The 272992-nt window shown below is 42.3% G+C and overlaps 2 protein-coding genes and 43 non-coding genes across 48 annotated transcripts; all 45 read right to left on the bottom strand.

The window, feature by feature from the left end:
* Positions 1-365: 365 nt before the first annotated feature.
* Positions 366-66283, bottom strand: qkia (QKI, KH domain containing, RNA binding a). 4 transcript variants are annotated; one of them, XM_053509363.1, is made up of 8 exons: positions 65895-66283; positions 46103-46245; positions 35623-35739; positions 32276-32419; positions 13284-13371; positions 11343-11615; positions 9456-9530; positions 366-7272 (listed from the first exon to the last, which is right to left on the bottom strand). In XM_053509363.1, the coding sequence occupies exons 1-8, from the start codon at positions 66037-66039 to the stop codon at positions 7256-7258; spliced, it is 1002 nt and encodes a 333-aa protein (XP_053365338.1). In that variant the 5' UTR covers positions 66040-66283; the 3' UTR covers positions 366-7255. The 4 variants fall into 4 exon arrangements, with proteins under 4 accessions (XP_053365338.1, XP_053365336.1, XP_053365337.1 ...); XM_053509361.1 differs by having other exon boundaries at positions 11220-11615; XM_053509362.1 differs by having other exon boundaries at positions 11343-11639.
* A 19309-nt stretch (positions 66284-85592) lies between these two features.
* pacrg (PARK2 co-regulated) lies at positions 85593-215358 on the bottom strand. Its single transcript, XM_053509372.1, has 5 exons — positions 215132-215358; positions 191555-191689; positions 149503-149674; positions 132720-132869; positions 85593-86028 (listed from the first exon to the last, which is right to left on the bottom strand). Exons 1-5 carry the CDS (start codon positions 215207-215209, stop codon positions 85868-85870), a joined length of 696 nt encoding a protein of 231 aa, XP_053365347.1. The 5' UTR covers positions 215210-215358; the 3' UTR covers positions 85593-85867.
* Positions 215359-241223: 25865 nt separating this feature from the next.
* trnar-acg (transfer RNA arginine (anticodon ACG)) lies at positions 241224-241296 on the bottom strand. Its single transcript has one exon. It is a non-coding gene; the product is annotated as a tRNA-Arg (tRNA).
* Positions 241297-241381: 85 nt separating this feature from the next.
* trnah-gug (transfer RNA histidin (anticodon GUG)) lies at positions 241382-241453 on the bottom strand. Its single transcript has one exon. It is a non-coding gene; the product is annotated as a tRNA-His (tRNA).
* An 850-nt stretch (positions 241454-242303) lies between these two features.
* On the bottom strand, positions 242304-242375 carry trnae-uuc (transfer RNA glutamic acid (anticodon UUC)). The gene has a single exon. It is a non-coding gene; the product is annotated as a tRNA-Glu (tRNA).
* A 578-nt stretch (positions 242376-242953) lies between these two features.
* On the bottom strand, positions 242954-243025 carry trnah-gug (transfer RNA histidin (anticodon GUG)). The gene has a single exon. It is a non-coding gene; the product is annotated as a tRNA-His (tRNA).
* An 848-nt stretch (positions 243026-243873) lies between these two features.
* trnae-uuc (transfer RNA glutamic acid (anticodon UUC)) lies at positions 243874-243945 on the bottom strand. The gene has a single exon. It is a non-coding gene; the product is annotated as a tRNA-Glu (tRNA).
* Positions 243946-244355: 410 nt separating this feature from the next.
* On the bottom strand, positions 244356-244428 carry trnar-acg (transfer RNA arginine (anticodon ACG)). Its single transcript has one exon. It is a non-coding gene; the product is annotated as a tRNA-Arg (tRNA).
* Positions 244429-244531: 103 nt separating this feature from the next.
* Positions 244532-244603, bottom strand: trnah-gug (transfer RNA histidin (anticodon GUG)). Its single transcript has one exon. It is a non-coding gene; the product is annotated as a tRNA-His (tRNA).
* A 1332-nt stretch (positions 244604-245935) lies between these two features.
* trnar-acg (transfer RNA arginine (anticodon ACG)) lies at positions 245936-246008 on the bottom strand. The gene has a single exon. It is a non-coding gene; the product is annotated as a tRNA-Arg (tRNA).
* A 103-nt stretch (positions 246009-246111) lies between these two features.
* Positions 246112-246183, bottom strand: trnah-gug (transfer RNA histidin (anticodon GUG)). Its single transcript has one exon. It is a non-coding gene; the product is annotated as a tRNA-His (tRNA).
* A 1690-nt stretch (positions 246184-247873) lies between these two features.
* trnah-gug (transfer RNA histidin (anticodon GUG)) lies at positions 247874-247945 on the bottom strand. Its single transcript has one exon. It is a non-coding gene; the product is annotated as a tRNA-His (tRNA).
* Positions 247946-249268: 1323 nt separating this feature from the next.
* On the bottom strand, positions 249269-249341 carry trnar-acg (transfer RNA arginine (anticodon ACG)). Its single transcript has one exon. It is a non-coding gene; the product is annotated as a tRNA-Arg (tRNA).
* A 103-nt stretch (positions 249342-249444) lies between these two features.
* Positions 249445-249516, bottom strand: trnah-gug (transfer RNA histidin (anticodon GUG)). The gene has a single exon. It is a non-coding gene; the product is annotated as a tRNA-His (tRNA).
* Positions 249517-250366: 850 nt separating this feature from the next.
* trnae-uuc (transfer RNA glutamic acid (anticodon UUC)) lies at positions 250367-250438 on the bottom strand. The gene has a single exon. It is a non-coding gene; the product is annotated as a tRNA-Glu (tRNA).
* Positions 250439-250848: 410 nt separating this feature from the next.
* On the bottom strand, positions 250849-250921 carry trnar-acg (transfer RNA arginine (anticodon ACG)). Its single transcript has one exon. It is a non-coding gene; the product is annotated as a tRNA-Arg (tRNA).
* A 1683-nt stretch (positions 250922-252604) lies between these two features.
* On the bottom strand, positions 252605-252676 carry trnah-gug (transfer RNA histidin (anticodon GUG)). The gene has a single exon. It is a non-coding gene; the product is annotated as a tRNA-His (tRNA).
* A 1047-nt stretch (positions 252677-253723) lies between these two features.
* On the bottom strand, positions 253724-253795 carry trnae-uuc (transfer RNA glutamic acid (anticodon UUC)). Its single transcript has one exon. It is a non-coding gene; the product is annotated as a tRNA-Glu (tRNA).
* Positions 253796-254205: 410 nt separating this feature from the next.
* On the bottom strand, positions 254206-254278 carry trnar-acg (transfer RNA arginine (anticodon ACG)). The gene has a single exon. It is a non-coding gene; the product is annotated as a tRNA-Arg (tRNA).
* Positions 254279-255500: 1222 nt separating this feature from the next.
* trnae-uuc (transfer RNA glutamic acid (anticodon UUC)) lies at positions 255501-255572 on the bottom strand. The gene has a single exon. It is a non-coding gene; the product is annotated as a tRNA-Glu (tRNA).
* A 410-nt stretch (positions 255573-255982) lies between these two features.
* trnar-acg (transfer RNA arginine (anticodon ACG)) lies at positions 255983-256055 on the bottom strand. Its single transcript has one exon. It is a non-coding gene; the product is annotated as a tRNA-Arg (tRNA).
* Positions 256056-256158: 103 nt separating this feature from the next.
* trnah-gug (transfer RNA histidin (anticodon GUG)) lies at positions 256159-256230 on the bottom strand. Its single transcript has one exon. It is a non-coding gene; the product is annotated as a tRNA-His (tRNA).
* Positions 256231-257080: 850 nt separating this feature from the next.
* Positions 257081-257152, bottom strand: trnae-uuc (transfer RNA glutamic acid (anticodon UUC)). Its single transcript has one exon. It is a non-coding gene; the product is annotated as a tRNA-Glu (tRNA).
* Positions 257153-257562: 410 nt separating this feature from the next.
* trnar-acg (transfer RNA arginine (anticodon ACG)) lies at positions 257563-257635 on the bottom strand. The gene has a single exon. It is a non-coding gene; the product is annotated as a tRNA-Arg (tRNA).
* Positions 257636-257738: 103 nt separating this feature from the next.
* trnah-gug (transfer RNA histidin (anticodon GUG)) lies at positions 257739-257810 on the bottom strand. Its single transcript has one exon. It is a non-coding gene; the product is annotated as a tRNA-His (tRNA).
* A 1049-nt stretch (positions 257811-258859) lies between these two features.
* trnae-uuc (transfer RNA glutamic acid (anticodon UUC)) lies at positions 258860-258931 on the bottom strand. Its single transcript has one exon. It is a non-coding gene; the product is annotated as a tRNA-Glu (tRNA).
* Positions 258932-259341: 410 nt separating this feature from the next.
* trnar-acg (transfer RNA arginine (anticodon ACG)) lies at positions 259342-259414 on the bottom strand. The gene has a single exon. It is a non-coding gene; the product is annotated as a tRNA-Arg (tRNA).
* Positions 259415-259517: 103 nt separating this feature from the next.
* On the bottom strand, positions 259518-259589 carry trnah-gug (transfer RNA histidin (anticodon GUG)). Its single transcript has one exon. It is a non-coding gene; the product is annotated as a tRNA-His (tRNA).
* Positions 259590-260439: 850 nt separating this feature from the next.
* trnae-uuc (transfer RNA glutamic acid (anticodon UUC)) lies at positions 260440-260511 on the bottom strand. The gene has a single exon. It is a non-coding gene; the product is annotated as a tRNA-Glu (tRNA).
* Positions 260512-262023: 1512 nt separating this feature from the next.
* trnae-uuc (transfer RNA glutamic acid (anticodon UUC)) lies at positions 262024-262095 on the bottom strand. The gene has a single exon. It is a non-coding gene; the product is annotated as a tRNA-Glu (tRNA).
* A 410-nt stretch (positions 262096-262505) lies between these two features.
* Positions 262506-262578, bottom strand: trnar-acg (transfer RNA arginine (anticodon ACG)). Its single transcript has one exon. It is a non-coding gene; the product is annotated as a tRNA-Arg (tRNA).
* Positions 262579-262681: 103 nt separating this feature from the next.
* On the bottom strand, positions 262682-262753 carry trnah-gug (transfer RNA histidin (anticodon GUG)). Its single transcript has one exon. It is a non-coding gene; the product is annotated as a tRNA-His (tRNA).
* Positions 262754-263603: 850 nt separating this feature from the next.
* Positions 263604-263675, bottom strand: trnae-uuc (transfer RNA glutamic acid (anticodon UUC)). Its single transcript has one exon. It is a non-coding gene; the product is annotated as a tRNA-Glu (tRNA).
* A 410-nt stretch (positions 263676-264085) lies between these two features.
* trnar-acg (transfer RNA arginine (anticodon ACG)) lies at positions 264086-264158 on the bottom strand. The gene has a single exon. It is a non-coding gene; the product is annotated as a tRNA-Arg (tRNA).
* Positions 264159-265841: 1683 nt separating this feature from the next.
* trnah-gug (transfer RNA histidin (anticodon GUG)) lies at positions 265842-265913 on the bottom strand. The gene has a single exon. It is a non-coding gene; the product is annotated as a tRNA-His (tRNA).
* Positions 265914-266960: 1047 nt separating this feature from the next.
* trnae-uuc (transfer RNA glutamic acid (anticodon UUC)) lies at positions 266961-267032 on the bottom strand. Its single transcript has one exon. It is a non-coding gene; the product is annotated as a tRNA-Glu (tRNA).
* A 410-nt stretch (positions 267033-267442) lies between these two features.
* On the bottom strand, positions 267443-267515 carry trnar-acg (transfer RNA arginine (anticodon ACG)). The gene has a single exon. It is a non-coding gene; the product is annotated as a tRNA-Arg (tRNA).
* A 103-nt stretch (positions 267516-267618) lies between these two features.
* On the bottom strand, positions 267619-267690 carry trnah-gug (transfer RNA histidin (anticodon GUG)). The gene has a single exon. It is a non-coding gene; the product is annotated as a tRNA-His (tRNA).
* Positions 267691-268540: 850 nt separating this feature from the next.
* trnae-uuc (transfer RNA glutamic acid (anticodon UUC)) lies at positions 268541-268612 on the bottom strand. Its single transcript has one exon. It is a non-coding gene; the product is annotated as a tRNA-Glu (tRNA).
* Positions 268613-269022: 410 nt separating this feature from the next.
* Positions 269023-269095, bottom strand: trnar-acg (transfer RNA arginine (anticodon ACG)). Its single transcript has one exon. It is a non-coding gene; the product is annotated as a tRNA-Arg (tRNA).
* A 103-nt stretch (positions 269096-269198) lies between these two features.
* On the bottom strand, positions 269199-269270 carry trnah-gug (transfer RNA histidin (anticodon GUG)). The gene has a single exon. It is a non-coding gene; the product is annotated as a tRNA-His (tRNA).
* Positions 269271-270601: 1331 nt separating this feature from the next.
* Positions 270602-270674, bottom strand: trnar-acg (transfer RNA arginine (anticodon ACG)). Its single transcript has one exon. It is a non-coding gene; the product is annotated as a tRNA-Arg (tRNA).
* An 85-nt stretch (positions 270675-270759) lies between these two features.
* Positions 270760-270831, bottom strand: trnah-gug (transfer RNA histidin (anticodon GUG)). The gene has a single exon. It is a non-coding gene; the product is annotated as a tRNA-His (tRNA).
* Positions 270832-271681: 850 nt separating this feature from the next.
* trnae-uuc (transfer RNA glutamic acid (anticodon UUC)) lies at positions 271682-271753 on the bottom strand. Its single transcript has one exon. It is a non-coding gene; the product is annotated as a tRNA-Glu (tRNA).
* Positions 271754-272339: 586 nt separating this feature from the next.
* On the bottom strand, positions 272340-272411 carry trnah-gug (transfer RNA histidin (anticodon GUG)). Its single transcript has one exon. It is a non-coding gene; the product is annotated as a tRNA-His (tRNA).
* Between the last annotated feature and the right edge of the window lie 581 nt (positions 272412-272992).

Here is a 272992-nt window from a genome sequence, read left to right on the forward strand (position 1 = left end):
TTAACCCCCTGAGTGCTACGTTGGCAGAAGCACTAGAGTTTGCAGTCCAAGGAGGAATGTTTTCACATCTGATGATTAAAAAAGCAGATTAAAAGGCAGCGCTTCCCTTTTAGAGATCTAAGTGTAGCGCGTGGATCGTATGAAGCTACTGACTGTCGAATGGAACAGCCACTGAAGGCACTTTATGGTCCGATAACTTTCTGAAACGACGCCTCGGTTTCAGCTCAAAGCACAAGACAGGAAAAGCGTACTGTTTGCAAAAATACTTCTTTTTTCCTTTTTAGAATTTTAGAACAAACATTAAAATCAACACAGACTTTCTGTGGCAGGAGAATCAACGGGCCTCATTTATCAATATTGTGCAGTATTTTTATTTTTTTTTTACATCCACCACTTGAATCTCATTGATTTAGCCTGTATTTTGACATGTTCCTCAAGCTTTATTTGGTATCTCATTATTGTTTCACTCAATTTCTTGCAAATCAGAAGAGCCAGATACCAAATCAAAATAGTGACAAAATAACCAACCACCCCGTGAGCACCATTAGGTTCGGGGCTTCCATATGTTAGTAAATCTTCTTATACAGTAATTTACAGTACTAATGAAAGACATGATACCAACATCTCAGTCTTTCAAAATTCTTGTGCATCACTATATTTTAAAATACCAAATCATTATTTGGACTTTATCTCTCTATTTTGGCTCAGTATCTTATTATTTTGAATTTTATCTCATGATTTCGATTTAGTACATTTATTTTTTTTACAAAGGATCTTATTTTGATTCAGTATCGCTTTACTACTGCTTACTCAGAGTCCTTATTTTATTTACTCAGTATCTCCTAAATAAAAAATAAAAAAAACAAGAAACTACTTCAAAAATTATGACTGGGAGGGGCCTAAACAATACAATTCAGGGCTTCTATAAATTACTGAATCGTCTTATATGTAAATTTCCACAAACTTTCAATCAATGCAGGAATTTCTAAATTTTTTGGTGTAAATATTCTTGTAAATAAAAGCTTCACAAATAAATTTGTTCACACATGTCCTGATAAATGAGGCCCAGTTCGTGAAAATCTATAAAACCTAGAATAACAGAACCCCCCCCCCCCCTTTTTATATTTCAGCGAGCGATATGGCAGTGCTTGAAATTCTTTGTGCTTTAGTATCCCTCAATTCAATCCAGTAAAGAAATGATTGTTTCTTTATCTGAATGGTAAAGTGGAGCTGTTACAAAAATAAAGAAAAGCTTATTTTCTTTTACAGAACATAACAGGAACAACATAAAAGAATATACTGTTGCCATATGGCGCAGGATGGAATTTTTTTTTAAAAAAGCGATTTAGTTAAAGGTTTGTTTACTGTATTGTACATTCAAAAGTTTAAAATCTCCCTAGTACAAACAAAAAAGCCAAAAAAAAAAAATCTAGCATAACACAATTACAATCTAAAGTCTTAGTCTTATGCGGCGTTAAAGCGAGCGTTTTTATTTATTTATTTTAAAACAGCATTAGATCAGAAATTGACTTATAACGGAAAAAGATTTCTTTAAAACCTGTATTTGTATCACTCAGTGGGTTAAAGCGGCTCTCAAAAAACAGATTAATGAAAGTTAATGTTTGCATGTGCGTCAGTCGAGACAGCTGGTGAATTAGTGAAGAAACAGTTTAAAGATTTTTTTAAGGAAAAAGAGGAAGAAACTGATGTCAGGATTAGGAGAACCAAACCAAAACAAATTAGTATGCGTTATTAATTGTGCTTGAGGTTTCAAATGAACAGGAAAAAAAAGCTGTAAGGCAATAAAAAAATTTAGAAAAGGATGAAATATTTCATAAACATGTTGGACGTTGATGAAACTACCGTTCTGTCTCTATGGCAACGAGACAAGCAGCTCTCGCAAGTACAAGCTTGTTTATATTAATTTAAAAAATATATATATTTATTTATTGTCAGCAGTCGAGAAGCTGAAATAGACTCTGCACTGACGGAAGGCACTTCCACGACACCGACGGCCTGCGAGAGCACGTGGCACTCAAAAATCGCTGGGGGGGAAGAGGGGTCCTAAAAGCACCTGGGATAAATGAAGGGGATTTTTGCTGTAAGTGGCGTCCTGCTGAGAAAATTTTGAAACAGTGTGAAATCTGACAGAGCTGTGAGAATTCGCCGTGATGGAATATGATGGAACGCTCCGTATGTCAGCTGTAGAATCCACCCGGTGTAAAGACCAGCAGCTTTTATTTATTACTCCACTGATGAAAAGCTTCCTGATTACCAAGTCGTATCGTAGAGAAGCACAATTGTGACGAACTGTCGTGTTTTCATGTCATGGGTTTATTTTAAAGTGCTCGCTTTGAAAATGTTATTTCTTAACTCATAAGAAGTTTCAATCCTTCGAAAAGGGGGGAAAAAGGGATTTTTAAAAACTTAAAGTGGAAATAAGATTAAAAGTATCATGGTTGACATTTAATATGCTAAGAGACTCAGACAGCAGGCGCTACACTACCTTTAGATCCTGCGGTTGAAACTGTAGCTAAAACGATCAGATGATGTAATTATTTTTTTATTACACTGATAAGGGAATGACTTCTATAGCTATATATATAAAACTAACTTGTTTTGAGACATTCAAACTTACTTTAGTGATAAATAGATTTTTTATCACTTAAAAAAAAAAAAATCATTAGTAGTAGCCGGCAAATTCGTGTGGTGTTAAAGGAATCAGAAAGTTATCAGAAGAAATCACTATAATAATCCAGGGTTCTTGTCAGAGGTTTGTCAATTTCCTATAAAAATTTGGGGCGTTCGAGTCAAACCGGGACCAATCGTGTAATACCCACAAAAAGAGCGTATCCGAGCGTAATCTTTTTGTGGGTCCAAAAAGTGTGGACTTTTGGACATGTGATTATGTAGAGAAATAAAGGGAGTTTTTATTCCGTACAACCAAAAGTCCCACTTTGACTTGAACGCCTTTTATTAGCACGTTATATAACATAGTAACCGCGCGCACATGGGACAAATAGTGTTAAAATGGTTGTAGTGGTTGATAAAGTTAAAGCTGAAACGTTTAGATAAAAATCTTCACTGCATTATTTTTTTATTAATTCATTAATGAACGTGAATTTTTATTTGAATGCTTCATATTGAAAGAGCTGGTGAAGTGACGGCCGTCTGCAACTGCTATAACGCAAGTGACAACGGGAACGAACCTGCTGCTCCTTGTTTATTTTTTAGAGGAAAGTAAGTTTAATCTGCTGTTGAGAAATTTGCTTTAGTGTAACAGAGGAATAAAAAAATCTCAGTTGTTGATTTTTTTTCCAGAACAGGACTTCTAATTAACTAAATTTTAATAAACTAATTGTTTCAAGAGCCTTAAGGGCTCCCAAGTTAAAAGTTGTGTGTGTTTTGTATGAGACAGAAAGTGTGGGTTCGAGTCAGGAGAGCAAAGTGAGGATTGACCAGACCGTGCACTTTTCCAGTTATTGTGTGCGTGTGTGTGTGTGTGTGTGAGTGAGTAAGTGTGTGCCCATGACCAAGATCCAGTGTATAAGTGTAATTCTAAGCAGGTTAAAAGTGTGTGTATTGTAGTGCAGTGTGTTAGTGCGATTCCTTCATCTCTGTTGTTGTTTTTTTTATCGCTTTTTTTTTTTTTTAATCGTGTTAGTCCGTGAACCAGGTCAAGAGTAGTACATTCATTCAACAGGTTAAACACAAGACCGACAAATAAAAAAAAATATCAGCAAAGTTAGTAAAATTCTTACTAAGAATATTTTTATTAAAATAAATGGCAAGGGGGAGGAGTTAATAAGAAAATAACAGCATACACCATGAAAACTAAATGCAAGCATGTAAAAATCTTGACAAGAGGGAAAAAAAACAATAAAAATTAATAAAGTCGCTAATGAGTTAAACAAGCTAGAGACTGGCAAAGGAAATGAAAATCTAAATGTTGGAAAGGCAACGCTCCCAACACGAGAGACTCGAGTTTCTGAGTGAGACAGCAAAAACTGAGGTGAGTTTAAAAAAAAAATTGTAGTGGGCATCAAAAAAAGAAAGAAAGAAAAATAAGCCAGAACAGTGATTTTATAATACACATATAAAATGAAGTTAGAAAAATACATTAGAAACCTGTAACAATGATTGTAAATTACATTATTATACATGTATTAGGCAGGCAGGAGAGAATACAAGAGATTTCTCTAAAGACCTGATGGACTTAAATCGACCTTTAAAACAACATGACCGACAGCATGTAGTAACATCGCGGAGGGCATTTATCATCGTAATACTGCTTTTGAGTCAGGGCTGTCTTCTCAAACCTCCAGTCTGATATTGCATTTCATTACAAAAAAAAAACACAAGGAAAAAAAAAAAAAAAAGGAAAAGTAACAAACAAAAACAAAGTGACCTTTCCTGTGTAACAGCTCGAGAGGACAGAATGAAACAGGCTGCCATAGAATTAAGGAATTTCATCTGAAATACCAGTAAAGTTTTTTTTTTTTTGTAATTATTTAAATGCTTTGAAGTAGCCGACGAATTTTTAATACGAGCCGGCGAAGTTTTTTTTTTTTTTAGGCTTCCGTAACAGCTGAGGAATTTTATTATTTAAAAAATAATAATGTAAAAAAAAAGAAAAAAAAGTAACATGAAATTTTAATAGAAAAAAATCTTAATTATTTTTATTTAAATGGCAGTTTGCTTCTAACAGTAACAATAGAGAACAGACACAGATTAGAAACCAAGAAAATCTTTTGTTCAAATGGCATAAAGAGAAGAAGAACAGGAGGGAGGGATGAAGGAAGAGAGAAAAGAGAGAGAGAAAAACATTAACCTAATCTCGGGAAGACAAATCATGGCACGTAGTTAGCTGGTCAAATGACTGCTATTCTTTATATATATTTATTATATCTATATCTCTCGTTTTTATTTTTTTATTATTTTGCATAGAGTAGATTGAGTGGCACAGCTGGGCGACGATCGATCGAACTCCACACTTATCACGTGTTCTCCTTCTCTATGTGCTGAGCACCGGTGTCGCACAATTTTTACCGAACACAATGTAACTTGGAAGAAGAAAAAAAAAAAAAAAAAAACGAGGAAAAAAAAAAAAAGACCCATCAATAAGGCACTTTTTGTCCCTCTTTTACAAATTTCTAATACTTCCCCTCGCTTTAATGCTTAGACCAGGAGAAAAAAATAAAAATAAAAAATAAACAAAACACTGTTCATCATCGCCAAGAGCAAAATCATCTTTTTACTCAAACTTTGTCCTTCTTGTTTTTTTTTTTGTTTTTTTTCCTTAGTTTTTTTTGTACAACTGCAAGTGAAGTATAAAAAGCTAAAATTGCCAAAAATATATTTTCTTCTCCAGCACCCTGTAAAAGTATCTAATTTTGATCGTATCAGCATCTTAATACGCAACGATGTTATCTACACTTGTATACAGATATAGATTCATTTTTGTTTAGTTTTTTTTATACATTTATATATAGAATCATGTATGTATAAAGCAATTTGAACAGGCAGACATGGCTTTCACATCCTAGTTTTTTGTTTTTTTTTTCTTTTGAGAACTTAGATGACACTTTTTGTGTGTTAAGGGGGGGACGGGGGGGACAAAAGAGAGGGACACATTTTGGATAAGCGCTATTGGAATTATTTTCGATTTCTTTTTTTTTGTTTTAATAAAAACAAAGGGGGGAAAAATAGATTTTTTTTTTTTTTACTTGTCCTGATTTTAAAGGTTTAAGAATTAAACGTTTGCCCAGGGGGGGTAGGGGGTGTCATGAAGGGGGAAATGACGTTTAATAAAACACAGGTATGTACAGAAACTCCTTGTCTGATTCATAATCATGATTCTTAGTGTTTAAGTCGAGCGAGGCTGAAGCACAGTGGCTGAAGGATTATTGTCTTTTTCATGCGATTTGACCAGAAGTCAAACGTACACAGGCACGTCACACACATTTCCTTAAGCATTCTAGACTTTTTAAAAAACAAACAAAAAAAAAAAACCCATCTTGCGCTTAACGTAATTGTATAAAGATAAACTGTAACCCTTTGGCTAAATACGCACACAATACTTTTTCTGTTATTGTTATAATCATTTTTTTTTGTTTTTTGTCTCACAGCTCATTCAAAAAAAAAAAAAAATAGTAATAAACAAACGACAAAAAGTATAAACTTCAGGCACTGTATTTGTTGTGGCTGGGGGTGGTTTGGGGTGGCGTAGGCGAGTCATGAAACTCCTCCTGCCCAAATCTCCACAGCCCAAAAAACAAACAAAAAAATCCTAGATTTACTGAGAATACTCTGGAAAACTCTTCGCGACCCCTGTCCTGTCCTGTCCTGCTAAGCGTGGCACCCACCTCGCAGGTGTGATTAAGCTTAAACTGTTTTGTATTTATGTTTATAAGACAGAGAGAAATAGAAAAAGAGAGGAAAAAAAAAAAAAAAAAACACCCGTCCACAAAAAAAAAAAGGGGAAAATGCTTCTGCTTTTACCCCCCAAAGCAGTCTATAGTTTAGCCATGCAACTCAGACGCACCCAGAATGTGTCGGCGCTGATAAAGGGAAGAAATAAAAAGAAAAAAACAAAACAAAAACAGAGCTGCACATAACAATAACACAAAACAGGTGTGTGTGTGTGTGTGTGCATGGGGTTTCTTTCCTTCTTCCTTTTTGTTCTTTTCTTATTATTTTTGGGTGAAGATTTCCTCTAAATCCTGATCGAATCCGAATTTAAACTATGGAGCGTCAGTGAGGATGTTTATGTTACTGAGGAAAATAATATATCTTATTAATAGTAAGTTTTTTTATTGCTTATTAACTACTCAGTGCAGATTTTCGCTACTAATAACATCATCTGACTCGTGAGTTACTGAGAAAGAAAAAAAGAAAGAAACAAGCAGGTGTTGGGGGGGGGGGGAGTGAGAGAGGACAAAAAGATAGATAAAGATATATATATAGAGAGAGAGAAAAATAAAATTTGAGAAAAAAAAAACAGTCAATACACAAACGCCTAACGTAGAAAAATCATCACACAACTTTTGTTTGTTTTTGTTTGTGTGTGTGTAGGCGTTTGAGATCTTGTTGCGGTTTGTGTTGGTTTGTGGTGTGTGTTAGGGGTCACAGGTGCCTCTGGTTTTCTCAGCGTCCAACAGGCTAGCAAAAGGCAATTACCAGTTAATCTGATTCAGCAGGCAGGCTTGGGGCGGCTCATCATTGGGTGAAGAGTTCAGAGGTCAGAGGTCATTTGTTAGTTGCCGGTGGCGGCTAGGTGGTTAGGAACAAAAAAAACAAAAAAAAGGAAAACAAAAAAAGATAGAAAGGATATTAGTGTCAGCAAAGAAAGAGACTGAAATGACATCATTTTGAACACTGAAATGAACATTCTTTTAAATCCACCTTAAACCCGTAAGCCAAGAGACGCGCACGCACACACACAGCTAGAACCTGGTTATAAGTGCATCATGACCAGGGAGAAAATAAAACAAACACACAGCCCCGCCTCCCTTAACCGCAATCACATTGTTATAATTATGATGTTATTAACGTTAAAAGGTAAAAAGTGCGCATTAACGTCGCCCCGGTGACCCCGCCAAAACCAAAGCCAAACAGACAAACAAAAAAAGCTAGTTATGTTTTAGTATCTTTTGGGTTGGAATGCGTGTTACAACACAGCGATTAGTCATCAGGGCGCTAAGAGAGACGCGTAACTGTAAAATAGGCGCACAGTAGATAAAGTGAGTAAGTAAATAAATAAATACCACTAGCGGTTTATTTCTTAGAAAAATTATTCCCTCTTTATTCATTTTTGTTTGTTTCTGTAATTATGTACAGGAGTCATAAATACAATTCCTATAAAATAGAAAGTATAAAATAACAGTACCGTACATACTATTCATCTCATATATCTTTCATGTGTGGGTATATATATATATATATATATATATATATATATATATATATATATATATAAATATAAAATGTGTGTGTGTTTATTAAAACCTTTTGAGATGCAGACCTGCCAACACATGAGGAAAAGTAAGAGAGAACTTGTAGTTTTTTTGCTAGTTCACACCCTAGAACTATCGGCTACTAACCACGTGATTCCTCCGAAACACCTAAAGACATTCGTATCATCTTTTCAGCCCTGCGTTAAGACCAACTCGGAGGAGATCGCTATCTGCCCTCGTCCTCACACCGGAGCTCACGGACCCTCATCATCCTCGCTACAGAAGAAAAAGTACCGAACCTCGCCCGTTTAAAAAAAGCACGAAAACTTAAAACCTCGTTTTGATTTTAAAACCTACAGCTGACTGAATTTAAAAATGCGCAAAAGTCTTGACAGTTGCTGGGGATGGGGTCAAAACTTCCGCACAGTCTATACTTTGTATGTCGAATGTTAGCTAAGGTGAACTTGCATCATCAGTAGAGCAGTAAATTATAACTAAAATGCTGAATCTATACGATTTGTACATCACTTGTATTGTAAATTGATTTATTGTCATGTTGTATGAGAACATCATTTTTTTTCCTCCAGTCCTGTAGGTGGCAGTAACGACTACAGACTACAAACCAGACTATAAACTGAAAAGATGGCAGATAATCTCATAAAACATCGACCCAAAGACTGCAGGCGTCCCTACATTCACCGTCACTTAAAGTGGAAAATCGGATTGAGACAAATAATTATTCGTGTACAACTAAAGTGGGCGGAGCTTTCAGTAAAGCGTTTAAAACCTCCATGTCGATTAGTTCATTTATTTTTTTTACGTGTTTTAACTCGTAGCAGCGTAACCTGATGTCAAGACTCAGACAGTTCTTATCTGAAAAGCGTGCCGGCTGGCAGGTCTGCAGATGAGGTAAACAGGAGGATGAAATGTGTTAAAAAAAAATAATAATTGACTCTACAGTAATAAAGCAACCTCAAGTATTATAAATATTCCTAGCTTTAAAAGTAAAGCGTCACAGTAAAGGAATGTGAGACATTGCTCGAGTTTTCAGTGCTAATATACACACACAAGGGGCGTTCGAGTCAAACTGGGGCTTGGTATTTGGGGAGGGGGGTGCTGCAATCATGAACATTGAAAAAAAAAAAGAGTAAAGAAAAAAAAGAGGGACTGGTTTGATCACCAAAGGTGTTCTGTTTTTGCAGGAAAATCCTTTGCGATGTGAAGCGGGTAGTCCTATCAAAACCCTTTCTATGAGTGCATTAGTGTGGCGGGAAGGTTTTAACTTGCAAAATATTAAAAGTTTCGCTTTGACATGAACGCCCCTTGTATCATCTGTACATCAATAATGTGGTAAAAATTACAACATTTCAGTACAAATCACCTTCGCCACATGTTCTGGATTGTCTTTTTTTTTTTGCATTGAACATATATATATTTTTTTATAATAATAATAATTAAAAATAAAAAAAGACATATTAGGAAGTGTGTTCTCTAACTAACCTCTGTCTGCGGTCACTATCCTTTGGTAAGGATGGACCCGTGAGTCATGTCTCCGCACTTTAGTAGCCATTGCACCTAGATCGTAACAGGTCCATAAGGTTAGACATCATCTGAAGCTCAAACAGCCAGACCCCACACACACACACACACACACACACACACACACACACACACACACACACACACACACACACCTAGGAGGTGCCTGGTCTGGCTTTACAGACTTGTATTCATTAACACAAACACACACACACACATGCACATCATGGTCTAGGAATAAAATGTAAACTGTAAATCACATAAAGAGGAAACACACTCCCTAGGCTTTATTAATGCACTGGTGTATTTTTTTAAGCACTCAAAATTTCACAGTAGTAAGTTTGATAGTTTTTGAGACAGGTGGGCAAGGGGTGGGGCAGGGGGGGTCAGGTGGTATAGGGGTGGGGCGGGGTCGGGGCGGGGTCATTGGCAGGAAGAACAGATCCGTTTAGAGCTGAGCTGTAAACTCTACTAATGAGATCAACTTCCTGTGAGGTCAGAGTGAATTGGAGAACAGTTCTCTCATCTCAGGAGGGAGGGAGAAAGAGAGAGAGAGAGAGATACTCACATCCCCTTTACTGTCGCTCTTGAGGAGCGTTTTATTTCCCCTTTCTGTTTGTTTATCTGAACAAGTTTTATATTCATTTGCTTTTTGCTTTGGCAACGTGGTTTAAACTGTCATATGAGAGAGAGAGAGAGAGAGAGAGAGAGAGAGAGAGGGCAGTGGGAAGAAAACGAAAGAAACAAGAGAACTAGAAACAAAGACAGAAGGGGTCAGAGAAAGAGATGGAGCAGGACGAGAGAGAGGCAAGGAAAAAAAAGAGAAAGAAAGTGATCAAGAGTATCAACAAAAGTAAGAGATGAAAGACAGAAAAGTGAGAAAGAGATAGCAAAAAAAGGGTGGGAGAAAGGCTGAAAGCAAGGGGGAGAGAGGGTGTGAGAAAGAAAGAATGCAAACAGAGAGAATGCAGTGAGAGAGAGCAATAAGAAACCTTTAGCAGAGAAAACAGAACAAAATTAACAACAAAAAAAATCAAAGAAGGAGAGAGAGAGGGAGAGAGAGAACTAAAAAAGCTAAAAGGAAAGTGAAAGAAATGGACATACAGAGAAATAAGGAATAGAAAAAATGATAACAAAAGGATAGAAAGACAATGAGAAAAGTGAGTGTGAGTGATAGAAAACAGACAGAAACAAGAGTTTTAGAAAAGCAAAGAAAAAAAAAAAAAAAAAGAGAGGTTCAGTGTGCAAGACGGGGACATAGATTGAGAATGAGGAGGGGAGGACAGACGGATGTGACGAGAGCCTGCTGCAGGACTCCGCAGACGGCGGAGTGGGGACAGTCAGAGACACAGAGAAACGCATTTCTAACAGCAGCCGGGATCCACCTGCAGACACGCCTCAGGAGAGAGAGAGAAAGAGAGAGAGAGAGAGGTGTGTGCGCAAGCAAGCATGTCTCCATCACTCTGCATGTTGACAGGATGTGTGTGTGTGTGTGTGTGTGTGTGTGTGTGTACGTACACAGGGGAATCCTACATTACACAGACTTTTTTTTTTTTGCCCTACAGAACCCTGAACAAAAAATTTTTTTAAAATAAAGCCCAGGAGATAAACGGATGGAAAACCTGTCATCTTTAAACGATGATGCGTCCTCGCCACCTGTCTCACACACACCTGTCCTTACACCCCTGTCCAACACCAGGCCTTAGCTGCTCAGCACGTATTTACCTTGCACTAAGTCCTGGGCGGGGCTTGACATGGCCATGTCCAAGCCGCCCCCGTAAAACGCTGCGGCGGTGCCGTCCTGATGCCCGCCAAAGCCTGAAGCACCGAGCCCCCACGCCCGCTTACCTAGGACGCCTCCGTGCTCGATGGGGTACTCCAGGAGAGAGGTGGGCGCCAGGGCGTACGGGTAGTCGTAGGGCGTGGCATAGATGATGCCCGCGTCGGGCGCCGGGGGCACCAGCGTCGGGGTGGCGTTGGGCAGCATGGCGGGCATCTGCGCGGGACGGATGAGGTTCATGATGGGCGTGCCGGCCGGGGTCGGGGGGCGCAAGGAAGGCGGAAGCACCTGACCGGCGGGGGCGGCGATCAGCCGAGGGCCCTGAGCCGCCGCGGCCGCCGCTGCAAGAGAGAACGCAAGGTTCGCTGGTGTAAGAGAGCGGACAGAGAGAAGACGAGAAAGGAAAGAAGCAAAGATGAAGAAAGAAGGACAGGAGGGAGAGATGAGGGAGGAACAGAGGAATTAAATATGAAGGACAATCGTTTGGAAGGAAGGAAGAAAGACAGAAAGAAGCGAAAGCACGCGCCAGATCAGGATTCAGGGTTTTAGTGAACGTGAGGAAAGCAGAAACACAAGAAGGGGAGGGGCAAAAAAAACAAAAACAGAAACAGAAATAAAATTAGTTCATGCAATGATCAACAGTGAACCCTCACAAAACTAACACAAGCCCCACAACCAGCACAACACAAGGATAAACAAATAAACAGCAGTGTCAACAGATGCATAAAACATATCAAAGCAGACCAATCACCACCGTAACGCCACAAGTCACATGATCAGGTTCAAAACAAAACAGCTCTTGTCACATGTGGAGGGCAGGGCTAACCCAGGCAGCCATGTCGTCGTTTAAACGAGTCGAACAGAAAAAGTCGTCATCACCGGTCCTCTTTTGTTCCTCATCAGAATAACAAAACGCTAACGAGCTAACAGTTAAAATGCAGATCTTTTTACGAAGTTTTGCGTCAAACAGAAGCAGAGTATGGGTTCTTCAATGTGAAAAGGGGGATGTTTCAGAGCGTGATGCTGAGCTGCTGCTCAACATTTTGGCACGCGACTACGAGTCATTTGGTACGTCCATGTCATCAGCTGACTTCATTTTATTGCCGCATAACGCTGCGTAACTCACATCAAATATAAAACATCGCCTTTTAATTTTTTTTATTTTAAGGACCAGGATATTTAGGGTGTATGGGCGCACTAAACGTAAACGCCGAGTAACCCTGTAACCTTTCTACATACTCGTCTCCGGTGAGAATTCTCAGAGTAAACAGCTATTAAAGTGAATCAGTCTTTTTTTTTCCCAACAGATGAATAATACACACACACACACACACGTGTGTCATTAGGAAAGGCTTGTGGGACTGAGCCAGGATAAAAAAATAAAAATAAAAAAAAAACTCAAGGAACTGGTTCTTATCAGAGATCGGTAAAACTACTCTAGCGCTAGATCTGGCAGGTCATCCATTACCACGTGAATGACACAATGTCACACGAATCTTCTTAATAATAAACCAAAGGCAATTTTTTTTTTTTAACATGGCAGACCCGAGATGCAAAGCCCTTCACATGGATGAGTAAAAAACTAAAATCAAATGTAAAAGCATTTGCAAACATTTAAAAAAGAAATAAATAAAAAGCAGCTTACTCTCCCAGTCATGAATATTAACGATTTCTTTTTTTTTCCCCACTTTACATTCTAAAAGCAGTACTTCTCATTAATATGCATGACAAGGGGTGGAGCCATCTGTGCAAACCTGCGCATTATCACGAGCATGGTGTGATTACGAGCCGTTGTAAACTCCATGCGAGCTGAAATCACGTAGCGTGTGAGGGGGATTTTGCTGGATTGCATTCGGAGCGGCTTTTAAACACAGGACAGGAAGAGATGGACAGAAGGACAGTGCGAGTCGGAATGTGACCGAGACACACCCGATGTCCGACTCTGTGTTCACACGCCGAAAGTCGAGTGTGACAGTGTGTATGCGCATGTGGTACAAGAGTACGCTTACGAGCTTTGATGTTGGTGTCTCTGTAGGTGCCGTTAAGGATGGCCAGCTCCATCAGCTGCATCTTCTTCAGGTTGTCTTCTCCTTCCGCCTGTAAAAGGAGAACCAAAAAAATTATAAAATAAAATCAGAAGCTGCATCCAAGACACTTGTCAATAGCCAAGCGAGTATAAATACACACGCTTGCAGTGACCGTGTTCGTTACCACTAAATTTGAGCAGGGAAAATTATTCACATGGAAGCAATTATACCTGCATGCCCTCCCGTCTTGAATCTAATGCACAGCAAAAAAAAAAAAAAAGAAAAAAAGGCATATGGCCAAATGCACCATTACCAAGTACACAATAGGCGCGGGAATCACCTGGGATCTGCAATTTTCTAAGTATTACGACTGCATAAAAATTACATTAAACAAAAAAGAAAAAATTAAAATAAATGTAGGTAAACAATAAGGAAATAATCCGCTCTGACCGCACAGGACAGTGTGCTCTTACACTTGGGGTTGAGATCTGAGTACACTTTACCCTAAAGCCCGGTACATTAGGGGAGTATGAACAGCATGTAACGTGGCTAGGCACAGATCAGGGTCCACCATAATGTGCTCAAGCCACAGTTTGAATCAGGTATAAAATCCATAAAAAAATAAAATAAAATAAAAAGATAAACAGAGCTACATAGCTAAGCACTGCTACCTGCTTTCATCCAAATAAAAGTGACGGAAAATTTGTGAATTTTTTATATATAAAATAAGATTCTGATAAGTGAGTCAACACAGCAGCTCTCGGAGGAACAGTGCAGAGTGAGAAGGCAGTAACTTATGCATGAATTAGGAATAAGCCCAAGGCTTTAGTTCCCGTGAAAAAACGTGAAAGATCTTCTTTTAAGCCAACACCCCCCAAAAAAAAAGGATCCAGACACCGATTCTAGTATAATAAAGTACAAATTCATACAGGAGAAAATAAATCACGATCCAGAAGCCTGGAACCCGAGACGGACAGCAGGAAGGCCACAGCTGGTGCGCAGGATGTTTAGAATAAGACTGTTAGTTTTCCAATTCATAGAAACTCACTGTGCGTTCGGTTTACAGAGACCGCCTGTTGCTTTCTCTTGATTTGGTTTTTGTTTCTATAAATAAAAAATGAAAAAACACAATTCCATTCACAGACGCAGTGTGCTGCTTTGTGGCGTAATCCAAACTACGTCTAAAATGTCAGCGCTACGGTGTGACAAGTTAATTAGACACCCGAGCGGAACAGGACTGTAGTGTACAAATACAACGCAGCATTTCACTTTAAATAAAAAAAAATAAATAAAAAAACAATTTTTTTTATATATATATATATATATATATATATATATATATATATACACACATAGTGGTGTGAAAAACTATTTGCCCCCTTCCTGATTTCTTATTCTTTTGCATGTTTGTCACACTTAAATGTTTCTGCTCATCAGAAACCGTTAACTATTAGTCAAAGATAACATAATTGAACACAAAATGCAGTTTTTAAATGAAGGTTTACGTTATTAAGGGAGAAAAAAAAAAACAAATCTACATGGCCCTGTGTGAAAAAGTGATTGCCCCCCCTTAAAAAATAACTTAACTGTGGTTTATCACACCTGAGTTTAATTTCTGTAGTCACCCCCAGGCCTGATTACTGCCACACCTGTTTCAATCAAGAAATCACTTAAATAGGAGCTACCTGACACAGAGAAGTAGACCAAAAGCACCTCAAAAGCTAGACATCATGCCAAGATCCAAAGAAATTCAGGAACAAATGAGAACAAAAGTAATTGAGATCTATCAGTCTGGTAAAGGTTATAAAGCCATTTCTAAAGCTTTGGGACTCCAGCAAACCACAGTGAGAGCCATTATCCACAAATGGCAAAAACATTGTGGTGAACCTTGCCAGGAGTGGCCGGCCGACCAAAATTACCCCAAGAGCGCAGAGACAACTCACCTGAGAGGCCACAAAAGAGTCCCCAGGACAACATCTAAAGAACTGCAGGCCTCACTTGCCTCAATTAAGGTCAGTGTTCACGACTCCACCATAAGAAAGAGACTGGGCAAAAACGGCCTGCATGGCAGATTTTCAAGGCGCAAACCACTTTTAAGCAAAAAGAACATTAAGGCTCGTCTCAGTTTTGCTAAAAAACATCTCAATGATTGCCAAGACTTTTGGGAAAATACCTTGTGGGCCGACGAGACAAAAGTTGAACTTTTTGGAAGGTGTGTGTCCTGTTACATCTGGTAAAAGTAACACAGAATTTCAGAAAAAGAACATCATACCAACAGTAAAATATGGTGGTGGTAGTGTGATGGTCTGGGGTTGTTTTGCTGCTTCAGGACCTGGAATGCTTGCTGTGATAGATGGAACCATGAATTCTACTGTCTACCAAAAAATCCTGAAGGAGAATGTCCGGCCATCTGTTCGTCAACTCAAGCTAAAGCGATCTTGGGTGCTGTGGCAGGACAATGACCCAAAACACACCAGCAAATCCACCTCTGAATGGCTGAAGAAAAACAAAATGAAGACTTTGGAGTGGCCTAGTCAAAGTCCTGACCTGAATCCTATTAACATGTTGTGGCATGACCTTAAAAAGGCGGTTCATGCTAGAAAACCCTCAAATAAAGCTAAATTACAACTATTCTGCAAAGATGAGTGGGCCAAAATTCATCCAGAGCACTGTAAAGACTCGTTGCAAGTTATCACAAATGCTTGATTGCAGTTATTGCTGCTAAGAGTGGCCCAACCAGTTATTAGGTTCAGGGGGCAATTACTTTTTTACACAGGGCCATGTAGGTTTGGATTTTTTTTCTCCCTAAATAATAAAAACTATCATTTAAAAACTGCATTTTGTGTTGACTTGTGTTATCTTTGACTAATAGTTAAATGTGTTTGATGATCAGAAACATTTTGTGTGACAAACATGCAAAAGAATAAGAAATTAGGAAGGGGGCAAATAGTTTTTCACACCACTGATATATATATATATATATATATATATATATAAACAGCATTCCATTTCCTTGCATTTGTTCACAGAAAATTCAAGCACGTAAGCCTGATATAATGCACATTACACATCCAAATGTGATGGTGTGGGGTCCTGCAGAAAGTTCCAGAAAGTTCCCATGAGGCCTTGCAGAGTTACTGCAAGGCAGGAATACGGGTTCGAGCGCATGACTGATGAACATGGAGTCATGCATTCCAGAGAACCTGAGTAATCATCACTTAGTGTGAGAGTAAGGGAATGCGTCAGATAGTGTAGTGTAGTGTAGTGTGTGTTTCTGTGTGCGTCCGTCTCTCAGCGTGCACACGTCCTTCTGACTGTGTATTTAAGCTAATCAAAATGAAGTTGCGACTCGGACTTGTGAAACGTGCGTTCCTGTGAAAAAGCCTCGACGCCAAGCTTCTCCTCATAACACTTGTAACCAGACCTGACTAATCAAACCCAGTGTATACACACACACACACACACACATAGCAGAAACACAGCTCTAGGTCTTTGTAGAGGATTTGTGGAAAAACAGAAGGCTTTAAAATGGATTTCAGAAGAGTGAATGAAGAAAAGAATTAAAGAAACCATGTAGAGATGGAGATGAACGCAACTTAAACTCGCAACACTATTAACGTATATCTTATCTGTAAAAAGTTTGGCTTGTTTGATCAGATGATTGAGTCGTCACTCAGTCCACCAAGTTCAGGTTACTTCACTGGTTCTCATCTCTTTGGTATCTGGCTGCGAATGAGCCGTTTTCGCAACCTCTGCCCAGCGGGAGTCTTGCTAAATTATATTACAGCAAGCTTAGTTTGTTATTGGAAGACGTGTTACAGTGTTGCTGCCTCTGCTTCCAGATGTTGCCACTCCTTACACGTTTATCACAGACCGCCTTCATCGTCTGTGCAAATCAACACTAAGCCTAGTCTGCGCTGCAAAAAGCTGCAACTCGAACCAAAATCTATACCGTTATTAAATAACCCTGTGCTGAATTACACTCTAGAGAGCAGCGTAACTAGTATCAGGACTGCAAGACGGATGTTTTCTATCATTTTCAGCCATGTTGCACACAGTATTATCACATTGTGCACGTCCCAAAGCCGATAAAAAAAATTCTTGCTGACCTGCAACCTTTTTTTTGTAGTTTTTTGAGTCAACTGCTGAGCGAGATGACTGGAAAAGAAAAGGTGTGGGAACAGAAAATAGAGATAGGTGTTTGCATGAAACTGCTGCATATGACAGTAAAAAATAAAATAAAATACAGAAACAAAGATGGAAAGAGACTGGGACAGAAAATGAAAGACGGTGCGACAAAGGGGAAGAGAAAGCACGAGTGAGTGAGGAATAACTGAGCATCGAGTGTCACTGGGGAGAAGGAATCTGGGAAAAGCCTAGGGGGAATTCTGCCTGGCATGCGACCGCCATGAGTATGGGGTGAGAAAGGCCCGAGACGTGCACAGGGCAGTCAATTAACCTGCCCTGTCTGGAGGAATCCAATGAAATCTGTGGGGCCTTTTTGTGCAGGCGCTGGAGCACAGCAGACATTATTGCACATGAGAAGTCGGGAAGGGGGCGCCGTCCTCTGGTAGTGCTGTCAGAACCTGTATGCTAAAGACCATGCTGGTATTGTTTAAGAGTTCACTTCTTGTTTTTTGTTGTTTTTTTAGAATTTAAGAAGTACAGTGTTGTTTAAAGCAAGTAAGGCCTTAAATTTTTGTGGTGAATGCAATGTCTACGGCGCCGTCTGGAAAGGTTTTCCAATTTCAGGACTGAAAAGCTCAAGGTTTTAATTCCAGACTGTGTCTAAAAAAAATAAAAAAATAAAAAAAAAACCAGACTGGGTCAGTCTTCATGGGTTCATACTAGCTGAAAGGAATTGAATAGTGACTTAGAAAGCACTCTATCGCAATCGAATTTGACATCAGTGCAAGAATTTTTTAGATTTTATTTTCGCTGAGGAGGATAGGCATTGGGGGGCTCAGTGGTAGGCGACTCACCCGTCATGGCTCCAGTTTCAATTCCCATGCACCAGATGCGGTGCCGGTCCCAAACCAAGGTAACTCAAAGAGTTGCATTAGAAAGGGCATCTGGCGCAAAACCTGCACCAAATTTGTTTTGGGTGCCAATAACTTGACGGTAGACTCAAAAGGCAAACGGCAACATTTAGCTGGATAGGATAAAAATTATGGCATGTTCTTCTGGGTTCTCGCTCACACCCCCACTGAACAATTTCATCAACTCAACCTTCCGAGATCCTTCAAAGTTAACCGATATTCTGAGCCAGAGAAGTTCAAAAACTCTACATCCGTGTACACATCTAATGTCTGGGTAATGCAGGACACCAAAAAGGACTCATTACGCCTTGGCTCGTGCTCTGGCGGATTTGTCTGAGGCACGAAACCGGATATTAAGCTGAAACCCTTTCTGGCGCCTCATGGTCGTCCTCCTCCTTCTTACTGTAAAACAAACAGAGGTGGTGTCTGTGTGTCTGCAGCTGCAGTGTCTGCTCATGTGCCAAAAAAACATACAACATTTGCTCATTTCTCAGCAAAAACGTCCTCCTATCTGTAGGACACAGCCCACGATTTACAGGACACAGCTTCTACCAGATGAATGGTGAAAAAACCCTGGACATACAGTATACGCAGACAATACACAAAGTGTCTCTAACAATATATTAAGGAAATTTAAGTCAATTTCTGATAAGAAATAAAAAAAAAAAAATACCCAGCAATCCTCAACATGATGTTCTCTCTCTTAGGCTTTGTTTTGTAAAGTGGAGGAAGTTCTTAACTCATCAGTCCTTTCGATCATTTTGTCCCTGCTCTGCCCCTCGGTGCGCTGTAGCTACAAAGTGTGCAGAAGAGCAAGGGGAAGTCCTGCCCTGCGGGATGAACGAGCTTTATTAACCACCTTCACCAGGGCACAGTGGGCAACCTGGGAGCTTAACAGCTCAGTCATCAATATCCCCGTACTACGCTTACACACAGCCAGAGGCCTTATAACGAGAGGACAAAAAAAGAAGAACACTCTTATGTCTCGCTCTCACCCTCTTTTAAGTCTCTCTTTTATCACATCACTCAGCTCAACCTAATCCTACCTCACCCTAGAACATGGGCATGAGGGCTCGCGCACTCTCCCTCGCTCTCTTTTCTGTATATACTGGGTATAAAAAGAGATAAATTAGGGAGTATGAGGTGGATGATTTAAATAAAGACGGGGATAAAAAGCAAAGGATTTGTCTGCGTGGAATATGTAGGGCAGCAGTGCCAGGGGACGGTATCGAAACGGTAGCACAGATGTTGGCATGAACTCGACATACGGGATTCACCGTAGTGGAACGCAAAGGCAAGCAGACAAGAGGGAAGGATTGAAGTGTTTAAAAAAGAAAACATTTAAGCGATCCCGAATTTGGACTAATACAACACGTTATAAACCCTCACAAGACACGTGTCTGCCAGACTCTCCGACTCAGTCTGCGTAGTTTCTATTGTCCTGTCACTGTGATCCCTTAATGCCTCCCAATCAAGCCTGGAATATCTTGAAGGGGGATTTGGCGAGGATGATTTGTGGCTTTAAACACTGCCGGATTTGCATCAGATTCAGAGATTTGAATGTTTAAAGCTGATCCGTGCCACCATATGCCATGACCTCAGCCATACTAAAAGCCTCTAGAACACAGTGTTCTACTCCTCCTGGTTGGGTTTGAGGTTTTACAGGCAAAAGGGAAGCTGTGGAGAAATCTGAACTGATGAATCAGCAATCATGGGGAAATCCAATTGCAACACACTTGGATATTTTAAAGCTTGATCACTGACATTTCCCACCAAACGAGAAACAAGGAACATCTGGAGACAGTTTAAAAAGAACACGATAAGTGTCTCGCCCTAAACAGGTTCATATTGGTGAATAAGTGTCACCCAACATGCGCATAATAATTGGGATGAAGAGTCTTACCGATGCAGTGGTTCAATTCCTAGCCAAATCATAAAAACTGGAATCGAAGGCATCCTTAATCCCAGAGTGCAGAAAAAAAATGTTTGCAGCTGGGATGGTGTCAGATGGTCTTTGATGGTCTGCTGTGGCAACACCCTGACAAGATGAAGCATGGTGGCAAGCTGCAACTCACTGAGCATGTGATCTTGTTTTTAGTGCCGGGATTCCAGTGTTCAAAAGCTATCAGGTGGTCATCAGATGCACTCTCAGGTGCATTTGAAAAAGACTGGCAGAACATGAAGTTCCTGAGAACAATAGAGCAAGCAACAAGTGGAAAGTAAGAATTACTTCCCAAACACTACCAGAACCTCAAACCCTCAAATTGCCCTTCACTTTCTTGTGTTGCAATGGGAGCATGTTGGAATCAAGGCGAGGTATTTGAGCTAAAAGAACCGCAGTTCAAGCTGCTGCCAGCTCACATTTAAACTGAAAGCCCAGGGGCCTTCTAGCGCCAAATGCTACACGATCCCACTTCGAGAAACCTCTATCGACAGGTTTTATTGGCACTTTGCAAAACACGAGCAGAATTCTGGCAGACTGCAACGTGGAACTGTGGATAATTACCCCTTAACCTCGACAATGGGGCAGTGCGGTGCAAGAACACCTGTGGGGATAGAGCGACTTGGCAGAACTAGACAACTACACAAACACCAAGTGCTCACTGTGCAATTGCTCTCTTCCAACTAAAAGGATTAGCTTGGATGTTCAAAGGGAAGCACACGGACTAACGTCCGCAGGGGTCCGGCTGTTTGGAGTAAGTCAGGACAGATTACAGGCAGGACTAACCTCTAGAGGAAGGGCATAACTTAATAGGTTTATTTTATTTATCCGACTAGCTTTTTAAGAGGAACAAGACATGTTTTAGTCATCTTCCAAGGTGATGGAAGATTGATTTCCATTGTTTCTTTTTTTACGAATTTTTAAATAACTGCTTTGAAGTGTTATTCAACTTTAGTCGACTCCCCTCCACACCACCAAACACGCTTTTCCAACGTGCGTTGCTCTTATTGTGATCTGAATCTCTGAATATTTTCTTCACGCTGCACTTTTTTCTACCCTCCATTCCTCATGAGGGTGTGTGTGTGCGCGCAAGCTGACTCCTAAGAAAACCGCAGCTGCGTCGAATCTCTTCATGTGGAAAAGGTCCTGACTTTGTACACATTTCGGTAAACACCATTCCTCCAAATGCCTTTTGGTGGCAGTTAAGAGAAGTTACGCTTCAGCGTGTGTGCACATGAGCGCATGTTTCTGCATTGCAAGTGCCCATGGGATACACAAATTCTGGTAAAACAGTATTAGACCTTTTTCCCTCGATTTGTAAACCATGTCCCTTGAGCATGACAAATGAGAATAAAAAACACAAATATTGCTCAAAGGCTAGAGCCTTCTGCACATTTTGCTTTTATTATTATTTTTTGTTCTCTTCTTAGGGATTGTCAAGCACTTTGTGGGGTGCAAAAAAACAAAACAAAAAAAACATAGTCTGGCCAAACACAGGCCTTTAAAGAGCTTCGCATCGTCATCGTCACCTGCTTTAATCATGTTGTGAAATGGATCTAAAATTGGATTTGTGAACTGTGGAATAAATCTGAAAAGAAATATGGTGGCATGGTCAAGCCAAACAGCTCAGAGGAGAGAGATGCATCCACTGGTACACGCTTATGGTAAAGGTACGCCCTGCGAGCGAGGTGTACATTTAAGTGAGAGACAACAGACCATCCAGAAACATAAGTATGAGCAAGCGTCGGGTGATAAGTGATGATTCACCTTCGCCAGCCAAGGTGAGCACCATTACACAAAAAAACCCCACTAAAGTAAATCAAATGTAACAAGATGTTCGACCCCGTAAACTGGATAATATTTTTGTTTCTTTTTAAACATTCAAGGCGCTGTAGCAAATGCAAAAGAAACAAAAAAACAAACAAAAAACCACACTCATTGTTCATCACCTCAGAAAAAGCAATTAACTTTAAAGAGAAGAAAATTTCTGAGAAGAAAATGGAATAAATACAATATGGAATACAAGATAGATACTTTACAATTATTATGATATGTTAACAGGTATTTAGAGGCCCAGCTGAAACCACTACCTTAAAACTGACAATTAAACAATTAAAATAATTTCTTAAAAGCACCTAATGTAATTATATAAATATTATTCTCAAGATAACTAGTTTAGTTAAGTGCATTTATAAATTCATAAAAAAAAAATAATAATAAAATGAACCAACAAGTGGTTAGGGAGCGTGTCCGACTGAGCAGCAACCAAGGGGGGAAAAACTATAGTATTCGAAATGTCATAATTATTAAAAAACGTTCCTGTGTTTATGATAAACTAGGCGTATGCATTTTTATTTATTTATTCAGTTTTTAATGCGGCATCACATTTTTTCAGGAACAAAACATCGCTCTGGAACTATTCTCGCCATTTAGGCATCATCAGTGCTGATGCTTTTCAGAGCTCACGCTGTCGTCGTGTGACAAATTATTAGTGAATAACCCAGTTTGGAAGACACAAATGCGCAGCATCGTTCTCAAAAACGCATAAAAACGCAATTTTCCATGACATTTATAAGCAACGCTTATTACAGTTGATTATTTAGTCTGAATGCAGCATGTCAATGAGGCAGGCAGCCTCTGATGTGTGCAGCTGTAAACACGCCGTGGGTGGTGTGTGTAAAAGACGGGAGAGCTTGCTACATAAAACCGGGAGGTTTGTGAACATGAAAACATGTATAAAAAAATTAAAAATAAAATAAAAACTATGATTGATGGGTTATTATAAATTGATTTAAGGGAGTCTTTTATAAAGTCTTTTTTTAAACACATAAAATCAACGGCATCTTCATTCCTGTCCGGTGAAATTGCAGGTTGTCTTTTGGAAATGCATTCTGCGTGCTGGTGGGATGTAGAGATCAGAGCAGCGGTCGTGCTCGGTGTTTTTGAAGTGCATGCCAGATGGAAGGATTAGCAAAGGCATGTGAGAAGAAATCACCCCTGGTCAGCAGGACTGTACCGCCAGCACGACAACTGCTCGATGTGAGGAGTGCTCTGGATGAGGAGACGCGAAAGAAGGGAACGCGAAAGAGCGGCAAAGACAAGAGCGTAAAATTCCACGAGAAGGAATAAAATGGATAGTAAGGAGAGGAAGAGGAGGACTAAATGTCTAAATAAAATGTTCACATAAATTTGTAGATGCGACACAAAACTAATGTGCAGCCTTTACACGATGGAGACTGGATATATGTTAGAATCAGAATTCGACAAAATTCTGGGGGGTGGGGGGGTTGAGGGATTGAGGCAGGCCAGTGGATTGGCTGGTTCCAGTTCAAAACAAGGACAGATGCTGCCACACATCTGGCCACGCCTCCTACATTGTTACAAACAGGATGGAAACCACAATGGACCACGCAATACAATATTACTGCAATACTGTGCCAATTCAATTTGTATAGCAATTTTCTAAGTATCACAATTTTTTTTTTTTTTATTTCAGAATTTATTACAATTCTAAAAAAACTTGGCACATGATTCACTCTTGCCACCTGGGATGCTGTGCTGTCTGGGCCAATGTGTAAACAATTTAGAGTGCGTCACCTGTAGGACTACAGAGAAACTGCAATGATACAAACGATTTTGAAGTCGATACATGAAACGCTGTGCAAAACAATTACAGTATGTAACTGAATCGATTTTTATTTCATCTCTACTGGAAACCGTAATCTTTTTCAGGTCGATATTTCTTTTTAAATTATATTTTACACTTACATTTCAGCATTTGGCAAATGTCGTTATCCAGAGCGACTTACAATTTTCTCTCATTATAACCTCCATGTAGTTGAGGCCTAAGGGCAATGTTTAAGGGCCCACCAGGGGCAATTCGGTGGTAGGGGTGGAGTTTCAACTTGGTACTTTCCAGACCATAGTCCAACACCCTATCCACTGAGCTACCCCTACCTATTTTATTGCAACTTTTGTACATTCCATCTCAAAAATTTTACACTAAATTTTCATTAAAAATTTTATCTTTAGTTTAATTGAATTCGTCTAGTGCAATTTTCCTTTTATTGTAGTGAAATCTTTCTATTCTGTTCCATCTTTCCATTTTAGGTCACAGACAGTCTTGTACAATGTAGGTTGTATAGTAATAAAATATCAATTTAATGTATATTGGAAAAATGATTTACTTGATGTTTAGGAAGTAATTTCAAGAGAAACTAGGCACAACCTACCAACATTTCTTGAAACTATTTCCCAAGCTTGTATCAAGAGACACGAAGCGAGGAATATAAAGGAAGCTAAATGAAAAGAAGCGCGGGCTGTACAGAGCCTGCGAGGACAGAAGAGGGGCAACAGACCACCTCATGGGACTCACTAAAATAGAGCTCTCTGCTGTTCGACTGTGAGCAGACTATCAGAATGGCTCGATCAGATTAACAAGTGTTTAAAAAAAATTACACTCTGGGGGTGGTGGGGGGTGGAAAGCTATGTTAACGGCAACGTTAACACAGATGTAGATGATCAATGGTTGTAACCCACTGTCAGCTGCCAAGTGCTGTCTTGTGGTTATTTCTGGTAGGCGGCATGTCCAAGGAGTCAGAACAGATATAGAAGCTGACAGGATGTGCTCGAAATCATGTTATACTTCTGTCCTTCACCTTTCCACAAACTTTAAATACCAAGGGCAGGGCTAAATGGCGAGAAACAACTGAGATGGAACGAGTAGTGTTACGATACAGGCTGTTACTAGCTTAAGGATCAGCAGAATTACGTAGAAGTTCTATAACAGGAAGAGTTTCCTGGAAGGAAACTCAAGTTTTTGGAACAATGTGTCTGAGAAACAGTTCAAAGACATGACGGTGAATTTTCAGTCAGTCAGTCACTGGCTGGGTGTAATTTACCTCCATGTAAACCAGAAAAAACGAGCACAGCCTACGGGATAATGGAGAGGTCGAGCTGAATTACCACACACACACACGCATACGAGGAGAGCTCGAATCTTGACCAGCGGTGAGGAAGCCGACGGACGCCTGGGTTGCACCGATAAAGTGAGTTCGGCTGCCTGAAATCTGGCTCTCGTGTTACGAGAAGCAAACGTCAAAAGGTTAATAGAAACCTCCCTGGTGTTGGATCCAGACTGGTTGGCCTGATCAAAGCGGAAGGTTGAATGCATGCTACTCTGCACTGCTTGCTTTAAGAGGGGAAAAATGGTGGGGAATGGGGGTGAAAAAGGGAAGGAATACACACTGATATAGCATAGCGAGTCTGCTGTCAAACTGTTTAATAATGTGAAGCTGAGGATGAGGGAAAGGAGTCAATGCTTTCATCCTAGCCCTAAACCTTACCGACTCCCAGTGCTCACCAAAGCTAATCAAACATCTGCGCTGAAATCAACTTAATTTTTGTTCAGTTCAGTGTATTTAGTGTTAGATCTCAAATCACTCGGCAACCAAAGTATTTTTCACTCCGACAATAGGAATGATGCCGCCTGTGATCGATTAACTAGTAGAGGACAGTCATTCCCTAATTGCGCTACCGCTCCAGTACCTGTATATTCCGCTACCACAAGAGATGTGTACTAAGAGGCAGGAAATGCAGCGGATGCCAGCTGCCGTAAAAAAGAATAAGAAAGGGGTACTGTTGGTAGTACATTGCAGGGTCGCACAGGGGACCATCTGATCCCCGCTCAACTATTTGGCACAGGTTTTATGCCGGATGCCCTTCCTGACGCAATCCTCCTATTTTTATCTGGGCTTGGGACCAGCAAGGCATCCAGAGGCTGGGGTTTGGCTGGGAATCGAATCCAGGCCTTCCACATGGTAGGCAAGAAACCTACTACCGCAAAACCTTGTTTGAAGGCCCAGGAACCAGCCACTTAGGCGTCCTAATGGCAGTACTGGTGGTTGAATATTTATTTTCGCACTCTTCTCAAAAAACCCCAGGTAGCCATGGGTACCGTCAACACAGCACTGGTCAATGACCGGTTAAACAAAAATAAATAAAGATGCTTATACGTTCTGTTGGCGTGTATAGATGGAGACATCTGAGCATTTGGGTTGTCTGATATCATGTAGAACCAAAAATAACATTTTACTGCTACCGGAATACAGAAACGTCGTCTCTAAAATGTACAACTCACAAAATGCAAGTATTATTATGATGTCAGAAAATAGTAAAAAATAGTTGTTTAAAATGAAATTTATACCTGGGTTGTGCTAAAATAAATAAATATATGTGTAGATGGAGAGGAAGGTTTGTAGATCGTATATCTAAACTGTAAAGTTTATAGAAAAATTTAATTTAAAAAAATTATATATTGTGCTAGATCATATACATTTATTGTTTATTGTATGTAGTAGACAACGTTTTTGCTGACCGGTAATGCTAGTTTATTCCGCTGGCTACCACCGCAGGTATGTTTCAGACCTGTGGGAAACACTGACGTCGCACTACAGAGACTCGAACATTAAAAACCATTTGGCTTCATACAGTTAGTTGAGCGAGGCAACGAATAAAATTATATCAAACAATACAGTAGTGACAACCCAGATGGGGTAACTGATGAACTAGGCGTTAGACCTTTATTGTGAAGCTCCATGGTTACAAGAGAAACCAGGGACTCCAAAGAAATGGGACAATTAGTTAGGAAGGCATGCTCGCAAGCACACACAGCAAGTGGCCAGATGGCATTTTGTTCTCGTTTGTCATACCGGCCTGATAGGAGGCGAATGTGATTATGCGTGTACAAGGAAAAAGGTGTTTATTGGTTACGATGAGCCGGCTGGTCACAACAGGCCTCGGAGCCAGCCTTCAGGCAGAGAGCTGACAGCGAAAATTTGGCTGTCGGGGACATGACGCCCACAGAACCACAACGCCTGTCATACATTACATACCATCTGTCTGTCTCCATAAACCCCTCTCTCCCCTAGTGAGGAGCCTTTTTCCTAACAGACAGATATGAGGACGAACCCTGTGCACGGTTTATAAACCCTCCCCAACAGTAATCCAAACGTGAAGTGCCACCAGCAAAAAAATATACTACTAGTAAGAAAAGCAAGAGAGGAAAAGAGGACAGGGGTAAGAGAAACACAAGCTCAGGGCAAGTGCGCAAGCCTCTCATCCAGTCTGCTGTTGAGAGCCCGAGCTCACGAAGAGCTGCCGTGGGTTGTGAAGCTGCAGTTCTTCTCTTTATTTCTTTCTCCATCCTCTCCCCGAAGCGGTTTGTGGCCTTTCAAGAAAGCAGGGAGAATTTGGCTGACTCACTGGTCCTGCCTTTCAGTAGCAAACAGTCAAAACAAGATGAAACAGAAGGCAAGAGAAGGAGAAGGCAAGGGGGGGAAAAAATAGCAAACCCCTTCAAGCACTCGGTCACAGCTACTATACAAACTCGCCTGCAATGAGCTCTGTGAAGCCTTCAAGAGCCATGGGCGCTTCACATTCCTTCACACAAAAACAGCGACTGACAGCAACAAGTATGGAAGAAAAAGTAAATTCAGCTTGATTACAAGTCCGATTTGAAATGGTCAAAATGTTCTGTCGGACCGCTCGTGTCCTGTGCAATGTGACACCGCGCTAGTCCAGAAACCTCCCGTGACACGGCGGTTTTAATTAGCAGAGCTGAACAGAAAGCACTCGTAGTGGCCTAGATTCGTTAATGAGCCGGTGAAGGTGAAGGCTCCTACTTCAGCCACTCCTCAGGACCTTGATGACGTGCAGAGAAGAAAGAAGAGCGCTCTAAGGAAAAAATCTAATCTAAAGAGCATAATCGTTTCAAGAGTTTAAGACTGCTTCTGCTTCACCAAAAATACCTTCTTTCAGAACATGCTAGTACTCGGGACAGGAATCACCACGGACCGGACAATACGATGTCATGATACCCAGATGCATATTCGATTTGTATTGGGATTCCATTAGCATCATGTTTTTTTTTTAATACCCTGCTTCTTTTCAGAGATATAACCTTAGACCCTGTAGGATTATAGGGGAACTGCAACATTTTAGAATCTCAAATTCAAACATGAGGTTTTCACAATCAAGGAAGTTAGGGTACTTTACTCCAACCACGAGTGATTTATTATTTTTAACTGTGTTCAGGACCCTTTGCAACCCACTCCCCCACTGGCCAGCGTTTATCTTATTTTTCATTATCCGTACCAGGGTACACTTGTGTATTTTCTTGGGTACACTCGGGTACACTTGCGTATTTTCTCTGATACAGAACGGGAATGTATGCACCTAGTTGGTTTGCAAGCGGCCATAAAACAAAGTTAAGAAAAGAATAAGGAAGTCTATCTCAGAGCTATAACTGATATCCATATTTCGTGAGAAAAAAATCAAACGTGACTCTCTCGCACACCTTTCTGCTGCATTAGCATTGGCTGTGTAGGTCAGAGAATTTTGGAACAGAGACTGCACTGATGACATCGCATCCACTTCTGTATTCCGGTACAATTGGCTTCCATTTCTGATTCAATACGTATCCCGAGCCTAAAGTGCCCTGATGTGAAAATGCCCTTGTCATGTGGAAAGGACTCCTATATAGCACTGAATCCGTTTTTAAAAACGAGCTGGGATTTGAATCACACAGAGTAAATATAGCATGTTTGGGTTTGTGTTATGTTCGTAGACTGGGAGGATCAATTGCCCTGACTGTACCAGGCGACTTGATGAAATACGACAGTAAGGAGAGGAGGAAGAGAAGGAGAGGGGGACGACATGCTCTAATAACCTTTTGCTTGTACAGTTTGTGGGTCTGAAACCTCCGAGCTCGATCTGCTTCTTTCCTCATTTTACACAAATGTCCGTCTTTCTGTGTTCCTTTTAAATTCTGTCTCCAGTGTTGTGATGAGCCATCATTCATGCACAGCTGCCTGGCTTCATCATCTCTGTATACACTCGCACAGGGACAAACGGTGGCACTGGAGCGGTACGAGATGGACAGAGAGACCTGGAGGTGACGCCGCGTGTGCGAGAGGTGCTGCAGGGTGACGGAGATGTGCTGTTGTGGGATATGAAGGTTAGCAGTGAGAGGAAAGAAGGTTGTGTTTGTGCATAAAAGGGAAGCAAGATTCAGTAGGATAAAACCACAACCCACACATAAAAGCGTATCTCATCCCCCCTCTCCTCTGTGGCCTCTGCTGCTCTCGGAGTTGAAAAGTTCACAGGGTCTATGGGCTTATTCTCTCTCAATCCTTACAACATTTTACTTCATCCCTTTGAAATGCCTGCTTATGCAGCTGTCTTTGTGCATTTGTGTGCGCGTGTGTGTGTGCATCGAAGAATAAATTGGGCGAATTAAGTCGAATAAAAATTTTTTGGGGGCACGCAAGCTCCGGTGACGACTGTGTTGTTTCCGGAGAAGTGAAACAGAGATTACAAATTTGAACACGCTGCAGGCTGGGACGAAGGAAAGGGGAAAAAAAAGAAAAATCAATCACCAGAAAGCAAACCGAAAGCCACAGAACAAAGGTGCTTTATGAGCTCACAAAAAAACAAACATACACAAACATCCTCTGCTTTAACTCTGTTATTAGGTCCGAGAACAAGCCCGAGCGCCGTGACCTCTTCGTTTGGAAGGAATATTTAATAAAGGCGATTTCACGCCTTTGAATGAGGAGAAGACGGCGTTCATTACGTGAGCAGAGACAGAAAGATTGTCCTGCTGGGTCTTAATCACATTTGCCCCTGCCATGATAACGCCCTTTATCAACCCCTCTTGGTGTTTAAAAAAAAAAAAAAAAAACGTTTTTCTAAGCTAATTAATATGTATAATTCACACTACAGGAGTGTTTGCAATAAAACAGATGTGTGATTTAAATTACTACGCAATTAAAGAAAGTTTTAAATATTTTAATAAAGTAAAACTGGAGTCATTTTTCAACACTACACTTGGACCAAGTTTCTATAAAAGCATTTCTGCATGAACATCAAACAAAATGCAGTAAAATGTTTTGCTATTCTAGCACACACACAAAAAAACTGAGTTGGAGAAGGGAAGAGCAGAGAGCTGAAATAAGGACGGCCCACGGCTATATTTCATGAGGTCAGGTGCCACCTCGGTACACGCTGCGGCCTTCTGTTCGCGGCAGGTCAATGGGCGCCACGGCTGAAAAACTCGGCAGGAGAACGTAAAAAATTTTTTTGCCGTCTTTTATTTATGTTTAAGGTAATTAATAATTTAGGTTCATTCATTTTAGATTGTTGTGGTTTGTCCTTTTAACTCAATTTTTAAATCAAGTTTATTTTATTCTTGTGTAATTTACACTTACACAATACACAATAGCTAATCTTTATTAATACTTTTTATCATTTGTTCTTATTTTAACTTAAGGTTGTTTTTATATTTTTATTTAGTCTCTCTCGTTCTTATTTTTTCACACGTTAGTTTTCTTTATTAATTCTTGCCTTCATTTGTTTTATTTTTGTCTTATGTTCCTTGCTTTATTTTTTTTCTTTTATTTAATTTTAACTATAGGTTGTGATTTTATATTTTTATTTTATTTAAGTTTTTTACCTTAGCTTTTCTTTATTAATTTAAAAGTTTTTTTATTGATACTTGCCTTCATTTGTTTTATTTAGCTTTTTTTTAAATCATATTTGTTTTCAAGTTTTCTTTTATTCAATTCAATTTCTTTTAGCCAAATTTACTTTAAGTTTCTTTTAGCTGCTTTAAAAAAATAAATAAATTAAATAAAAAAAAAAACATTTAACTTTATTTTTATGCCATATGTCTGCCATTTGTCCTTTAGGAGAACTCTGGATTAAAATCTGACCTGCATGCATAATCAAACTTTTTATTATTTTTTTTTAAACCAGATGATGCGACTCGGGCACAGTGGTCACAGCGATGAACAAGTGTCACAAGTCATAATGTGGTCCAGGTCCTAAAATCATTACACACACTCAAGCGGGTGACCCTGAGGATGGTCTGTCCCCGGCTTGTACCCGAGTGGAGTAAAAGTTAAAAAAAAAAAAAAATTAAAAAGCGCTTCGTGTCGACACCTCGGTTGAAACGTTCTGACCCGACCGCGGCCCGATCAGAATTAAAGGTGACTATTATCCATGTAAACACTCGATCTGATTGTTTCTCCCCTGCTGGAACAAACATACTCTTTCTGAGCATTTCTGCCCCACGTTGGGGTAATTTAAGGTGCCTTAAGTTTCCATGAAGGAATTTCCACTTTAATTCCTGAGCAGTAAACTCTCTGAAAACAAGCAAAAATCTTTTCTTTCAGCTTTCATTCCATCTGCAGTTTTTTGTTTCATACGCAGTAAAGCATTTAACCAATCACAGACAGGACTGAATTCTTGAAGCCAATCGTAACGCAGGAGGCGGGATTCAGAGATCAGAAAAGGTAGGAGGCGTGACTGAACCTCAAAGTCAGAAACAAACTTCTCAATTTCCTCTTACTGCTACATTTCTTTCAGAAGAAAAAAAAAAAAAAAAAACACTTTGATTAAATGATCCGTGTGTGTAAACGCACATCTTATCAGATCAGCTTCCGGAGTCTTTAATCTTAGAATGATTTGAATCAGGAATTCGTCAGCTGTTGGGGTTCTTGGTGGATCTTTGAGCCGTAAGACGTTAAGGGCAAATCTGCCCCCAGTGTCGCCCCTGAATATAAAATTTAGTGTCTACTAACAGAAAATAGAGATCATGTAAGGATGGAGAAGTGAGATGAAAAAGTTTTTTTTTTTATTGTAAAGTAATATGATGGAAACATAGTTTAACTGTAAAAAAAAAAAAAAAAAAAGTTAAACTAATGTTAAACATATACAGGTCTAGCATGCTGTAACTTTTTGTAATAATTATTAAATAATATTTTATGGTGTACACAGTATGAGCGATAAGGTATATGTGCTTTATCTAAAAGGTAGGCTAATGTCTACTACTGTAGAGTAACAAGTAATTAGATTGTTTCCCCCATGTGATTCTTACAGATTAACGCAATAAAAATAAATAAATAAATACAAACAAACAGAATGGTACTGACCGCCGGCACTAGGAGCTTCTTCACCTCCTCCACGGCTCTCCTCATCTTGATCTCGGCTCGCGCCTGCGTGTCCTCCACCGTAATGAGAACGTGCAGGTCCTCGTTCAGGTGCTCCCAGTTCGGCTTGCCTCGGTTCTGCTCCTCCTGAAACGCATAGAAGAAAACGTTGTGAGACTGCGGAAAAGTGGCATGGGAGAACTCAAACCCACGCTGCGCGTGAATCAGCGCACGCATGAGTCAGATGAGAATAAGCCAGAGCCGTATGGCAGGGAGGGGACGACGAGAGCGACAGACTGGATGGTATTCGCTTTTTAGGTCTGATGGAACTCGTGCTTTTCTGGTCAGAATTCTGTTTTTATGCTCATCCTCTCCGTGCTGAAACTTTCGTTCAAATTGCATATTGTGTATTATTTGAGACATTAGCGAGGTCAAACTCCTTCAAAAAAATATAAAATATTCTCCATTTGCCTAAACAGGAAGTGAAAAAAAAATCATCTTGCATCTGTTGAACAAGATAGTCAGAAGTAGCCGAGAGCTTTAGTAGTAGTCATTTTAATTAAGGGAGGGGGCAAGTGGGCGGGGCTTTTAGAAGTTGCATGCTAATATTTAAGGTCAAAACACCCAGATTTATTTTTAGCAAAACGAGTTAAGGTGCCTTGCACCTCCAGGGTCTGGGTTCGATTCCTGGCCAGGCTCGATTCCAGTCTCTCTGTGATAGGTCTGGGTACCCCGGTTTCCTCCCACAGCCCAAAGACATGCAGGCCAAATTGTCCAGTATCATAATAACATTGGTATGTTCCCATTAACTGCATGTGCCCGCTGTCTTTCTGGTGCTCCCGGGTTGCATGGTGCAGGGCGCTTGGGCCCGCTTATCCTTGCTTGCAACTATATTTATGGGTATAATTATTAGTTAATAAACATAAGGGATCGGAATCACCAAGGGCGACTCGATACCTCGGTGCCAGTTCGATCCATGTTATGAAGTATTATGATTTTTAGCCGATATTTGGAATTCTAAACAAACTAAGGAAATAATTCGCTGCTACACAGGATGCTGTGCTGCCTGCTGGTGTGTGTCGGATTATAGAGGACCTGCAACGTTTTACTTACTTAAATACAAACGTATTTAAATAAAAAAATTAATAAATTGAATTCTGGAGGTAATCAGATTGGAGGCGTCAAATCTTTGTCATTTAATCTCCTATAGAACTCCTAAAGGTCACTTTACCTTTGAAATGTGTTTAACCACAAAACACACGATTGTACTCGTGAAAACCTTCTGTCTCATAGGGTTTGACAAATGTCTGTAATCGTACACACTCCGCTCACGCTCTCTCTTACACACACACACAACAAAGCCATTTACTCGGACCAGGAGGAGGTATCAATATCTCCAGCAACAAGAGCGAGAGAAAGAGAGAGAGAGAAAGAGAGAGAGAGAGAGAGAGAGAAAGAGAGAGAGCGATGCTCACACACACACACACACACACCACAGTCTCACTGCTGATAGACCACATTGTTCATAGGCAGAAAAGTCACAGACCGACACTGCCTGGGATACAGACAGAGACAAGTCACAGACATGGAGACAGTTACAGACAGATAAGACTCAGACAGACCGGATGACACACAGACGAGTCAAAAACACAGACGGGCGGGAGTCAAAGCTAGACGGCGAGACACAGGCGCAGGTCAAAGACGGAGACATAGCACATCAGGGACGGACAAAAAGACAGAAATAATTAATAGATGGAGAAAGATGCAAATCAACGTCTGTAATGTGTTCACGTGACTCATGCACGTGTGATCCGCTTGATAATGTCACCGTGTCAAATCTTAACGAGTAAATAACAACATCACTCCTTATCACCAGCAGTCCTTCAGATGGTCAGTGCCGATTAATTCCATTACTGTTTAAATTAATGCCCCCCCTTCCCCACCAGTCTCTGTCTCTCCCTGTCTCTGTAAACAAGGCGTCTGATTGTAGAGAGCGCATTGTGGGACTCGGCAGGGGAGTTGCACCTGACACGCTTCCCGATTCACGGCGCGAGCGCCGAACAACAGAGTCAGCCCTCCCTCCATCCCTCATTGACACAGACACTGTTACCATGGCGACGCTCTCTAAACATCCCTCCCCTGCGCTGCTCCGTCCTGGGGACGGTGGTGTAGCTCGACGAAGTACACGCCTCACCTGCGCTGGAAGGGCGTGTGGGGGGGGAGGGGGGCACTCCACATGTGAGGAGAAGTGAGAGGATGTGGTTGATGAGTAAGTAGGCAAAACACACACACACACACACACACACACACACAGAGAGCAGACACTCATTAAACACTCCCACACTAAACATCCTATTTCTGTCCAAACTGTCGTCACCAGCAGTCTATCCTGAACACGGAGAAGCGGCGAAGCCCACACACAAATCATTATCATTCCACTGGTCTATTTCTGCACCGAATTAAAGCTGGGAGCTCCGCATATCTGAGGAGACGTCACATCACACGATGGGGATGAGAGAGAGAGAGAGAGAGAGAGAGAGATAGGAAAAGGGACAGAAAAAGCAGAAAGATACAGAGACTGGCAGAGTCAGAGAAAACAGACAGACTACGAGAGGCAAAAAGAGACAGTGACTCAGAGGCTGAGAGTCAGGAAGAGAGTCATAGTAAGAGAAAAGAGGCAGAAGGAGAAAAAGAGAAGTATGTAAATGTGGACAGAACAAAGAAGAAACACGCGAGAGACAGAATATCAAAAAGAGCGAGAAAATGAGAGACGCAAAGACAGAGAGCCAGACAGAGCAACAGAGAGGGACAGAGAGACTTGGAGAGCTACAGAGAGAGAGAGAGAAGAAGAGAGAAAGAGCATTAGAGGCATAAGGAAAGTCAGAGAGGAGACAAGACAGAGTGACAGAAAAAGGAAAAGACAGACTGATTGAAAGTCAGAGAGAAAGAGCCAAATAAAGAGGAGAGAAAGAGAGAGACACGACAGATGAGAAAAAGATGGAGCAAAATGAGACAGACAGTAAAGCGAGACTGTGTGTGTGTGTGTGTGTTTAAGTTGATCTCTGCTGTGTTTCCTCAGATCGGAGCTGCAGTTGATCAGACAGAGGAGCGACGCACAATGACCGGTTATTATCCTGAGCGGGTCTGTCCTGCCCCATTCTATTACATCTGCTCATGTGTGGATCACCAGCACACACACAGACACACACAGACACACACAGACACACACAGACACACACAGACACACACAGACACACACAGACACACACAGACACACACAGACACACACAGACACACACAGACACACACAGCTTGTTTATTTTCAGTAGCGATGATGATGAGCGTCTCACCTTCTTTTTGTCCCTCATGGAGCTCTTTCCTCGGACCATGATCTTGCAGCCCGTTTCCGCCTCCAGCTGCTTCGCCGTGAGACCTCGTGGCCCCAGAATCCGGCCTACGAAATTATACTGCAAAAAAAGAGAGAGAGAGAAAGAGAGAGTGAGTATTGAATAGGGAAGGTTTGGGGGGAGGGGGGGTTGATATTCTTAGAAAACAGGATATTGCATTGCGCACAAGGCTGCACTCTAAATATTGGAGGAAATGCAATCTCTTTGCTTTCATATCAAATCCGTTAAAGCCAGCAAGCGCAGCGTTCCTGCGCCGCACTTCTGCTGACTACAGAGCAAAACACGGCGCAAAAAAACAACACGACAGGTGATTCCAGCGCTCGGCGAGACGGCTCGACATGGCGAGGACGCGGTCAGTCATTTTACTCTGTCTCAGTGAAAAGGTAAATGTAATGCCAAAAAAAATTTTTTTTTTAAACTGCCTGTACCTGTAGCGGTGATGTACATCAGGGATGACAGTCAGTTTAATGTTAAGAAAACATAACAGAGAAAAAAAATCTATATTAAATCCGGTTTAAGAGGAGAGATGGAAATAAAAAACAAGATTCATCTGGTACGTTTTCGTGAGTGTGTGCCGACTGCATCCACAGATTCCTGGTTGACCCGAATGTGACCCGGATGCCTCAAAGTGCTAAATATCACACGTTCTGAGATACTTTTCTGCTCAGCCTGTTTTCAGAGAGTAATTATGAGAGTTATGATTTGCCGTCCTGTCAGGGAGAACCAGTCTGGGAAAATATTTCTCAAATCACCAAGACGCTTCACGCTGAGGAACCACACACATGATGCATGTTCTGGAACCCGAACATCTGGAACCACAACCTAGCACCTGACTGTACCTAAATGAAACCAGCACCTAACCCTAGCAACACCACACTAGCACCTAGATACACCAACACCTAAAGGTAACCTGAACGAATACCAACTGAACAACTAGCACCAAAGTGGCACCTGAACAAATGGCACCAAAACCCAGGGACAAACTTTTCTTTTGCGCAGTTTGAAACAATCTGGCACGTGACCCACTGGAACCAAACTAGCACCAAATACCAACTATTGTTTTGACAGACACGAGTTGGGTGGTTTACATTCTCAGATTGTTCTACTTAGCACCATCAACAACCGACATCCAGCAAGTCCCTAAAGAGTAATTTACCCCGACCCCTCCGAGCCCATGTTCCCTGTCGCACGACATCATCGAAACCTGCACAGCAAACGACCCTAGACTCAGGAGATGAGGTACAACAAACACCACGTACTGCACGAATTATTATCGAACGTTATTCCACATCATATCAATATACACGAAACACATCAAAGGCTGTACACGAGATTTCCCTGATGAGTGACACGGCGTTAATATTACACTAATCCCCCGAGATTAAAATCTAACCCTGGAGCGATGCACGCCTACGGAGAAATCACCACCGTCATCAAACAACGCATCTGTCTGAAGCTTTGTTTTTATTCCTGTGAGCAAGTGAGTGTCAGCTCATTATGATTTAACAGCTCACGCTAACGTTCCCCTGAACGCACAGGCTCGGGCAAGACGAGTGTGTGTGTGTGTGAGTGTGTGTGAGTGTGAGTGTGAGTGTGTGTGTGTGTGCGGTTACACAGTCTGAACGAGCAAAAGAACCGAAAGGTCAGGTGAAGGAACCGACTATCGGGCAAGATGGAGAGATGGCGCACTAGTCCTAAAGATGGCAGTCAGATGAACAATACACACATTTTTGGTTTGTTTGTTTTTTGAAAATCCATGTGCACCAGGTGGACAGTCGCACCTCACTGTCGAGCCGCTCTTTTTCTCTGCAGCTCTCAGTATGACAACTGCTACCGTCAGTGGAATTAAAAGATACGGTAAGCACCGGTTTTCTGCTTTAACTGCTCAGATATGGGATGGGTGCAGAAGCAGCTCAAGTGTGTGTGTGTGTGTGTGTGTGTGTGTGTGTGAGAGAGGGGTCAGAGTCGCGTAATGCACTGTGTGTCCCGAGCCCAGAGGAGCTGTCTGTTCAGATCACATTTACAAAGTCTGAAACACACGCGCGCAGAGCCACCTGCCGAAGGGGATGATGACATCAGCAGCGTGAGGCGCACGCGAGGAACGAGGAGCCGACGGCGTCGCCGGAGCAGGTGTAGCGACTTTGAGAGAAGAAGGGAGCAGCGCACTCTCACTCATTTGCTGTTTATTTAACCACACACGCACATACACACACACACACACACACACTCATCAAAATGGAAATTACGGTTTATATATTTCCAGGGTTTTCTGTGTTTTTTTTGTTTTTTTTTTACATTTTATCCTAGACTGCCCACCACCACCCCTCCCCGCGCCGCTAGACTCCATATCATCCTCAATGCTAATGAACTGTGCGTGCCCGTGTGTGTGTGTGTGTGAGAGATGTTGATTGGACATGACAAAGCAGGGCTCTAATGCACTGGGAGAAACTGCTCACTTCGAACCCTGAAAGCAGGCAGTAATTACAGCCAGAAGGGGACGCCAACACTTTTGCACAAAAATTTATCAGAAAAAGAGCTAGATCATGACACTTATTGTTTAGGAACGCAACTTCGTGCTAACAGAAGCTAACGTTGCATAAAGGTTACAGCAGTCACCGCAAACATGGGAGCAAAGTTAAGTAAAGGTTTAAAGTCCAAGCGTGCGAACAGGCAGCCATGACTATGAGGGGCGGGGCTTAGAACGTGTGGTCCAGAGAGACAATAGAGTATTTGGGTAAAGGACTAGGACTTGGCATTTCCGACCTCTGAAAGTCAGGCTGGTTTCCCCAATTCCAGGAGACCGACTCCAGACCTGGTGCGGTGTGTGTGGACACGACGTTCACTTGTTTATTTCTCTTAAAGCGCGAGTCAATATGTCCGTTTAACCCAAAGCAGCACGCCTGAGTACACAAGACTGATTTCGAAAGCAGCAGTGTGTGCGCGTGTGTGTGTGTGCGCATGTCTGTGTTCGAGTGTATGTGTGTGCTCCCCCACTGTGAGGAAGGGCAGCCTCTGAGCGAGGCCACGGGGAAGCACAACAGCACGAGGCTAAAGAGCAGGGCAGAGAGAGCAGCGCGCTCAGAGCTCATGGCTAAACATAGGACAGAGATCGATGACGCTCTTTAATACGTCTCCTCTCAGTCCATGTTCTCAAATACCTGCAGTCACTGCGTCCCAGCGTCGTTCCCTGAACAGCATGGACAAATGCCCGCGTCCTGCTTAACTCGAGACACCCTGCAGTGCTCGGAGCGTCCAGGATCGTCTCCTCAAACAGCGCAGGCTAGTTTAAAGTCATTGCTCAAGTCAATCCAGGTAAAAGAATTCAGATAAGGACTGGCCGAACCATCAGGATGCTTGTTTGATTCTTACCAGGTATAAAGATCTGCATTAAATCCGACTCTACCCCCTAGATTTCTGATTTGAGGAGGGGAACTAAGGAGAGGTACGTGAATTGGCTCAGACTTCACACCCTGTTTTTGATCTGAATAAGTAAGAGCACTTTCACACTAGGTACAGTTGATTTGTACCCTAACCAGGAACGATTGCTTTGTCCTCCACCGCTCGCATTATTTTTGTACATGTATATTTATGCCCTCCGATACAGCTGGTGGCAGTATGCACCTACTGATGACGTCGCGTCTAAACAGAGATCCATTTCCGTTCTCAGGTACGACTGCTTACTTATCTGATTTGATCTGTACCCGAGTGTGCGGTATCTTTCTCGAAATCCACCTCTTCAAGTAGACTCAGGCGATTGTGTTTACACTGATCCAAATCTATCCGGAAAAAAATTCCGTACCCCCCGACATGAAAACACATCAGGGGCTCTCTATTAAGTTTAATTCTTTCCCCTAGAAATCTGGTTCGATTCTGCCCAAGAAGGAACATCTGGATCAGTTCAGAATTCACCCGACTAAGTGCCTCTGGATCAAGTCCGACTATACCCCCTGGACTTTTGGTATGAAGATGCAGATCAAGCCAGAGTACATTCTATGGACTTTTGATTCTACTCCACTCAGGTTAGATAATATTTGGGATTTGACTCTAAGCACAGAAGGGTCCGAATCCGTCCCTGTTCAATTGAAGTTTGATTCTGCAGTGAGAGGAACTTGGAAATGCTGGGCAAGAACGTGGTAACTTTTTCAACAACCTCGACATAATTCATTACTTCAACATTAGGTAAAGCTTTATAATCCAAGGCAATCAAAATCTGAGAATGAGCAAACACGTTGACCAGTGGGCTAGTGAGATTTATTATGCTTACCAATATCTATTTAACTGTCGAGCTTGATTAAAAAAAAAAAAACAATCCCTCTATACTTAGAAACTGAAAAGTGGGGTCAGTCAGTCTGCAGCTCATATATAGTTTCTAGTCTAGGAATTCTATTCTGTGCGTTAAAAGGAAACCCATAGCAGTCTGTTTTTCCAAGCTCCAGCATCCGTCCTCTCGATCCACTCTCCACTGTTTTCACTAAACGATGACAGATCATACCAAGACAGATCATTAGATCGACTCGAGAGTCGGGAGTGACTTGCTGCGCTCCTAAAAATAAAGATAAAGTGGACACACAAACACTTGAGACAGGGACAGGCTTAAAGTCACAACTAAATGGGTTTTTGTTTATTATCAGCTTAGAGTAGCCAGGAGGTACGAGTGTGCGCGCGCCATGCTGATGCAGAAGAACACATAAGTAGGAAAATCATATTTTAAGCAGTTTTTATCTAAAACTGAGAGGACTTTTTCACTTGTCCAAAAAATATGGTAGTCAATTTTTCTCCCTTTTAAAAAAAATTCCCTCTCCGGTCGGATCGCTCCTCTCCATCATGAAGCTTTCAAATCAGCGTCCCTGCTCACTCCATCACGCACCCCCACCCTCTCTCTCTTTCCTGCCGGTACTGCGTTTCTTGCGAGATCTTTCTGACCTGCTGCATGCCAGAGGTTTCACGCCAACACGGCAAGCGCTAACATAAAAAAAAACCCTCTCGCTTGCTAGGACGACATGCGACAAAAATTGCACAAAAGAAGTAAGGAACAGGGTGAAGAGGTGACACTATTGAGTGATGAAGCTAATTAGTAATTAACCCAAGCTAAGTGAGTAATAGAGTGGCCTGACTCGGAGAGATGGAGACTTTAAGACTGGGGGAAACGCCAGAACCATGACGAGGAAACTCATGGATTATTTTTGGGTAAATGAATCATCGGTTCTTCTTTTATTTTTCTTTCCTCCAAAAGTTTGACAGAAAAGCAGCCGTCATTGGCTGATTGTCAGGACGAACAATAGTCCTGTCTTTTGAATCCTACACTACACTAGAGCTGTTTTACAGTTGGCAAGATTTAGACTTTTATTTTTTTATTTACCAGAGCATTTTATACAGAGATTTTAGGTAAAAGTGTGTAACAGCTAATGACTTGTTCATTCATAACTTTTCCCCGTGTCAGCACTTTAAAACAGTCAAAACACAAAAGTCCTCAGGATGTGTAGTTTACACGTTTCTCAATATCTTATTCTTCTTCTTTTTTTTTAACAAATAGAACTACGCTCGTCTTTATAGCTTCGTTAAGACCAAATGTTAGCTCTGACTCGTCTGACAGAACATTACACGCAGCTAAAAACAGAAATTAAGATGAGTTCCAGGTTTTAAGTTACGCCTCCTGACACGAGGGTTGTCCAATAATCATTTCATACTTTTAATTCTGCAAAAACTGCTCCAGATTCCAAAGTGAATTCCTTCATAATTCCAGAAAGGACAAAATGATTCCTGGAAGAAAAAAAAATGGAAACCTGGAATGGAATGGAAAGAGATTCTTTACATATATTAAAAGTTTTACTTTTACTCCTCCTCCAGAGGAGGAGATAGACGTCTGAAAAAACAAAGGCTCTACGTCTTCCAGGAATAGTAATAAAAAAATAAAATAAAAAAATCGCATTAGCCGCATCTTTTACGAGCCGAGCGTCTGCATGGAAGATCATTTCTAAAAATCTAAAGATCATTTGATCTCTGAATAATTTATTTATTTGTTTATTTTTAAGTCACACAGCCTAAGACGGTTCTTTTCTTTTTTTTTTTTTCTTTTCTTGCAGGTATCAGGATGAAGCCAGGCGTCAAATCGCATCGCTATCGGAATTAAATAGTGCGAATGCAGCAGGGTGATGGGTCACGCGTCGCATTACGTATGCCAGGCCAAGGATTTCCTGCGCGCATCAGACGGATGGAAAGTTAATTAGCATAAATCATTAGCTGTAAAGTGACGAACAGCACAGAAGACCAAATACACGGGGAAAGATAAAACCTAATCAAGGAAAGAGAGAGAAAGAGAAAAAGAGAGAATGACAAGGTTTACAGGGCAGCCTGGTACACGTTATCCAGATCCAGAACTATCCGTACCGGCGTCTGGTTTTCCGTCACTTCTGGAAAGCTCATAATATATATATTTTTTTTATTAAACTCTCTCAAGGTTTAAGCCTGCTGTTCTATTTTATACTGTGTGTGTGTGTGTGTGTGTGTGTGTGTGTGTGTGTGTGTGTGTGTGTGTGTGTGTGTGTGTAAGATTACCTTGGAGTATAGAGGAAAAGAATCCATATGCAAAAAGCTCAGTATTGTGTGTATGTGTGCGTGTGTCCAACCTGATGGATTATGACACGCATCCTGTGGGAGACAAAATAATTACATTGTCTGAATGGGGACAGTCAGGTAGGTAAGGTGTGTGTGTGTGTGTGTGTGTGTGTGTGTGTGTGTGTGTGTGTGTGTGAGAGAGGCAAGGAAAATGATTTTGCGCTCTCTTTCCTCAACTCGACACATCTACTCATCCCTCTCCACGTCCACAGCTCTGTCTAATCTCTTTTCAGGACAATCTGTCCCCCTTTTGTCCCACACTCGTCCCCCATACGAGGGATGTCTGACGCCATTTGTGCCGCGTATTCACACGCTCAGGTGTTCGGGCTCAGGGACGACCTGCGTCCTCTGTGAACATGTGATCGCACGAGGACAGATTCAAAACTAGTCCACACCTTCGTAGGACACCCAGTAGTGTGGTTTCAGTTGTCTGGATCGAGTCGCTAAACATAGCTGCTAATCACAGCGCCGCGTTCGAATCACAAGTCCTGGTTTCAGGTGACTCGTCACACCAGCGCACAGCCGCTGTTCAAATGCGTTTAAAAAGTTGCCATGTCTTCAGTTATCCATCAGCCCTAAACTACATCTAATCAGAATTATGATAATTAGAACAAAATAATAATAAAAAAAAAAAAAAAGTGGAGAAGTTTTGCAGGAAAGAAGAAAAACGCCCTGATGGAGAACCGCGAGTAACACACACACACGTCTCCTAATGACACTTCTGAGAGCACCGGAGAGACGGAAATGTGGAACATCTGCACAAACAATCCGGCCATTCAAAAGGAACGGACGCAGGAAACGCTAGGGTCTGTGTGTGTGTGTGTGTGTGTGTGTGTGTGTGTGTGTGTGTCTTTAGCTGGATTTGATGAATCAGTGGGCATTCAGAAGAAGCAAGAACTCATTTGAGATGCTCAATTGGAGTCATTTCGCTTCAAAAGCCCCAGTAATAACCTGCAAATTACAGCGTGTGTCTGTGTGAAGACACACACACACACACACACACACACACACACACACACACACGCACACACAGAGATTCAGGATATACAAGGGTTCTCCCGCAGTATCTGTATTCCCAGAGCGCCATTAAAAACACCACGCCGCTGACCCGAACACGTCCTGTAGAAATTTAACACTCTTTTGCTTTTCTCATCTATTTTGGGGGATAAAAGAAAAAAAGAAAAAAAAAACACATTTCTGGTTCGAGGCGTACGTCAGTATCGGAGACGTGTGAAGAACATCGGACGTGTGCGGAATTCCACTCGCTTGTGTTCGAGGCAGGGCCGAGCAAGATACAACACAAACATCTAAGGATGATAAGAGAAACTCGAATCACAGAGCATTCGTTGTTACTATGGAAACAACAACTTAGTTAAAAACTGTATTTTTACGTGTGAGCCGAACCAATCAGAATCGAGGGCTGCATAAACCGAGCGTGTTTAAATAAAGTGGGATTTTCTGCTTAACATGACGTAGCTACATGTGCTGACTCTTTGGCGGCCCCTGGTGGTAGAGATGAGAAAGCAGATTTAATCCTATTCTTAGTAGACACTTTCTAAAGCAAATATTGATGTTTAGAGAAAGAAAGAGGGTGTGTGTGTGCACATGCGTGTGTGTGTGTGTGTGTGCGCGTGTGTGTGCGCGTATGTGTGTGTGTGAGGTCACAGGAAATGACATTGCGCTTCATCCGGACGACTCGCTCCCGTTTCCTTTCTGGCGTGATGGCGTTTAATTGAAGACGAGGCTGATCAGATTAAGCATCTCGCTCGTACACGCGCGCAGAGACGCCGGCGAGGGATTCGGAGCCGGGCCACGGTGGCAGGACGAGTTATTTTAGAGAAAATTGACGTGACGCAGTGCAGCGAGGGAGCCGGGAAATCTAATTAGCCAGCACAGGCGGGGCGGGGAGAGGGGGGGGCGAGAGGAGGAGCGACACACAGATGGCGACAGAGAGACAAAAGGAGCGGTGGACTGAAGGGAAGAGAAAACGCACATCTCCCTCGTCTGTCCTTCGTTCACAGCGCGCGGATGGAAAGAAAACATTTAGTCTGGAGGAGCGGGCGAGGCTCCTGATGGGAATTCCATACGGAGGAGGAGGAAACCGCACAGAGTCCAAGAGGAGGCCCTCATCTCCAGGAAAAACATAAATAATAATAATAATGTCAGTTTCAAACTTTTTTTGAGTGGGGGTGGGATGGGGAAATTGGTGAACGCACAAATATGATGAAAAAGTTTGTGAAAAGAATTGTGACAAGCACAATTTAAAAAATTATAAAATAAAAAGGAAATATGGTAAAAAAAATGTAAAGTGAAAAGTACAAAGAAATGATTAGAATAAAGAAAAATGGAAAAAATGTTAAAAGGTAATAAATAAAAGGTAGGAAATGAAAAAACTACAAAACACTCAAAAAGTTAGACATAAAAGAGAAACAAAAGGTAAATAAAACGCTAAAGATTTAAAGTAAAAGAAATACACAGCGAAACAGAGGACAGAGGTGAAGTCGAACCGAAAAAGAAAACAATCATGATGATGAAATTAAATAAAAATAAACCAAAATTTTAAAAAAAGTAAAAAAAGACAACAGATGAAGGATAGATAAAGAACAGAATAAGAAATGTTTCTCTGCTCTTTGATGTTCCGCTTTTAGTAGTTTATTAACTTCAGTCGCAGCAAAGAGAGAAAACCCTGAAGGTCAACTGAGAACTTATACACACACACCCTGGTGTTAGCCACACAGTGCCATCACTTCAGGCATTTCATACAGGCTGGAATAGTTATCCCTCTCTCACTCACTCACACACACACACACACACACACACACACGCACACACACAGAAAGCTAGTGTACATGGACATGAAGAAATACACGATACGTCTGACCTTTAGGAACAAGTCCAACTTTAGCTGAGTATCTAAGCGTGCGTGCCTGTGTGTGTGTGTGTGTGTGTGTGTGTGTGTGTGCGTGCGTGTAGAATTGCATGTTGCAACCTTCCTCGTGGCTGAAGGGCAAAAAACAGACCCACATGACTAGAGGTTCGGGTCATGTGTGTGTGCGCGCTTGTGTGTGTGCGCGCGCGCCCGCGCGTGTGTGGCTTCAGGAAAAAAAATACATTTCACGTTTAGCCGACAAACCCCATCCCGCCACCCCCACCTCCCCCCCCCCCCCCCACACCCCCGTGCCCCTTGTCTCTCTCCCTCTCCCACCTTACTCTCCGTCTCACCCTCATCCCCAAACGTCTCACACACGCACACGGGCATGTGAAACACACACTACACCGATCCCCAACATCTGGAAACAATATGGTGGCGCTGTCAAAAGTTTTGCCACCCTTGCTTCGTACCTTTTTTAAAAACACAACCATTAAAAACACATTTTTACAAATATATTTGTACATGTCTGAATGCATGGCTGCTTCCTTAAATGCACACACACAAAACTATAAACCAAGCATTCCTTTTAGCTTTAAACACAAAATAGGCTTTTGGGAACGGGGGGGAAAAAAACAAAAAACAAAAAAAAAATCCATCCTGCTCTCCGGCCTGTACCCGTCTGTCTGTCGTCTCTCTCTTGCTGTCTGTGTCTCTCTTTCCTAGACTATTATATTTCCAGACAGAGTAATTTTGGCAGGGTACTTTTCATCACCTCGACTACTGCGCCACACACACACTACACTGTTGCTGTGAGAGGAGACACTGGCGTGTGCCTGGCGATCTTATTTACTTTTACCCCACACTGACTATTTAAATGCCCCTCTGTAGTTAGGGGCAGTAAAATAACACACTGGAGAAGTGTGTGTTCTCACTCACGTCGGGGTATTCTTTGACGGGGACGAAGAGTTTCTCCTGCAGATGGACGATGGGGCCGTGAGCCTCGGGAAGCTCCAGAGGATGTTTGTCTACCAAACCGCTCACCGTGTCGTTGTACATGTCCTTCCTCACTCTGTTTATCTCTGAAACACACACACACACAATTATTTGGATTTTTATATATTTTTGTATGACACACAACACGAGCACGCCCCGATCCATCTGTGAGATATAAACACAGACCCGAGTGTGTGACCCCTCCTACACACACAACCTGAAAATACAGCTCCTTCTGTTTCTCCTCACACAGACACCAACCAAATATTCCCAAGGCTCTCTCTCTCTCTTACACACACAGAGACACACACACACACACAGCTGTAGAACACTTTTGCACAAAGCCTCATTCATAATGTTTGCCAGCCAAATGATCTCATACTGCTGGGGCCAAACGATTTAACACCGGAGGTCCATCTCTCTCTCTCTCTCTCTCTCTCTCTCTCTCTCTCACACACACACCTCTGAATAATGCGCGATCATTCTTCGTGACTTCACTCTCGCTAACAACTCAGTGACACACTTCACTTGATACACTCGCTGTTTCTTTTTGTTGTTGTTTTACGTCTGGTGACGGCGTACGCGACGATCATGTCGCTAGCAGTGGACGCTAGTATCCCTGGCACCATCGCCTTGCATCCGCGTCATCGACGTTGCTTAAAGGGAATTTGACCAAAAATCTTCATTGCAAAGCGTAAATGTGTGAAACTGATTTTATTCTTTTCTGTTTTTTTTTTTTTAATCTAATCCCTTTCTTTAACTGTAACAGTCTCAAACACAAGCTCAGGTGAAGTTGCTGTAACTATCGACGGGTGTGTGGAGCCGCCGCATACAGTCGTTGTACACGTATGCGAGTATTTCAGATTCAGAGGCGGGTGACACACGTCGTGCCTTTGCTGGAAGACCGATAACATTTCTTTTAAGTGATGAAGCTCAGTATAAAAAGCGAGACCCGAAACCGGCTTAGTCTTAGTAACTACAGACACATTCGGGTTCTTTATGTTTCGCTTTCCAAGCGTTTCTCATCATTTTTCTTTGTTGTTGTATCTTGTTCTGGACTTTAACATATAATTCCTGTTTGATGCACCGGTTTAGTGGTGCTCTATTCTTTCAAACCACTATTTAAAAAGAATTCATTAATAACAATAACTTCTAAAAACAAATGACTGGTGAAAAAAAAAAAAATCATGTTCTCTCAATTTAACGTTGACAATTTAAGTATCAACTTTTTCTCCTTATGCTGGTTCAAATAAGAGGAAAAGTTCAACGAAATCAAACAAAAGAAATAGAAATCTAAAATAAATCAAAACAGCAACTAAAAGAAATTTTCATAAAATAAAACAAGAGAACACCAAAGCAAAAAAAATTTAACTAAAAACTAAAAAAAAGCTAAAAGTTAAAATAAAACAAACTAAAAAAATTCAAACAAAAAAAGACTAAATTTAAACAAATTAACGCAAGTAAAAACCTAAAGTAAAAAAAATAATAATCAAAACTTCGATAAAAGACAAAAAAAAAAAAAAGATGAAAAACAGGTTTCTTTATTTATTTAAATGTGCTACTACAGAACAAGACTCATTCTACAGATTATAATTTTATTATTTAAATTATGTTTTTAACACGGATAATAACTCCGCCCAGTGGTCTGTTCACGCCTTCTCGCGCTTGTGTTTTAGCGCCACGTTGTAAGTGCGTGATGGAAACGACACCAATATCGCAACAACGGAGAGAGAGAGAGAGAGAGAGAGAAAGCACACATGAAGGTTAGCGGTGAGAATTATTAAAGAATAACCACCAACAGTCTCACAGCGAGCACGTGTGTGTAAAAACCCAGAGGGAATTTATCACAACAACAAAAAAAATACAAACATTACAGCGAGGTGTGTGTGTGTGTGTGTGTGTGTGTGTGTGTGTGTGTGCAGAGCGATGTTTGTCAAAAGATCTAAAATCATGTAGCACACATTAGACAAAAGGAAAACCACTAAACCTTCCCACTAACCACAGACACCAAACACACACACACACCTGAAAGTAAACAGTGTGTTTGTTAAAAAGGACAAAGACACCTGAACACAAACCCTGAGCTGAAACGCAGCCAGAATGCGCCACTGAAAAGATCCACAAACAAACACGGCTCTGCTTTACCGCGACACATCTGGACAACATCTGTGTGGCAAAGCAGTAGGATGTGAAGACGTAAAGTGCTCCACGGAGAATAAAATAAAAACACTTACCAAAAAATAAATAAAAATTTGTGTTTTAGTGTCAAATAAATCAGATGGTAAAAACTATTTTTTTATTAGCGCGCTACAAGATCACCATTAATACTCAGATTCAACAAAATCCAAAAAGAAACAAAAGCAAATAAAATAATTTTTAATTAAGATTTAAACTTTGAATTCCTGATCACGGGTATATTTCTTATAATAATGAAAATATTTTTAGCTTTCTGCATTTAAATAATTGCACAGGTCCATAAGTGATTAGTGTTTTTTTCCCTATAAATTGTGGAGCTTAAAAAAGACAAAAGAAAATATTTACGTATTAAATTAAGAATTGAGCGTAAAAAACTAAGCAAACTGAGGCTAAACTAAGGAAAGTAAAACAACCAAATGAAAAGTTTAATTTTAGCTTGTTTAATTATTTTTTTAACTAAAAAAAAAAACAAACACTATGACCAAATTCGAAACAAAATAAATACACTATAAACATTTTATTAGAAAAAAGGACCCAAAAGAAATTTGAAAAACAATCCAACCACAAGAAAAAAAAAAAAAAGACTAATTTAAAACAAAATGATTCACAAAGCAGATGGAAAAAATAAATAAATAAAATTATAATTTCTTGTTACTTCTTATATTAAAACAAAAGTAATAAAACAAAATGAAACAAATTACATTAAAATCTAGTTAAAATTTTAATCGTAAACCTAAACTAAAGAGCAAAATGAAAAAAATATATATAAAGGGAAAAGAAAAAAATACTAAAAAAAAACAGAAGAAAAACACTACGTAGTACAAAAATGAATAAAACACCTAGCATGTTATTCACATTTACTCATTTTGCTTGAGTCTATCATTAATTAGGTGTACCTATAAGTTAATTAATAAAAAAAAATATATTATTACTATTAATTAAAGGTTTGTGGTTTCCATCACCGTGATGAACAGAGACCATCACAGCTCACGGTTTGTCTCTGGTTCACAGACCACGCCCGGAGAAACGGCTGACCTGCACCACAGTCGCTTCCTCCAGACTCAACAACACATTGACGCTAATCAGCGTTAAAAATAGACTCGCTAATATCAGAAACAGGTAAGACCAGTGAAACACACACACACAGTGGAAACTGATAATCGGAGTCATAAAACACACAAGTCACTCTCGGCAAAACGTCAGCTCCCATGTAACTTCTATCGGCGGTTGCCACATCAGCTCTCTGGAAGCCGTGCGTTTGCGCGCCTGTTGAACAGAGTAAAAGACGCACAGCTGGGCGTCGCGACCTTCAGTCAGGGAATCTGGCGAGCTTTCAGACGCTCAGGGGAGACGAGGGTTCGATCAGGCAGGACAGATAATCACAACCAGGCACTATGTATTAGCCATTTCAGGGGCTGTGTATGAACCGGGAGGATAGCGGTTTGCTCGGAGAGCCTTGCACCGTGCTGGGTTGCAGTCGGCTTTACGCGACCCTACTGTGGCAGTGTGGATCACAGGTCGACTCCTGAATCAGTTCGATTCGATTCAACACGATTAAACAGTTTGTTTTTGTCTTATGCAGCTCTAAATCTTACTGGTTTCTCTGCTCTACTAAAAATCACTAAAAACATCTAATAAATGTGAAAACATGCACTGCTGATTGTTTAAACAAAGCAATAATCTCTTCTTTTTCTCCCTGCTCATGCCAAACTTCTGCTTTATTCTCCAGTCCAGAAGGTGGCGGTATCCAAACAAATACATATAAAGTTAAAAGATGACGCTCTCAAAACGAGAGATCACAAATCTGTGGACAAGCATTAAAGCTTGATGCAAGTTCACCTGATTCACATTATGGTTAACTCTAGTGAGTAAATGTTACCAGATTAGCAGAACAGTTTTATATTAGCTTATTTACAGTGATGTGAAAGACTTTTTGACAATCATCACAAACACTTTATTGCAGTGGTTGTCACCAAGGGTAGGCAACCAGTTACTAGGTTTAGGGAGCAATTACTTTTTTACACTGGGCCAAGCAGGTTTGGACAGCTTGTTTCTACTTGATAAAAGAAAAATATTTTTAAACGCATGTTGTATTTACTGGGTTAACTTTTGTGTAATATTAAAATTAGTTTGATGTCAAGGCGGCACGGTGGCATAGTGGTTAGCACTGTCGCCTTGCACCTCCAGGGTCCGGGTTCGATTCCCGGCCAGGCTTGATTCCGGTCTCTGTGCGCATGGAGTTTGCATGTTCGCCCCGTGTTTGGTGGGTTTCCTCCGGGCACGCCAGTTTCCTCCCACATATGCAGGATAGGCTAACTGGCGTTCCCAAATTGGCCGTAGTTGTGAATGGATGTGCGAGTGTGTGTATGTGTGCGCGCGATGGATTGGCACCCTGTCCAGGGTGTACCCTGCCTTGTGCTCTTAGCCTCCTGGGATAGGCTCCAGATCCTGACCCTGAACACAGGATAAAGCAGTATAGAAGATGAGTGAGTGATGTCGTCAATCAATTAATTGGGACAAATAATAATAAGTGTATATATATATATATATATATATATATATATATATATATAAATCGATAAGGGGGTGCGAATACTTTACAGCACTGTATTTCTACAAAATATTAAGAGTATCAAAAGATTTTTGTTTATGCCTCCTATTGTGACCACACATAAGAAGAGCCCCACCCCCTGGCTCAGCTGTTTAGCTCTGCTGTTTTAATCTCTGGAGGAGGCGTGGCTTAACAAGACCTCATTTACATAAAGACTGAAACGCCGCATGTTGAGGAGTGAAATAAACAGAGTTTTGAGGTATGGGGGAGGGGAAATGCAAGGTATTAGAGCTTGAGTATTAACACACAGACGGACACACAGACAGCTGTCGTTGGCAGAACAGTTTTATCTCACTTTAAGCAAGCTCTAAGACACAGGAAAATACAGGACCTTTAAAGAGCTTTCCACTGACGAAACATTAAGGTTGGAGTTGAGACTATTTATAGTCACAGAGGTACGGGTCGTCATTACTGTAATATAAATAAAATTATACATGTGGGTTTAAAACAAATTTATGGACGTTCTCCTCCATCTCCAGAGTCGGTAAGGCGGTTTCTCGCGGCACTGCGCTAAACTTCACGGCCCCAGGTGATGGTGGTGTTATTGATGTAGGAAAATGTTGGTGATGCAGAGCTAAAACTGTCCTGCCAACGACAGCGATTTCTGATGTGGGTTTAGTGTCCTTTGTACACATACATATATATATACACACACACACACACAACTCAAATCTGTTTCATGTATCCCCGCTCTCACAACAGCGACAACTTTTCATGCAAATCAGCAATAAAACGTTTAAACACGCATAGCTCTGGCTGAGTTTGGGAGGACCGCACTTTCCTAATTTTCATAATTCAAGAAATTTACATTCTAGTGGAACCAACATGCAAATTTCAGGTTAATTGAGTTGCATTACGAGTCTATCAGGTGGTGAGTTCTCCGCCGTTCTCTGTGTGCAATATTCAAAGGGTTGGTGTTACGCCCTGAAGACAAGTACACAATGAATACCACCGTATCGTATGGCTCCTGTGTGAGTGTTAGTGCGAGTGAGAAGGAGAAAGCGGCGCTGATGGACTGTCCGAGAACTTGTTGTTGTGAGTGACTGGGGATTAAATTCCGCCCACACACTCGCGCACGGACAGAAAACTACTTCACACCACCTCGGTGTTTGAGTCGTGCTGACAACGTGCGCCTGGAAAACACCGGAGGACGAGGAGGGGACGAGGGAAGCGCTCGCGTCCAATTTGGCTGCGCAGAAAAACAAAACATTCCTACTGTATCATTTCCCTTACAAAGTAATATAATAAAAACACGGGTTCTTGTCAAGAGTGGAAGATTCCGGGCAAGAGGCGCAGCACTGAACACACACACACAGTCAGATTGGATTTCAGCCTAGATGGTGTTTACTGCGCCGTGTTTTTCTTTTTTCACCATAAACGCTCCCGCGTGCTTCACGTGTGATGGTCTAACACGCCGCTTTGCCCAAATCTTACTTACAAACGTGGTAGAACCACGCCCTACCACGGCTCTCTTTCTAATTATATTCATGACCTGCGATCCAGCTGCAAACTTCAACTTAATACAACCCACAAAACAACTTCAGATACATCCACAACCCCCAATAAACCTCTGACGCATCTTCAGATACATCCGCAACCTCAAATACAACCTCAGAAACAACTTCAAACACCTTTGGAAGCACCGAGACGATCTTTGATTAAACTTGAACAACCTCCAATACCACCTTGACACAACCATTGATTCAACTTTAGATACATCCACAACCACAATAAACCTCTGACACCATTCCAGATACATGTGCAACCTCCGACACACGTGCATTTTCAATACAACCTCAGATGCCTCGGCAAAATCTGACGGTGCACCTCCACCTCCGACACAGCCTTCACCTAAACAGCTCTGTCCAGAACTAAACCAAACCTCGTGACACACACCTACAGCGAGAGAGATGCGCTCAGAGTAAAAGACTAAACCCGTTGCTGCCAGTTCCGTGCTAGAGCCCTGCGCTCGTACCTTTAGCCGATTAGCTAGCAGGTAGGATTAGCTGGCAAGACAATACTGGGGTGATTAGCAGGGATTAACCGGAAAGCGCTGGGAAGCTAAGGAGTATCGATCCACGAGCCGATTAAGCACAACCAAAACAAAACCAAACACGAGTCAAGAAACAACAACTGAAGGAATTTAAGGTGTAGAGAGACACAGACAGAGAGATGAGCGCTCTTCGTCCTCACGCAGCATCAACATTCATAAAAGCTTACACTTATAGTCATCGTTCATCCTTCACTCCCTCACGAAAGTTCAGCAGACAGGAGGAGACGAGAAATACCTCTGAATTCCTGACGCAGAAATAACAGGAAAAGCTAAACAGGTCTGTGGGAAATCGCTCTCCCGCAGGCTGTACATCACACTCCCACCTCGGGAGTCAGGAGGGGGAAAAAACAGAAAAAGTAAAATAAATAAGAGAGAGACACAGACTGGGAGAGTAAGACTAAGAGACAGAAAGAGGAAGAGAAAAGGGGAGTGAGGCAGGGAAATAGTGAAAAAAAGAAATAAAACACAGGACAGAGAGAGAAAGATTATAAATAAAGAAACTAAAAAAAAATTTTAAAAGGAGAGAAAAACTACAAAAGGGAGGTGGAGGGGTGCCATGAGAAAGAAAGAGGATGGGCATTAATGAGGAAAAAAAGACAACATGAAAAAAAAGAAGAGACGGAGAGAAAGAAACAAAGGGAGGAAGTAAAATAGAGTGAGGCAGAAAAAGAAGGAAAAGTGAAGAGTGAGACAGGTGGAAATGGACAGGAGAGAAAGAGCGAGAGGATTTGAAAGACTAAAAAAAAAAAAAGAAGAAAAAGGAGAGGTAGACGATGATGAATATAAAAAACCTATACACTGAAAAAGAAAAGAGACAAAGATTTGGAGAGAGATAGAATATGAGGAAGCAAAAAAAAAGAGGAAAGTGGAGATAGAAAAAGACAAAAAGAAGAGAGTGAAGGCGGAGTTTCTGTAGTTTTATTCCACAGTAACATGAAAGACTCTGATTTATTTATTAATAGACAGCAGGTCAGATTTAAACCAGGTGTAGCTAATCTTAATGTTGTGTATCAAAACAGAAATCAGACACGTCGTCGTTTAGCGCGTGGACTCCGACGGGCCGCGCGTCAGACTCTGCAGCACCGCGTCGGGAGAATGGACTGGTCGCCTCATTACACACTGATATGGGGACGTGTTATGGAGTGGGGCAGCCTGGGGGAGTAAGAGGGGGCGGGGCTGGTGGGGTGGTGATGGCGGAGTAGGAGACAGGATACGTGTACAACGTAGTGAGGACACACACACACGCACCATGACTGTACACACACACACATACACTCGCCGTTAAGCGCGGGTCCCCGTTACACTGCACAAACAGAGAGAGGACGAAGCAGCATCCCAGGGTGAGCGGAGTCCATGTCAGGGGTTAAAGTAAAGAAAGACGTTCTTTACCCAGTCTTTTTATAAGACTGAATGTCACAGAGACTTGGAAGGAGTCTCCACTTTTAGTGCTTTAAACTGCTCACTAGGCTTTCTAGCATGAATCATTACACTGCGGACTTAACAAGCTGCATTTTACCTTCAAAGAAAGAGGACAAGAAAAAAAGGGGGCTAAAAAACAACTACTTATAGCTACTAAAGAGAGGAATCAGGAATCATCTGACACGATGACACCCAGGGGTCGATTTAATGTGTATCGAGATGGTACAATCATATTACAATAAGGCCTGTGTGCGCGCGCGCGCGCACGCACACACACACACACACACACACACAGGCCTCTAACAACAGGAAAGCGGCGCAGGATGTCCAGCTGGGTGATGGCAGAGAATGACAGGAAGTCTCTGTGTTTCAGCACTCTTTGTGTATTCAAGAATTCCAGGTCCTTCCCGCGAGCCCCGTGACGGCGTAGGGGGTGGGGGAATTTGGGTCACCCGCAGGCCTGATAGATAAAAGTTATCAGGAGGAAAACCAAGCAAAACCACGCTGGTCCTCGACACACACACAACCATTCTCCCACCCACCCACCGTCCGTCTGTCCTGCTACGCTAACTCCAGCAGCCGGAGCAGGAAGGAAGGAACTGGTTGCTCAATGTGCAAAATGAGATAGTGAGGCGGCCCAGTGCGTTCCCATTGCGTTAAAAACATGCTTTATTTACAACAAAAACAAGCGCACAGCTGGTGGTGTGGGTGGATGGGTGGGTGTATGGGGTGGGGGGCGACGAACCAGACTCGCGTGAGGACATCAAGCGATAAACAGACCCTTTTCACCTGTAGTGTCTTGCCTTGGGGAACACGCCCTACCCCTCTCACCCCCCCTCCATGTGTGTATCACACTGATAGCGTGTAAGGTGTTGCTGATTCCTAACGACAGCCTGTAGGATGTCAGACGGATCCCTTAGTTACGAGTCTGGACAAGTTCTGAGAGAGAACAAGCGATAAATAACAAGTCCCACTTTACTATCAGCTGGAAATCTCAATCTCCAAAAACACACACACACACACACACACTATAAAGGGACAACTTAATGAGCAGTGACTCGTAGAAGCTCTAATCAGGAAAAGTAAACATCACTCATTCCCTCGCCGTGTCGCGGCTCTGACGTGGTCCAAACCCAAACACACGCTGACGTCACCGCCAAACAAAAGGACCGGTCCCAGAATCCCCGCCGTCGCCAACACGGTCCTCCTCGCGCGACTGACAAAAGGCGAGTGCGAAAACCCCGACGGCTTTGACCGGCAGGAAATGACGAGGCTCGATTTTACATAAAGCGAGAGATTAAATAAAACGTGTCATCGTGTTTTCACTGCTAGACGTCTGATTCGTCTTGTTACTAATCTGTACTCATTTTTTTTTGGTACCAATTTATGACATCATAACTCAATGAAGAGGGATTTGAAAACAAATACATAAATAAGTTCTCAAGGAACAGCGCTGGGGCCGATGGTGATGCAATTGTTAGATGAAAGTGTGTGTGTGCGCGCGCGTATAAGAGAGGGATGAGTACACATCTCGAGGGACCCATCTGTTCGCCGATTTATGCTTCATGTAACCTAACCGCAAAAAAACTGCCTCGTGCTCGCCACGGACATAATGCAAAAACAAATGACTGTGAAACAACATCGACGTCTCGTGATAAAGTGGAAGAGGAGGACGTGATGCCGTGTGAGAGAAAGAAAGAGAAGGAGAGAGCAGCGGTTAATGTGAACAGACAAGACCTGTTACAAGACTTTAACATCAGAACTGCTCTTCAAAAAGAGAAAAAAAAGACAAAGAAAAATAGACAGAGAGAGAGAGAAAGAAAAAGATAAGATATATAGAGGGTACAGATTAGGCGGTCTGGAGCTGTATTGGGACTGACAGACAGTTTAACTTTCTCTTCAGGAGCACTAAAAGCACTCCATCCAGACACACTGTGATTAAGAGAGAAAGTGAGATGTGATGGGAATAAAGAGAGAGAGAGAATGTCAATGAAGTGCTTTCTTACTCGATACATCTTGCCTCAGATTTATCGAGTAATCATGGGTTAAACATCTTTTTGAATAATAGAATTCCATGCGACTACCCACTCAGAGAGCACCAGATCGGCGGGAATTCTTCTCTATCGAAGCAGAGCAATGCGGCAGTGCTTTAGTCCATCCTGATCGGTTTGTTGTTTTCTCACAAACAGCCCCTTTAATAACGAAGTGGACTCCATATGAACTTCTCCACATCTGTTACACGGAACTTCCAGCCTCCTAACACACAGTATGAGTGCAGATCAATCCCTGCTATCCATCATCACCCAGATGAGGATGAGTTCCCTGTTCCTCTCAAGGTTTCTTCCTATTACCATCTCGGGGAGTTTTTCCTTCAGCACCGTCGCCCTTGACTCGTTCATTAGGGACGATCCGATCGTTCTGATTTATACAAGTTTTCTCATGTTTCAGACACATTTTTTATAAATTTCCTTTGATTCTGTAAACCTGTTTTTGTGACAATAAATACTGCTAAAAACCATGAATTTAAAATGTCAGATGGAGGTTAAATCTGGGGTTGAAGAGTGAAAATAAAAAACCCTAACAGTTCTCAGTTATCACTCGGACGCCTGATCTTATCTGTTTTGTTGCGTTCGTCATGGTTTATGATGCTGCTACCTGTTTTACAACAGAGTGATAAGGGAGGAGAGAGAGAGAGAGTAAAAAGGTCTGACAGTCCTCCTCAGAACAGAGCAAACACAATCACATTCACTCAACGGTGTCACACACAGCAGGACATAATGCCAGCCATTTGTGGGTCGGCGTGCCAGCAGAGTCGCACGATTACGTGTGTGTGTGAGAGAGAGAGAGAGAGTGGAGGCTAAAACAAGAGCCTCCATTATGTGAAAACAGGCAGGAACTGACCCTCTCTCACACTCGCTCTCTCCCTCGCTGCAGGGTGACTTCATTCAGTACACACAGCATTTGTCTTTCCATTGTGTCTCGTCATCATGCCATCACACTTCAACCCCACCCGCCTGTACGCGCCGGTCACGCCAATCCCACACATCAGTCTACCCCTCCCCACCACCACCACACGTGTCATCAGTCCGTTCAGACCATCACTAATCTCACGTTCTTATTCTTATCTCTCAAACTCAAACCTGAGATCGAGTTTAAGTAAGTTGAACGTGACGATCAAGGCCTATTTCAAGGCAATGTTTCTGGCACTCAACAATACTGACACTGAGCTACTTACTCATAGTGGGGATTAGAATCCAAAGGGACGACCTGAACCGATGTTATCACGATACCCTGGCAGCGATCTGATTTGTTTTGTGATTCTGCAGGTATAAATAACCGCAAGATGATATGATTCAGACGTAGCAAATAATACTCTGCTGCTACCACACAGGAGACTGTACTGTCTGACAAAGTGTGAACAGGTTAAGAACTGCAACATTTTAGCGCCACAAATGCAAACATTCAGAAATTAGAAACTTTTTTTTAAATCAACTCGAGTTGTTTAAATTGTACTTGGCGCTTAAAGAAATGGGGCACCATTATATTTGACCAGGTCTATATTATCATGGGATAAACATTACTGCATCTGTGTTTTGACCTCTCGGGCTTTACATGTGGTCATTTGGAATGTATGAGCAACAACAAGTGACAGTAACTCATCTGTGCAACACAGAAACAGGAAGTCATGTGACAAGTCCGACTAATCAGGTCACGTGTAACACAGAACCATCGGCTTTCATCTGGGGTCGGATCTGTTCACTTCCACTACGAGCGCAAAAGCAATTAAAGTTTTATCAATGAATTCAGTTAATGATTAATAAACGTTTCTAAGTAGGGTTTTTAACTCACTCTCTCTCTTACACACAGACACATACACTCACAGACAAAAGTTTGTTATTCGATCAGGAATGTTCTACCGCTTGCTCAGATCTTCTGCTCATCGTTCTAGTGCCAAGTAGGCATGCAAGTCATAAACGAATGTTTCTAAGTGTCCACACACACACACCTGTCATATTACTCTAACAATCTAAACACCGCTACATTCCTGCGTCCTGCTGATGTCTCCCTCACACACTGAGTGGTTATGAGTTTCGATCCGTTTCTGTTCACATGTTTTTCGTTCCGATTGCAAGCTGGTTTAAGGTCTTGTGTGACAGCAGGGTATTTAATGGTTGCTTAAATTTATTGAGCACAATTGCAATAATGTGACAAATGCGATGCTTTTTTTTTTTCATCAAATCATACAGGTCTGAACAATACACAAGTTTGCTTTCCTATAAGTACAAAGACGTTAATAGTGTTAAGCTGCAGAATTGTGTTTTGCGTTACATTCTCGAATAAAACAAAATAAACAAACATAATAAACAAACTTGTTCACAACAATTATCTCACAGGCCGCATTTAATCAAATTAACTCGAGTCAGATTATAAAAATTTGTTTCCTGCAACTCCAGTTCATGGACACAATCGCAAAACTTAACTCAAGTGTTTCCGAGTTAACGTATCGTACGAAAGCACGTCAGAAGGGTTTTTTAATCATCGCTTAAATCAGTCCGCTGTCGCGCTTTGCGACTCCCCCCAATGCACCCCCCGTGTGAGCATGTTAAACTGTGTTCTGGTCAGTTACGACAAAACTCCTTGAAACACAAACGTGTCACATATGTGGAAAGAAAGACTCACACACACACACGAGTAAAAAGAAAGAGAAAACAATTCACGGCTGAGGGGCTGAAAAGGGCAACGAGGTATTTAAGGCAGCTGTGGAATGTAGATGGGCGCGGCCAGCTCGGGTTCCTGAAGCGTGTGTGCGCGCGCGCTGTTAGATTTCGTGAGAGAGAGAGAGAGAGGAAAAAAGACGTCCCCTGTAAGGACAGAGAGCGCTCTCAGCAGTTTCCCCTCTGGTCCTCACAGCGCCGAGAGCTACGAGGAGCGGAGTGCTTCCTGGTGTTAATCAGAGGAAGTTTAGGGTTAGATGTGTGACCAATGCAAGGTTCTGATAAGGATAGTAAAACAACTGTGTGTGTGCATGTGTGTGTGTGTCTCACTCCAATGGTTTGTTTGTCAGATAAACAAGACCTGGTGCTGGCTTTTCACAACCATGTTTAAATTAATAACAGGGCACGACCACAACACACACACACACAATTATTATTATTGTTTTACTAATCCTTAAACTCTCTCCAAGACTATGCGCCTCTCTTCCCATGGGCGTGACTTCCTTCTCTAGTGTGTGTGTGTGTGTGTGTGTGTGTGTGTGTGTGTGTGTGTGTGTGTGTGTGTGTGTGTGTGTGTGTGTGTGTGTGAAGCCGTTGCAACATCCAGGCTTCAAAAAAAACGGGCTGCACAATGACTTAATCTTGTACCTACATTTGAAATATTGACTCACACACACACCAAGTTCATGCCAAGTTCTTAAATATAATCCTCCCTGGAACAACGACCAATCAAAACATAGCGTCACTCAGCAAGGGGAAGGCTGTGTGTGTGTGTGTGTGTGTGTGTGTGTGTGTGTGTGTGTGTGTGTGTGTGTGTGTGTCAGAGTAAAACAGGCAGGCCAGAGCGAGATAAGAAGCCCCTGCATTTGTGCCATAATATCTGAACAGCTTTATCAGAGGCCCACACAAGGACCAACACACACACACACACACCTGATAGCACGAACACACACACATCCAAAGCTGCAGTGTTGCAGAAGAGAGAGAGAGAGAGAGAGAGAGAGAGAGAAGGAGCGGTCTGTCTTGTCCATGTCCCCAGGCTAACCCTGTCAGCCGCATCCTGCCATCCAATTTATTATCATTCGTCCGAGAGACAGACACAGAGGGGCTGGAACGCGCGAGAGAGAGAGAGAGCGAGCGTGAGATTCACGCGTCCACTCTCTGGCACTACGAGTTAATTAAATTCCGTGGTGTAAAGTGGCATCTGGGGAGGTTTTTAGGAAGGTGAGGGGGGATTATAAAGCAGGCTGCTGCGTGCTAACTGAGCCTGAGGCGCCGTCGCTAACCTCCACCACACATGCGCACGCACACAGTACAGATAGACGAACATTCTATAAATTCCTTTTAATAAATTTCGTTAAACCAGAGGCTCACACATCAGCGTCACCATGCTAGTTTTTTCCCACCGTGATAAATCTGATCCTATAACAAAAACCAAAGCAGCAGCTACGTCAAAAGCGGAATGATAATTCTTATATGAGACGATGTCAGCGCTTTGTAAAATCTGAAAGAGGTAATTTTTTTTAGTGTCAGCGTTTTCCTTCCCTCGCATTACTTAGCACTAGCATGAGTACCCGTGTTAACGATTAAAGAGTTAAAGAAAAAAATTGCATTTTCTAAAGTTGTGATTAAGTTGTACTTCGCTCATCGCCAGCCAAATACACTTCCTGTTCAGTAATCAGAGTAAATAACTGATAATGAATCCAATAAGTTGATCGGATGACGGTGAAGCTTCATCTTAAAACAACTCCAGCGCCTTAAAAATTTACTTGTACAACTTCAACTAATTCCAGTAAAAATTCAGTTTATCTTTTCTAATTAATATCTATTGGTGCAGGTGTTTATTTACATTGAGACAGTAGTGCATTAGTAGATTATTAAATCCGACACATAACTGTTCATAACATCGCTTTTCCTTAACATTTAGATTCACTTATGGTGCAGGTTAAACTTCAGGCAGAGATCTAAGTATTGCAAAAAATTCATTTAACTCTGTCCGGACAGTTTTGCGTGATGCTGCGACAAAATCTAATTGGACCAACAGAAATTTCTTTAAGACTGGTTTTGGGTCGACCAGTGTATAAAATGTAAAAATATACTTTTGAAAGAGCGAGTTCTGACCAATGTAGAGACAAAACCTCAATTTTACTTAAATAGATGATTAAAAAAATGGCGTAATTCCAACTTCCCGCTTTTTCGAGGTAAGTCGCAAGTTTTCAGACACAAGAAAGTTATGTCGTTTTTTTGTTTTGTCACACGCACCACAAAGTGGTTTAGTTTTATAAACGTAAGAAAGTAAAAAAAAAAAAAAAAAGAAGAAGAGAGAGAACACTAAATAACTGAGAATTAAGAGTATTTTTAAACCTTAAACACAATGTACAGCATGTCGTTCGTCAGCACTTCAGTCACTACATTAGCGTCGGCAACCTTGTCGTCACTTAGTTTCCCCTTAACAGCACGCTGAGTCGTGTTTTATTTACTTCACACACACGAGTTACAGCACATCACATTTTCACATCATTAGAAACACCAGACGTTGGGTCAAACACACCACACTACAGCCTGCACTTGTGGAACGTCCACAGCACAATAAACTGCGCAGTCTCCACACACACAGCTAAACGCAGAGAGCTGAAAGCAGCTGTCATGTGCGTAGGTCAGACTGAGGTAATGCAAGACGACTGCCCTTTCATTCACCATGACAACAGCTACATACACACACACACACATCCTGGTGCGTGCAAGCTGAAAATAAGAATGGTGTGTCTCTGTTGAAGAACTGACGCTTATACATGAACTTATCGAAGAGTAAAAAGAGAACAAAAGATACTAGGGACTGTTTTGTCCATCATCTGAGTGTGTGTTTTATGCAAAGGAGCTTTACACATACTGTAAACATAAACACACAGCACATAATTGCAGCAACTCAACAGCAGATTTCTTACATCTGCCCAGATTCTAGTGCTTTACTCTTCCACTCGGGGTTGGTCTGTGTGTCGACTTTGGGTGGGGTTGTAAGGTGGTGTATACAGGAACACTTGATACGATATCATCGTACCTTTGATTTGTATTGCGATTATACATCACAGTTTTATAAATATTACAATACGATATTTAAGATTTTGTTACAGTTCTAAACAAACACAGAATAGTTTACAGTGTGCCACCTGTAGGATAATAGAGGAACCACAACAAATTAAACAAATTAAAAAATTTAAAAACAATCCATTTTGGATTAAGTGTGGCGATATATGAGCCATCATGCAAAATAATAGTGTCACGTGACTGAAAATGTTTTTCCTGAATCTCTAATTTAATTGTTTTAAAAAAAAATTAAAAAGAAAAGAATTTTTACTCTTACACAAACATTGTCGACATGGCAAATCTAACAAAACATTTAAATAGAACTATAAATAAAACTAAAAATAATAAAACATAATACAAGGATAAAAACAAAAACATACATAAACAATCCCAGTTCCAAAATGTTCCCGTTTCTGCTAGAGGATCAGGATTCTTTCTTTCTTTCCCCTGCTACATCAGATCCTGAAGTTTTTTTTCTTTGCTGATTTTGCTCCTGCCGCTAGTTTTTTTTATTTCAATATGTAACTTTTTTTTGACAAAACCGCAGTTTGATGTAAATGAGACACAACGCTCATCTTTAAACTGAAGTGTTAATCTTTATGCGAAGACGTCGCCATGACAAAGCACTCGGTGACGTTATTCAAGTGGTAAAGGAGTAATCTGTGGGGTGGAGCTAAACCTGATCACACGTGAGCTCGGAGCAGCTGACGGCAAATGGAGCCGACTCGAGACAGCAGCTGAACCTCGAATTACAGCGGAGACGATAATCACTGCAACACCAGGCCATCTGCATTCTCACACTCAAGCACAAGTGTGCGCACACACACACATGCAGTCACTGTGTCCTGGCTTTCCGAACAACACATTCACAACATCTGTGCTTTCCGGTCTAATCCGATCCCGCTCGCGTGACATGATGAGGTTTGCGAGTCATTCTGCTACACGAACGTCTTCATATGCACAGGCAAATCAGCTCGCAAACAAAAATCAGCCGCGCGTATCAAAAGTGATTTACACCTAGCTGTCAGGAAAACTACCTTAATCCGGCTGAAATTCAGATTTTTATTATTTTGAGTGGATTGTGAATGTAAGGGATCAGCGTGTGGCTTCTCGAGTCCAGAGTGCAAGTAAACAGATCCAAATCTACACAATCCGCTGTCTCCTGGTCGCTGTTGGGTGTTAAAAAGGACAGACATGTGAGAGATTCTCGTTCAGAAACAGTGTGTGTGGGGGGGGCTAGCAGACTGAATAATGTCTAATAATAAAAGCTAAATGAAAATTCTGTAATTCCGTGGTTCTGGGTTTTGTGGACCTTTAAGATTGTGGTTTCGAAGCATTTCAATAATTATTTCTCTTAACAGAATGAAGTAATCAGACAGATCAAAGTGAGGAGGCAAGCTACAGAAGCAGAGACTCATCACTCGTTAAGACTTTAACTTATTAGACAAATATTATAAAAACACAGTTGGTTTTCTTCTCTCACACATCCAACACATGCATCCTATCAACCGTTTTAAACTATCCACTAGTACTTAACTTCAGTTCCATAATTAGACTAACATGCGTATCTCTCCGCAAGTTTCTGTGGCCCTGTAAAGGCATGTCTAAAATGCTCCCGATCCACAAATGAAACCGGTTTTAAACGCTCCTTCGACGCTTTCGAAACGCTGAACCATCCGGATTCCAGATAAACAGTCAGATAAGCATAAACGAACAAAAACAGTGCGCGTGTGACAGAGAAAGTGTAAACGATAACACTGTTACAACGATTCAGAGCTCGATTCGGATTTAGATAAAACGAGATGTTGTCGTTTTTAGTGAAAAATATGTGGCATTTCAGCACCGCCCGAGTCTGGTGTGTTCTCAGAGACGGTGAAAAGATTAAACAGTAATCTTTCAAGCATAGGTACATCTCACATCTACACCGTGGAGGTTTAGGGAAGTCAGTAATCAAAGGAGCTTCAAGGATATCGACTGCAGGAGTCGTCAGGAAACTAATCCTGTCAGAATAGAGCTCGTTATAACATACAGCATGGAATTTTTATTTCAAATCAAAATAGCAATACTACAAATAATGAGGTAAAAGGCCAAAGGCTGTTGGGAAGAGTTGCAACACCACAAAGTGATGAGTGTGTGTGTGTGTTTAACCTTACAGAAGCAACACTGGCACATGGGCAGTAACTTTTTCGAGTTGCAGCAGCAAAAGCAAACACATGCCGTCTCTCTTCTCCCAAACCCCCGCGGTCTTCCTCCACCCAAACACCGCGCACACACACACTGACCCACAGCAAGTCACCTGCTTTCTTTTTATTTTTTGCAAACATGCATCTAGATACAGTTACACAGCGAGCCAATTATAGACCCACAATGTCATTAACACTCTCCCTGAGGAACTGCACAGGGATCCCAGCTCCAATAACACACAGTTCATCTTTAATCACATTTAAAGCGCACTGTATCCGACTTGATCTCCACAACACCAGGACAGGACGCGTTCACGACCTCGGGGCTCGCGGTCAGGAAATGGGTCCGTCCACGTGGGGGGGGGGGGGGGGGGGGGGGGGGGGGGGGTGGGGGGGGGGGTCTAAAGTGTTTAAATGTTACATTTAATTTATATATATATTTTTTTTTAAAGTGATACCCTAGTTTACTGAAAATAATAATTGGTGTGTATTCTGAAGAACATTTTTAGCATTTTAACGTCGTATTTAGAAGAAGTCAGACCCCTACACACACACACCAGAGACCCTCACAGTTAGCACTCAGGCTACACACACAGAGAGAGAGAACCCAAATCCAGAGACCCTCACAGTTAGCACTCAGGCTACACACACACACTCGGCTTGCAGCCAAAATAACGGAACGAGTCAAAAGGAAACCATTTTCATTCCATTCCTACAAGGTGAAAAGCCCTTAAATACACTAAATATCCTTAAATTCAAAAAGAACCTGAGGTAAAAATGAGCCTCTCTGCTGACCTGTGATCCGTTTTTTCGAAGAACCTGAGGTAAAAAAAAAAAGAGCGTTTCAGCTGACCTCCGATCAGTTTGTTAAAAAAAACCTGAGGTAAAAAAAAATAAAATAATTAAAAATAAGCTTTTCTGCTGACTTCTGATCAGTTTCTCGAAAAACCTAAGGTAAAAGTGAGCCTTTCTACTGACCTGTGATCAGTCCGTCGAAGCCTAGCTGTAGCTACCAGTTTACGCACGCGCCCTTAAAACTTTTCAAGACTTCATTTTACGTTATTTTCGCTAACTGTTGAAAAACATAAACGTGACCATCATTCACTATTTACTTCATATGAGCAAGATGTTTAATGAGGAGTACGCTTGACAATGTTTACGTGTTCGACTTGGAAAGAAAAAGTTTGCAGCTAGTCATGCTAACCAGTGCTAGCAACAAGAAGAAGGGGGGAAAAAAAAGTTTGTCCTCGCGCGCGGATTGAAACTTTACGACAGTTATGAAGTGCGGCTTTACGAGGTCGCGTGATAAAATGTGACTGTATGTGAAAGACAAAGTAAAAAAAAATCAGACTCGGATTAAAGTAATGTTAGTTTAGCGGACAAGCTGTATATCAAACTCAGCGTGCTTCCATGCACCAACACACACGCACACACACTCACTCTCTCTCACACACACAGAGCGGCGGCTGTGTACCTTCATCCAGCAGTCTCTCGAGGTGTGTGAAGATCCCGCACAGGTTCGGCAGGCTGGTCATCAGCTTCTTCTCGTTCAGTAACTGCATGAGATAGTCAGGACTCGGCCTCGGTCTCTCCTTCACTTCGATCTCCCCGACCATCATCTCTGCGGCCACACAGTTTCCCCAAACCCGCTCAATCCTTCTTTATTGAAAAACAAAACAAAAAGACACTGGAAAGAGAAACGTGCAGCCAGAATCCCCAGGTCCCCCGCCGTGCACTCAGAAACCCTTCCGGAATAAACACACAGAGCGCGGCGTTCAGCACGGTGTGTGTGTGTGTATGAGAGAGAGAGAGAGTCTATACACTATCTCATCGGAATGAAGCGCGCAACACTCACTCGCCGAATCTCTCCTCGTGACTGCGCTCGCGAGACCGTTTCCCACCAGCGCTGCCTGCGCCAGAGCTCCGGCCCCGCCCACGACCCCGCCTCCCCTCCCTGTCATTGAACAGAGCGATGCTTAGATGCCGATGAATCCACCAATAGGCGGCTGAGACCGAACTCAGGAGGCGGAGCAACGTCAATCAGCGCCGGCGGTAAATATGATGGGCAGCGGTGAGAACCAATGGGACTGCAGCTATGAGAGAGAGAGAGAGAGAGAGAGCGCGAGCGCCTCTCTGTGTGTGTGTGTGTGTGTGAGAGAGAAAGAGAGAGAGAGAGAGAGCGCGCGGTCATTAACTCTGTACAAGATTTACTGCTGCCTAATGACACCGTGACAGATAACTGCATCAGAGTCTGCAGTGCTATCTATCTATCTATCTATCTATCTATCTATCTATCTATCTATCTATCTATCAACATGTCTATCTATCTATCTATCTATCTATCTATCTATCTATCTATCTATGTCTGTTTGTCTATCAATATATCTATCTTTCTATCTATCTGTCTGTCTGTCTGTCTATCTTTCTATCTAGCTATCTAGCTATCTGTCTATATATAGTACATGTCTGTCTATCTGTCTGTCTGTCTATCTATCTATCTATCTATCTATCTATCTATCATGTCTATCTATCTATCTACATATCTATCTATCTATCTATCTATCTATCTATCTATCTATCAACATGTCTATCTATCTATCTGTCTATCTATCTATCTATCTAACTTCTCTATTTTTCTATCTACTTGTCTATCTATCTATCTATCTATCTATCTATCTATCTATGTCTGTTTGTCTATCAATATATCTATCTTTCTATCTACTTGTCTATCTATCTATCTATCTATCTATCTATCTATCTATCTATCTATCTATCTATCTATCTATCTATCTATCTGTCTATATACCTATCCATCTGTCTTTGTGTCTCTCTGTCCATCTATTTATATGTCTGTCTGTCTATCTACAGTACATGTCTGTCTATCTATCTGTCTATTTGTCGAAGTTCGTCTGTCTGTTTGTTTTTGCCCATCATTCTATTGGGTTCATTCATTCAATACTGCATTTTATTGGCTTTGTACATGTACTTTGCATCATGAAAATAAAATAAAATGTAATATAATGTACATACATCTATCTGTCTATCTTCTATCTATCCACTTATCTATCTGTCTGTTTATTTGATCTCTCTTTCAGCTTGTCTGTTTATCTCTCTGTGTTTCTGTCTAGCTGACTATATATCTGTCTATCTATAGATCTATCTGTCTATTTATCAGTGGGTTATTTCTTTATCTATCCATCTGAAGTACTTGTCTATCTGTGCGTGTGTGTGGGGTGGGGGGGGCTTCTGGACACACATTTAGGGGCGAGTGGGCGTAGTGGAGGGCATCATATCATAGTAATAAACCACAGCTCTGTGAAAGTCCCTGTTCTGATTGGTCAGAGGGCGTTGATTAATTTCCTGTCAAAGCAGCCCTGACAGTGACCAGTGACACACACTCACACTTCATATCACTCACTCATACTGCAGTGAGCTCAGGATCACACTCAGAGTCAGAGTGGAAGGAAGAAACACATCATGGATGCCACTCCATCACAGAGCAACCCCCCACCAGACACACACACACACACACACAGAGGAAATATAGCACAGCCAATCGACTTAAAAGCATGTTTTTGTGAGGTGAAAAAAGAATGTGAAACCACACAGACATGAGAACAGGTATACACACATTTTAACACCTTGTGCTTTTCAGTTTCTTTGTAACATTTCAAGCAGTGTGTTTCTCATCTTACTCTAGCGATTGTTTATAGCTGCTTTAATATGAGTAATATGCGTCATTTAGTAACAAATAGAAATTTGGTTGGTGAATAGCTGCGGGATAAAAGAAGTAAAACACTTCATCGTGGGCGTTTTTTCTTCAGAAGTGCACTTCATAGTGTCTTATTTATTATGCAACTGCTGTATATAGAGTGAGTCCCTGACATACGAACGTGTTCCATTCCGAAATCTTGTTTCTATGTCCAATTTGTTCGTAAGTCAAACTAACATTGTCTAGGTACTAGAATACTAACACAATTGCCGATACTAACACAATAAATGATTCATGTTAAAAGAATGAGCGATGTCTGCCATCTTTTCAGCTCACTCCATTTTTTTCAATTAGTTTCACTTTGGTCCCCATTGTTATTGCTTGGCGCTTCGTAGTAGGACCAGCTTCATCACCGCTGCTTTTACGCTGGCTTCTGGACATCCTGGGACGCGCATGAGACAATGTAACTTCTAAACGCATGCACTCGAATGTTTGTATGTAGGGGACTTACCGTATATACAGAGTATATATATATATATTCACTGTTTAAAGTTTAATCATTATATAAACTATATGCTAAGCTGCAGAGGTCTTAAAGTAATAATCCGCAACAGATTTCAAATTTATTCACTTTTTAAATAAGTTTATTTAAAAATGGCCGGAGAAGATAGATCCATCTCATCTCAATTATTTTTCTGCCCTTTGCATTTCTTCATACGTCTGGACTGCCCGGAGCCGTGAAAGCTATTAATGTTACGATTCAAAAGGTGCCTTGAGATGCCCTTCAGATCAGCAGGACAAAGCCTCTCTCTCTCTCTCTCTGTCTCTCTTGCTCTCTCTTTTTCTCTCTCTCTAACTCTCTGCTTTAGTTACAGAAAGCTGCCAGGCTTATTTAGCCACCAGGATTTTATTTTACATCGAGCTCTTACTCTGACCCTCATGTCTTATCCAGCTTAGATCAGAGTCAAGGTGAGACTTTTATCCCTTTGACCTTATAGTTGCCTTTTTTTTTTCATTTAAACTGTGTACCTTGGCCATTTTATTTGATCTTAGCTCGAAGATGGAGGAGACGCTTCACTCGTTCAACAGCTGAGAAAGCCTGCATTCGCCCGGCGTGAAACTGGGCACCGTCGACAGGCTGCTAATCTTTTGTTCCAGAGAGGAAGGCAGACGGACACATTCCTTCAGTCACTGATAACAGGAGCACAAACAGTGCAGCTAGAGCATGCAGGTCAGCAGGGGTGCTAGGGACACACACCCACACACACACACACACACACACACACACAGCTGCGTCTGTGTAAAGAGCAAAGGGATTCTCAGACGCATCACTGCTGCAGGATACAGTAGGAGTTTGCTATTGAACATTTCATCAGCAGAGGCAGAGCGGACTTTTTTCTGCTTTTTTAACCGTTTGATTCACTTTACTGTCGAATATGTGATCTGTTATCTAACAAACAGAAAGGTCAAAACTGGAAATAAATGAAGACTCTGCACATCTGTTGCACGGAATAAATCAAGCGAAACGTTATTGTGACTCAGACAGGTGTTCCTGTCTTGATATAGAAGCTCTGCATACTGGAGCTGCCTGAGATTGTGGAGATTTACACTAATAGCACACTTTAGAGAGGCCGACCCATACACACACACACCCACACACACACACGCACACACACACACACACACAGAGTCTGCCCAACAGCTGTCTGAGTGTATCCTTGATTTCTAGGCGACAGTATTGTCTGGACCTGCAGAGCTGCAATAATGGACTCTGCCATCAGAGAAAGGGGAGTGTGTGTGTGTGTATGTGTGTGTGTGTGTCCAACACAAGCCAGACTCCACACCAGGGTCTCTGAGCGTCTGCCACGTCTTGTGAATGGTGCTGTATTAACTCATTTCCTTTTTACCTGCATTTACACCCAGCTATCGATCTGTGTACAGTTTACGTTTCTGCTCTTAGAGTCTGTAGGAACTGGGCTGAACCTCAAGCCAGACTTGAAAATGTATTTGCACCTTCCTGAGGTTTTTTTTCTTCTTTGCATATTCGTCACACGTAAATGATTGAGAAAATTTAACTAATTTTAACATTACACTAAGATAACACGGGAAAATACAGAATGCAGTTATTTAGAAAAAAACTTGTGAAAAAAGTAATTGCGATAAAATCATTATTTAAAAACTGCATTTAGTGATTACTCAGGCTATATTTGTGTAATGTTAATTTTTTTTTGTATCTAAATCATTTAAGTGTGAAGATGTTAGAAATATGCAAAATATATATATATATATATATATATATATATATATATATATTTTTTTTTTTTTTTTTTTAATAATTAATAAATCAAGAAAAAAAGAAAATATTTTTTTTCACAGCACTGTGACACACGATATTGACCAAAACCTCCAGCACCAGCCCCGTACTGGATGGGTTTGGGTTTGCTTGTAGTCAGGTCCAAAATCAAACCAAGTGCAGGATGTGAGGCAGTCATGCTGCGTACTCCGGTTTTTAGGCCAATATAATATATTTATTTGTAAATGTGAGCTGTGAGGAACACAGAGCTGTCGAAATATGACATGTTCTGCATGCTTAGAGTAAAGAGCAACAAAAAGAAAATAAATGCTCAGAAGGCGATTTATTTTTAATCATCATTTAATCTTTTATTTAGCTTTAGTTCTACAGTGTGTTTGTGATTAAACTGTGTATATTTGTACATAAAAAAAAATTCTAATGCCATGCTACTGACTGGCCAATGAAAGAGTTTTTATCAGCATAAAAGATGTCTTTGAAGAGGCTTTAAAACATGATTTGATCTACAAAGTCTCATTCATCTTGAGTAACTGCTTTATCCTGGTCTGGAATTATGGTGGAACTGGAGTTTATTTCATATACTGTACGTGTATCACTTACTCACTCAGTCACTCAGTCACTCACTTACACTCACTTACACTCACTTACACTCACTCACTCACTCACACTCACTCACACTCACTCACTCACTCACTCACACTCACTTACTCACTCACTCACTCACACTCACTCACTTACTCACTCACTCACTCTCACTTACTCACTAACTCACTCACACTCACTCAGTCACTCACTCACACTCACTCACTCACTCACTCACTCACTCACTCACACTCACTCACTCTCACTCACACTCACTCACCCACTGACTGACTATCCCAGGAGACACGGGGTCACGAGGTAGGGTACACCCTGGACAGGGTGCCAATCCATCGCAGGGCACAGACACACACACACACACACACACACACACACACTACAGGCAATTTGGGAACGGCAGGTAGGCTAATCAGCATGTCTTTGGACTGTGGGATGAAAACAGGAGTACCCGGAGGAAACCCACCAAGCACAGGGAAAACATAAAACATAAAAACATAAAAACAGTCAAGTGATCACGACCGAGCTTACACTCAGTGCTTTTCCAGCACTTCTTATGGCTATTTACAGGCGATTGTTAAAAGTTTAATTTTAAATTTGTTTGCGCCTCCCCCCAAAAATTTTGCACCAGCCACCACTGGTACAGTATAAATACACCCTGAATAGAACACCTGTCCATCACACACTCATTCATATCTGGGGGCAATTTAAAGTCAAAAATCAACCTACTTGTCTGAAGAACATTACAAGAACTTAATGTTCTCATCTACAGCAACAGGAACCTGAAAGTCCTGTATGAGACAAGGCTCGTCAAAAACAGTAAAGTGCAACAGTTTCCTAAAACCTACAACATATCATAAACCGACACAGATAACACGAGCATAGGATTTTTAAATCACTCAGAACACTTTCCAGTGGTTCCTGTGAGACCCCGTTCACACCTAACCTAAATCTGCATCCTAAGAGTTTCAGTAAGTAATCGGAGAACACCTGGCGTGAACAGGGTCAATTGCATCTCAAAGACACATTCAGTGTGAGATAATCACTCAAACCACACTCAGAGGTGTCTGACCCCAGACACATACAGTATGGACACATGAGGTTTGGTGTGTAGACGCGAACAAAGTGTCACAGGAACAAAGGAGCACCACGAGGAGATGGTGATCTCGTTTGAACCAAGGTGCAACGTTTGGTTCTGAAAAACGAGTCCAATGCGGAAGTGAAAGAAATGTGCCGTTCCCCAAATGTCCACTAGGTAAGTGACCATAAGTGAGTCAATCCCCATAGAGCCCTGTGTTAAAATGTGCAACAGAAATAAACATGTTTACAGCCTGGTACAAAGAACAGTTTGGGTCTCCACGACTAGATTTTCCATACAAGGGGTGAAATTGTATCAGTTAAAATTATATTAAACCTTAAAATTATACATAATTAGAGGGGCGTGGCTGATTAGAGTGACAGCATCACTTTAGTTAAACTGGATTCGTTGTAGGTTAACTTACTAGGTATAGTTTAGGAGTTCAAATCGGACAACATGTAGGGCATGGATAATAAAGTTCAATCAAATGCAACGAAACGTTAGCATTTTAGCTAACCTAAAGCTAAGTTAGCTAGCTTGTGGGAAGGGCAAAGTGTTCCAACCAACAGCAATTTACGAAGTTTAGGCGGAGTCAGCTGCTGCCAAGACGGCGACGACCAGAGCTCCCACAACGCTGCTCTTCAAAAAAACCTCTAGGTGGCGCCAGGTGGGTTTGTCCACTTATATGATCTATGGTTGGAACAAAACTTTATTGGAATTCTCAGTGAACAAAAGTGTTTGGGGATTCAGTTTAAATATACAGTGTGAGCGCTCACATCACGCCCAGTTGCTTGAACTCACACACACACACACACACACACACTGGAATGCAGGAGAGCGCTGCAACAATAAAAGTGTGCGACACTCTTCCTCAAGATGACATTAACCAGATGGATGTTTACATAAGGTGAGCCTTCGTCACAAGCTGCGTCATAATCTCGACTTCCTGAGATTAAAAACCATACGATTATACAATGATCCACAGAATCAGTTGGTGGTTAGTACTGTGTCCTCGCACCTTCAGGGTAGAGGGTTTGATTCCCAGCTTGTGGAGTTTACATGATCTCCCCTTGCTTGGTGGGTTTCCTGCAGGTACTCCGGTTTCCACCTACAGTCCAAACACATGCGAATTAGGATAATCCATGTTCCCAAACTGTCAAACTGTCTGTAGTGTGTGTGTGTGTGTGTGTGTGTGTGTGTGTGTGTCCTACAGTGGGTTAGCACTCTTTCCTTGTGCCCAAAAGTCTCCTGGGTTAGGCTTCAGTCCCCCTGCGTCCCTGTATAGGATGAGCGCTATAGAGAATGAATGAACAAACAAACAAATAAATCCTTTACATGTTTACTGTGTGAAAACCCCGCTCTGTCCTCTGGACCTGTCTGGTGTCCCTCTTCTGGTTGGAGATCTTGTCGCATGGACACCAGTGTGGTCTGCCTGGGATGCGTGTGGTGACTGGGGACGGTTCCACTTTACAGCTGTTCTCTGAGGACTCGGGACTGCAGTCACTCGATAGTTCAGGACTGGAGTCTCCTACAGTCTACCTTAGCCTCCAAGAAACAAATTGGACTCCATTTTAACTTAAACACGTCTCCTGTTATACTGAACTTCCAGCCTTCTAACACACAGTATGAGTGCAGATCAATCCCTGCTACCCGTTATCACCCAGATGAGAATGAGTTCCCTGTTGAGTCTGGTTCCTCTCAAGGTTTCTTCCTATTACCATCTCAGGGAGTTTTTCCTTGCCACTGTCGCCGTCGTCCTCGGGGACAATCTTATCATTTTTATCTCATACAAACTTAAATAATTCTTTTGCTTGTGTAAAGCTGCTTTGTGACAATTTTAATTGTTAAAAGCGCTATACAACTAAAATTGAATTGAAAAAAAAAAAAGCCAAATCTTCTTAATCCTGAATCTTTTGTTTTTTGTCCTTTTTTTACTCCGGGAGACAGGGGTAGCTTGGTTGTTCCCAAGGCATGTTGGTGGGTCAGTGTGTTAAGGCTCAGAGTTACTGACCGGTTGGCTGTTGGTTGCCTTAATCCTGTCTGCTCCAGGGGCGACATAAAAGCGTCTTCTAAGAAAGCTGGTATATGCGAAGAATAAAGAATTTTACTGTGCATTAATGTATACTGTATATGACGAATAAAGGCTGAACTTCTCAAAGTCTTGAGGTTCTTGGTTTGAGTCCCAGCACCACCAAGCTGCTGCTCAGGCCCTCAAGCAACCTCAGACAACCCGGCCCTGCTGCTGAAATGAAGGATATCTCTCCAGGGAGGGCAGAGGGGAGGAATTGTGGACAGACCTTTACTCTTACATGCTCTTTCACTCCGTCTATTCTTTGGCTCAGAGTCTCGTGTTTCTCTCTCACCACTGAAGTCAGACGTCTATTTTAAACGATAAGGTGAGTTAAACATCACAGATGTTGTACATAAATATATGATTAATAAAGCAAAATGATGTTTCTGTATGATTTAACCTTGGGTTTTTGTTCATCTTGATCCAGACACCTTTTTTTTGTTTGTTTGGTTTCTGTTTACTCTCTCTGCGTCTCCGTGTCTCAGACAGTCTGTGTCTCTGTGAGTTATAGTAAGTGAACACGGCCTTGAGTCTGAGAGGACCTCAGGTAAAACAGCAGCTCGAACAAACACACAGGACTCAAGAGATACCACTTGAAATGTGTGTGTGTGTGTGTTTTTCTCAACACAACGTCTATGAATTCTATATTTCATGAAGGATGGAAGCATTTGGACGCAGCTTCAGTCCTTATCTCAGGAAACACACCGGGGCCGTTTCTACATCACAGACGGCCGCTTCTGAGATTCACATCATGTGATCAGTGTGTGTGTGTGTGAGAGAGAGAGAGAGAGAGAGATGTGTTTTTATGAAGAGACTGGAGCATGTATGAGGTTTAAAGTAGAGTTTATTAAAAATGTAAACAGCTTCAAAAAAACAACAGTGTGTGAAAGAGAGAGAGAGAGAGAGTGTGTGTGTTACCGTCAACGTTGGAATACACAAAGGCTAAGTGTCAGAATCTGGGTCAGCAGTCAGGCTGTGTGTGTGTGTGTGTGTGTGTGTGTGAGGTGTTGAGAGAGATAGAGATCGTGTGTGTGATAAAGAGCGAGAGAGATCGCACATTATGGATGAGTGTGTGCTCTCACTCTTTCAGCCCACATGTACTCTCAGGGCTCCAGGGGCGGGGCAGACAGTGAGTGAGGACAGTGTACAACATGTGTAGCCTCCGCCCCCAGTGTGTGTGTGTGTGTGTGTGAGTACAGAGGTATAATCTGCACCACAGGACGGTGGCAGTAGTCATATGATGGATTTTGCAGACTCCGCCCATTTTAGTAATTACCCAGAAACGCTGCAGAGCCTCTAAGGATGGGGTCACAGGTGTGTGTGTGTGTGTGTGTGTGTGTGTGTGTGTTTGACTTGTTTTTTATGTACCTTTTTTATGTAAGTACTGGGGCAGAGGTAACGCACACTGGTTCTTCTGTTTCCTTCTACCTACAAACAAAAGTTGGATTGGCTAGGCTAAATTGTGTTCTATGTGTGTGTGTGAGTGTGTATGTGGGTATAGAATGCCATGGGAAGGACTGGCTCCCAATCCAGGGTGTGTTCTCACCTCACACAGATTCCTGCAATAGATCTCTTCCAGTCAGCGTTACCCGACGTTAGGCTACGGCGTGTTCCAGGATCAGCTGACACACGGATAAAAGAGTGTCTAAGCGAGCGATAACTTCTGTCCTGCTGATTCAATGCATTCGCCATGTTGACTTGTTTCCATCGTGTGAAAATGGAGGGGGAAGGTAATACGGATAATAAGGGAGTTGCAGAAGTTTGACTCGTTATCATAACATGATTATCTCAGGTGCTGTACAAATATGTGATTCCTCCTGGATTAGGTGGCGTTTGCTAGCATTAGCATCAACGTTAGCTCATTCCTCTTAAAGTTACAGTTCATAAAATGATGTGCAGGTAACGTAAACTGATACTGACATTTCAAGCTTTCTAATTAAGAGCTAAGTCACTGTTCTGGAATTAAATCACAAACAGCAGTAAACGGAAAGCTAGTGTCCCCTGTAGGGTGTAAGTTAGAATCCCTTGTTCCACACACCAAGTAGTGAACCTTGATCAGGGGTTAGAGAGGGATTTGGGATTCAGCTTCGTGCGAGAAGCTAGTTAGCGCTGTAGCTCGAAACACAACAGGGACGGTTCAGAGGCGATTCAGGACGACTTACTAAAGAAGACAGCGTGTTGTTTAAGATGACACAACATTATCTGATCTGTTTTCTTGCAGGTGATGTGGGTTTTTTGGCAGTAAATAACACCATTTTCACCATCCAGAGGGGGGCGGGACCGTAAGAGACAGATGTTTCACATTATGGAAGATAAATTAAAATTACAATCTTAATTCAATTCAGTTTTATTTCTATAGTTTCTTTAACTGTGGTCTTTGTCACAAAAGGGGTTTAAGAAAGTTTGTATAAATCAGAATGATCAGATCGTCCCTGATGAACAAGTCGAGGGTGACGGTGCTGAAGGAAGAACTCCCTGAGATGGTAATAGGAAGAAACCTTGAGAGGAACCAGACTCAACAGGGAAACCATCCTCATCTGGGTGATAACGGATAGCAGGGATTGATCTGCAGTCATACTGTGTGTTAGGAGGCTGGAAGTTCAGTATAACAGGAGATGTGGAGAAGTTCATATGGAGTCCAGTTCCTTATTGGAGGCTCAGGTACAAAACCTTAGAAATTTCAGTCCTGAACTATCGAGCGTCTGCGGTCACGAGCCATCAGAGGGCAGCTGTCTGCATCAGCCGAGGACAGGACCGTCTTCATGGTGAAGAGGAACCGTCTTCAGTCACCACACGCATCCCGAGCAGACCAAACGGGGCATCCATGAGACGAGATCTCCAACCAGATGTGGGGCGCCAACAAAGCATCTACAGGATGCGTTCACCTTTCTCACTCTCTGTGTTTGGTAGAAAATCAAAAGATCCACTTGTGCACCTTGTGAGTAAACCCCTCATACTGATCCTGAAACAAATGTTAGTTGTACAGATATTTCAGCACAAATATTGGAATTTAGGCGATGGACCAGTTTTTGATTAAACATGCTGTAAATCTCCTCATTCTCTCACTAACAAGTCTCATTTTTTACTCTGTCCTACATGTCTGTTTTTCTTGCTTTCACCTGAACTTGCAATACAATTGGTCAGAAAGGTAAAACATCATCTCATCTCATCTCATCTCTGTTTTATTATCCAACCATCTTGTCTTTTCCTGTCCTCTCATTTGTCTCTCCCTCTCTCTCTCTCGTCAATCTCTCATATGCACATGCCGTAAGTTTAAAGCAGGTTACTGCCCAGTTCTCTGTTCTGATCGAGGTTTCCGTCTGTCGTAGGCGTCTACGCAGAACACTCAGAGGAACGATGCACATGGCAGCTGTAGAGGCACACCAGCGTCCTATTAGTAGTTCCCGCCGCACTCAGAGCACAATGTAAGGGCAGTGACTTCCGACCTTTCACCTCTGTCTCACAACAAGACAAGATACAGTAGTTGAACCCCTGCAGCCTAACCAGGACCAGGGGAGTCACAGGCTGCCTGTGTGCTGAAGCAGAAAGAGAGAGAGAGAGAGAGAGAGAGAGGGAGAGAGAGCACTAGATCCTGAACGCAGCACTACAAATAAATAAATCTTGGTTGTAATGGAGCTCGCACGTATTCAGAGGCTGCTGTTGGGACGACCGTGGCCCTGCAATGAAGAAGATAAATAGCTCCCAAAGGGCAATTTATTCCTGGTACCAACACCCCATCCCCCCCTCACACTCCCCCAACCCCCCCCCCCCCCCCCCCCACCCCCCACACACACTCACTTACTTCTCCTTCACTCATGTGTGTTTTGCACCTGTTTTACTGCATCAGCTTCTCCATTTTCTTCTCTCTCTCTCTCTCTCTCTAGTACATCTTAGTGACGTGATCTGTCCCTGCATTGTATGACTGTAAGTTGCACTTTCCATTTCCATTTCCATTTCCATTTCCGTGCACCAGCACCGCCAGTGAGAGTGGAATCACTGTCCATCTGATTCATTCATTCATTCATTCATTACTCCATTAGTAATGAAGCTCTAATTCATAACATATCAGAAGTGTGTGTGTGTGCTAATAATTCGTTGTAATTCACAGATGATGTGTTGAGCGCTTTTAGGAACTCTACTAATCTCTAATCTGCTGATTTTTAATGTAATCAGTGATTTTATTATTATTATTTCAGGTTGAAGCCCACGTACATGACTGTCTGTCTTTCTGTACAGCAGAACTCTCTGTCTAACTTATTAAAACAGTGGAACCTTGGATTGACGAGCATAGTTCTCTCATAGGAAGCGGGCTCATGTTTCAAAACACTCATAAATCAAATAGAATTTTCCCATAAGAAATGATAGAAAATCGAATTATTCGTTCCACAGCTCAAAAAATAAATGTATAAAAATAATTAACAAAATATAAAGTAAAACTAAAACAAATTAACCTGCACTTTACCTTTAAAAAAAGTAAAAATAAATTCCGACAGATAAGTGTTTCCATTTATGTGCGCAGGTGTGTGTGTGTGTGTGTGTGTGTGTGTATATGTGTACAGGCTGATACAGAGAGAGAAAATGGATCTTTAACCTCTCTAATGAGACTTGCTTTTGCTTTACACACACGCTGTACACACACACATACAGACACAAAATAAAATATGTTTTACACACACACGTGGTCACAGTGTTATAGTAAACAGTACACGCGTGCACGGATGTTGATTATACCAGTAAGTTGATTTAACCAGTTGATTAAACCCAGCAAGGGAAGACGATTACCCACAATTAAGCAGCACAAGAGAAAGAAAAACTGTTTGCTCAGTTCTGATCACGTGACGCTCGCTGTCAAAACAAGAAGCGCATGCATGATACATGATACTCGGTACTCGTAAACCAAGACTTGTTCGTTTTCCATGTCAAAGGCTCGTCTTGAGGAACACTCGCAAACCGCGTTACTTGCAATCCGAGGTTCCACTTTACAAGGAAATCACATTCTGTAAGGTTGAGTATCTTACGCCTTGTTTACACTAAGTTGTCCTTCTTTGGTGCTCAGACAAATACACTCCCTGTTCGGTAATCGGAGAGTGAATCACAGATGAGAAATGGAAAAAGTAGATCAAAGGATAAAGATGAAGTTTTGTCTTAAAACGACTCCAGCGTGTTAAAATTCACCTATACCACTTCAGCGCTGTTATTTCAGCCAAAGTGAATAAGAATTCTTAAATTGCTCGAGCGCGTTGTTCTTAAAAGGTGTGTAAAACTTGTAGGAAAATGAGTAGCTGAATATTTTTCCTCTGGCTGAAACACATGATGATGGCATTTTAAATCTCCAGATTTCTGCTTGTGTTTCTGAGTCAGAAGAGTAACGCAGTGAGTCACTTGACATTCTGATGAACGGTGACAAACACACATGCATGTTTATAATCCACTTACTTATTTAAGCAATTAATTATAGCACTTTATTTCACATTAGTAGAGTTTATATAAAAAAAAAAATAAAAATAAACATTTTGAACGAACTGAAAGCGAATTTTCAATCTCTTATTTCTGAAGACATAAGGTCACTGAAAATGAATGCCATTAGGAGTACGGGGCGTTCAGATCAAAACAGGGACAAAACTGTGATGAAGTTTCTGGTGAATGAAGGAGTGAAAGCAAAAGATTGACATTTATAGAAGAGTAATGAGCACAGTGCGGTGATGAGACTCTTAACCGCTGTGGAACATTTGAACGGTACAAACGATTTAAAGAATATTAATTGGTGCACTGCAGTCTTTTCTATGAACATTCAGCTAGTGGACCGCCTGATCCTTAAAGATTAATGTTGGCAACTTGAGGAAGAGGCACATCCGTCCGTGGGAACTGTACACACACTCATCCACCAACACCACTTGCAGGTTACAGGAATTCAGCTGGGAGTTATCGCCACGTCCCCCAAACAGTCCTTCGTACAACATGCAACAGAATATAAAAACTAGATGAAGTGTCATAAAATATTTAAAAGAAGTGTTCAATTTCATGTGTCTCTCCTCTTTTAGTCAAACATGTAAACACAAGCAGGTAGAATTTACCTGGAACCTTTTCTCTATTTCTTTCATCCTCAATTCCAGACATATTTGCGCAGCTTCTCACCGCTTGACCTTGTCGAAATAAAACCTGGTAACGGCCAGAAGCAATAAGCACAGCGCTGCATGTGAGAATATAATAATAATAGTAATAACCAAGAAATTTGATGCGTTCTTTCTAAGAAACATGTTGGAGTGTTTCAAGGAATCAGGTCTGGTTCTGAGAAGTGGCTCTGGATCCACACCCTCACTCGTCCCAGGTTGAATTCTTGAATCTGATTGGTCAGAAGGTGTTGATGAATTTATTATAACAATTTGGTATTTCCGAAATTAGTTACGAGACATACTGTAACTCAGGGCCTGGAGATTATGTCATATTCCAGATCACAAACCTCCTCACATACAACCTACGCTTACGTGAAAAGTTAAAAACCAGCCTCGACCTTCATCCTTTTTTTTTTTTTTTTTAAGACTTTTAAGTTTCTTGGCCACTCACCCACACGCTTCTGTACGTTGTAAATATTTTACAACCGATCCTTTTAGTTTCACAATTTGTCGAGACAGGCTTTGTAAATAAGATCAGACTTACTCTTGAAGTCACCTTCAAAGCATTGATGTAAAAAAAAAAAAAAGTCTAGTGCCAAAATGACAGCTGTGATGGCTGCAATGGCAACCTGTCTAATAATAACAACAGAGAAGGAGAGAGAGAAAGAGTGTGTGGGGACAGACAGAGCGTGCCGCGGGAGAGGGATTATCACGGGTCATGTGAGATTAGAGGAAGCGATGGCATTCTTCCGGGAAGGCAGCAGACCTTGTTCCAAACCTCATTCCTCTGTAGAGACAGGTGAACTTCATGCCTGGTCAGATTCCACACACACACAAACACACACACACGCATGTGGAGAGGCATGACGCGGGCAGACAAAACAGCTGCACACTTGTGTGTGTGTGTGAGAGAGAGAGAGAGAGAGAGAGAGAGAATGGGATCTGAGGAACACCATTGATTAAAACCTGCATGAATCTTCGGAATGCTTCGACGTGCACGCGTTTAGAAAAAACTCTTAAGAACTCTAATCACACCTGCTCTGTTACTCACACATCTGTCTGCTCTGCCCAAACCCCAATCATAATACCAACCCGATGACCCGAATCAGACGTCTTAGATCAGTGTCTTAGATAAGCGGTTCTCTGGGGAAAAAAAAAACAAACAAAAAAAACGCCACCTGTGTGGGATTTTCCAGCAGATTTGAGGTCCGGTTTCTGTTGTGGTATTAATAACATATACGAACCCGTTTATTGCCTCGGTCCCTGGTTTGCCCCGTGAGCTTCAGTCGCGTACTTGAAGGAGCAAGACGACAGTTAGCATAACATGTGATTTAATAAGATTAACAGTCAAGCTGTTTTATAAATATATTCGAGCTACATGCAGCAATAAAGCCGAGGCCAGGCGTGTAGTTAAATATCGGGTTTCGCGAACTACTGGCACTGATCCAACAGCACTTAAACTCTCACTTAGCCATATTTATTTACAACGTTGAACGCCCCAGGTCAGAGTATAAGACAGAGAAATCAACACCGTCTAATAGAAAATGTAGGTTTTAGTTATGCCAGATGTTATCCATACCCTTATTACTGCTTCTGTTTAACAGACGCACTTTCCGTAGTCTCGTGTACAGAACCCTCGCACCGTACCATGAGCTGTAGTTTATCTTCTGTATATATGAAGTAACAAAAAAAGATTTTTTCTGATATAATATTTTAACACTTACTCTCAGTCTATACCGCTTTATCCTGTATTCAGGGTCGTGGGGACCTGGAGCCTATCCCGGGTACACCCTGGACAGAGGGCCAATCTATCGCAGGGCACACACACACTACGGGAAATTAGTGAACGGCAATTAGCCTAATCTGCAGGTCTTTTGACTGTGGGAAGAAACCGGAGTACCCGGAGAAAACCCACCAAGCACGGGGAGAACATGCAAATTCATGCAAATAGAGACGGGAATTGAGCCTGGCTGACCACTAACCACTACACCACAGTGCCACGTATAATTTAACACATTTTTTGTAATTTTTACTTGCTAAGACTACACATGAAAAATTACCGACATGGACATGTGCTAGAGAGGACAGAGTGCACGTGGAGGTTGTATTTATCGAACTGCCTGCAGACATTGGTGACCAGTTCTGCCCAAGACAAACCCTGCCCACTTTCTATCCATTCTAGCCCCTCCCACAAAACATCTGGCCAATCCTCGCTGCTCCAACAAATTGTTTGGTCAATCCTGGCCTGTCTCCTAAAACTTTTATTCTCCCACAAAACATTTGGAGAAATATTTATGCAAAAAACGCGTTTGGCCAATCCTGGCCCCTCAAAACAAAACATTCTGTGAATTCTGTCCACTCTAATAAAAAGTTTGACCCATCTGGGTCACTACTACCACCAAATGTTTGGGTAATTTTGGCCATTCCTACAAACCTTTTTGGGCTATCCTAGCTACTCCCAAAATTGTTGTTGGTCCTACAAAAAGTTTGGCCAATCCTGGCCACTCCCGCAAAACATTTGGCCAACTTTTGCTGCTTAAACAAATCTTTTGATCAATTATGGCTCCTCCTAAAAAAGTTCTGGACAATCCTGGCCACTTCCACAAAACTTTTGGCCAATCCCTGCTCGTCCCTTTGAATGTATAGCCAATCTTGGCTCTTCCTACTTTTGGTGAATCCTGTCCACGCCAATAATTAGTTTGACCAAACGCATCTACTCGCAAAAATTTTGGTGAATCCCCTCTGCTACGCCAAAAAGAGTGTCCAAACAATCTCACCCCTTCCCATAAAACGTCCGAACAATACAAAAAAGATTGATCTAATCCAATCCTCTCCAGAAAAATTTGTGGTTGATCCCATCTAGGTTTGTAGAACATTTGTCCAATCCTTTCTGCCCCCCTTGCAACCCCTGAAACCCATTCCCATCCACTGCAACAGAACATTTGATGAAAAAGGTTTGACCACCTCACATTTAGAACAGTCCTGTCTGAGAAAATGTCCTACTGTACCCTGTCTCACACAAGATTCCTGCTAACTCCTGAACACTCCTGCAAAAAAACAGTCAGTCCAATGCTATCATTACAACATAAAAGCCACCACCACGCAGGATCCTGTTCCAGCTAGTTGCCTGTCTACAGACGGCTTATTAACTACCGCAGTAAAGTTAAACCGTTACTGAATTGTGTATCGGCACGTCTGAAACGTGTACTTGTGATAGATTTTTCCATTAATGTGGTGAGAACGTTCCAGCGTGTCCGTGTCCGTGTGGGTTTGGACGCTGCAGTTGATGGAAACACTGGAAGCTGCTGGAGTTTGCACATAAACGAACATAATAAAATACGAGCTATTAATGTGAATGTAGCAACAAAATTCAGGCTCGATAACGAGGAGTCTTTTGTTTTTGTGAAAATCGAAAGCAGACTGTGTTGCACAATGACACCAGAGATTTCAAAACTCAGGTTTTAAAAGACTTTTTTTACTTCTAATGAAACATGCCCAATACACAGTTAGATTAATTAAAACATGCTTAATTAGGGCTAAATTGGGCAGAATTCCTAAGTGTTATTAATCATCATTAACTGCAGGAAATGAATCACCTGCTGTGATAAATCATGTGATTAACTCGCTTACTTTTCAAATCAGCAAACACAACGTTACAAAACACACGCACACACACACACGATAACTCAAGAGAGACAAGACAAAAACGCTATCAGCCGCCACCATGGAATTTAGGCGAGTTTAAAATGATATCCGTATGATACACTCAGCGGTCAGACGGCGTCAGTCTCATTCGAAACCAATAAAAAAGCACACATTTCCTTTGCCCAACTTTCCCCCCCTTTTCTTCCCAGGCTCCTAAATAAAACCGTATCTCGACACAATCTGCTGTGAAATTCATAAATTAAGTATGATTTTATTTAGAGAGCGGCGGTTCGCTCCACAAAGCAAATCTAAACCACATGCAATTCTTCTGGAGTGTCCAAAAAAATCATTTAATCATAAAAGCTTGCAGTAAAATGACATCAACCCTCGTTATTGATAGGAACAACAGCTTCTTGATTTGGGAAAGACTTTGAAAGATACAGTACTGTGCAAAAGTCATGACCCCCCACCTAATTTCTTCATATTTCGCTTCCAAATATTTAAGAAATAGCTCTCCAGGCTTCCTGAAGGACTTTTTTGTCTCCTCTCATTTTCAGTCCCAGTTTTTTGTTTTGTTAAAAACCCTCTCACTTCTATCTAAGTCCTGACCCAGTGAGAATCAGGTGCAGATGATGACAGATGATCAGGCCGGTGATTAGTATATACTGCTGATGCTGAATGATGGTTGGAACAGACGAGAGGGGAAATGAGGTCACTGCTGAGGTAAAACATTTGTTTTTGTTTCGTTACAAAATTTGTATTATCGTATGGAAAAAACAGAAAATATTTGCTCAAATTATGTCTCTGGAAATAAGCACGTTCATGAACATTTCTTCTTGTTTAAAAACCCGCGGTACAGTTCCGCACGATGCTGCTAGAGGGTCAAAGCCAAGGCGAAGCGTCGTGGAATGCTGATGAAGGGGGTTCCTCGACATTCTTCATGACGTTGTGCCCCGCCTATTTAACCCACAAAACTTGCAGACGACTCGGGGTATGAAATTCCACCTCATCTTCCACTACTCCCCCAACCTTGCACCCAGAAACGTCTTCCTCTTCCATCATTTGAAGAAACACTTCTCGGCAAGCGTTTTAAAGACGACGAGTTGGAACTATTCCTCAAGGGCCAAGATGAAGGGTTCATCAAAGATGGTCTCCACCAGCTCATCCATGGTTTGGAGAAGTGTGTCGTCTTGGGTGCAGGATATGTAGAGAAAGAATAAAGCTCACGACTAACGTTCTTTTTCAATATTTTATATATTTTTCAGCAGTAATAACAAGTGTATGACGCCGCTCGTACATCATTAAATTTAGTTTTTAATATGAAGAAATTCTGGGAGACTTCTGCGCGGTTCTGTAGCGCTCTCGCTTAATAAGTCACGTTTGTGAGACGACTTGCCAGACATTTCCACAGACTGAGCGAGTCTCTCTGACTCGAGCAGTGTAGCAGAGCAGAAGAACCTGTACAGTCCTGGGGAACGTCGAAAGGTTTTTCAGGGTTTTTGTGAAATATAATCCTAAGATTTACATTAAAATAAAAAAAAATTTAAAAAGTAAAAAAGTGTAGGCCACGCCCACTTCAGGTTTAAATATGGATCCATATATTTAATATACATTAACACACACTTACACACTGTTTGTTCGGTGTATCTGTAGCTTTATTTTGAACGTTCCAGTCCAGAGTGTATTCACTAGTCATGTGGTTACAGCTTGAGCTTCTAAACTTTATGACTTAATGTTTACAAAGAGGACAGTTATTTTTTTTTAAGACAACTTAAAACTTTAAAACTTTAAGACACTCAGAAGAATAAAGAAAATCAGGTCACTAGTTTCATATAAGCATACAGGTGGAACATCAGGCTCAGGTGTGGCTCAGGTGTGTGTGTGTGTGCGTGTGTGTGTGTGCGTGTGTGTGTGTGTGTGTTAGTTGAGGAGACACGACTCGTAAGTCGGCACCATGTATTTGATGTTGATGAAGGCGTCCTCTCCTCCGTAGCGCTCAAACACCTCCAGCGTCTCCTGAATAAGATCACCGATGTTCTCACGCTTCTGCTGGTTGTAAATGATGCCATCTCCGCTGTTAACTGCAACACAAACACACACAAATCTTACCCTCTGGAAGCTTTTATCATATTAATAAAACTTTATCGTATTGGAGGTGGCAGCACGGTGGCGTAGTGGTTAGCACTGTTGCCTTGCACCTCCAGGGTCTGGGTTCGAATCCCAGCCAGACTCGATTCCTGTCTCTGTGTGTCTGGAGTATGCATGTTCGCCCCGTGTTTAGTGGGTTTCCACAGTCCAAAGATATGCAATTGGCGTTCCCAAATTGCCCGAAGTGTGTGTGTGTGTGTGTGTGTGCCCTGTGATGGATTGGCACCCTGTCCAGGGTGTACCCAACCTCGTGCCCTAAGCCTCCTGAGATAAACTCCAGGTCCCCGCGACCCTGAATACAGGATAGAATATAGAAGATGCGAGACTGAGTGTATTGTAGGTTTGGATCTGAGGTGGAGGACAAGGAGGGAAAGAGAGAGAGATTAAGTCTGATGAGATCTATAAACATGCACACACACACACACACACACACTAATCGTTGTAGCTTTAGCCAAAAAGGAGCTGTTCCCAAAATAGGAAATTTCTGCTGTGAAAGAATCAATAACATTTAACACACACATACAAAAGAGGGATAAAACTAAATGCACTGACTTGAAGAGGAACTGACTCCCCTCACTCAGTCCAGAGCACAATTACACCTGTATCTCTCTCTCTCTCTCTCAGTTAAACACCTTTTCACTGTAACTTGTAATTTCCAACCTGAGATAAACCAATAAATCAAATCCATTACCTCGTAATTCCTACTCGGGACAGAAATGCAGATGTTTAAGACGCCATAACGTTATCAGATGTGTGTTCTTACTGAAAGTGCTTCTGTGACTGGGTGTGAATGTGGGTTTAGTCAGACAGCTGCTCTCTCCTCAGTACTGCGGACCGTACAGACCTACTCTCACCCACTTAGACAGAATAAACGCTTCCATGGCGCCACCAACACTTTACTGAGCTACAGTAGAACAAAGAACCGCTCACTTCAGGGGCTGCGGTGGGGGTGGGAGGGGCTCTGGTGGGAGTGGGAGGGGCTCTGGTGGTGATGGTGGATTATCACAACCAACTAAAAGTTCGTGTTCGCCATCTTTAAAACATAAACTCAACATGCAATGAGCAGCTCAAATGGTTTCTAGTAGTGATAAAGACAGGAGACCTGCTCACAAAGCCGTGCTGATGTTCTCTGTCCACTCTGTCCACTAGCGTTGCTGGGAAAGTAGAGACGTGCTTGGACGTACACAGTGACAAAGTCAGGTCTTAGGAGGTTCGCTATTGAACCAGCTCTGAACCGGCATGAGCATCAGAAAAAAGGGTGGAAAAGGGGTAATAGTTAAACGTCCCAGTGATGTTATCGTCCGTTATCAGCACTCGTTGAATGCCTGTTCAGATTACTTGGTTTACTTGATCGGAAATATACATTTTTGGAATTGGAAATAATTCTTCCTGACAATATTGTTCCACTTCTGCGAGGTTTCTTGGCCAATTGTTTGCTTGTTCTTCTTGAAATCAGTGTTGTTCTGTTTATTTCTCATTGGTCGCGGCTCCTTTTTGTCTACAATAATTGTAAAAGTAATTTCCCTGGTTTTAAATGGAGGATGCAACCAAATGCTAGAACTCTTAAATCAAGATGGTGAAACTAAAAACGTCTTCGTGTTACGTACAGAAAGTCCTGATGGATAAAAAATAAATAAATAAATAAATGGTTGTGTAAAGCGAGTGTGGTCCAGACTCTTCATTCCTGTGTGTGTGTTTGGCTCAACTTTTTATTCCATCCTCTTTTTCCTCTCACATAACTGTACTATACATTATACGGAAACCTACACAGATTCCTCTCATTTTTGCCAGAAGAATTTTTTGAGAAATCTGGAAGCTTTTGGACGAACCTGAGGAATATTTGGTTGGAAAAATACCTACGGACTGACTTTAGGAATTTACCCGGCACATGTACTCTCAACCTCACACTCAACAGATGGCGCGCGTGCACACACACAGACACACACACACACACACACACACAGATGGAAGTCATCCAACATTCTGACAGAGAGAAACACAGTTGCTGATGCGGTTATCTTTTCCAACATGATGGTGAAATTTAGAGAAAAGTATCTTCATAACGGACCCGTCAGGAGCGATAGTGACGTCTCACACACACACACACACACACACACACTGAGAGTGCATTTAAATCTGTAAGAATATAAACACAATACTGTATTTGTCTTTGCCATGTGCTGCCCAGGGCCAGAGGTCCCAAAGGAAGTAACTCGGGTGTGTGTTTATTAGCAGCTATGAATTACTGAATGTGTGTGTGTGTGTGTGTTGGTGTGTGTGTGTTGGTTTGTGTGTGTGTGTGTGTGTATGTAGAGTCTCTAAAGGCCTATACACTTTGCAGCTGTTGAAGACTGAAGAAAGTTGGGTCAGATGTTGTGTTCCATCACTCACACACACACACTCACACACACACACTCACACACACACACACACACACACACTATAGAGTCAGTACCTGTAAATGTTTAGTGCTCCAAATATCCATTTCCCCAACTTCAGCCAGATCTCTTGTTTCCTTAAAAGCATCTTGTTTGCGTGTGAGTTTAAAAAAATAAATGTGGTTGGATCTCTCTCTAAAACTACGAATAAAACTAGAAGCACGATCCAGACTACACTTAAAGCGACCTGCTCTGGATGCAGCGCACACGTTCATGTTCTTCATTGTTACGTGAGTTTCATATCCGCTCGAACTCCCTGTTTCACACAGCTGCATTCTGAAATGTCCTTAATAACCTGAAGTTCGGCATTTAAACCCCCGTGTGTCGTTAAACCCGGAAAGGTCATGTGAAAGTCACTTAAAGAGTGAACTGCTACTAAATTGCGGTGAGTATCAGGGACGGTTTAGGGAGAATTGTCTAATTAAATTTGATGTGTAATTTCAAAGTCATCACGCTCTTTTACAGGCTGAAGACGAGGTCAGTTAAGCCGGGAAGAAGAAACTCATCTAACTGCAGCAAAGCCAGCAACCACAAAGCATTTCTTGCGTGGAGATTGGACGTTCTGCTGATATAAGACATGATCCACAATGTGATTTCTGTGCTGTAACTGGCTGATCTTCACTCTGCTCTTATTCGCTTTTCCCAAAAAATTGGGATCTAATTCTCACTCTAGAATCTCTGTGTAAGCTGTAGCGAGTACAATTTCCCCTCACTGAAATTAAGCTGAACCTGTTCCTGTTCCAGCATGGCGAAGCCCCACAGCACACAGCAAGCTTGGCAAGGTTGGAGTGGAGGAACTTGAGTGTCCTTCACCGAGCCCTGACCTCAAACTCACTGAGCATCTTTTGGAATGAACTGGAACTGGAGCCTCCTCAACATCCCAGCCTGACCTCACTGACGCCCTTGTAGCTGAATGAACGCAAATTCCTTTCCAGAGGAGTAGCATGACATTAAATAAATTAATAAAGATTAGCACAACATTAAATAAATGTGGAACATGACAAACTGGTGTCCACAAACTTTTGAACATATAATGTATTACCATGTTTCTACCATGTTTTAGGATGTTCCCAAAATGCAGTTCACATAACTAGGGAAACAGATTCCAGATTCCAATTTCCAGATCCCAGTGGTGATCTAGTGGTGTGATCCAGTGGCGTTATGGAGCGGGGTGATCTAGTGATATGATGTAGGTGTGTGATCTAGTCGTATGATGTAACAATGTGATCATGTGGTGTGATTCAATGGTGTGATCTAAACATGTGATCTATTATGCAGTGGTGTGATCTGATGGTGTGATTTAGTGGTGTGATCCAGTGGTGTTATGTAGCAGGGTTATCTAGTGATATGATAAAGGTGTGTGATCTAGTCGTGTGATGTAGCGGTGTGATCTAGTCATGCGATGTAGTGGTGTGATCTAGTGGTGTGATTAAGTGGTTTGATCTAGTGGTGTGATCCAGTGGCGTTATTTAGCGGTGTGATCTAGTGATATGGTGTAGTGGGGTGATATAGTGGTGTGATATAGTGGTGTGATCCAATGACGTTATGTAGCGGTGTGATTTAGTGATATGATGTAGCAGTGTGATCTAGTCGTGTGATCTATTTGTGTGATGTAGTGGTGTGATCAAGTGGTGTGATCCAGTGGCATTATGTAGCGGTATGATCTAGTGATATAATGTAGTGGGGAGATCTAGTGGTGAGATCTAAAGGTGTTATGTAGTGGTGTGATCTAGTGGTGTGATCTAGTCGTGTGATGTAGCAGTGTGATCAATTGTTGTAATGTAGTGGTATGATCTAATGGTGCGATCCAGTGTGTTTATGTAGCGTTGTGATCTAGTGATATGATGTAGTGGGGTGATCTAGCAGGGTGATCTAGTGGTGAGATCTAAAGGTGTTATGTAGTGGTGTGATCTAGTGGTGTGATCAATTGTTGTAATGTAGTGGTATGATCTAATCGTGTGATCCAGTGTGTTTATGTAGTGTTGTGATCTAGTGATATGATGTAGCAGGGTGATCTAGCAGGGTGATCTAGCAGGGTGATCTAGTGGTGTGATCTAGTGGTGAGATCTAAAGATGTTATATAGCGGGGTGATCTTGCAGGGTGATCTAGTGGTGAGATCTAAAGGTGTTATGTAGTGGTGTAACTAGTGGTGTGATCTAGTCGTGAGATGTAGCGGTGTGATCAAGTGTTGTAATGTAGTGGTATGATCTAATGGTGGGATCCAGTGTCGTTATGTAGTGTTGTGATCTAGTGATATGATGTAGCGGGGGATCTAGCAGGGTGATCTAGTGGTGTGATCTAGTGGTGAGATCTAAAGGTGTTATGTAGTGGTGTGATATAGTGGTGTGATCCAATGACGTTATGTAGCGGTGTGATTTAGTGATATGATGTAGCAGTGTGATCTAGTCGTGTGATCTATTTGTGTGATGTAGTGGTGTGATCAAGTGGTGTGATGTAGTGATGTGATCCAGTGGTGTGATCCAGTGGCATTATGTAGCGGTATGATCTAGTGATATAATGTAGTGGGGAGATCTAGTGGTGAGATCTAAAGGTGTTATGTAGTGGTGTGATCTAGTGGTGTGATCTAGTCGTGTGATGTAGCAGTGTGATCAATTGTTGTAATGTAGTGGTATGATCTAATGGTGTGATTTAGTGTCGTTATGTAGTGTTGTGATCTAGTTATATGATGTAGCGGGGGATCTAGCAGGGTGATCTAGTGGTGAGATCTAAAGGTGTTATGTAGTGGTGTGATCTAGTGGTGTGATCTAGTCGTGTGATGTAGCAGTGTGATCAATTGTTGTAATGTAGTGGTATGATCTAATGGTGCGATCCAGTGTGTTTATGTAGCGTTGTGATCTAGTGATATGATGTAGCGGGGTAATCTAGCAGGGTGATCTAATGGTGTGATCTAGTGGTGAGATCTAAAGGTGTTATGTAGTGGTGTGATCTAGTGGTGTGATATAGTGGTGTGATCAATTGTTGTAATGTAGTGGTATGATCTAATGGTGTGATCCAGTGTGTTTATGTAGCATTGTGATCTAGTGATATGATGTAGCAGGGTGATCTAGCAGGGTGATCTAGTGGTGAGATCTAAAGGTGTTATGTAGTGGTGTAACTAGTGGTGTGATCTAGTCGTGAGATGTAGCGGTGTGATCAAGTGTTGTAATGTAGTGGTATGATCTAATGGTGGGATCCAGTGTCGTTATGTAGTGTTGTGATCTAGTGATATGATGTAGCGGGGGATCTAGCAGGGTGATCTAGTGGTGTGATCTAAAGGTGTTATGTAGTGGTGTGATCTAGTGGTGTGATGTAGTGGTGTGATCTAGTCGTGTGATGTAGCGGTGTGATCAATTGTTGTAACGTAGTGGTATGATCTAATGGTGTGATCCAGTGTGTTTATGTAGCATTGTGATCTAGTGATATGATGTAGTGGGGTGATCTAGTGGTGGGATCTAGTGGTGAGTTCTAAAGGTGTTATATAGCGGGGTGATCTTGCAGGGTGATCTAGTGGTGAGATCTAAAGGTGTTATGTAGTGAAAAGTAAAGCACGGACCTCCTTAAACCATAATAAAGCTGATAAACATGTCTGAGTGAGTGAGTGCCTGAAAGTCCTCACTGGTCTGTATTGTGAGACGGCGCACGATGCGCTTTAGTGACTCACGCAGGCTGGCACAAGCACTCGCTCTGGAGAGCACGCGAGATAAGCTTATGGAGCTTTGAGAATATTTGCTTTTGCATAACCAAATCTTCATCCAATATTGTTTCTCAGATATAAACAAGCCCGGGGAATATTAACCAATGTCCAGCTCCATCTTCTATAGGATTTAAGGGATTTTTCCTTTCAGTCTGAAACTCATTATGTGTGTGTGTGTGTGTGTGTGTGTATGTGTGTGTGTATGTGTGTGTGTGTGTGTGTGTGTGTGATCTCCTGTAACTGGTGTGCACAGCCTTATAACAGAAGCAGACTCTAATTTTGAGAGCTCTGTTTAAGTATAATACGCAGACTTTTAGCTGAATGAAGTCACACAAATATAAATGAGCTCACACAAATATGTGTGTGTGTGTGTGTGTGTATATCTACTGTATGTATGTCAGCTTTCTTCTGTTTTTCTGTCTTTCTCCTGCGGACATGTTTTAGGCTGTTACCAATTTTCAAAAAACAATTACAAAAGCTTCTGATTTATAAACGAAGCACCATTCTTTATTTAACCAAATTTATCAAAGATTACCAACATGTAAATAAACACTTTATAGGGAACACCTGTACACTACATACTGTACACCTGATTATTGCAGTTATTTCACGTATCCAATACAATAAAAAAAAGTAATCATGTGCCGACGATGCGATGCATGAAATAATTTACGATATCATCCACATCAAACATCAGGATCACTTTTCACAAATGGAGAGAAGAGACGCATCCCAGACTGTCTAAACCACACCACTGTTTGTCTACAACAGCAGGGCACTTCAGGATGAAACACACTGGATTCAGGAGGAAGAACAAGAGGCTTGATTAGGAACAGGAGCTGAAGATTGGAAAAATTGTTGCCCTGTTGGTTTGATAGAACAGCCAGATGTTGGTGTCAGTAGCATGAATCCATGGACGCACCCTTTTCCACGTTCCTGTCGTATCAGAAAGGTTTTCATCACGCACCATCATTCGGCCTGCTCATTAGGGAAGTAAAGCTGCCTTCTATCAAATTAAATACTAACAACTTAGATATTTATAATAGCAGGACTTATAGCAATGTTTATAACGACCAAAACAACAGAAGTATCAACATTTATGGCAATAATAATAATAACAGAAGGCATTTTTGGCGTGACAATTGAGACTCTGGAGACGCTTTTAGGCTGTATGTTTGAAGCTAAACAACAAAGTCCGAGACAGAATCCACTAATCAGAAATACAATACAGGTCAAAACCTGAGTAAATCCACAGATCAGAACAATCCAGAGAGTAAATCATCAAGACACACCTTGGAGCAGAACACAAACACTGCAACACAAAATCACAGATCGAAGGATCAGAAGCGACTCAATACACACACACACACACACACACCTAATTAGAAAACCTGGACAATGTATTTACTTTTAAACGAGTTGGATGGAATAAACTAGCATTCGCTGTAGATCATCGGCACGTACACACAGACACGTTTATTTGTAAAATCATTAAATCTGACTCTCTACGCTTCACTGTTTCGAGGGCCTGGAGTACGGGAAGGCGAATAAGCACTCTTTACAACGGTGGTGATCAGAAAAGCATCTCAGAAGAGAGAAGACAACATCAGTTTCCACTCTCTGACACTCTCGCAAACTGGACAGCTGAAGACTAGAAGAGATGAAGTTTTAAAGTGTTTCCAAACGTGAACAGACTCGACTTCGGGTTCTTCTCCTGCTGAAGCTCATCCGCCTCAGGGATCACCACCCCGTACATGTTGAGATGCTTTTCAGCTCAGCACGTGGCAGACGCTCTTGTCCTGAGAAAAAGTGCTTTACTTGGGTTTGGAGAGAGGGGGACGGGGGTGAGTTCGGGAAGAGCAAGACGTGTCTCCTTCTGTCTCTCACCTTCATACATAATGTTGTTATTGATGGACGCTCAGTTTTTTCTCCACTTGGTAATTAATACTACCTGGTATTATTCTCTCTCTCTTTGTGGACTATTTCTGTCCTCCTTTCTGTCTTACCCCTCATCTCTTTCTGACCTCCTCTATATATCTGTCTCTCTCTCTCTCTCCCTTTGTGTCTCTCCAGTTGCCGTTGCTGTGTCTGTTGTAATTGAAGTCATGCCTGTTGTTGTCGTCTGTCTCACCCCCCCCACTCTCTTTCTCTCTTCGCTCCCCAAGTGGATGAGATCAACAGCTGCATCCTTTTGGCGCCCGACACCCCGAACCCACCCTCCCCCCCCATCCTGGGCTTTTTCCACACCTCCCTTCATCAGCCTCGGCTTCTGCTACAGCTTTACAGAACCTGTTTGTCCTTGTCAATGGCGCGCGCACACACACACACACACACACACACACAAGCACTTGGTAGACACTGTATTATGCTTTGCACTGTAACACTGTGTTATAACTTCACACCCCACGCTGCACCAAATGAACCACTAAAACACTCCGCTACAACACACACACACACACACACACACACACTTACAAAACGGTATGCTCACTTATGAAACACACACACTTCTTTATGAAACACTATGATACTGCAGAGACAGAAGTATAGAGGAGATTAGTATACTAATCTGTGTTAGTGTGTGTGTGAGTTTGTGAGAGTGTAAAAAAAAAAGCCACATGGAATGTCTGAGTATAGAAGATAGTAGCTCTAATAAAAAAAAAAGACAGAAAATGGTTGAGTGTGAAAAAGGGCATGAGAGAGAGAGAGACAGAGGTAGAGACGGGGAGAGAGAGAGACAGAGAGAGACAGAGAGAGAAACAGAAAGAGAGAGAGAGAGAGACAGGGACAGAGAGAGACAGGTGTTGGTGGACCCTCAGCTGTCCCACTCCTGAATAAAGCCCCATTTTCATGCAGCGAACCTGAAACCAGCTGTGGCCATCACACACACACACGCACACGCACGCACGCACGCACGCACGCACGCACGCACACACAGCCACACACACACACACACACACACACACAGCCTGCTCTTCCTTTTTCCTCACTTCACTGGTACTGGATATATTGGAGTCATGAATGATTCATTTGATTCTTTGTCTTGAATGAGTCACAAACATGAACAACTGACTCAGTGAACAACTCAGTGAATAACGCAGTGGAGGATTCAGTGATGGACTCAGTGACAGTGACCAACTTAATGATTCACTGAACGACTCAGTGACTCAGGGAATGACTCATCAAGCAACTCTGCTAACGACTCTGTGAATGACTCAGTGAATCAGTGACTGAGTCGTTCAATGAATGACTCACTGTGAGTTCAATGAATGACTCAGTGAATGACTCAGTGAATGATACAGTGACTCAGTGAATGACTCAGTGAATGACACATTGACTTAGTGGATGACTCAGTGAATGATTCATTGACTCCGTGAATGACTCACTGAACAACTCAGTGAATGATACAGTGACTCAGTGAATGACTCAGTGACTCTGTGAATGACTCACTGAACAACTCAGTGAATGACTCAGTGAATGGCACAGTGACTCAGTCCGTGCCACACACTGAGTCAGTCTCTTCGTTCAGTTGCTGCTGAACAGCTTTAACTCTGTAAATTGAGAAACGTGGAAATGTAGAAATCATTGGGTTAGAACCTGAGCTGTGTTCGGCCTGGGATCCTGCAGGGCGCGGCAACAAAACAGCTGTGTGAGCCAGATGTTTTAACTTTCATCTGAGCGTGAGTTAGAAGTCAGAAACTCACAGAACAAAGAAAGAAGAAAAGAAAAAAAGATGCTGCGCGACACATTTTACTAGCAGCGTAGCGGCCTGCTCAGGGGACGGGTGGTGTAAATGTGGCTACAGCTTTCTCACCTTCTCTTCTCCCTAAAAATTCAGTTAGCTTTTCCCTAGCACTCCGCACGTTAGCTCTCCCCTAGCACTCCGCACGTGCTCCCTCTGTGTCACGTGAGGACAGACAGTCGCCAGTCGCATGTTTTTGGACGAGCTGCTCACGCTGCATCACATCGCGATTAGCCCATATATGAGCTGCAAGATGGCTATGATTAATGCATGTTATTGTGTCTTACAATGAAATGTGTGTGTGTGTGTGTGTTTGTTCCCAGAGTGTATGATCAGACTTGCTCTCGGGCCCCAGATGGCATTCAACATTCCGTGCGCTGTATTAATGGTGTCTTTATTAATACTCACCCGAAACAGCTTGTACTGGAGCACTGTAAGAACAGGTGTGTGTGTGTGTGTGTGTGTGTGTGTGTTTCTCATTTACAGTCATTAATGGGTGTGTGAACATATGGCTAAGTAAAGACAATAAATGTTAATGCTATCATTTGTTTCTACACACGCAATCTCACCCTCACCTCAGTCTGTCTCTCTCTCTGTATTCGATGCACAGGTGGAAAACATAAAAAAAAACATATAACATGAAAAATATATAATATTTTAAATGTATTATTGTTAAATTATCATGTTTATTATCGGAAGGATTGAATCACTTTCTTTAAAAAAATGTAAAAATAGTTATTTTAAACTGACACAAGATATTTATAATCAAGCAATTTATAAACAGCTCTTACTGCTATTAGCATAATTTGTGACCATCACACTACACCCAAACACCACCCACACTACACCCAAACAACACCCACTCTGTACAAAAACATCAACCACACTACACACAAACACCACCAACACTGTAACCAAACACCACCCACACTACACCCAAACAACACCCACTCTGTACAAAAACATCAACCACACTACAACCAAACACCACCCACACTACACCCAAAACAACGTCCACACTACACCCAAACACCACCCACACTACACCCAAACACCACCAACACTGTACCCAAACATCACCCACACTACAACCAAACACCACCCACACTACACTCAAAACAACGTCCACACTACACCCAAACGACACCCACACTACACCCAAACACCACCAACACTGCACCCAAACACCACCAACACTGCACCCTAACAACACCCACACTGTACAAAAACATCACCCACACTACAACCAAACACCATCCACACTACACCCAAACAACACCAACACTGTACCCAAACACCACTCACACTACACCCAAAACAACGTCCACACTACACGCAAAAACCACTCACACTACACCCAAACACCACTGACACTAAACCCACACATCACCTAGACTCAAGACGCATCTGTTTCTCCAGTACTTGGACTCCCCCCCATCCCCCCCCGCCACACTACACCCAAAACTCTACACCCAAACACCACCCACACTACACCCAAAACTCTACACCCAAACACCACCCACACTAAACCCAAAATACCCACACTATAACAACACAATAAAATAAATCCCACACTGTACCCAACATGACACACACCACTCTTTTTAAACAATCATTTACCCCCTCTCTCGTGTCCACCACAGTATGGGTTTATAAGTGTTTGGTGGGACGCTGTGTGCCTGGAGTCAGGGGTGTCATCAGGTAATGAATTCAAAGAACGATCCAGTTTTAGCTGCAAATAAAATCACTCATCTCCTCTCAGATGGATCTCTACATTAACTGAATGATGGGACTCCAGACAGCGGTTACGTCCTGTAATATAAACCCCTGGGGCTTATTAGCACTCAGCCCCAAACCCCTGGCTTTTTATTGGTTGAGGTTATTTATGAAGATAATTTGATAAGCTGGGGAACAGCATGGGGCGGTGTGTGAAGTTGCACTGGGATGGAGTAATTGAATACATTTTGGGAACGTCTCATTCAAATCACAAGCAGCCCTTAACATTTAACGCTATTTACCTACGCAGTGTGTGTCTGTGCGGTTGTGGTCTCTAATGATCTCTGCTGTCAAAAGATCGTTTCCCCTATGGTTTCATAATGGATGAGGAACACGCACGCGGCCTGCGGGCCTGCTGAGATTCACTCTTAACACACATTACCCATAATTCTCCTTATCCTCATTAAGCTACCGTGCCTGCATGACAGAGCTTGCTAATTGTTAGAAGCGCGCACACTGAGTGAGTCCGCAAAATGCCGAGAGGCAATGCAGGATTAGCATGCTGCCCTCCACTACGCCCACTCGCCCCTAAATGTGTGTCCAGCAGGCAACCCACCCACACACACACACGCGCACACACACATACACAACCTGCATGACCGTACTTAAAGCAAAAGATAAAAAGACCGTTCTTTCCTAATGAGGTATGTAATGCAGAGAGAACGCGTGCACGCGAGAGAGATGTATTTAACAAGGAGAAAGGGGACGCGCTTTTCTTTGTCTGACGCCATCTGACGCCTCATCAGTGTACTGTGGTAAAGTGATAGTGCCTCACTGGCTACCTCATTAGAGACTGCACTCACACAGCTCTTCCCCTCGCTCCCCTTTTTTCCCTTCTCTTTGTCTCAACCACCCTCCTGCGTTCTCTTAAATTGCTGCCATTAGCCGAGCGCAGGTCTGTTTGTTTCCATATTTCCTATTGGATTCTAGTTGTCTGCTGTTCTGTGCGTGTGTGCGTGTTTGTGTGTCCGTGTGTGTGGCAAGCTCATTATAGAAATAGCCAAACCAATGAGGTTAGAGAGCACCATAAAACAGTTTTTCTGGTCGCCTTGTGTACACATATGAACACACACACATACACACATGCTCACACACACACACACCGCGGAAAGATTAGAGTAGATTAAAGAGTACACCTCATTAGAGTGTGTTGCAGTCTTGCAGATATAACTCATGCAGCACACACTGTTGCCTGGCACAAAGCCAACTCCATCGCATTCTAAACACTGGCACAAAGACACCTCAATCACACCCTAAACACTGGCACAAAGACACCTCAATCACACCCTAAACACTGGCACAAAGACACCTCCGTCACAACCTAAACACTGGCACAAAGACACCTCAATCACACCCTAAACACTGGCACAAAGACACCTCAATCACACCCTAAACACTGGCACAAAGACACCTCAATCACACCCTAAACACTGGCACAAAGACACCTCAATCACACCCTAAACACTGGCACAAAGACACCTCCGTCACAACCTGAACACTGGGATGAAGACAACCTCATCACCGCCTAAACATTGGCACAAATCTGCCCCCATCACAGCCGAAACGCTCGCACAAAACCACCTCCATTACATTCTAAACACTAGCATAAAGACAAGTCCATCAATGCCTAAACACTGGGACGAATATGCCCCTGCCCCAATCTAAACATTAGGACAAAGACACCTCAATCACATTTTAAACATTGGCAAAAAACTATGTCCATCACAGCCTAAACACTGGGACAAAGACAAGTCCATCACAGCCTAAACACTGGGACAAATCTGCCTTTGCCCCAATCTAAACACTGGGACAAAGACAACCTCATCACTGACACAAATCGCCCTCCATCACAGCCTAAACACTGGCACTCCATTGCAGCCGAAACACTAGCACAAAAACAGTTCAATCACATTTTAAACATTGACACACACAACTCCAACACTGCAACTAATTCACCTCAATCGCAACCTAAACACTGACACAAAGCCACCTCCACCTAAACACCATCAGAAATCTGGCACAAAGTCACCATTAAAATATTTTTAAAAAATGTATTTGGTGTCATTTGCTTGTGAACCTCAACACCAACAGAAAACTATCCCGATCGCAGACTAAACACCAGCAGAAAGTCAACCTGAAGTCTACACCAGCAAAAAGTTATGCCTGGCACAAACCAAACAACAGCACAGGGATAAAACATGACAGAGTGCACCAAAGTCCTGGAACTTAAAATTAACCCTCCACCTATACACTATGATATTAGTGTGATAGTGTGATATCGATCAGTAACTAATCGTACAGAAACTCAACACCAGCATTAACACCACTCAACCCAAATCAACATTAATACAAATCATGCTTCATCACAAACTTAACCACAGCTCGAACAAACTCGGCGTAGATAAAAATATGATCGGTGCTACCGGCTACACGACCCTGAGCCGCTGTCGCGCGTTATAATGGGGTTATAATGTTCCTCTGTCATGGCGATGGTTATAATAGAGGTAAATTACAGAGGCAGAAAACTGACCCGAGGAAACAATTTTAAATACTTGTACATTTAGTTATCTTGGTCTTGCCAGTTTAATTAAGCTTTTTTTTTTAAAAATGTAATATTTTGTCCTCACATATGAATCATGCAAACCCGCTGAGCGCTTAGCCGACTGGTGAGTCAGAGTTCCACAGCTCATCCCTTCAGCTATTCCTTTGTCCCTTTCCTTATTGTCAAGACAACTCTGGACAATCCTTCTCTATTGGTCCTTACCCTTGTCTTTTTATTTCTTTTTTCCCCCCTCCCAAGCATATCGTGTATACGTGTGTTAGAGAGAGAAAGAGAGAGTGTGAGGCGTTTAGCGGCGTTTCACCGAGCTCCAGCTGCAGCAGTAAAACAGCACGCACAAACAATGCCACCCACATCTATATTTTATGACACGAATCTGGAACAGAGCGGGCCAGATGGGTCTCCGGTGGCTACTCTGCCTCTCGTGCGCTCATTAATTACCCGACTCCCCTTTGTACCCTACTTTCCCTCTCTCCGTGTCCGTGGTGTGATATCCAGGTGTCATTGAGATCGTTTAAATTAACAACTAACAAGAAAGAAAAAAGAATGAAATTGCCCAATGCGAGAGTTAAAGAGAAAGGAAAAACATCACGTAGGTCATTTTTCTCAGAGCGGTTAGAGAGAGAGATCCTGGTTAATCCCAACATCACGCTAGCCTCAGGCAGGACAAGTCGACACGTTCAATTCAATATCGATCTTTCAGGCAGGTCAAAGCTGTTATCTGACCGAACGACATTCCTGAAAACAGACGCACAACAGTGAATGCTCGATTCTGATTGCTTATTACTTTGCTTTATACCACAGCAGGGTAGAAATGCCATGAATATGGGGAAGTTTTTTTCTTGCTAGAAGACGGATGGAAGGAATCTGGCGTGTCAATTCGCTATAACAGTCAGGGAGATTCAGGACGAAGGAGGTCACGCTTTGCCTTTCCTCAGGCTTTGTACTATAAGTACTCAGTTATTTGGTTAATTTTTCAAAAATGTAATCCGTTTTTCAGACAATTAATGTAATCCGTGAGCCAGACAGCAGTCATTCCCAATCCGTTAGTGTGTGTGTGTGAAAGTCGTCCTACAAGCCACGCCCCCAATAACCCCTCCCCCTCTGTTATTCCTGCTGTTATACCCCTATCTCACCCATGCGGTTTGACTATGCGAGAACCGACGTGCGGAAAGATGGAAACCTAATCACAGGCCAAAACTCGCGGTGAATCATGAAATAAAATGATGAAACCGCGTAGGTGAGTTAGGGGTATAAGTAGGTGAGATAGGGGTATTAGTAGGTGACATAGGGGTATTAGTAGGTGACATAGGGGTATTAGTAGGTGAGATAGGGGGATTAGTAGGTGAGATAGGGGTATTAGTAGGTGAGATGGGGGTATTAGTAGGTGAGATAGGGGTATTAGTAGGTGAGATAGGGGTATTAGTAGGTGAGATGGGGTATTAGTAGGTGAGATAGGGGTATTAGTAGGTGACATAGGGGTATTAGTAGGTGAGATAGGGGGATTAGTAGGTGACATAGGGGTATTAGTAGGTGAGATAGGGGGATTAGTAGGTGAGATAGGGGTATTAGTAGGTGAGATGGGGGTATTAGTAGGTGAGATAGGGGTATTAGTAGGTGAGATAGGGGTATTAGTAGGTGAGATGGGGGTATTAGTAGGTGAGATAGGGGTATTAGTAGGTGAGATGGGGTATTAGTAGGTGAGATAGGGGTATTAGTAGGTGAGATAGGGGTATTAGTAGGTGAGATGGGGGTATTAGTAGGTGAGATAGGGGTATTAGTAGGTGAGATGGGGGTATTAGTAGGTGAGATGGGGTATTAGTAGGTGAGATAGGGGTATTAGTAGGTGAGATGGGGTATTAGTAGGTGAGATAGGGGTATTAGTAGGTGAGATAGGGGGATTAGTAGGTGAGATGGAGGTATTAGTAGTTAACAGATTATGGGCCAAACTTCGCCGAGTGATGATGGTAAAATAATTGTAAAGGTCTTGACTAAAACAACATGCATGAGGAATCACAACAGAGTTTTCATTTTCTGCAATGGAAAAGTACTGAACTAGTTACTTTTAACAGAAAGTAACACTGTAACGTAACCGATTGCTTTTTGAAGACAGTAATTTTGTAATGTAATTAGTTACTTTAAAAAGTAACGTCCACCAACACTGATCAATGATTTAAAAAAAAAAAAAAAAGTTTATTTTTACTAGGGTAAGGATTTATAATTAAATAATAATTTAGCATTTATGCAAGGAGGTTGCTAAATCAGAATTCGGATGGAATTAGCTAGTTAGGAAATACCCATTATTTTTTAATAATAATAATAATAATAATGAAAAAACTCAAAACAAGTATACAATACTCTAAAACAGTGTTGTAACAGGGTGAGAGTTAGAGACTGACTGTCTGGGATAATTTGCCAGCAAAATCTTGTGTAGTAGAAAAATGGCTCCTCAACCAACAAATAACATTTTAACAGCATAAATACTGTATGGTGTTTATTTAACACTGGGTTTATTTCACTGTATATGTAAATTATTAGTATTTTAAAAAGAAGCACAAAACAGTAAGCCTATTGTCTTTAGCGAAGCAAAGTTAGCTAGCTCTCATTATTAGTGCAAATTACTCTAAGTGTAAAAACTTACAGGAATCTCTTCAACCTTTACCCAAAGATATTTCATAAATATTAACTATGTTAACTATGTTTTAGGGCAGAAGTTGCAGTTTCAGTGAGCTAATATATTTCGACGGGTGATTTAGTCTGAAATATAAACTCTTTTCCTTCCGGTTAGCATTACTTTGAAATTACTTTGAAAGATACCAACTGGGTTTAGCTCAGTTGGACTGAGAAGCTTTATATGAGCCCTGAGTCTCAGCTAAACTTGGGAATGTGTTTTTGCAAGGAACGAGAGTTGTGGAATTGTATTCGCTTCTGAGTGGCGAACTTCACAGTCAGTGTGCAGAGCAGGAAAACTTATAATAACTGAGACTTGTTGTACTTATTTACACCTAATTTTTGTAAAACATCTGAACTGTCCCTTTAATTTTTATCCCTCCCACATTTGGGATTAAATACAAAGAAAAAATAGACATTTACCCCCATTTAGTGGAAATGTAACCACCTTAAACTTCTTGTTTTTGTTGTTTTGTTTTCCATGACGGTTAGAAAATTAATAGTATTAACAGGCAATATCGTACATTAGGAATCATATCCATGTTTAACTATTTGAAAAAATCTTGATTGCCATAATACTTTGCCCTGTATGTATTGTGTTGATCCACTTTGAGGTCGATGATGTCGTAGATGACATTGAGCACTACAGAAAAACACAGATTTATTAAATATAAGCTAATATTTAGAACCTTTATTTTTAAGACTACATGTCTTCTTCTTCTTCTTTGTCTTTGCGCTGGTCCCTTTCAGGGGTCGCCACAGCGAATCATCTGCCTCCATCTAACCCTATCCTCTGCATCCTTTTCTCTCACATCAACTAACTTCATGTCCTCTCTCACTGCATCCATAAATCTCCTCTTTGGTTTTCCTCTAGACCCCCTGCCTAAGACTACATGTGAAAATATGAAATCTTTCACACCAATGCCACCCTTGTGGGTGCCACATGACAGATCTTGTGTGGTCTCGCGGGAATTTGGAGCACCTCCGTATTCATTTAACCTTGGATCAATGAATCTTTATGTGTGATGTAAACAGACGTACGGTATAAGCACACACACACACAGTCAGAGGGAGAGTCACGCGATACTCCACGTGTGCAAAGACACTGTCTGGTCTTAGACTTACGGTACTGATGGCTTCACCAGATGGTGTTTGGTAACAGATGCAGCAATTGGTTTGGAGCATAATTTCGAATCACTGACGCCGTTTAACACCTTCGACTTGCAGGTTAAAGGTCTTTTAGTGCATTTTTTTTTATTACTCTAGCATCTAGTCTAGTCCAACATTTCTCCACCGTAATTATTTGGACTTAGGACGTGCATTATGTACGTAAATAACTGTAACAAACATGTTCTCAATATGGAGAGACTACCTGAGAGAGAACGCAGAAAGAAGTATGCTATGATTCTCTCTTCCTCCAGGTGACAGCCACAGCCAAAAACACAGAGGATAAACAGACAGAGAAAAAGAGAGAGAGAGAGAAAGAGAGAAAATAAATATATTGTAAAGTGATTGGCGTGACAGGGAGGGGAAGCACAAGCGCACTGACATTTCGAGTGCTGTGATAACTTAAACCAGTCTCCATGCCTTCAGTTACATGCACAGACACACACACACACACACACACAGAATACAACTGAGAATACTCCTGTTGGGCTGATGGAAGGATTCTCTCTCTCTCTCTCTCTCTCTCTCTGCAGCATCACTACACCCTCACAGTGCATCACCCAAAGTGCAGTTTAAAAATGCAGTGAGCGGGAATAAAGAAGCTCCTGATTCCAGAGTGTGTTCTCACCCGTAGACCTTCCCTTAACGTGTTGTAGCTGCTTCTTAAAACATTAGTTCTAGTGTCAATATTTCGATGCATAATTTATTTCAGCCGAGGGCAGACACAGGCGCATACAGGACAAAATCATCCAATAAAACCACACTGTAAGCGTATAAGAATCACCAGGAATCACCCGATATGATATTATCACGATACCCAGGTGCCGGTTCGATTCGTATTGCAAATCTATAAGTATTATGATTTCTATATATATAAATATTCTGATTCGATATAAATACAAATTATTCATTCCAAACACAAAGGATGCTGTGCTGCCTGACAATTTATGAATAGTTTAGAGCACACCACCTGTAGGAATATAAAGAAACAGCACCTCAAATTTAAAAATATAGTTGCAAGCAACGATGAGAGGCCCAAGCAACCTGCGCCGTCGCCACCCGGGCACACCAGAAAGACAGCGGGCACAGTGGGCACATGCATTTAAAGGGAACATAACCGTATGACACCATTTTAGAAAAGGGGGGGAATTTTATGTTTAGCGTCAAACTATGAAATCACTGAATATAATGTCACTCAATATAATGACACACAGAAAGGTGAAAACACTTTTCAGCATAAGTTTAAGGCATCGTCACGACTGACCCTCACATCGGCCCGGTTCGGTGGCGATTGTATAAATTCCCTAGGACACACGACACAAAAAAACGACACAAAAAAACTGACTTCCTGTTAAGTTGAGCCCATGACATGCAATGTGAAAAGTTGTTCAGCTCAATAAGCTCTAAATAAGTACCGGGTTTCGCGTGCCTACGTGCAAGTGTGTATGAGCTACGCAGCAAAATATATGATATATGAATCGCTACATGAAAGAATCCTGATGCGTCACTGAACCCATTCTTTCTAGTCTCTCTCTCTCTCTCTCTCTCTCTCTTTCATCTCTAGTAAATTCTTTCATCATTAATTTTTCCTCTTGCCTAAGAAACTGTTCATGTTAAACCTCGTTCACTTCATAAAACTAAAAGCAATCTGTGGTTGCTAGCTTGAGCTGGATTAGCCTGTAATCTTGCTGAATACTGTCTACGAGTCAGATACTTATTTGTCTTATTGCTAAGTAAGGACTTGTTTCTGCTGATCAGTACGTGCCACTTGGTTGTGGTTGAGTGGTCCGCCCTCACCAATTTTGACTTCGAGTCACACGGTCTTCTGATAAGCATGGCTATGATTTGTGCTAATGCAGTTGAGTTGTTCTTCACCGCTATACTGTACATCCCACTGTTTGCTCTTGAGCCTGCTATGCAAGTCAGATTTTTGACAAACAACACTGTCCCTGTGCATGCCCTCATTCCTCTCCAGTCCAACTCTTACCGATGTTCTGCAATAAAGCCCGCTAGTGAGCATGTGGGCAAAAAACTGTCACCTTTTGCTAATATAACTCACTTGGGATGAACTTAAAGTAGGTTTCCTCTACTGAGTCTTCATTTTCTCCCCAAGTTGTTTGTTTTCTTTCCTTAGATCCGCTGTGCCTGAAGACTTGCAGCCCTGTGGCTACCTACTGCTAGTGTGTTCACATGTTTTCTCTATCATATCCCATGACCCTGTTGGTCAGCCACCGAGCTCTAAGTGACTAATGAGCCGTGCTGCAAAAGTGACGCTTGTGAAGCCAGTATCTAAACCTCCACTGGAATGTAACGTTGAGCCCCGAATATGTGTCCGTGTGAAGCCGAAGAGCTCCCTGTGTTCCCCCTGCATCCTCATCCTGTGAGTTATGTACTGTATGGCCATGTCTGGGAGATTTTCCCCCACTGATAGTAAACTTACAGTCAAACTGCAAAAAGTGCAAGTTGAAGTACTACGTATATGCGCTAAAAAGTACATTAAGTACAAGTATAACGAAATATTTGTCTTCGATATTTATCTGACCGAGTTACTGATAAACAGTATTTTAATGTACTGAAGTTTATTCTGTTGAATCCACAAGTCTAGTAGAGATAGATAGTGACAACCTTTAACATCAATTAAATGAATAGCAAGTAGCATTTTTAGTAGCATTGTTAGTGACTTTCATTTAGCGACTTCAGGAGCTTAGCTACATTTCTTAGCTAGCTAACATTATGTTACTCTGTATAATGCACCTCTTCTCAGAATGTTAGCTAGTTAGCTTGATCGCTTCTAATAATTCTAAGTTGGCAGGATCTGTTGCCCAGGTACTGTAACTGTCAATCACGCTGGTTCGGTGAACTTGGACTTCTTGGATTGGTGAAATTGTTTTGTTTATTGTTGCTCATTTCTGATAGGTTGTGAGTGATGGTGTAGACGCTTACGTTTAGATTAGAAAATTGATGTCATTTTGTATGTTTGCAGCTGAAAAGAAATTAAAAACTCCCTGAGATGGTAATAAGAAGAAACCTTGAGAGGAACCAGACTCAACAGGGAACCCATCCTCATCTGGGTGATACAGATAGCAGGGATTGATCTGCACTCATGTTGTGTATTAGGAGGCTGAAAGTTCAGTATAACAGAAGTTGTCTAAGTTAACATGCAGTCCAGTTCAGCACAGGGGTGAGTCAGCAGCTGCAGAGGACAGAGGGGGTCTGGATCACTGGGAGCTCAGGAGCAGCATGTAGTTAAGTAGTTACTGTACGCCTAGACTGGATTGGGAGTTGACGGTCAGCACCAAGTTTACAAACCACCAGAAAACAAAGGATTTCCATTTTCCACAGTGTACGGACTTTACTCTGAGCATTACAGAGGTTTCATGTCACCAGCTATACTGTACTGAAGATCTGTGATGGACACTTTAACTAACATGCAGCGTTAAGAAGCCACTGGTTTGAGTGAAATTGATACTTGAGTTAGTAAGTTAGGACTTTTGCGACATAGACCATACTTCATAGACCATACTTCAGAACATGGAGGACAAGGTCAAACTCAACATAGTCTGTGTTTAGATGGACAGGTATTTTATTTTATTCTAGGTTTGAGAGGGCTGAAACTGTCCCCTGCCATCCCATCCCACCCCGCAATCAGATTTTATTTATGACATGAAACCACAGGAACAGTTTGTCACAGCAGAGCAACATAATTCGTTTCTGTGTCCCCATCAATTAGGAACGCTTTTATGGTTCGCCTTGCCAGGAAAGGCATTTCAATTCAACCCTTTGATCTTTCTCTGCGGGAGACCGATGGTGATTTATGTTCGTCAAATTCTCTATACAAGTTTCAAGATACTGCTGTCTGCTACCCTACTCAGGCACCATTGTGACAGTCCGATCACAAAATCGACAGGCTTGCCCAAGGATGGGTACTGCTCTCAACCCTGAAGGCGGACCAAACCATGGAAGGCCTCACTGAGAGCGGTTCACTTGCTGGCATGATGCGGTGGACATGCGGTTCATGAAGCACACACACTTGTTAGAAGTGGTTTCATCTGGAAAACACTAAGCCTATACTGAACTCCTTCCTGCACAGTCCATTGGGACAAAATGTACTGGGTTAACACCTCCATCAGCAATCCTGCCCATGCTGCATCAATGACACCGGAGTTCTGTTTGTGGACATGAAATAGGCAGGAAGGCCTCAGTTTGGTCCACTGGTCGTCCACTTGTGGTTGGGACACTTTGGGGGAACAAAGAGATTTGCCACCTTCTGCCAGGTTACCCGCTGGTAGTTTGCAAGATGTAAGACCAGGAAACAGTCCTGAACACTTTAGTACACAGGCCTTGTGCGATCTTACACAATATTAGACGTTTTTGGCAATAACTCCATCAGCACCATCGAATTTCTAATTAAACCAGATTTTCCCAAAGCAACTATATTACTGACCAAGCATTGGAGAAGCTGATATATACTACATTAATTAAAGTTTCTTAATGTGGATAACTGATATATTAACTGTAGTCTTGTGAAGTATTTCTTGACAAGTAAACTTGACCAGAAGTTACTGGATTTTTACTTGACAATTGACACTTCAATCGAAGATCAATCCTAAACCACTGAGCCATCACTTCCTTTATTTTATGGGTTTTTATGACTACAAATTGCTTATAATGCTGGAAATCTTCTTTTTCCTTCATTTTTATCCAAAGATGAAGACAAGAATTTTTTCCTGACACACCAGGTAAGACATTTGTTAAGGAAGATCAAATTTGTCTAGATTTACACGATTGAAATATGAGATAACAGAAGTTTTCATTTTTAATTTCACTGCTGTTGGCCATTAAAAAGGTACAACGGATTTAATTAGTTAAACACACACACACACACATACACACACATGGTGCTGTGATGGTTTAGAATAGCTGAGTAAGTAATATCTCTACAACAGCGCAAATCTTAGCAAATTCGAAAGCTTACGATTGTGTGTGTTAGTGTTAATGAATGTGTGAGTGTGTAGAGGTGTGTACAGTATGTGTTTGTGTGGGAGTCAGGGTGTCTGCTTTGTGTGTGTGTGTGTGTGTGTATGTGTGTGTGTATGTGTGTGTGTCAGTGAGGCTCTTGCAGAGAAAGATCGATGTGCGGAGTTTCCTCCTGCACTAAGAGAAGGCTAATTAAAGTTCACAAACAGCATGAGGAGTTCATCCAGCTCCAACCCACTGTGGACTGGCAGCTGAATGTTTGTGTGTGCATGTGTGTGCACGTGCCAATCAGCGAATCCCCTGGAGACACCCAACCCTGAACAGACTTTAAATGTGTCTCTACTGCTGAGACCTGTCCTCGGTCGTGTCTGCGGATATACAGTGGACACACGGTCACAATTACCGCAGTGAGACAGTGCGCCGCAGTGTTATTTTGAACACTGTCATTACGCGTTTGTTTCACTGGGGAGGAGGCGGCATCGCTAGGCGGTGTTTTGGGGGTGGTGATGATCGGCTGTCTTATTCGGGAGGTGGCATGCAGTCAGCTGTCTTATTCTTCTTCCTGTGGGCCAGTGATGATACAGCACGACTTTATAATAAGGTTAACTGGCCTATATGACTGTCGTAATAATGTCACTGTCTCAAGACCATTTAATGTAATGTAATAAATATGGATTTGAAGAGACAGTTAATAAACTTCTCCTTTCTAACTACATTTTCTCCACTGTTTTTAGAACAGGGAAGAAAGGGTGAAACTAAGGGGGCTTTCCCACATTCCTGAACTTTTCACTTTTTTGCTTCCCAAACTGTAAGTCCTAATTGTTCCTTGTCTCCTGAATCTGTCCATTGTGACAGAATGTACTCACTCAAACAAAAGGCATCACTGTCCACTAAATGCATTTCCAACTCTATCACAGAATTCAGCAATGACAACAAAGGGAAGACACTGTTTTGCACTGCTTTGAAGAACTGTCCCAAATTGTAACGCTTAATTGTTCTTTGTCATTTGAATCTGTGACATGAAATGCCTTCAATGACCCATGATTTGACTGTGCATCATGTATGGAATGTCAAGATATACTGATGAATCTGACAGGACTCTGGCTATGAGCCATGACAACCTCATGCCAAACTTTTAAGAAGGGTCAAAGAACTGTCCAAGAACTGTCAGGAACTATTCAAGAAGTATCAAAGAACAGTCAAGAACTATCAAAGAACTGTCCAAGAACTGTCAGGAACTATTCAAGAAGTATCAAAGAACAGTCAAGAACTATCAAAGAACTGTCCAAGAACTGTCAGGAACTATTCAAGAAGTATCAAAGAACAGTCAAGAACTATCAAAGAACTGTCCAAGAACTGTCAGGAACTTTTTAAGAATTGTCAGGAATTACCTACCTACTCATCTGTTAACATTCACCTGGATCCCCAGAAGCTACGAACCTAACACTTACTACTCATCGTCAGCATACGCAGTGTCATATATCTATAAGAACATTCATAAAGTCTACAAACCTCTACAATAAACTTTTGAATAACTTACAAGCTGCTACAATGTTTCTGTAACATTTAAAAATTTGAAGCATTGTTCTGCCCAGGACTTCTCCTGCAGATCGGTACCAGCTGGGAATGTAGAAAAGTCCTCGATGGAATTTGAAAGTGAGTTAGTGGACAGGGTTTATTGGTACAGAATGATTATGTAGACACATTGAAGAGCACTAAAGCCAATCAGAGGCTGTTAGCTAGAAGGATGAAAACCACAGGTGTTTTGGAGAAACCAGTGAATCGAATGTGTTTTAGACCTTACTGCAGAAACTGGACTCTGGAACTTAATTTTAATGATGATGTTCGTGTACAAACTGGAAGTTAAAGACAAGTTAATTTGTGACTTAAAGGGTTAATGGAAATCTGACGAACTTAAGCCTACAGGAATCTGATATACATATGGATCAGCAAATGTTAAACATGGCCTACTCCGGGTAATTTGACATAGACTGGGACGTCTTTGAATGGGACGGCTTTGATATTTTTATACCAGCAAATGACACCTCACCTAGAGTGGGGCAAAAATGTAATTAGTCAGCCACCAATTGTGCGAGTTCGTCCACTTAAAAAGACGAGAGAGGCCTGTAATTTCCATCATAGGTATACTTCAACTAGGAGAGACAAAATAAGAAAAAAAATCTTTTTGAAGGATTTTTAAATAATTTATTTGCAAATTATGGTGGAAAATACCTATTTGGTCATCTACAAACAAGCAAGATTTCTGTACCTCACAGACCCGTAACTTCTTCTTTAAGAGGCTCCTCTGTCCTCCACTCGTTACCTGTATTAATGACATCTGTTATCAGTATAAAAGACACCTGTCCACAACCTTAAACAGTCACACTCCAAACTTCACTATGGCCGAGACCAAAGAGCTGTCAAAGGACACCAGAAACAAAACTGTAGACCTGCACCAGGCTGGGAAGACTGAATCTGCAGTAGGTAAGCAGCTTGGTGTGAAGAAATCAACTGTGGGATCAATTATTAGAAAATGAAAGACATACAAGACCGCTGATAATCTCCCTCGATCTGGGGCTTCATGCAAGATCTCACCCCATGGGGTCAAAAAGATCACAAGAACTGAGCAAACCAGAACCCCATGGGGGACCTAGTGTATGACGTGCAGATTGCTGGGACCAAAGTAACAAGGACTACCATCAGTAACACACTGCGCCACCCGGGAATCAAATACTGCAGTGCCAGACGTGTCCCCCTGGTTAAGCCAGTACATACATGTCCAGGGCCGTCTAAAGTTTGCTAGAGAGCATTTGGATGATCCAGAAGAGGATTGGGAGAATGTCATATGGTCAGATGAAACCAAAATAGAACTTCGTGTTTGGAGGAGAAATAATGCTGAGTTGCATCCGAAGCACACCATACCTACTGTGAAGCATGGGGGTGGAAACATCACGCTCTGGGGCTGTTTTTCTGCAAAGGGACCAGGACGACTGATCCGTGTAAAGGAAAGAATGAATGGGGCCATGTATCGTGTGATTTTGAGTGAAAACCTCCTTCCAGGCTTCGTAAGGAGCATTTCAAGTTCCTGGAGTGGCATAGCCAGTCTCCAGATCTCAACCCCATGGAAAATCTTCGGAGGGAGTTGAGAGTCCGTGTTGCCCAGCGACAGCCCCAAAACATCACTGCTCTAGAGGAGATCTGCATGGAGGAACGGGCCAAAATACCAGCAACAGTGTGTGAAAACCTTGTGAAGACTTACAGAAAACGTTTGACCTCCGTCATTGCCAACAAAGTGTTTATAACAAAGTATTGAGATGAAATTTTGTTATTGACCAAATACTTATTTTCCACCATAATTTACCAAATAAATTCATTATAAATCCTACAATGTGATTATCTGGATTTTTCTCAATTTTTTCTCTCACAGTTGAGGTATACCTATGATGAAAATTACAACCTCTCTCGTCTTTTTTACTGGGAGAACTTGTACAATTGGTGGCTGACTAAATACTTTTTTGCCCCACTGTAGGAAACTAGTGTTGTGATAAAACAATTCAATTCACGAAAAGATAACGATATAAAACCTTCACGCATGCACCAAGAGACGGCGGATACTCTGAAAGAGGCTCCGGCTGCTGAACGTCTTAACGTTAGGGTGCAGATGAGAAAGCTGCCGGCTTTCACTTAAAACTCTCTCACAACAACAAAGAGATTTATACGTCTGTGACTCGTCTTCCCCTCATTACCCGCTAACCTCCTTCCTTCTTAACTTCATTTCGCTTGTTGATTTATTCGTATTTTCTTTTCTTTTATTCCATTAAAAGCACCACAGTACAGAAAAAAAAAGAAAAAGGAAGCCTAAACTGCAGAATTATCCCGCCCGCGCGCATTAAAGTGAGATCTCGGTGTTGGTGGACGACGTCAAGCCCAGCTTTGGACGTTTCTCAGAGAAAAGATATTAGCAGAGGTTTTTTTGGAGGTATTTCCAGCCAGTGAAACTCAATTTCATCCACTATATGACAAAAAGTCGGAGACGCAAATTTAAAACTTATTGTCTTTTGGCCGTATTAAAGGAAGACCTGTAATATGTTTTATATGAGATACCTGAGGAGTGGAATGTCAAAAACGAAACGGTCACTTTCTTTCTTCTTCTTTTTTTTTTAAAGGCTAGGGTTAAACGTCTACTCGATGTGATATCAAGGTTTGTATCTCCAAACAAACATGACTTCTTTTCAAATATTTCAACCTCAGGATCAAGCACCGATATTTGTTTCGTGCTGCATTTTGAAATCCTTTCCTTAACAGCACTGAAACTATTCATATTCTGTAATGTAAAGTATTTCCTACGTCAGTCATGTCTATTACAAATGAAACGGGACGTCAGTCTAAGTTCATCTCGAGCGATTAAAATGCAATTCCGAGGTTGACTTAAGTGTAATAATAGGAAGCCAGTTGTGCCGTTGTAAACACGAGTGATCGATCATATGAGTTCATGTACGTGCACACACCGAGCCTGTTAGCATTCAGCTTCTCTCGTCGGCCCTTTGTGTGTGTGTGTGTGTGTGTGTGTGTGTATGTCCACTCGAGCAGAAGCTGTAGCTGCGGGGGAATGGCAGCCGGAGAGACGCAGGAGGAAAGAGAAATCCATGTGTCTCTGTACACTGGAGAAGCGAACAGATGACTTCCTCCGGTGTGTTTGTTGAGGAAATTAGAAATTCTGTACACCTCCATTTTCGTCAGGACCGACACCAGGGCTAGCGTAATTGAGAGCCGGCCACGCGCGCTCGGTAATAGGCCGCTCCATAACTGTCCGTTTAGCTTTCCGCTGCCCTAATGACACCGCTCTGGACTCCTCCCACCATCCTCGTTAATTCCAATCAGCGTTCCGTGAGATGGAGGCGATCCATCACTTTTAGGAGGGGAAAGAGGGAGAGACAGAGAGAGACAGAGAGAGAGAGAAGCAGATTGTCTCTGGTTCTTGCTCAGATATAATTTATAATGTTTAGTGGTGCGGGAGAGGTGCATGCTGGGACAGATGTTAGGAGGATTGCTAGTCGTCGCTTTGCTCTGTTTTCTTTTTTCCTGTGTGTGAGGCTTCCTTTTTTAACTGGGAAAAGAGAACAGACGACTCACTGTGGCTTTTATCATCATCTGAACTTAAGTCCATACAGACCTTCAGGACTATCCCTAATGACATCATATAACAAAACAACAACAACAACAACAACAAAAGAACAGTATCTCAGAGCTAAAACGAGCTTCTCTATTATATTATAACACTCTCCTGTCTCATCTCGAAATATATATATTTTTTTGTATTTTCACATCGCATATACATTTGTTGTATAAATGCATCATTCATTTTGTTCCAAACACAAATATTTCCAACCTTATATTTGTTCTATATTTAAAAGAAGATAAACATCACTACATATTCTGGCCAACATAATTTCAGCTCACAGTGTTAGGATTTTTTTTCTCCACCTCTGCCTGGAGGATCAGCACATAGTTTATTACTTGAACTTTAGAATCACAGGCGAGAGACACCTCAGCTCCGTGTTGCCTTCAGGCTCTAGTCGGCTTCAGATCAGTGGAGCTCCAGACCATCGCTGCTCAGGGCATCAATGTCTCCTCGATGAAAGACACGGCTATTTACAGACACCGGTTACACCACGGCGTGCTTGGGTTGATGTTTATACCACAGCTGTGAGCCTGAGTAACTGCTCCTATATATAGGTACACTAAGAAGTGTGGTACAGTAGTGATCTTATTTATAGTACAGCTGTGAATAGCTAGTGTTCTTGTATATACACTAGAGCTGCGAGTAGGGCGCTAGTGTACTTGTATATACACTACAGCTGTGGGTAGGGCGCTAGTTTACTTGTATATACACTACAGCCATGGGTAGGGCGCTAGTGTACTTGTATATACACTACAGCCATGGGTAGGGCGCTAGTGTACTTGTATACACACTACAGCTGTGAGTAGGGCGCTAGTGTACTTGTATATACACTACAGCTGTGATTAGGGCGCTAGTGTACTTGTATATACACTACAGCTGTAAGTAGGGCGCTAGTGTACTTGTATACACACTACAGCTGTGAGTAGGGCGCTAGTGTACTTGTATAAACACTACAGTTGTGATAAGGGCACTAGTGTACTTCCATACACACTACAGCTGTAAGTAGGGTGCTAGTGTACTTGTATATACACTACAGCTGCGAGTAGGGCACTAGGGCACTAGTGTACTTGTATATACACTACAGCTGCGAGTAGGGCACTAGTGTACTTCTATACACACTACAGCTGTGAGTAGCGCACTAGTGTTCTTGTATATACACTACAGCTGTGAGTAGGGTGCTAGTGTACTTGTATACACACTACAGCTGTGAGTAGGGAGCTAGTGTACTTCTATACACACTACAGCTGTGAGTAGAGCACTAGTGTACTTGTATATACACTACAGCTGTGAGTAGGGCGCTAGTGTACTTGTATATACACTACAGCTGTGAGTAGGGCGCTAGTGTACTTGTATACACACTACAGCTGTGAGTAGGGCGCTAGTGTACTTGTATATACACTACAGCTGTGATTAGGGCTCTAGTGTACTTGTATATCCACTACAGCTGTGAGTAGGGCGCTAGTGTACTTGTATACGCACTACAGCTGTGAGTAGGGCGCTAGTGTACTTGTATATACACTACAGCTGTGAGTAGGGCGCTAGTGTACTTGTATATACACTACAGCTGTGATTAGGGCGCTAGTGCACTTGTATAGACACTACAGCTGCGAGTAGGGCGCTAGTTTACTTGTATATACACTACAGCCGTAGGTAGGGCGCTAGTGTATTTCGCTAGTGTATTTAGGGTGGTAGTGTATTTCTTTACACACTACAGCTGTGAGCTAGTGTACTTGTATATACACTACAGCTGTGATTAGGGCGCTAGTGTACTTATATATACACTACAGCTGTGAGTAGGGCGCTAGTGTATTTCTATAGGGCGCTATTTTAGTGTATTTCTATAGGGCGCTTATGGCGCTAGTGTACTTCTATACACAGTACAGCTGTGAGTAGGGCGCTAGTGTACTTGTATACACACTACAGCCGTAGGTAGGGCGCTAGTGTATTTCTTTACACACTACAGCTGTGAGTAGGGCGCTAGTGTACTTGTATAAACAATACAGTTGTGATTAGGGCGCTAGTGTACTTATATATACACTACAGCTGTGATTAGGGCGCTAGTGTACTTGTATACACACTACAGCTGTGATTAGGGCTCTAGTGTACTTGTATATACACTACAGCTGTGATTAGGGCGCTAGTGTACTTGTATATCCACTACAGCTGTGAGTAGGGCGCTAGTGTACTTCTATAGGGCGCTTATGGCGCTAGTGTACTTCTATACACAGTACAGCTGTGAGTAGGGCGCTAGTGTACGTGTATACACACTACAGCTGTGATTAGGGCTCTAGTGTACTTGTATATACACTACAGCTGTGATAAGGGCGCTAGTGTACTTGTATACACACCACAGCTTGTATACACACTACAGCTGTGAGTAGGGCACTAGTGTACTTGTATACACACTACAGCTGTGATTAGGGCTCTAGTGTACTTGTATATACACTACAGCTGTGTGCACTACAGCTAATATGCGTAACCTTCTGCTGCCAGTTATACTGTGACTGGCAGTGACGTGCTTATGCGTTAGCAAGGGAGCATGCTAGTTCCCTAGAACGCTAGCGCGCTAGTCTCCGGGGCTGCGCCGAGGCTCGGGCTGGCGTTTGATTTGCGGTGGCGTGTAAATTGGATGCTGGTCCGCAGTGAAAAGCAGCTCGTAAATAGCATGGCAGCGCGGAGCCAGGCGGGCATGATTGATGACACCGTGGACCCGATGGATGAGAAACACGATCCAAATAAATATCACATCAATCTCATCAATCACCCGCACCTGACGAGGGACAGAGAGCGAGGGAGAAGAGCGAGACTAATCATTGTGAATAATTTAAGTCTACTGCAGAGCGCTATTTTAGCAAAATCGCCCGTCTCATTCGAAGCAGACGGAGACAGAACTTTTATCTTTAATACCTGGAGAGAAATGTTAAGAAACTCATACTACTGATGCGTAAGAGGAAAAAACGGAGAAACTCTAATGATGCGGTTAACACGTGTGTGGGTGTGTATGTGTCTGAAACTGGAGACTCCTTCCAAACAACTTCATTCTGACCAACCAGAGTGGGGAAGTAGCTTTTAGTGGGCAGAGTATTCCAGGTGTTGGTGTAAGAGACATTTAACTGTGGTACAGCAAAGCTATTATGCATTATGTTTAAACTAAAAAGAATTTTTTTTTTTTAAATCTCAAGAATAAAGTCAATAAACAGTGCTAAAAGTCAGTGCGGATTTTTTATGTAATTTTTGTTCGCTTTACTGATCTGTTTTAAAAAATGAAACTCAACCTAAACACGACAATTTAATCGTGACAAATCCTTTAATAATCGTTTTCTTTTACCATCAACCTTCACAACGTTTCCAACAAATGAACCCATAACATCACACCGCTTCACAAAACCAAAAAAAAAAACAGCAGAGAGAGCGCTTCATGCCGTCTCACCTTCACGCTTCCTCCGGCCATCCTTCCATCCTTCCTTCCTTCCTTCCTTCATATCCACGTCGTATTTTAATAACTTATCTTGAACCGAAATACTGACGCCGTCTCAGGGTAATAGATTTCCATTTTGTAACGGGCTTAAGGCGTCCCCGAGAAGAAGGCTCACATAAATCTCACTCTGGAGTTTTACTAATTAAACCATTTTGAATGAAGAACTCCCAGCAGGGTCTCGTCTTCTTCTTCTGCTTCGATAATAGCGCGGCTGTCAAACATGTAGAGGAGTTCTGCTGTCTATTTCTATTTTAATACTAAACTGTCAGCACTCAATATTTTAAAAAACTCAACAAAACAAAAAAAGCTATCTGAGACATGTCGGTTCAGTGAGTTGGAATAAACAGATTTATAAGCAGTGTGTTGGGTTGCTGTTCGTTATTAGCAGTGTGTTAGGAGTTACAGGTAGTAAGTTAGCAGCGCGTTAGTCCTAGACTTGGAGTAGATGTGAAGAAGACAATGTCATCTGCTTCCTCGGGGTTTTTTATCCACAGATTGGTTCAGGCTTAAAGATGAGTGTTAGTGGAAAATCTCTGTCTTCTTCTTAAGAGAAATCTGGCAACCTCGTAAATCATGAACACAAAACACACACGTGATTTTAATAACGAGGATGGGAACTTCACCAGGTGTGTAACCCGACTCGTACCATCACACAGGGAAATGTTGTTGTATTCAGAGTCGGGCTACACACCTGGTGAAGTTCCCGTCCTCGTTATTAAAATCTCATAATATCACGTACATGTAGGGGAGGGGCTCGTCTTACATGAGGTCACATTAGGGGGAAAAAATCTAACTGGCTTGTTTAAGAGACCTGCGTTCACCTGGTAATTAAAGAGTGAAATATGGGCCCTTTAAGTCCCCGGCTCTGACTACAGCGGTGTAGTTGTGGTTGTACTAACAGTACTGATTTGTTTGCGATGCAGAGGGATTTGTAGTAAGAGAACAGGGAGCTTTTTTACTGACACTGTTATAAATTTGCACAGACGTCAGAGATACAGTCTGGCGCGGAAAGCGAACCTCGTGTCAGCCTGACTACAATTGGGTGCCATGTGCGTGTGTGAGTGTGTGTGTGTGTGTGTGTGTAGGATGAGGGATTGGTTGCCTCTGGGATTCTGACATATCAGGCCCCACTCCCCGTTGCCCTCAGTTTAGCCTTCACAAGAAAAGCTCTCAGAATCGGACAGAGCTAATTTACCATCTCTCCTTCTTTTCTCGCTCTCTCTCTCTTCTACAGCCTCTCTCCATTTCTCTCCTGCACACACACACACACACACACACACACATACACACACACTCACACACACTCCCTACTGCTCCCTACTTTCTTTATCTCTTTTTGTCTTTTCATTCTCATTCATCTTTTTCTATGTCTGCCATCTTCCTCTTCCTGCTCCCCCCATCGTCTCTGTCCATCCCGCCCCCTCCTGCCTGAAGAAGTGTGTGTGAGGTCTTGTTAGTGCACTGGTGAGTTAGTAACTAATAGGGAATTTTAATGAGCTTATCAGGTCAAAAGCAGCTTAGTTCTCTGAGGCTCTAACAGTATGAATTAGCGAGTCTACACTACAATAAGCTATTGTGCATATGTTGACGCTGCCTGATTCATTAGAAACAACATATGCTGATAAACACATTGTTTCGTTATGCAAAAACGAGTATTAGTGAGCTTTTCTTTATTGTGCTGGTAAACAATTTATTATACAGTGAAATGGGAGGAGCACGGTGGTATGTGGGTGTGTGTTTGTGTGATTATAAGTGGAACTTGTATACAGAGACCCTTTACAGAACAGCATGCGTGGTTATAATTGCTCATCATAGCTCGCCTCAACTACACACACAACCATAGAGTTCAGTACATAACTACAGAGTCCAGTACAAAACTACAGAGTCCAGTACAAAACTACAGAGTCCTGTACATAACTACAGAGTCCAGTACATAACTACAGAGTCCAGTACATAACTACAGAGTTCAGTACATAACTACAGAGTCCAGTACATAACTACAGAGTCCAGTACAAAACTACAGAGTCCAGTACAAAACTATAGAGTCCAGTACAAAACTATAGAGTCCAGTACAAAACTATAGAGTCCAGTACATAACTACAGAGTCCAGTACATAACTAAAGAGTTCAGTACATAACTACAGAGTTCAGTACAAAACTACAGAGTCCAGTACATAACTATAGAGTCCAGTACAAAACTATAGAGTCCAGTACATAACTAAAGAGTCCAGTACATAACTACAGAGTCCAGTACAAAACTATAGAGTCCAGTACATAACTAAAGAGTCCAGTACATAACTACAGAGTCCAGTACAAAACTATAGAGTCCAGTACATAACTAAAGAGTCCAGTACATAACTACAGAGTCCAGTACAAAACTACAGAGTCCAGTACATAACTACAAAGTCCAGTACATAACTACAGAGTCCAGTACAAAACTATAGAGTCTAATACATAACTACAAAGTCCAGTACATAACTACAGAGTTCAGTACATAACTACAGAGTCCAGTACATAACTACAAAGTCCAGTACATAACTACAGAGTCCAGTACAAAACTATAGAGTCTAATACATAACTACAAAGTCCAGTACATAACTACAGAGTCCAGTACATAACTACAGAGTCCAGTACAAAACTACAGAGTCCAGTACATAACTATAAAGTCCAGTACATAACTACAGAGTCCAGTACATAACTACAGAGTCCAGTACAAAACTACAGAGTCCTGTACATAACTACAGAGTTCAGTACATAACTACAGAGTCCAGTACATAACTACAGAGTCCAGTACAAAACTACAGAGTCCAGTACATAACTATAAAGTCCAGTACAAAACTACAGAGTCCAGTACAAAACTATAGAGTCTAATACATAACTACAAAGTCCAGTACATACCTACAAAGTCCAGTACATAACTACAGAGTCCAGTACAAAACTACAGAGTCCAGTACAAAACTACAGAGTCCAGTACATAACTACAGAGTTCAGTACATAACTACAGAGTCCAGTACATAACTACAGAGTTCAGTACATAACTACAGAGTCCAGTACATAACTCTAAAGTCCAGTACATAACTACAGAGTTCAGTACATAACTACAGAGTTCAGTACATAACTACAGAGTCCAGTACAAAACTACAGAGTTCGGTACATAACTCTAAAGTTCAGTACATAACTCTAAAGTCCAGTACATAACAACAGAGTTCAGTACATAACTACAGAGTTCAGTAGATAACTACAGAGTTCAGTACATAACTACAGAGTTCAGTACAAAACTACAGAGTCCAGTACATAACTACAAAGTCCAGTACATAACTACAGAGTCCAGTACAAAACTACAGAGTCCAGTACATAACTACAGAGTCCAGCACATACATTGAAAAACCAGCACACAACTACAGAATCCAGTACATAACTTAATATTATTAAAATTATTAAATATTGTTAAAATTGTTAGAAAATTTTCTGTCCTATGAGAAATATTGTGGTTCAGATTCTCGCTGTTGTAGAAAAAAATCATTTCCTATAACTACAGAGTTCAGTGAATAACTACAGAGTCCACTACAGAGTCCAGTACAAAACTACAGAGTCCAGTACATAACTCTAAAGTCCAGTACATAACTACAGAGTCCAGTACATAACTACAGAGTCCAGTACAAAACTACAGAGTCCAGTACATAACTCTAAAGTCCAGTACAAAACTACAGAGTCCAGTACATAACTCTAAAGTCCAGTACATAACTACAGAGTCCAGTACATAACTACAGAGTCCAGTACAAAACTACAGAGTCCAGTACATAACTATAAAGTCCAGTACAAAACTACAGAGTCCAGTACATAACTACAAAGTCCAGTACATAACTACAGAGTCCAGTACAAAACTACAGAGTCCAGTACATAACTACAGAGTCCAGTACAAAACTACAGAGTCCAGTACATAACTACAGAGTTCAGTACATAACTACAGAGTCCAGTACATAACTACAGAGTCCAGTACAAAACTATAGAGTCTAATACATAACTACAAAGTCCAGTACATAACTACAGAGTCCAGTACATAACTACAGAGTTCAGTACATAACTCTAAATTACAGTACATAACTACAGAGTTCAGTACATAACTACAGAGTCCAGTACAAAACTATAGAGTCCAGTACATAACTACAGAGTCCAGTACAAAACTACAGAGTCCAGTACATAACTAGAGTCCAGTACATAACTACAGAGTTCAGTGCATAACTTAATATTATTAAAATTATTAAATATTGTTAAAATTGTTTAAAAATTTTCTGTCCTATGAGAAATATTGTGGTTCAGATTCTCGCTGTTGTAAAAAAACGATCATTTCCGGGCAGCACCAGCAATTTTCCAGTACCTTTCCTAGAATGGTCTTGACATATTGCACATGCAGCACACTTCTGTCTCATCAATGACCTGAGCAGAGACTAATCCCGGTCAGATGCTGAAGCAGACACGTCATGATTATAAAACACTCTCACTACTGAAGGAGGAAGCCGGGCTGCCATCATTAACAAAGAAGTGGGAGAGAAATTATCCCAACCAATTATTTAAATCCTTCATTTAAGAACGTCCAGCAAGTGCCGAGGGCAGTGTGAGCTTTAGTGCAAGAGTGCATGGTGTGTGTGTGTGTGTGTGCTAATGGAGGAAAGGTCAGCAAGCTTTATTAACCTCCCGGTGCCTCTCCACCTCACTGATAAAGTCTGTCCTCTCTCACACACACACACACACACACTCACACACAGTAAAGCTAGACACACTTACTTCCTCTTGCTCTTTTTCCTAGATCCATCTGCTGTGTTTTACTTTACTGCTTTTCATCCTCTCCTTTTTCTTTCATTTCTTTTCTTTTTTATTTATAAACCCAAAATAAATGATTACAGTATTAAGTCAAAGCATGCTTCAAAGATCGAGTTTTTTCGACACTCGATTTCTAATTCTCTTGTCATCTCCCACTGGTCAGGTTTTCTGTCTCTTCTCCTCTATGGACAGCTTTTTTCCTCTCTCACTTTTCCATGTTTTTCTATCTCTCATATAATCTCTGGTTTACTTGGTCACTTGTGTTTCTGTTTCTTCTACTCTAGTAACAGATTTTTCTTTTTCTCTCTCAGACCACGTCTCTCTGTCTGTTTTCTTTTAATCTCTCCTTTTAATAATGTTCTTCAGTCTTTCTTGCTCTAGCAAGGTTAATAAGGTTTTCATTATCTCTTCCTCTATGAACAGGTTGTTCCGTCACTCTTTCTCTCTATTAGTGGGGTTTTCTGTCTCCTTCCTCTGAGGACACGTTCTCTCCGTTTCTCTCTCTGTCTCTATGAACGGCTTTATTTTTCTGTCTCTACGACTCTCCAGACATCTCTCGCTCTTTTTATTAGATCTTTTTTTTTCTGTCTTTTCTTTCTGTTTTTCTTTCTCTCCTCATTTATCAGCTCACTTACTGTGTACTCGGCCAGGACTTGTCTTTGCTAATCGTGTCTCTTGTCCGGTGTCGGTGTGGAAATTTGTCTCAACGTAACAACCTGACAAATTCATGTGTTTGGCTGGTTTATGGTTTTAGGGATGATGTGTGTGTGTGTTTTGATAATATGATCAATTTTGTTGAAACTTGTGATGTGCTCTGACCGTGACCTGTGTTAGTCACTGTTGAGTGAGGTGTGTGTGTGTGTGTGTGTGTGAGAACTTCGGCTTTCTGTCATGGAGATTTGAAACCGGGTGGGCTTTCATCAAAATTCAACCTGAACCTTAGGATTTGTAATCGTTACAATTAATGACCTAATTCTCTCCTTGTGAGAAAGCGGGAGTTTGTGAGTGGTTTGTTTGCCCGACCCCTCGCTGCGGGACGGGAGCCTAATTAGGGGTCTTCACTGTATTCACTAATAATGAACTTAATAATTTTAAATCCTTAAATGTTTAAAAATGCTGCACTACCGTGCCGACGAGGTGCGTTTCTTAGAAGTGCTTTCTTGTTGCTTATTATTTGAGCAGATTAATTGTCTCTAAAGTGTGTGATGAGGTGTGGAATGACGATCACGGTACAGAGAGACAAGTCGCTTCCCTTTCACCCTCTCTTTCACTCTCGACGACTCTTAAATCATCGAAACGAGTGAGCTTTGCCTGGTGTTTAACCTCTCCGTCTCTCCTTTCCCCTCTCCTCTCCTCTCCTCTCCACTTCTCTACCGCTCTAAAGCTCACTGGTGTCCAGCTGTTCGTGAGCCCTGCAGGAGGGAAATGACTTGTCACGTACAGCAGAAATGCAGGCATCCTGACAGTGTATATATCTATGTGTACGTATGGGGGGTCACTGGGATTAATTAAGGCCACCGCAGGACTTGGTTCCTAGCTCATGGAAGTAAGCATACCCTCCCAAGTGGACAACATCGAGTGAGCGTCTCAGGATAGACAGCCTTAAATTAAAAATTGAAATCTGAAACTAAAGGCTCACTGAAACTACATGCTTCTAGTGCTGGATATGAATATACTGAAGGTAGGGACAGAGTTGAACACTGACACACACAGTACAGTATCAACAACACCACAAGTTTTTACTGTTCAGACTGGAGGGGGTCGTGTAATGGTGTGAGGAGGGTCAAAGGCGCAAAGACAACACTTATATTTCAAGTAACTAAGTCAACATCTGTGCGTGTGTGTCTGTGTGTCAGAGACTCGCTTTGTTGGACTTACGAACAAATCCGACTTACGAACGTGCTCCTGGAACAGACATTACATACAATCGTATGGAGATCACCTGCGTGGTGGTAATGGAGGCAGCTTCTCATATAACTAACTTGGGAAAGAGGCACAGAAATGTTCATGTCCAAGTCTTTTTTTTTTTTGCCTCCTGCACATTTTAAAGATATACTGGGTGTTTTCCGAACACTATTAAGCAGCATTACACCCAAAGTTGGGTGGCATGAGCTCTCATGACCTGGCATTCGTCCAGAGCCACATGTGAAACACGATTTTCACATATGCAGTCTTTCATCATGTCAAAGGCTTGACTTTATTCTTGTCGCAGTTAAAGGAAAACCAATAACAACATTTTCTGGTCTTCCACAAGCAAGGAAGTGTCTTAAAGCAGGACCTGATTCCTACAAACAAATACAAACAACCTGGGAGAAACTAAAAAGGAAGAATCAAAAGTGAAAATGAAATAACATTTATCAGTGCTACTTAGCCATTCTGTTAACTACTCCTGACTGGCTCCTGTGGTTTTTGCCAGACTGCCGATGTAATTACCACTGAGCCGTATCAGAGTATCTAGTCCATGTAAAAGCTTTCGAACCCTGCCCTGGCTTCTGCAGTCCGGAGCGCTTTACTGCAGCGGCGGTTCCTCGGCTGGGTTCTGACGTTTCCTCCACTACGCATCTTCCCCGCTCGAACACACTTGATCCAAAGAATCAGCTAATTAACTGAGCTGCTTTTATTCCTGAGTCAACAGCAGTGTGTAGAGCAGAACCAAAGTCTCTGCTACTGGACTGCTGCGTCTTTAGCCTCGTTTATTCTTTCGGTTCTAACAGGAACACAGGGGAATGAGAAAGGCAGCAAGGGAAAGAGATACAGATAGAATATGTGCCTTATTTTCCTGTTTTTTTTTCTTCAAATCTTCTTTTATATTCTTTTGAAGTACTTTGGGTTTAACTTTACTTTTTATGCTTAGATGCCTACATTTTAAATAGTGTATAGGATTCATCGAGTCGTTCATCCTCAACTGAATTATAAAAGTGACAGGAAGAGGTAGAATATTATTACTGCTCTTATAGGGAGAAATGGACAGATTGATAAATGGATGGACAGATGACTAGATGGATGGATGGACAGATAGCTTGATTGATAGATAGATAGATTGATAAAGGGTGGATGGACAGATTTATAAAAGGAGTTCCCAATAAACCACACACACACACACACACACACACACACACACACACACACACACACACACACACACACAACTGTTCTGTGAAAAGATGAATGGATGAATTTCTGGATGGATTGATAGACAGACAGATGAAAGGATGAATTCACTTATAAATCAACAGATGGATGGATGAAATACAGATAAACAGGTGGTGACTTGAATGGATGGATGGACAGAAGGAGGCTGATTGTAGTGAGGCTGGTGTGTGATTAAACATTCCTCCCAATAAGCTACACACACAACTGTTCTTATGTGACACAATTAAATGGATTAATGGACGAATGGATGGACGGATAGACTGTTGGACAGTTGGATTGATGGATGGATGAATTGACAGACATACAGTACAGATGGACAGATAAACAGACGGATGGACAGACAGATGGATGGATGGACAGACGGATGGACAGTTGGATGGATTGATGGACAGACGGATAAACCGACATATGGGCAGACGAATGAATGGATGGATGGACAGACAAATGGATGGATGGACAGACGGACAGTTGGATGGACATTTAGATGGATGGATGGACAGATGGATGGACAGTTGGATGGATGGATGGATGGATGGATGGTCAGATGTACAGACAGATGGACAGATAAACAGACAGATAGAATGGATAGATGGACAGACAGGTGGACAGTTGGATGGATTGATAGACAGAGAGATGGACAGACAGGTGGACAAATAAACAGACATATTGACAGACGAATGGATGGAGGAACGAAAGGACAGTTGGATGGACAGTTAGATGGATGTATGGATGGACAGACGGATGGACAGTTGGATAGATGGATGTACGGGTGGACGATGTATGGATGTATGGGTGGACGGATAGATGGATGGACAGATGGATGGACAGATAAATAAATGGATGGACAGACAAATGGATGGATGGGTGGATGAACAGCCGGATGGATGGACAGCCGGATGGATGGGTGGATGGACAGTTGGTTGCATATATGGATGGACAGATGGATGGACAGTTGGATGGATGGATAGATAGATGGATAGATAGATGGACAGACAGACGGAGAGACAGATGAACAGACGAATGGATGGATGGACAGACAGATGGGTGGATGTTGCGGAAAGACAGTTGGATGGATTGATGGATAGACAGATGAACAGACGAATAGATGGATGGATGGAAGGATAGTTGGATGGGCACTTGGATGGATTGATTGATTTACGGATGGAAGGATGGACAGACAGATGGACAGATGAACAGACAGATTGATGGATGGATAGATGGTTGGATGGATGGATGGACAGTCCAGACAGAAGAGAGACAGTTTGGTGGCTGGTTGGACAGATGAATGGATGGATGGACAAACGGATGGACAGCTGGATGGATAGACATAGGATGGTGAGAGTGAAGACCACCTTGAGTGTGATGTAACATTTACACCAATGACTCAGAACTGCTCTTTACTCACCAGTGTATGTTTAGATGTTTAGATGTTTAGATGTTCAGATGTACGGATTATATGGTGTTATTAAGGGCAAAGATTGTTCACACCAGTGAACTACACACAACTAACACACTCTGCATTTACACACTGGGAAACATATACTGTGTGTGTGTGTGTGTGTGTGTGTGTGTGTGAGAGAGAGAGAGATGTGGGTTCTGGGTGTCTCGGGGGGTAAAGGTAAAATGAATTATGCTAACACTGCAGTGAAGCACAGGGAGTAACACACACACACACACACACACACATACACACACACATGTCTATCACAGGCGTCTATTCACCTTTGTCTGACCTACAAACACACACACACACACACACATCTGTGTGGAACTGGAAACTGAACTAACACATTGGTCTCGCGCAAACAGGGGGCTGTCTGGCCTGCTCTGTGTGTGTGTGTGTGTGTGTGTGTGTGTGTGTGTGTGTGTGTGCAGCAGGCACAGCGATTGTGCCAGTCAGCAGTGCAGGGTTAGATGGCTCTGTCACCATTGACCGATGAGTGCTGCAGGAGCAATGCAGCTATCCATACTGAGAGAGAGAGAGAGAGAGAGAGAGAGAGAGAGAGGGGAACGGAGGACGGGACGGATATATGGGGGGGTGAAGACAGATAGAGAGAGAGATGGAATAAGAGAAAAACAGATAGAGACAGAGAGAGTGAGACAGGATAACAGAGATGACACATAAACATAAACACACACTGGAGTAACACAGTGAATGTGCTAGAGAAATCTCTTTCTCTCTCTCACACACACACACACACACACACACACACACACACTGACCCAGGGTCGAGGTGTTACACGACTTACACTGACACCTTGCTGAATTATTTATCTGACAAGCCGCCCGAGTCAGCGACACAGCCATCGATCCCTAAATCACACTCTCTGCTTCTTCCTCGTGTTGTCGCGTTCACATCCTCTCTCTCTCTCTCACACACACACACACACACACACACACACACAAAGACACAGTATGACCCTTGTCTACAGTGACGGGTCCAGTCACGGATTTTGTGTCGGCGTCGGGATGTTGACGGGGCGGGGCTGACTGACCTCTGACCTTTCTTTGCGCACTTGATTAAATTTTTTTACATTTTCTATCTAAGTGTGTATTTCGAACACGATTTCACCACCGGCGCCGCAAGATCCTCTGATTTCTGATTGGATCCTCCGCTCATGGTTACGGCGGTAATGCGCGGTCGTTTCTATGGTAACAGCGATGCACTCATATGCTGGAGGTTCGAACGCTAATAACAAAATAATTGTTAGACGTGTCGTGTCACCTGATGGATAACGGTGTATGATAGGCAGCGCCGCCTGCTGAGTGTGTGTGTGAGGTGCCGTGCCGCCGTGTTGTGTCGTCACGCTTGCGGGTGCAGTGCGAGTCCTCTGTGTGTGTTAACTGCAGTGTGACTCTGTGTGTGTGTGTGTGTGTGTGTGTGAATCCGAGGCCGGTGTGAATTCTACACCGTGACGTGAAATTCCCTCTAATGCATCAATTACAGGGCGGGTAATCTCACTGAGAGCAGAATTAATTAGGAGGACTAATGAATTATCCCATTATGACAGTTAGAATAGCTTTCGATTAGAGAGAGAGAGAGAGAGAGAGAGAGAGAGAGAGAGAGAAGGAGGTCAAGTTGGTGGGTGAAACGCGGGACAAAAAGAAAAATGAAGAAGAGCAGCGGTGGGGTTTGAGATAAATGAAGTAGTGTGTGTGTGTGTGTGTGTGTGGTTATTAATGTAGATGTATGTATATATGCAAATGTCATGCACGTGCACGTGTACAGGGGTTTATATGAGGGGTTTGTACGTGTGTGTGTGTGTGTGTGTGTGTGTGTGTGTGAGGGCAGCTGCATATAAGCATGTCTGTAAATTGTATTGTACTGTATAATTTGCATGTGTGTGTGTGTGAGTATGCATGTGCGGGCAAATCTGATTGGCTAGGAGCAACCTGCTGAGAGTACACATCGTGCACATGCACATTAACAACACACACACACACACACACACATTTCATTATTGCTCATTTTGTCTGACATGTAGGGAGGACATTCGTACCAGCTGATCTAAGGCATGATAGAAAATGCCCGTGTGTGTGTGAGTGTGTGTGTGTGTGTGATTGTAAATTCATTCTCTCTGTCACTCACTCATCTTCTATACCGCTTTATCCTGTATTCAGGGCACGAGGCAGGGTACACCCTGGACAGGGTGCCAATACATCGCAGGACACACACACACACACACACACACACACACACAATTAGCCTAACCTGAATGTCTTTGGACTGTCGGATGAAACCGGAGTACCCGGAGGAAACCCACCAAGCACAGGGAGAACATGCAAACTCCACACACACACACACACACAGACCCCGAGGTGGGAATCAAACCCAGACCCTGGAGGTGCGAGGCGACAGCTCTGACCAATACACCACCGTCCTGGCCCGCTCGGAAATTAAATTTTTTTTGGCGATCTGGACACAATGTGAGCACGAACACAACTGTCCTAGGGTTTTTTTTTATTGTTGAAAATCCCATAAACAACGCTTCAGAAAGGAACCGGCTGCTGGCTGGTAAAAATAAAAACAACTGAGTGTCTGGTTGATTCTGTAATCCAGCAGCCAAAGACGCGGGTTTATAAAATATATATATAATAATAATAATTTCCAACCCTGGTGTAAAGAGAGAGAGAGAGAGAGAGCCCTCCAGACACACACACACACACACACACACACACACACACACACCCCAGCCCTCTATTATTAGCTTTTTCTACGTATGTACTTGTGTTTTGCCACAGCAGGACAGAACTACCGTCTTTTGGCTCCTTTTTTCTTTTCTCCAGTAAAAGCTGCAGTTTTTTGGGAAACGCTGCCTTCAGAGCCACAGTCTAATCCGTCTAATCCCCATTCTGATTATTATTTTTTTTTTTTCACTGCAAAACAGGCCAGGAAATTAGTTCACGAAAATGCTGCTTCCTGGGACTGAGAGCTCAGGGTGGGGTGGTGGGGGGTGGGGGTGAAGGACGGGGGGACGTGAGGGGCTCGGAGACGCCGCGGTTTCACTCCCATCATCCAGAGCGACTGAAGTCATTTCCATAATCTGCAGCTGAAAATATTTCCTTTTCTTTCTTTCTTTTTTTTTTCAAACTCAATACTGAACAAAATTTCAGGTGGGACGGAAGAAGGGGGAAAGAATCAAGTGGAATTAAAGCTGTGGTGTGAATAGTGAAGGATTTAAGATCTGAAATCGTGTTGTATTGAATTCAGTTTCATAAACACAAGCTAGCAGGTGGAATGGTGGTGATGAACTGCCCCAAATGTGTGTGTGTGTGTGTGTGTGTGTGTGTGTGTGTGTGTGTGTGTGTGTGTAGTTAGTTTTAGAGATTTGCTGTACTGCATTTATTTCTTTGATTCGCTCGTAGTGTCTAAATTTCAATTTAACTTGGACTGACAATTTCTCCTACACACACACACACACACACACACACAAACAAAAATTTGCACAAAACTGAACGATGAACCATCGTTGTGTTTAGCACCATGGTGTGTGTGTGTGTGTGAATGTGAGAACTTGCATTTATATTTGGTGTACACATTACATGAGTTATGTATGCATTACACGCAGCTGAGATGCTGAGGAAACACACACACACACACAGACACACACAGACACACACACACACACACTGGATACTAGACCTCATTAGAAACCATTTGTTGTAGACGTACGCACCGGACTGTAACAATGAAAAAAACAGCAGGTGTAATATCGCCACTGTGTGTGTGTGTGTGTGTGTGTGTGTGTGTGGCCATAAATTTATATAAATATGAGATATTTTCACCTTGTAGGGACATCTGGCTGAAGAAGAAAAAAAAATAATAAATGAATTTGATTTAGCATTAGAGCACACACACACACACACACACACACACACACACACACCTAACATCACACACAACTAACATCACACATAAGTCTAATGAGTGTTGAATGAAAATGCATGCTGAGTTTATTATGTAACAATGCTGTCTCCTCCATAAGCACTTCCTTATAAACGTATGTTTATTGTTGTTGTTGTTGTTGTTTACACGCCTCTCGTTCTGAACTCTCCCAATCAAACCTCATTAATGAGCGAGATTTTACCCGCTGCACGTCAAAACTGTGCTCCATGAGCGCTGACCAAATCCCCAAACTGTCAGGAATTACTCACACTTTGGGGACATTTGTTCCTCTCAGAGTGCTACACACACACGCATACACACACACACACACACACACACACACACACACACACCTAGAAAAAAAAACCTTAATGCCACCGAAAAAACAAAGCCAAATGAGTCAGATTGGGTATTGATTCATGAAGTGTGTGAGTGTGTGTTAAAGTGTGTGTGTGTGTGTGTGTGTGTGTTAATGTGTTTCTATTTTTGTGTGTGCCTATAATGACCTCCCCATAGTGGAACTGAGAGTGTAACAGCACCGCACGGTTTAATGTGTTGCGTCGTATAAAGTCCAGTCACATGTTAAGAATTCGTACAGTCACGTGTTAAGCATTGTTGCGTTTTGTTGTGTGCAGTCACGTGTTAAGCACTGTTGCGTTTTGTTGTGTACAGTCACGTGTTAAGCATTGTTGCGTTTTGTTGTGTACAGTCACGTGTTAAGCATTGTTGCGTTTTGTTGTGTACAGTCACGTGTTAAGCATTGTTGCGTTTTGTTGTCTGCAGTCACGTGTTAAGCATCGTTGTGTGTTGTGTGCAGTCACGTGTTAAGTATTGTTGCGTTTTGTTGTGTACAGTCACGTGTTAAGCATTGTTGCGTTTTGTTGTGTGCAGTCACGTGTTAAGCATTGTTGCGTTTTGCTGTGTACAGTCACGTGTTAAGCATTGTTGGGTTTTGTTGTGTACAGTCACGTGTTAAACATTGTTGCGTTTTGTTTTGTACAGCCACGTGTTAAGCATTGTTGCGTTTTTGTTTTGTACAGTCACGTGTTAAGCATCGTTGTGTGTTGTGTGCAGTCACATGTTAAGTATTGTTGCGTTTTGTTGTGTACAGTCACGTGTTAAGCATTGTTGTGTACAAGCATTAAGTTTTGTTGTGTACAGTCACGTGTTAAGCATTGTTGGGTTTTGTTGTGTACAGTCACGTGTTAAACATTGTTGCGTTTTGTTTTGTACAGCCACGTGTTAAGCATTGTTGCGTTTTTTTGGGTACAGTAACGTGTTAAGCATTGTTGTGTTTTGTTGTGTACAGTCACGTGTTAAGCATTGTTGGGTTTTGTTGTGTACAGCCACGTGTTAAGCATTGTTGCGTTTTTGTTTTGTACAGTCACGTGTTAAGCATTGTTGCGTTTTTTTGAGTACAGTAACGTGTTAAGCATTGTTGTGTTTTGTTGTGTACAGTCACGTATTAAGCATTGTTGTGTACAAGCATTAAGTTTTGTTGTGTACAGTCACGTGTTAAGCATTGTTAATCATTGCGTGTGTGTGTGTGTGTGTGTTTTGTCTTGCTGTTTAAACTCACTGTTAATGTTCTTGAACAGGTTGAGGATGGGCAGGATCTGTCTGTAGTACGGCACCAGAGCTTCTCCCACCATATCGCCCGACACGGTGAGATGCTGCAGGACCTTCAGCGTGGTGCAGATCACCTGTCTGTTCCTGGTGTTCAGAGCATCTGAGACAGACAACGTTTTTATTCATTTATTTTTTTGGAACATGCATTATGTTTTAAGATTTAACTAAAATGTGTTTAAATGGCTGTTCCTCAATCTCAGCTACAGCACTACAAAGCTGTTCTGTGTATGTGTCAAACCGCACTACCTATCGTCTAAATATGCTACCTAATACATTTTGCAACAAAATTTCTTTTTTTCACTGCAAGATTTTGACTTTTTAACTTGAAAGATTTTGCATGGATGCACTGGTTTTGCTGCAGAACATTCCTACAATCTTATTTTCAATGCAACCTTTTGACTTTCGCACACAACGCTACGGGTTTGTGCTATGTCAACATATTTCAACAAGGTAGCACAACATGTCATAACTTTTAACAAAACCTACATGACTGCTGGAAGTTATATCCCTCTCTCCCAGAGCTTGGTAAGGAACCACTACCATGGAAGATATATTCGTTAAATAGACTGAAAAAAAAAAGGTGGTGACTAGGTTTGAGCCTCAGATGAACTTTGGAGTGCATTTTTACACAGAACAAACACTGTGGTTTTTGTCCCTCATTTATCCCCCAGGTGTTCGAGGTGAGAACACAACAGTTACAGCAATGCAGGCCTGTCCTCCTGCACATATGGGAATGTCAAAAGAGTTTTAAGACAACTCAAAAAGTTTTAAACCTATCCTTAAATTACACTGAAGACTTCTAAGATTAAATTATTTTTTACAACTCGTTCTCGTCCGTAATTTCAGGTTCTGAACGTCTCCACCTTTATCCATCTGGCACTGTGTCACGGTTGAAGTCAGATTTTTTCGGACTTATGGAAAATCTCATGTTGTGTATCTGCGCGGTTTCCCGCATTGTGCTGCTGTTGCGCGGTTTGGATAACAGAACAGACGAGCAGGTGTACAGGTGCTGGTGTTTAATGCATCGGATTCGGTTGTCAAGTCCGACATGATGTAATCATGGTTTGTGATGAAAAAGAGGAAACAATAAAAAAAAAGTGACAACATGTTACTTCACTTTCTAACCTCTTAAACACCTGCTTCATTGTTCAGATATTAATGCATACTATGAATTATTCAGTGAATATCGTGGCACTAATAAGGAAGGCATGTAGTTATACGGATGAGGAATGTACCGTAGCGCCTGTTGGCGGCTCCCGCGGAGTTTCAGGGGTTAAAGACCTGAAGGGGTCGTTACAAAAATGACCAAACAACAAAAATATTCAGAGGAGTTGTGTGATCTGCTGATGGCAACAGAAATAAACAAGGTGTATTTCTCAGACTAGCATTTAGTGAAAGGTTAAGCAACATTTATGTGTGTGTGTGTGTGTGTTTGTGCATGCGTTCATATCTGTATGTGTGTATGTGTGTGTGTGTGTGGCTTGCTCTTCCCTGGAGGAGAGATAACCCTTCCTTTACGCAAATCAGTCTGAGCATGCATTAGCATTTGCAGGCCCTCCACTTAGCCCAGCCTGATAAGAGTAATCCTCTTCCTATTAAAGCAAAGTAAGCCCAGACGGGCACACACACACACACACACACACACACACACACCATCACACACACAAACATAAACTTTTGCTAAATGAATTCCAGGTGGTGCATTAATGGCTGTGTGCCATCAAAGAGAGCGAGAGAGCGAGAGAGAGAGAGAGAGAGAATTCCTGCATTTTATCCGAACCTCCCTCCTATTCATCATCTTCCATTTGATTCTGTATAACACACTGCCAGACTGGATGAATGTGAATAGACAACAGACAGACAGTATGATTTACTAGACCGCCAGGAAACGTGATTATGCCCCTGCGCTGTAGGATCCTCCGCTCTGATTGGTCGGAAGGAGCTGATTGATTTCTTTACATCGCAGCACGAGTTTGAAAAGCTGCGCATTTATTTTCTGTAACGGCGACTATGACAGGAACTCCGTCTGGAACATGAATTACGGGTTTGCGTCAACACTAACGTTAACACGCTCGCACACAGGGACTTAGCATGGCGGTCTACGGCGGGCCGTAAACAGATATGTGGATTTTAAAAAACGAAGCCAGCTCGTGTGAACGTGAGTGTGTTGATTTTTCTGCGAGGAGATCCGAAATCTTCAGAGATCCTTAAGTAACGTGATCTCTAAACAATAAAGATCTGTAAGTTATTCTGAGTAACGTGACAAGCTGCATTTTGTCCTTTAATTAAAGAGAAAGGAAATAGAGACGCTGTATGACATAACTAAAAATCTGTCTAGGGTTTAGCAAATTTAGAAAATTCTTGTTCATTCTTGACATGTTCATCTGACACTTTTCATTTTAAACCTGCAGTAAATGTAGTTGCTTTAGACAAATGAGACGATAAACATTAGTGTTAGTGAACAAACAGAATCGAAAATTCTAACGCCCTAAAAATCGAATCGAATCAAAGGTCTGTTTATGATTAATTTCTGTCATTTCATGCCACGCATGTTTGCTCTCCACCTTCATCCGGTCACTGGGCCGAACAATCTGGCTCTGCTGAGTGCTTGTGCATTTCAGCCATGTTTTGAGCAGACTGAGATGGGGGGGCGGAGTCACTGGGCATTGGGGAGTGGCTATAAAATGACTGACATGGGGCGTATCCAAACACAAACACACACTCTAATCCAGAAGGCAGTCGTCCTAATGAGTTTTCTCGGCCAATTGTACACTTAAGTCAGTTATTAAGTCACGCAGGTTAGTTTTGCGCTGTGGCCAATAGGGGGCAGTAGGTGAAATTCTGGCAACAACAAAAAAATCCAGTGGATCTTATCTTACTTATCTTCCTGATTCTGTAACACTGTTGTTGTAAATGTTTTAATCTTAAACATTGTTGTAATCCAAGATTTTGACTCCAGTCGTGATAGAAAAACATCTATTTTGTCGTTATAAACCCACACTGTTGGAGAATTTATATTTAGGGGTAGCGGTGGAATCCTGGCGGCAAAATGAGCAGAACTGTTTATTACTCATTTAAATGGTCTAAGAGTTTCTGCGGCGCTCCTCGTACACGAACACGCACTGCCCATATCTCAGGAACCGGACATCGAACCAGATACAGTAATAAACTTGGGATCGAAATCGAGCCAGAAACCTGAAAATATCCAGAAACATCCATGATGTAAACCAGTTTTTTATGTTAATTTAAAAACAGTTACTATTCCACCTTTATGGACTTTGTTTACACCATGCAGTGTGTATGTTTTACACTGTAAGCAAGCGCAATCCTTTCCAACCATTTCCATCCTTATTTTAAGTTCCCAGCAGCATCTCTTTATGTTTATTATCATGCGCTGCTTCTGGTTTAGCCAACATAGCAAAAATTAGCATCACCGTAGCGATGGCGACTAAAGAAACGCTACTCGTAAAAAGTAAAGTACAAGGTTTCGTCATTAGACGTCCTTCCAAACGAGCACAAGGCGAGCGGGACAAAACATGAAAAAACTGACCAGTAAGGTTCTCTGAAGGGCCGTTTTAGAGGCAGCTCGAATAAAACGCAATAAAACTACGCGGAGCGTTAACGCGACGTATACTGTACACTGACGTTTATATGGATTTTTTTCCCGCCTTAAGCACTCTGGATTTAGGGGGAACTTATATGTTGGCCGAACTTATTGTTCAGAAAATGTGGTGTATAGCTTTGAAAGTGCACTCAGGAGTGTAATGTTCTCGTTATGATTTTCACATCTAATAATAGGTGCTGGGCTTCTTCTCGCTCACCTGTAAATCATTTTCACAGTGAACCTTTATTAAAGAGAAAAAAAATAATAATAATAAAAAATCAAGTGTCTTCATGCGAGCTGGAAAAATCCAGGTTACACAGCCGGAGTGCAATCAGACGCACGGGAGACTGACAGGGTAGAACATGCAGTTTATTATTATTATTATTATTATTATTATTTAAAATTGATGGCGTCCCACAAACCTCAGGTCCAAATCGGGTTTATTGAATTAAATATTACTGTGTATTCTTTAGAATTCGGGTAAATTCGATAAGTAGTAATATCAATCCTGAACCCAGGTACTAATTTTAGTAGCAGTTTTTTTTAAACTGTTTAAACTTACAATTATTTGACATCATTTGTCAAGCTGAAACAAACAGAATATTATCTTAACTGTTTACAGTTTATAAGCATTTATACCGTAAATTTAGTATTTATGAAAATGCCATCATTTCGGAACAACCTTCGTTCTCTCCTCCTGCTCCTGACTGTATAAAAATTCAGCTTTTTAAATAAGAAACTGCATTAATTTTTTTTTTTGCATAAACATGCAGTGTTTTATTATTGTTTAACTGTTTACAGTTACGGTCGTTGTTGAGGAACATCTGTGAGGTTATAAACGATCGTTCCCTCAACACCATCTCTTTTTTCTTTGTCATTACTTTAATAAGACACGGCTTGTCATCTTACCGAGAATCCAGGACTTGCTGGCGTGAAGACAATTGGAAATTGTAATGTGACATTGAAGACTCCTTTAAAAACAATTTAAAATAAACATCTCCAAAATTTCCAACAGTCCAGTGTTGACGTTTTATCTGATTATATGAAAAAAACTGTCCTGGTCTCAGCTCACATTACTGTCCAGGCTGGTGTCTAATTTGAACAAAAACATGTTAGAACCAGTGTAGAATGAGTTAGTACCCATTTAACACATTATCAAAACCTAAAGGATAGTGCTGAAATGTCAGATTTGTGATATAAATATGAATATGATAATATGAATGTGATAGAGATAACATAACACTTAGGGAAGTTGCATCATTAAAACTTAACAGTAAAAACCACAGCTATGTTCAATACACACACACACACACACACACACACACACACACAATGCGATGACAACTCAATATGATTGGAACCAAACAGCTGTGTGTCCTGAAAATACAAACATCAGATATTTTCCTGATAAAATCTGGAAACATGGTTAAATTCGCTAGAGAGCAGAAAGGTCTTTGGAACGATAAAAAAAGGTCATGTGACCAGACCGATCCTATTCCAGAGTGATGGGCGTGTCAGGGTGAGAAGGGAAGGACATGAAGCGATGCTCCCATCATGCATAGTGTCCACTGTACAAGCCTCTGGAGACAGTGTTATGATCTGGGGTTGATCAGTTACTCAGGTCTAGACTCAGTAACGTTATGGGGCAATAAAATGAAGTCAGCTGACCACCTGAATGTACTGAATCACCAGGTCATCACATCTATGGAGGGTTTTCTTCTTCCCTGATGGCACGGACATATTCCAGGACTTGGGGAGCGTGAGGAATCATCAATCGAATACAGTATAAAGACATCCATGTTACAGTCTGTCCCAGTTGTACACTTTACAAAAAAATAATGCAATAGGATTTAAGAATTCGATTGTGCTTTAGTACAAATCTATAACATTCTACAGGCGTACGGAACAGAACAAGACGTTTTTTTTAGCTTTCTCTTAAAATCAAGTGTTCGACGTGAGTGCAACTTTTGATCAAAAGTGGGTTTTTAAGTACCACAGTGGCAGGAGACCTCGGAAACCCCACGCTGGGTGCCACTTTGCACCACGTCACATTGACATTCTTTTCTAAATACGAAAATGGAAACCCGAGCCGATTGATAATATGAATCAAAGACGCTTGGGTAGGAACAGGGGAACGAAATACGTAGCTGTGCCAAAGAAATGAGCTGTGCTGACCCTATACGATTCTGCTTCAATTATAATGTGTATATATTCTTCTACTAATGCTAATAAGAATCTAATAATTAAACAAACCAACATTATGACTGTGACACTCTGATATAACACATTGGGGGGGGGGGGGACTCCCTTCTCACACATAATGAACTGCCTGAAACGCATCACCTCATTAGTAAGACTAATGTCCAAACCAGATGGATGGCCTGAAGAGAACACATTAGCCAGTTTTATGATTCTGCTCCTAAGGCTCTGATCCTGACATAAATAATGTCAAAGAGATCTGTTTAATGCTTATACGCATCAAGACGCTGGTTTCTCCGAGCCCTCTTCCTAGTTTATCAACGTCTGTGTTCGAGCTCTCCTCGGAGTAGAACATCCAGACCTGCGTAATTCCTCTGGAAATGATTCAGGTGCCAGTAAATGTGATAGGTTTGGTTAACGCCCTCTAATGCCGCCTCGTCACACTTTACGGGTTGATCGTTCTCGGCCTGAAGGAACGCACGGTGTGATTTGAGAAGCCCTGGCGTGCTCATAATGTCCGTTTCGATTTTCTCAAAGAGCACATCGTGGCCTTAAATCCCACATGGACAGAATCCCAAAAGACTGCAATTTCCAGTAATTTAAACAGCCCAGTTGCTTCAGTCATAATATCTCGTGTCTCATCATCTGAGTCAGCTACACTGCTCATTGCGTCTCATCTTCTCAAAATCATTTTTCTATAGCGTTTGTGTTGAAATGGCTTCGAGAGTCCTCAGAGTAGAGGAAACCTTTAACGTTAAAGCTCGGGGAAATTGGGTGGGTTGTGCCAAGGGGGTTATGGGGCATAAAACCTGCACCAGATCTTGGGGATCAAATGATCTAATGTTGCGGCCCCAAGGATAATGAGACGAAGCCCGAGGGGGGAAAATGTTGTTGGGCAGGAGTGGAAGCAGTGAATGTTAAATGAACATGTCTTACTAATTCAAAGTCAAATTATTATTAACATGTGGCCGCTTACACAGAGCAGCTTGTGTTTTTATCTTACTATATACTGCCGATCAAAAGTTTGGGGTCGCTTGCAAATTCTTTTGGTTTTGTTTAGTGATTTATTTTCTACATTATACAACAATACTGGGGATTTCAAAACTATAAAATAACACATATGGAATTATGTAACAACAACAACAAACAGTTGTTATTTTAAGACATAAAGGTCAGCTGTTCTTGAACAGTGCTCGCAAGAACAGTATTGTGTCGAGTGCATTCGCAAAACCCATCAAGCTCCTTTACGGGCCTTGCTCAAGGGCCGTTTAGTGGAAACTTGGTGGTAGTGGGTTTTGAACCTGGAACCTGCCGATCTAACGCCGTAACCACTGAGCTGTCCCTGCCCTGTCTACGACTAAAATCAAGGTTAAAATGTTAATTTGTTGATGTTCTTTAACACTTATCCTGTGTACTGTGGGGCAGAGGGTCTGGAGCCCATCCCAGATGAATTTGGGCAGGAGGCGGGGTACACACTGGATAAGGTGCCAATCAATCACAGGCCACACACACACACACTTACAGTAAACAATACGGGCAATTTGGGAACGCAAGTTAGCCTAATCTGCATGTCTTTGGTTTGTGGGAGGAAACCCACCGAGCACGGGGAGAACATGCGAACTTTATTGCACACAGACCTGAGGTGGGAATCGATCCCAGACCCTGGAAGTGTGAGGCGACAGTGCTAACCACTACGCCACCATGCCTCCTAGGGGAAAAGGTACTCAAAAGTACTCAAGTAGTAAGTGAAAAGTATGTTATTGATTATTGATAGATCTTCCGATAAACTTGACAGAATGCTAAAACCGAGCCCATTCGTCCCTCCCTTCGCACACCTGGCTACTTAGGAATTCTCTCCCTTAATGATCTTTGGTGAAAAAAAAAAAAGAAACAATAAACAAAAAATCGACTGAAATATATATATTTTTTCCACTTTCGGGATGTAACTAAATTTAAAGCTCGAGCTGTGTAAGGTTTTATTTCTGTGCAGTCGCAAACGTAATTTAGTAGCGCAGTGCTGGTTTATTTCTAACCTCATTAGGTATAACTTTTTCGTTCCTAGTTCACTTCCAGTTACTATTTCCATTCTTCATGTTGTAAATGTATCTGAACAAAAAATATCCTTAAATATCACAAATATCAGTCCCTTTGCTCGGTACGTTGTTGGAGCGCTGATGGCAGGAGGAGCTACGGCGCTAAATCTGTTTGCATGTTCAGCTGTCAGCTTGACAAACCTGCATTTGGGGATCTAAAGTACTTTCATTCCTCTCTGCTAAACCCCACAAGCTTTGTCAGGTTGGATGAGGATCATCACTGTATCTCTATTTTCAGGTCTCTCCAGAGACGTTCAGTCAGGTTGAAGTTCGCTCAAGGACATTCACAGACTTGTCCTGAAGGCACTTCTGAGTTGCCTTGAAATCTTCAGGCCTGAGGTCTTGTTTCTCAAGGCCCAAGAGTCCCTGGAGTGCCTTTTTTTTTGTGATTTGTCACATGACTTCCTTCTGACTGCTCTACCATAAAGACGTGATTAGTGAGGTGCTGCAGAGGTTCTTGTCCTTTCTGACAGACTCTCTCTTCCGTACACGACCCCTGGAGTTCTTGCGCTATAACATTACCCGAATGTGTCGTCTTGGTTTGCTCACTTGGGCTCAGGAACTGGTTTTAGGAAGTGTGCTGGTTTGAGAAATAATTACATTGAAACCTTTTTTAAAAGTAATAAGTTTTGGCAGCATTGTGTTTCAACTTTATCGTTCCTTTTCTCTTCCATTTTTCTCAACAATGAAGATTAAATTCTTGTCCATCATAAACGGTATATCATTCCATTTATGTTTCTCCAGAAATAAGTATGGTGTAATTGGAATTATATGCGCAAACTTTCTTTCTCCAAACATGACAAGGTGGATTATTGCTAAAGATTTTAAAGACGTTCTGATTTCTTTCATTTTTCTGCAAGGCTTTTTATATGCCATAAGGCAGTGCACTCGCCCAGAAACAATTAGTTGTGGTTCCATGAAAAAGTGACCTAAAGTCTGGAACCCACAGTTATGAGATGCTAAGTTTCGTACCCTGAGCTGCTTTGCCAGGCCTGCAGCCGCCTACAGTTTCTGCATGTCTTCATATCTTTCTGTCTTCAGTTTGTTCTTCAGTAAGTGAAAAGTAAGTCATCAAGTTTTTAAGACCTCAACTGGATTGAGGTCAAGTGATTCGGCTCTTTAGGAATATTCAAATCTTTCCATGAATCTTTGCTTTAAGGTCTAGGTTTGCTGTATGTTCTGGGCCATTAGCCATCCGTATGCACATTGGAAGGGATATCTCTTTACATTCTGAATGAACGCTGCCTCCACCATATTTCGACAGTCGTATTTTTAAAACATCAATCCTTCCAATTATTCTGGTACAAGTTAATTTTGGATCAGAAATGCTGACTTGTTGTGGACTTTCTTGTTATTAAGTGTTACTGGTGGTTTAAATCTTGAGGTTAACTGTCTGTATTTACTTTCATCCCCTGATGAGAGACTTGTGAAGTTAGGTTTTGTGGCCTGCAAAGTGCCACTTAGATCGATTCTATCGTTTAAAGAATGTGCCAAATTGTTGACTTGGCCAGTTGTAAGGTTTCTTCTCTCTGATATGTCTGTTTTGTTAGGGATGATGGCCTGATGGCATTCAAAATGGAAGAATAGAAGAAGTCGGAAATGCAGCGCTACTAGGTGGACCAATAAGAGTTGTGTTCATCGCTTCGATGTGAGGTCACATTTCTGGGGAGGCGCTCGTCAGACTTAATGATGACCTCCTTCACTTTCGTCAGCACCTCTCTGGAGGGTAAACTGAAGTTGTGTATGAAGAAATGTATTAAAGTTACTTGATGTGGCCGTTAAACTGCTTATCACTCGGGTGTCAACTTACTTTTGAGCAAGTTGAAACGTAATTTCTTGTTTAATGTGATATATTTTTGTGAAATCTACTTAAATTAAAGCTGAGAGTCAATCACGTTTTGATCGTTTAATTTCAAGAGACAAAAATTGTGTCATTATGCAAATACATATGCACCTGACTGTAACTCTGCTATTTTTCCATTCTGGTTTATTATCCTTGAAATAAAAAAAAAAGAATAATACTAACAATACTGAAGGAATGAATTTCTTGATACATTGGATACATTGACCTTTGGGCCTCATACCAGCGCATTCGGTCTCATTTCCTGTCAGAGCTGAATTGATACAGGCCACCCGCTCCGCTCAGATGGTTCATTCAATATGACTCGCTCATAAAGTCTTCATTCAAACACAAACATTGAAATTCTAATTACCAAACCGCGGCCCATCGTTTTCCCCAGGTATGACATTTAGCCCAGTGGATTGTTCAATAATTCATCTTTCTCGTGTGGAGGGATGGGAGGAGGAGAGAGGAGGACGAAGACTGGGAGGAGGACGAGGAGGACGAGGAGGAGGGGACGAGCGGGACGTGAGGAGGGAACGATCTATCAGGGCGCGCATCCGCCTGCAAATCTCTTGGAATAAAGTAATCATTAATTCATGTGTCAGCGTGCCGCATATTGAACTCTAAAAGCAAGCGACCTTGGGCACCAACGCCTTCTCTAAATGCCAGAGCTGGGTGACATTTGGAAGGTTTTAGTAACTGCGTTGAGTCAAATTCCTGATATAAATATATCCGCGATATTACTCAACCCCTCCGAAATACATGTCGGTGAGCAGAAACCTTCCGGGAGATTAGAAGTGGATCTCTAAACCGAGCTTATTATTTTGGTAGAGTGTGCTGATATAGAAAGTAACGCCAGGAGCCCTCGTTCGCACAATCTATTACTGCTGTACGTTCATTAACACCAGAGCTGCTACCAACCACTGATACTACTGTACCAAGCTTATGATGTAAGTTTATACCCCAGCGTGTTGCTTCTCAATTCTGATTAGTTACAGGGTGTTCACTTATTTTCTATAACAGCATTGGTTTCCACTGTGGCTAAATATCAGGACATGGTACAAAATGTACCTAGCTCCAATCTGCTGTCATTTTATCTGATTACAATCAATATGAAAGAGAGGAGATAGAAAAGTTTGGAAAAGTCAAAAATACACTCCCTGTTCAGTAATCGGAGAGTGAATCACAGATGAGAAATGGAAAAAGTAGATCAAAGGATAAAGATGAAGTTTTGTCTTAAAACCACTCCAGCGTGTTAAAATTCACTTATACCACTTCAGCGCTGTTATTTCAGCCAAAGTGAAAATATGAACTAATCCCAGTCAAAATATTCACTTTATCTTTTCTAATTAATATCTATTGGTGCAGATGTTTGTTTACATTGAGACAGTAGCGCATTAGTAGATTATTTTACAGTAGATTATTAAATCCCACACATACCTGTTCATAACATCACTTTTACTCCACATTTAGATTCACTGATGGTGCAGATTAAACTTCAGGCGGAGATCTAAGGACTGCAGGAGATTCAGTAACGTCCGTCCAGACAGTTTTGTGTGATGATGGGACATAATCTGGCTGGACAGAGACATCATTTTCCTGAGACTGGTTTCTGGTCCTCCAGTGTATGAAATGTAAATATTCCATTGACAAAGCGAGTTCTGATCAATATACAGACGAAACCCTTCTTTTATTAATATAGATAAGACTTTGGGGACGTACTGTACTACTGTAGGACTCACTTCACTTCACGCTCCACGTCAGGACGCACCACCCTTTCCCGTTATTTATGGTTTTCCTCTATTATGAAACCTGTACATTTTTATTCCTTGCTCAACACTTTGTCACTGTGTGATGACACACATCACCATTATCACTCTTAAAGTGTTTAAAGCTGTGTTTCAGCACTTGTCTGTGTATCTGTGAAGCGAAGTGTGACTAACACTGCGAACGAGAGAAGGAAGTGAACTAAAGTGTCAGGTTTTTTTTTTATTGTTAGGATTTTAAGAAAAAATAACATCATCTCAGAATTCAGTTATATGACTTAAACTAAACCTTGCTTGCAATCAGACAATTTCTACTGAAAGCCATGTTCTTATATTTGGCCTAGTATTAATGATAATATTTCATGAAGTCACTTCTTTATTCAGTTATAATATGTATTTGCATGAACCGATATGGATTACAAATTTATATTACTTCATATTGACTCGACTATAAAGCTATGTTATGTTAGCTTAATTTTGTACCTTTCTTGCATCAAAATCCAAAACATATTGCCTTTGTTTCGTTAAATTTGTATAAATTTCTCATGAAATGTGTAATGTATCCAAATATCTAACTAGAGGGAATTTCACAGGTGCTAAAGATACAAAACGTGCACTTCCATTTAATTAAAGTCATTCAGATCAAAGGTGAAGTTGTGCAGAACAAAGGGACAAACTCAGAATACTAACATAAGAGTGTAGAAAACAAAAAAAAAGAACCTTTAGAACTGTAGAAAGTAAAAGTATATACAGTATACAGTATACTCAGAAACTAAGGTACAAAGAACTCATCTGTAAGAAGTAAAAGTAAAAAGCTAGTTAGCCAGTTATCAGAAATTTTTCTAGCATAACTTTGTTATATGCAATATAATTTATATATTAATACTCACTTACCTTTGTGATTTAACGTTTGATTGTCAATTTTATATTGCAAATCAAGATCAGTGAAGTTACCACATGTCCCTTATTGGGGCGAAGAACCGCTGCTGAAGGATTAGTTTTTGGTTTTAGTTTTTTTTTTGGGATATTTGTATTTTAATATTTTTGCACATTTGTATATTCAAATAATAGACTTTATCTGTTATAGGGTTGTTTTTTTTTTTTTTTTACATTTTTATTACTCTATTACCAGGTGATGAATCATATACAGTAATTTCGCCGACCTTGATTTGCAACATAAATACAGTAGGGCAACAATAAAACATTTTTACAAAGATAACAAAAGTTTAAAAAAGTATAGGTATAGTTATAGGTAAAATCTTGAAGTTCCAAGTATTTCAAACAAAATGTCCTGTTAAGGGGTCTGGTTCCGCACCCATCTCGGGTAATAATGTGAACATAAAATATTTAATAACTTAAAATTCTAAAACAATAAATAAATTAATAAATACACATCCCATGGAAGTAACCAAATTTCATTGTATTACTACCATGATAAAAAATTATCTTTAAAATTTTTTATTTTAATTAGAATTAAAGAATCGGGTTCTTTGCCTGATTAAGGGTTTAAATTTAGAAACTATTTTATGAAAGTTTGAAGGCTAAAAGCTCGCTTTCATGACAGAAATATTCTGCATAAATACATAAAGTAAATCACTGGGTAGTTGTTGTAATGGATAGCAGGTCATGTAATGTTTTTTTTCTTATAATATTCAAGAGGCATTAATGGCGCCCCGTTTCCTCGTTTTTAATACTTCTTCTGTTGACTTTTTTCGGTTCACTTTGGGTAACAGTCTCCTGCATGTCAGTGGAATTTAGGACTTGCTTCATCTCTACATTGAGAGACGGATGCGGCAGTGCTTTAGTCTTTCATTGCGTCCTCCTAATCTGTACACCTCACTCAAACCTGCTCAAAATTTCAGCTTTTACAGAAACACAACCATCAACGCCACAACACGCTCACGCAGATCTGTAACCAGCCGAGCCGAGCGGGTCTGTATTTTATTCTAAAAGTCCATCAATCGCCGTCTTCACTACTTCTTAACAAGATTACAGATTATTTTTATAGTGTAAACATTTATTTCTATACAGTATATACAGTACTGTGCAAAAGTCTTAGGCACCATATTACATGCTGTACCAATTTTGTTATATAGGTAAGAACTCCAGAATATTCTCCAGCAAGCTCAGTAAAACCTAACAACTCTTTTCCTTATAGTACAGTGCAAAGGTCTTGGGAACATACGAAAATATGGCGTAAGAAAAAGATGCTTTTGAAAACATTTCTGCATAAAAGAAACTTCTATAAAGAGCAATAAAGAGAAATAAAGAGAAATAACAGAGTGAAAACTCATTGCTTAAAATCAGGAGTTTTAGACACAGATTTGTGCAGTTACATAAGAAAACAGTTGTTAGGTTTTACTGAGCTTGCTGGAGATTGAGAGTTCTTCTGGTAACTCTGTCACACTCGCTCCTTTCTATTTTTATGCGAATCCCAGGAGCGTACATTAGGTTTTTTTGTTTCCATCTTGTACTATATTCATTTTACCTTTACACCCGTGCATATATTCTCTTGTAATATATTATTTATTTATACATTTTTAAGTTATTAATGGAAATATTGAATGATTTTGTACATCATTATGCAGACATGATAAACATATATAACTAAATTAGTAGTATATTATATGGTGCCTAAGACTTTTGCACAGTACTGTATGTCTCGCAGACATAAACTGAAAAGACGCTAACCCGGCTCCGCCAGACGCTCCCTGTCACCACTGACCTGAACATCCATTCCGGCTCTGTCTGCATGACTCACATTACTGACCAATTATTGAAAAAAACTTAGAAAAAACTTATTCTTAGAGGTTAGAAGTAGCTTCAACCCAAAGATTTCAGCCTCAGACTGTTTGCGTGGGTTTGTGCTTTTATCTGCGGCCTTTTCTGTACGATCGGGTCAGCGAGGTCTCTCTTAATCAAGAGTCCAATAAAGAAGAGGCCACTTAAAATTCCATTATCACAGCTGTGTACGTGTGTGTGTGTGTGTGTGTGTGAGTGTGTGTGCTTTCATAAGAAGCAAGCTGAAGAAATGAAGAATTGCTTTGAGAAAATAGAGTCGAAAGATGATTAAGTGTCTGGCAATGTATGTGAGTAGAACCGGCTCCAGAATTCTTGGCAACCTTGGAAAAGATGCGTAAAGAGAAATAAATCTGTAGAAAAAAAGCAGAAATTTAAGAAATTCTAAAAGAAAACGTGTCACATTTATCGGCACCCTGGAATTTTTTGTGAAGGAACCGTGACTGCGTAACTCTTTTGGTTGATAGTGCTATCTGCCCTCTTCCTCATACATGAGCTCATTCGCAAACATGATTGGCCAGCGCCTCTGGAGAGAGTCTCGCATCCGTCCCACCCAAAACTCACAACCCTCCCGGACTCACAGCCATGGATGGTCATGATAAGAGCTTACAGTCTCTGGGAAATGGCACTCGAAGCCTCGTGATCTCATAACAGGCAGGGAATTAAAAGAGGTGTTGAATATAAACTCATGTATCCTGGGCTGAAAATGAAAAGGCTTTTCTGTTTGTTTGTGTGTTTCAGCTCTGATAATCTTGTAGGTTTAGTATTTCATTGATTTCATAAGCCAGGTACTCGTTGACAAATTTCTAATTACCACCATCGCGGTATCACGTCCTTTCTGCGCGAGAGCGTGTAATGACCGTTTAGTTCCTGAGTTATTGCTGTTGTCAGTGCCGACTGTTGACTGTGGGAGAGAGTTTAAACGGAGCCACTTCCTCCAACGCTGTACTATGTTCGAAAGCCCAAAACGGTGCCGAAAGAATTCACCAAAACAGGGAGCATGGGATTGCGCAATCGACGTTCTAATGTTGTCTAGTGAACGATCGTGTCTTCCTTGAAGCCGCAAGGACGTAGCCATGGACGAAGACAAAACTACATCCCTTTTTCAAACCTCACCTGTTTTTTTTATTTGTTGAAAAAAGAAGGTAAAAATATTTTTTTTCCAAAACATACAGTATATTTTATTTTATTTATACATAAAGACTCACTGTCTGTACTGCAGATGTATGGGGTGCCAATCCCAAGCCAAGCAAGGGCACACACACACTTTCATACAAATTGGAAACATCAATTAGCCTAATCTGCATGTTTTTGGACTGTGGGAGGAAACCAAAGTACCCGGAGGAAACCCACCAAGCACAGGGAGAACATGCAAACCCCACACACACAGATCCCGAGGCGGGAACTGAACCCAGCCCTTGGAGGTGCATGGCGTCAATGCTAACCACATTGTGCCGCCTGCAAAAAAAAAAATATACACATCCCATGGAAGAAACTAATATTTTGTTTTTAATTACTACAATGACAAGAAAGCCTCTTGATATAAAAAAAGAGGATCTTTGCCTGATTAAAGAAGGAACACTAAAATATTTGCCACGCTCTACCTACAAAATGTATGTATTCTAGAGTGAAATGTCAGGAAGATGACTTTTGTGGTTCACTAGTCCACTCTGAATCCCCAGCCAGGCCGTGTGAGATATTCAATACTACACTATTTTATTATATCTTAGCTTGTTAGCGAGTTGGATTTGGAGCGAGAGGTCAGCCATGATAAACAGAGAGGGTCAAGGCCCGACAGTGTCAAATTTGTGGTGCTGGAGTGTGAACCTCCCTGACCTTCTGATCAGTACCCCAGAGAGCCTTTAACCACTGATGCTCCAGAACATGAGAGAGACACACACAGGTACAGGATGTACAGTACAACCGGTTGCCTGAATAACTGATAGAGAATCAATTATATGTCAAAACACTCACGGGGTTCAGGTCGAAGTCCAATAAAAACAGAAAAATCCATCCCAAATGCCTCTCTAACCCCTGATCAAGGGCACTACTTAGGGATCGTACACCTTACATATCGCACTAGCTTTCCTTTTAGCGCCATTTGGGATTTAACCCCAGAACCTGGAAGTTCTAAAGGAGAATAAGTGGAAATATAGTGAAAGTTGGCTACAGGGTACACAAACTTACACAAGCTTGGAGCAAAGTATTGTCTGTTAATCTGGGAAGTTTTATTTGGTAAGAAATCTAAATCCTTTTTAATCGTTTTGATAAATAAGATGAGTTTAACTTTGGTGAAATAATAATACAGTACCACACGTTGGTGTGAGTTACGCCATGTCTTTGTTTGTTTAATCAGTGACGGATGTACTGTACATGATACTCGAGTTATTTGATGGGATATAAAACCTCCGTGTTGGGGTTCGACTCACTCTTTATGGGGATGATGAGCTGAGGGATGACTGGCAGGATTTTGCTGCCGCCGTGTTCCAGCATGTCGTGTACACCCTGGCGGGCGAAAAAATCGTAGGGGTGAGTCGTCTCGCACAGACCGTCGAAGAAGAGCGGCAGGTAGTGATGATAGTCCAGCTTCTCGATCTCCACCTGTGTGAGACACACAAACATACGTTATATATGTGTTAATACACGTGCACGGGTTCATGACCTTACCCTTCTAGCCCCGCCCTACTTTTTCTCGAGGGCTGTTTTGGTTATTAAGGTTGTTTAGTTGTAACGCGTCACCGCGGTTGTGACCAGCTACGGGACGTGATCGATGACGGCGGTGAGATGGAGGGAGGAGGTTCGTATACACGGCGGTTTGTATCAGGGTGGAATGGACATTTAAAACGGTCACAGTAGAGGCAGTGATCATGAAAACACCACTGAAATCTATCAGCAGCACCAGAAATACACACAGAGGACACTTTATTAGGTGCCTGCTATGTATCTAAAGGCTCACCGACCCTTTTATCATCACGCCATTATTTATTACCACTTACTTAACTGGTTGAGTGTCGGGATTGTAACCTTTAACGGACCTGAACGTGTTTAAGTGAAGTATTGAACATTAGCCAAACTATTCGTGTCCTCTAGAGTCTGTTACAGCGAGGATTAATGAATAGCAGCTAAACGGTGGAACGTGGGATAAAATAGTAATATTGCTAAAAGTGAGGTACTTAAGCATCATCACACTCAAGGTCATGCTGTTGTACTGAATATCAGCACGGCTGTGATGTGGTCGTTGACGTCAGTCTTGAAGAGATGTGCTGATATTCAGTACAACAGCATGGCCAACAGTTTCATAAACACCATTTATCGTCAACAGATTGCGATTTGTTTTCTTTATGTAACCAGTTGTTTTGCTCCGCCCACACACATCCTTCTAACTAACCTGGCGACTGACAGTTAGTGTAATTAACAGGCGGTGTAACTAGTGTTAAACTCTTAGCGGTGCTCTGTAACCAATAGGTGAGGAGAATAAACCATGGAGGTGGTGGACAGTCCTGGGAAACTCACCAGATTTACTTTATATTTACACTTATTACACTTTAGAATATCAGCTTCGTTAACTTCAGGGTTCCAAATAGTGTTAAATGGAAAGCTAGTGCACTATGTAGGGTGTACAATCCCTTGTTCCACACACCAAGTAGTGCCCTTGATCAGGGGTTAGAGAGGGATTTGGGATTCAGCCTTGTGTTAGAAGCTAGTTAGCTTTGTAGCTAAGCGTTAGCCGTGAACAGAACGACACGGACGGTTCAGAGGCGATTCAGAAGGACTTAGAAGTGATTAGTGCAGAGACGGCGTGTTGTTTAAGACGCCATAACGTTATCAGATGTGTGTTCTTACTGAAAGTGCTTCTGTGACTGGGTGTGAATGTGGGTTTAGTCAGACAGCTGCTCTCTCCTCAGTACTGCGGACCGTACAGACCTACTCTCACCCACGCTGAGACACACAGTTAGTGTCATTAACCACTGGACAACACCTGGGACACGCCCACTCATACATACACTTACACCTCACAGTGCTGTTACTGTCTATTATCATCACTCGTGAATTATCTTTTCTCCAATCAGATTACCTGGTTAGAACTGACTGTTAGTATCACTCTCTTATCTTCTATCCCAGGAGATTAATCACAATTGTTTTAAATACTAAAATTTACTTCTGTTATAAAGTGCAGGGTTGGAATAAAGAAATTCATGACAAACTGATTAGAGGAAACAGATTGTGCAGTTTCATAATATCTCAAACATTTATCATTTAACAAATGCTCAATTAAAATCTCATGAACAGGACCAGCTGGCCGGGTTGTACGGGGTGTGGCAGCTCACCGAGGGCGGGGCTTAAACCCGGATCCTCAGGTCTAAAAAATCAACAACCTGAATGTTACGTGGTGCGGTATGAGAGCCTCACCACGAGATGTTATAAGGGTTTAAAGAGCCCTGATGCAGGACTTTAGAGGGGAACAACGAAATAGGAGAATGTGAGAGTGCTTGTGATACGCACAGGAGGACCTTCCCGTTTGAAGATGGCGTGGGATTATTAATTAAGAGAACTCAAAAGGAAACAAATGAAAACTAGTAACACAAAATAAACAGAGCTTCTACAGTGCGCAAGAACGCACGGGGCTCTGGAAACTGAAACAAAGAACTGTATCCTCTCGGGGCGTTTGCCCTTACTGAGGAATTATGGGAGAGAGAGGTTGTGTTTTTATGCGAACTTAATACTTAACCCGAGAGCGCCTCTTCCTATCTCTCGCGCCGGCGTCTTAAGGAGGCAGAGACTGGGGCTTTGCCTCTGTCTCTTACTTTGCGAGCTTTTCTTTTCTTTTCTTTGTCTTTGTCTTGGCCCTGATACCTTACCGGTGCTACCTAAATGATCGCACGATGTGCGGCGGTATCAGGACCCTTATATAGACATGCGGCCAGGTGCGGTCTATCGTTTAGGACGTTCCAAACAGTGCAAAGCATTTTTGCGCGGCTCTGCCCCTGGTGAGACCCGCATCGTTACGCTGAAGCCTTCGCCGCCTGAGCCACCACTCGCACGGTCTACATTTAATGTATTCTTATAAAGATTCGCTCCTCTCGTACGTCGCTCGAGCACACGGCTTTGGTTTTACCCAAACTTCCATCCAGAAGCTTTTTATAATGAAACTTGCCGTTTATCACCTGGTGATGTTTCCTCAGTCGTCTTATTATTCATGTTGTCTTTATGCGCTGTGATTATGGAAAGCCATCGGGATCAAACTCGTTCGTAGGATGAATTTGCGTAAAAAAAATAGAAAAGACTTAAAATTTCTAGATGAATTAGATGCATTAACGCATTAATATTGTCACAGCCCTAATTAAAACATTGCAAACCATTTACAGTTTATATACAGTAACGCATTTGTGTAGCTTGAAAAGAATAAAAGAATTACATTTTGCCACCACACACACACACACACACACACACACACACACACCTGTCCTCTTCCTCTCTGGCTCTCTTAATACACACACACACACACACACACATCACTGATTGCTTTGAGGCAATTCCCAGGCTAACCTTGACCTTTTTCGCTCTGGTCAAGAAAATATTGGTGAGTCAGGAGGAGACAAGAATACAAGAACAAAAGCAAACAAACAGAGGGACACTGATAGGATCATCCTCTCAAACCCACTCACACACACACACACACACACACACACACACACTGCAGCGCTGCTAGAACTCTGCTTAATAATACATAATTCAGATTTAATTGGATAGCAGTGGACCATTAAGGGTAAATAAAAAACGCAACACAGAGCAAAGCTTTGAAGCAAGAGACGCTAAAGAAGCAAGAGACCCACACACACACACACACACACTCACACTTACAACAGGCACTCTGATGCTCACGCAATCACACACCTGCAGTCAGTACCATACAGGTAAATAAGGCTGAATGAAAGAATAAGACAGGAAGAAAGATAAAGAGAAGAGCGCGTAAGTGTGTGTGTGTGTGTGTGTGTGTGTGTGTGGTGATAGAGTGTAAGATACGAGCTCCAGCTGAGAATTTAGATGTAGTCGCGCTTTTAGGTTGTGTGTGTTGTGTTTAAGAGGATGGTTGCGTCACCTACGAGAGTACGACTATAAAAAGAAAACATTTAGACACGTTCCATCTGCTGTGTGTGTGTGTGTGTGTGTGTGTGTGTGTGTGTGTGGCCAGACACTGCCATTTCGGTTGAGACAGCACCGACAAACAAAGGGCAAAGAGATAACATGCAGCAGCAGACAGAGAGACAGACAGAGAGAGACAGACGGAGACAAACGGAGAGAGACAGGAACTGAGACGTTTCCGAATGTTACAGAAAAGTCACACGGATTAATGTGTTAATAATCGCGTGACTCAGAGGTGACCGTACACACACAGTGGAGACGTTCAGAAGAAAACAATAAGGCTTGAAATGATTAAACACACTCACTGGCCACTTTGTTAGGTACACCTCGCTAGCACTGGGTTGGACCTCCTTTTGCCATCAGACCTGATTTGTCAGCTGATGTGAGTCTCTGGTGTTTAGACCGTACTCGATTGGTACTAAGTGGCCCAAAGGATGGCAAAGAAAATCTCTCCACGCAGTCACACCACCCCAGCACCACCAGCACCACCACCACCAGCACCACCAGCACCACCAGCCTGGACCGCTGATACACGGCAGGACGGATCCAAGCTTCAGGTTTGTTTACACCTGAATGTCTCAGGAGGGATCCAGACTCATCAGACCAGGGGACATTTCTCCAATCTCCTGTTGTCTGATGTGATGGTGAGACCATGTGACTTCCATCTGCTTCGAGGTTCGAGGTGTTGTGTGTTCAGAGACGCTTTTCATCAGACCTCGCTTGTAACGAGATGTTATTTAAGTTACAGGATTTTTTATAACACGTAATGCTTCTTATCTCCTGAGCCACGCTTCGTTTTTGTTAATATGCAGACACATTTATATTTTAATTAACAGATGAAAATAAACAAATTTGCTAAATACAATTTCAAATACAAATTCCCTTTTACGTTTTACTACTTTTTTTTTTATTCAAATCATTTAATAATCTTAATGATCATTAAATTGATTTTAATGATTTCATTCAGATAAAACTTGAAAGATTTAAATTTCACATGAAAAAGTGAATGATTCTAAAATGCTAAATTATTAAGATATTTCAACATCAATGTGACATGGTTACGGACACTACAGATTTCTTTGCTTTTTAAACTTTTACCAAAAACCAATTGAACCAACTTCAGTATCAATACTCATAAAGAAATATAAATAATTCTGATTTTAAATGATTATTGTTAAATGTGGGACAGTATAACCCTGGAAAATGACAATTTTTTCACGGCTCATATTAAGTCATGTCTCCAAAACGGCTGAAGTTAGCAACATGAAATGTTTAGCGAGGCGAGATCGGTCACTTCTATGTTGCATAAACTCCAGAAGGAGCTTCTTTGGCTCAACCAAATGATATATCAAGTTTGGTGTCTGAACGTCTTGAGCACCGTGTCCACATGCACCGAGCTGCTGCCGTGTGATTGGCTGATTAGACATTTAGGGTAACGAGCAGTTGAACAGGTGTACCTAATGAAGTGACCCTTTCCTGTTGATGTGTAAGGAACCGTGGCTTCGCAGTCACGTGCCATTTTTCTTTCCGCATGTGTTCACACGTTGTCCGCGTGTATGCTCGAGGTTTCCGTGAGAGCCGCTGAAGGCACTGAAGAGCTCCGTGTAATGTGCTACCACTTAACAATCGTAAAAAAAAGCAGTTCTAAAAGACATGAGAGACAGACAGCATATTATATATATATAAAAAAAAGGAAAAACGTGTTAAAAATGACAAGTGGGACTTCAGGAAGGACACGCTGCTCTTTTGAGATTAATTAACGACGAGTTCAGAGGCTTTCACTGACACGGGGGGGGTTGTGGTGGGGGTGGAGGAGGAGGAGGAAGGGGGGGTAAGTGAAGAGTAAGGGGGGGGGGGGTGATGGGGAGAGAGAAAGAGGTGGAAGTGGCTACAAACGCCAGAGGTCATAGACATCATTTAGGTTGCCAGGAGCGATAAACTGGTTGCTACGACAACAGGCCAGATTACACTGGTACTGTATTTGAACAGATACTTGAATTTTTTTTTGTGTGTGTGTGTGTGTGTGTGTGTGTGTGTGTGTGTGAGAGAGAGAGAGAGAGAGAGAGAGAGAGAGAGAGAGAGTATTCCCTATTGTATAAACATTAAAAAGCGAGACTACAGACCGTAGCAATACATGTTGCTAATAAGCCGGTTTTTAATAGCACTTACTCTAAGAGTGTGTGATCATTACGTAATAAAAACAGAAAAAAACTAGAAAACAGTGTGTTAATCACAGTGACACTAATCAAATAACCAAGAAGAAAGAAAAAAAAACGTAAAGTTATAGATTTACTTTTGAAAAACACTGACACTGGAGACTCCTTCCAAAAAAAAAAAGATTAATAAACAGCTCACAGAACACGCTTGCCGTTCAGCACACCTGGTGGTGTTCCCTTCACACAGCCGGGTAACCGACGAGCTGCGATTATGGGAAGCCATCGGGATCAAACTTGGTCATATGATTCACGTGTGTTAAAATTTCTCGATGAATCACGTGCGTTAATGCGTTAGTCCTAATTAAAACATTTTAGACCACATACAGTTTATATACTGTACTACATTCCTTTACATTTGTCTTTTATAAAAGTGCATTAAAATTTATCCTACCACCAGAGTGTGAATAATTTTTGACTCACCCTCATAAAGGAAAGAATTTTATAACATGCTGTAGTAAACAAAATTCATAGTTTTATATATGTTTGCATTTGAGGTGGTTAAAATGTTGCAGTTCCTCTGTAATCCCACTCTCTAAACCCTTTAAACACTGGCAGGCAGAAACCGAGTGGACTAAGAAGTAGGAAGTAATGAAAAATATTCTCTGCATGTTTTATTTGAGTCGTAAGGGGGCTAAAAAGCACAAATGTTGAAATATTACATGTTTTTAGTTTTGGTTTGTATTTATGTGAATTTTGTGTTTTTTTGCAAAATGCTATAACTCCTGTCTTCACAGTTTTGGTCATAATGGATAAAATCAGCCTGCAGTTCTGTTTGATTTTAAATATTAAATATAGCGCAAACTTGTGCTTTGATTGTGGTTTTGTAGTGAGATAAACATCAAGAAATGGCTGAAGAAAACAATATAAACAATACCAAAACTTTGGTTTCCAGCATCCTTGAAAACAGCTCAATATCGTAGTACAGCTATGCACCGAGTAACCAACAGCTTCCCACACACAGCGTGTGCATCTCATATCTCTTCTAAACAAATCGCTCGTGCAGATGTTACATTTTGTAATGTTATTTCTCCAGTTAAAAACAGCGCTTACACTACAGACTCTCTCATCGTTTTAAGTATAAAACATGGTCTGTAAACATCATCCGAATCACATGGTGTCCAGTTTCGCAGAATGCATCGCCGAGCATTTACTACAGCAGGAGCGACCGCAGCGGTGCTAACAGACTGTAAACGTCCTTTTCTTGGCTTCCAAAAACCCTTTTAAACACATTCAAACCGCTCAGAACAGCCGCTGTGTAGAACAGGACAGAAACACGCAGTGCGTTTGGCTCGACACGACGTGCTGGCTTTCGCTTGAAATTCTACCATCCGTGTGTCGTGCTTTGCTTGAAATGTGTACGTTTAAAACTCTTCAAATAAGGTTGGATAAATATTGTGTTTTTCAAATAAAATGTTTTATTATAGACAACATTATGTGTCAGAGACATGTGGTATGTGGTATCGCACCAGAAAGAGTAAAAAAAAAACAGAAAATGGTGTTTATCTCGTTTTGCTGTCAAACTGTTCAATTACAGTCAGATTTCAGGTGCTTCGACCATCATAAAGGCTGAGAAGGAAAGAGGATTAAGATCCGTGAAGGACGTCTCGCTCGGAGATCAGATCATCGCTCAGGTGCTTACAATGACAAAACTTTGACCTTGATACTGATACCAAGGACTTCTGTGATAAAAAATAAATGACAGGAAATTACACAAAGAAAACTCCTCATGACAGAATGTGGCCAAAAAAATAATAAAGAAATAATGAAAACTCTTCTTTTATTCAATAAAGGTACAGAGACGCTACTGGACTCTTACTCACGGGACATTTTACATGATTTAATTTCACTACTTCTCATGAGAAAGAAGTTACTGGAGAGTTTGGAATTTGTTTCTGCGGACATTGCGAATGTTCTACAACTCTATCTATAAAAAGGCATGACAAGGTTTTTTCTTAACAATCCGAATACAGTGTATATAAAAGTTTACACACCCCTGTTAAAATAGGAAGTTTTCAGGGGACAAAAAAACTCCCAAGATCAGCAGTTCAGAATCACGCCAACAATAATCAGGTTATACATTTTTTTTAATGAAAAAAAGAAGAAGTGCACGTACAATTGTGAGTGCAATCTTGAGTCCCATCAAGACTCTTGTCCAAAAGTAATTAGCATCACAATCATTTGCCAATAAAGGTTTAATGCGCGAAATGAGCACAAAGTAGAACTGTTCTGAAGGTGAAGGTGGATTTTGAAAGTTCGGCACAAAAAAACTAACCAGCGTTTTTTAACAAAAGGCTCTATACGAGAATCATGATAACGAGCCAAAGTGCGAATCCAGATCAACAAAGGAGCCCGGCTTCAGAAGGAGCAGATCAATGGCGCGGATCTAAATCCTGGTAAAAGCCTGTCGACAGATTTGAAGCGACCACTGCACAGGAGATCTCCTTATAATTTGACGTTAGGGCATGATGGCTAAATGGTTAGCGCTGTTGCATCGCACTTTCCCTCCTGGATTGGCGGTTTCATCACTGGACCGTGTGCATGGAGTCAGTTCGCGCCTTCTCACCACACTCGGTGGGTTTCCTCTGCTTTTCCAAATCCAAAGACGTTCACTGTAGACAGATTGGCGTTTCCAAATTTCTCAAAGTGTACAACTTCTCCTTAGCGGTGACTCCTGGTGCAGTTGGTATCATGGGTAGTTGTGGCTTGATCGCAGTGTCGGCTTGACGCGATGGATGCATTAATGGATGTCAAATTAAAGGTTTAACATTGTACTTCATAAAAACCTGCAAGTTTAACAGGACTGTGTAGACCTCTTCTTTTTATATCCGCTTTATTGTATTTGTTGGCAAATTGCTGTCATGCGGGAGGCTTAAAACCCCTTCAGGAAGTGATTTTATTTACAAAGTAACTAACGTCTGGGTGTTAACAATAACTCCATGTACCGCGTCTGGGTTTCGTGAATTATTTTTCAATAACACAGCATGCGTCGTCATGATGTTTTCTGTTTTTTTTGTCTGAGCTGTTAACTGAAATTAGCCGTGATTGAGCCTCGACGTGCAGCATTCCCCTGTTTTCAGATGGTGTGTGTGTGTGTGTGTGTCTGTGTCTGTGTTTCGTGCTGTGTTCACAGGCTTTACAGAATAACTGTCTGTCGGGTTGACGGGAGCTTTCGGGTTTCTGCTCGGCTCTGACGCGGCTGACAGCGATGACGTTTCTTCTCTTACCTTGATCATTTTGACTTTGATCATTTGTTTTGGATGGCTGTTGCTTCTTGCTGAAGTGGGATTTCTAAAAAGCTGGATTCACTGGCTGGGTGAATAACTTTAAATAAAATTTGATGTAAGATTTGGCGGAAACACTGAACGTTGACAAGACACGACAGTACTGTACGTCTTCGTTACCGGCGACCTGTACACCCGGAGGTGAGGACTTTAACCGGGTCAGAAACAGAAGAGCTGTCACGTCGGTCATGATGTACGTCAAAAGCAGCGCTGAGAACAGAAGACATGATTGTGTTCGGGGCCCCGGTGCCATCCGGAGCACGAGGACGGTGTACAGGAGCGATTTCGAGTGTATTAGCAACACGACCTGCAGCAGGAGACGCGTTAATCGAGTGACAAATGTGCTTGGAGATGTTTGAGCTGACAGCAGGGGGAACTCAATTTATCAATGGGTTGTGATATAAAACAATAAGAAAACTAACTTTATATGGTTAAATCATGCGATAACTCAACGGGTTTACGTGTTTACAGCGCTACAGCGGAATTCGGGGCCTCCATAAATATTCCTAATAAAGGCAGAAAATGTTATAGAGGGTGTGGAGGACCAATTTAGAAGTCTGGGTAGAGATATTTATCCACCCCATGTGCGCGCACTCACACACACACACACACACATAGATATTGCCACTGCAGCACAACGCCGCAACGCTGCAATAAACCCATATCAATTCAATTCGGTTCAATTTACAGTCTGCTCTATCGCCATGACTGCGTTTCTGTACAGTAGAACCAAAGTAATTACAAGGAAGTAACTAATAAAGAGCGGGAAAATAATGTACAAGAATTAAAAAAGAAAAAATACACACACACAATAATCAGTGGAAGTTGTTTTCTACTGTATAATCTCCATGATTGTTAAGTTTATAAAAATAAATAAATAAATAAATAAATGCAAATAAAAACATAGACATGCTGGTGTTTCAGTGGCTTAGTGGTGAGCACTGTTTCCTCGCACCTCCACGGTTGGGGACTGGAATCTCACTTTTGGTCTGTGTGCAAGTTCTCCCAGTGTTTTGTGGGTTTCCTTCCACAGACCAAATTTATAATAAGAAGTGTGTGTGTGTGCTTGTGCCGTGCGACGGGTTGATACCCCTTCCAGGTTGTACCCTGTACCCTGAGTTCCCTGGGATAGTCTCCGGGATAAGCGGTAGTAACAATGGATGGAGGTACAGTACATAGATATCCGTCAAAAATTGTTCCAGAGGTCATGTGACCACGAGGAAAAAGCAATAAGCAACACGTGTATACATGTAGTAATGCGTTCCCTTGAGGCTGATGATACAAGTGCATTGATCCATTTAAAACTTCCATGATGGATAAACACCACCAACCTGAGAGATTTGGAGCCCTGCACCTCCAGGTCCTACATTCGATTCCCACGTCGGGTCTGTGTATATGGAGTTTACACATTCTCCATACACGTATGTTTCCTCCGGGTTCTCTGGTTTCCACCCAAAGTCCAAAAACATGCAGATTAGGCCTGAATGGCGTTCCCATACTGCACGTAGTGTGTGCATGTTGACCGGAAGTCCTACCACAGTTGTAAAAATGGGACTAAATACAACGGTCACTTGTTGGACTACAGAGGTTCCTGGATGGATGGATGGATGGATGGGCGGATAAATAAACTTAACTAAATAGTATATGAAACCAAAGGGAGAGTGAAATTAGTGGCACACAAGAAGCAAAACACAAGTCATGTGATGACAGGAGGCTGGTCTTAAATTAACATTAGTCCACCTTCAGAGGATCAGTGAGAAATTCCACATCAGCATCAACTAAGAGAAAACTCAAACACGGAACCAAAATGGGTTCGACCAAAAAAAAAAAAAAGCAAACTCACTGTCCTTACCAAACCTCAGCTGTGTTGTTTGTTTTATGTGTATAATTTAATAAGACAGGATGAGAGTCATACTCAGGTCCTCTTTACTCCACTCCTGCAGCATCTGACACTACTCACGCACAAATGATTAATGATTTGTTTAAGTGGTGTATTGCTGATTCTTGGCCTAGTTCGATATTCAATAATGTTTTGCTTCAACCGCAAGCTAAATGCCTTGCTTTTAATATTCCTCCAAATCAATTAAGAGAGAGAGAGAGAGAGACAAAGAAATGGATAGCATTCTCAGTAGACAGTTTTTATCATGACCTGAGAAAGCAAGACATCCTAATCAAGGAAAAACACGCATAACCAAGGCCGAGTGTTATCTCAGGTCTAAAGCTGGCAGGGCATTTATAATGTGGTTATTTATGAGAGAAAGGAATTGGGGAGAACAAGGTGTGTGTGTGGACCCTTTTGAGTTTGAAGAAGTGTGGGTGTGGCCCTTTTGTATAAGACAAAGAAAGGTCTTTCTGTGTTTCTGGTGGACTAGGGTGGTGTAGATTTCATTAGAGGTAGATTTGGACCTTCAGGGCGATGTGGAGAAGAGATGTGGATGAGGCCCTCGTGTGTTAGTGATGTTAGTGTGGTCTTTGTTGGTGACGGAGAGGGTGTGAACCTCCTGTTCTAAAGAAAACGTAGGCATGGTCTTCTTGTATTAGAAGACGTGTGAGTGTGGTCCTCTTGTCATGGAGGAGGTGTGGCTGTGGTCATCCTGTGATACAGGATGTGTAGGCGTGGTCTTCTTGTGTTTAAAGAGCCAAAGGTGTGGTCCCACTGTGTTAGCGGAGGCGTGGTTGTGGTCCCTTGGACAAAGAAGTATAATAGGTGTGGTCCACTTATCATAGAAGAGGTGTGGGTGTGGTCTTCTTGAGTTAGACGAGACAAAGATTCGGTCCTCTTGTCTTAGAAGAAGTGTTGTGGTCCTCATGTGTTAGAAGAGTGAAAGTTGGGATCCTCCTGTGCTGAAGAAGGTGTGGTCCTCAAGTGTTCCTTCGAGAACAGTTTAAGGTGTGTTAGAAGTAGTGTGGGTGTGATGGGTTAAAAAAAAAAGTCAAAAGTCTGGTCCTCATCTGTTGCAGAAGTTGTGGCCGAGGTGGTTTGAGATAGACGTCGTCCTTCTGTGTTGGTGCGGTCCACTTGTGGTAGAACAGTATAAGGTCTGGTCCTCCTGTGTAGGAAGTGTAGGTGTGGGTGTGGTGTGGTCATCCTGTGTTCCGGGTGATGTGGGTGTGGTTGATTTGTTATATGAGGTGTACAGCGGGCTGATTAACAAGCCCCAGGCAGCAGCGCAGACTCCAGCCCTATTACACATGCTCATCTGATCTCCTCATTTTTTATTTAGGCCCGGCGCCATGGCCTCTATGTAGGGCACTTTATGAGAGTTTAAATTTTAAACACACTAAAATTGACTGGTGATATATATTCTGCTTCAACAGATGAATTCGCAGAGGTCCGTGAGTAGGACTCTGGCTCACACTAATGCCACGTCAGCATGGGATTTTCACCAGCTGAATTTGACACCGGGAAACCTCTTAGGACTCTTCTTACTCCTTTCCAGGAAAAATGGACACGCCCATACGTCATGGACTTTAAGAAACAACCATTTGTGACCTTCGCGTTGCACCATACCACTGAGTCAATATTAGTGTTAGCGAGAATTCTGAGCCATTTCTAAAACCATTGTTCTGAGCATTCTCAAGCAATACTACAGCACATACTGTAGCTCACACATCTACAAACCAGTCTGACAGTACAATTAAACTTACCAAGAAATGAATTATAAAGCTTTTCCAAAAAAAATGGAGGTGGTTTCTGGACAGCTGGAAAGCAGAGGAAGGAAGCTGAGAAGGAAGGTCACAGGGACGAATAAGACGAAAGGTACTAGGGACAGAGGAAGAGAAATCTACTCAAGTGCTAACAAGTTGCTCATACCTTAAATATACATACAGTACATATATACAGAACACCATAGGAAGACATACAGTAGGGTTCTGAGACCGTCAGGGAACAAAAAAAACCTCTGAGTGGCGCAGTGGTAAAGTGCTCACCCTTTCTTTCAGAGATCGCAAGTTCGATTCCCGGGTGATGCTGTAAACTCTCGCAGCCGGAGGCACAGAGAGAGCTGATTGGCCGAGCTCACTCAGAGGGGAGGGATGAGAGGCACTTAGTGCTCCCACACTAATCACGGCTCTACAGCCAATCAGGGGCGCCTGTGAACTCACGCAAGCGAAAGGAGCAGATAGCGCTGTCCTCCGAGTGTGTTACGCCGCCCCCAACAGTGCATGCGTGAGCAGTTCGAAGAGATGTGGTCAGCTGGCGTCATGTGGTTCGGAGGAAACAGAGTGGCAGTAATGGTCTTAATGTGGGAGCCCCCTAGTGATGAGGAGGAATGGATGGACATAAGCCTCTAATTAATCCTCGATTTAAAAACAACACTGTAAAATCATGTCAAAATCTTGATTAGTATAGATTAGGAGTATGGAGTTGCCGGCGCTAACCCTATCTCCCCGAAGACATGATCCCTGTTGATTTTGCACAGTATAAGTACATAAAAAAACTAGATCCTTTAATCACTAAAAGGCATTTACACTCAATCAGGGCTCAACGACAGCACCGATCGTCATCATGTGCACAGCTGTGAAGGTACAGACGAGACATGACACGTCAAACTGTACGTGACGCGAGTCTTATCGGTGACGGTCACGGACACAGTGGGTTTGTATTTAAATATCTACTCCAACAAAACTAATTATAGAAATGAAGTGGTCAATTATTTTGTTTTTTGTTTGAGACTGAGATTTTACTTCTGAGCGGCAGCTGGTGTTGACTCTGCGCCAGTCCCTCCTTCCTCAGTGTGTTCGAACGACTGCTCACTCAAGTGATGCTTATTCACTGGTTAAACCCGTTTGGAGAACCGAAGCATCTCTTTTCTTAAAAAGAAAAAAGAAGCCGTATATGGCGTCCTTGCATGAAAATGATTTGGCTGCGATTGATAAAATCATGAGATTCGGTATTTAAATCTTTTTAAGGATCTTCAGTCGCCCTGAATGACTTTCATGCAAATCTTTATAATTAAAATGTGATCTCTGATGAAGTCCAAGATTTATTTAATGATCATTAAAAAAGTTTTACTTGATTATAGATTCATGTACTGTATTACACACAATGCTGTTTGACTTCCTTCTAGATCTGTGCAATTAAATCGATTCAATCTTTTGTGAGTCAGTTCCGAATCGATTCACTCTTTTGAAATTATTTATGTTAACGTACATCTTTTAAATTAAAAAAACCTGAAAATATGAGCTGCAGTAAACCTTCCGCAAAGTACGTGAAAAATACTGTTATGAGCTTATTGGTTGCTCTTCTTCTTTTGAGCTTATAAGCGGTTTGTGCATTAGCGCCACCTGCTGGACTGGAGACTGGAACAGTGTGAAGAAGAAGAAGATTTACCGTTGCCTTGTACTGTACAAGACTTGTCAATCAACAACACATATTACACAGCATTTACAAAACACTTGAAGTTGTTTTTAATACTTGAAAACCTGTTAGAAGTTTAACTGTTTGAGACAAATCATACATTAAACATTAGCGTGATGTGAATCAAATCAAATCAAGAATCACAATGCCCAAAAACTGAATCAGATTCCTTTGATTCACCGCTCCACTACCTACTGGCCAAGGCGGGAATAATACTGATGGGAATTTATCTCTTGCATCATCGCTTCCTAATAGTGATGGAACGAGTCTTCACTATGAACAAGTCTTTAACGTGATTTGGCGTAGTCTCAGAGAGTGATTCGTTCATTTTTTACTGGACGCGCATGTGCAAAGCATCACAAATCCTCCGTATTTTATGTACAGGAAATAGAAATGAGTAGTTACCATTGAGTCTTTTAGTCCGAATTGTTAGTTTTTTCTTGTTACGTGACTTCCATAGACGCTGTGAAGTGCAATAGATTTACGTACGAACGACTCGGACCAGAAGATATATGAGACGAGCTGCTCATTCTGTTTATTATAATACGTCCTTAGCTGCATTGTAATACTCTTATTACTGGAACTACAGCCAAAATATGTGTATGAAGACATGCTGGGGACCTGTTTATTGAAAATAATGAACTGAATGACTCGAAAAAAGATTCATTCATTTTGATGAACGAGATTCAAAGAACCAAGTCACTAAAATAATAAAAAATTCAAAGACAACCATCCAATAGTAGATTCATGACCGGATTTGTACGTCATGATGGTTAATGTTCATTATTACAAAAAACTTTTAATGTACATTGATTCATATTTGCTTTATTGATTCCATTTAATAGGTCCAGATGAAGGAGGACGCCTCGCTTTAGCTATTTTAGCAGCTGTTGCTGGCATGAAATCCCCGAGCTGCCAGTGCTGGATTATGACGTCAGCGAGCTACACATGCACAGAGGGAAAAGTCACATGAGTTCTGATCTGCCCATTCACATTAGAGTTTATGACCATATATCAGATATATTTAAAATATATCTGATCTGAAAAACATTAGATTGGTGCGTTCAGGCAGCTGTAAAAAAAAATAAAAAAATTTGATCCGTGCAAAATTGGGGTAAAAAAATCAGAATTGAATCACTTCACACTGGTGATGTGAACGTAGCTTCAGTATATCCACCTCCAGCTACCCGAACTCTGGCAATATACAATCAAATCAGCTTCTTTAGCATTAATATCCCTGTAACTGTGTCCAGTAGCTGCACTGCATTCTGGGCCGATGAATCCGCGACTTCTAGACTGGATTTCTCTTTAATGAGACACTGAACGTCGCTGGAAAGAGATCGCTGGTGAAAAAAAATGGCTGGAGGGGAAAAAAAAACTCACAAAACACAGAGCGTTTGGTATAAACGCCTTCTAATTTTGCTTATATACCAACGGCACCCCACGTGTTTATGAGGTCCGCATGACACCGTTTTGTCCGTTCAGACTGAAGTCCATAAGATTTGATTTGGTTAGCGCTTTTAGCAGCGGTCATTGCCGCAAAGCAGCTTTACAAAAACTAAAAACGTATGGAAATAAATGAAAACCTGATGACCGAGCTGAGGGCGACACGTTCGCCGAACCGCACCTCTATCTGAGGCACATGTGGAAGGAAGTGGCACAAATTCGAAAAACTGAATCTGATTCGCTTTGAGTCACATATGGGCATTAAATCTGCTTTTTCCTGTTGTGTGAGATCAGCACCGCGCTGTTCAACAAATCAGCTCCCTACTGTATATCTCACACACTACTGTAAATGCATTTACCGCCATTCAGAGTGGAGGATTTACTTTAATTACTCACTCCGCTTTCATCTTCACTATCGATAAAACATCACAGAAACTGCAGCCACGGACTCAAACAGGTTTTATAATATCTGTGAGAAATGTTCTCGCTTTGAAAATGGATTCGGGAGACTGCGGGGCATCTCTGAGACTCGGCTCTTTTCTTCCTCTCTCCCTCTCTTCCCCTCCTTCTGTCGCTCTGTTCTTCAGTGTAACATAAAGGTCTGGATATTTGTGCTGCCACTCAGACGGTCACTCAGCCGGGGTGTCTGAAGCGGCGCTGCTGCTGCTCAGTAAATCACTCTATACTGCTCGCTTCCTTCTCTCTCTTTTTTTTATTCTTCCTTTCTATTTCACTTCTTTGTTAAAACAAAGCACCAGTGATTAAAGGTCAGGCTCGGCGGCGGTCTCTCGGGACAGGCCGCGCGTTTGACTTCAGCTTCCCGGGCGTCTGTAATTGATAGAAATGATTGCTGCTCGTGTCTTTAACGACAAAACGAGCGTCGCGGGTGGGACAGGAGGAGGTGTGGTGTAAGGGGGGGTAGGGAGGGAAGTAGACACGAGGGACAGAGAGAGAGAGAGAGAGAGAGAGAGAGAATCCACAAGGGCAAGGAGATTAAACGCAAGGGGAAGGAAACAATGGCTGGAATTATGATGAGGAAGAACATCCAGTGGTGAGTAAATTAATTAACGGGCGAGCCGGTTGAAGGACGGCGACACACACACACACACACACACACACACACACACACACACACACACACACACACGTCACACTCGTGACCTTGCTCCGGCCCTCTTCATTCTATACAGAGAAAAAGAGTTGTTAGAGCGACGATAGAATGAATGAATGAATGAATATGGAGTATCACACTGCTGTATCTCTTAATCACTTCGGGATGTTATAAATTCGTTTCAGTTCTTTCGTGTCGTCTTTTGTCTCTTCCGAGAGGAATGTTACGAGTTGGAGGACGGCTGGGGTAACTAACACGGGCACTCTGTACAGCAACAAAACATCTCACAGGTGGATGAGCTACAACAACACGAGGTGGCATCTGATTTGTACAGTACTGTGCAAAAGTCTTGACCCCCCCTCACTTCTTCATATTATATTAAATTAAATAATGTAGATTAAATTAAACAAACAGGAACTAATTATTTCTTAATAATTTCTTATTTATTTCGAAGATACTAGGGACTGGAATCCCCAGGGATCACCTGATACGATATTATAACGACACCAGATACAGATTCGATTTGTTTTGTGATTCTGAAAGTGTCACAGTTTAATAAATATTACAATTCTATATTTTTTTCTGATTTTTTTCTGATTTCTAAACAAACTAAGCAGATAATTCACTCCTACTACACAGGATGATGTGCTGCCTGCCAGTGTGTAAATAGTTTAGAGTGTCACGGTGCCATGGAAAAGTATTTGCCCCCCTCCCCTCCAAATTTTATTTAACATTTAACAAACACTCAGTGTAATTCCTGTTATTCCTGATATTATAACGATAACTCGGTGCTGATTGGAATAAGATGGCGGTTCTATAAGTATCCCAACTCCTTATTACATTATCCCCGATTTTGTCACAATCTTTAAAAAGGTTTAATAGGAAATTAAATGTAGCCTATTCCCTATAACATTACTTTCCTCACTTAAAAACCAAGCACAGCAAACAATACAAACTATCCTTAAATACAAGAGTTTAACATTTAACTTCACATGAAATGAAACTTGAATTTAACCACATTGTTACTGAGCAGCGCGTATCTCTGTCATCCACCATGATTATTATTTCTAAACAAATTATTTACTCCAATCACATGGAATGAACATGTGTAAATAGTTCAGAGTACGCCCCCTGTAGGATTATAAAGGAAACGACGATGTTTTACCACCTCGAACGCCTCCAAAGTCTCAAACCTCACCTTGACGTGAACGTGCGGGTCTTCTAACGCACGTGATTTTTGATTAATTAGCGCTCGCAGTGTTTTAAGACCGGTGTAAGAGTGTGTAATGAGTGCGTTTGAGACTAATTTGCTTACAAAGTTTGGAGAAAAGGAAGATTGGAGGCTCTTAATGTCCATGATTTTTTATGATAAAGAATCACGATTCATAATTTAAATAAAAATTTCCCCAGCTCTACTGATAACTCTGTGTTGCCACCCTGGACGAAAACAACTGCAATCAAGCGCTTGTGATATCTGTCTTCCAGATCGCTGAGGAAGAATTTTGGCCCGCTCTTCTTTGCAGAATTGTTTTCATTAGGTTTAGGAGGGGCACTTAGTTTTTCCCATAGGCCCCATGCTTTATTTCTCTTAATAAATGAAATTATCATTTGAAAACTGTTTTGTATTTACTTTGGTGATCTTTGTGTAATATTTACATTAGTTGATCTCAGTCATTTAAGTGTGTCGAATATGCAAACAAACAAACAAACAAACAAGAAAACAAAAACAGGAATGGGACAAAACTATAAAAATAAAAGATATTATACTTTTTAACATGTTTAAATAAAAAAATGACTTTAAACACAGAAAAATATCTGTAATGTGCATAAACATTTTGCTTTGCTTTTTATCTTTATTTATTCATTAAAATTGTAATTTCTTTTTATTCGTTGTGGCAACATTATGCAGTTGTAAATGTGCAGGGATGCTGTTCATCCATTATACTGTATATATACTGTACATTATGTACATATGTACTATGTGTAAACAAATTGTTGTTTAAGTAAAAATTCTAAAGCATTTATTGCTGGATTTGTTCTTCAATCCACTTTTTATATAAAATAGAAAACCTTGGTGTTTTCGTACCCTCATAGCAAACCAACATCTGGTGGGGGGGGCGGTGGGGGGGCACATTTTATGATTGATATATTATCAGGGACACCAAAAAATTCATGCCATAAATACATTTGATTAATACATTTGAGTTTAACACGACAGAAATATGTTACAGATTGACGCTGTAGGACTTCGTAACCTCACCAGAAGTAAGCGGGCTTTGACCCCGAACCCTGCACTGATCTAACCCCTGCAGTACACTCCACTGTTACAGCTCTGATGCATTACGGCGCATAACTGGGCACCAACCCCAAGAGTAAATAAAGACCCTTCTTACACTGGGAGCAGGTGAGAGCCACAGGAAGCCAATGAATATTTAACTCAACCAACACAGGAGGCAACAAAGAGCGAGTGAGAGAGAGAGAGTGGGAGAAAAGGGGAGAGAGATGGAGGGAGAGAATGAGAGTGAGATACAGAGAGAGAGAGAGAGCTTTCTCAGAGAGTTCCACATGTTCCTCTTAGCTTGCATCTTCCTCACACACACACATGCTTTTAAGACGTGCTCTTACACACCGTGAGGATCCGCAGAGCTTCACACATCCTCTAAAGCACTCGCAGACTCACACACACACACACACACACACAATCCCACGGAGGGAGAGCGACGAAGCAGAGAGAACTATAAGGTAGGAATGATAACAAAAGATTGACAGAAAGTGGGAAAAGAAAAGGAAAGAGAGCGTGAAGCATGAAGGGCAAACGTGTCTCTGAGAGAGAGAGAGAGAGAGAGAGAGAGAGGTGATGGTAGAGAGGTGTGTAGGTGTGCACACACTCACACTCACACACAAACCAAGTTAAAGGGAGAACGGAAAGGGGAAAGTGAAAGAAAGGCGGAGAGAAACAGTGACACAGATAGAGAGAGAGAGAGGGAGGGAGAGAGAGAGAGAGAGAGAGGGGGAACGCTGGAGAAGTGACAGGGTGAGAAGCGGTGATCTACAGCATCACATCAGATTCCCGCCCTTCCTTCCCGCTCACACACTGTCAGACAATCAATGCGGACGTTCTTCCTGATTGATACCAACCTTTCCTCCGTGTGTGTGTGTGTGTGTGTGTGTATAAGTGTGTGTGCTTTGCAGAATGCTAACCCGCTCCGTTTGCACTCGGAACGCTAACATTTAAGTGACATTTTACGGTGACATAACATTGCGTTTTTGTCTTTAATATTAGCACCCTTAGCGGATTCCAGGCCGCACCGTCAGCGCCGACGTCTCATTGTGTTCCGTCGTCATGGTGACCCACGACAATGGGCCGAGATCGACCGATTAAACAGGCGGATACGGCGTTCCTCTCTGCGCACCGGGCCCCCCTGAGTTTTAGGATTTCGACGCGTGATCTGATCTGAATGAGCTTTATACCACATACAAGGAATTCTCTAATCTGATTGGTCACAGGGGGGTTCAGATTCTGTGACACCGGACATGATAAGATCGAATCACATACAGTATGGATGGAAGGAGTCTCCACTATCAGTGACTTTGTACTTATTTGTTTTTGATTTCAAGAGAAAGAATGGTGAGAAGTCATGACCGTTATAGCTACTGCAACCATCAAGTTTGGGTTGTCGAAACGTTGTGATAATGTTTATTTGGCAACAGCGTTAGCGTTGGGTCGCTCGTAGAAGATATAACTACTGTGATGAACTGAGGTTGGTCCAATATAGACCATGTTGACCGAATGAACAATAAACAATATGACGTGATAACAAAGGCAACACCTATTCATGTTTATCGACCGAATGACGCCACTGCAATGCTCATACTGATAATGCTAGGTTTGAGGGTAACATAAGCGGTTCTCTGAACCGGACCAGAACCAGAACCCAGGTGACGATGGAGAAAGCGGAGCGATCAAAGCCTGGCTGTTGGTGGGGCCATAGCTTCTTATTTCAGTTACCACTAGCTAGCTTAGCTTCACCTTAGCTTAAATGGTAGGGGAGCTAATTTTAATTAATATTCAGACATTACTTTGCATTTGATTGAACCCCCACCACCCGTTCCCTAAACGTCGTCCTGTGTAGCTGACGCTCCCCTAATTATGCACAATTTTTTAGCTTAATATAATTTCCGCTGGTAAGTTTTTATAAATGTACAGTTTTCATGGATTGAAAATTTAGCTATGGAGACCAGAACAGATTTTTGTACCAAAAAAATATTTTTAGTCGCATCCAGTTCCCACCCGTCATTAGGGCACTCCCACATCAAGGCTAAAACTACCAACCAGGGATGCTTCCTACAATCACATGCTTCCTCCGAGTCACATGATGCCACCAACTGCATCTTTTTGAACTGCTTGCTCACGCGCCAATGGGAGCGGCGTAACACTTTACAGCTGCCCCAAGTTGAACGTTTTAACATGGGAGTCTATGGGGAGTCTATGGGGATTGCCTAACTTATGGAGCCTCTGGTGGTCATTTGAGGAACTGCAGATTTTGACACTAACACACTTCCATTTATAATTCTCATCTGATTCATTTCGTTTAACAGACGACTGTACTTTCTTTCTCGCAAGTTGCATGTGTGTGTATGCGTGCACACTTTAACCTTATACTTCTCTACAGGTCAAGACCGGGCTCCATACTGGACGACACGTGACCGTGTACGTGTCTCATCACAACCTTTCAATCGCTCTGGGTGACCCGCAGCGTCCGTGGAGAAGTCTGTTCCTTTGTTTTCCGTCTCTCTAATTGGATTAAGCTTGCAAATATTAGAGCAGATGTAAGCATGTGTTCCGCAACAAAAGCCTCTCTCTCTCTCTCTCTCACACACTCTTTTTCCCATCATGCACTGACTCACGCTTGCAAACAGACCACTGCTGTTTACGCAAAACACTTACATAAGACCCTCAGCTGGCATCTCATCACACGCGATTGATTACTGCTAGTGTGTGTGTTTTTAGGGAGTCAGAGCGTGTGTTTCAGACGGCTGTGCTGATATTAGCCGGTGAGGTCATGCACACCAAAATGCACCACGGTTTCTGACTTCGAGTTGCAAACCTTTTCATTTTAAACGCTGAGGGTGCACACACACACACACACACACACACACACTCACACACACAGTACACAATCAGAAAAACAGATTTAAATATATATATATATGACAAAAAAAGGGATTCCAGCTGTGGCGCATCTGTATCAGACATTTAAATCCGTCCCATGTGGCTGCTGCTGCCTACCTGATCAAACACAATCTCTCTCTCTCTCTCTCTCTCTCTCTCTCTCGGTGTTGAAAGGCTTCATTAGTGGGGCAGAATCGGGCCATCAGTAGCAGTTTTCTCGCTCTTCCACAAAGGGAGGGAAAAAAAAGAAGATTTCGATGTAAGGTGTAATAGAGTGAAGTGCCACACCGTGCTAAGCTCGGCTCCGAGAGTCACAGCTAATGGAAAGCTGACCTTCAGCGGGGCAGGGGCGCTGAGAGAGAGAGAGTGTGTGTGTGTGTGTGTGTGTGTGGAGGGGGGGTTCGAAGGAAAGCCTTCACGGCCAAGAGCGGAGTCTCGGAGTAAAGACTTCTGTTCCAGCTGGTTTTACAGCTCACTCTTAAAGGCTTGCGGGTAACACTGGAGGTTTGCACGAGGGCAAGGAAGGAAGACGGAGTGAGAGAGAGAGAGAGAGAGAAAGAGTGAAAAACAATAAACACAGTGTTAACTCAAGAATTCAACTCTTCTTGTCTATCATCTTTTATTTGCACTTAATACACACATAAATTGTTATGACTTTGATGAAGTCTGAATTTGATTTGAAGTACGCGATGACGTTCAGCAAAAAAAACGTAAAAAAAAGTGCTATATAAGAGGGAAAACATAATTGCTAAATGCTAACTGCACCCTGTGTCGTGTTTTATTCCAGACTTGAACACGTCCTTTCATTTCCAGGTGTTTTGATTTATTTAAGTAAAACTGAATAAACCGACCGTACGGTAAAATCCAAACACATTCTGTCGCTTTCCTCAGATTTAGCAGCTACCGAAACGGAAAAGTCGCTAGCAAGTGCTGACCTCGTTTGAGCATAAACGACGCTCGGTTGTTACCTTATAAAGCGTGCAATGTTAAAACACTTGGATACTGAAAAGCATCGAGACGCCCTGGATCTACGTCTGACTCTGATCTGATCTGTTCCTTTTGGCCGTGTTAAAGTGGGTGTTAAGCGTGTGTTGCTGAAGCAGGCACATCGAAAGGTTATCCTTGTTAGCTAGATTAAAGCTTTAAATGCACTGTCATGAGCGGAATCGATGAGCCACTTCATGGCCGTGCCTTATTGATCGATCTCATCAAGAGGTCGCGCACCGCGTCCGCAGGGCATTGGCGTATAAACATTAGCTTTGTGCCATACTGCATCACACGTCCATGGTAAGACTGAGGGGGGAAAATCTACGATACTGTTAGGGTGTTAGACTCAATCACTGCTACTGTGATACTCTACAGAACGGGACGGACCAAGTAAGAGATTCGCTGTACAGTATATAGTATTATTGGTGTCTGCATGGATGTAGATCTCTATATTTCTATAAGTCGACATCTGGGTAGATGCTGAAATATCATCTCTTAGCTCGCTTGAAAACATTTCTACATGTCTGGAAGAGCCACTGAGGGAGTTCCTGGGAGGCCGGGGTTTCAGATGTAAATCACACAGGCAGTCCGATCAGGACTCCGGCGCACTGAGAGAACTTTGACTTCAACGCTCCTCGTATATCTGACTGTAAAATACACATCCTTCAGCCGCCTTCATACGTTACGCCATCACTTGGTGGCTTTTCCTTTTTTCTCATTTACTCAGGTATAGTCTGAGCTTCAACCTCGGTCCTTTGCAGCTTTTCTGCTCACTAAAACCAAATACTATCACATCTGACCCCTAGTCGGGTTTAATACGACCAGACTGAATGTGTCCTTTGAAGCAGACAGAGTACTGCCGGGAAAAAACAACAACAACGATACAGAAATTCACGCACGCACACACGCATATGATAATATTATTAATATTATATTAATATAATATACATCATAGTATTTTTCTTTTAAAAAATATCAATATATAACGTATAGCAGTGAAGTTAGTATTAATATATACTGTATTATTATTATTATTATTATAGTATTATTTATACAAGTTTTCATCGTATATATGTATATATAAAGCAGAATTTTTCTGTTTGTCTGTATGGGCGGGCAGTAGGGATTACCATCTTCAACTTTAATGTCTCACAGCCGTTCCTCACCGATTGTAACCATAGCGACAACAGGTACGTCGGGCAAGTTCATAGTATCATAGCTCATAAAACATTTTTTTTAGGTTGTGTAATTAAAACATAAAAAAGTGTAACAGAATGTTACGGTGTCGGAACAAAAGGAGTACGTCAGGCAGAGCTCGTAGCTACTGTAACCCCGGATCAGACTGCTGAGTGTCTACAGCGACGGCGCAGAAGAAGTGAGGTCTGCCGAGACGTTGGAGCAGTGTGAGGAGCGGCAGCGAGTCGACCACACACTCCATTCACAGGTTATGGTGGCACTCGGGCATCAGGGTCGGAGTAACCTCTGGTCTAATATATAACAAGCCGACATAATTTAATCAACGCACGGCCGCATTGCAAACTGCAAACTTCACACCGGAGGTCATCACTGTACCACGCCGGTCTCGACAGTCTCTGGACTCGTTGTGGTGCTCGGACAGTTGGGTTTGGGACCCGAAAGCAGAACCGCGCTGCTGATAATGCTGGCGTGTCCTGTCAGCTCTCAGCACCGAGCAGGCAGCGTGAAATGAAGCCAATGATGAACAGGAGTTATGATAAGAAGCGAGCATCATTTCATTGAGCTCACTGAAAAGCTTCGCAGGTTTATGGGCTGGAAATGAGCTGAGACAGCTCCTCTTTCTGCCTTTCAGGCCGCTTTGCATTTTCTGGAGTTTCATGAGCATCACGAGGGAACGACACACATTCGGATACAGACGGGGGGTGGGGGTGGGGGAGGGGTCTGTACAGAAGGAGAGAAAGCATTTCCAACATTAATTCTGCACACCTAAAAACTTAAGGCATGAAGACAGCGGACAATTATTTTTTAAAAAGTGTGTAATTATTGATATGTGGATAAACTTTATGTATATTAAGCATTTTTAGAAGGAGTCTCCAGTATCAGAATGAGTAGTGCAGTAAGTAAAAAAGTTTAGAAGAGTTTAGAAAGGATGATGAGGAAACGATGAGGATGTATACGTGAAACCAGGAACTGCACAAACATGACTTTACACAACATTAAATATAAGCATAAATTCTGAAAAAAGAAACCCTTTTGTCACTTTGATCTTTACCTTTTAAAAACTTAACAAATAGTTACGCGTGTGTCATAATTTAAATGCCTAAAAATTAGGTTTGAAAAAAATCTTTCTGATCTGTTCATTTATTTTCCATGACATTTCCAGGATTTCCCTGACCGTCCGGACCCCTTTATAAACCGCACACATTACACAGTAGATTGTTTTTTTTCATCATGGTAGTTAAAGGGATATCATTTTTATCTTTATATACTGTACGCTACTGCCCAATCCTAATACAGGTAGTCCCTGACTTACAAACGAGTTCCGTTAAGGGAGCAGGTTCGTAAGTCTGATTTGTTCTCAAGTCTGACAGTGAGTCTTATGCGCCTTTGACACGAATATACAGTATAAATCATACCAATCCACTTGACTAAATCTCTGCCCGCTTTCCCCACACTGCCACCATGTGGCCGAAAACCGCGCCTGGGAAATGAATCTCACAGTAAAACATAACAGTGTTGTCTCTGCACCTTTAAATCGCGAGGGAAATCCTGGACTGTGAACTGTGTTTTGTTGGGGATTTTCCAAAATTAGGTTATTCACCATTAGGACAGCTTTACAGGACAGACATTTTCTAGCATTTCTCCCGCACCCCCACACACATACAATTATATACAATACATTGGACTTTAGACATTTTATACATTCACTTGTTGTTGTTGTTTTTTGGCTACTTGTGCCAAGGGGTTGCCGCAGCAGACCATTTGGTCCACACATACAAGCTTATGCTTAAGATCCCCTGCCTGACGCCACCCTCCTATTTATTTGTGCATTTACAACTTCATGAATTGTGATTATGTGGCCAAGACTGAGATCACTGCACGACAAAAGGGCATAAAGCACGTCAGCACTGGACTCCGGAGCGGTGGTGATGTGTTTTCTAGAGCAATAAACCACCTGGCTTCTTGATGGATGAATCTGGGTTTGCAAGATACCAAGAGAGTGCTCCGAGACACGGTCTGAGATAGAAAGACCTCGGCTCCTGCCTCGCTTCTTCAGAGCGTTCTGTCTGCTTATCTTGCTGGTAAAAATAATCCACCTTAAACATCTGAACGTAGCAATAAAAAACACTTTCCTTCCCATTCCATTGTAATAGTGCCTGCCTGCGTCTTCACTACATGAAATAAGCAGATCTGATCTGTGCTGAGAGTTGAGGTGGCTGATCCGAATACATCTGGAAGACGTAATTGCATCCTGTCAAACGTTCTGCTTTTAACCGCAGAGCTGTAATCAAAGCGAAGACGGCTGCCTACCGATGATTGACAGGCCTGTATCTATAATTCCACAACCTGTTCTCGGCCTAGCCATTTTTAATCGCTTGAGTATATTCTTAGTTTTAAAATCGGACATAACATACATATATATATATACACAGAGAATCTCAGTACCTTGGAAAATGTTATCAAGGATGGTAGCAAGAAGTAAAGGGAGCCGCTTTCAGTTTAGTTTTAAAAGCAGCCAGTGCCAAGTGGAAATATAAATTAAGGTTAAGTGAGGTTTATTGTCTAATAATTTTTTATTTTGCTTCATTTACATGACCTTTCTAAATGTTTTAATTGTTTTTAAATGCAAAAAAAATTAGAGTGTTGGAAAATTGGTAATATTTTGGGGGGCTGGAACAGATTATCTGCATTTACATTATTTCCTATGGGACAATACGATTCACGATACGACATTTCGCCTGGAGAAGTCGCCTCTGGAACGGATTAAATTCGTATGTTATGGTACCTCTGTATTTTGTTGAACCGCCTTTTCCATTGATTACGGTCATGACATCGCTTCGATAGGCTTCGATAAGTCACAATAGTTATTTCTCTCCAGAATCACATTAATTTCTCTCTAAGGTCATGTTTTAATGATGTGAGAGTCGGGCCGCGATTTAAAGCCTTCTCCAGCACGTCCTAAAGATTCTCAGTGGGGTTACGGACTGAAAAAATTATGTCTTCATGTGCATGATGGTTACTGTGCTTCATCTGCTTCACCTGGATGGATGCATGTATTTGTACGTGTTCACATTATGGTCCGGTTCAGTTTTCTCAACTACCGTCTGATCCACGTCACATTCCGATTCTCAAACGATGCTCTGTTAAAAGAGACAGACACTTCCTGTCTCCACCAGTGTTAGAGTCGTGTTCTGTATGGACCCTTCACTCCTCAGCCTTCTGTCTTCATTCAGTTCAGTAAGTAAAGACCGTGGACGTGTTCGGTGTGCTGCCTGCTGAGTCGCTCTTCACTCCGCTGAGCAGCTCGCAGCGTTTCTCACTTCCCAGACTTCTTGTGCCTGCTCATCTTTCGCTCTCCTCTCCGTATGACTTCTTTCTTCCTCTCTCTCTCTCTCTCTCTCTCAGTCTTCAAAGGGAGTTAGCCATTCAGCCTCATTAGGGTAATTGAGATAGAAGCTTGCGAGACTTAAAGACTGGAAAGGAGCCACCCTTTCAAACGGGCGCTTAATTACCTCGTTGAGTGTAACACCACGCGGGCGCGCGTGTGTGTGTCCTATATGTAGGCAAAAGTCTGTGGACGCGTGACCATCACACTGGGCCTTTTAAAATAGTTAAACCCGTCTCATATGCAAATTCTTCGACTCTTTTTGGTTTAACATACAAACGTGCCCTAATTCCACCTGAAAAAGCTTTTCGAGCTAGCTAGATCGTGAACGTCCGCTTTCCTTATTTTAATTAGCAACGTCATGCTAGGATACTAAATTAATCTACGTCAGCAAGCTACGAAACAAGCTACCATAAAAAACAAACCTGCATTATCAGACTCCATATTGTCGCTTTTTGTATTCCTTTTCCTTTTTTGTTGTTAGCGAGTCGACTGTGTTACTGTTCACGTCTGTGTGTATAATTAAATTTGTTGTTTAACAAATATTTCATATACGTTATCTGAATGAAGTCGTCGTGTTCGCTCAGACCCAGGGTCTCAATCTGACGTATGAACGCGGGAGAAAATAAAAAAGAAATATGTGATAAATGCTGATCGCGCAAGAAAAAGAAAACGTGCCAGCTCAGCGGTTTATAGACGCCGCTTACCTGAGGCAAGCAACAACACACACACACACACACACACACACACACACACAAACGCAGAGTAATGGGTGTGGAGGATAATAGGTGTGGTTTAGCAAGAGCTCTAGGTCAAGTCTCTACCTTATTGAGGTTTGAGTCACGGTGAGACCGCACTAACTCATCCATAATTTATAGCTTTAATATATACGCTCAGAAATCAACACTCGCCGAAACATACACGAAATTGGCACAAACACACACACACACACACACACACCGTATATATATTTATACAGTAAATACACAAAAGCTCTCGATTACAAACAGTATTTCTTCTGGCTGAGGGAACGTGAGGGTTTGTTATGGATTAGTGGTGAGACTGTGAGTGTGTGTGTGTGTGTATTTCTCATAACAGTAATGCACTACAAGACAGTGGGGCAAAGTAACTCCTTATATCCTCATCCCTCACTCAGTCTCTAATCTGATATAGAGACAGAAGGACAGAGAGTCGTGCCCGTTCGTGTCACCAGATTTGTCCTGTCTTACTATCTCGCTTTCTTTTTGGGAGTCTGTCTGTCTGTCACTTGTTCTCTCATATCCTTTCTGCTCGTTAGGACATCAGGACAAACGCGGTAGTGAGCTCTCGGACTAATAATAAGGAAAGGAAGACAAAAGAAAACTTTGCAGGAGAAGTTGCAGGACGACCTGAAAGCAGAACATTCTGAGAACATCGTACCCGTGGTGAAGGACGTGGCGGCGAGGCATCACAACAAGCCTTCGAAACGAAACATGGATGGAGTGAAGTCTGGACTCATGATCTAGTCCTTTTGGATCCCATTTAACACAGACGGATAGTTTTGAACTTTCAGGTCTATAGGTCCAAAACTTATTATTTTATATGGAAGACATCTGAGAGCTCGACTACCCAATAAAACACATTCCATCCAGTCATTATCTATACCGCTTATGTAGGGTTTTAGGAAGCCAGGAACTTATCCCAGGAAGATTAGAGCACATGGTGGGGGTTCACCCTGGATGAGGTTCCACCCTGTTCCAGAACACAAACACACGCCTACACTTACTTGGAAACGCCAGTGTCTTTGGACTGTAAGAGGAACCTGGAGTACCCGAGGATTGAAGGCATTGAAAAAACTTGAAAACTTACCCTTAAAGTTCCTTATTGACCTTCGCTGAGTTACATCATATTGTGTGACATCACATTAAGTGACATCATAGTGTGTTGCTTTTTTCAAAAAGCACACAGGTTGACAAGATTTGAACCCCTGACCCTGGAGTGTCCCTGAGTGACTTCCTATACCTCTATAACTCCTATAATGTTATTAGTAGAGCCCATGCACTATGATATTAGCCCTATGACGTCATAGTGTGCTCTCGTTCTCCTGTAAGGATTTTTCCCCCAGCATCCAGGGCTTTTTGGAGGTCTTCGCGTGATCAAAAAGTCAAGCACACAGTTTGGAATCTGCAGCCATTAGGACGACTGAGTGGATGATATTTTGCTGCTAAGCTCATGTGAAACCCAGTACACATTTAGATCTCACTGAGCTGAACAGCTTTCGCATGTCATGGGCGCAACTCAACAGGAAGTCAGTTTTTGCTGTCTGGGTTACGGAATGCATCAATGGAATTTGATATACTCCTCCTAGGGGATTTATCCGATCCCCACCAAACCGGGTCAGAATAATCTCAAGACAGTGAGGATACAAAATTGCGAAGGGATTTTTAATATCTCAAACAAACCAGCGGTGGCGATGTTCTTCTAAGCTTATGCTGAAAAGTGGTTAATAACTTCTTTAGTGACGTCATATTAAAGCCCAATCCCAATTCTACCCCTTACCCCTTCCCCTACCCCTTCCCCTACCCCTCGCCCCTTCCCCTTGTCCCTTAAAACGAAGTGGAAAGGGGAAGGGTTAAAATATTTCCCCTAAGAAATGGGACACCACTACAACACTGTTATACGTCATCATACGTATCCGTTCATTTACATGTACACATACAGTATGGCCGTAAGCAAAACAAACAATGCGTTATCAAAAGCTCAGCAAACTGCCGTGCTACTGAACTTTCATATTTGTTTGTAGCATGTAGTAAAGTGTATATGACATAAAAATATATTTTTGTAATATTGCGCAATCGGCGCTATCCGCTAGCAAACTTTAGCGTTTTTTTTGCAAACGTTTTTTTACAAAACATCACCATAAACACAAACACAAGACTAAAATTAATATACATATAATAAAAACTTGTCATAAAAATCCTTATTAATGGCAAAAAATCGTTAAATTTACGGGTCTGCTTGCTCGAGTGAGCGGCCATCTTGAAAATTTCGTTAGCCCTTCGTTTGAAGTGAGGTCCCGAAAAATCTTCGTTTCGAGGGCTATCTGGCCCTTCCCCTTAGCCCTACCCCTCCAACCTAAAGAGAAATGAGACACCCCTACCCCTTCACGTGAACGCGCCAAACGGAGGGGTAGGGCTAAGTGTAGGGGTAAGGGGTAGAATTGGGATTCACCTTAAGTGACATCAAATTGAGTGACATCATAGTGTGATGCTTTTTGTTTCCATCAACCGGAGCTTTTTGAATGTTTTAACATGCTCAATAAGCACACGGGTTGAGTGGTATGCCCGGGCCATGATGGTGCAGGTGCTTGGGCCCGCTCATCGTTGCTTTGCAACTATATTTTGGCTTCTTTGCATGTATTTGCAGGACATGGGTCACTCTTGTAGAATTCACTCACATTCAATTCTAAGTCTCATATCTAAAGACTCTAATCTTGTCACAGGAGCCTTTGCTCACTCAGGTGTACTGTTCGCTGGAATCCTGCAGACGAGTGAAGCTCGAGTCACAGATATGACAGACTTGGTTTGAATCTTGTGTCTTTGGGACTAAGATTTGCATGTAGGGTGCGTTTGGAGTTATACATTCCCACCTCGGGGTCTGTGTGCATGCGGAGTTTGCATGTTTCTCTGAGTAAATACATACAATGGCCACCATTGGTCCCTAGTTGGACTACAAAGGTTCCTAGATGGATGGATGGATGGATGGATGGATGCACTCTTACTGTTTATCATTATCATTAACTGAGAAGCTTTGTGTAAGAAATGAAAAACAACTTCATGTATTGGACCGTATGTGTGTGTGTGTGTGTGTGTGTGTGTGTGTGTGTGTGTTTGTTCGTTCCTGGCTGTGTACCATCTGTTTGTGCATTACGGTATTTGTCCGTGCCTGTGTGTGTTTGCTGTAAAGCCATCAAGCTGCCACGTAACTCCAAGGCACTTTGTGCAGCACATTAATCACAGACAACATTGACTGCTTCCCCGATCCAAACACGCTGACCTTCAGCTTACACGGAAGACATTAGTGCCGTCTATCTGCTTAAAATATGGAGGGGAGGAAAAAGGCAGAAAGAGGGAGGGAGGCAGCGAGCGGAGCTTTCAAGGTAATGAAATCTTGCCATAATTTAGAGTTAAGACTGCTGGGGACAGGGCCTGGCCAAAGTCTGTCTTAAAAAAAAAAAGGAAAAAAAAAAAAAAAAGAGTAGAGTCAGGACAAATTAAATTGGATTTCTTTCTTTCTTTCTATTTTTTTTACTTGCTTTCTTTTAAATTAGGCTTAAGTGCATGCGTGGAGCACTTCTTCATTCTCGTTTTTTCTCTCTCTCTCTCTCTCTCTTCCCACGAAAGCAAGATAACAGCATTACAGTGCAGAATGAATGGAATCATTTCCAAACCAATTAACCTCTGACAGAATGCATGAGAGGACGGGAACGAGAACGCTAGAGAGGGAGCGAGAAAGGGGGAGGAAGAGAGAGAGAGAGAAAGAGAGAGAGAGAGAGGGCTAATAATGTGAGAGAAAATGAGAATCTTTCCACAGGCTAAGTGTGTGAGTGACATGGGGTCCAGATAGTGATAAAGAGGACACAGCCCCGAGGCTACAGGAAGCGTAGAAAGAGAGAATCACATAGGGAGACCTTATCCATCAATCTCTCTCTCTCTCTCTCTCTCTCTCATTGCCTATTCTCGTGCCCAGCTGCCACTGCTCCATTTAGTTAATTAAAGGTTCCATTTAAAGCCGTAGCCCGCTGGCAGTGTGCGTGCCAATCAATAGCGTTTTGATACAGCACATACCGCACATTGTACCCCTACACACTGGACCTTAACACAACTATTTTCCAGCACAACACCTAAACCTTCCCTCCTCACACTTTTCCCCCTAAAACCCTTTAAAGACATTTTGCCTTTTGGCAAATAGCCGCAAATATGTTTAAGCAACATCGTACAACCTGGAAACAGACGGGAAGAGAGACGCTCACACACTGAAACGTCCCGATCTAAAGACTTTGAGAACACTGCTTGACCAATCACACTAGAGGACCAAAACAAACTGATATAAAACAAACTTTAAACAACAGTTAGTTCTGACCGAGAAATCTGATTGGACGAAAGGCAGCTTGCGTTACAAAGCTAACCAGCTTCTAACACAAGTAGGGCTGCAACTAACGATTATTTTGATAATCGATTAGTTGGGTGATTATATTTTCGATTAATCGATTAATCGGATAAAGCCTAACCGCTTCTTTCATTTGATACTTCGCTTATAACTATAAAAAAAAAACATAAATCAGGGTATTATTTATGTATAAAAACAAACTTTAAAAAATGCAAAAGCCACATATAGAGTTAATAATGTTTAATTTGGACATTTTAAACCTTAAATGAAATGTAGTATATAATATATACAGTATATATATATAGTTTAAAAAATACACTGATATATTCAGTTGATAAGATATAAACAGCTAAAATAATGTAATTTTGTATAATAAAATGATGTATGCATAAGTAAAACCACAGTAAATTACAAGTTAACTTTGTAGTGTAAATTAAGCTAATCTAAAATAGCGGCATTTAACTAATCACTGTTGTTCATGAGGTGATTGCGCAATGTGATGCTAGTGAGTTGCACGTGAACAGATCTAGCGCGACTGTCCCGAAGTTAGCAAACAGTTTAAACTAAAAGCACTTAAACTATACAACTTTTACACAATGAAGGGATACAGTTTTTACCGACCCTGCAGACGTTTCGCTATCCGTAACACCAACACGTTTTCTCTTTAAGTGTTCGTGCATGACATGCCGTGAAAGCTCGGTCTTGCATAGCGTGCAGGTTACTGTCTTCTTAGAGGCGTTTAATGTAAATCACTCCCATACCTTGGAGGACTCAGGGCGCGCGCTTTTTCCTGCCGGCGCTTCTGTAACCTCCATTGCGCGAGCGGCTGTGTGTATTTGTGCATCTTGGGGTCGCGCTTCTCAGTAACGTGCGCAGCCCAACTAATCGATAACGGCATTCGTTGACAACGAATTTCATTATCGATAATTATCGATTTTATCGATTAGTTGTTGCAGCCCTAAACACAAGGCTGAATCCCAAAACCCTCTCTAACCCCTGATCAAGGGCACTACTTGGAGTGTGGAACAAGGGATTGTACACCCTACATAGTGCACTAGCTTTCCATTTAACACTATTTGGGATTTGACCCCAGAACCTGGAGTGTAAGTGAAAATATAAGGTAAATCTGGTGAGTTTCCCAGGACTGTCCACCACCTCCATGGTTTATTCTCCTCACCTTATGGTTACGGAGTACCACTAAGAGTTTAACACCACTCTCACCTCCTGTTAATTATGCTAACTGTTACTTGCTAACGGTCGGGCACCAGCTCCGCCCGGCGGGGAGGGATATGTATGGGCGGAGCAAAATGACTAATTAAATAAAGAAACAAATCATGATCTGTTCATAATAAATGGTGTTTGTGGAACTGTTGCATAAAAGCAATATCACACTCGAGGTCGTCCTGTTGTACCAAATATCAGCACGGCTGTCATCTTTTCAGTACTTGTGGCAGCATCACAGCCGTGCTGATATTCAGTACAACATCACGACCTCGAGTGTGATGAGGCTTAATTATTAGTTTGATACTGATGCTTTAATAAATACATCGAACAAACAAACAAAAGATGGTGGACCGATGTACCATGGCTGCCGAAACCTTCTGCCTACACATCAGAAACCTGAATACAAAGTAAACGCCCCCCACATCCATCGTACACTTAGTATCTCTCTGCTCTCAATGATTAATTACAGAAAGCTTTAAAACAACTGGCAGCAACTGGATCGTGTCGTGTGCACACATGGAGAGAAACATCACAATGACTGGACTCACTTTTCAAGACTATCGTTTTATCTTAATTTAAGATTTATTCCACCCAAAAAAAAAAAGACAAAGATGAAAGATGAAGATTCATCGGCTTTCGCCTGGCAGCAGTGTGTCATCATTTGAACGGCGGTGCGCATTAACCACGAGGCCATGCTGGAACCATTACTGCTCATTAGGCTGGACGGGACCGGCGGTGAACTTGCATTAGCCGATCGATACCTCGCGTCTCGACTAATAGGCCGCGGGTTAAATTAACAAAAGGATTGCAGTAAAAACTTTATTTTTTTTAGTGCTGTTTTTTTCCCTTTTCTTTCTCGTGCTTGGAATCCGGGAGACGGGGATGAGGACGAAGAGCGGCCATCGCTCACGGATGTAGGTCCATCTCCCTGGAGGACGGCGTGTGGCTTAACCACATGGTGCATTGTGCGTGTGTCATATTTCCAGCGCTGCTCCTGTCCTCGCCGAGCCCTAGAGAGCGGGCTCCCATCACCCCCTCGTTTTATTTATTTCTTCTTCTCTCAGCGGCTTTATTTCCGTCCCAGGAGAGAAAGTGTACTCTCCCCCGTCTGTGAGATAAGACGTGTGCGGCTCTGCCTCTGTACTCGGTGCCCTGCATCTGCACCGCCGTCTTAATGAAGCGTTAACCTTTAGCTGGGTCAAACATCAGGCTGCACACACACACACACACAGCTGGATGTGGAGCACAGCGGCGCCTCCCAGAGGAGCTCAATACAAAATATAAGCTGTTTGGAAACCGATTTCCCATGGATACAGGACTTAAAGCGTTAACGCTCCGTGTGTTTGGGTGGGAGAGGAGCGCTACGGGGTCGGGGTCGGTGCCAGTATTAAAAGCAAGGCGTCTAAAGCTGGAGAAAAGCCAATTGAGAAAAAAAAAAGAAAAGCAGGCACATGGCTAAGGAAAATCACTTTCCTTGAGTGCTGTGTCTGCAATGGCCTGCACTTAGGAGTAACACACACACACACACACACATGCACACGCACACAAAACTACACATACATACATAATCCCAGGGCTCTTTGTATCACCGCCGCCACATTCCTCCCTCCTGCTCCTGGAATAATTCAATCTGGTAGACAAGATGGATGCGTGTCTCTGTGGAGCGCTCATACTCTTCATTTCCTAAAGCACTTGATCAGATTAATTGATCGCCACCCATAGTCCCCGCGGACCCTCGGATCCATCCATCCATCCATCCATGCGCCCGCCCGTCCCGAAGCGGCCTATGGGGAGAGGTTCAAGGCTGCGAATTAGGTTTGCATCGACAGACTTATGAAATGCGCCTTCGATTTAATTCAGTGGCACAAAAGCAAAGTCGGAGAGGAGAAGTCAAGAGGTCAAACAATCGAAGGGGGAAAAAAAAAAGTCAAAGAGACGAGCCGGGGCTGCTGAGGAGTGCGGGCCGGGACTCCAACACCAAAGGGCTGCTCTTTCAAATCTAGAATTAATGCATGAAAATGGCTTCTGTCTTTTTTTATGTTTTATTATTTTTTTTAAGTGGGATTTCTTGTGTTGGACCAGAAATGAAGCATCAGGCAAATTTCCATTCCTTTTTTTTTTTTTGCTTCACACTTTCGGATTCCCCCCTGGTGAGGAAATTGTCCCCCAACCCACCCCACCATTAACCTGTCTTCCTAGTCTCTCTCTCTCTCACATACACACACACTCTGTCTCTTTAGAAATAACAGCAGGACCACGACCGGCACACTTACACACACCTGAGCTCAGTCTTATCAGCTTGCTGCATATGCTCCTCGTACATACACACTCGTGTTGAACACACACGCAACCCAGCACTCCAGCTAAGAGCCGAGTATTAAAGCTCTCACAGAAGCTAAAAATATGCCTCTTGCCCGTCAGGTACTCCATATCCCCCTGCTCCCTCTCTCTCTCTCTCTCTCACACACACACACACACACACACACACACACACTGCCCTTGACATTTAAACACCCACTATGCCTCATTCACCTACTGCACACACACACACACACACACACACACACACACGCAGGGAGTTATGTCCTGGTTGAAATGTAGAAGCGGTGTAATTTATAACATTCATCTTCATAAAGAACTATTATACTTAGGAAGAAATTAGAGGAGAAGGTGAGAAGATGAAAGATGAATACTTAAGATCCTCTGTGTGTGTGTGTGTGTGTGTGTGTGTGTGTGTGTGTGTGTGTGTGTGAGTGTGACCAATTCAGAAGGGGCTGCATCAAGCATCGAAAATAATCAAGGAGATTTTAAGTGACTGGAATTGGGTTAGGAGCTGTCCAACACATAGTGCTGAAGTGTCAACGTCGAGAAAGGGAGAATAAATCATGAATAGAGATAAACACTAAAACACTTAGTAAAGTTGCATTGTAAAAAACTGACTGTAGAAATCAGAGCTGTGTTTAATAGTAAATGTAAGAGTGTCACGGGATTGGGACTAAACAGCTGTGTGTCCATAATAAATCCACTTGTTATTGAAACTCATCAGAAAAAAGGTTTCAGTTTGTTAGGGATCATAAAGTCTGGACTTTGGAGTGATGGAAAAAGGTCATGTGACCTGATGAGTCCAGACTGAGCCTATTCCAGAGTGATGGGCGTGTCAGGGTGAGAAGGGAAGGACATGAAGCGATGCTCCCATCATGCATAGTGTCCACTGTACAAGCCTCTGGAGACAGTGTTATGATCTGGGGTTGATCAGTTACTCAGGTCTAGACTCAGTAACGTTATGGGGCAATAAAATGAAGTCAGCTGACCACCTGAATGTACTGAATCACCAGGTCATCACATCTATGGAGGGTTTTATCTTCTCTGACGGAACAGACATATTCCAGGACTCAGAGTGGTTTTGGAGCACGAGGAATCATTTACACTTTAATGTGGCCAGGCAAATAAATAAATATATAATAATATCCACAAGTTTAAGTAGAGCTGTTTTTGTCTGAGCTGAGAACTTACAAATGGTCGCTTTGTTTTTAATGGATTCTAATTTCTCTTGGAACATACTGTATCATATCACTACAGGGGATCTTGAGAAGCCATCTTCTGATATCTGCATAAGGACAAGTCGTTCCACGATGTTAGAACGGTATGAGGTGTTTTTTGTTTTGTCTTATACTAAAATCTGACTGCAGGACTGTTTTGCAAATGAAGAAATTAAAGGTCCAAGTATCAACAATTACACTAGAGAATCTTTAAGAGAGGAGTTCCGGGGACTCGGCCCGTCCCCGAATCGGCTGCAGCAGTCAGGCTGGCTGAGACACACAGGCTGCAAGTGGAGCGAGAGGAAACTGAAGAGCGGTGGTAAGTGAAGGGGCGTACGGACTGGACTGATGACTAAACTACACACACCGGCCATCCGGTCCATTAGACGGGTGAATGTTCGCTCCCTGGACAACAAATTCGAGAACATCGAACTGCAGAGATGACAGGCTTTTTTCTAAAAAGATTTATTTCAACAGACAGGAAGCATAACCCTGTTCTATAGGATTCATAAAAACAAATTCTACAGAACATGAATGGAAATTACATAAACCTTAACCACTGTACTGTATACAGGAAGTCCCCGACTTACAAACATTCAAGTTACGAATTTCCGCAGATGCAAAGGGACCGGGGTCTATTCCTGGTTCGAGTAGCTCATGTGTGTTGTACAAAAAATAGACCCTGCAGTGCTTCAGATACCAATACTTACAGTTACATACAATATTTTCTCTGAGGACTCGTGACTGGAGTTTCCTACACTCTACCTGAGCCTCCAATAACCAACTGGACTCCATATGAACTTCTCCACATCTCCTGTTATACTGAACTTCCAGCCTCCTAACACACAGTATGAGTGCAGATCAATCCCTGCTATCCGTTATCACCCAGATGAGGATGGGTTCCCTGTTGAGTCTGGTTCCTCTCAAGGTTTCTTCCTATTACCATCTCAGGGAGTTTTTCCTTGTCGCTGTCGCCCTCGGCTTGTTCATCAGGGACAATCTAACCATTGTGATTCATACACATTCACATCTCATACAAACTTAAATAATTCTTTTGATTGCGTAAGATTGCATTGCGACAATGTCAACTGTTAAAAGAACTATACAAATAAAATTGAACTGAATTGAATTGAATTTTCAGTGTATAAGTGAATGTATAAAATATCTTAAGTCTGGTATATTGTATGTGTGTGAGTGTGTGTGTGTGTGTGTGTGTGGGAGGAATGAGTCGGGCTCGCCGCTTCCAATGCATCAGTCCGAGATCATGATGATGTAAAACGTCTGCCCTGTAAAGCTGTCACAGTTCACCATTCACAGTCCAATACAGTGGAAAACAGCTCTGAGACGAAGTGGCGTCCGGGATTCCCCTCGCGATTTAAAGGAGCAGAGACGACACGGTTACATTTCACGTGTGAGATTCATGTCCTTGGGCGCAGTTACAGTTTTTGCCCGTGTGTGTGTGTGTGTGTGTGTATGTACAGTGCATGTCAATACATTTGAATATTGTGGAATGTAACTTAAAATTTCATGCAAAATTTAAACTCATTAAACTCTAAATCATAAAATATTGTTTTCATATTGATGCTGTGTGTGTGTGTGTGTGACTTCAAACAATTTTACAAAATGATTCCTCCCCATCGATGTGAACGACACACTGCCAGGCCAGGTATCACAAACACTTGATTGCAGTTGTTACCACCAAGGCTGAAACAACCAGTTATTAGTTTTAGGGGGCAATTACTTTTTCACATAGATCTGGACAGTTTTTTTCTCCCTTAAAAATGAAATCATCATTTAAAAACATTGCAAACTGTATTTACTCGGGTTATCTTTGTGTCATTTTAAAATCTGCTTGATGATCTGCATCACTGATGTGTGAGGGGGCAAATACTTTTTCACAGCACTGTATACTGTAGTTCCTACACTGTGCAGGTGTGTGTGTATGTGTGCGTGATGGCATTCTCTCTCTCTCTCTCTCTCTCTCACACACACACACACACACACACACACACACACTCTTCCTGAGCTTGATTGATCCTGTAACCTCATTGTGAACTGCCGCCCTGAAGGTTACTTACTGCTAACACAGCACTGCAAACATTCTTGGCCTAATCAGTCTGTCTTGTTCCCACACGAACATACGCACACACACACACACACACACACACACACACACACACACGGTGTGATCTCTGAAGCTCATTTGCAATGTGAACAGTGAAAGCAGAAGAGCGAGCGCTGGAGGGAACGCGTCCCGGTAGCGGAGGCAGAGGAAGCGGCGGCGGCGGTGAGATCAGTGAGCAGAACGTCTGCATTCGATGTGACAGCAACAATTTCATACAACGCTTACTGTCTGCTGCGAGCAGTTCTCATAAAAGTGCCAGGAAACGAAGGAAAGGAGAACTGCATTATTTTTTTAAAAAGTGCAGGTGGATTCATTGGAGAGAAAAAAAAAAGAATTGCTTTTAATTATTAATTCTGAGGCTTTCAGGATGTCTTCACCTTCAGAAAAGATTTCTCTTTCTCTCTCTCTGAACTACCGAAAAGGAAGAAGCTGCGACAGACAGACAGACAGACGCACACAGCCCACTGTTGTTCTCGCAGTGCTTTTGTTTTCTTTCAAACGGAATGTTCCAGGACATTCGTCCCCGCGGCTATTTGCTCCGGTTACTATTCGGGTGATAAATGCTCATGAATCTCAGCTATAGGTTTAATAAAATCTGTTTAATAAACACCGTGACATCATCAGCAAACAGCAAAATGTTACAGTCTGACATTCCCTTTCCGTCATTCATCAGACGCTGTAACCGAACGTGTCGGCTTTGCGGGATCGGGACTCGAACACACAACCTTCTGATTGGTTCCCCAGAGCCGTAAATTCCGCGCCTCGTCTCAACAATGTGAGCTCCTTCACGCAGCCTGACGCACGCCTGGGTTACCTGCACGAGTTCACAGGTACTACAGCCGCGCCATCCTGGTCAGTGTTCGATGGCGAGGATCGTTTGCATTTTAACAAATTTGTAATTAATTTATTCATTCTGACAAAAAAAAAGAAGTTTTAACAGGGTTTGTACAGGCTTTGGTTATAAAAACACTGGTAAAGTTGTTTGTTTGGTTGTTTTTTTGGACAAAATTGATTTTAATTGGTGACACACTGATTTATTAGCGGTACATTGGTACTCGTCGATTTCCACCTTCCTGACTGGCATCAGCTTATCGTGAAAAAGATTCAATCCCACAATGCCTGTGTTTGGAAAATATGGAGTTTGTCAAGACATGTTCCAGTGACATTTGGAGTTCCTAAAAGAGCGATTTATTATTTCTAATCGCTAATTCATTTACGTTTGTTCACATTCATGTATGTTTCACTATGAGGGTTTTTTGGGGGCTACTGTATGTAAGTACTGAAAAGTTCTTCTGTATAAGACACTTTATAGGACATCAAAGGGTTTTTAAAACATTATTTTCTCTTTATGAAAGAAGGTTAAATTGTTGATCGATTCATATGCAAATTTACATAATAGAATTAAAATTCATTTTTTAAAATAATTAATACATCTTATTTTCCCAGGCACAAAAGGACCAATAGGTAACAACAAAAAACATACAAACAAACATCATTATAGGTATCAGAGTATCACCATCAGTGCATCTACAAATGAAAAAGGAATTTTAGGTTGTTGAAACAATGTGGTGATGATAATTTGGGAATATTACGGATATTGGGTCGACTTTGTCATTAGGTTGGTTGAATTTAAGTTCAACAATGATCGGCCCGAACACATTCGCCTTCGCCAGCTGTGCTCAACATACACATGTACGACACGTAAGCCTTTTGAGCATGATAAGACCTCCACAAAGCCCCGGATGCTAATGTCACTTAATGTGATGTCACATGATGTCACTCAGGAAGTTCTTAGCCACTTTTCAGTACGAGTTTAAGGCGTCATCACGGCTGAACTGTTTAAAATGAAAAATTCTTTTGCAATTTTGCATCTTCAATGTTTTGAGATCGTGTGGGTTTAGTGTTGATCGTAATGGCACAAGTGCTTGGGCCCGCTCATCGTTTGTGTAGGATGGGTAGTGTGTGTAGTCTGTTTGCTTGTGTGTGTGTGAGTGTGTATAGGATGGGTAGTGTGTGTAGTGTGTGTCTGCCTTCGAGAGGTTCCTCATAACTTAATTTTAACAATATAACTTAAATTTAAAAAAGGCTAGCTACTTTGACTTTTCTTGTGGTCTGTCGCATTTTTCGACTCGAGACAGCACAGTACCTTCCAGGCGATGCGATTGCCCTTGGTGTCGTGCTCCAGCGCGATGGGGAAATCTCCACGTTCGTAGAACTTTCGGAAAGATGTGGGTCTGGCTGGGCGCTCTCTGAAGGCTCCGGCTGAAGGAGGACCCACCACCTGAGCAGAGGGGGAACGATTACATCCATCATAATATATCATCGCTTTTGAAGGAAAACTTGAAATGCATAAACCAGAGTTAAATCAAAGTACAAATAACACTTTAGGATAAATGACATAAAAGTGAACGATTTGTAGATTGACCCTTTAAACCCTAAACGTGAACATGCATAGACGAGATGGTGTTTATGTCTAGTGTGCGACTCTGCACTATAATAAAATTAACACATATTTACAGATTGATAGAATTTGTTTTTGTTCGCCGCCTATGATATAATACGCGGTATGGCCCGGACAACAACGCGAGTGTGTGTAAGTTTGTGCTCAGGCTCGGACTCCATCATGGGAATGGAGATGGACGCGTTACACTTAACCCACTACACTGCAGAGCTGCAGGGCACAATTCCTCCCGACTACCTGTGTAGGAGCTCCAAAGGCAATATCCACAGTCATTACAGAACGTGATGCTATCACTGCTGAAGGAGTCTACTCCGGCTGTCAGAACACACACACACACACACACACACACACTCATAGTGTGTTCTACGCCGACAGACTTGAGTAGCCCAAGGCATTGCTGCAAGCTTTGCTATTGTAGTGTGGAATGTGTTATACACACACACACACACACACACACACACACACACACAGACATACTTACACACACACACTCAGTGCTGTTTCCTATCCAAGAGTCCTGGACTGGACCTCACATGCACGGGCAGGGTACAGGCGCTATTTTTGAGTGATGCACTTTGACCCCAGACTCATTAGTCACAAAAAAACAGATTTTTGTACTAAATTGTGTGTTCGATGTCGTCATGGTACCCAGGGTGTTTATGGCTCTATTCCTCACGTATGCCACCTGATCACTTGAGGTGATGCTACAGTAGCTGCTTAATAAGATGTTAGTTAATGTTATTAATTAAGAGCTTAATTAATCTCACTTGACGAGCGATAAAGCGGCGTTGTTACGATGGTCTATTTTTGCTTCGCTAAAGACCTGAAGATTCCAGGGTTGGATTAGGCGTTGCTTGTTGCTAGGCGACACATTCACCTAATGACAGTAAGTCTTATGACGTATTTTATAAAACGGAATATTGCTAGAAGTCGAATTTTAAAGCAGAGTGATCCAAACAGTACAGTACAACGTTCTGTGCTCAGTATCAGCACTTTAGAAACATCACTTAGCCTATTCAATTAAAATTTGTGGCCTGAAATAATTTTCTATTTTTAGTTTTTCGAACAAACCAAATCGACTTTCCTCCTAATGTAATCTCACATTAGACACGACCCCCTCCCTGGACACCTTGCTCAGCTCTGCACTTCTCTACAGGGGTGTGGCTTCACTGCAGCTCATTTACATAGACACAGAAACAGCAGGTTCGGAAGGGGAGTGAAACAGAGGGAATCTGAGATTGGAAGAACTCTGAGCTTATTATCTGAGAGATATTTCGGACTTTTCACACTTTGGAGGATGACCTGCGTTAACTTGATGAAGAAAGAGTATAATATTGTACCCTTTAAAAAGAAAATCAATTCTACGCCTCCTGACACAACGCTCGCTTACTGTTACCATCCTGAAGGTGATTTTCTTCTCCTCTAAGAGCCTCTCAAGTGTTTAAATTTCTGTTAAACTACAGCACACATTAACCTGACTTAATGGACGATGGGTGTTCAAGTCAAAGCGGGACATTTGATGCTAAACTAATGCGCAGTGTTTTACTAGTGCTTGGACCCATCAAGGAAGACAGACTCTGCCTGTTCTACGTGTAAGACTCTGGCCTTCCGGGAACTCCCAGTAACACCAGTTAGTGGTGTTGAGGAATGATTGTGTGTACGGTTCCCACAGACAGATTTGTCTCTTTTTTATGCAAGTCAGCGTTATCAGTGGATTTTCAAAAATCAGGCGTTCCACTCCCTGAATGTTTCATGACTGCAATGAGCTCCGAGCCACGGACGTATGGCCTTCTTTAAATGTTTTAGTCTGACGTGTCAATCACCTGTTTTACGTCTTCAATCACCAGAAATTCCATCCTGGTTTGTCCCGGTTTGACTTGAACGCTTTCTCTGACACTGGAGACTCCTTCCATAAATGATAAATAACTGTTTCCTTTCAGGAAACGTTATAGACGTGTATTTCACGCAGAAGCTCAGTTCAAAGGATTAGACACAACAACCATGTTAGCACGAGCGCTTTAACACGAACACCTTTCGGAGCTGCTGTTCTTGAAATCGAATCCGCGTCATCTGATTAATCAGCTCGGTGATTGCAATAAGGAGCGCATTAACCTGAAACCTGATCCTTCTGGAGTCTCTTTCCTGGTGTTCGAGGAACCTCTCAGCTGTACGTCTGACTGAGAGCCGCTGATGGATGCTCACTGATGCCGGCTGAGGTGGTCCGCATTTCCATTTGTAACCTCGTTTTGCGCTTCCTTTCCAAACCGTCCCTCTTTCTATCGCTCCATCTCTCACTCGCTCTCGCTTTAAAATTCATTTCATGCCTGCCGCTGGAGTGGATGAGCTGCAGGACGCATTACCTGTTTGTTGAAGCAGCAGAAGTGGCAAAACCTTTCTCTTTCACTCACTCTCTCTCTCTCTTTATTTCCACCTTCCATCTGTTTTTCCCCTTCTCTTTTCCTCTCTCTCTCTCTCTCTCTCCATCCCTGCCTGTGTTTTAACCTTTCTAACTAACTGTCAAGCTCCATATCGCTCTTATATTTGCAGCTGAGTGATTATCAAAATGTTTAGTCACTGCATATGTGTGTGTGTGTGTGTGTGTGTGTGTGTGTGTGGTGCTGGTGACTCACCCTGGTTATCGGCTCAGGCTGCTCTGATAAGGTCAGGCTGAGCATCGCCACAAGCAACCCAATTACCTCTCTTTATTCATAGGGCATTCACACACAGATGCAGGCACACACACACACACACACACACACACTCACACACACGCACTCTTTTCTGAAAGGCAGGTTGTTTGCCCTAAGGATTTACTCAGGGCCTACCCGTCAAAACAGAGCAAGCCAAGTGTCAGCATGTGAATTTCAGGTATTCTCACACACACACACACACACACTAGCGCGTAAGCACTGCCGCTAGCTGCGTCTTTAATCGCGAAACCGATTCTGGTTTAATAAATCAGAACTGGGACGAGTTAGCGTAGGGCGTCCCATGTTCGTTAATCAAGCTCTGGGTAAAGTTCGAAACCCTTGAATGATCCCTCACGCTTTGTATTGTTCTTCTTTTTTCCCAGATGAGGCCGAAGCAATTCCGCTTTATTCAACACGACAACAAAAGCATGAGCTTTCACACACAGTCTTGATTGACTGCTTTTTTTAACGACTTTAGGAAATCCATTGTGATGCGCCGGCCCCTCCCCCTCCTCGCTAGTCAGCTTTCACTTTCCTAATATTGGTCCGTACCCGAGAGGACTTGCGCACATACACATTCCGATCCACTAGGTGGCAGTACGGAGCTAATCAGTTTGTAGACCTGCCTATGAACGCTAAAAGAAAAAGAGAACAACGACGTCGCCATTCGCGCTTCGGGTTTTAAGCCGGATTCGCACCGTGTTCTAGTTCACCTGAAAGGAAAATGCTTGAATCGGCTGCGAAAGCCGCGAACGCGAAAATGGGCGTCTCGTCGTCACGCACCTGATGAAGCAGGAAGGCAGAACAAAACTAGTCATGACACAAACCTTGACTTACTTGTCTTTTCATTTTTTTTTTGTGTTTAGCAGCATATAGACAAACTAGGTGATAGATTATGTGCATACTGCCATCTAGTGTATGGGAGTGTGTAAACACGGGACGCTGATCCACGCTCAGGCACGATGCAGACTGTTCACAACAATCAAACCTACCAGATTTTACAAATAAAAAAAAAGTTTTTAGATTTGAATGCAAGACCTAGGTTTTAGATTTGAAGAAAAGAGCTCATGCCCTCAGAGAGAACCAGAGCTTGTCACTGTGTTTAACACCACTGTGCATGAAATTGCTAAAAGTTTTATAGTTCATCCTCGAAAAAAGAAAGAAAAGAAAAGAAAAATTAATGGACAGAAATGTTTGAACTCTGACATGCCATCTAGTGAATGTTGCACTCAGTCGTAAGTAAACCCTGAGTCACGTCACGTGTACAGAACAAACCCAGATATCCCACGTATACTGTTCTACTGTTCAAGTCAAACCGGGACTTGATGAAGTGATGAGGTTTCTGGTGAAGGAAGGCATGAAACATTTAGAGACAGTTACAGAAAACTGAGACTCTCGGCCTCAGGAAAACATTTGAACGGTCGAACGTTTTAAAGAGACCGTACATCCATGAATGACGATCCCGGCCCGAGGTGCAGTCGTTTTTGAGCGCCTGATCTTTGGAAGGAAAAGTCTGTGTGAACTGGACACACACTCGTTCGCCGCGGCGTTACAAGAACTCGGCTGGGAGTTATCGCCACGTCCCCCGTACGGTCCTGATCTCACTCCGAGCCATCTCAACATGTTTGAGAAAAGCCGTTAAAGGAGTTCCTGGGAGGCCAGCGTTACAGAAAACTTTTTACCTTGATGGGTCCAAGCACTAGTGAAACACCGGGATAAGTGCATTAGTGTATCGGGATTATATAGAGACATAAATAGAGTTTTAAGTCACAGAACTGTGTTCTGTTATTCTGTAGTGTTATTAAAAGTCCCAGTTTGATTTAAATGCCTTTAGAATAAGGACAAAATACTATTAATATATTATATAATAATTTATATATACATAAAATAATATATATATTTTTTATTACATTTTATTTTAATTTTTTAAAGTTATTTAAATTATTTATTATTGCGTTTATTTATTGTTTTTATTCATTTCATTTTTATTTTATATATATTTATTTGATTTTTATATTTATTTTTTACTATTAATTATTGTTTTTATTTATTTATTTTTTATTAATTTCTTTTTTATTATATATATTTTTTTAATTTGATTTTGATATTTGTTTTTTATTATGTATTATTGTTTTCATTATTTAATGATTATTATTATTATTATTATTATTACATTTTTCATTATATATATTTTTTATTTTATTTAGATTTTTATTATTATTTATTATTGTTTATATCTTTAATTTTGTTATTTATTAAATTTTTAGTTAATATATTTTTTATTTGATTTTGATATTTATTTTTTATTATTTATTATTGTTTTTATTATTAATTATTTATTTATTTAATTTTTATTGAATATAAATTTTATTAATATATTATATTCTATATTTTAGTTTAAGGCATAAATTTTGTAATGTCTCCTTGGTGTAAAAAAAAAAAAAAAAGACAAACACACACACACACACACACACGTTAACTTTCTCTCCCTGAACGATAAAGAGTGTTTTTGCTTTTTCAACAGTGTTGCAATCAAATCTGTTCAGAAGGGTGTGGGCTGTAAATCTTGTTGCTTCCTCATCCACACACACACACACACACACACATCAGGAGGGAAATTACAGGCAAAAAGGTCAAATGTGTGAGCTCGTGCAGGGATAATGCTTTAAATCAGAGAGTTGCTCTGGATTAGAAACAGAGTGAACCCACGCTAAATCAAACTCTCCCATTCTCTTTCTGACACCTCATTCTCCTCTACTACCCTTAAAAGTGTGTATGTGTGCGTATGAGTGTGTGAGTGTGTGCGTATGAGTGTGTGTATATGTGTGCATATGTGTGCGTGTGTGTGAGTATGTGTGTGTTTGTGCGTGTGTGTGTGTGCGTGCGTGTGTGTAAGTGTGAGTGTGAGTGTTACAGGAGCAGCAGGGGAGTAAGTAAATGCAGACAGGAGAGCTGAGCACGCAGAGAACAGACAAACCTTCTGATTTATAAACACTGAACCAGGCAGGGACACACATACAGTACGTACATGTGTGTGTGCGGCGTGTGTGTGCATGTGTGTGTGTGAGAGAGAGAGAAAAAAACGTGTCATCTGTTTCTCACAGAGGTTGTCCTGATTTTCAGCCACTCGAAAGTGCTTCTTCTGTGCTGCACTGCTGCGCAAACACAATGACAAAACAGGTGGCACAGTACTCTTGCGTCTCGTTCCCTCACACACACACACACACACACACACACACACACTACAACAACACTCTGCTCTGTGAATGAATCTCTCAGAGAGTGAAGCGGCAGGGGACACGAAGTTAAGAGAGGAACAGGAGAGGACCGGGTGTGAAGCTCCGCCCCTCGCCCTGCTGCTCTTATCCCGCCCCCTCACGGGTCCTTTTCCTCTGAACGCTCCGGAGCGTACGCAACACTGCGCCGTGCCTCATCGCTACACAACACGACGTTCCGTCTATGTTTCGCGCTCTACACAGGGTTCTCCGTCTGACTTCTCGCCTCGTGTCAGTCAGTCGTTTTCCGCCACGCTAGTTGCTAGCATGCGTTCCCACCAGCTGCCGGTGTTTCGCTAATGAAGTACGATCACACTGGCATCGAAGGTGTCGATTAATTCACTGTAACAGTCAGCTCTGAGGTTAGCGCTGAGGATAATTCACGTCTCGCGCTCGTCCAAATGTCTGTGCAGCGTTTGTTGGGAAGGAGTCTCCAGTTTCAGTTACAGCGTTACGGCACAAGACGGAGTGCTTTATGATTCAAGTGGAACAAGTTGGGTTTTATTTTATTTTATGGCCTTAAAAATGGAGCAAAATAAAAATGCTTGTGAGGTTGTAAAAAGTTTAAACTTAGGGACGGGGATCACTAATGCGATATTATGATGAGACCTAGTGTAGGCGTCGATTCGATTTAAGATTTTTCCCTAAATTTTTCAGAATAATTTCCTACTACATTTAATTTTGTCGCTCATCATCTATAAGGCTTTATCCTGTGTACAGGAGGGGTACACCCATCTATTGCATGTCATTTAGTCTAATCTGTATGTGTTTGGACTGTGGGAGGAAACCGGAGAACCCGGAGGAAACCCGCTAAGCGCAAAGGGGAACATCACACACAGACCCCGAGGCGAGAATCAAACTTGGACCCTGGAGGTGCGAGGCGACTGTGCTAATCACTACGTCACCGTATCACCCGTGTGGGATTCATTGCTGTGTAAATTGTTTAGATGCACGGCAAAATTTTACAACCTCAAGTGCAAACATACCATAGATAGTAGGGCTCACAGTTTCTATGTAAATGAGCTACTGCTGGGCCACGCCCCTCAGAACAGTTCAAGCCGAGGATGGCGCTCTATTCCTACATGATGTCACAATAGGAGGAATCTAATTGGACAAAAAAAACAGGCAATGGGTTTTTTCCCCCTCACGTTTTTATGTACTCACACATACACTTACACACATACTGGCACAGTGTCCAATGACATGCACGCACACAGACACGAAGAGCAGCTGATTCAGAGAGAGAAAATAGATCTTTACCATCTCTAAAAAGACTTGCTTTTGCTTTACACCTGAGCTGTACACACAAGCATACAGACACAAAATAAAATATGTTTTACACACACACACACACGGTCACAGTGTTATAGTAAACAGTACACAGATGTTGATTATACCAGTAAGAGACGGGCACTAAGACCCAGCAGGGGAGACGATTACCCACAATTCCGCAGCACAAGAGAGAGAAAAACCGCTGACTCAGTTGTTATCACGTGACGTGACGTGACATGCATGATACATGATACTCTGTACTTGTAAACCAAGACTTGCTTGTTTTTCAAGTCAAAGTGTATTAAAAATCACTCGCAAAGCGTGTTACTCACAATCCGAGGTTTCACTGTATGCTGAAGAGGGCAGACAGACGACCATTTTTTTAGAGTGTGTCTTAAAATGTTGAACTGAGACACAGCACAAGCAGAGAGAGAGAGAGAAAGAGAGACAGGAGAGACCTCTGAAAGACCCCTAGGACAAACGGGGAGACGGGGTAATATACAGATAGAAAGCAGGAGTGTGCTGGTGGAGTCTAGCACAGTTTAGTTTGTCTGTAATAGAAAGAGAGACAGAGAGGTTTACGACATGGTGAAAGACCCGAGGATAAAGTGAGAGAGAAAGATCAGTACGGCTGATACACGAAGCACAAGTGGACAGACAGACTTCAGTCTATTAAGTCTACATGGTTTCCAGCCTAGCTACATTTTTAACAGATTAATATCTTGATATATTTATAAGTGATGTTTTTATTCAGGGCGTTAAAATCTCACACAACCACCGCTTATTTTATTCCACACTCCTGAACGGAAGAAAGTGCACGCGTAACGAGGTATGGGTCGAGGAGAAAACCTCCGCGGTCAGCCCACACGTCGTTAGAACGTGGACTGAGATTAATTAAAATAATTAACTGGGCTAATTAGTGCACGGGGCACTGCGGGGTTCTGTACGAACAGCACATTCGAACGGCCAACCCAGAACTTAGTGTTACTGCGATGGAGTCTGACCTCGGCTGGGTTTTTTTTTTCCTCTGCCGGAACAAGTAGGGAGAGATGGAAGAGGACTCCAGGGTGGACCAACGCTCAGCGCACAGAGACATACAGCGATCGACCTTACACGGGAAAATGAATGGCTTGCATGTTAATTTGAATTTCACCAGAGACCGCATGATACGAGATCGTCACGGTACATCTGTGCTGAGTTGATTCGTATTCCGATTCTGTTGGCATCAGAAATATCCTGAGATAATAATTCTAAACACTTACACGGCCAGAACACAGTGTTGGTGCTGGTAATTTTTTTCTATGTTGTACATATAATACAGAAAGTGTGTGTGGCCAAAGAAGCTACTTCTGAAGTTTAGGCAACATGGAACCGATCTCCCTAAAAAATTTAAATTGCTAACTTCAGCCATTTTGGAGAGATGGTTTTATATGAACCCCAAAAATGGCCATTTTTCAACATTATACTGTCTCACTTTAAACAATAATCATTTAAAATGCAAATTATTCATATTTCTTTATGAGTATACAGAACTTGTAAAATTCACTTTTTCACCGTAGTGAGACACTTTTTAGCGCCAGCACCATGTTTTGTCCGTTAGCAAATAATTTGCTCCTGTTACATGGGATTCTGTGCTGTGTGAATAGTTTAGAGTGCACCACCTGCAGGATCATAATGGAACTGCAACATTTTACAACCTTAAATGCAAACATAAATTAATTTTAAAAAGAAAAAAGAAAAATATATTAATTCTGGAGAATTGCCACACAAATAAATCATGAGACATAACTAAACATTTTTTTATCTTATTTTAATTAAACATCTTTAATTCGATCTTAGCGTAGCATCTTCGGTCCAAAATGGATTTATATCACTTTGGTTACAAAGGGACAAACCTTGCTTAATCTTCACTAAAAACCAAGCGATGCAGCGGTGCTTTAGTTCTTTAGTTTTGTACTAACTCGAGTTAATGCTTTTTAGATTTTCCTCCTGTTTTATTTATTTTTAGTTTTTTGTTGCATCTTTGTGATCTCGTGGCAAAAGGTCAGGTCAGCGTTGTGTCAGGTAGGTTTTTACTGATGTTCGGGGCCACAGAGTGACAATAACCACCTCTGTGTGTATTGACGTGAGGAAACCGGTGTGTGTGTGTGTGTGTGTGTGTGTGAAGGCTATTGATCTGCTTTCTCCCACTTCTGGCCCCCCGCTGTGCGCCACACGTCTGCCGTTCCTCGATCAGCGATGTGTGCACCACACCCTCCGTTCATAAAGCCGCCGTACGATCCACTGACGCTCTGTGGAGTAAAAATCCCTTTTATCCCGTCACTCGCTTTTATCGCTTCTGAAAACCTGTGACATCGCCGAGAAGCTAAAATTCATGAATGAAATTGCTTCTTAAACTGCGAGAGCCGCTCCTGATGCGTTCTCCTTTTCCCAGAAAAGCCACATTGATATTTTCCCCCATTCGGCTGGACTGATTAGGAGGAGCTTTATCTTCAAGATGTTGATCCTCCTCGCGCCCGCCTCCCTCTCTAGCCGCTATCGACAAGGCCGTCCGATCGTACTTTCCTAAGCAGGCTGTCTGTAAAGAGCAACGATCCAACGCCGGTCTGTGTCCAGACACTGTGTAGAGGAGTTTATCTGGGCCGGCGATGTCTCTCCTGTCAATCACCCTGATCAATCAAACTGGCTGAAAGAGTCACAAAACCGTTCATTCGGGGCTTTAATCACTGAGTAATTAACTGATATCGATTGAGAGCTGCGTGTTATCAGTAATCATGATTGGTAATTCTGGATCGCTGGGAGGGTTTTCTGTTTAAGGCCTAAATATCTTTTGCTAAAATCTGGAGTGCTGCTCATTTGTTAAAACTGCGGCGCTTTTGTTTCCCTTCCTCGGAGAAGAAATGAAGTATGACTCCTAAAGCAATGTGACTTATTACACACTAAACACTGATTAAACCGAAAGTCTTGAATTAAATTGTCAGACATGTCCATGAAACTTGGAATAAATGGACAGTGTTAAGATCATGGAGAGGTTTAAATTAAAAAAAGATAAAACATAAATCTGATAAAAATATAAATGTGTATGCGTATTTACAAAAAAAAAAAACATGGATCGGGAGAAGTATCATGAAAATGAAATGTAAAAATTAAATAATATGAAAATTTTAATATTATGAAAACGGTGTTATACATATGATCCTATTTTTCAAAATTAATTTTTTCACCTTGGTGAGACACTTTTTGGCACTGATTCCATGTTTTGTCCGTTAGCAAATAATTTGCTCCTGCTACAGTGGATTCTGAGCCGTATGAACAGTTTAGAGTGCACCAACTGCAGGATTATAATGGAACTGCAACATTTTACAACCTCAAGTTTGCTCAAATCTGGAGTTTTCTTAAACTGCAGCATTTTTGCCTTCTTTCCTCATGGACAAGGACAAATGGACATTGTTTTCAAAGCAGCAATAAAAATTCTGGACAGAAATTCAAAACTGTTCCTGAGATAACAAGGAAACAAGGAAAAACCTCCTGAGACGACATGAGAAGGAAACCTTGTGAGGAACCAAATAGAATAAATTTACTGCTCCGACCACTTGACTAGAGCACCGGGATTGAACTGTCAGAGACCGGACACATGTTCCTCGACCGCCGCTCCTCGCCGCGCTTCAGTACCGGACATCGAGAAAATCTCCACGAGTAATAAGCGCAGTGATGAAGCACGACTGGCGGCGGATAATCACTGCAGCCACCTCCTCGCTTCGCTTCACGCCGCGAAGATAAAAGCACGGCATGTGCAGAGAGAGAGCTAAGTAGCCGCTGGCATCCTACTGACAGGGCTTCTCATCAGGACAAAAAAAAAAAGATCCAGAAGAAGAATTTGAGAAGTTCCGGAGCGCCGTGGTATGAGTGGGCTTATCAGGGGGGTAAAAAAATGCTGCCTCGGTAAAATCGTCCTGTTTCCCAAAACCGTAACTGAGAGAATGTGAAGACGAAGTGCTTTCAGAATCTGCTTAAGAACTCTGCTTATCCACGAGCCCAGAGTTCAGCTGTAGGCTGCGTTCAGTTCCTGAGGTGTTACAGGAGTATGCGTCCAGCCTGATTTACAATCAGTCCTCTAGTTTTAACACCCTGACGCCATTTAGCTATAATCTATCAATTTTATTAAAGAGACTGAACTGACGTTAGTTAAAATATTATCCACTTTTCATTACCACTAAAGGACAGAAAGTGCTATTTGGCTAAACATTTATAAATCATGTCATTCTAGACGATCCTCATGGACTGGCACCTTGCCGCTAGTTAAATGGTGCTAAGCAGCGACCGAGACTGCGAAAGGACATCTATACGCGCGTCACGGAAACGCTAAGCATTTATTTAAAAAAACAACCTGAAGCCTCGCAAGTCTCTCGATGCTTACAAATGTTTTGTTTGTGATGTTCAAGACGTGATGCTGTCCGAGTATATCATGAATAAACTGAAGGCTAGGTTAATGCACCCGTTAGAGGAAATAACACGACCTCGTTATCTAGTAGCTGTGCAATTTAGTCGGTTACGCAATTTAATCAATCTTTTTTGGTAATTAATTGAATCGGTCGCTCTGGATTTTTAAATTCTGATCTGATCATTTTTATTTATACATATTTTCTCACACATTTCATACTCATTTCCATAATTTCCTTGTGATCCAGTAAAACTGCCTTGCAACGTTTTTTTTAGATAAACTTTAAAAAAAAATCTAGTTTTAAATGAAAGTAAAAAGTTGAAGTGGTTAAATTTTAGACCAATTTTAGACCATTTAACATTTTACCTTAGATTTTTTTTTAAGAGTTTAGCAAATTTGGGGTTGTAAAATGTTGCAGTTCCATTATAATCCTGCAGGTGGTGCACTCTAAACTATTCACATGGCTCAGAATCCAGTGTAGCAGGAGCAAATTATTTGCTAACGGACGAAACATGGTATCAGTGCTAAAAAGTGTCTCACCAAGGTGATTTTTTTTTAGAAATAGGATCATACTTATAACACCATTTTTCATAATATTTAATTTTTCATATTATTACATTTTTCGTAATACTTCATCTGATGAATTTTGTGTGCAGTCGGTGCAATATCGCCACCTAGTGGACAGCAAAATATAGGAGAAATTTGTCCGGAAAGAACCAACAAGACAAGCTACGCAGCATTTCAATGTTTATTAACTACTTTTAGTAGTTTTTAATAAAGCCACTTGCGACAAATTAGACAGTAAATTTATCCCTATTCAAACGAATCGAATTGAAAATCGCAGCGAACGAAGATTCAGAGCTCTACTAACTAATCTTACTTTGCTAGTTTTATTAAGTAGATTGTAGATGAATTATGTAAGGTTGTTAAATTGCTATAAAAGTTAAAATTTACATAAAGCAAGTACTGTAAGCTTTCTTGTTGCCGTCCAGTAAGTTGCATCACCGCCACCAGTGTCTTACATTTGTATGAGAACCTGGGAAGAATAACCCCGCCCATCACCCATAACATAACTATTTCTTCATGTGCGAATTCTTACAAGTCTTCATTCATGTCAGGACGCTTGGGAAAATGTCCAACTAGATCTCATTACCACTCAGAACCAGCGATTCTTGCCAGGTTCCTTGTCATTCACAGATTTGCCATGTTTTTTTCCCTATTAAATGGTCCGAGTTAAAGGTAGCTGTCATGCTTTCGCAGTGAACCCAGACCACACTCATGACCGACCATAAGTGCTGTAGCTCTGGGGTTTTTTCTAAGAGCTCTGAGGAATACTGGTTTTATGTTTCCTGGAAGTCTTTTTCACAATTTTCACAATTTCTGGAACAAACAGTAAAGATTAAAAAAAGACTAGGCATTTCCCTGATGGCACATGAGCACGAAAACATCCTCTGTGGGCTCTAGACAGATTTAATAACAGAATATTCGTCCTAAACACACACTGTATGTTACTATTCATTTTATGGTACGGCTTGTCCTGCGCACACGTTACGATTTCATGACCTTGGTTTAATACAAAGCTTATCTTCTTGTTGTTTTTGTTTCACGGACAGTCAGATGGCAGCTTCACCTCCGACAGACGAGCGCATGAGAAATGAGATGAATGTGGTGTAGGGTTGTACACCTGGGCTTCTCTGTGATTACTGTGAGTAAGGGTGAGTCAGGCAGCACCATCAGCCCCATTGTTGTAATTGTTTCACTGGTAAATTAGATCGTAAATTCTCTACACCAGCTGCTGTGTATCGTTTTGTTCGTGATACATACAAATCCACCGGCCAGATTTTCAGCCTGTTAGAAAATCCATTAGGAGGCTGAAAAGTGAAAAGTTCACTGTTTTCTTTTTTTTAATTTTTTTGGCCATTTAGTCGGAGACAGAGAAAGCTCTAATGGAACTACGGTGCCTCTAGTGTTCCTGCTATCACTTAGTTATTGTAAAAGGCCTTCACTTTGTTTTATTGCTCTCGGCTGTGATTCTCCTCTTGTTCTGTAAATTAGGATCCAGTTTATCTCTGAAGCAGAACTCTCCAGACCCCTGTCGTTTCTCCCGAACGGCTGGCGTGGCGAGTGTACGGCTCGTGGCCTTGTACGCAAATCACCGCCGAGTTCAGGAGCCGTAATCCAGACTTTTGGTGATATGGGAGTTGGTGAAGTCTAAAAGTGCAGGAGGTATTAATGCAGGGGAAAGTGTTGTGTGTTTAGTAATGGGTTGAGCACTTGTCTCAGTAATCGTTCTTCTTCACGTCCTTGACTTTGAAATAAATAAACACGTCCATCTTCACGAGCGATGGAATCCATGGTACAGCGAGGTCACATGGTCAGGTGGCACCTACACCTAAAAGGCGTCTACATCATTTTCCCCGCTGTACCAAGGCTTCATTTCGGTTCCACTTCTGTTCTCTCCCATGTGAGGTCATGTCCTTACATACCACTCGACGGATAATCTGCTCTCTCGGACAACCCTTGGACCTCGTCACGTCTGGTCCATCTTTTGACTCACCAGTTGAACCAAAATCCCAGTAAGACTGAGTTGCTAATGATACAATACCCGTGTCAAGACCTTGTGTTCGAATGTGATCACATCAAATTAATCCCAATCAGTCATGCAGTTATTTCCATCCACATGGGCCACTCAAGTGCTTGTTCATCCTCCCTGTGTTCTTCAACATCAACACTTTTACTGTGTCCCCTTCACTCGCTTCCTGCATCAAATTTAATATACTGTACTGATGCTTACGTACTAGGGACAGGAATCACTGGAGACCAGCAAAAACAGTACAATCACGATAGCGAGGTGCTGATTTGTGATTCTGTATTTTATGAGTATAAATATTCAGTTTTTTCAATTTTGTTACAATTCTAAACAAACTTTGCAAATCGATCGCTTCTACCAAAGGATGCTGTGCTGCCTGCCAATGTGTGAATAGTTTACTGTAGGATTATGGAGGACATGTACATTGTATTTTGATTTTGTAGTCACCATGGCGATACATGAATTGCAACAAGGTCTGTGCTCAGCGTTTTATTTGTCTTTCGGCTATTCCCTTTCAGGGGTCGCCTCTCTCACTACAGTACATCCATAAATCTCCTCCTTGGTCTTCTTCTAGAACTCCTGCCTGGCAGTTCCAACCTCAGCATCCTTCTACCGATACACAGTATATTGATAATCTCTCCTCTGAAAATGTCCAATCCACCTTAATCTGACCTCTCTGACTTTATCTCCAAAACATCTAACATGGGTTGTCCCTCTGATTAACTCATTCTTGATCCTGTCCATCCTTGTCATTCCCAAGGAGAACCTCAACATCTTCAGCTCTGCAAACTCCAACTCTGCCTCCTGTCTTTTCTTCAGCCCCTGTAGTGCATCGCTGGTCTCACTGGTCTGTTCTCACCCACCTGACTGGACTCACCATCCCTCAAGCGTCCCTGTCCTGGTACCCAGGTGGTGGAACGGACTCCCCCTGGCTGTCTGAACAGCTGAGTCTCTGCACTTCTGTACTTCTTCACCTTCTCACTGCCTTTTTTTCTTTCATCTCCACGAATAAGGTTTTCTTTATTTTTAATTCTCAGACCCTGACCCAGTTAACTAGCAGGAGGATAAGCTTTGATAGAGACTACAAAGCATTTCTGTAAGTCGCTCCGGATAAACCCTTTTGATAAATGTATTGTAAAAGTCTAGAACGTTGCCTACACAAGTATGTGGACATGATCTACTGTGTTCAAATAAATTTATAATAAGATTTCATTATATTGCCAATACAGTACCTGCGCAGACCTGAGTGTGTTCACATTAATCACTGTACAGCAGGGTTAATTGAACTCTATAGCTTACACCCCGGTTATTCAGAAGTAGTTGATGCAGCACATCCTATTACTGGATTTTGCATTTAATATTTTCATTTTTTATTTATTTTATTTAATGAAGAAACAAGATACTAAGTCAAGGTCAAAAAATCGTAATGAGCGCGCAGAACGTACAGTAGGCTATTTCATGACACGTTTAACTTTACAATGTTTTGTTGTTGAATTAATAAACCAGTGTCAGTGTTTTGGATTAAATGATGTGCTCTCCTGGAAAGAAAACATGACTTTTATCATTTTAAAAAGTTTATCATTTTATGAATTTATAGAAGCCTTCTCTTCCAATGTCCACTATGTAAAAAAAAAAAAACTTTAATGATTGTAAATTCCTGCCTAGTCCAAGATCCTGTACCTCTGCACATACACACAATCTGTCACTGTGACACTTTAAATATTCTTAACACACAGAAAGAGAGAGAGAGAGAGAGAGAGAGAGAGAGAGAGAGTCCTATCCTATTCTGCTTCTAAGAGTCTGAAAACAAGCTTCCCTTAGCTGAGCTACACACATGGGCTGATGTAATAGAGTGTGTATCATTAGTTAGTCCATTTCAGAGATCATCAGCAAGGTGCCTGCATGGTGTATACACACACACACACACACACACACACAAACGTACACAGAGTCACGGTCCATAAGAGGAAAAGACAAACCAAAAACACAACAGAAAATGCAACAAGAGCAAATTCCCACATCATGGTGAGCTCAAACCCGACTGAGGATCGCAGTTCTTACTGTATGTAAAGTCACTCGTTATTACAGGGAGCAGTAACTCTTTATCCTCAATAATCTGGTTTCCTGAAGCCATTATTTCAGTGTTGCGTCGTTAAATAAAACTCGTCTCAAATAAATTCATACAGCGGCGTCCAAAACTCTGGCAGTGACAACGCTGTTCAATATAACTGACACTATTCCTTATCAAAGGTCGAACACGCTACCAATCAATAATCAATTAATCATTACTAATTAATAATAGGAAATTTTTTCTCCATTGAGGTTTTACTCACAGCAGTTTTATCTGCACAGTCAAATAACGTGACACGAATAAATGAAGCACAAATAGTTTTTTTTTTTAAATAAAGGTGGTCTAAAATACTGCTCTTATCTGTCTGTCTTTATTATAAAAAAAACAAGGTCGCTAAAAATTCATTCATTCGCCCTCTTATTTTGTACAAGTTAATAACATACGAGAGCTACAGAGCAATATGATGTAAAACAAACTAAAATATTATCACTTATTAACCATTTAAATTCTTAATGGTAATGAAGTGATTAATGATTAATTGTTAACATCCATTAGAGTTTTTTAAATGATAAAACGTTTATTTTTTAATTTAAATAAAAGAAAATATCAGATTTGTTTAACCCTAGGATGCACGAGTGATATGACCCTACACTCTTCCATAAATGGGTCATTTTTGACCCACCTATAAAAAGTCAATGTGTTTTATGCTATTTTTTCATTTTGGTTGTGAATAATGAATTGTAACATAGTTTGTATTACATTTTAACCACACAAAAATTATTTCATGTTTGAAATTGTATTATTTTTCACTTTATTACAGATTTTGAACATTTTGATAATTAAAAAACGAATATTATACAGAACAGCAATAGAACAATGTCAACATTCATTATGTGTATGTGTGTAAATGTCTGGTCATTGACAGTTCCTCACTCTTTTCTATTCTCTTGCAGGTAAGTCTCTGTGTTTGCTAAAGCGTTTGATGTGATAGTCCCTGTTTTGCCTTATTGTCTCCTCACTGCACGCAGTTGTGACAGACTACCTGTTTCTGGCTGTGATCATTGCACACCTCACACAGCTTCCCACACCTATTGCTGACTTTGCGATCTTTGTTACTTGGGCAGATCGGACACCTCGTTCTCTTCAGTTGGCCTTGTCTGCTTTTTTCCTTCCCTGGGTTGTGGGTTTTGTTACTCCACACCTTTCTATTGCTTTAATGATCGGGGTTTGCAGTTGTGGGCAGCCTTCCAGTCGACTCCTCATGTGTGGTGTGACAAGCTCCTTTGAGAGCTCTTTTAGGAAGAGTTGTCGTGCATTGGTGATACCTCTGTTGAATTCAGGGTACTGAGTCGTGAAAAAGGTATAGGCATTTAGGGTGGCGGTGTCAAGGATGTTGTACCACAGCACCATGGGCCACCTCTGTGTTTGTCGCTTGCAGGTGTAGGTGCCAACCATTTGGTCCATGGTGTCAACACCTCCTTTGGTCTTCACCATTTCTGTTTTTTTCTTTCTGGTGTTTTCATCCACCATTTTATTGTGGTGCATCGTGCTCAGGAGGACAACAGCCATTCCTTTCTTTCTGACGTAGCTGGCCATAGTAATGCTGCCATTGAATCCAAACTCCTGGAGTTTGGATTCAATGGATTCCTTTGAAGGCTTCCTGGACTTGGAAGCCTTCATCAGAGAAGGGATATCTGGCTTGTTCTGCCGTAGAGTCCCCACAATAGTGAGATCCATTTCCAGGAGATGCTGCGCAAGAGGCACACTGGTGAAAAAATTATCTGTGGTGATGTTGCGACCTGTGTTTCTAAATCTACTGCACAACTGCCGGACAATGTTCTTCTCCAGATTCTTCTGAACTTCTTCCCCTGGTTGTCTCCCTGTGTAAACCATCTATACAACCATTGAGGGAGCCTAAAAATTGTAGAGCGAACTTAAATTTAGGGTTAGGGGTGTGTAGACAATTCAAGTGTACGTGCTATTACTAATTTCATGTGTGCCATTGTTACATTTAGAATGTAATAATTGTTATTGTCAGATTGTTAGATGACGCTGATGGTTGTATGCAATACTGTACATTTCACTACATGTTGTACATGTATAACTATGTATGTGACAATAAACTTTGACTTGACTTGACTTGAGGTTCCCATGAAATTGTATGGGAAATGCATGTGGGTCATTTTTGACCCACTTATGGAAACTTGGGGTAGTAATACAAATATTATAATTTCTTAAAAAGTATAAGAGGTAACTTAAACATTTTAATGGAATGATATCAAAAACATGTTATTTAAGGAATACCTGGAATATGAAAAGATAACAACTTTTCATTACAAAGATATTGCAAGAAAATGACCTCTCCGGGTCATTTTTGACCCACTTGTGCATCCTAGGGTTAATCTAGTAAATCTAATTTGTTAAAAAAGATTACACTGGAACCTCGGATTGCGAGTAACACGTAAAAAGATTTTTAATAAATTTTGACTTGAAAAACGAACAAGTCTTGGTTTACGAGTACCGAGTATCATGTCCCACGTATGCGCTTCTTTTTTCACGTGATCACAACTGAGCCAATGGTTTTTCTCTCTCTTGTGCTGCGGAATTGTGTGTAATCGTCTCCCCTGCTGGGTCTTAATTTGGGTCTCTCTTACTGGTATAATCAACATCTGCGCATGTGTGTACTGTTTACTATAAAACTGTGACCACGTGTGTGTGTGTGTGTGTGTGTGTGTGTGTGTAAAACATATTTTATTTTGTGTCTGTATGTGTGTGTGTACAGCGTGTGTGTAAAGCAAAAGCAAATCTCATTAGAGAGGTTAAAGATCTTTGTGTCTGTGTGTGCGCACACACACACACACACAGATACACACACACAGACCCTTCCTCCTTTCGCCTTCACAGACACACACACACACACACTCTCTTTCTCTCTGCTCTACACAGAAACACTGCTCTGTTGAGATTCTTTTCAAAGGTGAAGTGCAGATTAATTTGTTTTATTTTTACTATACAGCAGTGATTCCGTTAGTGTGTCACTCAATCGAGTGTCATTAGAGAGATTTCTTGTTTATTTTAAGTGTTTTGGAATACGAGCCCGCTTCTGCAACGAATTATGCTCATAATCCAAGGTTCCACTGTATCACAAGAAATGAGATATTAGAGGAAACCAGATGTACTAGTATCTTTTTTTCTAAAATCTGACCTAAATCATATTCCTTTTTGACAAAATCGTGTTGCCATAGTAACTGACCATCATCTTTATTTACGTCAGGATTGTTGAAATAAAACTGGTTCAGTCAGCATTTATGGTGCTTTTGATTTTACTGTCGTATTTTTTTTATTTATTCATTTATTTGCTTAATTAATTCACCTATATGCTTCTAACGTACTAATTTATTCCGGGTTTTGTTATCGTGTTTTACATCCACTGGACACACACACACACACACACGGCCTGTAGTAGTATAACCCGAATTAATTAACACATTGTGTTTCTTTAATGATGTTGTTCATTAGATCACACCATTTGGAGCTCTGTGACAGAATAACCCTCCTGAACGCACATCATCTCCGTCCTTGAACCGCGTTCGTGTCCAGCAGTTTGACTCTGAGGTGTGTAAGCTAATAAAATTTAAATAGTCTCGCTAGCATAACACGCCGACGGCGCGTGGGTCCCGGTCTGGGCGACTTATTTATCTTCGGCGGGGTCTATTAGATCTTTTCCTTTTCGAAAGAACGATTTCTCTCCATCCTCAGATTCACTTATGCTCTCTAATCTCCTCGGTCATTATGGGGTTTATGGCTGCGCATTAAACACCCTGCACCTAAACTAGAGGCAACTTTCTGGCGTGAAAAAACCCACAGAGCAGATCAATGGGAGGGCCGCGTTAAACTGACACGCTCTCGTATCTATTACAGACTGATCATCGGTCTTCATCAAAGAGAGAGAGAGAGAGAGAGAGAGAGAAGATTCGTGTGTGATGGAGTGGCTACCGGAAAGACCCTCACTTTCGTTTTTTAATTTGTTTTTACATATCATTTTAAAATAATATCTAAGAGACAGATTGAATTTGGTTTTTACTCACCAGACTGAAACCCTCACCATTTTTCTTCCACACACTGCATTGATCATTTTAAGCAAACAGTTTGATTTAGTCTCATCTGACCAGAGAACATGCCTCCACACTGCTGCTGAGCGCTTCAGCAAACTTAAAGTCTTTTCTTCACGCCAGCATTGGAACCTTAGCAATATATACTGTAGGACTCTCCTAATGATGGGTGCACATACTTTCTGCCCATGACGCCTTTTCATTTCACTGTTGTTGTTGGTTTTTTTGGGTTCATTTAGGATGCCTGTGTGGTCCCAATTTTGTTATTTGATTATTTGCATCATCACCTTTGTGATCCCCGTAAGCTGTTAGCATAAATCGCTTTTATGCAGGACACTGAATCAAATTTTTGCTAATCTGATCTGCATCACAAGTGAAGGTGGTTTGAAATTAGATTGTGATTGGACTTCCAAATCTTTGTCCATTAAGTCACTCACAACCTGACATGGAAGTCCACACGATCACGTGATCACGTGGGTATGGATCCTTGGTTGAAAAAAACTGTGAGACGATACAAGTAAATACAATAAATGCATTATTTAAATAAATAATAATGATTTTGTAGGTATGTAGTTAAGTTTTCCAAGTAGACTTTATGGACCAATGTATTTGTCCAAGCCTGTTAATAGTTAAATTCAGGTGTTTTACTCAATCAGGGCCTCTTACCCCCAGGGAAGGGCGAACTTATTGCTTCAGCATATCAAGACATCTTGGACAATGCTATAATGTTTGTGTCCACAGTTTGGGGAAGGCCCTTTTCTATTCCAACACAACCGAGCCTTTGTTTCTTTTGAATTGTGAAATAGTTTTACAAATACAAATCACTAAAGAGCGAATGTTTTTGAGTTACAAGCTGCATTCATTAAAACACATTTAAACACAAAATAAATAACTTATTGAACACAAATTCTGTATCAGGGTCATACCACAGACCCACTGCCACGGAAACACGGCCTAAATACACACGCAAAGGTCCCAGCACGCACTCACACAACAGTCACATATACTCCTGCTTCAATAAAAATGATCTAAACACTCTTTTCAGTTAAAGCTGATCGGATCAGTTGAATACTATGGACAGGAAGCAGCGGGGACGGCAAGATACGATATTATTATGAAACCTAAACGCTGATTCAATTTGTATTGCGTTTCTCTAAGTATCACGATTTTATAAATATCACTCTCTCACTCCTTATCTATACGCTTCATCCCATATACAGGGTCATGGGGGACCTAAAGCCAATCCTAGGAGACTTAGCGCATGAGGTGCACACACATACTTATTCAATTTAGGAACGCCAGTTTACCTAATCTGCATGTCTTTAGACTGTGGGAGGTAAACCGAAGCTCCTGGAGGAAACCACCAAATCCACACACACACACGAGGTGGGAATTGAACCCGGATGCTGGAGGTGCAAGGCGACAGTACTAACCACTACGCCATCACGCCGCCTTGCTTCTACCACATACGGCACAAATCTGCATGTGAAGATGTGAACAGTTTATGGCGCCACCAGTAGGATTATACAAGAACGTCACCATTTTACTTTCAACTCAAAAGCAAAAAATACAGAATTGTCAGGGGTTTCATTTTGTGTGTGTTTGTGGCGATATGTAGCAATAGCATCACGAGTTCGACAGGGGCACAGAACATTAAAGAAATTTCATAACCTGCTGTGAAATTCCATCATCATAATCATCATCTGTGTCCGATGTAGTGCAGTGTGTAATTAACAACAACAACAGCAACATGTGGTATATTTAACTGGATAGTGTTTTTAGGGCTTTTAGTTTTAGTTTGCTTTCAATTGAATGAGGATCTGGCAACCCTATTAAAGCAACAGCATGGAAAGGTGATTTACAAAACAGTTTTTTAATAGTTCTTAATATATATAGTATGTTATATGTTATCATTTTCACACACTAATGCCAATTGGCATAATCTGCATGTTTTTGGACTGTGGGTGGAAACTGGAGTACCCACAGGAAACCCACCAAGCACAGGAAGAACATGTAAACTCCACACACACACACACACACACCCGACAAGGGAATCGAACCCAGGACCTGGACATGCAAGGCGACAGTGCTAACCAAGCAACTTTGCCACTATATTATATTATATTATATTATATTATAGTGTAGTGTAGTGTAGTACAGTTGGTCATACTAGACTTTGGTTTGCTTTATGTTAATATAAATGTGTACAGGAAAAGAAAACCTTGTATAAATATTTTAATACTAAATTTATTGCTGTAGGTTATATATCGATATGGTAATATATTTTAATAATATGATAAAATGATTAATATTATATTAATATAATGTACATCCAATACAATTTTTCTATTCCTGAAGTGTGTTTACATTTTTTTTGGCTGACTCATAGTGCATGTCTCTGTGTGTTATATTATATTATATTATATTATAATGTATTTTATTATATTATATTAAATTGTATTTTATTATATTATGTTATATTATATTATATTATAATGTATTTTATTATATTATATTATAATGTATTTTATTATATTATATTAAATTGTATTATATTATATTATATTATATTATATTATATTATATTATTATATTGTTGGTCATACTGGACTTTGTTGTTGTTTTTTTGGCCTTTGTTAAAACTCTTACAATAAAGATGGTTATTTATTTATATATATATTTGGTAATTTTTTTCTGTAAAGACTTTCTGCTCTGATGTCTAACTTTGGTATAATATCACTAACCGGTCAGTTGAGTAAGTTACTGATGAGATGTTGGACAGATGGACAGTGAGCAGAGGCAGAGACTCACCACTGAGTTCTTCATGGTTGATTTGACAGTAAAACCCTCCGTCTTCAGTTTGGGTTTCACTCTGTCAAAACTTCTCATGTTTGCACACGGCGACACGGAGCACAGCGCCAGGATGAAACCTTTAGAATAACTACAATTATAATAAATCACAGGCTTTCTAATCACTTTCTCTCCCCTGAACACTAGAACGCCGCGCAGAGTCCTGTTTGCGTTGCTAAGGACACACAGCCGTTGCTATGCAACAGTCACAATAGAGCGACGGCACCTGCACCGGAACCGGAAGTGGGCGGTGATTGCGCGCATCCACTTTCCATCTGATCAGGTCGCCGTTCTGGCTCTTTCAGTTCCGGGTCAAAATGATACTTAAAGATTTTAATAACTTAATTATTTTATATTACTGGTGATATCATTCACGAACAAAACTAAACTAAAAGTAACTGATATATTAGATTATAAGTATAATATTAAGATATTAATATATTAAAATAAGTAATGTAATTAGTTTACACATATATAAACAAATATAGAAAAGTTGCATTTTGTATTATTATTGTATTCAGTTTATGTCGCACCTCAAAGAATCACAATATATTTGTAATAATTTTTAATATCCGAAAGTTTAAACTCAAGTTTAATTTAATCCCGTGTTATTTGTATAATGCTTTTAACAAAAGTCACAAAACAGCTTTACAGAAACTAAAAATTTATTTGCAATTTTGAATTTAAAAAGCGTGTGTATATAATTGAATTTATGATTATATTATTAATGTTATATTTATTTTACCTGAAAAGAAATATTCGATTCACCCAAAAACATTCAATGCTATAAAACTAATAAGCTAATTACTGTATATTATGCTTACTGCCATCACACACAGACTCATTGTCACTTTCATGCTGTTTTTAACACAATTATTACTGATAATTGTGCAAAGAACAGCAGGAAAGTGACTCGAACACTGTTGTCACTTTAACACACATAACATTGCACATCAAGGCCCACAGCTATTATAGTGTGTGTGTGTGTGTGTGTGTGTGTGTATAAACCCTGATTCCACTGACTATACTGTATGTAAGATATACAAAGTGCACATTTACAGCCCTACAAATCTTTGTGTTACCTTCTGCAAAGATTATTATTGTCCGCATTATGTTTATTTATTTACTATTACGAAAATAATTTCATGTGTCATATTTTATGTACATATATGCAAAAATTTTAAAACCAAGTGGATCTTTAATAAATAAATAACATTTAGTTAGACATAACAATGATAATGAACCAAAATAATTACTTTTAGAACCTGAAAAGGAACATAACACCATCATGAGTCATAATGAGTAATAATAATAATAATAATAATAATAATAATAATAATAATTTCTTAAGTACTTTCTCCTCTTCACAAGGTGAAATGCTTGCTCAGTCAGGTTAACGTCTGGTGATCAACTTTTCTCCTCTGATGAAGTCCTGTTTGTGTTTTGGGCCATGATGAGGCTCCTCCCTATTAGTTTGGATGCATTTCTTTGTAATTTGCAGGCAAACTGTTTCTGTAGACCTTTGAAGTCATTTTGTTGTATCCTCATGAGTTACATCATAATGATTATGTCCACTGTGCTTTTACATTCAACGTTCAAGTCAAACCGGGACCTGGGATGTAATTTCTAGTGAATGAAAGCGTAAAACAGGTTATTAACAAGTCTTCATGCACAATACGGTAATGAAACTCTTAGCCACAGTAAAACATTTAAATGGCACAATCGTTTTAAAGAAGGCCGTATGTCTGTGAATGATGATCCCGGAGATCACTGCAGTCATTCCCATGAACATTCAGCAAGTAGACTGCCTGATCCTTGGAAATCTACAGATTACTTGCTACCAAATTGAGGAGGATATGCATCTGTGTGTGTGAATTGTACACACACTCATTCACCAACACCACTTGCACATTACAGGAACTCAGCTGGGAGTTATTGCCACATTACCCGTACAGTCCTGACCTCGCTTTAAGCAACTTCCACCTAATTGGAAAAGCCATCAAAGGAGTTCTTGGGAGGCCAGCGTTTTAGATGAGAAGGAGGCTGTCCGATCATGACTCTGGCATACTGAGACAACTTTCTACCTTGATGGTGTACAAACACTAGTAAAACACTGGGATAAGTGCATTAGTGTAACAGGGGATTATATAGAGAAATAAAAGGAACTCTCAGAATTTTGTTCTGTCATTCTGCGCAGTCAAAAGTCCCACTTTGACTTGAACACCCCAGGTCTGTTTGAGCAAATCCATTCCCCCCCCACACTTTTTCTTGGCTTTTTGTAATCACTTTCCTAAAGGTAAATATTAGTCCCAGGACCAGAGCTAGTACAATCTTCTTTCTTCTCTCAGCCTCAGATTAGCTTGATTGTCTCCCAGGGACAGCTCTCTGGTCTTTACGTTGATTTGTTCTTTTCTACTAAGCAGCAAATGCAGTCTTTACAGGAGCCAAGAGAGGACATTCAGTGCTATAAAATGTTTAAACATGTAATGTAGCAAGGCACGTCTGAGCAACAACCGAGTAACACTTGTTCCAATATTTTTGATCAATGAAAAATGGGTGTGTTCATACAGAAGGTGGCATGTTAATATTAATTGGGGTTATTTTCTATGATTATAATTTTAAATAAGGATTAGTTATAAATTTCTTAGTGGTATTTGGCTCCATTTGTCTTCTACTGAACATTTCTACTACAGATAAAGGTGCGTTAAATGATGGCAGCCTATCTTCTGACATTTAGATTCTAATTTAGTTGATTTGAAACCTTTTGCCACATGAGAGTAAAGTGCACATTCTGATTTCTTCTGTGTTTCTGTCTTTGCTCTCTTTTTCTTGTTTCTAAATTTACTGCTGTGTTTTGTTGCTCTTGCATTTTCGCTGTTGTTTTTTGCTGCGATTTAGTTTTTCAGCGTTGCACATTCTGGTTTCTGTCGTGTGTTTGGTTGTCTTGAGAAGTTTTCTGTTTTGCTCTCGTACTTTTGGTTTCATTGTTAAATCGTGCCTTTCTTGTTTAAAAACTGTTAGATTTGCATTTTTAATGTTATATTTCAAAAGTTGCTTTTTATTTAGGTTTGTTGTTGATATTATTTTCAAAAATTTTGCTATTTTTGCGTTTCTTTCTCACAATTTGTAACATTTAGATCAAACATTTCGGCAACATCACAGATGGCAAAGTGATGATGCTGAAATGTTCAGTCTAAAAGCTGATTAATACTTCTGATAAACTTACACAGATAAACTACTGTACTTGGATATACTGTATATATTAGTTGTTGTGTTTTTGGCTTGTTAACGTGTTTTGAACTTACAGGCCACAGTCTCTGCCTGCAGCTGGTGCAAAGCAATACTGTACTGTATATAGACTACAGTCACTTCATTAGGGTGTCATTATCAGGGGAATCCCAGGGGGCACTACGTAAGTGTGATACACCCTGGACCGGATGCTAGTCCATCGCGAAACATTCACACACACAAACACACACACAGTACACACACGTTCTCTATAGCACTTATCCTGCAGAGGGCCAAGGGCAGGAGCCTATCCCAGGGGCCTCAGGGTACAAGGTGGGGTAGATCCTGGACCGGGTAAGTGTCCATCATAGGGCACAAACACACACACTCTCACACTAGAGGCATTTTAGAGAGACCAATTATCATAATCTGCATGTCTGTGGATTGTCGGAAGAAACCCACCAAGTGCACAGAGAACATGCAAACTCCACACACACACACAGACCCCGAGGCGAGAATTGAACCCTCGACCCTGGAAGTGCGAGGCCACAGTGCTAACCACGACGCCACTGTTGTTATTGTTACTGCTGTAATTCTTGTTACTTTTATTTTACATTAGTTTTTTTTGCTGAATAATCAGGCCATTGCTCTTTTCAGCCTTGTTTGCTGGATGAGGTTGCCAACATTATATACTTAATCCAAGTTGGCATCCCTGACAGGCCTAGCGTTTGTCTGCTAAGCCTGGTGAGAATACCATGGCACTTTATCATTCTGGTTTAACAGCGCAGCGATTGTAGCCTACAGCATCCCTTTGCTTCACGTGCCTCTCTCTCTCTCTCTCTCTCTGGCTTTAGGCCACTGTTATCAATCTTCAGGCTTAGGCAATTTCTCTAAAAGCCCCTTGTTTTTTTTTTTTATGGCTCCAGCGAGGGAAGTGGAGGACAGTGGCCTAGCAAGATGTTGACAGGAGAAACTGTATGAAAAACAACCACAGGAAAAAACAACAAAAAAAAAAACAACAACAATGCCACTAATATTATTGTGACTAAGGCATTTACAAGAACAAACTAACGTGAATAATTAATCTAGCAACTGGGATCTGGAATTCTCTCTGCAGCGTGACCCTCGTTTAAACGTCTTCATTCCTCAGACAGCTTTGTAATCATCGTCCTCTTCGTCATCATCACTTTAATCGCAGATCTGGACCTCGTGTTTCTCATCTTGTCAATCCTCCTTGCGATCTCTCTCTCTCTCACACACACACACACACATACACACACACCAAGGCAGCAATTAGATGGACATTAATGGAGTACAATGTGTTTGGACATCATTAGCGCGCACACACACACACACACACACACACACACACACACACACAATAAACAGGCACACACTCGCATATACACACACTTAGAGCCAGACAGAGAGCCAGAGCAGGATATGGACATACACAGTGGGAGTTAGAGCACACGCCTCCATGTGTCTGCCAATTACCAGGCCCCAAATGGCCCATTAGGATGGAGTGTGAGTGTGGCCCTGCTGGTGTGACATGCAGCACTGCTTCAGACACACACACACACACACACACACTCCTGCAGTCACCCTGAATGCAGAATGGCTCGGTTTTTGAAATGAAGGTGACAGCTCATTGCAACAACATTAAGGTAAGGCCATTGTCTCCAGTCACTGCTGAACTCAAGTGAGTAAAAACAATATGGAGGAACTTTTAACCAATCAGATTTCATTCTCTGATACTTTGAGCTTCTCAAGGCTTTGAGAGTTTTAACACAAACACGCACACACACACACACACACAGTCCAACCAACAACTAGAGCGGAAAAAAAGAGTGATTAACACAAATCGTACGTAGAACAACACAATCTTCTCTCACTGTACATCTACACGGCGGAGCAGGTTTGGATTTCTTTTCTACATTCTACAACAATACTGGAAAACTATGAAATAACACACATGGCACATTAGGTAATTAAACAACTACAACATCAGTCAGTTGTTATTTTAAGACAAAGAGGTCAGCAGTTCTGGAACAGTTCTTATACGAACAGTATCGAGTCGAGTGTGTTAGTAAAACCCATCAAGCTCCATGATGATGAAACTGTCTCTCATGAAGACCAAAACTGAGCTCTGCTGCAGAGGAGAAGTTCATTTAGAGTCACCAGCCTCAGAAATCACCGATTAACAACCAGCACCTCAGATTAGAGCCGTTATGAAGCTTTACAGAGCAGAAGGAGCAGATAAACATCTCAATATCAACTGTTCAGAGGAGATTATTGTGTATTTTGGATAATAAACGCCTTCAGTATTGATTTACCGTGTAGAAGGAAATGAACATCAGGAAAGAACATGGAGTTAAAATAAGGGGTGTACAAACTTTTCACTGTTAGTGTCCAGTAGATATGAAGGTCTTCTAACCTTCTCTGTCATTTTAAACCGAACGTATTGATCATGCTCCAAAGTGAGCCGACATCAATTCTAACGAATTCCTAATATAGAGTAAGTACATAAAAAAATCACATTAATACACCTATTGATTTAATCCTTATTTGTATGATGGATGGACTGACAGTAAAGCAAAAATGAGCATAGCAGTTTTTTTTAACAGCACATGTCTGTAAAGTAACTTTTCCTCTAAGCCATGCTGGTTTCTCATACCTTAAACCTCGTCATCCATGCGTTCACGTCGCTCTTGTCATCTCCGTAAACATTCAGATGGCTTGTGCACGGCTTGTAACGGAGACTATGTTGAGTACCTGTGGATAGAGGAAGTATAATAAATTAAATAATAGAAGGTTTATGCCTACTTTTGTTACAGCCCTTGTACAATCATGCATGTTTTATGTTTTCTATCATAAGGAAGGGGAATCCTGCATTAAGAAACCTGAAACTTATTAAGAAAGAGAAAGTAAAGAGGATTCTGTAGACATACCGTACAATATTAGATATACTGCAGCTTTGTGATATAAAAAGGCACGTCATTCTTTAATTAATTAAAATAAATATATTTATTGCCAAGTTGCTACAGGATGAGAAAAATGTGCAGTTAAAAGGAAATTAGAAAAATTATTTACGTCGTCTTGTCATTGATTCTTTTCCTAAAAGCAGCTAAACGCTGCATGTATCTTCGTCAAAACTGTTAAAAATTATACAATATATACATGATAATGTTTGCTAATGTTGAACATTTAGTCCCTTTTCCCTCTCGTTAGGATAAAACCCTTCCCTCTGATCACACTCTAATTACTGTGTTTATTTAAAGGGCAGAGACTAAAAACACTGCACACTTCCAGCCCAGTCGACTGTGCAGTCTCAGGAGATCATCCAGATGGGCCCGAAACAGCACAGAAGGGTTCTGGGAAGTAATTAGCAGACGAGAAATCCAAACACATTTAGACACCTTTGTGAAAAGTACAAACACTTATAATAGGCAAGAACGGAATATACTGTGTAAAAAATAGAAACCGTTTAAAAACATAGTAGTTTAACCAAGAGTGAAAAATCCTAATTGCTCAGAAATAGTGAAGCAACGTACAATTAAAGTGGAATAATATGTAAAAAAAGAAAAAAATAGCCAGCGCATAGTAGAGAATCATAAATCATTCCAATGGATAAAGATAACGTTATGGTGATGACACAACAGCTTTTTTAATCATTAAAAAGTCTGAACATGTTATTAACCTCACGGTGGCGTAGTGTGTAGCGCGGTGGCCTTGCGTCTCCAAGGTCGAGGGTTTGAGTCCCGGCTTGGCTCGCTGTGTGTTTGGTGTTTGCATGTTCTTCCTGTGGTTGGCGGGTTTCCTCCGGGTGCAGCTTAGTGGGTCCGGGTTCGATTCCCGCCTTGGGGTCTGTGTCTTCCAGTGCTTGGTGGGTTTCCTTTGGGTATTCCTGTTTCCTCCCACAGTCCAAGAACAAGCAAATTGGTATTTCCAAATTCCCTGTAGTGTGTGTGCTTGTTTTCCCTTCAGTGGATTGGCACCCTGTCCCTGGATTGGCACTAGTGCTGCAAATCCCCCTGGGAAAGGCTCCAGGCTTCTGGTGACCCTGTACAGGATAAGCCCTATAGAGAATGAGAGAGAAAGCATTTTTTGTTTTTTTTTGTTTTACTTCACAAAGTTCCAGATCTTACGTCATCGTAATTGTCATCACACAGCTACTGCATTTTCTCCAGGTCGTCCTCATCACTGCAAAGGCATCACTACCTAGGCATTTTCCAACTCCTGCCCCCAAACTGTACATCGTTTCCTCAAAACCTTAAGAACAACTTTAGCCAGCATTTCTCAAGACACAACAAAGGCATGAATCAAAACTCCCAGAACATCTCAGACAGAACACTTGCCCCAGGAGCGAGTTGAAAGAAATGGGGATCCTTAGTTGTTCATCGTCTTCTGCAACCACAATACATGCTTTAGCATCGTGTGAAACACTGACATTTCACTGATGAGCTTCTGATTCTGGCTGGCAGCTATCTGATACATACCCCAGCCTGTGGCCCCTAAACCTCAGCACTGAATGAACTTTATCAATAATATATTAGAAGCCTTGAATCATTGACTCAGTTCTGAACAAGCAGGACCTCTTGCTGCGGCGGCTCTGGGTTCATTTGGCCAGGTGTGCCGCTATAAAACTCCTTAATCGAGCCTCAGATGTGGACTATAAATATCTTCTATCACAGGCTGTAGCAGGTAAATAACCTACATACTGTATACTGTTCATTTGCCTTGAATACACCTCTAGTGTCTGAAGGATATACAGAAAGAATATGCTACAGTAGATTAGCTTTCCGATGTGAAACTATAATTTTTTTTATTCAAAGTTGTGTTTAAAAAAAAAAGCAGCAGTAAGTATGGACTCTTGTAAACAATGAATATTTTCCACTCCGCTCGAGGATGCAGGGCAGGTTTAGCCGGGTTAAGATGATTTTCCGCAGACTGGATGTTGTAATATCGCTTCTGTGCTTTATTGTCGGGTGGGAGGTGTCAAACTCAGAGACAAGGTCGGATGCTATACAGAGTTCAACACCACCTACATCCTTATTAGCGAATATAGCAAAAGTTGCACTAGCAGTTCGCTGTAAAGAACTTGTGTTTTATACAAATACTTATTATTATATGATGGATATGAATCTGAGGATACTGGATGAGGCAACTGGCACATATGGGTGGAGTTTTAAAAAATTTGCAAATAAGCAAAGCAGATTTCTGGAGCAATCCTGAAATACATGCAGAAATACAAACTGAATGAGACACCATGCACTGCGCAGGATACTGTGGGCACATGGCAACATGCACACCAGCACATTCCCACCTAGGGCAGATTAGTATAGCATTGCAGCATAACCAGTGTTATCATATCATCCATGTTCCACTGTTTATAATAATGAAAAAAAACGTTATACGACAGGTTTTCGAGTCAAACTAGGATTTTTAATAACAGTACGGCTGCACCCTCCAGGGTCCGGGTTCGATTCCAGGCCAGACTTGATTCCCATCTCTGTGTGCATGTTCTCCCCGTGCTTGGTGGGCTTCCTCCAGGTCCTCCGGTTTCCTCCCACAGTCCAAAGATATGCAGGTTAGGCTAATTGGCATTCCCAAATTTGCCTGTAATGTGTGATTGTGTGTGTGTGTATGTGTGTGTGCCCTGTGATTGATTGGTACCCTGTCCAGGTTGTACCCCGCCTCGTGCCCTACGCCTCCTGGGATAGGCTCCAGGTCCCCGCGACCCTGAATACATAATGAAGAGGTATAGAAGATGAGTGAGTGAGTGAGCGAGATTGTAAGGCCCTCTTCAAATTGTTTGATGAGATTTCAACAAGATTTAGGTCTGGGCTCTAACTGGACCGGTCTGAAACAATGATTTTCTTCTTTCATTTCTGAAGCCATCAAGTTGTTGACTTGCACTTGTGCTTTGGGTTGTTTTAGGCTGAAAAGTGAAATTTTTGCAGATTTTATGCCAAAATTGATTGTTGCTGTATTAGGAGCTGTTCGTGATTCCCTCTATCTTGACTAGAAGCCCCATAGCATGATGCTGACACCACCATGCTTCACAATGTGTATAGTCTTATCTAGATGATGAACTGTCTTGCTCGTGCTTTAAAATATCTATATATTATTTTAATATACCCAAACTGTTTTCCTAAGGCTCATCAGACTTTTTTGCCAAAAGATTAGCTTGGATGTTTATTTGTCAGAAAGGTCTTCCATCAAGGCTACCTACTCCATTATCGCAAACACAGATTGTCACCTTGTTACGTGCTGTATAGTACGGACCAGTACTGCCAGACAATCCTGCAGCTCTTTTATTGCTGCTAAAAGTCTCTTAACAGACTTTTGGATAAGTTTTCATCTTGTCCTTTCATCAAGCTTCAAGGCATGTCCTGTTCTTTTCTCCGACTATTTGATGATGGCCTTCGCAGCACCTTTTGCGATTCATCTAATATTTTGTGCCCCTCTTTTAATCAATACTGTTTGACAATGAGATCCTGTACAAGCTCTTTGAAGACTTCAGAAGCCACGTGAAACCAAGACGATGTTAAGAAACGCCTCAATTAGGCTTAATTAATGACGGATATACTGTATTTTAACAAGGGTGTGTAGACCTTTTCTATCCACTATACAGTATATGAACACTCTGTCTGCAGGTACCCCTGTTATAGAGTCTACGGTCTATGCTAACTGTAATTAGCATGGCATCTTTCAAAGTGTACCCATTTCCAGAAGTGTACCAGATGGCCTTAATTATAATCATCACACCTCCTTACTCCCTAGTGTAGACGAGAGACTTGATGAACATCATATCAAAAACTTCACAGATTGGAGATTCTCTCTGTCTGATGGCAATCAACAAAAAAAAACACTGCTTTTTTTTTTATAAAAAAGCAACCTTTATTCATCTTCCTTTTATCCTGTCTCTGCTCTCATTGTGTTTTCTTTCTGATTGCTCGCTTGATGTCTGATCCACCCATGCATGTAGGGGGAAAAAAAAGTCTGTCTGGTGTTCAGATGCTTGTCAGAAGCAGACTGTCATCCTGCATGCTTTAGAGCGGTGATGCACCCTTGTGTCTGCTCCCTGCTGTAATAATGCTCCAGACACCACATGGCTCAGAAGATAATCTAATCTCTGGACCAATCCGTGTGTGACTGGGTGAAAATGGCAGCCCGGGCGTATTTCTCTGCCAGCTCATTTCTGTTATTGGGTTGGGGGAATTGTAGATCTCTCAAACACAGGTTTTAATTTGGTAATGCTGCTGTTTTTGGTGCATTAATGTAAAAACATAGCTTAAGTATAAGCTTTATTTGGTTTTTTTTATCGTTAGGCCATCCTTATCAAGTGAAGGTTTGAACGGTCAGCTTTACGTCCACACTTTTACCATTATACAGGGATCCCAAACACCCTGCAACACTTAGAAGGGCATCGGGTCTTGCCCCAATCCCCAACAGTGGGAACCTGGCACAAGTGGAGCTCAAACCCCTGACCATAATATCAGCAACCTCAACACAACCTTAACCACCTGAGCCATCACTGCCCCATGTGACCTATTGGGAATGTATTATTTCATTAAGTTTCCATAGTAACCTGCGATGTATTATTGTAAGCTGCTTACTTACTGTATTTTTCACTTGTTGCTAAAATCTACTCTAAAGGTTAGTAGGATGTAAAGATACAGTATATTAATTAGTCACATACCATACCTCTAGTTGGCTCTTTTCTGGATCCCCAGGTAGGCGTAAAGGATGCTGTTATGTATCTCCTGCAACAGTTTCAGTTTCATCCGGATTACAAAATCACTTCAGCGAGAATCACTTTTCTTTGATTTCTCAAGCAGATTTTTCTCTTGCTGAGAAAGAAGATAAAATGGATGCAGGTAGCCATGTCCATGAACTCCATCGCTGATGGACAAGAGAAAAAAAAATACAGAGACCTGGCCAACATATTTGTGGAGAACCAACTGCTTCTCAATGTGTCCAAGACTAACAAGATGGTGATGGGTTTAAATAGGAGGAACATCGCAGCCAGCACCATTACCATCATGGGTTGTGATGTTGGTGTCCATTGGTGGACTGAAAGGACAACACAGAGACTGTGTACAGGAAAGGGATGAGAAGACTCAGGTCTTTATCCAGGACTGCCTTGGAGGTGGCAACAGAGCTGGAGATGCAATAAAAAAAAAACTCAACAACCTGATAAAGAAGCCAGGTTCAGTCTTGAAGTCTGGAGGATCTTAAGATGGATGGTGGTGGAAAAAAAGACACTCAATAAATAACATTTCATCCATGATCTACTGGGTAAACCGATGGTCATCTGATGTAGGAGCTTCTTCAACTTTGCTGTAGAAAGGAGCAGTTAAGGAGGTCGATTGGACCAACGGTGATCATGCTGGACAGGAGCTCATCACTATCCTGGGAAACTAGTTAAACTTTACCACCATCAGTATTCATATCTACAGTATATGCACTTTCATGTTACTTCTACTATTTTATCCCCTTTCTTCTTTTATCATATTTATTTTATATAATAGTGTATATATCCTCTAGTTTAGTTTAGTTTAGTTTAGTCTGTCTATCTATCTATTAGCGGTAAGCTGAGCGCAACATATGGGGACTTTCAGAAGGCTTCTATCTTAAAATATTTTTTTTTCCAAACCTATTAAAAATGTAATTTCCTCTCTAATCAAATCTAAATAACAGTTTTTGTTATGAACAACTGAATTTAATCCCAACACTTAGTTTAAATTATGCTCATCATCCAGATTATATGGTCAGGTCCTGGCATGTGTTATGATAATAATAACAATAACAATATTAATAACAATAATAATAATAATAATAATATTTATTTTAGCCATTTTAGCATGTTAGCCTTGGAGCAACTTTATACTTGAAAGCAGGAAATACAGTAGAGGGCCATTTTAAACTGCTTAATTTATCATTATTTACGGCATCCTAAAAGAGATTCAAGGTAGTAGGTCTGAACAGTATGGATTAGATTAGCATGAACCTGTTTTCATTACTGGAACTAACAATAAAGAGAATTCAGGAATTACACATACTCCGTACTGTATATCGTATGCATCAAGTTTCAAGTATCAGGAGTTTTGCGTGTGCAAAAACAGTAAAACTCTAGTAATTTTTTTAAAGTACAAAAATATTTTGCAAGCTAGTTTTCAGGCGTTTTTTTTTCTTCTTTTTTTTTAACCTGAAAGTGTGTATGTATATGTGTGTGTGTGAGTGTGTATTTATTCCTTGTCTGGACATGCTCGGTCATGTCTGGATTTTCCTCTGAGGATCTCTACTGTCCATCCCCTATTATTAACTCATAGCTGGGACTCATTTTTACAGGCCACACACCCACTTACACACACACACACACACACACACATACAAACACACACACATCTGCTTTCCATCGAGCTGAGCAAAAAAAAAAAACAAAATACACACATAGCGCCGTGTCCCCCTCTGGATGGCTGGTTGTTTTAAGGGATTGAGGGATCCAAATGAATTTGCTAATTAATTTTAACGATGTTTGTTAACAGAAGAGCTAGCCATTTGGTTCCAACTCCTGATGCAAAGAGGGCAGATGTTGTAGAAATCAGGCTTAATCGTTAATTAGCGCGGCTAGCAGACTGCAGGCGCTCTATCATCTGCTCTTAAATGCAAACATCGACATGCTGTGTGTTCTGCCTGCACGACTGGCATGTTTTGCCTCTATGTATTTTAATTGGTCCATGAATGACGTTACGTTCTGAATACTACGACAAAAATATAAGTGATAACTGAACTGGACCAGGGGGCACTAGGAGGGGTACACCCAGGATAGGGTGTCCATCCATCAAAGGCACAATCACTCACACACTAAGAGTCATTTGGGAACGTTAATTAATTATCCTAATCTTTGAACTGTTGGAGGAAACCGGAATACCCGGAGGAAACCCACAAAGCACGGGAAGAACATGCAAACTCTTTCAAACATCTTTTAAACCTTTCTTAAGCACTGAAAGGATGGAAGTTGATAGATTTGTCGCTAGAGTCATTTTCTTTAATAGTCCCCAAGATTGCCTGAAAGCCTCGTAGCTCCAGGGTTCCTGGTTCAATCCTGAGCTCAGGTTACTGTCCAGCTTTCATTTCGCATCTTCTTCACTGCAGGGGTTGCCTCCAGGTTCTCAGCTTTCCTCCAAACCCCAAATAAAAAAAAAAAGAAAAAAATTTTTTTAATAAGAAGCATCTTCTTTAAAATGGTCCTAGTAGGAAAGAGCGATGGCTTTACTTTCATGAGAAGCTTGAAAAAGGCATGAGTGTGAATCTCTCAGGCAGGACTGCAAGATTTCAGAGACTTCCTCTTCACTGTTTTTTATTTATGTAGATGGTAACACACTAGAGGATGCAGATGTTGAACCGCGCACAGGGATAGATAGATCTCAATTTGTTCTGTGTATTCTTTTATTATTCATCATTCCTAAATGCATTTTGTCTTTGTGCTCCTTTAGCATTACAATCCAACTTAAAAAACTCCATTCTCCATTCTGATAACGTCCCCAATTCAATTAAAAAAAACTTTATTTATCCCCAGAGGGCAATTTAAGGCATGCAGAGTAGTACAGAAAGACAATAAACCACAAAGATTTCTACATCACGATGTTTAAAAGGAACAAGATGGCATCAGTGCAAATAAAATAACAAAATAAAAGGGTTGTAATGATAATAAATGGAATTAGTCTGTGCAAAACAATTAGTGCAAAACAACTGCAAGTAAACAACTGTATAAAAAGCTAATGCAGCAAAAACAAAAGACAAAAAACAAGAAGAAGAAGGTCACATAGATGGTGGTAAAAAATTTGCTATGCATAAATTAATAAATTCAACTTAAAGTGAGAATATAATATTGCAGTATGTAAACATTGGTACATAGCAGCAACTGGAAACGTTTCTGGAAAATAATAAACCATTTTTGAACATTAATAAATTAATAAATTTTATCTCTTGGTATATACTAAAGTACTTCTGCTGTAGCTTACACACTAGATTTCCGTGATTGCGCCATTAACGCAGTCTGTTATTTCCTGTTTTGCTGTAGCTGCCCATATACCTGTCATATCTGGCTAAGATATGAAACCTGCAGATTTCGCGATTGCTGCACGAAGGTCAAGCTGAAACCGAAGAGGGACGGTCCTTCAATATCGTCGAACAGTAACGAGAGAGGAAGTCTCGTCGAATAACTGGAGAAATTGCGCTGGTGGAAATTGTCTAGCAATCGGTGTGAAGCTGGAGAGAGGCGCAAATGGCACTCGTGGTGTCAATAAGTGCACAACGAGGTGAGACGGGGCAGCTTTCACAGGCACTCAACAGCCATTACGGAGCTGTGTGGAACAAACCCATTTTTCTGCCAAAATACAGGCGGAAAGCTGTTCGGGTGGATGGATTGTCTCGTCTTGCTTGGCATAAGGTTGCCGCCTGAGGTGCACTACAAATATTTCATTTTTATCCCCCAGTTCTTTTAAAAGCTTTTTTTTTTAAAGATCGTGCCTGTGCATAGGTTCCTGTGTTCATGTTGCGGTTGCATATTTACCGCTAGACCTCCTCATGACCCTGGATGTCACTCATCATCACATTCTGACCAGTGGGCATGGGCTGACTGTTTAAAAAATTGGCATTGTAGATGTTTTATCGTAAATATAGGTTTTTAGTTGAAACGTTCATTCATTCATTTGTTTATTCATTCTTAGATGGACCTTTTTCCACATCTTGGGGCAATTTAGGGTAGCCAAAAGTTCCACTTCAGTCTATAATTAAAATGAAAACAGAACATACAATTGCAACAAATTTACAGAGTATATTAAGCTAGAGGTGGAAATGCATGTCGTGATTATACTGTACTTTAGCAGTCAGACCAAAAATAATAAAGAGATGGCCTGAGTAACTGAAAAAAGAGAGAATAACTACAGTAATAAAAGTACATGAACAAACAAAAGACAAACTGCTTCTCTTTATTACTAACAGTCAGACAAACACTTACAGTAACATCCAAGTCAAACAAATCCACAAATCAAGATAACACAACAGATCCAAAAATTATGACAAAGCAAATAGGAAAGAAATTCACAAAACAAGACAGAACGAAGTCAAACCAATCTACAAAACAAGACACATCAAATAAATCCAAAAACAAGATGAATCTACTAACAACTCAAAAGGAAATCCACAAAAAAAGGTAAAACAAAGTCAAGCAAATTTATAAAACAAGACGAACTAATCCACAAAACAAGTCAAAGAAATCTACAAAACAAGACACCAGTCAAACAAATACAAATACAAAAAAGAAATCTACAAGGCTAAGAGTTTAAAAAAAAAAATATCCAGAAATCAAGATAAGAGATTAATAAAGAAAACAAATAAAAAAAGACAAAACAAGTAAAAACAAGGTCAAGACAAAGTCAAACCAATTTATAAAATAAAACAAATCAAATAAATCCCAAAACAAGAAGAATCCACCAACAACTCAAACGGAAATCAACAAAAAAGACAACACAAAGTCAAATTAATTCACAAAACAAGACAGCACTTGTCAAACAAATACAAAAACAACCAATACAATAATAATAATAATAAATCTACAAGTCTGAAAGTTACAAAAAACAAAAATCCAGAAATCAAGATAACAGAAAGTAAACAAAATCCAATAAAAACCCAGAAAAAACAAAGTTAAACAAATCCATAAACCAAGTCAAGGAAATCTACAAATCGGACAAATCCACGAAACAAGACAAAATAAGTCGAACAAATGACACAAACAACAACGTGTTAGGAATATCATCACACAGACTAATAGACAACCAAGTGTTAAACATCAGGCAGACAGTAAGCTGAACTCAGGCTAGAATCAGAGAGCCTGGAGCCATGAAGCAGCGACTCCACCTGCAGCGCAGCGCCACCATGCTGGGAATCATTTAATGAAATGAATATTTGCTCTGTTTGAGCACACAGATAAATCCACACATCGCTATAGGCCTCTTACCAGGTTTGCGTAATGTAACAGTTACTTTGCCATAAAACATGAGCAGAGGAACAGGTACTGAGCCCCAGACAAGGAGCATGTCTACAGTTCCAGAAAGTTTCAACCTTTGAAAAGATAAGAATTGTTTTTTTTATTTTTATTTTTACTGATGTTTTTAAATATTTAATATCAGTCTAGGCAAGCTGAGTCACTTACAGTTTATTTATATAGTGCCGTTCATACACAGTCATCAGTAGGCATCAGATTAATATCAGAATAAGTCCATAGGCTCTGGTTCAGTCCTATTTATAACCAGTACATTAATGTCAATGGAATTATAATAGATTTATTACAGAGGATGCCATAAGCATTTTTGAAAAAAATCACAAACACAAAGGGTGGCATAATGGCACAGCAGGAAGCTCAAACACCTCGCAGCTTAATGTTCACACAGGTTTCATCAAGGTCCCACATAAGTGGACTGGAAAAGTTATGAAGGATTATGTGTAAAGTTAGCAGCAGCCGAGTAAATTTTTCTCCAGATTCACCATGACCCTGACCATGATAAGGCAGTCAGGATGAATAAATGAAGTAATGAACCATGAACGCTAAACTACCACATTTTCACCCTACCTGCTAACAAAATCAATCTTTTTTTGTCTCCAAACAGAGCATATTTACAAGATGTATTTTTATTTTTTCATGTGGAGTCGAAAGAAGCAATTTAAATTGTTTAAAAATAATTGACACAGTGCTCCCATAGGAAATTTTAAAATTTTACAGTTACCCTGAAAGTGTGATGGTTGCTGTGGTACCTGTACCATAGTATATAGTGGCATGGTATTTTTGAAAGTAAAATGGTACTAATTTGCTGATACAATACATGCACTACTGTACACTACCATGGTAAATACTGATATAACGGTACATGTACTATAGCATAGTAACTGGTTCTAGCATGTAACGTAGTGTTGTATTAAGGAACCTGTCAAAAATTCAGGTTTACAATATGTAGCGCAATGTTAATATTTATGTACTGTATTTTATAAACATTAATTAAATACCATAGTAAACTTTTAAAACTTCATGCAATAATACTGTGATACATCGGTATACAAATTTAAGGTGAATTTAAGAAATTTACGAGTCCTTAAGGTGAGATTTTGTATTGTGAAACGCATTGTCCCATAGGAAATAATGTATATGCAGATAATCTGTTCCAGACACCCAAAAAAGATGTATTATTACCAATTTCCAACACTATAAGTAAACTTGCTTTGCCTGGCTTTACACTGACACAAGTTTTGAATGGCTCCCGGACTTCCCGAACGGCTCACAACTTAGCCAGTGTTCAATCCGATTCAGTTCATTCCCTCATATGCCGAAAATCTATTGTATGCCAAGTCAAATTTTTTGCAAAATTTCAGTTCTTAAGCTAAAAATTTCTGAGGCAGGGAGTTCATATGCAGACGTACCGCTGTGTGGTACTGCCTTTACTATACCATAACAGTAATACTGTATGTACTTATATATCTCATATGGAACAGTGTGTACAATCACACCGTATTAGATACCTGTTGAACTTTGGTAGTCACTGTGGTACTTAATAAGTGCCATGGATTTCACAAAAGTATTGTGACACACACCACCGTACGCAATTAAAGTACACAGTGTGTGTCAGTTGCTTTGTGATGCATTAAAAAGGTATGACGTTCAGCATGGATCAGTCCAGTGCAATGCTCAGGCCGCCATGCCCACGTCGTCCTTACCCTGTAATTTATGTTTTTCTTTTCTTTTTTTCTTCCCCTTATTTCTCTCCTCAATTCCTCCCTTCCCTTCCTTCCTTCCCTCCCCTCTCTTTTCCCCCTCTATTCCAAAAAAAGCAAAAATAAAGCGAATAAAGTAAATAGAGCAAATAGAACAAAAGGGGAAATAAGGTACATACATTTTTTTCTTCTTTCTTTTTCTTCCTCCTTTTTCTTCCCCCCTCTCCCTCCCTTCTTTCCTTCCCTCGTCTTTCCCCTCCACTTCCCTTCCCTTCCTACTCCTTATCCCCTCCTCCTCCTTTTCCTCTTCCCCCCGCTCCTCCCCGTGGGAATTTAATTTGATTCATTATTAGACACAGTTTCTATCACATTTTAACCCCCTCTCCCCCCAATCTCTTGTTTAAGTACTGATAAAAGTGTTGTTAGAGAATGACTCCAGACAAAGAGGATCTGACTTCACAAAAAGTGATTTTGATTTCAAATTCAAATTTCAAATTCAAATTTTATTTGTCACATACACAAACATACACAGTACGAAATGTAGTGAAATGCATTATACGACTGCCATTGACCCTAGAAGAGAATTAAAGTTTACAAATAAGAAATAAATATGAATAAAAGAAATACGATAGAAATTAAATAAAAAATTAAATTAAACTAGGAAAAATAGAACTAAAAATAAAAATAGAAATGTGCTAGGAAAAAATAGAACTAAAAATAAAAATAGAAATATGATGTGCAAAAATAGAAATCTACTGTACAAATTGAAATATACTGTGCTGTGTGTGCAAATATGCATAGAACAAAGTGACTTTGTGCAGAGGTTATTAAAGTGTCTTTGTGCACTGGTCCAGGATGTAAACGTAAAACTGTAAAATGTAGTGTAGTTGTGAAGGTAGGTGTGCAAAGTTATTAAAGTGTCATTGTGCAATGGTCCAGGATGTAAACGTACGACATGTAGTGTATATATGAAGGAAGGTGAGCATGTAATTGTCCATAGTGTTTATGGATGTAAGAAGATTGATAGATTTGATCAATTATGAAAAAGATGAAAAGATTGTTAGTTCTGCATAGTGGTGTGGTTGTGGTTGAGAGACCTTATCGCCTGCGGGAAGAAGCTCCTCCTCAGTCTCTCTGTGTTGGCCTTCAAGGAGCGGAATCACTTCCCAGACCGCAACAGAGTAAACAGTCCGTTATTGGGGTGGCTGAGGTCCTTCACGATCTTCCTGGCCTTGGTCAAGCGCTTGCTGTAGATTGAGTGCAGGTCAGGGAGCTCGATGCGGATGATGCGCTCAGCTGATCGCACGACCCTCTGTAGAGCTCGCCTGTCCTGCATGGTGCTGTTCCCGAACCAGGTCGTGATATTTCCCGTCAGGATGCTCTCTATGGTGCAGGAGTAGAAATTCCTGAGCACCTTGGAGGGCAGTCTAAAGTCTCTCAAGCGTCTGAGGTGGTAGAGACGCTGCCGGGCCTTTTTTACCACGGTGTTGATGTGACAGGACCATGCCAGGTCCTGCGTGATGTGAACACCGAGGTATCTGAAGCTGTCCACTCTCTCCACTGGGCTCCTGTTGATGACTGGGGTCTGGTAGTTCCTCACCTGCTTTGTACTAAAGTCCACTATCAGCTCCTTTGTCTTACTGACGTTCAGAAGGAGATTGTTTCTCTGGCACCAGTTCTCCAGATTTCCAACCTCCTCCAGGTAGGCCATCGTTGTTCGTGATCAGGCCCACCACAACAGTGTCGTCAGCGAACTTGATGATGGTGGTGGAGCTGGTAGTGGCCACGCAGTCGTGGGTGTACAGAGAGTACAGCAGGGGGCTCAGAACACAACCCTGGGGGGCTCCAGTGCTGAGAGTGAGGGAGGCTGAGACATGTCCGCCCATCCTTACTGCCTGTGGTCTGCCAGTCAGAAAATTGGAGATCCACTGACACATTGATGAGCTGAGTCCCAGGTGCTCCAGCTTGGTGGTAAGTGTGGAGGGAATTATGGTATTAAATGCAGAACTGTAGTCGATGAAGACCATTTTACATAATTCCCCCTCCGAGTGTCCAGGTGAGTGAGAGATGTATGGAGGAGATGAGAGATTGCATCGTCCGTGGAACGGTTTGTACGATAAGCGAACTGTAGTGGGTCTAGTGTGTCTGGTAGTGAAGAGATGATGAAGTCTCTGACCAGGCGTTCAAAGCACTTCATCACTACTGAAGTGAGGGCTACAGGGCGATAATCATTGAGGGAAGCAGGATGAGGTTTCTTTGGGACAGGAACAATGATGGACTCTTTGAAGCATGTGGGGATCACCGACTGAGATAAAGAGATGTTGAATATCTCAGTGAACACAGGTGCTAGCTGGTCTGCGCAGGCTCTGAGAATACGGCCTGAGATGCCGTCTGGTCCTGTTGCTTTCCTGGTGTTCACTCTCTTGAAGGCTCTCCTCACGTCATGCTCTGAGATGATGAAGATGACGCTTCCGGTGCTGGCAGTGACTTCCTGTCTGCAGCCGTGAGCGCCGCTAGCATTAGCATCGCTAGCGTCTTTAGCTGCAGCCTCGAAGCGAGCATAGAAAGTGTTCAGCTCGTCTGCCAGAGACACGTCTGCGTTTATCATACCGGATGTTGGTGCTTTATAATCTGTTATTGTTCTTAATCCCTGCCACAGGCTCCTAGAATCACTCTGTTGGAGTTGTGACTCTAGTTTTCTCCCGTAGCGCTGCTTCGCCTCTTTCACCGCCTTCCGGACGCTGTATGACGCAGCCTTGTACGGTTCCATGTCCCCCGACGCGAGTCCCGTGTTGTAGGCAGCGGTGCAAGATTTCAGAGCGTCGCGGATGGTTTTATCCACCCACGGCTTCTGGTTGGAAAACGTTTTAATAGTCTTTTTTTCTACGGTATCGTCCGCTAGTTTCCCGATGAATCCCACAACCGCTTCCGTAAGCACGCTGACGTCATCGGAGCTGTTTCTGAACATGTCCCAGTCTGCGTCATCGAGTGCGTCCTGTAACGCGGCCACCGATTGGTCCGTCCAGCATGCGACCTCCCTCTGAACCGGAACTTCCTGTTTCAGCCTTTGTTTGTATTTTGGCATGAGGAAGATGGCGGCGTGGTCGGATTTACCAAACGGTGGACAAGATTGTGCCTTGTAGCCGTCCTTGACCGTTGTATAGCAGTGGTCCAGTGTCCCTTCGCCCCTGGTGGGGCAGGTGATGTGCTGATAAAAGTTCGGCGCTGCGCGTTTGAGGTTGGCACTGTTAAAATCCCCCGCCACAATAAGCGCAGCGTCCCGGTGTTGTGTTTGTTGTTGTGTGAGTGCCTCATGCAGCTCGCATAAGGCAGTGTCCGTGTCCGCTTGTGGTGGAATATAAACGGTGCTGATTATGACCGATGTAAACTCCCGAGGAAGGTAAAAAGGACGACACATGATGGACAGTAGTTCCAGGTTGGGTGTGCAGGAGCGTGTGAGAGGAACAACGCTCGCGCTGTTGCACCAGCTGCTGTTCACCATTAAACACACGCCGCCTCCCCTTGACTTCCCCGAGTCCCGCGTCCTGTCCATGCGGTGAACCGAGAAGAACTCGGCCGGCTGGATGGCGTGGTCCGGCACCTGTGTTCACCCATGTCTCGGTGAAGCAGAGGAAATTGCAGTCCTGAATGTCTCTCTGGAACTTTACCCTGGCCCTGAGGTCATCGAGTTTGTTTTCCAGTGACTGGACGTTGGCGAGCAGGATGCTAGGCAGAGGTGTGCGGTGTGCACGGGCTCTCAGCCTGTTCCTGACGCCGGCTCGTTTCCCTCGAGGCCGCCGCTTCGCGTCGCGTCCTTTGTTGTCCCTCAGGATCGATCTCACTCGGCCAGCTCGGATCCGGAGTTAAAAACGTCGAATTGTGAGTACATTGTATACCAATAGAAACAAGAGTGTCTCTATCATAACTAATGTACCCCATGGTGGTAATTTTGCCGGTTTTAAAACGCTGTAAACTAACTTAAAGAACAAAACAAAGAAAAGGTGGTCGGAGCAGTCGTGACGGCAGCCGACCTCACCGGCGCCATCTTGTTTCTGTAGGGTTGTTAATTTAATTTTTACTTCAATAGAGATGTATTCTATTAATAAATTTTTCCACAATGAAATGTAAACGGTATTTCTTGATTTCCAGTTCATGAGGATAGTTTTCTTGGCGATAGTTAGAAACACCAATAGTAATCGACCATTTGAATTATTTATATCTATTGTGGATATGTCACCTAGTATGCAGATGGAGGCAGTGGGATGTGACATCCCATATAGTTAGAGAGTAAGTCGGTAACTTTTTCCCAAAATGTTTTAATTGGAGTGCAATGCTAAAAAGCATAAAGATAAGTGTCAGGAGTGTTTTGTGTGCAATGTGAACATGTCTCTGAGGTGAAACCCATTTTAAATAATTTCTGCCAAGTTAAATGAGTTCTGTGAAGTACTTTATACTGTATGAGTTGTAAGTTAGCATTTTTAGTCATGAAGTATATGTTTTTGCAAATTTAAGTCCAAAAATCAGCATTGGGAGTAATAGATAATTCCCATTTGGTGGTTGGTAGAGCTAATGCGTTGTCTGATTTTGATATCAATTTGTATATTTTGGAGAGTAATTTTTAAAAGAAAGATGTATTAATAAACTTGGAAATTTTGGGGGAAAGGTCTAAATTGATTGGTTGATTACAAAATCTTAAATAAGTAGTTTATTTTTGGAAGTATAGACATTTTTCTTACTGATATTCTGCCCATGTATGATAATGGCAATTTCATCCAGCATTGAAGATTGTCCTCTATTTTTTTAAAGTAATGGGGTATAGTTTAGTTGACAATTTGATTTGTAAATATTCTAGGAAGCAATTACTCCCAATGTTGTATATCTGAGGCATATGGGAAAATGGTACCAGGTTATTATTGTTAATAATATGCTGTAGTTGTACGATTCCCTTATCTGCCCATGTGCGAAAGTTAAGTGGCGTCTTGTTAGCTAAAAAATCTGGGTTATTCCAAATTGGGGTATATTTACATGGTATAAGTGGGGAATTTGTGATCTGATGAAACTTCCACCAGGCTGTCAGAGTTGCTTCTATTGTTGGTGTTTTAAAACAGTGATGTTTTTTGATTGTTCGACTGTAAAAGGGTCATTCTGAGATGTTAATGTCTTTGCAGATTGATTGTTCAATATCTTGCCATGTGTATTTCTGCTGAGTTAGGTTGAATCTATTCGTTTATGTTTTGGAGTTGATTAGCCAGAAAATAATTGTAAAAATGTGGTGCTTCTAATCCACCTTGTGATTTTGATTTCTGTAGGGTTGTTAATTAAAATTTTGGGGTCTTGTTTTTCCAGTAGAATTTGGTGATTATTGAATTTAGAGATTTGAACGAGCTACGAGTGGGCTGTGTTGGAATCATTGAAAATAAGTAGTTTATTTTTGGAAGTATAGACATTTTTCTTACTGATATTCTGCCCATGATTTATAATGGCAATTTCATCCAGCATTGAAGATTGTCCTCTATTTTTTTAAAGTAATGGGGTATTGTTAAGTGCAAACAACTTTGACAGCTTGGCGGAAACCCAGATATGTGATGTAATTCGTGCACAAAGAAATTTGTGTTGTTTGGGATGTCACATCCACGCTGGTGAAATGTAATGGAAGTATAGCGATTTATTCCAGTTAATTGAATATTCAGAGATGTTAGAAAAATTATCCATGAGTTTTATTGTTTCTTGTAATGATTTTTGGGGGTTTTGTAAATATAATATTATATCATGAGCGTAGAGACTTATTTTATGATGTATGTTTAATGTTTGAATTCCTTTAATCTAATTGTTTTGACGGATAGCTACTGCAAGTGGTTCAATGAATATGGTGAATAGAGATGGAGAGAGTGGGCATCCTTGTATAGTTCCCCGGTGTAGGGTGAAACTACGTGATGTTAGTCCATTAGTAATGACAGTGGCTAAGGGTGATGTGTAGAGAATTTTAACCCAATTAATAAATGATTCCCCAAAACCAAACCTCTCTAATGCAGAAAATACTTTTTCTGCATCAAAAGTAACTATCACAGATTTATATTTGTTTATTGATGAGTGGAGAATTAGGTAGTAGCTTGACGGTAATGGTGGATCTTTATTGGGTTTGGGGATAAGAGCAATTGTGGCTGTGTTCATGGTGTCTGGAAGTTTAGATTTTTGTTTTGATTTGCATATCTACCAAATAAAAAGTGGTGATAGGATAGACCAAAAGTGTTTGTAGAACTCGGCAGGGAGGCCATCAGGACCAGGGGCCTCATGTACAAAAACTTGCGTTGAATTCATACTAAAACATTGGTCACATTGGACAAAGCTGTAAATTAGTGTACGCAGTAAAAAAAATCTAATGTATGAAACACTGCGTACGCGGAATCCCACGCATATTCTCTTTGTACATCCGAATTAACGTGAAATTGAGCGCACGTGCACGAGCGCAAAAACCCTTCCCTGCCTCCTCCTCCGTATAAATATGATAATGGAAATCCGGGTCACGGCTGCAAATTGCGCTTTAATGTTTGGCTGGTCAACTGCATGGTATGGAAACCTTATATACCTGCTAGACATGCGGATGATCCCATCCCATACAGCTGGCATGGCACGGCTCAAAGACGACTGGCTTAACCCCGAGCGGTCTGCCAGTTTCCTTTGGAAAGAACCAGTTGCCATGAAACCAAGCGTTGTCAGCACCCGTAAGGGAACGGGTAATGCGTGGCTCCTTGCTGTCTCTCTTTCCAAATTTGGACCGACCTCAGCACAGAGCTCCAAGAGGATAGCTCTTGGAAATCTGAAACGGCTAATAAGCCAGTCATCATTGTGGGCCAGAAAATCACTGTGATCCCTGAAAAACGCGTTCCTTTCGGATTCGGCCATTGACAATGTCCTCTAATAATGCCAACACTGCCATTGCCATAGACTAAGAGTTGTATACATTTGTAAATGCTTTTATATGTTCTAAATCAAATAATTGGTATAACAATGTTGTGTTAATTAACCAATTTTATCAATTATAAATTAATAGCAATGTTTTTCACATGTGTTGGTGGGATACTTTGTAGTGTGCAATTTAACATAATTGCCTCTAGGAGTCGCCAACGGAAATTTCACTGTAAGTATATCCGACTGTGAGTGTGAAAACGGGCGTAAGCAAAGTGATTTATTGTTCGGCATGTGTTTAAGAGCATTAGAAAGTTCTTGTTCTGATAAAGGTGATTCTAGAATATCTATTTGCTGTTTGTTAAGTTGAGGTGAGTTGACATTGCTAAAAAACTGATTTATGTCATCCTGCCATGGATTTTTTTCAGGGGAATATAGTTTACTGTAGATATTTTGAAAGATTTGATTTATTTCTTCTGGTGAGTTGGTGGGTATCCCTGCTGAGTCCTTAATGACTGGTATAGTTGTTGTTTGTTTATTATGTTTTATTCGATTAGCCAGGTATTTACCAGATTTATTACTATGGCATGACCAAGTGACATTCTACATACATGTGCTTTCTCAGCAAACGCAGGCCAGGAGGTAACGGCAACAAAGCAACATTCCCATACTGGAAGTCGAACCCAGGCTGCCTGGGTGAAAACCAGGAATCCTAACCGCAAGACCATATGGGACGAGTGCGGAGGAAAACGCCACCAAGGGAGTGTTGCGTCCCTTGGGCAGAACACCGGATTTTTCCAGGTGAGCAGCTGCCAGCGTTTTGAGTCGCGCTGGTAAGAATCTGAGCTCTGTTGTGGTCAACAAGTGGTATTGACAAGAGCATTGCACGCGATCAAAGAGAGCCACGTGAGCCTCAAGCCACACATAGACTCTTTGGACCCGTGTTACGTTGTGTTGTGCCGCTGGCCCATCCCTAGCTGTGGTGAAATGAGATCCTAGGTGTTTTCTAGCAAGCCAGCAAAATAAGCACCATAGGAAGAGGATTCCCTGCTTTTCGGGGATTAAGGGAGCCCATACCACGGCGGAAATGCAGCTGCTGGAGTGGGTCGCACGAGCACCACTTTGAACTGGGGTAAAAGAAAGCCGAGCCAGCCAGGAGTCGAACCTAGAATCTTCTGATTCGTAGTCAGACGCGTTATCCATTGCGCCACTGGCCCACGGGCGGTGTGTGCAACTGACATTCTACATACATGTGCTTTCTTAGCAAACGCGGGCCAGTCAGGCGATAGTTGCAAAAGTAACTGCCGTGACCCGGATTCGAACCGGGGTTGCTGCGGCCACAACGCAGAGTACTAACCACTATACGATCACGGCGCGCCAGACCTCCGGTAAAAACACCGCCCTGCTTCCAGCGAGAAGTCAGACGCTGCTGGACGTACCGTGGGAAGTACTGGCAAATCGCTTCTCCCGTGTGCACCGGGGAAACTTCATTTTCCATGTAGTCTTCAATGCATTTGCAACACTCACAACTAGGCAATGGTCCTAATTACATGCAAAGGCCACCAAAATTCGCACAAGGTCTTGCAACATGCTTCGTCCTTTGTGGGACAGATGACCCAAATACTACAGTCCATTAATACTCTATACTTATAAGATGAGCTAATTGATTTCTCTAATATGTCTTCTTGGTTTGCCTCAATAAGAAGGAAAAATAATGGAAAGGAATGAAGTGAAAAATCCACACTGGAATTTACGTCCAGACAAACAGAGGGAACGAAAAAGGCAAAGATGGGGTCGTCTCGGCTGACGAACACACTTCAATACAACCTTCAGTAAACAATAGAAAGTTGTTTAAATTTCCTTCTCATCGCCATCTGGCCAATGAATCATACTAACGGCAACGGTTACGGAAAGCATTTTCAGATTCTGTTAGGGAATTTGTCACACGCTGGCCGTCTGTCTGTTGCTAACTAAGAGGTCTGGTGAACATTTTTTTAGCTTTAAGCATTTGCCCGAGAACAGGTCAATTGGCCGCAGGACAGCAGACCCAATATAGCCTGATAGATGCTTCAGTTCTCAGGAAAGGCACACCAGCGTACCACCTGGCCTGAGGAAGCCCACCATGGCAGTCGCCTACCTGCTTCTGCCTAAAAGGGGTATTCGGTAAATGAATGAGCCTCAAAAGCCCGGTTAATTTTAGCTAGGGAGAGACAACAAAGCAACATTCCCATACCGGGAGTCGAACCCGGGCCGCCTGGGTGAAAACCAGGAATCCTGACCGCTAGACCATATGGGACGAGCGTGGAGATGAGCGCCACCGAGGGAGTGGTGCGTCCCTTGGGCAGAACACTGGATTTTTCCAGGTAAGCAGCTGCCAACGTTTTGAGCCGCGCTGGTACGAATCTGAGCTCTGTTGTGGTCAACAAGTGGTATTGACAAGAACATTGCACGCGATCAAAGAGAGCCACGTGAGCCTTAAGCCAGACATAGACTCTTTGGACCCGTGTTACGTTGTGTTGTGCCGCTGGCCCATCCCTAGCTGTGGTGAAATGAGATCCTAGGTGTTTTCTAGCAAGCCAGCAAAATAAGCACCATAGGAAGAGGATTCCCTGCTTTTCGGGGATTAAGGGAGCCCATACCACGGCGGAAATGCAGCTGCTGGAGTGGGTCGCACGAGCACCACTTTGGACTGGGGTAAAAGAAAGCCGAGCCAGCCAGGAGTCGAACCTAGAATCTTCTGATCCGTAGTCAGACGCGTTATCCATTGCACCACTGGCGGTGTGTGCAACTGACATTCTACATACATGTGCTTTCTTAGCAAACGCGGGCCAGGAGGAAACGGCCTTGCAGTCAGGCGATAGTTGCAGAAGTAACTGCCGTGACCCGGATTCGAACCGGGGTTGCTGCGGCCACAACGCAGAGTACTAACCACTATACGATCACGGCGCGCCAGACCTCCGGTAAAAATGCCCCCTGCTTCCAGCGGGAAGTCAGACGCTGCTGGATGTACCGTGGGAAGTACTGGCAAATCGCTTCTCTCGTGTCACTGGGGAAACTTCATTTTCCATGTAGTCTTCAATGCATTTGCAACACTCACAACTAGGCAATGGTCCTAATTACATGCAAACGCCACCAAAATTCGCACAAGGTCTTGCAACATGCTTTGTCCTTTGTAGGACAGATGACCCAAATATTACAGTCTATTAATACTCTATACTTATAAGATGAGCTAATTGATTTCTCTAATATGTCTTCTTGGTTTGCCTCAATAAGAAAGAAAAATAATGGAAAGGAATGAAGTGAAAAATCCACACTGGAATTTACGTCCAGACAAACAGAGGGAACGAAAAAGGCAAAGATGGGGTCGTCTCGGCTGACGAACACACTTCAATACAACCTTCAGTAAACAATAGAAAGTTGTTTAAATTTCCTTCTCATCGCCATCTGGCCAATGAATCATACTAACGGCAACGGTTACGGAAAGCATTTTCAGATTCTGTTAGGGAATTTGTCACACGCTGGCCGTCTGTCTGTTGCTAACTAAGAGGTCTGGTGAACATTTTTTTAGCTTTAAGCATTTGCCCGAGAACAGGTCAATTGGCCGCAGGACAGCAGACCCAATATAGCCTGATAGATGCTTCAGTTCTCAGGAAAGGCACACCAGCGTACCACCTGGCCTGAGGAAGCCCACCATGGCAGTCGCCTACCTGCTTCTGCCTAAAAGGGGTATTCGGTAAATGAATGAGCCTCAAAAGCCCGGTTAATTTTAGCTAGGGAGAGACAACAAAGCAACATTCCCATACCGGGAGTCGAACCCGGGCCGCCTGGGTGAAAACCAGGAATCCTGACCGCTAGACCATATGGGACGAGCGCAGCGGTAAATGCCACCGAGGGAGGGTTGCGTCCCTTGGGCAGAACACCGGATTTTTCCAGGTGAGCAGCTGCCAACGTTTTGAGCCGCGCTGGTACGAATCTGAGCTCTGTTGTGGTCAACAAGTGGTATTGACAAGAACATTGCACGCGATCAAAGAGGGCCACGCGAGCCTCAAGCCACACATAGACTCTTTGGATCCGTGTTACGTTGTGTTGTGCCGCTGGCCCATCCCTAGCTGTGGTGAAATGAGATCCTAGGTGTTTTCTAGCAAGCCAGCAAAATAAGCACCATAGGAAGAGTGTTCCCTGCTTTTCGGGGATTAAGGGTGCCCATACCACGGCGGAAATGCAGCTGCTGGAGTGGGTCGCATGAGCACAACTTTGGACCGGGGTAAAAGAAAGCCGAGCCAGCCAGGAGTCGAACCTAGAATCTTCTGATTCGTAGTCAGACGCGTTATCCATTGCGCCACTGGCCCACGGGCGGTGTGTGCAACTGACATTCTACATACATGTGCTTTCTCAGCAAACGCAGGCCCGTAGGACATGGCCTTGCAGTCAGGCGATAGTTGCAAAATTAACTGCCGTGACCCGGATTCGAACCGGGGTTGCTGCGGCCACAACGCAGAGTACTAACCACTATACGATCACGGCGCGCCAGACCTCCGGTAAAAATGCCCCCTGCTTCCAGCGGGAAGTCAGACGCTGCTGGATGTACCGTGGGAAGTACTGGCAAATCGCTTCTCTCGTGTCACTGGGGAAACTTCATTTTCCATGTAGTCTTCAATGCATTTGCAACACTCACAACTAGGCAATGGTCCTAATTACATGCAAACGCCACCAAAATTCGCACAAGGTCTTGCAACATGCTTTGTCCTTTGTGGGACAGATGACCCAAATACTACAGTCCATTAATACTCTATACTTATAAGATGAGCTAATTGATTTCTCTAATATGTCTTCTTGGTTTGCCTCAATAAGAAGGAAAAATAATGGAAAGGAATGAAGTGAAAAATCCACACTGGAATTTACGTCCAGACAAACAGAGGGAACGAAAAAGCCAAAGATGGGGTCGTCTTGGCTGACGAACACACTTCAATACAACCTTTAGTAAACAATAGAAAGTTGTTTAAATTTCCTTCTCATCGCCATCTGGCCAATGAATCATACTAACGGCAACGGTTACGGAAAGCATTTTCAGATTCTGTTAGGGAATTTGTCACACGCTGGCCGTCTGTATGTTGCTAACTAAGAGGTTTGGTGAACATTTTTTTTAGCTTTAAGCATTTGCCCGAGAACAGGTCAATTGGCCGCAGGACAGCAGACCCAATATAGCCTGATAGATGCTTCAGTTCTCAGGAAAGGCACACCAGCATACCACCTGGCCTGAGGAAGCCCACCATGGCAGTCGCCTACCTGCTTCTGCCTAAAAGGGGTATTCGGTAAATGAATGAGCCTCAAAAGCCCGGTTAATTTTAGCTAGGGAGAGACAACAAAGCAACATTCCCATACCGGGAGTCGAACCCGGGCCGCCTGGGTAAAAAAACAGGAATCCTGACCGCTAGACCATATGGGACGAGCGCGGAGATGAACGCCACCGAGGGAGTGTTGCGTCCCTTGGGCAGAACACTGGATTTTTCCAGGTAAGCAGCTGCCAACGTTTTGAGCCGCGCTGGTACGAATCTGAGCTCTGTTGTGGTCAACATGTGGTATTGACGAGAACATTGCACGCGATCAAAGAGGGCCACGCGAGCCTCAAGCCACACATAGACTCTTTGGATCCGTGTTACGTTGTGTTGTGCCGCTGGCCCATCCCTAGCTGTGGTGAAATGAGATCCTAGGTGTTTTCTAGCAAGCCAGCAAAATAAGCACCATAGGAAGAGTGTTCCCTGCTTTTCGGGGATTAAGGGAGCCCATACCACGGCGGAAATGCAGCTGCTGGAGTGGGTCGCATGAGCACAACTTTGGACCGGGGTAAAAGAAAGCCGAGCCAGCCAGGAGTCGAACCTAGAATCTTCTGATCCGTAGTCAGACGCGTTATCCATTGCGCCACTGGCCCACGGGCGGTGTGTGCAACTGACATTCTACATACATGTGCTTTCTTAGCAAACGCGGGCCAGGAGGAAACGGCCTTGCAGTCAGGCGATAGTTGCAAAAGTAACTGCCGTGACCCGGATTCGAACCGGGGTTGCTGCGGCCACAACGCAGAGTACTAACCACTATACGATCACGGCGCGCCAGACCTCCGGTAAAAACACCGCCCTGCTTCCAGCGAGAAGTCAGACGCTGCTGGACGTACCGTGGGAAGTACTGGCAAATCGCTTCTCCCGTGTGCACCGGGGAAACTTCATTTTCCATGTAGTCTTCAATGCTAGAGGGAACGAAAAAGGCAAAGATGGGGTCGTCTCGGCTGACGAACACACTTCAATACAACCTTCAGTAAACAATAGAAAGTTGTTTAAATTTCCTTCTCATCGCCATCTGGCCAATGAATCATACTAACGGCAACGGTTACGGAAAGCATTTTCAGATTCTGTTAGGGAATTTGTCACACGCTGGCCGTCTGTCTCATTTGCAACACTCACAACTAGGCAATGGTCCTAATTACATGCAAAGGCCACCAAAATTCGCACAAGGTCTTGCAACATGCTTCGTCCTTTTGTGGGACAGATGACCCAAATACTACAGTCCATTAATACTCTATACTTATAAGATGAGCTAATTGATTTCTCTAATATGTCTTCTTGGTTTGCCTCAATAAGAAGGAAAAATAATGGAAAGGAATGAAGTGAAAAATCCACACTGGAATTTACGTCCAGACAAACAGAGGGAACGAAAAAGGCAAAGATGGGGTCGTCTCGGCTGACGAACACACTTCAATACAACCTTCAGTAAACAATAGAAAGTTGTTTAAATTTCCTTCTCATCGCCATCTGGCCAATGAATCATACTAACGGCAACGGTTACGGAAAGCATTTTCAGATTCTGTTAGGGAATTTGTCACACGCTGGCCGTCTGTCTGTTGCTAACTAAGAGGTCTGGTGAACATTTTTTTAGCTTTAAGCATTTGCCCGAGAACAGGTCAATTGGCCGCAGGACAGCAGACCCAATATAGCCTGATAGATGCTTCAGTTCTCAGGAAAGGCACACCAGCGTACCACCTGGCCTGAGGAAGCCCACCATGGCAGTCGCCTACCTGCTTCTGCCTAAAAGGGGTATTCGGTAAATGAATGAGCCTCAAAAGCCCGGTTAATTTTAGCTAGGGAGAGACAACAAAGCAACATTCCCATACCGGGAGTCGAACCTGGGCGAAAACCAGGAATCCTGACCGCTAGACCATATGGGACGAGCGCGGAGATGAACGCCACCGAGGGAGTGTTGCGTCCCTTGGGCAGAACACTGGATTTTTCCAGGTAAGCAGCTGCCAACGTTTTGAGCCGCGCTGGTACGAATCTGAGCTCTGTTGTGGTCAACAAGTGGTATTGACAAGAACATTGCACGCGATCAAAGAGAGCCACGCGAGCCTCAAGCCACACATAGACTCTTTGGATCCGTGTTACGTTGTGTTGTGCCGCTGGCCCATCCCTAGCTGTGGTGAAATGAGATCCTAGGTGTTTTCTAGCAAGCCAGCAAAATAAGCACCATAGGAAGAGTGTTCCCTGCTTTTCGGGGATTAAGGGAGCCCATACCACGGCGGAAATGCAGCTGCTGGAGTGGGTCGCATGAGCACAACTTTGGACCGGGGTAAAAGAAAGCCGAGCCAGCCAGGAGTCGAACCTAGAATCTTCTGATCCGTAGTCAGACGCATTATCCGTTGCGCCACTGGCGGTGTGTTCAACTGACATTCTACATACATGTGCTTTCTCAGCAAACGCAGGCCCGTAGGAAATGGCCTTGCAGTCAGGCGATAGTTGCAAAATTAACTGCCGTGACCCGGATTCGAACCGGGGTTGCTGCGGCCACAACGCAGAGTACTAACCACTATACGATCACGGCGCGCCAGACCTCCGGTAAAAACAAAGCCCTGCTTCCAGCGAAAAATCAGACGCTGCTGGATGTACCGTGGGAAGTACTGGCAAATCGCTTCTCTCGTGTGCACCGGGAAAACTTAATTTTCCATGTAGTCTTCAATGCATTTGCAACACTCACAACTAGGCAATGGTCCTAATTACATGCAAACGCCACCAAAATTCGCACAAGGTCTTGCAACATGCTTCGTCCTTTGTGGGACAGATGACCCAAATACTACAGTCCATTAATACTCTATACTTATAAGATGAGCTAATTGATTTCTCTAATATGTCTTCTTGGTTTGCCTCAATAAGAAGGAAAAATAATGGAAAGGAATGAAGTGAAAAATCCACACTGGAATTTACGTCCAGACAAACAGAGGGAACGAAAAAGGCAAAGATGGGGTCGTCTCGGCTGACGAACACACTTCAATACAACCTTCAGTAAACAATAGAAAGTTGTTTAAATTTCCTTCTCATCGCCATCTGGCCAATGAATCATACTAACGGCAACGGTTACGGAAAGCATTTTCAGATTCTGTTAGGGAATTTGTCACACGCTGGCCGTCTGTCTGTTGCTAACTAAGAGGTCTGGTGAACATTTTTTTAGCTTTAAGCATTTGCCCGAGAACAGGTCAATTGGCCGCAGGACAGCAGACCCAATATAGCCTGATAGATGCTTCAGTTCTCAGGAAAGGCACACCAGCGTACCACCTGGCCTGAGGAAGCCCACCATGGCAGTCGCCTACCTGCTTCTGCCTAAAAGGGGTATTCGGTAAATGAATGAGCCTCAAAAGCCCGGTTAATTTTAGCTAGGGAGAGACAACAAAGCAACATTCCCATACCGGGAGTCGAACCCGGGCGAAAACCAGGAATCCTGACCGCTAGACCATATGGGACGAGCGCGGAGATGAACGCCACCGAGGGAGTGTTGCGTCCCTTGGGCAGAACACTGGATTCTTCCAGGTAAGCAGCTGCCAACGTTTTGAGCCGCGCTGGTACGAATCTGAGCTCTGTTGTGGTCAACAAGTGGTATTGACAAGAACATTGCACGCGATCAAAGAGAGCCACGCGAGCCTCAAGCCACACATAGACTCTTTGGATCCGTGTTACGTTGTGTTGTGCCGCTGGCCCATCCCTAGCTGTGGTGAAATGAGATCCTAGGTGTTTTCTAGCAAGCCAGCAAAATAAGCACCATAGGAAGAGTGTTCCCTGCTTTTCGGGGATTAAGGGTGCCCATACCACAGCGGAAATGCAGCTGCTGGAGTGGGTCGCATGAGCACAACTTTGGACCGGGGTAAAAGAAAGCCGAGCCAGCCAGGAGTCGAACCTAGAATCTTCTGATCCGTAGTCAGACGCGTTATCCATTGCGCCACTGGCCCACGGGCGGTGTGTGCAACTGACATTCTACATACATGTGCTTTCTTAGCAAACGCGGGCCAGGAGGAAACGGCCTTGCAGTCAGGCGATAGTTGCAAAAGTAACTGCCGTGACCCGGATTCGAACCGGGGTTGCTGCGGCCACAACGCAGAGTACTGACCACTATACGATCACGGCACGCCAGACCTCCTGTAAAAACACCGCCCTGCTTCCAGCGAGAAGTCAGACGCTGCTGGACGTACCGTGGGAAGTACTGGCAAATCGCTTCTCCCGTGTGCACCGGGGAAACTTCATTTTCCATGTAGTCTTCAATGCATTTGCAACACTCACAACTAGGCAATGGTCCTAATTACATGCAAAGGCCACCAAAATTCGCACAAGGTCTTGCAACATGCTTCGTCCTTTGTGGGACAGATGACCCAAATACTACAGTCCATTAATACTCTATACTTAAAAGATGAGCTAATTGATTTCTCTAATATGTCTTCTTGGTTTGCCTCAATAAGAAGGAAAAATAATGGAAAGGAATGAAGTGAAAAATCCACACTGGAATTTACGTCCAGACAAACAGAGGGAACGAAAAAGGCAAAGATGGGGTCGTCTCGGCTGACGAACACACTTCAATACAACCTTTAGTAAACAATAGAAAGTTGTTTAAATTTCCTTCTCATCGCCATCTGGCCAATGAATCATACTAACGGCAACGGTTACGGAAAGCATTTTCAGATTCTGTTAGGGAATTTGTCACACGCTGGCCATCTGTCTGTTGCTAACTAAGAGGTCTGGTGAACATTTTTTTAGCTTTAAGCATTTGCCCGAGAACAGGTCAATTGGCCGCAGGACAGCAGACCCAATATAGCCTGATAGATGCTTCAGTTCTCAGGAAAGGCACACCAGCGTACCACCTGGCCTGGGGATGCCCACCATGGCAGTCGCCTACCTGCTTCTGCCTAAAAGGGGTATTCGGTAAATGAATGAGCCTCAAAAGCCCGGTTAATTTTAGCTAGGGAGAGACAACAAAGCAACATTCCCATACCGGGAGTCGAACCCGGGCCGCCTGGGTGAAAACCAGGAATCCTGACCCCTAGACCATATGGGACAAGCACAGAGATGAACGCCACCGAGGGAGTTTTGCGTCCCTTGGGCAGAACACTGGATTTTTCCAGGTAAGCAGCTGCCAACGTTTTGAGCCGCGCTGGTACGAATCTGAGCTCTGTTGTGGTCAACAAGTGGTATTGACAAGAACATTGCACGCGATCAAAGAGAGCCACGCGAGCCTCAAGCCACACATAGACTCTTTGGATCCGTGTTACGTTGTGTTGTGCCGCTGGCCCATCCCTAGCTGTGGTGAAATGAGATCCTAGGTGTTTTCTAGCAAGCCAGCAAAATAAGCACCATAGCAAGAGGATTCCCTGCTTTTCAAGGATTAAGGGAGCCCATACCACGGCGGAAATGCAGCTGCTGGAGTGGGTCGCATGAGCACAACTTTGGACCGGGGTAAAAGAAAGCCGAGCCAGCCAGGAGTCGAACCTAGAATCTTCTGATCCGTAGTCAGACGCGTTATCCATTGCGCCACTGGCCCACGGGCGGTGTGTGCAACTGACATTCTACATACATGTGCTTTCTTAGCAAACGCGGGCCAGGAGGAAACGGCCTTGCAGTCAGGCGCTAGTTGCAAAAGTAACTGCCGTGACCCGAATTCGAACCGGGGTTGCTGCGGCCACAACGCAGAGTACTGACCACTATACGATCGCGGCGCGCCAGACCTCCGGTAAAAACACTGCCCTGCTTCCAGCGAGAAGTCAGACGCTGCTGGACGTACCGTGGGAAGTACTGGCAAATCGCTTCTCCCGTGTGCACCGGGGAAACTTCATTTTCCATGTAGTCTTCAATGCATTTGCAACACTCACAACTAGGCAATGGTCCTAATTACATGCAAAGGCCACCAAAATTCGCACAAGGTCTTTCAACATGCTTCGTCCTTTGTGGGACAGATGACCCAAATACTACAGTCCATTAATACTCTATACTTATAAGATGAGCTAATTGATTTCTCTAATATGTCTTCTTGGTTTGCCTCAATAAGAAGGAAAAATAATGGAAAGGAATGAAGTGAAAAATCCACACTGGAATTTACGTCCAGACAAACAGAGGGAACGAAAAAGGCAAAGATGGGGTCGTCTCGGCTGACGAACACACTTCAATACAACCTTCAGTAAACAATAGAAAGTTGTTTAAATTTCCTTCTCATCGCCATCTGGCCAATGAATCATACTAACGGCAACGGTTACGGAAAGCATTTTCAGATTCTGTTAGGGAATTTGTCACACGCTGGCCGTCTGTCTGTTGCTAACTAAGAGGTCTGGTGAACATTTTTTTAGCTTTAAGCATTTGCCCGAGAACAGGTCAATTGGCCGCAGGACAGCAGACCCAATATAGCCTGATAAATGCTTCAGTTCTCAGGAAAGGCACACCAGCGTACCACCCGGCCTGAGGAAGCCCACCATGGCAGTCGCCTACCTGCTTCTGCCTAAAAGGGGGCTACGGTAAATGAATGAGCCTCAAAGGCCCGGGTAATTTTAGCTAGGGAGAGACAACAAAGAAACATTCCCATACCGGGAGTCGAAAACGGGCCGCCTGGGTGAAAACCAGGAATCCTGACCGCTAGACCATATGGGACGAGCGCGGAGATGAACGCCACCGAGGGAGTGTTGCGTCCCTTGGGCAGAACACTGGATTTTTCCAGGTAAGCAGCTGCCAACGTTTTGAGCCGCGCTGGTACGAATCTGAGCTCTGTTGTGGTCAACAAGTGGTATTGACAAGAACATTGCACGCGATCAAAGAGGGCCACGCGAGCCTCAAGCCACACATAGACTCTTTGGATCCGTGTTACGTTGTGTTGTGCCGCTGGCCCATCCCTAGCTGTGGTGAAATGAGATCCTAGGTGTTTTCTAGCAAGCCAGCAAAATAAGCACCATAGGAAGAGTGTTCCCTGATTTTCGGGGATTAAGGGTGCCCATACCACGGCGGAAATGCAGCTGCTGGAGTGGGTCGCATGAGCACAACTTTGGACCGGGGTAAAAGAAAGCCGAGCAAGCCAGGAGTCGAAACTAGAATCTTCTGATCCGTAGTCAGACGCGTTATCCATTGCGCCACTGGCCCACGGGCGGTGTGTGCAACTGACATTCTACATACATGTGCTTTCTTAGCAAACGCGGGCCAGGAGGAAACGGCCTTGCAGTCAGGCGCTAGTTGCAAAAGTAACTGCCGTGACCCGGATTCGAACCGGGGTTGCTGCGGCCACAACGCAGAGTACTAACCACTATACGATCACGGCGCGCCAGACCTCTGGTAAAAACACCGCCCTGCTTCCAGCGAGAAGTCAGACGCTGCTGGACGTACCGTGGGAGGACTGGCAAATCGCTTCTCCCGTGTGCACCGGGGAAACTTCATTTTCCATGTAGTCTTCAATGCTAGAGGGAACGAAAAAGGCAAAGATGGGGTCGTCTCGGCTGACGAACACACTTCAATACAACCTTCAGTAAACAATAGAAAGTTGTTTAAATTTCCTTCTCATCGCCATCTGGCCAATGAATCATACTAACGGCAACGGTTACGGAAAGCATTTTCAGATTCTGTTAGAGAATTTGTCACACGCTGGCCGTCTGTCGCATTTGCAACACTCACAACTAGGCAATGGTCCTAATTACATGCAAACGCCACCAAAATTCGCACAAGGTCTTGCAACATGCTTTGTCCTTTGTAGGACAGATGACCCAAATATTACAGTCTATTAATACTCTATACTTATAAGATGAGCTAATTGATTTCTCTAATATGTCTTCTTGGTTTGCCTCAATAAGAAGGAAAAATAATGGAAAGGAATGAAGTGAAAAATCCACACTGGAATTTACGTCCAGACAAACAGAGGGAACGAAAAAGGCAAAGATGGGGTCGTCTCGGCTGACGAACACACTTCAATACAACCTTTAGTAAACAATAGAAAGTTGTTTAAATTTCCTTCTCATCGCCATCTGGCCAATGAATCATACTAACGGCAACGGTTACGGAAAGCATTTTCAGATTCTGTTAGGGAATTTGTCACACGCTGGCCGTCTGTCTGTTGCTAACTAAGAGGTTTGGTGAACATTTTTTTAGCTTTAAGCATTTGCCCGAGAACAGGTCAATTGGCCGCAGGACAGCAGACCCAATATAGCCTGATAGATGCTTCAGTTCTCAGGAAAGGCACACCAGCGTACCACCTGGCCTGAGGAAGCCCACCATGGCAGTCGCCTACCTGCTTCTGCCTAAAAGGGGTATTCGGTAAATGAATGAGCCTCAAAAGCCCGGTTAATTTTAGCTAGGGAGAGACAACAAAGCAACATTCCCATACCGGGAGTCGAACCCGGGCCACCTGGGTGAAAACTAGGAATCCTGACCGCTAGACCATATGGGAAGAGCACGGAGATGAACGCCACCGAGGGAGTGTTGCGTCCCTTGGGCAGAACACTGGATTTTTCCAGGTAAGCAGCTGCCAACGTTTTGAGCCGCGCTGGTACGAATCTGAGCTCTGTTGTGGTCAACAAGTGGTATTGACAAGAACATTGCACGCGATCAAAGAGAGCCACGCGAGCCTCAAGCCACACATAGACTCTTTGGATCCGTGTTACGTTGTGTTGTGCCGCTGGCCCATCCCTAGCTGTGGTGAAATGAGATCCTAGGTGTTTTCTAGCCAGCCAGCAAAATAAGCACCATAGGAAGAGGATTCCCTGCTTTTCGGGGATTAAGGGAGCCCATACCACGGCGGAAATGCAGCTGCTGGAGTGGGTCGCACGAGCACCACTTTGGACTGGGGTAAATGAAAGCCGAGCCAGCCAGGAGTCGAACCTAGAATCTTCTGATTCGTAGTCAGACGTGTTATCCATTGCGCCACTGGCCCACGGGCATTGTGTGCAGCTGACATTCTACATACATGTGCTTTCTTAGCAAACGCGGGCCCGTAGGAAATAGCCTTGCAGTCAGGCGATAGTTGCAAAATTAGCTGACGTGACCCGGATTCGAACCGGGGTTGCTGCGGCCACAACGCAGAGTACTAACCACTATACGATCACGGCGCGCCAGACCTCTGGTAAAAACGCCCCCTGCTTCCAGCGGGAAGTCAGACGCTGCTGGATGTACCGTGGGAAGTACTGGCAAATCGCTTCTCCGGTGTGCACCGGGGAAACTTCATTTTCCATGTAGTCTTCAATGCTAGAGGGAACGAAAAAGGCAAAGATGGGGTCGTCTCGGCTGACGAACACACTTCAATACAACCTTCAGTAAACAATAGAAAGTTGTTTAAATTTTCTTCTCATCGCCATCTGGCCAATGAATCATACTAACGGCAACGGTTACGGAAAGCATTTTCAGATTCTGTTAGGGAATTTGTCACACGCTGGCCGTCTGTCTCATTTGCAACACTCACAACTAGGCAATGGTCCTAATTACATGCAAAGGCCACCAAAATTCGCACAAGGTCTTGCAACATGCTTCGTCCTTTGTGGGACAGATGACCCAAATACTACAGTCCATTAATACTCTATACTTATAAGATGAGCTAATTGATTTCTCTAATATGTCTTCTTGGTTTGCCTCAATAAGAAGGAAAAATAATGGAAAGGAATGAAGTGAAAAATCCACACTGGAATTTACGTCCAGACAAACAGAGGGAACGACAAAGGCAAAGATGGGGTCGTCTCGGCTGACGAACACACTTCAGTACAACCTTCAGTAAACAATAGAAAGTTGTTTAAATTTCCTTCTCATCGCCATCTGGCCAATGAATCATACTAACGGCAACGGTTACGGAAAGCATTTTCAGATTCTGTTAGGGAATTTGTCACACGCTGGCCGTCTGTCTGTTGCTAACTAAGAGGTCTGGTGAACATTTTTTTAGCTTTAAGCATTTGCCCGAGAACAGGTCAATTGGCCGCAGGACAGCAGACCCAATATAGCCTGATAGATGCTTCAGTTCTCAGGAAAGGCACACCAGCGTACCACCTGGCCTGAGGAAGCCCACCATGGCAGTCGCCTACCTGCTTCTGCCTAAAAGGGGTATTCGGTAAATGAATGAGCCTCAAAAGCCCGGTTAATTTTAGCTAGGGAGAGACAACAAAGCAACATTCCCATACCGGGAGTCGAACCCGGGCCACCTGGGTGAAAACCAGGAATCCTGACCGCTAGACCATATGGGAAGAGCACGGAGATGAACGCCACCGAGGGAGTGTTGCGTCCCTTGGGCAGAACACTGGATTTTTCCAGGTAAGCAGCTGCCAACGTTTTGAGCCGCGCTGGTACGAATCTGAGCTCTGTTGTGGTCAACAAGTGGTATTGACAAGAACATTGCACGCGATCAAAGAGAGCCACGCGAGCCTCAAGCCACACATAGACTCTTTGGATCCGTGTTACGTTGTGTTGTGCCGCTGGCCCATCCCTAGCTGTGGTGAAATGAGATCCTAGGTGTTTTCTAGCAAGCCAGCAAAATAAGCACCATAGGAAGAGTGTTCCCTGCTTTTCGGGGATTAAGGGTGCCCATACCACGGCGGAAATGCAGCTGCTGGGGTGGGTCGCACGAGCACCACTTTGGACTGGGGTGAAAGAAAGCCGAGCCAGCCAGGAGTCGAACCTAGAATCTTCTGATTCGTAGTCAGACGCGTTATCCATTGCGCCACTGGCCCACGGGCATTGTGTGCAGCTGACATTCTACATACATGTGCTTTCTCAGCAAACGCGGGCCCGGAGGAAACGGCCTTGCAGCCAGGCGATAGTTGCAAAAGTAACTGCCGTGACCCGGATTCGAACCGGGGTTGCTGCGGCCACAACGCAGAGTACTAACCACTATACGATCACGGCACGCCAGACCTCCGGTAAAAACACCGCCCTGCTTCCAGCGAGAAGTCAGACGCTGCTGGACATACCGTGGGAAGTACTGGCAAATCGCTTCTCCCGTGTGCACCGGGGAAACTTAATTTTCCATGTAGTCTTCAATGCATTTGCAACACTCACAACTAGGCAATGGTCCTAATTACATGCAAAGGCCACCAAAATTCGCACAAGGTCTTGCAACATGCTTCGTCCTTTGTGGGACAGATGACCCAAATACTACAGTCCATTAATACTCTATACTTATAAGATGAGCTAATTGATTTCTCTAATATGTCTTCTTGGTTTGCCTCAATAAGAAGGAAAAATAATGGAAAGGAATGAAGTGAAAAATCCACACTGGAATTTACGTCCAGACAAACAGAGGGAACGAAAAAGGCAAAGATGGGGTCGTCTCGGCTGACGAACACACTTCAATACAACCTTCAGTAAACAATAGAAAGTTGTTTAAATTTCCTTCTCATCGCCATCTGGCCAATGAATCATACTAACGGCAACGGTTACGGAAAGCATTTTCAGATTCTGTTAGGGAATTTGTCACACGCTGGCCGTCTGTCTGTTGCTAACTAAGAGGTCTGGTGAACATTTTTTTAGCTTTAAGCATTTGCCCGAGAACAGGTCAATTGGCCGCAGGACAGCAGACCCAATATAGCCTGATAGATGCTTCAGTTCTCAGGAAAGGCACACCAGCGTACCACCTGGCCTGAGGAAGCCCACCATGGCAGTCGCCTACCTGCTTCTGCCTAAAAGGGGTATTCGGTAAATGAATGAGCCTCAAAAGCCCGGTTAATTTTAGCTAGGGAGAGACAACAAAGCAACATTCCCATACCGGGAGTCGAACCCGGGCCGCCTGGGTGAAAACCAGGAATCCTGACCGCTAGACCATATGGGACGAGCGCGGAGATGAACGCCACCGAGGGAGTGTTGCGTCCCTTGGGCAGAACACTGGATTTTTCCAGGTAAGCAGCTGCCAACGTTTTGAGCCGCGCTGGTACGAATCTGAGCTCTGTTGTGGTCAACAAGTGGTATTGACAAGAACATTGCACGCGATCAAAGAGAGCCACGCGAGCCTCAAGCCACACATAGACTCTTTGGATCCGTGTTACGTTGTGTTGTGCCGCTGGCCCATCCCTAGCTGTGGTGAAATGAGATCCTAGGTGTTTTCTAGCAAGCCAGCAAAATAAGCACCATAGGAAGAGTGTTCCCTGCTTTTCGGGGATTAAGGGAGCCCATACCACGGCGGAAATGCAGCTGCTGGAGTGGGTCGCATGAGCACAACTTTGGACCGGGGTAAAAGAAAGCCGAGCCAGCCAGGAGTCGAACCTAGAATCTTCTGATCCGTAGTCAGACGCGTTATCCATTGCGCCACTGGCCCACGGGCGGTGTGTGCAACTGACATTCTACATACATGTGCTTTCTTAGCAAACGCGGGCCAGGAGGAAACGGCCTTGCAGTCAGGCGCTAGTTGCAAAAGTAACTGCCGTGACCCGGATTCGAACCGGGGTTGCTGCGGCCACAACGCAGAGTACTGACCACTATACGATCACGGCGCGCCAGACCTCCGGTAAAAACACTGCCCTGCTTCCAGCGAGAAGTCAGACGCTGCTGGACGTACTGTGGGAAGTACTGGCAAATCGCTTCTCCCGTGTGCACCGGGGAAACTTCATTTTCCATGTAGTCTTCAATGCTAGAGGGAACGAAAAAGGCAAAGATGGGGTCGTCTCGGCTGACGAACACACTTCAATACAACCTTCAGTAAACAATAGAAAGTTGTTTAAATTTCCTTCTCATCGCCATCTGGCCAATGAATCATACTAACGGCAACGGTTACGGAAAGCATTTTCAGATTCTGTTAGAGAATTTGTCACACGCTGGCCGTCTGTCTCATTTGCAACACTCACAACTAGGCAATGGTCCTAATTACATGCAAAGGCCACCAAAATTCGCACAAGGTCTTGCAACATGCTTCGTCCTTTGTGGGACAGATGACCCAAATACTACAGTCCATTAATACTCTATACTTATAAGATGAGCTAATTGATTTCTCTAATATGTCTTCTTGGTTTGCCTCAATAAGAAGAAAAAAATAATGGAAAGGAATGAAGTGAAAAATCCACACTGGAATTTACGTCCAGACAAACAGAGGGAACGACAAAGGCAAAGATGGGGTCGTCTCGGCTGACGAACACACTTCAGTACAACCTTTAGTAAACAATAGAAAGTTGTTTAAATTTCCTTCTCATCGCCATCTGGCCAATGAATCATACTAACGGCAACGGTTACGGAAAGCATTTTCAGATTCTGTTAGGGAATTTGTCACACGCTGGCCGTCTGTCTGTTGCTAACTAAGAGGTCTGGTGAACATTTTTTTAGCTTTAAGCATTTGCCCGAGAACAGGTCAATTGGCCGCAGGACAGCAGACCCAATATAGCCTGATAGATGCTTCAGTTCTCAGGAAAGGCACACCAGCGTACCACCTGGCCTGAGGAAGCCCACCATGGCAGTCGCCTACCTGCTTCTGCCTAAAAGGGGTATTCGGTAAATGAATGAGCCTCAAAAGCCCGGTTAATTTTAGCTAGGGAGAGACAACAAAGCAACATTCCCATACCGGGAGTCGAACCCGGGCCACCTGGGTGAAAACCAGGAATCCTGACCGCTAGACCATATGGGAAGAGCACGGAGATGAACGCCACCGAGGGAGTGTTGCGTCCCTTGGGCAGAACACTGGATTTTTCCAGGTAAGCAGCTGCCAACGTTTTGAGCCGCGCTGGTACGAATCTGAGCTCTGTTGTGGTCAACAAGTGGTATTGACAAGAACATTGCACGCGATCAAAGAGAGCCACGCGAGCCTCAAGCCACACATAGACTCTTTGGATCCGTGTTACGTTGTGTTGTGCCGCTGGCCCATCCCTAGCTGTGGTGAAATGAGATCCTAGGTGTTTTCTAGCAAGCCAGCAAAATAAGCACCATAGGAAGAGTGTTCCCTGCTTTTCGGGGATTAAGGGAGCCCATACCACGGCGGAAATGCAGCTGCTGGGGTGGGTCGCATGAGCACAACTTTGGACCGGGGTAAAAGAAAGCCGAGCCAGCCAGGAGTCGAACCTAGAATCTTCTGATCCGTAGTCAGACGCGTTATCCATTGCGCCACTGGCCCACGGGCGGTGTGTGCAACTGACATTCTACATACATGTGCTTTCTTAGCAAACGCGGGCCAGGAGGAAACGGCCTTGCAGCCAGGCGATAGTTGCAAAAGTAACTGCCGTGACCCGGATTCGAACCGGGGTTGCTGCGGCCACAACGCAGAGTACTAACCACTATACGATCACGGCACGCCAGACCTCCGGTAAAAACACCGCCCTGCTTCCAGCGAGAAGTCAGACGCTGCTGGACATACCGTGGGAAGTACTGGCAAATCGCTTCTCCCGTGTGCACCGGGGAAACTTAATTTTCCATGTAGTCTTCAATGCATTTGCAACACTCACAACTAGGCAATGGTCCTAATTACATGCAAAGGCCACCAAAATTCGCACAAGGTCTTGCAACATGCTTCGTCCTTTGTGGGACAGATGACCCAAATACTACAGTCCATTAATACTCTATACTTATAAGATGAGCTAATTGATTTCTCTAATATGTCTTCTTGGTTTGCCTCAATAAGAAGGAAAAATAATGGAAAGGAATGAAGTGAAAAATCCACACTGGAATTTACGTCCAGACAAACAGAGGGAACGAAAAAGGCAAAGATGGGGTCGTCTCGGCTGACGAACACACTTCAATACAACCTTCAGTAAACAATAGAAAGTTGTTTAAATTTCCTTCTCATCGCCATCTGGCCAATGAATCATACTAACGGCAACGGTTACGGAAAGCATTTTCAGATTCTGTTAGGGAATTTGTCACACGCTGGCCGTCTGTCTGTTGCTAACTAAGAGGTCTGGTGAACATTTTTTTAGCTTTAAGCATTTGCCCGAGAACAGGTCAATTGGCCGCAGGACAGCAGACCCAATATAGCCTGATAGATGCTTCAGTTCTCAGGAAAGGCACACCAGCGTACCACCTGGCCTGAGGAAGCCCACCATGGCAGTCGCCTACCTGCTTCTGCCTAAAAGGGGTATTCGGTAAATGAATGAGCCTCAAAAGCCCGGTTAATTTTAGCTAGGGAGAGACAACAAAGCAACATTCCCATACCGGGAGTCGAACCCGGGCCGCCTGGGTGAAAACCAGGAATCCTGACCCCTAGACCATATGGGACAAGCACAGAGATGAACGCCACCGAGGGAGTTTTGCGTCCCTTGGGCAGAACACTGGATTTTTCCAGGTAAGCAGCTGCCAACGTTTTGAGCCGCGCTGGTACGAATCTGAGCTCTGTTGTGGTCAACAAGTGGTATTGACAAGAACATTGCACGCGATCAAAGAGAGCCACGCGAGCCTCAAGCCACACATAGACTCTTTGGATCCGTGTTACGTTGTGTTGTGCCGCTGGCCCATCCCTAGCTGTGGTGAAATGAGATCCTAGGTGTTTTCTAGCAAGCCAGCAAAATAAGCACCATAGGAAGAGTGTTCCCTGCTTTTCGGGGATTAAGGGAGCCCATACCACGGCGGAAATGCAGCTGCTGGAGTGGGTCGCATGAGCACAACTTTGGACTGGGGTAAAAGAAAGCCGAGCCAGCCAGGAGTCGAACCTAGAATCTTCTGATCCGTAGTCAGACGAGATATCCGTTGCGCCACTGGCCCACGGGCGGTGTGTGCAACTGACATTCTACATACATGTGCTTTCTTAGCAAACGCGGGCCAGGAGGAAACGGCCTTGCAGCCAGGCGATAGTTGCAAAAGTATCTGCCGTGACCCGGATTCGAACCGGGGTTGCTGCGGCCACAACGCAGAGTACTAACCACTATACGATCGATCACGGCACGCCAGACCTCCGGTAAAAACACCGCCCTGCTTCCAGCGAGAAGTCAGACGCTGCTGGACGTACCGTGGGAAGTACTGGCAAATCGCTTCTCCCGTGTGCACCGGGGAAACTTAATTTTCCATGTAGTCTTCAATGCATTTGCAACACTCACAACTAGGCAATGGTCCTAATTACATGCAAAGGCCACCAAAATTCGCACAAGGTCTTGCAACATGCTTCGTCCTTTGTGGGACAGATGACCCAAATACTACAGTCCATTAATACTCTATACTTATAAGATGAGCTAATTGATTTCTCTAATATGTCTTCTTGGTTTGCCTCAATAAGAAGGAAAAATAATGGAAAGGAATGAAGTGAAAAATCCACACTGGAATTTACGTCCAGACAAACAGAGGGAACGAAAAAGGCAAAGATGGGGTCGTCTCGGCTGACGAACACACTTCAATACAACCTTCAGTAAACAATAGAAAGTTGTTTAAATTTCCTTCTCATCGCCATCTGGCCAATGAATCATACTAACGGCAACGGTTACGGAAAGCATTTTCAGATTCTGTTAGGGAATTTGTCACACGCTGGCCGTCTGTCTGTTGCTAACTAAGAGGTCTGGTGAACATTTTTTTAGCTTTAAGCATTTGCCCGAGAACAGGTCAATTGGCCGCAGGACAGCAGACCCAATATAGCCTGATAGATGCTTCAGTTCTCAGGAAAGGCACACCAGCGTACCACCTGGCCTGAGGAAGCCCACCATGGCAGTCGCCTACCTGCTTCTGCCTAAAAGGGGTATTCGGTAAATGAATGAGCCTCAAAAGCCCGGTTAATTTTAGCTAGGGAGAGACAACAAAGCAACATTCCCATACCGGGAGTCGAACCCGGGCCGCCTGGGTGAAAACCAGGAATCCTGACCGCTAGACCATATGGGACGAGCGCGGAGATGAACGCCACCGAGGGAGTGTTGCGTCCCTTGGGCAGAACACTGGATTTTTCCAGGTAAGCAGCTGCCAACGTTTTGAGCCGCGCTGGTACGAATCTGAGCTCTGTTGTGGTCAACAAGTGGTATTGACAAGAACATTGCACGCGATCAAAGAGAGCCACGCGAGCCTCAAGCCACACATAGACTCTTTGGATCCGTGTTACGTTGTGTTGTGCCGCTGGCCCATCCCTAGCTGTGGTGAAATGAGATCCTAGGTGTTTTCTAGCAAGCCAGCAAAATAAGCACCATAGGAAGAGTGTTCCCTGCTTTTCGGGGATTAAGGGAGCCCATACCACGGCGGAAATGCAGCTGCTGGAGTGGGTCGCACGAGCACCACTTTGGACTGGGGTAAAAGAAAGCCGAGCCAGCCAGGAGTCGAACCTAGAATCTTCTGATCCGTAGTCAGACGCGTTATCCATTGCGCCACTGGCCCACGGGCGGTGTGCGCAACTGACATTCCACATACATGTGCTTTCTCAGCAAACGCGGGCCAGGAGGAAACGGCCTTGCAGTCAGGCGCTAGTTGCAAAAGTAACTGCCGTGACCCGGATTCGAACCGGGGTTGCTGCGGCCACAACGCAGAGTACTGACCACTATACGATCACGGCGCGCCAGACCTCCGGTAAAAACACTGCCCTGCTTCCAGCGAGAAGTCAGACGCTGCTGGACGTACCGTGGGAAGTACTGGCAAATCGCTTCTCCCGTGTGCACCGGGGAAACTTCATTTTCCATGTAGTCTTCAATGCATTTGCAACACTCACAACTAGGCAATGGTCCTAATTACATGCAAAGGCCACCAAAATTCGCACAAGGTCTTGCAACATGCTTCGTCCTTTGTGGGACAGATGACCCAAATACTACAGTCCATTAATACTCTATACTTATAAGATGAGCTAATTGATTTCTCTAATATGTCTTCTTGGTTTGCCTCAATAAGAAGGAAAAATAATGGAAAGGAATGAAGTGAAAAATCCACACTGGAATTTACGTCCAGACAAACAGAGGGAACGAAAAAGGCAAAGATGGGGTCGTCTCGGCTGACGAACACACTTCAATACAACCTTTAGTAAACAATAGAAAGTTGTTTAAATTTCCTTCTCATCGCCATCTGGCCAATGAATCATACTAACGGCAACGGTTACGGAAAGCATTTTCAGATTCTGTTAGGGAATTTGTCACACGCTGGCCGTCTGTCTGTTGCTAACTAAGAGGTCTGGTGAACATTTTTTTAGCTTTAAGCATTTGCCCGAGAACAGGTCAATTGGCCGCAGGACAGCAGACCCAATATAGTCTGATAGATGCTTCAGTTCTCAGGAAAGGCACACCAGCGTACCACCTGGCCTGGGGATGCCCACCATGGCAGTCGCCTACCTGCTTCTGCCTAAAAGGGGTATTCGGTAAATGAATGAGCCTCAAAAGCCCGGTTAATTTTAGCTAGGGAGAGACAACAAAGCAACATTCCCATACCGGGAGTCGAACCCGGGCCGCCTGGGTGAAAACCAGGAATCCTGACCCCTAGACCATATGGGACAAGCACAGAGATGAACGCCACCGAGGGAGTTTTGCGTCCCTTGGGCAGAACACTGGATTTTTCCAGGTAAGCAGCTGCCAACGTTTTGAGCCGCGCTGGTACGAATCTGAGCTCTGTTGTGGTCAACAAGTGGTATTGACAAGAACATTGCACGCGATCAAAGAGAGCCACGCGAGCCTCAAGCCACACATAGACTCTTTGGATCCGTGTTACGTTGTGTTGTGCCGCTGGCCCATCCCTAGCTGTGGTGAAATGAGATCCTAGGTGTTTTCTAGCAAGCCAGCAAAATAAGCACCATAGGAAGAGTGTTCCCTGCTTTTCGGGGATTAAGGGAGCCCATACCACGGCGGAAATGCAGCTGCTGGATTGGGTCGCATGAGCACAACTTTGGACCGGGGTAAAAGAAAGCCGAGCCAGCCAGGAGTCGAACCTAGAATCTTCTGATCCGTAGTCAGACGCGTTATCCATTGCGCCACTGGCCCACGGGCGGTGTGTGCAACTGACATTCTACATACATGTGCTTTCTTAGCAAACGCGGGCCAGGAGGAAACGGCCTTGCAGTCAGGCGCTAGTTGCAAAAGTAACTGCCGTGACCCGAATTCGAACCGGGGTTGCTGCGGCCACAACGCAGAGTACTAACCACTATACGATCACGGCGCGCCAGACCTCCGGTAAAAACACTCCCCTGCTTCCAACGGGAAGTCAGATGCTGCTGGATGTACCGTGGGAAGTACTGGCAAATCGCTTCTCTCGTGTGCACCGGGGAAACTTAATTTTCCATGTAGTCTTCAATGCATTTGCAACACTCACAACTAGGCAATGGTCCTAATTACATGCAAACGCCACCAAAATTCGCACAAGGTCTTGCAACATGCTTCGTCCTTTGTGGGACAGATGACCCAAATACTACAGTCCATTAATACTCTATACTTAAAAGATGAGCTAATTGATTTCTCTAATATGTCTTCTTGGTTTGCCTCAATAAGAAGGAAAAATAATGGAAAGGAATGAAGTGAAAAATCCACACTGGAATTTACGTCCAGACAAACAGAGGGAACGAAAAAGGCAAAGATGGGGTCGTCTCGGCTGACGAACACACTTCAATACAACCTTTAGTAAACAATAGAAAGTTGTTTAAATTTCCTTCTCATCGCCATCTGGCCAATGAATCATACTAACGGCAACGGTTACGGAAAGCATTTTCAGATTCTGTTAGGGAATTTGTCACACGTTGGCCGTCTGTCTGTTGCTAACTAAGAGGTCTGGTGAACATTTTTTTAGCTTTAAGCATTTGCCCGAGAACAGGTCAATTGGCCGCAGGACAGCAGACCCAATATAGCCTGATAGATGCTTCAGTTCTCAGGAAAGGCACACCAGCGTACCACCTGGCCTGAGGAAGCCCACCATGGCAGTCGCCTACCTGCTTCTGCCTAAAAGGGGTATTCGGTAAATGAATGAGCCTCAAAAGCCCGGTTAATTTTAGCTAGGGAGAGACAACAAAGCAACATTCCCATACCGGGAGTCGAAAACGGGCCGCCTGGGTGAAAACCAGGAATCCTGACCGCTAGACCATATGGGACGAGCGCGGAGATGAACGCCACCGAGGGAGTGTTGCGTCCCTTGGGCAGAACACTGGATTTTTCCAGGTAAGCAGCTGCCAACGTTTTGAGCCGCGCTGGTACGAATCTGAGCTCTGTTGTGGTCAACAAGTGGTATTGACAAGAACATTGCACGCGATCAAAGAGGGCCACGCGAGCCTCAAGCCACACATAGACTCTTTGGATCCGTGTTACGTTGTGTTGTGCCGCTGGCCCATCCCTAGCTGTGGTGAAATGAGATCCTAGGTGTTTTCTAGCAAGCCAGCAAAATAAGCACCATAGGAAGAGTGTTCCCTGATTTTCGGGGATTAAGGGTGCCCATACCACGGCGGAAATGCAGCTGCTGGAGTGGGTCGCATGAGCACAACTTTGGACCGGGGTAAAAGAAAGCCGAGCAAGCCAGGAGTCGAAACTAGAATCTTCTGATCCGTAGTCAGACGCGTTATCCATTGCGCCACTGGCCCACGGGCGGTGTGTGCAACTGACATTCTACATACATGTGCTTTCTTAGCAAACGCGGGCCAGGAGGAAACGGCCTTGCAGTCAGGCGCTAGTTGCAAAATTAACTGCCGTGACCCGGATTCGAACCGGGGTTGCTGCGGCCACAACGCAGAGTACTAACCACTATACGATCACGGCGCGCCAGACCTCTGGTAAAAACACCGCCCTGCTTCCAGCGAGAAGTCAGACGCTGCTGGACGTACCGTGGGAGGACTGGCAAATCGCTTCTCCCGTGTGCACCGGGGAAACTTCATTTTCCATGTAGTCTTCAATGCTAGAGGGAACGAAAAAGGCAAAGATGGGGTCGTCTCGGCTGACGAACACACTTCAATACAACCTTCAGTAAACAATAGAAAGTTGTTTAAATTTCCTTCTCATCGCCATCTGGCCAATGAATCATACTAACGGCAACGGTTACGGAAAGCATTTTCAGATTCTGTTAGAGAATTTGTCACACGCTGGCCGTCTGTCTCATTTGCAACACTCACAACTAGGCAATGGTCCTAATTACATGCAAAGGCCACCAAAATTCGCACAAGGTCTTGCAACATGCTTCGTCCTTTGTGGGACAGATGACCCAAATACTACAGTCCATTAATACTCTATACTTATAAGATGAGCTAATTGATTTCTCTAATATGTCTTCTTGGTTTGCCTCAATAAGAAGGAAAAATAATGGAAAGGAATGAAGTGAAAGATCCACACTGGAATTTACGTCCAGACAAACAGAGGGAACGACAAAGGCAAAGATGGGGTCGTCTCGGCTGACGAACACACTTCAGTACAACCTTCAGTAAACAATAGAAAGTTGTTTAAATTTTCTTCTCATCGCCATCTGGCCAATGAATCATACTAACGGCAACGGTTACGGAAAGCATTTTCAGATTCTGTTAGGGAATTTGTCACACGCTGGCCGTCTGTCTGTTGCTAACTAAGAGGTCTGGTGAACATTTTTTTAGCTTTAAGCATTTGCCCGAGAACAGGTCAATTGGCCGCAGGACAGCAGACCCAATATAGCCTGATAGATGCTTCAGTTCTCAGGAAAGGCACACCAGCGTACCACCTGGCCTGAGGAAGCCCACCATGGCAGTCGCCTACCTGCTTCTGCCTAAAAGGGGTATTCGGTAAATGAATGAGCCTCAAAAGCCCGGTTAATTTTAGCTAGGGAGAGACAACAAAGCAACATTCCCATACCGGGAGTCGAACCCGGGCCGCCTGGGTGAAAACCAGGAATCCTGACCGCTAGACCATATGGGACGAGCGCGGAGATGAACGCCACCGAGGGAGTGTTGCGTCCCTTGGGCAGAACACTGGATTTTTCCAGGTAAGCAGCTGCCAACGTTTTGAGCCGCGCTGGTACGAATCTGAGCTCTGTTGTGGTCAACAAGTGGTATTGACAAGAACATTGCACGCGATCAAAGAGAGCCACGCGAGCCTCAAGCCACACATAGACTCTTTGGATCCGTGTTACGTTGTGTTGTGCCGCTGGCCCATCCCTAGCTGTGGTGAAATGAGATCCTAGGTGTTTTCTAGCAAGCCAGCAAAATAAGCACCATAGGAAGAGTGTTCCCTGCTTTTCGGGGATTAAGGGAGCCCATACCACGGCGGAAATGCAGCTGCTGGAGTGGGTCGCATGAGCACAACTTTGGACCGGGGTAAAAGAAAGCCGAGCCAGCCAGGAGTCGAACCTAGAATCTTCTGATCCGTAGTCAGACGCGTTATCCATTGCGCCACTGGCCCACGGGCGGTGTGTGCAACTGACATTCTACATACATGTGCTTTCTTAGCAAACGCGGGCCAGGAGGAAACGGCCTTGCAGTCAGGCGATAGTTGCAAAAGTAACTGCCGTGACCCGGATTCGAACCGGGGTTGCTGCGGCCACAACGCAGAGTACTAACCACTATACGATCACGGCGCGCCAGACCTCCGGTAAAAACACCGCCCTGCTTCCAGCGAGAAGTCAGACGCTGCTGGACGTACCGTGGGAAGTACTGGCAAATCGCTTCTCCCGTGTGCACCGGGGAAACTTCATTTTCCATGTAGTCTTCAATGCATTTGCAACACTCACAACTAGGCAATGGTCCTAATTACATGCAAAGGCCACCAAAATTCGCACAAGGTCTTGCAACATGCTTCGTCCTTTGTGGGACAGATGACCCAAATACTACAGTCCATTAATACTCTATACTTATAAGATGAGCTAATTGATTTCTCTAATATGTCTTCTTGGTTTGCCTCAATAAGAAGGAAAAATAATGGAAAGGAATGAAGTGAAAAATCCACACTGGAATTTACGTCCAGACAAACAGAGGGAACGAAAAAGGCAAAGATGGGGTCGTCTCAGCTGACGAACACACTTCAATACAACCTTCAGTAAACAATAGAAAGTTGTTTAAATTTCCTTCTCATCGCCATCTGGCCAATGAATCATACTAACGGCAACGGTTACGGAAAGCATTTTCAGATTCTGTTAGGGAATTTGTCACACGCTGGCCGTCTGTCTGTTGCTAACTAAGAGGTCTGGTGAACATTTTTTTAGCTTTAAGCATTTGCCCGAGAACAGGTCAATTGGCCGCAGGACAGCAGACCCAATATAGTCTGATAGATGCTTCAGTTCTCAGGAAAGGCACACCAGCGTACCACCTGGCCTGGGGATGCCCACCATGGCAGTCGCCTACCTGCTTCTGCCTAAAAGGGGTATTCGGTAAATGAATGAGCCTCAAAAGCCCGGTTAATTTTAGCTAGGGAGAGACAACAAAGCAACATTCCCATACCGGGAGTCGAACCCGGGCCGCCTGGGTGAAAACCAGGAATCCTGACCCCTAGACCATATGGGACAAGCACAGAGATGAACGCCACCGAGGGAGTTTTGCGTCCCTTGGGCAGAACACTGGATTTTTCCAGGTAAGCAGCTGCCAACGTTTTGAGCCGCGCTGGTACGAATCTGAGCTCTGTTGTGGTCAACAAGTGGTATTGACAAGAACATTGCACGCGATCAAAGAGAGCCACGCGAGCCTCAAGCCACACATAGACTCTTTGGATCCGTGTTACGTTGTGTTGTGCCGCTGGCCCATCCCTAGCTGTGGTGAAATGAGATCCTAGGTGTTTTCTAGCAAGCCAGCAAAATAAGCACCATAGGAAGAGTGTTCCCTGCTTTTCGGGGATTAAGGGAGCCCATACCACGGCGGAAATGCAGCTGCTGGAGTGGGTCGCACGAGCACCACTTTGGACTGGGGTAAAAGAAAGCCGAGCCAGCCAGGAGTCGAACCTAGAATCTTCTGATCCGTAGTCAGACGCGTTATCCATTGCGCCACTGGCCCACGGGCGGTGTGTGCAACTGACATTCTACATACATGTGCTTTCTCAGCAAACGCGGGCCCGTAGGAAATGGCCTTGCAGTCAGGCGATAGTTGCAAAATTAACTGCCGTGACCCGGATTCGAACCGGGGTTGCTGCGGCCACAACGCAGAGTACTAACCACTATACGATCACGGCGCGCCAGACCTCCGGTAAAAACGTCCCCTGCTTCCAACGGGAAGTCAGATGCTGCTGGATGTACCGTGGGAAGTACTGGCAAATCGCTTCTCTCGTGTGCACCGGGGAAACTTAATTTTCCATGTAGTCTTCAATGCATTTGCAACACTCACAACTAGGCAATGGTCCTAATTACATGCAAACGCCACCAAAATTCGCACAAGGTCTTGCAACATGCTTCGTCCTTTGTGGGACAGATGACCCAAATACTACAGTCCATTAATACTCTATACTTAAAAGATGAGCTAATTGATTTCTCTAATATGTCTTCTTGGTTTGCCTCAATAAGAAGGAAAAATAATGGAAAGGAATGAAGTGAAAAATCCACACTGGAATTTACGTCCAGACAAACAGAGGGAACGAAAAAGGCAAAGATGGGGTCGTCTCGGCTGACGAACACACTTCAATACAACCTTCAGTAAACAATAGAAAGTTGTTTAAATTTCCTTCTCATCGCCATCTGGCCAATGAATCATACTAACGGCAACGGTTACGGAAAGCATTTTCAGATTCTGTTAGGGAATTTGTCACACGCTGGCCGTCTGTCTGTTGCTAACTAAGAGGTCTGGTGAACATTTTTTTAGCTTTAAGCATTTGCCCGAGAACAGGTCAATTGGCCGCAGGACAGCAGACCCAATATAGCCTGATAGATGCTTCAGTTCTCAGGAAAGGCACACCAGCGTACCACCTGGCCTGAGGAAGCCCACCATGGCAGTCGCCTACCTGCTTCTGCCTAAAAGGGGTATTCGGTAAATGAATGAGCCTCAAAAGCCCGGTTAATTTTAGCTAGGGAGAGACAACAAAGCAACATTCCCATACCGGGAGTCGAACCCAGGCCGGCTGGGTGAAAACCAGGAATCCTGAAAGCTAGACCATATGGGACGAGCGCAGAGATGAACGCCACCGAGGGAGTGTTGCATCCCTTGGGCAGAACACCGGATTTTTCCAGGTAAGCAGCTGCCAACGTTTTGAGCCGCGCTGGTACGAATCTGAGCTCTGTTGTGGTTAACATGTGGTATTGACAAGAACATTGCACGCGATCAAAGAGAGCCACGCGAGCCTCAAGCCACACATAGACTCTTTGGATCCGTGTTACGTTGTGTTGTGCCGCTGGCCCATCCCTAGCTGTGGTGAAATGAGATCCTAGGTGTTTTCTAGCAAGCCAGCAAAATAAGCACCATAGGAAGAGTGTTCCCTGCTTTTCGGGGATTAAGGGAGCCCATACCACGGCGGAAATGCAGCTGCTGGAGTGGGTCGCATGAGCACAACTTTGGACCGGGGTAAAAGAAAGCCGAGCCAGCCAGGAGTCGAACCTAGAATCTTCTGATCCGTAGTCAGACGCGTTATCCATTGCGCCACTGGCCCACGGGCGGTGTGTGCAACTGACATTCTACATACATGTGCTTTCTTAGCAAACGCGGGCCAGTCAGGCGATAGTTGCAAAAGTAACTGCCGTGACCCGGATTCGAACCGGGGTTGCTGCGGCCACAACGCAGAGTACTAACCACTATACGATCACGGCGCGCCAGACCTCCGGTAAAAACACCGCCCTGCTTCCAGCGAGAAGTCAGACGCTGCTGGACGTACCGTGGGAAGTACTGGCAAATCGCTTCTCCCGTGTGCACCGGGGAAACTTCATTTTCCATGTAGTCTTCAATGCATTTGCAACACTCACAACTAGGCAATGGTCCTAATTACATGCAAAGGCCACCAAAATTCGCACAAGGTCTTGCAACATGCTTCGTCCTTTGTGGGACAGATGACCCAAATACTACAGTCCATTAATACTCTATACTTATAAGATGAGCTAATTGATTTCTCTAATATGTCTTCTTGGTTTGCCTCAATAAGAAGGAAAAATAATGGAAAGGAATGAAGTGAAAAATCCACACTGGAATTTACGTCCAGACAAACAGAGGGAACGAAAAAGGCAAAGATGGGGTCGTCTCGGCTGACGAACACACTTCAATACAACCTTTAGTAAACAATAGAAAGTTGTTTAAATTTCCTTCTCATCGCCATCTGGCCAATGAATCATACTAACGGCAACGGTTACGGAAAGCATTTTCAGATTCTGTTAGGGAATTTGTCACACGCTGGCCGTCTGTCTGTTGCTAACTAAGAGGTTTGGTGAACATTTTTTTAGCTTTAAGCATTTGCCCGAGAACAGGACAATTGGCCGCGGGACAGCAGACCCAATATAGCCTGATAAATGCTTCAGTTCTCAGGAAAGGCACACCAGCGTACCACCCGGCCTGAGGAAGCCCACCATGGCAGTCGCCTACCTGCTTCTGCCTAAAAGGGGTATTCGGTAAATGAATGAGCCTCAAAGGCCCGGGTAATTTTAGCTAGGGAGAGACAACAAAGAAACGTTCCCATACCGGGAGTCGAACCCGGGCCGCCTGGGTGAAAACCAGGAATCCTGACCGCTAGACCATATGGGACGAGCGCGGAGATGAGCGCCACCGAGGGAGTGTTGCGTCCCTTGGGCAGAACACTGGATTTTTCCAGGTAAGCAGCTGCCAACGTTTTGAGCCGCGCTGGTACGAATCTGAGCTCTGTTGTGGTCAACAAGTGGTATTGACAAGAACATTGCACGCGATCAAAGAGGGCCACGCGAGCCTCAAGCCACACATAGACTCTTTGGATCCGTGTTACGTTGTGTTGTGCCGCTGGCCTATCCCTAGCTGTGGTGAAATGAGATCCTAGGTGTTTTCTAGCAAGCCAGCAAAATAAGCACCATAGGAAGAGTGTTCCCTGATTTTCGGGGATTAAGGGTGCCCATACCACGGCGGAAATGCAGCTGCTGGAGTGGGTCGCATGAGCACAACTTTGGACCGGGGTAAAAGAAAGCCGAGCAAGCCAGGAGTCGAAACTAGAATCTTCTGATCCGCAGTCAGACGCGTTATCCATTGCGCCACTGGCCCACGGGCGGTGTGTGCAACTGACATTCTACATACATGTGCTTTCTTAGCAAACGCGGGCCAGGAGGAAACGGCCTTGCAGTCAGGCGCTAGTTGCAAAAGTAACTGCCGTGACCCGGATTCGAACCGGGGTTGCTGCGGCCACAACGCAGAGTACTAACCACTATACGATCACGGCGCGCCAGACCTCTGGTAAAAACACCGCCCTGCTTCCAGCGAGAAGTCAGACGCTGCTGGACGTACCGTGGGAGGACTGGCAAATCGCTTCTCCCGTGTGCACCGGGGAAACTTCATTTTCCATGTAGTCTTCAATGCTAGAGGGAACGAAAAAGGCAAAGATGGGGTCGTCTCGGCTGACGAACACACTTCAATACAACCTTCAGTAAACAATAGAAAGTTGTTTAAATTTCCTTCTCATCGCCATCTGGCCAATGAATCATACTAACGGCAACGGTTACGGAAAGCATTTTCAGATTCTGTTAGAGAATTTGTCACACGCTGGCCGTCTGTCTCATTTGCAACACTCACAACTAGGCAATGGTCCTAATTACATGCAAAGGCCACCAAAATTCGCACAAGGTCTTGCAACATGCTTCGTCCTTTGTGGGACAGATGACCCAAATACTACAGTCCATTAATACTCTATACTTATAAGATGAGCTAATTGATTTCTCTAATATGTCTTCTTGGTTTGCCTCAATAAGAAGGAAAAATAATGGAAAGGAATGAAGTGAAAAATCCACACTGGAATTTACGTCC

Source organism: Clarias gariepinus, chromosome 13, assembly GCF_024256425.1.
Source record: "Clarias gariepinus isolate MV-2021 ecotype Netherlands chromosome 13, CGAR_prim_01v2, whole genome shotgun sequence".
Classification (NCBI taxonomy): Eukaryota; Metazoa; Chordata; class Actinopteri; order Siluriformes; family Clariidae; genus Clarias; species Clarias gariepinus.

Bases quoted from the DNA above. Each gene is read 5' to 3' on its own strand.
- pacrg (XM_053509372.1), bottom strand. From the start codon at position 215,209: ATGAGAAGTTTTGACAGAGTGAAACCCAAACTGAAGACGGAGGGTTTT. The intron at 149,675-191,554 runs GTACTGTGCTGT...TGTCTCACACAG, and splicing joins GCAATCGCATCGCCTGGAAG to GTGGAGATCGAGAAGCTGGA. The intron at 86,029-132,719 runs GTGAGTTTAAAC...TTTGTGTTGCAG, and splicing joins CCTGTTCAAGAACATTAACA to TTAACAGCGGAGATGGCATC.
- qkia (XM_053509360.1), bottom strand. From the start codon at position 66,039: ATGATGGTCGGGGAGATCGAAGTGAAGGAGAGACCGAGGCCGAGTCCT. The intron at 11,640-13,283 runs GTAAGCGTACTC...CTCTTACACCAG, and splicing joins AGACACCAACATCAAAGCTC to CGAACCTTGCGTTCTCTCTT. The intron at 9,531-11,219 runs GTAAATACGTGC...GTTACGATCTAG, and splicing joins CGCCCAGGACTTAGTGCAAG to GTGCAATGGCTACTAAAGTG.